Below are 274,484 nucleotides of genomic sequence, written 5' to 3'. Positions count from 1 at the left end.
CAGCAACATCAGCAACAGACTTCTCCGAAAACGAGGCCACTTTTCGGAGTCCAGTTGGCGGCAAATGTCTTGTGGCACGAAGCTTTTCATTGACTAAAAGTGACGCATGCGCCGTTGGCCAACCGACTTGGACTCCGATTTGAATTCAGTCCTCAGTACTCCGTCCTCTGTGTCAGTTTCAGTATCAGTTCGTTTTTGTCACTCGTTCGTGCTGCACGGCACACGCGTCGTATGAGCGATATCACCTGGTCTTCTAAGGCTGTTTTATTGGATTTTGGCGCAAGAAGGCAAAAAAGCCGGCTAAAGTGTCCCTCGTGGATGTGTGTGTGTGCGTGTGTTGCCGGAAATACTTTGAGCAATCGAGCAATCGACAAGAGGCGAGGCGAAAAAAAAGATAGAAACCAAAACAAAAGCCTAAGCAAATTAACTTGGCCCATTCGTTGAACTGCGAGCTCTGTTGTTCTGGTGGTGATATTATGTTTGGTTTTTTGCCCAGCCCTCCTGCCAGCACGAAAGTAGGTTAATTGACGTGTGTTGTGGGCGTATCTACAAGGAAATAATAAAAAAGTACCAAGTACGTACAAGTAGAAAAACAAATACCAGGGCAGCCAGTGAAGTGGTCAATTGCCACTGCCAGGGGCCTTCGAACCCTCTAGATAAATCAAAAGTGCGGGCAGAAAGCCAAGCTAATTTAAGGTATGTGTATGTCATGTGGTGTACTTTTCATTGAATATTCTATTATGTCAAAATATATTGTGCTAAAAATACAAGTTTAATCAACACTGACCGCAGTGTTAATGCGTTTATTATTACGTTTGAGCCATTGGCATTAAATTTACAAAATGTGCTGATAAATGAGGTTCAATGCACTAGCAATATCTATTGTTTTTAGTTGAACGCATTCTGTGCTCATTATTTGTTTTTGGCTTGGCTAATTTTAATTAGTTTGTGCACTGAGCAAGCATCGATTAATAGACAATACGATCCTGAAAAAATATGAAGCACAAGTGTGGAAGTAATTCTAGAGGCATTGTTTTATCTTTTTAAAAACTTCCATACTACAGCAATATGCATTGTATGTTAATGAGATATAATGTTAAATATTTTTTTAGCCAGTTCACTCCTTTTTTGTAGTGTGAGCTCTAAATGAGAAAAAAAGTTTCCTTTATTATTATAATGCGGCAATTTATGTATTCCGTTTATAAAAATTAAAATGCGGTATACTTTTTTCCAATTACCCTGCGAAAAAAAGTTTCACATGCCAGTGCGACAATTGACACTGCAGCAAACAGGAAAAAAAGGACATCATACAAAGGGGAATAACATTGCGTAAACCAAAATAAACATATGCAAAATAAACTTCAAACAAACGTGGCCGCACCGAGTTTTGGGCCATCAAAACAAACTCCAAATAGAAAAAAACAAAAAACAGAACAGAAAAATAAAGTAAAGCGAAGTGGGTGGGGGTTCATGGTCGGTTGCGATTCGGTGCCTTAGAGGCAACTTTGTTGCACAATATTTATTAATTTTTTTTCGCGAAGTGTGTGCTTGTGTGTGTGCTGGGTGTGCGTTGGGTGTGTGTGTCAAATTTAAAAGCATTCTTGCCCGTTGCCTTTGGACGGGCGATGTCCTGGCAGCTGCCTTTTTGTTTTATTATTTTGCGGAAGCTGCGAACCAACATTTATAAAAAGGTTTTCCTTGCTCGTCCTGCTACGTGAGCCATGCACACACACAAACACACAACCCCACACACACACACACACACACACAACAAACATGCCCACACCCACAGACGCACATTGCTGTGCATTACCGTTATTTTATGACGGAAGTACATTTAAGCAGATTTTTTCTCACAGAACTCCCGCTCCCTTCAACCGAACTGGAAAAAAGGGCTGCCAAAAATGTACAAAAAATTGGGCAACCGAGGAAAAATTTAAATATTTTCTTTTACGCTCTGCTTTTCATTTGCCAGTCTCGCTAAAATTTATGGCCAACAAAATTGGAATATTCCCCCAAAACAACAGCAGCAACAATAAGGGCAAGACAAACTTCGCCTCGATAGCCATAAAAATAAGAAACCTTTACGACCCGTTTCGATGAAAAATACCTATTCAGAAATTTATTCAAGTAAAATAACATTGAAACACACACAATAATTAAAAAATAGCAACAGAAAACATACGTTTTTTTAATAGATTAGATTCCATGGGGTCTATTTTATGGCCATGATTTCTTAAATAATTTATTCATTTTAACTGTGCTATTAAAGTCACAAAAGATTGTTTGATCGCATATCATATACTGTATACTACGCCATTCCTTAAATTAAACTCCAGCAGGTATGAATACGATAAGTATCATAAACCAAATACTTTTCAAATGCCCTCCTCCACACCCTGCACAATGTGCACATATTATATTAATTGAAATTTAATACAATTACCCGGCGAATGTGTGGAAAGCCAAGTGAAAGTCGGCAGCCAAAACACACATAAATTCAGGCCACACACACACATTGAATGTTGGAAAGGCGAGAGGAGGCGAGGCGAGGAGATTTCTTGCCAAGTAAGTGACTCAATAAATAAATTTACTTGCCAACTTCTTGCCTCGTTGTTGTGGCCTTGGGGGACTGATTGTTGCTTTCTCAAGGTAGATTTGCGTCGAAGGATCTGAAAAATACTGAGGCCGTAATAAACAACACTTGATCGAGGACGGGGGCACAAAGTTAAGTGTGTTTTACTGGGGCACGCGAAATAAATTCCAGGAATTTAACAAGATGAACGAGGGCCTCCTTATAGAAGGAAAATAGAAAAAGTAGAAATTGAAGTCAAATGCGGCACATGTACATGAGCATAACATACAAGAAGGGGATTTGTACGTTTGTACTCCAATTAACAAATATCTATTAAAAATTAAGGTGTCTTTGAGAGTTTTTCCCAACTTCCAACTTGAGACCCCGACTTTTCACTTATTTTTCTTGAGCCACTTTAAGCTCTGAATTATGCCACGCCAAGTACGGTGATCTGATCTGAGCGAGGGTCGTAAAGCGGAATGCTCCAGAAGACGAACTTGAATTTGCACAGTATTAGCACATCTGAAAAACAAAGAATGGGGAACAGAATGGGGGAAAGCGCAGCTCGCGCTTTTATTAAGTAAGTGAGCTATTCAAAATCAAAGCAGCGGAAAAATCCGCATCGCCGAGGGGCGAATGGTGTGGCAAAATGTGTCCGCCGATTGTCAGGCAAATGTCAAGCTCAAGCTGCAGGCGACTTTCAGCTTGTCTCACGTCTCGTTTCGGGCCCTTTTCCGCATTTCCCGCAGATTTTCCCAGCACCAGCACCAGCACCAGCACCAGAAGCAAAAGCAGGCACTTTCACCTGCACTTGCACCTGCACCTGCGCCTGCAACAATGTGCAGACATTTATGGCACCAGATGCCGCCGGCAGCAGGCAAATGCCTCGGCATCCTTGAGTGGCATTGCGATGGCATTGCGATGGCATTTCCATGGCATTTCCGCGGTGCGTTTGCCGTTGCGATGAAAGCGCATTAGCTTTGTCATTTATCGTTGCCTGCAATCCGCCATCTTTGTTGCCAATTTGAAAGGGCAGAGCGCATGAAAGCTTAAAGTGCAGACAGTCGGAGTTAAGGCCTGCATTTTTAACTTCGGGCTAACTTTGGTTTCATTCAATGTGACCTTAACTCTTTGTCTCTGAGCCAATTTACATCTGAATAGATGAAATTATACAGTGGGGATTTCATGATTTTTATGAAAGCATCTTTGGCTCATACATATAGTTTGCCTTTCTATATCACATTTTAAATATTTACTATATTTATATATTTAATTCATAGGGATTTTGAAAGTTAATCAGATCTGTAGAGAATATTTTCTTCTAGATGCTATAGTTATAAATCAGCATTCAATAGTTTATATTAAGGATCTAGATTTATTGTAGCTGACCATTATTCCCCATTGTGTTTTAAGGAAGAAATTCATTTAACTTCCGTAAAATTGGTACACCACTGTCCGCATTACGCACATCTGCATTTATTTTCAATATGCATTCGAGGGCGTTCCCTTGTGTCCTTGCTGCTGATGATGTGTGCTGGCATGTTTTGCTTATCAAAGTGCCACGGACAGACTTCGACCGACGAGAATGTTGGTTTTGGCCATCGAAAAGTCAAGGTTTCGCTTGTCTCGTTGGCTGCATTTTTAAAAGGCCTAATTAAAGGCTTGCATTTTCACTTTTCATGCATTCTAATACATTTTGTATGGACAAAAGGACTGCGCCTTCGCATTTTCACCTGTCGCCCCTTTGTGCATAAAAAGTGTGGGCAATTTTATTGTGTGGAAAATTCGCTCGCTCACAGGAGACGGCGGGTGGTGGGTGGTGCAGGGAAAAAACACGTGCATAATTTAAAAATGCATGCATCACTCATACGCAGCGTGGCACGCTCCTTGTGGACAGGATATTCCGTGCCTGGCGGCCAAGGTAACAATGGAAAGGTCGCAGTTTCGACGTAGTCAGAGTTTGTCTGCCTTTTTGTTAGCTTTTGGTTTTCCATTTTCAGTTTAGTCATTGTTTGTTTTAAACTATCTCTTTTCGCTGTACGGCTGCTTATGGCGATTGGTGTGGGATTTATAGAAGTGTGTCAATTTTTTGTTTGCACAAAGTTTTGATATGACTATTAATCATTTCAGCTTGATGGAGCTACTGCCTTAGGTGTGCGAAAAAAAGTTGAAGCTATTATTTGTTCGTGCTTGCAAATAAAGTTGCGTTTGAGAATAAATCCGCTTGATTATTTTGCAATGGTTGATTATTTTTTAAATAAAAGAGCTCTCTTTAGTTGGAGGACAGCGAAGTTTGGTCAATTTGGACTGCTAAAAAATTCTTAAATCCTCTTTTGAACAAAGCCCAAATCCTTTTCAATTGCCAGCGAATCCCCGAGTGCCGCCTGACAATTAAAACGCCCCGAAAAATGTGAAATAAGAGTGGTTAGTGAGAGAAGCCCACTCGAATGCAGCTAACCATGAAAGCGCGTTAAAAAAGCATTGCATGCACATGGCCGTTTTGTAGCCCCCAAAACCCCAGAACCCCAGAAACCCAAAACCCCAAAACCCCACAGCCCCATCAAATATGCATGTAAAACACCGCACAGCAGGCGGAATGGAGCAGGAGCAGCTCAACAATTTTGCCTGCGGACAAGGTCCCGCAAAAAATCGAGAAAAAATATAAATCTTAAATGCCTTGACATGTGTTCACCGAAAAAAGCTGAAGCTTATAAAAAAATCAAGAGGCGAAAGGTTAACTATGACTCCAAATACTCTTGCAGATTATGAGCAGCTTAGTTTTCACCAAAAATGTTGCCATTCAAGGGAATTGATAGTTTTTTCACACTGGTCACTTGACAAACATGAAAATATTTTGTTTATATGCATATGCACATACGCATGGAAATTCTGCTGCAAAGCTGTTTTTCTGGAAATTCATATATACACCTTAAAATTTAAACGACTCACTTCGTTATGATAAACTAAAGGGGAAAAGTTGTTTGTTAGCAACTATATATCTTTATAGATTAAGTTCAAGTGGAAATGTTTAATTATTAATAACTTATTCAAGGAAATAATAGTCTTAATTTTCATGTAATAGTATTAACATTTCTAGAATCCCTATCTTTATACACTAAAAATATATACTTTTTATTTGATTTTAATCAATAGCTGTTTCAAGTAATTTATAGAGAGAGAAGTGGAGTGCTTCAAACTACGACTTCTGCACCCATTGAATATCTAAAAATAGTGAAATAACAGCCCCGAGCGCTTTTCTTGCTCTGCGAACCCTGTGAAAATCCCACTCAGTGGGTGGTTTGGTGGGTGGTTAAGTGGGTGGTTTGGTGGGTGGTTGGTGGTTGGAGGTCGTGGAAGCCTTTCGCCTTTGTATTTCGGTGGGTTGCTTAGCAGCAAATTACTTGCATGTCAATTGATGTTGATGACGCGTTGACAAATTCCGAATATGAGCGAATAGTTCTCGTGCTGCTTTTCCTGTTTTCCCAACGCAGCAGGTAGTATTTTATTTAATAAACCATTCTTGGAGCTGCAGGTATGGGCGTACATCGTAATATTTATGGGTTTATTTTGTTGCCCTGTGTATAATATGTAGATTTCGAAGGCAAAAACCGAGGCGGTAAATCAAAATACATGCATTGCGTATGAGTGTTGAGGCAACTGAAGGAGGGTGGAGTTCGTCATGATTTATAAGCACTTTCTCATGTTGCACGAAATTGTGTGTGCTGCAAGCAGTAATCAGAGATGGGCTTAAGAATTGGCTAGAAGGAAGAACCATTTCTACCAAACAAATTCAGAATATTACAAATTCAAAAGGAAGGAATCAATCATGTACACTTAAGCATAAACGTTAAAAAGTATTCTATGCCTATTTTGTGAGCAAGGAATGCCAAGGAGTAATGCCACGTTTAAGAAAAGCTTAAAAAGTGTTGCAGAATTCAGATTTCTCATCTCTGCCGATGGCTTTGGTTGAATAGGCAAATTACTAGACCTCTGCAGACAGTCACACACACACACACAGAACACTTACACTCGGCAGTCAGGGCACCAATACATTTGCATCTAGACAGCCTGGCAAAAATGCTTAGATATTTTTTATGCGCAAAATAAATTGAACTTGGGGCGAAGTGGATGGATGGTTAGAGGGATTCGGGTATTCGGGTAAGGACTTGGGCAAAGGCAAATCATTTCGAGTAGACGAAAAGCGACGAAGCGCATAAATTGTTGGCACACACACATACCCACACACACACAGTGATACACCAGCGGTCATACATATAAGGCTCAAGAAGTTTGAAGCAGGCGTCCAAAATGCTTGAGTTGTGCTTCTGCTTTGAGGGATTATACCTGCCGGAATACTGGGATACTGGAGGACTGGAGCAAGCCCAACCCACATTCCTCGGTCGACTTGGACGCGGAAAGCTCATCTCTGGAGATTTCTGCCTCAAAATTATGATTTATTCTTACGTTATAATTTCCTTTCTCTTTCGGCTCGTTTTGCTGTAGTTACTGATACTGAATTTTGGATTTAAGTCGCAAACTCGTGCCTGGTCGTGGCCCCCAAGGCAGTATTTTACCATTTAATCGCCAATGCTACGAGGGTCGTTTGATAAGTCCGTGACTTTTTGTATTTGCCGCGCACCTGCTCTAAATACAACACTGCTCCTGTCAGCAGTTATCGATTAACAGCTGACTGTAAAATTTTGAGAAAGCTGCGTTTTTTGGTTTGCGTTTTATAGGCATTGAAAGCAGACGATCTCGTGAATTTTAACGAAAATGGAAAAAAGTGAATTTCGTGTGCTAATTAGTCAGCATGGCAAAATTTCATAAATTGGGCTACGAACTGCTACCCCATCCAGCATATTCTCCAGATTTAGCCCCCTGTGACTATTTTTTGTTTCCAAACATGAAGAAATGGCTCGGCGGTAAGAGATTCGGGTCAAATGAAGAGGTCATCACAGAAACAAACGACTATTTTGAGGGCCTTGAGAAAACCTATTATTTGGAAGGAATAAAAAAATTGGAAAAACGCTGGACTAAATGTATAGAGCTAAAAGGAGATTATGTTGAGAAATAAAACGCTTCTTTGACGAAAAAAATATATTTTATTCAAAAAGTCACGGACTTATCAAACGACCCTCGTATTTCTCTATACATATACACGAGTACGAGTCCCGTGTGTGTGCTTGATATCCCCATAATGTGACGCAAAGTGGAACCAGAGGTGTTTCCTGTCCCCCGGAGCACATCGATTCTCCTTTCCTGTCAAGCGAAAAGGTTCGAACATCGCACATTGCAAATCGATAATACACCTCGAGCTCCATATACGTGAATTCAATTTTACTGCACGGCGAAGCACTCAATGTGTTTTTGGATAACTATTCCCGTACTAAAACGGTTTTCTACGGCTGAAAGTTTCAACTTTTTGTCACGGCCAAATGTCGATATGATGATGATGGTGATTGCTAAGATGCTAAGGGGTTGTCAATGGATTTGGCCTTGCTGAGTGTGTTTCCCAAGAACCGTCGACATTACTTGTGCATCAAAATCGACGCTCGAGAAGCGCGAGTACAGCGCACAGGTAACGATGGCACAGTTAAGAGGTTATTATTATAGAAGATTGCGCAAACTATATTAATATATGCACTAATGAAATGATTAATATATATAATTTTAAAAGTGATTAATATATATTTATGGCGCTTTGTGCCACTACAACTTACTTACTGTTAAAGTGTTGAGCAAGTCAATTATGTTTATGAAGTTTATGATTACTTAAAAACTAACAACAAGTATTGAATAGAACTATGAACTTTTTCGTATTTAGCCAAAAAAAGAGTATGACCAATTCAATTAATTGGTGTATCTTAAGTTATAAGCCAGGAGCCAAGTTCAGTTGCCAGTTTGCTTTATTGACCTGCTCTGCAGACATAATGAATTCGCAAAGCGTCCATCAATTGCGGCAGCAGAAAGACACCTGTTTTGCCGCTGGTTGCTGGTTGCAGAAGCAGCTAGAATCGATTTGCTCAATTATTGCGAGAGTGCAATGCAACTGCAGGCTGATGCAAGTTTAATGCGCCAACTGCAATGCACCGTAATCTCTTTGGCCAAGAACTTTAAGGCCAAGCAATGCGCTGCTGTGTGTGCGGAACCACTTTCATTTTGTTTGTAATGTGTCCAATAATAGTGGCATTACGCCCATTGAACATGCACGCACACAGTCAAACGCAGATGGCCAACACATGTGTGTGTGTGTGTGTGTGTGTGTGGGCGCACATACATAAAAATGTCCTTAACCCACTATCAGCAGTGGGGGTAATATTAGCATAATGTGCGTAAGCTTTGCATGATCCTCTTTCACTCGTTGTGCGTGTGCTGCTGTGTGTGAGTGCTGCTGTGTAAGTGGGTGTGTGGGTGTGTGTACGGTGGATAACAAACCCAAAACCGCTTTGGTCCTGCAAACTGTGCCGCTGTTGCCATAAACAGACAAGCCACATCAACCGTAAATTCCTTTGTATACCCTTTGCCGCAGAGCCTATATGACTAAATGACTAATTGGGCAAATGGGCTGAGGCTTGCGTAATGCCACTGGGAGTGGCAACAATCTGTTATGCTTGATAGTTACTGTTGAGGTTGCTAAGAGTGTACGATTGCAATTTAAATAATGCATTTTATTAATTTTAAATAGTGAAATAAATGTAATTAAAATATCACAAATATCTATAACTAAGTGCACTTCAAATCAGCAAATCTAAATGTTAATCAAGTTGCATCCATATGTCTTGTTTTTGACATCCCATTCACAAAGTTCGAGTTTTTTCCGGCATACTTATACTTACTCAAATAAATATTTGAAAAACTCAAAGTAACTTCCATATTTTTTTTTTTTTTTTTAATTCCTTCTATTCCACTCGGGAACTTAGGGCTTCTACGAGAGCTTTCCATCTAACTCTATTTTTAGCTGTCTGTTTTGCACTTTCCCATGTAGTGTTTATTTGGGCTAGTTCTTGGTGAGCGGTTCTTCTCCAGGTTGCTCTTGGCCTTCCATATACTTCTAGTTAAAAGGTGAATTACATATTTGCAAACTTTTAATCTTATTTTTAAGGGTATCCTTGCACTCTACCATCGTGCTATCCGCTTTCTGATGATTAATTGGCCGCCATGCGTCTTTCGCCACATTTTCTTCAATATGCTGAGTGAAGGCTCTGCTATACATTTCTCTTTTTATACCCGTTACTCGTAGAGTAAAAGGGTATACTAGATTCGTTGAAAAGTATGTAACAGGCAGAAGGAAGCGTTTCCGACCATATAAAGTATATATATTCGTGATCAGGATCAGTAGCCGAGTCGATTTGGCCATGTCCGTCTGTCCGTCCGTCTGTCCGTTCGTCTGTCCGTCTGTCCGTCCGTATGAACGTCGAGATCTCAGGAACTACAAAAGCTAGAAAGTTGAGATTAAGCATACAGACTCCAAGGACATAGACGCAGCGCAAGTTTGTCGATTCATGTTGCCACGCCCACTCATGTTGCCACAAACCGCCCAAAACTGCCACGTCCACACTTTTGAAAAATGTTTCGATATTTTTTCATTTTTGTATTAGTCTGGTAAATTTCTAACGATTTGCCAAAAAACTTATTGCCACGCCCTCTCTAACTCCCACAAACCGCCCAAAGCTGCCACGCCCACACTTTTGAAAAATGTTTTGATATTTTTTCATTTTTGTATTAGTCTTGTAAATTTCTATCGATTTGCTAAAAAACTTTATGCCACGCCCACAAAACCGCCAAAAACTGTATGTGCTGAAGACTCTCCTTCGCACTTCGAATAGCTGAGTAACGGGTATCAGATAGTCGGGGAACTATAGCGTTCTCTCTTGTTTGTCATTAAGGCGTTAACTTCAGCTCATCTTGTCTTCCACCAAATCAAATGTGGTCGCATGCACTGCGAGTCCTTTTTTGCCCACCGATGTGACGCAAAATGGCGAAACGAGCTGGCTGCATCCGTTTTCCGGTCGCCATTTGTTCCATTACGCCATGACGCTGGCCCCCCTTTCGTCCTTTGCCTGTCAGTGTTATTGTGGAATTTGGCGATGTTGTGCAGGATACCATGTGTGGGAGCATGCCGTTCGGGCCTGGTCGGTCAAAGATTAAACACATAATGGGCGCGTGCCCAGCGATTCTATGGCCGCGTTTTTAATAACATTTTATGTCGAGCTGTAGCTGTAGCTGGAGCTGGAGCTCGAAAGCGAGGCTATGTTCCGCAATAAATGAGCCGTTAAACGCTTTAAGTTGGCCCGGCTCACAAACACAAACACACACACACATCTGCTGTGAGTGTGTGTGCTAGCCGTTTTATTGCTGCTTTATTGTGGACCAGTGCACTATGGGGCGAACGACCACTTTTTGTGGAATTAATTAATAACTCGAGAACGAAGCAACATATTTAAGTTAAGTTTTTTGATTTATGTTCATGATAAAAATAGTAATATAATTGAGGAAAAATGGGCGTGGTTTTGCCTTCAAACAAAATAAAACAAGACAAATTTTTTTTCAGTGTACAGAAAAAAATTTTTTGATCTAAAAAAATTAAAATATAATCTTAAAATAAACCAATAAAGTAACAATTGGGGGTTGATTATCTTGTTTTTAACAAATATTGAAGTTTTTCTTCTTGCCTCACAGTTTTGTTTCTAAAAATAGCATAAATATGTTTGTAAAATCTAAAATTTACGGAAGTAGAATTTTATTGTTATAAATATATTAATGTTTCACACCTATCGTTCATCGTCATCCACGAATTAAAGCTTTAAAACAATTAAAAATGATTTAATTTTATGCATTACTCGTCGTCTTTTTTTCTATTTCTCGAACAATTTGCTGTTTTTCACTTTGAGGTTAGTCGCTTAAAAGTTAAATTTTGGAGAAAGTGTGCAAAAGTGTGCATTTATACTAATAGCATATACTAAGAATTGATAACTCTACAACATAAAACAGGTTTTAGAGCCGATGAGAGCCGGACTCACTTTGTTGCTCTATTTAAAAATTAGAATACACTACAAAAGTTGTGTTTTATTAGGGTTAGAACATACAGAAGATTATTGGGACACCACAATTAATTTCAACATTCGACGATCACAAACACATATTACAAACCACAAGGATTGGATTGCATGTTATAAATAACAATTTTGATAATTGTTTATGCACTTTTTGTCACTTCAAACTTGCAAGATTTTTCAGCGATTAACAAAAATGCGGTTATCGGTGTGGCAGCGCAAACGAAACAGCTGACTAAACAGCTGTTCACTGAACAGTGGCGCCCTCTTTTAAAATTTCAAGTACGTAACATGATAGATTGAAGTTTTTTGAATACATTTCAATTTCCAAAAAAATTTTTTAACGACTTTTAAAAAATGGGTTTATTCCACTTAAAGTGGTCGTTCGCCCCATAGTGCAGTGTGCAGAGACGGTCGGGCGGTTTCGGCCAAGTTAAGCGCCATAAACGGGTTAATGACTTGGAAGTTGCTTTTAATACGAGCAAAAAACGTTCACCACTGTAGTTCCATCCACTCAAGTGTTTTCCTGGCCGCTCCTTAAGCCTGTGGAAGCGTCTTTATTGCTGATCCGGTCCTCACATGCTGCGTTCTTTATTGGCCACCTCGCCCCTTTTGGCCATTGCCTTTATCAATTTAATGTCGCTTGTTTGTTTTGGCCCCGGCCGCAATATGATTATTTTTTTTATGGCCAATTTTTAATTTGTTTACACACATTTCGGGGGCAGCGGCTCAGCCGCTCTGCTTTATCGTCGTTTGTCAGTGCTCGCATTTATTAAACCTTTTTCAAAGTCTTTTTTTTCGCCCTTTCAAATTGACAACCAGTTGCGTAGTTATACCCGTTACTCGTAGAGTAAAAGGGTATACTAGATTCGTTGAAAAGTATGTAACAGGCAAAAGGAAGCGTTTCCGACCATATAAAGTATATATATTCTTGATCAGGATCAATAGCCGAGTCGATCTGGCCATGTCCGTCTGTCCGTCCGTCTACAAACTACAAAAGGTAGAAAGTTGAGATTAAGCATACTGACTCCTGAGACATAGACGCAGCGCAAGTTTGTCGATTCATGTTGCCACGCCCACTCTAACGCCCAAAAACCGCCCAAAACTGCCACGCCCACACTTTTGAAAAATGTTTTGATATTTTTTCATTTTTGTATTAGTCTTGTAATATTCTATCGATTTGCCAAAAAACTTTTTGCCACGCCCACTCTAACGCCCACAAACCGCCCAAAGCTGCTACGCCCACACTTTTGAAAAATGTTTTGATATTTTTTAATTTTTGTATTAGTCTTATAAATTTCTATCGATTTGCCAAAAAACTTTTTGCCACGCCCACTCTAGCGCCCACAAACCGCCAAAAACTGTCAGTGCTGAAGACTCCTTCGCACTTTCACTAGCTGAGTAACGGGTATCAGATAGTCGGGGAACTCGACTATAGCGTTCTCTCTTGTTTTATTCTGTTCTCACGCTTTTATTATCAGACAAGCTGAAAAAAATACTCACCGAAATCAAATAAAAGGAATCCAAATAACAATGGACTTATCAGCTGGATTCGTGCATGTCAATTTCACTCACTGGTTTTCGCGATCGAGGTAATAGTTCCCCTAATTCTAATCTCTGTTCCGCCGGACTCGAAGCGCGGAGAGCAACTAAATAACCACTGAAAATATTTTGAGGCTGCCTTAATAGCCAGTTACCGGTTAATATATATATCCCATCCAAATTAACATCAAACCAGCTTTGGAGTGGGTGGTACCAAGAGAAGAGAGAGCTGATTCAAAAGAGATACGTTCCTCTTAACGTAAACGTACCTGCAAGATAGATATGATGCATACTTTTAGGCGATATAAACTTTGAGGAAGTATAAATACTTGACTACATTTTACATCTAAATCTTGCAATACCCGTTAATGGTAGTGCAAAAGAGTATTATAGAATCGGTTAAGTGACACTAACTGAGTCGATCTAGTCATGTCCGTACGTCGAGATCTCGGCAACTATAAAAGCCATTCATGCATTCATACATACATATACTAATCAGTATCTGTCTGTTTCTGCACGAAACTAGTGAGAGTGCGAGGCAGAAATTTTAAAATTATTTTCTATTTGCCAATTTCTAGGCAGAAAATAAAAAAAAATACAGTCCTATAGTCGAGTTCCATGACAGATACCCGTTACTCAGCTAGTGGAAGTGCTAACGAAAAATGTCAACATTTACTCGAATGTCGGTAGAAAATAAGGAAAAACCAGAGAGAACGCTATAGTCGAGTTCCCCGACTATCTGATACCCGTTACTCAGTTAGTGGAAGTGCGAAGGAGAATTTTTAGCACTGACAGTCTTTGGCGGCTTGTGGGCGTTATAGTGTGTGTTAGTGTGGGCGGGGCAAAACGTTTTTTGGCAAATCGAGAGAAATGTACAACACAAAACAAATATAAATTTACAAGACTAACAAAAATGTGAAAAAATTAAAACATTTTTTAAAAGTGTGGGCGTGGCAGTTTTTGGCGGTTTGAGGGCGTGGCAACATGGGTTAACAAACGTGCGCTGCGTCTATGTCTCTGGAGTCTACATGCTCAACATGCTGAGTCTCAACTTTCTAGCTTTAATAGTTAGTGAGATCTCGACAGACGGACATGGCCAGATCGACTCGGCTATTGATCCTTTTCAAAAATATGGTCGAAAACGCTTTCTTCTGCCTGTTACATACTTGTCAACGAATCTAGTATACCCTTTAACTCTACGAGTTACGGGTATAATTACACATAACATATATTAGCAAACTATTTTACATATATGTATGTACATATGTATACCCGTCGCTGTTAAGTTAATATTATATTTTACAGTGCAAATTATCTGTTAATTTGGATTTATTATACCCGTTACTCGTAGAGTAAAAGGGTATACTAGATTCGTTGAAAAGTATGTAACAGGCAGAAGGAAGCGTTTCCGACCATATAAAGTATATATATTCTTGATCAGGATCAGTAGCCGAGTCGATTTGGCCATGTCCGTCTGTCCGTCCGTCTGTCCGTCCGTCTGTCCGTCCGTATGAACGTCGAGATCTCAGGAACTACAAAAGCTAGAAAGTTGAGATTAAGCATACAGACTCCAGGGACATAGACGCAGCGCAAGTTTGTCGATTCATGTTGCCACGCCCACTCTAACGCCCACAAACCGCCCAAAACTGCCACGTCCACACTTTTGATAAATGTTTCGATATTTTTTCATTTTTGTATTAGTCTTGTAAATTTCTATCGATTTGCCAAAAAACTTTTTGCCACGCCCAATCTAACGCCCACAAAACCGCCAAAAACTGTATGTGCTGGAGACTTTCCTTCGCACTTCGAATATCTTAGTAACGGGTATCAGATAGTCGGGGAACTTGACTATAGCGTTCTCTCTTGTTTTTTATTTTGCCCATCATTTTCAATTTATTTAATCATCATCTCTACTAACAGCGACTTTAACTTTACCTTTGCGCAAGGCAGTCTTCACCAAGCTCAAAGCCACTTTCCCCAATTTCAATAGCAACCCCACCCAAAAAAATCTGGGTTGAATTTTATTATTCATCATGCCCCTGATCAATGATGTAGTGTCGTTGCCAACTACTGTTTTGAATATATCCGAATGCATGCAATCCGTCACAGGTTCCGTGTCATTGCATAAATGTTGAAATTTGCCATTAATCCCAGTGGTGCAATGTGTTCCAGGTTTTCCGGAATACTCGTATAGAAACGAGTTCTTCTTGGGTGAACAGCTATACAGGCAGGTCAGCCATTGGTGAGTCCATCCGTCTTTTTCGATTCTGGCTATGGCACAGCCCAATCGGTTACTGGGTCCCACCATCATTCTTAGGAAGTGCCCAACCTCCTTTCTGAAACCGAGAAATATTAGTTGGCCATGAACTATATAAAAATCTAAAAAGTTACAAATATCGCTTACTTATCCGGGGACAATCCATTAATTAGGCTACTTGCAGAAACGTGCTTGTACTGATCGTACCACGCATTCAGTTGGGATCGAACTATCCTGGATGTATCCTGGTTCCCCTTGAACTTGTTATATACCGCATGGTAGCCTGGAGACGAGAACTCTTCTGTGGATATGCAGTGGTCTGTGGGTTGGAGATCGCAGCGTTTTACCAAGAGTTCAGCCAAAAAAGCCAAGTCGTGGTCCCAATTCAGCTTGAGCATTCGGGCTGCAATGGGCAGCTTGTGCAATTGGCCACCGGCCACCATATCGCGATATGTGTTATGATAGTTAAGAATGAAATTTCTTATATGCTGGGATATGGAAACAATGGTTGGCTCTTTTCCGCACTTTGGCGACCAGTTCTGCAATACAAACAAAAGTGAACGTCGATGTGAAAAGTGAAAAGGCCGTTTCCTCGGCTATCAGATACCCGTTACTCTTGTAATAGAAGTGACAAAATTATGTTGGCATAGCGTTTAAAATTGGCATGAAAAAATTATTAATACATGTTTAAATAAATCCAAACAAATTTTAATTTGTTGGTGTGGTGGTTATGGGCGGCTTGTTGGCGGTACAGTAGGCATGGCCAACGCTTTACTTATACTTGTACTTATACTAATACTTAAATGAAAAATTTTAATATATTTTTCAAAACTGTGGTCGTTGCAGTTTAGGGAGCTTTGTAGGCGTTAGAATGGGCGTGGCAACATGCCCAACTTTCTAGCTTTTATAGTTCCTGGGAACGTCGAGTTCATACGGACAGACAGACGGACATTGCCAGTTTTCGAACTATCACTCTTACCCCACTGTTATTGCAGCCAATATGTGGCAGTTTTTTATCCGCTGGGCAGTTTTTTAAATGGCAATAGTTGGTTTCTGGCAGCAGAAAGACCAGGTTCAGACTGAATAAGAGCAGCAATCCGGCTGCAACGCAAGGACAACTCCACATCTTCACTATCGTTTTAAAACTAACGTTTTTGGCTATTATTCGGTGTTGAAATTAGCAGAGATTATTAGATTAAGCTTGCTTCATTATGACCAAGTGTGACTTAACAGAGTACTGGCTTGTTTGGTTTTAAAAGTTCGACCAAAACAAAAAATTAAGTACGGGTATATACTAAACAATGCAATACTTTAGTCACTGTGGACGTCAGCAGTACATGTTCTTAATGACGATATAAGTTGATATGTATGTACATGCATACATAGATAGCAGCAAGCGAGAAATAAACTTAAATATGGTGGTAAAACTTGCCGACTGAAATTGAGCAGAAAGTATTTGTTAATAAATTTTATCGGACCAATTAAAAGGTCCCTTTCCCTCTATCGATAATAAATATGGATGTTAAAGGACTGGCGTACAGTGGCGCATTAGATACAAATGCTATATTAAATTCAATTTTTGATGACAACGGATATCGCATTCGAGGTTGGTAATACAGGTAAAAGGGTTGAACCCAAAAAATAATTCAAATCGGTATTTAGAAGTTACCCGTGTTTAAAGTTGAACCTTTTTTGGGTTCAAAAAAAGCTGGTATTTTTTGTAGAAAATTCGGTTTTTGTGGTCCATTTTTAGATAAAATATGTAACCGACCGGCTTGGTTATGGTCTCTATGGAAAGGGTTATCAAATCTCGGTAAAACAAAGGTAGAATAAATGTATAATATTCTTTGCACGTGCAAATTCTGCTACAAGCGCAGTCGCTGCGCAGTACGTAATTGTATGGCGGTCATACATTTTTTCCTGTATTAGCGGCTTGGTTTTCAATCCCTGACTTTGTAATGATTTTAAATGAATGTATAATGATTAATTATTCTTCAAAAATATTAGATGAAGTAAAATTAAATGATTATTTTGAACAAAAAGGTAAAAATAGATAACAAAATTGACAAAATAAAAAAATAAATAAAAATTTGTTTCTTTAAAATTTATTTATTTTTTGTTTTTAAAACATTAAATAAGTATAACATAACATAACGTAACATATTAGCATTGTCAGAGAAAACAAATGAAAAGTATTTGTCGAAATTGGATAAAAATTGAGAAAACTGATAAAAATTGAGATAACTAATTCTAATCTCTGTTCCGCTGGACTTGAAGTGCGGAGAGCAACTAAATAACCACTGAAAATATTTTGAGGCTGCCTTAATAGCCAGTTACCGGTTAATATATATATCCGATCCAAATTAACATCAAACCAGCTTTGGAGTGGGTGGTACCAAGAGAAGAGAGAGCTGATTCAAAAGAGATACGTTCCTCTTAACGTAAACGTATCTGCTAGATAGATATGATGCATACTTTTAGGCGATATAAACTTTTAGGAAGTACATTTACATTTTACATCTAAATCTTGCAATACCCGTTAATGGTAGTGCAAAAGAGTATTATAGAATCGCTTAAGTGACACTAACCGAGTCGATCAGTCATGTCCGTACGTCGAGATCTCGGCAACTATAAAAGCCAAAAACTTTGGGCATGCTGTTTTAAGTAACACCTATATTAAATAAACATTTTTTATACATTTGCAGACACACACTTAAAGGACACATATAAGGTACACGGACATACATTTAAACATACATATACTGATCAGTATCTGTCTGTTTCTGCACGAAACTAGTGAGAGTGCGAGACAGAAATTTTAAAATTATTTTCTTTCGATAGAAATTGGCAGAAAATAAAACAAGAGAGAGTGCTATAGTCGAGTTCCATGACTATCAGATACCCATTACTCAGTTAGTGGAAGTGCAAACGAAAAATGTCAAAATTTACTAGAATGTCGGTAGAAATTGAGGAAAAACAAGAGAGAACGCTATAGTCGAGTTCCCCGACTATCTGATACCCGTTACTCAGCTAGTGAAAGTGCAAAGGAGTCTTCAGCACATACAACTTTTGGCGGTTCGTGGGCGCTAGAGTGGGCGTGGCAAAAAGTTGTTTGGCAAATCGTTAGAAATTTACAAGACTAATACAAAAATGAAAAAATATCAAAACATTTTTCAAAAGTGTGGGCGTAGCAGCTTTGGGCGGTTTGTGGGCGTTAGAGTGGGCGTGGCAAAAAGTTGTTTGGCAAATCGTTAGAAATTTATAAGACTAATACAAAAATGAAAAAATATCAAAACATTTTTCAAAAGTGTGGGCGTGGCAGTTTTGCGCGGTTTGTGGGCGTTAGAGTGGGCGTGGCAACATGAATCGACAAACTTGCGCTGCGTCTATGTCTCAGGAGTCAGTATGCTTAATCTCAACTTTCTACCTTTTGTAGTTCCTGAGATCTCGACGTTCATACGGACAGACAGACGGACAGACGGACGGACAGACGGACGGACAGACGGACATGGCCAGATCGACTCGGCTATTGATCCTGATCAAGAATATATATACTTTATATGGTCGGAAACGCTTCCTTCTGCCTGTTACATACTTTTCAACGAATCTAGTATACCCTTTTACTCTACGAGTAACGGGTATAATGAACAAATATCAAAACATTTTTCAAAAGTGTGGGCGTGGCAGTTTTGTCGGTTTGTGGGCGTTAGAGTGGGCGTGGCAACATGAATCGACAAACTTGCGCTGCGTCTGGAGTCTGTATGCTTAATCTCAAATTTCTACCTTTTGTAGTTCCTGAGATCTCGACGTTCATACGGACAGACAAACGGACAGACGGACGGACAGACGGACGGACAGACGGACATGGCCAGATCGACTCGGCTATTGATCCTGATCAAGAATATATATTTTTATATGGTCGGAAGTGCTTCCTTCTGCCTGTTACATTCTTTTCAACGAATCTAGTATACCCTTTTACTCTACGAGTAACGGGTATAATTAAACCCATGATTCTGATAACGGCTATTCCCACCGCAGTTTTGATACTTGTATAATAAATTTGGGTTAACATGTGAAAAGTGTAACAAAGTGTAAAGTCGGCTAATGTTATGTTGGTTGAGAGATTGCCAAACAGATTGTCGAGAGTTCTGCTTGGCAGCTCGGCGGGCGCAGGAAATTATACATACGCAGAGCTTGCATATGGAGCTTGCGTATTGGAGTTTATATTTCTAAATGCTAGCAATATTGTTGTTAACTTACATCTATCGACTTTTACACGACACGGGCCCACGCCCAAAAACCGCCCAAAACTGCAACGTCTACACTTTAGAACAAGAGAGAACGCTATAGTCGAGTTCCCCGACTATCTGATACCCGTTACTCAGCTATTGGAAGTGCGAAGGAGAGACTTGAGATCTCAGGAACTATAAAAGGTAGAAAGTTGAGATTAAGCGTGCAGACTCTAGAGACATAGACGCAGCGCAAGTTTGTTGACCCATGTTGCCACGCCCACAAACCGCCCAAAACTGCCACGCCCACACTTTTGAAAAATGTTTTGATTTTTTTCACAGTTTTGTTAGTCTTGTACATTTCTCTCGATTTCCAAAAAAACTTTTGCCACGCCCACTATAACGCCAACAAATTCCGAAACTGTTAGTGTTGAAGAGTCTCGCACTTCCACTAGCTGAGTAACGGGTATCAGGTAGTCGGGGTACTCGACTATCGTGTTCTCTCTGGTTTTTTCTTCGCTCGGCTTTAGATTGGCCTCCCTTTCCGTACGAATGCTACCACATTTTAATTTAACACTTTGGGTTGTGAGTCCCCCTCTGTTTTGTTGTGGGTTTTGCTGAATGAGAGGGCGGGCGTAAATGTTTTATGAAGCAAGTTTTGATTTATGCCTGCATGTGGCCGGCGTTTAGGTGCTAATAGTGGCGTGTTGTTTGGCTAATGTTTCGACCCTTCCCCCATTGCGAGTGTAAATAACTTTGCTGGCTGCGGTCTGTAATTAAAAATAAATAAACATCATAGTTGGTTTTTAATTGGCCTGCTGACTGAAAACGCAACTACAACATTTGGACTCATCTAAACAATCAAATATTAAGCATTTTCTAGTGAATACTCTGTGAGCTTTGAATTAGTTTCATTTAACTGATGCCTAGGCATGTTATTTTTGTAGATTTTTAAACAATGCAGCCCGAAGAGTTTAGTTCCTGAATATTAATGCTTGGAAACTAAAGTACATAACATTTCTCTTTAAAAACTCACGGCTCATCAGGCAGGGTATGTTCCATTGCAGGCCGTAAAAAGAATTCAAGCAATTCAAACCATATTCGAGAACCGCTTGTAGCGGGGAAATGCGACAACGGCAAAAGACAAATTCATTTGACGTCTTTTATATGCCCCCCTGCCACGCCCACCGTCCCCTGCCCCCTGCCGCCTTCATATCCCTTCCATTCCCATTTCCATTTTATGACTCTCTCTTTATTTGGCTTCTGGCCGCCTCTCACGTGCACTTCATTTTGTAATTACCGCGGAACGAAATGCGGCAGCGTTCTAAAAATTTGTTGACTTAATGACAAAATGTTTGAAATTGCCCCTTATAAAAGACATCAGTGAATAAATTTACACATGCACACACACACACACACATACACACGGAGCGAGAGACAGGACTTCCGGTTGCCATTTGCATTGGTGGATGGAAGGAAAGTCACGTCGCAACATTTTGGCCCGGTCTTTTTCCTCGCCTTTGCTTTGCGCGCCTAAAAGTGTGCACAAGTTAATTTGATTTCGCTGTAAGTCAGACACACAAAACTAAATTCACTGGGACCCTCGACGCCTTTGCCAAGTCGGGCGAAAAATCAAAATTTCCGCACATTGCCTATTTTTCAAAGCAACACTCAGACGGCACGAGGATGCGACTGTGTGTGTGCGGGTGTGTGAGTGTGCTAGTGTGTGTGTGTGTCTGGGGGGCAAATTTATTTGGAGTTTCGCACACGTATGGCTCCTGTCTGTTTTTGTGCCCGAGTCCTGGGCCAAATCGCTCCTCCTCCTGCAGAATTTCGTTTCCTGAAAGCCTGCAAATATCACATGCTCGCCAAAATATTGCTATCTGCATGTGTGTCGATTTTACACGGAAAACAAGTTTAAGGCCTTTCTGAAGTATCTATAAATAATGTAACTATTAACACTCTTCTGAACTACATATTATTTATGTTTGAACATTGATCCTTTAAAAATAATTATTTATACGATAATTATATGTGTAGTATGGAGAATTCAAAAACTGAATAACCCACCTTCCTTAAGAGTAAACTCATTTCTGTCACGTGCTGCATGCGACTGTCGTCATCCAATGTTGTCAAAAATGTATACCAATCCGCCGCCGAAATAAAAAAGGAAAATTCGTTGGGGAAAAGGCAGATTGAGGGACGAGCAGGGCACTTGAACATCTAAAGAAATGAATAAAAGTAAGGCATAAAAGCATGCAAATAAAATTAACAAAAAGGAAATACGAGCATCATTTCCTGCAGTCCCCCATATTTTTGCTACCTTCATTTCATTTCACTTATTCGTTTTTACGTTCGACAAGTTGTTCAAACTTTGGCAAAGGTGTTCTGGAAATTTCGTTGCGCAAAAGTTAACGAAACGAACCAAAATTCACACTACAGGTGAAGTGATAAAAAGTTTGAGGCTAATAACTTGGACTGAATATATTAGCTTAAGTGATGTACTGGGGAAATTATTAAAAAGATTTATAAGTTTAAGTGAAAATATATTTTCCGCAAATTAAAATTGTATAAAGTGAAATAGTTTTTGAAATCAAAGTGAACATTTTAGCTATTCTATTCTCCTTCATATCCTTTTAATTATAAAGACAGCTCACTATATGGATTCATATTATTTATTTTTTATATTGTGGTTACATTTTCGCGGAAATCCAAGGAGATTTAGAACCTGGGAATGGAATCCGGCAGAGATGTGGGTGATTGCTGCAATATGTGGCAGGCTTGATGTGGCAATTGCTGGCATATTTTCCGACAGTGCCGCCACATATTTTCCCGGCCACGATTTTTCCCTTTTAATTTTTCTTTGGCACCTGCATCCGCTGGCAGAAACATTCTCGCATTTCCTTTGTTAGCATTGAAGATAAAAATCAGTGAATTTTTTATGCAGGCGGCGCGCCATAAAAACCAATTACGGGCACAGTGCAAGTTTATTTATTTATCTGCTTATTTGCCGAGTTACGTTGAAAAATGAATTTCAAGAAATGAATTGAATTATGTCATAAATGCGCGCAGACAGAAGGAAGCGCCTGCCAGGCTCCTCGCCGCCTGCCAATAATCCCATTTAGCTCCATCAAATGGCTATTGATTTATTATTTTGGTAATGCAATTTGCCGAACCAGCCGGGCCCTGAATTATGAGCCACAAATGGCGTCCCGACCGCGAATCCTGCGAAACGCTCAGCTGGAAAGAGCAAACGTGACCGGGTGGGCGGTGATTCGGACACTCAATGAAATGTCTGCGGTTTTGGGATTGGATTCGGTTTGCTTCTGGTTACGGCTTTGACGGCAATCATATTGACCAGATTGAAAGGTCGCTTGGGGAAGATAAACCGAGGCTGCAATCAGTTGCATCAGCTTGAATGCATTTCAAATAAAATTATTACAATTTTCACAAGCTGGATACGAGTCTGTAAAGTCTTTTAAGTCTTTGTGTGCTTATGCATTTTATCATTTACTAAAGAAGAGAAACTTTATTGTGATTCCAAAATGTTTGCCTACATTTCCAAGCTCTCCCTTTTATGATTTCCATTTTCCACACTCGTTAACATAAACATTAAAGAGTTCGACAGCCCTTGAGGCCGACCAGCAATACCTTAACAGAAATGTAAATTACTGACCAAAAATTAAATCGTGCATAAAAATATTCAAACGCAACCGACTCGAACCGTTTACACTGGGCGAAAAGCCGCAAAAACAAGTTCCGGCCAGCCGCAAATAAAGGACCCATAAAGGACCCCTCAACTTCGTAACCCTGACCGGAGAGACCAGAGATGGACCTTGTTTAGCTGGCTGGGAAAACTGTCATTTCGGGACTCGAGTTCTCAATGGGCCGTACAGGCAAATGGGATGATGGAGTGGGCAGGCGAAGGCTGGCAAGGACCTTCACCTATCTGCCGGCCTTTTGCCTCTGGTTAAATGATGTGTGCATTAATCCTTTCAATATGCCTTTCCCATTTTTCTCTCCAGCTGCCTGCTGCTCTTTTCGGCTGCTCGAGAGCCGTGAGCTCCATCACTCAGCCGCTCGGCACCTGTGTGACAAATGTGCCGGATGGGCAGGTGGGAAGGTGGGCCAAATGGAAATGGAAATGGTATTGGGCCATGGCAACAAGGGCAAAACGGCAGTCACAAAAACTACTCGCACAAGGTCATATATTCTCGAGTCGCTTTGTTGCTTTGCATGCTAATGAAAAATTAAAATTTCCACAACAAAAACTGTGATTCATTAGGCTGGCGCAGGTGGGCCAGGTCGCTACTCAGGCATTGCCGGTGAGCCAGTGAGCTAGTGAGCTAGTGAGCCAGTGAGCCAGTGAATAATAAATAAGGCCGCTGGCTAATTAAGTGAGGAGGCACTGCCGTCCCCCACCCATGGAGCACACCATTTGCATTATACTTTTGTAATATACATGCCACACGTGTCCTGGAGTGAAATTTGGGTGTGTGTGTGTGTTTGTAGCGTGTCCTGTGAGAACATTGCCCCGCTGCAAGGACCATTCGACTGAAATGGCAATCGATACAAGCGGAGAAATGAGAATAATTCGTGTCTGAAGTTAATATATAGGGTAGTTCCTAAGTCAACGTTTAATGAGATTTAAGTCTGTATCAATATCTATCATATTTTTAATATATTTAGGTAAAAAATTGGGGTAATTGGGGGTAATAATTAATCAACACATTACTCAAATTAGATTTATAATACAAAAATTTGATTAGTAGATTTATTCGATTGATAGAAACCTCTATGATAACTTGCAAGATATTTTGCATATTCCATACTTGTACACCTGGTATACGTAGGCATTAAAGTAGTTGAGGATTACTGTTGCAAGGCATCCACTTTATTTTCTGTGTAGGGCGGCTAAATGAAAGGGTGGCACTATAGAAAGCTTATCCAGTGAATTAACCATGACCAGCAGCTGGGGGCCAGCTGTTACCCAGTTGCCGCTGTGTGGCGTCAGCTGCTGGTGAGTTATGAATTATGAATTGCAATTCGACTTAATTAAATTCACACACTCGCCCATGAAAATGCAGATATTTTGCTGCATTGTTGGGACTTAATTTGCGTTAGTGCAATATGCCCTTCGAAATCAGAGCCGCAGAATTGCAGATAATTTGCCGGGCAACTTTATTTGGTTCGGCCATCATGATTTGCTTTTCATTTTGGCCGGAACGGAACAGCAACGCATAACAGCATCAATTAGCCATAAATTCTCGTTAGCCAACAGGCAAAGTACTTCCATAAATAAGGGTCCTGCAGAGTTGGCAATGGAAGTGGGTTGAGTTGGCGATGGAAAGCCATCGCTCAGGGCGGGGCGGCAAACCGAAAATAACAGCCAACACTTTCAACACCACAAACCCAAAACCCAAAACGGAATAACTATGCTTATAAAGCATGAAAGAGGACGTGGGCGCCAGCATTCACAATTACAATTATTTTGGCCATGTAGTTGCCATGAACCAACTGGGCCAGATTGGCGGCTGAGACGCATAAAAATCGCAGCTGTCAGTTCAAAAAGCCAAAAACTTCAGCAGCAGCATCAATTTTCCACACGCCAGCGAATTTTTCGCCACCAATCCGGCAAATAAATACTATATACTATATACTCGCACTCTCACTCGCACACACAGACACAATTGCGGAAGACATGTGAACGCAATTTTCACGTGCAAACTTTGCTCTTGCAAAGGCAACAAACAGACGGAGCAAATAAACCAAGTGAAATGTGTATGCGGCAATTGATTTATGCGAAGTGGGAATACACTTTCCTGGCTGAAAATGGGAGGATAACTTCCTGTTGCATGCGTTTGCAGTCATTAGAAATTGAGTGGGTAACTTAGGTGATTCGATTGAACCAGAAACTACGAAAAGCAAACTTTTATTTCGCATGAGAACTTTGGATGGTATCAATATTAGAGTTTCTAGATATGTTTCTTAATTAAATTTGTGAGTGAGTGCACATTCAATTAAACATATTTCAGTAGCAAAGCGGAAACTAGTTAATTTGGCTTACATATGTAAAAACAAGAATATGCATTCTACAAGTTCCGAATCGGGAACGCCAAATGAACCCCAATGAACGCTCTTTGTCGTTGAATGGCAAACTTATGGGATTCCCCCACAGACTTAATTGCAGGGCATCCATAAAACAAGTGTAGCGCTGTGGCGTGGCGTGGCATAAGTTGGCACGAATAAAGTAAAGTAAGCTGCACAATTTTATTTCGTTCGGTGGGGACGCTCCGTTGGGGAGCTGTCAGCAGGGGGGGATTTTGGATGGGACTGGGGGAAATGGGTCCTGGAAGTGGGATTGGATGGGTGCTGCCAGCTAATCTCAACAAACAAAGCGTGAAACTAACAATTCTGCAAATACAGACAAAACCGCACACCCGCACACCCGCGCACACAAACGAGCGACACAGAAGCGGGGTATTGGGCGGAGACACGCCCACTTTGAGGGCGGGCTTGGGGCTTGGGGGTTGGGGGAAAAGTTTGTCTTGCTCATTCGCGGGCCAAGATGAAACTTTATTTTAGCGCGCCGGAGAGCTACAGCCATCGAATTTATTTTCATGTCAGAACAGAAAAGCACTCCCACTGCCACTCGCACACCCAATTCCACTCCCCTTTAAGCTAGTCGCATTTAGGATTGGCGTTAAATTGGCAAAAGGCGATGGCTAAGCAAATAATGAACTTGCTAATTTGGCGTGGCAGTGTGGTTTGCCTTGGCGCCCGCTGCAACGCGGCGTATGAGCGATGTTCGGGCATAAATTGCGCATACGCTGCGTTGCACATCTTAAGCGCGTTAAAGCCTCTTGAACGCGCTGCCAAGTGGCCGCATAATAAGGCTGAAGATCTAAGGGCGAACTGACGGACGGACGGGGAGAGCAACAAGCGGCTGTGGCTCGAAGAGGCTAAGCTCTAATTTTCTCACGTACTTGTAAATTTTGCGGAAAACCGCAACAAATTCACTTATAAAAGTAATCTAGAAAGCTCGTACACAACCGGAAGCGCGCAAAAGGCGCGGAAAGCACGGCAAAAATCCTGGCCAAAAGGGGATGCGAACAGAAACCCAAAAGCGGAGCCAGAAAAAAGGAAACAAAAAGCGCACAAAACTCGTCGTCGTGTAAAGAATTGCGTTTGTCGCGACACGGCGACAACTTTTTCTCCGCAAGTCGTGGAAGGGGAATGGCACTCAGGACGAAGGACGAAGGACGGAGGACTAAGGACCAGGCTTTAAGCGACCCCCACTTTATCACAGATTTAAAACGAAATGAATGTAAGCACATTAAATGGCTTGGACTCGGGGCTCCCATTAAAGGTTCATAGTCAAGGACTAGAGAAGATATTACCCGCGGGGTCGCCTGTTTGTCCTGCAGGACGAAGTAAAAAAGTTTCAAATGCAAAGTTAGCTTACGAAGAAAACAAGAAAGGATTTAATTGGAGAGCGATTTGTTGGGCGGTTAGGAACAAGACAAGTTGCTCTTATCATTTCGGCTGATTTCGAGCCCTCAGGGGAAAGAAAATTCCCGAATGGCTTGTGCTCAAAAGAGCTGAATTCGAAATTTATTAGAAATTCAAAGGATTTGTATTTCTTATTCTACCCGTTGCGGTTAAGATCAACTAAGTTCAATTATTTAATTAATTTGATTAAGCGATCTAAATATGAATCGGCTTACTCTTAAAAACATGCTGAATTGTTCCAAATGAGATTGCGATCCCCGGCCTACGAGTATATTTGTCGAAAAGTTTTGGCGTTTTACCAAAGTTTATCCCGCTTATCTGGGCTATTAGTTGAAATTCCATTTGAAGTCACACAATTCCAATTGTTGTGGCTTCATTGTGTGAATTATTTGGGCGGCATGTTCTCGTGTTCATTTCTTTGGGTTGCTCGAAATTTTCAGTACATGAATATTAAATAACCTGATAAAGTTGTACCAAACAGCCACCCTCTGTCCAACCACGAAATATTCCTCCAGCCCCAAAGGCTACGACTGCAATTAGACGAGAGAAAACGCTATATTCGAGTTGCCCGACTATCAGATACCTGTTACTTAGCTTTTAGGCGTGGCAGTATCAGGAAACATACTTGCACTGCGTCTATGTCTCTAGTTTTCTAGCTTTTATAGTTCCTAAGATCTCGAAATTCATACGGACGGACAGACGTTCATACGGACGGACAGATCGACTCGGCTAGTGATCCTGATTAAGACTTTACTTTATATGTTCGAAAACAATTGATGTTAAGTAGAATGTTACATACTTTTCAACGAATATAGTATACCGTTTTACTTAACGAGCAACGGGTATAAAAACAACTTTTTCTTTTCAACATTCGTTACAAGCGTTGAAAGTCTGAAAGTCGGTCGCAACAAATCCAATTTTCAGCTGCAAAGAAAAAAGTTAAATTATCAAAAGAAGAAAATAAATTGTAGCTCAGCGAAAAGTTGGGACTCCGCCAAGGACAATGTCAGGATAGGGCAACCAATCCTGTACTTGACTTCACTTCACTCCACTCCATTCCATTCCATAACGAACCCCAAAGCTATGTGTCACAATTTTCCGCCACGGGCCGTCCCGTCCGTCGTTATTAACAGCTGATGGCGAAAAACAGGAAAACTTTGGCAATGCTTTTAATCAACTTTTCCTTGGCATTTGCCATTTGGTATTTATGCAAATTGCAAGCACACAAATATTGAGTGGAATGGCCCCGACCAATAGCTACAAATTTCAATTATGCCATCAAATCTATTTAGGTGAATAAATATTTGGGAATTTCCTGCCGCCCCATCCCCATTACCATCACCATCCCCATCCCCATCCCCATTCCCATTCCCATCCCACCCATCATGCTGTAATTGTGGCGTGTAATTTACAGATTTTCTTGTTAAGATTGTGGCCAAAGTTTGGTTCTGCTTCCTCGCCATTGTTGGTAGTTTTTTGGCCCTCGAGCAGGCCTTAATTGGCTTGCCGGCCTGAAGAGTCAATAAGCGGCATGCAAAGTATACAAGTTGCACATAAATTTCCCGTTGAATATTTTAGAGCTCATTGTTCGAGTGTTCGTATTGCGGGTGCTCTAAATTTAGCTTGATTTGATTTGGTTTCAATTGTGTTCGAGTCGAAAATACGCTTCTCCCCTCAAGAGACTTTTTCAAGATCATTAACGAAATGAAGAAGGTCCTGGCGAAGGGCAAAATAAATGTTGCCTACTTACTGGAGCGCCACGTTAATCAATTATGCGTGTGTGCGGACTTTCGGTGCTGTACTTTGCGGCAATTTCGTTAATTAATAAAAACCTAAACAATAAGTGAACGCCTTCAAAGGTTACATTTTTTATTCCTTGAGACAAACATTTCTTACCTCGCTTAGCTAACCCACGAATTAAATGCTGTACTTTTTTACTTTACTTTACTTTATTTTACCCTTACTTAATTAATGCATTATAAATATGTACAAAATTAAGTTACTTGAGTCTTTATAATGCGATGGGTTTTTACAAGTAGGCTTTTCACACAGAAATCTGGAGTCCCATTTGTTATAAACGCCTGACTCTGCCGATGTTTTATTGAAACTAAAGCCAAGTTGATTAGCTAAATATCTGGTGAAATTCCTTATGTTACCTTAAGTACCACATCCCATCTGTACACTTCGAAATGCTTTTTCCACTCCAAGAAATCAATCATAGCAACACTTGGCCCATTCACCACCACTGCCCTCTATTTGCCAGGATGTGTTCTCTGGTCGTCCCGAAGTGCCTGGGTCATTTACTTTATTGATTACAACTTTCTCTTGTTTTTCGCAACTTATACAGGAACAAGAAAAAAAAGCAACGCAACAGCAATTTGAGCTAAGCGTGGCAGCCTCCGTGGATATATCCACAATAACTGGCAGGATATCCCCATAGATGACTGCAGGGATGGAGGGTAAATGGTATCTTGCCACAAGTGTAGGTTTTGATTAAAGCTGCTTTATTACGGGGATGAAGGGAGGTTCAGTAGATTGGGAGATCTACCTGTTCTGGCTTCTGGTCTTATTATGTAATGCCATGGAATTGCATAAATACATTTTCAATTCGCTTGCAATCACTACAAATAAATAAAGCGTAAACCGAGCACCGGGAGCAGCATAAAACTGTCATAATTTATGAAGTTTATCATTTGGTTCCTGGCTTGTCTTTTTGCCGGGGCCCTCGAAACGCATTTGTGTCAATTTAAATTTATGTAAACATAAAACGGCCAACCAAAAAAATAAACATCCCGTGTGAGGGATGTGGTCCTTTCTGCTGGTGTAGCCCATTTTTCATTCGCTTTTGGTACTCTTTTTTTAAGTGGGGTTTTTTATTACAGTAATGTGATTGGAACTTAACAAAAATGTACTCTGGTTACAAACTTAGTTGGAAAAGAAAATTGTTAATAAAGAGAGTTTTAAGTTAAATATTTACTTTCATGTTAAATAATTTTTGAATATTTTGCTTGAATATTATGACAAAGTTACATGATTATTTTGTAAATGCCCATTGCTTCTCTAGCCTGTCTGCTTTGCCATTCAATGAACTATTTATGATTGCTACAGTTAAAAAGTATTTTTTATGTTTTTAAAAAACGGAAAAGAGTAAACAGAAATCCTTAAACCACAAAAATGTCCAGAAATTTGAGCCTCCTCACTTATTCCTCAACGAGCCCCCTTTTCTTCCTTATGATTTAAAGCGCGCGGCACGCCGTGACGTTCACTTAGGCATGGACAACACAATAAGGCTCCACAACAGCCGGAGGAATATCAATGTGAGACTGGGCAGGTGGAGGGTCTGGAGCGGGGGAGAAGGAGAACAGGACAGCGGGATACGCTTTCCGCCTGCGCACTTTTGACATTTCATTATCCTGTTAAGTATTCAAAAGTCAGGGAAGCAGGCACAGCGAGCAGGAACCAGGACGAGCATGGGAATGGGGAGTGGGGACTTGGTGGGGCAGACGAGGGGAGGGGATGTCTGGGCCGTGGCCAAGACCTTTAAGAGGGGAATGTCCTGCTGCGTTACCAGCTTATCAGTTATGCCAAACGCGTTCCTTTTGGCTTTTAGTCGCCTCCCGCATCCCGCATCCCGCCCGACTTCTTCCTTCTTCGCCATTTGTTTTGTCTGCCCTTAATGCCATGCGGAATTGCCTTTGTGTCCCTGCCGTTTATGACATTGTATTCGAATCTCTGTCTGTATGGGTGTGTATAAATTACATTACATAACAAGCAATATAACAAACGATAACAAACACCTTGCCACACACACACACCTCACTACCACATGCGAAAGCAACAAGGAAACGACAATGAGCAAATATGAAAAAATGTGGTAGAAAGGCAAAAACAATTTAATAAAAATGTTTCAACGACTTCGATTCGAAGAGATCTGCTTTATGGCCGGCCATTTGTTTGTGCCAAATGTTAATGATAGCTCAATATCTCATTTTTGTGTGCGGCTAATAAAAAACCAAACGCACTCTGTCTTTCGCGAATTTAATTTGCAAAATGCAAAATTGGAAATGAAGTCAGAAATTGAGTTCTAATTGGATTTGAATAAGCCTGAACAACAGCAATTAACGTTGCTATAAATGGATTTACCAGACACATAATATGATTTTGCCCGGCGTACTAATTTTAAACCAGAAACGAGATGCTTTATCTAAACAATTTCATTTATGTCAGATGCAATACTTCTTCCAAAATCTTTCAATAAAATTTATTTCTATGCATTTTTACTTGACCAAGCAAATAGTCTGTCAAGTAAATTAAACAATCGATTGAACCGCAAAAAGTCAATTAAAATCTTCACAGAAACTCCAGTTGAATAGTGGTTTCGGGCAATTTGCCGGCGCATCCTCTCAACGCCTCCCTGTAATCCTTAATGGGTCCTGGAGCTGGAGATGGAGATCTCTGGCCGGGCATCTCAATAAAGCAATCAGTGTGTACCAACTCGCAATATAAATTTCATTTTCCCTTGCAGGTCACTCGGGTAGGAGCTTGGGAGTCCTTGGAGCGGGAGCAGCCAATGCAACCTGCACAGACATCATTAGACGTGAATAGCAACCACACGTGAGTAACTCGGGGCCTTTGCGCCCGCAGACAAACACAGACTATAGACTATATCGACACTGTATATCTCGGACATGTGTCGGCCATCAACTTATGCAATCAACGATTTGGCTTTGACCGGGCAAACTGACTGCCTGCTGACTGCCGCTGGGTGCTATGTAAACGGGCCAAAGACGGTGGCCCAAGGAGCAGCAGCAGGACGAAGGGACCCAAGGACGCAAGGACGACAGGACGAAAGGCCCGGGCGAATGTTTATTTAAGCATAAAGCCACGTACGCCCTGACACACACACGCCCATCCCGACACTCAGATTAATATGTTGCTAAGAAAGGGCTTAAAAAATATATCTTTTAGATTAAGACAAACCCAATAGATACAGCAGATACAGCAATAGGTTTCTAGCTTTCATTGAACTTTAATATGACATATTAGTAAAACAGTTTCGAGGGTTTCTGTCTTCCATATCATTCGTTTATAATAGGGGGTCTAATAGTAGCAACAGAGCATCTTTTTTAACTTTAAAAGATATTCTAATATATTCGGTTTATCTGAGGTATAACGCCTTTATAAGAATCCAGTAAGTTCAGTCTATCTCTTATCAGCTAATCAGTATTGCCGCTCAAGTTCAATATTTTTTAAAAATACAAGTGTGCAAATTGCGCTCTCTGTACTTCGGGTGTCCTTTAGTGTGTTCTGTGGGCTTTAGTGAGCTATGTACTTAGGCACAGCTGTACTTGCAGTCCTTGCCTGGTAATTACATACAGACTACGGAAAAGGACTCCTCTCACTGCGAGTTCCACTCGCCACCCGAAGCAGGACCTCTCCTCCTCTCTCCTTGGGCGGCTGGATAAATATTTGGTTTAACCTTTTTCCTTTTGTGTGGCTTTGTATTTGCCTTTGGTTTTATGGCAGCGCCTGTGTCACTATTTCATTTCGATTTGAGCCGAGTTTGCCGCAGTCCTTAGCCAGATTTGTAGCCTTAATTTATTTGTTTGCGATTTTCTGATATTTTGTAATTGAGTTTTTCCTTTTTTTATGCTGATGAGGGTTTAGCCAACACGCCATAAAGGATGTCAAGCAATAGGGAGAGCAAACTGTTGATATTCATTGGACAGGACACGTTCAAAGGCAGGATATTTATATCAGGACGTGAATGTGAGCGAAAATATGTCCCCTGGGAGGCTGAAAGGATGGGAGGATGGGAGGAAGTACTCAGCATCCTTAGTAGTCTTAATTTATCGCTATGAATGAATCACTGGGCCCCAGGCTTTGTTTCTTGAAAGGACACGTACCTTCGGCGACAGGATATACTTTTGACTTAATTTGATTTCGCCAGAATGAATTTCAATTAGCTGCAAATGAAATTTCGGGTCGTTAAGTGATTCGCACTGAGATAAAAGGGGTTTTCAACTAGCTCAAACGGATGATGTCTTAAATTAAAGGCAAATTTCTCTTTCTTCTTTGGCCCCAGATGGATTGCGATTTGTATCTCAGTAGTTTTCCACACCCATACTCCACTTTTGCTGCCGTAAGCCTTTGTTAAGCACCAACACTTAACTGTGTCATGCTCGGATTTATGGCTCCACGAGGACTTCGCATCCTTCAGATATGTACCTTCTCCACATCCCCCAGCTTCCCACTCTGCACTTCCCCACTTCGAGCTGTTAGTTTTTCCGTTTGAGCCCTGAGTTGATTGATTTCTGTTCTAGTCGGGCCAAAGAGCAGTCTAAGCCCACCCGCTCACATCCGGCACTTCACTAGTCTGACAGTATATTGACGCGCAGTCATAAATAAAAACACTCAGATATTCATGCCAATGATTCCTTCTATTTTTTGCTGCTCTGAATCGACTGAATCGACCATCGGCTGTTGTTGTTCGTTGAGTTGAGCCTGCGGCAGAGAAGCCCCAACCAAATAGCAATTGTATCACTTAATATTGCTAGACTCCAGGCTCCATTGATCTGCACTGGAAAAAAGGATTCGGGATCACAATGTTTAGTTCTATATAATTGTGATTAATAAGTGATACTTAAATACATTGTCAGAGAAGCATAAAGTCGATTTGTAATACATCTTATTTAACATTTTTTGTCATTCGAAATGTCTGCCTTGACTTATTGCCATTTCCATTGATTTAATTATGATTTGAACCTTTTAACTTTTAAATATCTATAGTTGGGTGCCTGGCTTTGATACATTTGCAGTGTGCTTGGGATGGGGTTGGTGTTTTTGGCATCCTTGAATGCTGAGCGTTTTGTTGATGATTTGCGTGTTCGTGAATAATTGATCGAATGACAATCTTTCGATGTGTCAGCATTGTTACGCGTTGTTATCATCCCGAAAAGTGGCATAAACATGCCGATGATTGTGTTCATCATCATCATCATTATGAGGCGAGTGGCAGTGTTGTCACCGTTGACAGCGGTCGTTGGCATCGTGTGTGTTCTGAATAATAAGATGCTAACGTAGCACCATCCAGATACCACGCTTTATGACTGATGTGCAGTCAGACAATCAGCTTTGCCCTCCACAAATCGGAATTTGTACCGATTTGCATGAGAGTGTGGCATAAACTGGGGCATCAGCTGCTAATGCCAGGCCCATCATGCTCAGCTTCACAAATTAAACAAGATTAATTTGTTAGCTCGTTTAAAATGGCTTAACAATATCATTAATTTCATTGGCCAGGCCCGCACCGAAAGCCAACATATTCCGGCGACCAAACATGGCTTAAGCCCGCTTTAAACCGCATTAAACCGTCGAATTATGAGCGAGTGGTGGCCGGGTATATCATTAATCAATTCTCGGGCAAATGGCCCTTTAAAGAGCTCATAAAACGCCGTCAGCGAAGCCTCAACTTGAGGTCCGATTTTTGCAACTTGTATTTTTAGTGGGTCAAACTTTTTGCCGCATAATTTTTGGGTCCTTTTGGGCCGGCCCCGTCCATTGTTGTTATCTATTCATTAAATTTAATGATATGGCTCCCCAGAGCTGTGACACCCGGTTCTGTTTTGAAATAATCAGCACTCTGTGGCAAGCATTTTTAAACGGACTTGCTCATTTCCGAAGTGACACACACATTTTGCCCCGGATCGCCTCGAGATGAATGGTTGGTCTAGAGTCGGGATCTGCTTCCTTCCCTTTCATCATAATTATAAACACAAAACAGGCAGCAGGATGGATGGATGGATGGATGGCTGGCTGGTAAAATGGATGGGTTTTCACTGGGTTTTCGCCACAACCCATGTTGTGCTCCTTTTTCCTTGCACTTTTCCCATTCTAGGCGAGCAACATGTGGCGATATGTGTTGGCCCACATTCGCCTCGCAATTAACAGATCAGAGAGTTGCATCCTCTGAGCTCAGAGCTCCGAGCTCTGAGCCACATACATTAAGGGGTTCTTCTAGGACCTGTGATTCCAGCCCTCCTTTGTTAACTGCTCTCATGCGCCTCGTTGGCCTTTATTATTGTTGACTCTGCTGTCCTGCAGAAGTCTCCACGTCCATTTCCATTTCCACTTCCATTGCACTCCCATTGCCCGTTGCCCATTTACATTTCCCCCGTCATCGTTCATTGTAATTGCGATAATTACGACAAGGACTGGGGATAGCTCCTTGGAGCGACACCTTAATGAAGCAGCATTCATGCAGACCATTGATGCAGTGCCTCCTGCAACCGAACGGCCCTTCCACATGAGTATGCCATGAGTGATGGCCACTCATCCGTCGCCGTGCCTCGATGTCCTCGTCCTGTTTATCCACTTAGCAGCTCACGAGGTCCGTGTCGTTAATTGAAATCTTTCGCATTAAACCACCTCCCATCGCCAACTGCCACCTGCCATCTTCCTCCTGCCACTTGCCTCCTGCCATTTTGCTCTTCCACTTTGTAGCCGAGCGCTTATTGTTTTTGTTATTAAAGTTTAATTAAATACCTTTTTGAAATGCTCACGCATGAGTGGAAAATATTTTTTAATGAGCTTTTGCGCCTTTTGTGAGCAACATGAAAAAGACGCCTCCTCGAAGTTGGCCACACGGCGTATGCGTGTTCTTAGTGCGTAAATTGATTGAAACAAAGGCGCCCGCCCACAGCCAACAAGCACGTGAAATAATTACCACTGGCAGACGTAAAAGATCCACCATTAATATATAGCTTTTCACATTTTTCATTTATCGCGAAAGTGTGAAAATGCGGGTGAAAATGCCACCCCAAAGGCTTAAGCCGCGGGGAAAACGGGAAAACTATTAAATGTGTTCATCCGCATCAATTGCAGTTTCCTCTGGAAAAATGTAACTTCAGTCGTTCGGTTCGTGGTGAATGCAAATCAATTAGCAATACTATTGAGTGTTGTTTAAACAATTAATTGTCCGCCCAGAAAAACTTTCATGGGCAAACATTGCGTTTTTTCCTGTTCTATGATATTTGATACACATAAATACCTTTTAGCAATTAATCAATTAAACCTGTTTGCGTAATGATGAATTAATTCTCAAGCTGAGGAATCATTAATTAATTGCAGCTTATGTGAGAATAGCAAAACTATAATTTTGTTATGCAAAACCTATTATTTCAATTGAATTGTTATAAACTGCGGTTATTTTGTTCTATTTATTCTGTAAAGTGAATTAAAAGCGAATTTTTTCTTTTGCCAAATCCAAAGGCCAATTAAAAAGACAAACAGTAATCTTCTAAAAAAGTCAGAATGAGAGCAGTATAATAACTATGCAAGTACCTGTTCATCGAGCTTTTTATCCTAGTAACCAGATTAAAACGAATAACACAAAAACTTCGTCCGCTGTCCGTGAAAAAAATGATTCGTGAAAATATTAAAGGTGGGTGCGCAGGTGTGAAAACCTGTGAAAAGTTGGAAAAACAGGCGATGGAAAACCAAACTGAAATGTAAACAAAAATTTATGGCAGGAGCTTGAAGAGCCGTAACCATGGCCGTAGTCGTAACCATTAGCCGTAACCAAAAACCGAGCCAGACATTGAATTGACCTTAATAAAGTCGACTGAGACGGCAACTGCGACTGCTTCGACCTTTTTTTTACCTTGTTTTGCCAACCAAATAATCCCATCTCTCTGCTTACAGAAAATGCTGATACTGCTGCCGCTGCTTGGAATTTTTGGTAATGGTTTCGTTGCTGAAGTCGAGGCGAATCTAAGTCTGGGCTTTAAGGCCATCAAAGTGAGTTTTTGCACAAAAGCGAAGCAGCCATGAAAATCTTTATGAATGTCATTAATGCTCTTTCCTTAATTATGCAATCCCATTCGCCGTCCACGGATCAGTTGCCCAGGCATCCGAATCCGGGTAAGTTCCTTAGGATTTTGGCAGCCACCACGAACGAAATTGAATTGCACGATGTTGTTGCGTATTTGCAATTGATTTAGAAAAAAAGATTCACGAATCACATTTTCTGTGTGCTTCATTTATCAAAGGCCTGTCCTCTCATCATCATCATCAACATTAAATGTGATTTTCTTGAAGAGAAACTCCTAGCTAGGACTTTAAAAGCCACAGGGGAATGTATTTTAATTTCTGTTGTTAATTGTACCTAAATATCAGTTTTTTCTCTTCCGGTAGAGTTCACCATTGGTTCTATGTTACTAATTGTTTATTGCTTGAACTATTTGGAGCAAACAGGGCCAATTTGGAAGTAGCTCTGGCAGAAAAACGAAATAAAGGGACTATTTTGCCCAATAAAGTCAAATTCAAAGCTTCTTTGGCTGGAAAATGAAGGAAGGGAAATGCCAAATAGTCGTATGCGAACCATTTCATTAAAACTTGCAGACAGGAAATGTAATTTCTTGTTCAGCGAAAGTTGTAGACCCGTTTCCGAACATTTATTGTGCACCTATAGCCAGTATATCCCCCATTATATCCAGATCCCATCTCCTGGGAAAGAGTCCCACGCACACCGGCTCAAATGCCTAACTAACGAGTAAAGTGATTTTAATGGTTTTATGTTCGATTCTCTTTCTTCGTTTTCCATTTTGCCAAACATTTTTCATTTTTTCGACTAGCTGTGTGTGTGTTCAATTCGGTTCGACATGTGCCATTTTCCCTGCTCTTTTTCCGAACCCAATGCTTTTCATCCAGCACCCCACACACGATGTCGTAGAAAGCTGTTCAAAATTAAACAGCAGTAGTCCGAACTGTGCCAGAAACTTTTCGATTCGAGGGCGTTACAACAAACTCAACCCATATCGTGCTGCGGCAGTAGCTGCACATACACTTGTATTTGTGTTACACTGGCCCTTATTTCCCCCCGCCCCCCGCTAGAGTCAAAAGTTTTGAGTCAAATGCCAATACAGTTTGTGTATGGCCGGCTCCAAAATAAAAGTTATCCGGCCAAGCTGAGCTGAGCTCCGGACTCCTCGGCACGTAGTCCACCGACCAGTTGTGCCCCGGGTCCATATCAATGGCCCACACGATTGCCTGGCATCAGCACATGGAGAGAAATAACAGGAATCGAATATTCAACATCAAATATTGGAAAATGCTAATTAGAAACTAAATAATCACATTTCAGACCAAATCATCAGAACGTCGGAATATTATATATGGCCTATGTAGTAATAAAATATAATTGATGAGTTATAAATGCAACTAAAATTTCCCTTTTCTAAACTTGTACACTATAAAAAGGTTCTATAGGTATTGCATTGCATTCAGGTTTTTTTTTTTGGATGTTTGTTATGTTCAAAAGCTGTGGATTTGTAGTGCAAAACAAACAATTTAGCGACTTTTTCCTCTGTGCAGTCAACAATTGCTCAGGGCCTTGATGCATTGTCCACTCAGTGCGGAACAAGTTTATTTAAACTCAAGAACTTGCCCTTTATTCGCATCTTTTTGCCGGCTAAAATCGGAAAGTTATCGGAACACTAAAAATTCAGAAACGCTGCGAACTTTGCCAAACATATTTGCGAATACGTGAAGCAATGAAGAGTTCTTACAAACAAGTCATGAACTTAAAAGTTCAATGAGCTGCAAGGATATCAAGGATATTCACAGTAAGGCCAATTCACATTGAGCTAATGTCTTGCAAAGTTCACTCCCAGGAGAATGTCACTTTCCGGAACTTCCTTGAAATCATAAGAATTGGGATTCGTGATTGTTGGCATCTTTTGGGTGTATTGCATTATAAGTATTAAAACTTAAATTAATTAACTAATAGTTTTTTGGCCAGCTCTCTTGGGGTCGTTGAGCCTTATAGTGCTGGAACGCACCTTTTCATTCCACTCTAAAATCTCTGCCAAGTGTGTTCAAACATATCCTAGGGCCATTGGCAATCTTTAGTGCAGGTTTTAGTTTGTGAAGTTGAATTGGGCCCAGTTTTCAGCTCTCAATCACAACATGTCCCAAGCAAACACTCGAGCAGCAAAAATTGCGCATACGCAGCATGGGCTGCAGATTGAAGCGCTCTTTTCCAACTTTTGTTCGGACTGCCTTTGCCTTTGCCTTTGCCTTTGCAGTAGCCTTTCCATGATCCGCTCGGGGGCCAATGTCGGATGGCACTCAAAACTTGTCGCACACGCTCGAGTGTTGTAAATCTTTGCACAAAATGAAACTTTATTTGGTCATGGTCATCAACGACTTAAGTAAATCTAAAACTCTAAGTAAGGCAAACACTGCACACAGCCCAGGAAGCAACGAGTCCGAAGGTAGAGCCTCGCAGAGGCCGCATAAAACAAATAAACTGCGCACACGTGACCCCAAACAGGGCGCAAGGCTGTGGGCGGGGTCGGTGCTGATGACCCCAACAAAGGAACACGGGGTCCCGAAAAATGTGTCACGCCATCAGAAAGGGTGGACAACCAGAGGCCAAGAGTTCATTTCGCACTGCAGGACATCGGTGTAGATATGTACTGTCTTTATGGATGGTGGAACTTATCAGAACACTCTGCTTCTCGAGAAACTGGAAGCTTATAGCGTTCGGAAGTGATAAGTGGTATCTGTAGATACATTTATATACTTGTACGAGTATATCTGCTGACCGTCACCTTTTCAAAAAAAAAGCAGTCTTTCGATTCGAAGGTTTATATTGTTATTGATTGCCAAGTGTAGATAATTTTTCCAATTGCCAATGGTATCTTGGATCTTGACATATTTTATTTTAGTGTTTGAAACATTCAACAAAATATTTGTATAAATAAAATGCATGAAATAAAATAAAATTCAAAGTTGTAAATAAATAAAAAAGTAAATTCCGTTTACCTTTTTATTAATATATAAAAATGGAAAGAAAAAATGGAAAGAATAATAAGTAACTCGTATTACTAAGTATAATTCCATTGTGGTAAATAAAGGGAATAGGTAAAACTCAGATATTAAATTTTAAAAAAATCCCCTTTTATCTCAAAGCAAATTCCGTTTGGTCGCTGAACACCATTCTCATCAATTGCTACCAAGGTAAATACCATCCGATTTCGTCCAGAAGGAAGGGCAAGCCCAAGCCCGAAGTGCATTTTTATGACATATGGTACCATATAGTAAACAGTCTGCGAATAACAACTTGTGAGAATAACATTGAATATCATTGAATCATGCATACTCCTTTGTGGTTGACACATTTCTCTTGAGCCTCGCTCCTGTTACTAATATGTTCCTGAAAAATACTGTACCAATACTGCTTCGGATCCAGAAAAGATTTGCAAAAATCTCTGGACACCATATTTAGTATCGTCGGTTGCCAAATGCCACGCTCGAAATGAACGATGGTTAGTCGACACTCAATGCGATCCGTTGGTTGTACATCCCACGTAGAGGTCAGGTATCCGTCGACGTGAACACCTTCTGGACCCATCACAAAGTTGGTGGTTGAAATGTCAAACAATCCGCTCATATTCGCATATCCTGGCGGTCCATCCATACAATCCGAAAACACTCCTTCGTCCTCCAAAATGTACTCGAAGTTTTCTCCAACCGAATGTTGTGCAGCGGTTAGAAAAATTACCAATTGCCACAGCACCGAAAACGGAGGAGCCATTTCACACTTTTTTCGAAATGATAAAACGTCTATTTGATGGAGCTTTTATATTCGAACTCGTTACCTCGTAAAGGTACAGGGTATGTTGGGTTGTGAAATGTAATGTAAGAGGTGGAAATGGAATATCTATGAAAGTACTTGCTTAATAATGCTTACAAATGCAAATCCCAGATAGACTCTAGTTAAAGAAATATAAGTTTCCCTTCATTTTGGCAACAGTACTGGGCATTTCATAGTCGTGACGCCGAAAACGCTAATTGTACCTTTATTTTATCTACGTTCTCCTGTATAGATTATTTCTACACGATTGTGTTAAGTTGATCTTGATAATAACTGATCAAAACTGTGGTTGTAAATTGGAGAAAAAGATTGGCGATAAAACGTTTTACCTAACATAAAAAATCAGATAGTCGAGTAATAAGCAAGATTTTTGCATTTAATTTTAAATTGATATACAGATTTCAATAAATACGACAGGGGAAAATTATATAATAATTTATAATAAATATATAAAATGACGTTTATACATTGAGCAATAATAAAAGAACACCACACAAAAATCTTAGTGACATATCAAAGGTTGAGTATTCAACCAACTTTAAAAAGTAAATAAAGGGTTTCGTGTTGGATCTTTCGCGAGTAGTATTTCATATCCTTGAGCAGCTGTGCCTCTGTCTAGCCTGATTTGTCAAGGATAAGGGATCCTTGCAGTAAACTCACCCAGACAAAGCGCCCTTGTCAAGGGGTGCATGTGTATGTCGCGTACGAGGAAAAACACATTAAGATGATTGCACTTCGGAAAATGACGTGATATCGCAGGAGGGAGGAGGGGCGCAGTGCACGTAGATACTTCCGGCATTGGCGACCTTCGCTGGCGACTTTTCAATAATAAACGTAGATTGCTACTGTCATAAAGATGCGACAACGTGCCCATATTCATTACAATCAGCTGGCAATGCCAATTTTCGCATTAACCATTGATGCCAAATGAATGATGATGCCCAAGGAGGCGGGCGCCCACGTCTGCCTCGTCCTTTCGCAGAAGTCACGTCGCCAGTGAAATCAATTCAAAGTGGAAAAGTACAGGGCACGTACCCGATCCCCTTGCACACAAAAACACAATTGGGTGGCTCCTCTTTCAGCCCACAATCCCCGTCTATGGGCCACATTCAGACCCACTGTGCGATTGCAAATGGTCCGCCACAAGCCCGAGTAATTGTGATTGGCGGCTACACATGCGAGTTTTTGGCCAGGCCAAAACAAGAACCTGCTCAAAGGCAGACACAGGAACAGTATCTGCGAAAGAACACTGCACAAAACGCATCCAAAGCCATTAAAACAATTCATTCTATTGAAATTAAAGGTGTTGAAAGGTTAACATAAAATTTAGCTCACAATGCATTGGTGTAAATCGACAAAAATATTCGAAACTTGATAGGTTTTGCTACCGACTATTATTATCAACAATTTTAAATCAAGGCACATGTTTTTCTCTCTGTAGAACAGAGAATGAGGCAAAAACAAACTTTAGCGGGCTAATGGGATGCCATAAAGCAGCGGCATTTGTCAATATCAATTTTGATGAGACACGAAGGCAAACGGTGGCATGGAAGCAGGTCTATTGTTTGTGCTGCAAATATTCTGGCGATTCTGGCGAAATTTATAACAAACAGCACTGACATTAATTGGGTTCCCATTCACTGGCATTACACATACGACATGTATTACGCATTTGATGACATAAATTAGCAGTGAAAAGAAGGCGAAGTGAAATTAAATGAAATGTATGTTATAACAAACAAGTCAGAGGTACTGATTGCCAAAGAAATGTTCTGTCTTTAAAGAGATAAGCTGTTTCAATTCAATTTGCCTTGCAGAACTTCCCCGGTTTTAATGCTCATTTGAATCTTCTATTTTCTATTTTCTATGTTTTCCAACTACTTTTGCTGGTGTCAACGATGGAAACCAACGCAACATCTGGATGCGCACATGGTCTTGGCTCCGGATTCGCCTGCAGCCAATTGCAGTGTGGGCAACACAACATTCGCACATGGAGTCACATTTAAATTGGATTGTAAAACCCAATGCGTTTGCGAGGTGAGTCGCGGGTACCAAAACGCAGCTTGCAGATTGCCGGTCGCAGGTCGCAGTTCGCAGCCGTTGGCCAAATGCTTGGGGCCATCCGCACAAAAGTTGGCCACAAGCCACAGACATCCAGAGATACGTACTATATGTACAATACATACAGAGACACACAGATACAGATATAGATATAGATATAGATATTGGGACACAGAAGGCATTCCGGCCAAAAGCCAAATGCAGTTTCGCAGTCGTTGTTGTTTAACCTGTGCGCAGCGTGGCTCCTAGCGCTTTTAGTTCCAGCCTTCATTTTGGCCCTATTTTTTCCATTTTTGGTGGGATTAGAAGCAGCACTTGCACTAGCTGAAACCAAATGGCTCTGCAGGGTTGAGATTTTAATTAAAATTTAAATACAGCGCAAAATGCCCGGAACTACAATTGCGAAATCACAAAACACAGTACAATTTGATAGAGACGCTAATGGGGGAAAACTGTATTTCGCTAATGAGATTAAAACAACGCTTAACAGGGATTATCAAACTATGAATAGGAAAGGGGAATGAGGATATTTCGATGGATATAAATCATTAATTAAATTAAATGGTAAATAATTACCAGTTTGCTGTAAGAAGATGCTCTTGGAGTTGTAACCATTGTTTACCTTAAAAGAGTAGATAGAAGTACACCTTTGGCTTTTTTTCACTTTTAAGTTGCTTTAGCCCCAAATCCTTGACATTGCTTTATGGCCACAGAGAAGTTTTTTACCTGCTCCCGGGTTTTGGTTTTTGCACCTTATTTCCAGCTGCGCTGGTAGTTTATCATGTGGCATAATACAAACACGAGCACATGCAATTTATGCAATGCAATTTCGTGACGATGCGAGAGATACGGACTGGGTATAAAAAGTACCAGCGGACTGTGTGAACGTTTAGACGCGAAAAGTGGATTACAAACAAAGCTGTGAGGGTCTGCACGAAATGTTAATTTTGCCATATACCATATACACCAAAGTACACATAAGGCAGCAAGCTTGAGGCAAAAGTTCGTGCCCCAGTCGAGGACCCAGCCAACTTTCGGTCGTCCTTGTGCGATTGGGCCAATATTTTCTTTACATTATGACTTTATTTTCGGCTGGCTGGCCAAAGCTAAATAAACAACACCACACCACACCACACCACAGCAGCAACAATGGGCCACATTTAATGTATTTTAATGTGGCATTGCAGAATGGCCGCCACGCCTGCTCCACGCTCTGCCCCAACGAGCAGCTCCCGGCGCCGGAGGACACGATTTCCTGCCGATCGCCGCGCCTCGTCGAAGTTCCCGGCCACTGTTGCAAGATGTGGCTCTGTGAGAATCCAACAGCTGATGGTAAGTTGTGCTCTGCACTAAGAGAAAAGAGATGTTAAAATGAAGTATATATTCAATCACTTTTATTTGGTAATTACCATTATTTTAAGGATTTAAGATAGTTTAAATGTTTTTATGCCCAGAGGTACTGCAGTCTTGATTACTTTTAGTTTTCATTGTTCTCAGTGCATCCTTGTTTCCACTACCACTGCCACTGCCATGGCCTTGTTATTGTTTTATAAGTGTGTTTATGGCTGTGGCCATCCCATTGTGTCCACTTCCTCAACCCGCCCACTGGCCTGAGTTAATGGCGCTCAGGGGCGTGTCGTGCTGTGTCCAATGCGCAACTTAATGCTTAATGCTTTTTAAGCGCCCGAGAAGCCGAGTACCCGAGTACCGGAGTACCCACATCCTACCCAAAAACCGAGTGGAGAATGCAGCGCATATTTATGAAGATGAATTATTCCATCACGAGACTGGGGGCCACGATGGAGGCTCCAGTAAATGCTGGAGCAGAAGCGTAATTACTTACACAGGGATTAAGTGTTAATTAAACGCGCAGAATGCAATAAATAAACAAGATATTAAGCGTTCCTGCCAGCAGCTGCGAGGAATGGCCTCAGGCGAATTAACTGGGAATTCGAGCATTTGCGGCATCTAGTGAGGGGTGCACAGGACCTGAGGAGTTAGTCCTGGCCGGCAATTAGTACACATGGTATTGGAGTATGGTTTGGAATACCGCAGAAAAGAGTCCTCTTTGATGGTGGACATATGTAGAAGATAGAGGCTGCTTAACATAAAAACACGAACATATATGAAAAGCGTATAAAATGTATTTGCATTTACAAAATCTATTAATAACTAACAACGCAACAAGTTAATTAGCAACACCAACATTTCCTGAAATAAGAAATATATAAAACATGCCTGGAATATGTATGAGCACCCACCGTTTAGTGAAGATTTGCGAACCATCTCGTTTCGAAGCGAAATCCAAAAAGATTTCCTCCAGTCGCGTTTGCATAATTAGATAGTCTTCAATGTTCAGCTTATGCGAGTTAGTTTCCAGGAGCTGGAAAATTGTGGCCAATATTTTTGAGTGTGGTATGTAGTACGTTATCAGGCCATTATATTCCTCCTTCAGTTCGGCATCGGGAATCTCTTTTAATATAAATCGATTAACGTTTAAGATTCGATCTGTAAGAGAGCTTTCTAAAACAGAGGCTCCTTGAAGAAACTTCGAATCAGTTTCTGTGATCGATTTTTTATCAGCTGACGAAGATGAGTCTTCCACAACTCTCTGAAAGGTTTTCTTTTTGTGCTTGACCTTAACCTTAAGGATCAAACCCTTCGAGTACTGATTCTTCAGGCTTTGCACCGTTCCGATGCACTTGAATTCGCCATCAACCATTATAGCCAGTCGGCTGCACAGGGCCTCGCACTCATCCATACTGTGCGAGGTCAGGACAATAGACTTTCCGGCAGTTCGGATCAGGCCTATTATGCGCCAAAGTTGGCGTCTTGCGGCGGGATCCATGCCACTGGTGGGCTCATCCAGGTACAGAACGGATGGGTTTCCCAGAACCGATATGGCGGTGCTCAACTTTCGCTTGTTTCCGCCGCTGTAATGCTTCGTCTGCTTATCCATGTGCTTGGCGAATCCGAAGGATATGGCCAGTCCCCAGCATATGGGCTTCACATGTCGACGTTGCACTCCTCGCAACAGGCAAAAAATATTCAAGGTCTCGCGGCCGGTCAAATCCTCAAAGAGTGCGTCAAACTGCGGACAATAGCCGATTTTCCGATACACCTTATGCGTGGATATGTTGGTGCCATCTATGTAGGCTTCTCCCGAGGTTATCTTCTCATCCCCAGCTAGCATCTTAAAGGTGGAAGTCTTGCCAGCTCCGTTGATTCCCAGAAGACCGAAACATTCGGCGTGGGGCACGTGGAACGAAATGCCCTTCACTGCAAGTTTGCTTCTATAGCGCTTGGTGATGTTATAGACCAGAAGAGGTATATCTTTTCTCCCCGAGTTTATCATCTCTCGCACCACTAGCCGTTCCGCGACTACGTCCTCGTTTTCAATAGAAGACCCTCCGTCCAAACGCTTTCTCTTCGAAAAACAATTTCCCAACTTTTCGCATATAAGATTGTATACCTTGCCGTCGTGCATAACTAATAGCAGAAACAATATTAGGCCAAACAAAATCATATATGTGATTTCTGGCAGAACACCAGGGTTCCGCCAGCCGAAGTAGTCCGGAATATCACAGCATATGGGAACGTTCCGGCAGCGCAGATCTTTTGGTAGTTTCCTGATGCCACCCATACTGCAGCCACGTCGAATGTTGTAACCTATGTGGATGTTGTGGGTGGAGCTGGCCAGGCTGTAGTGTGGGGACACTCGAAAGTACCAGGCTAGTTGTTCGGCCACCGCCTTCAGCTGAAAGGCCTCGAAATTCAGGGTCATGAACAGCAGAAAGAGCCCAGTTCCCAGCAAGGTGTTTATGATGGATATGCGAGTGAAGCCAGTGGCTGCGTCGGAGAAGCATCCTGATGCCGCGTAACTTAGCATGATTCCGGGAAACCCAAATACCAGCAGCATATAGAAGTACCGACTGAGATCTAGTGGGGTTGTGTAGCCAATCTCCTTGAATGCCGCAATGGTGAGTATGGAGGAAAAGGCCGAGAGAACAAATATCAGGTAATCCCAGACAATGTGACTCGTCCAGTAGGCACACACATCAACTCCACTCAAGAATTGCAAGAGCTTGGCTCGCGTTTCGCGTTCTCTGATGATGGGTATCGCATAGAAGGCCGTGACGAAGCACATGGTTAGGGATAAATTTATGGCTATTTCAGCGCCCAGCACCTGTCCCTTATTCAGTCGCAAAGTCCTGGCATCATCGCTATATGGCAGAGGCTCATTAGTTACGTAGGTAGAGGCATCCTGGCCGAGCAATTTAATAGCCAGCGCGTTGTGCAATAAATTTAGCGTCAGAGGAGCCGTGTGCAGGGGCTTATTGTTGAGCCACACAGTTAAACTATCCTTTGCAATACTGAGTCCTGCCAGGAAATGGAAATCAATCCGCCGGCTATAATTTCGGCCATAGCTCAGTATGTAGTCCTCGAACTTGAGATCGCCTGTGTTGAGCAACTTGCATCTACTGCCGTAGTGCTCCAAGTGCTTTGAATAAAGCTCGGCCAAGGACGAAGACCGATCGGTTGTATTATCCTCTAATATAACATAGGCGAGACCATACTGATTGATGGATATAGGCATAGCAGGCAGTTCGTAGTAAATCCTGCCACCTCGCGAGTTGAGAATCGTCAGCGCCATGACCACTATGGGCAGGACCAGCTGAATCCCCAGCAGCCAGTAGTTCCTAGTGGTGGTATAGAACTTCTTAAGGAAGAGAGCCTGCCAAAACATAAAGCAACGTGAGACACGTCGGTTTTCTCTCGTTTTGCTGTCAAAAACCAGGTCCTTGAAGCCCGCGCTTCCGTCAGCCGGAGGCACTTCCGCTCCACCTCGAACCCTTTTATCGGTGTTGACTGCCATAAACACATCTTCCAGAGTAGCTCCACTTAGGCCGTAGCCCACCAACTGTAGTTGGGCACACTTGTCATCCAAGTCCTGCAGTAGCCCTGCAAACTTCCTTGAGTACTCGGTGGGCAGGCGATAGGTGAGTTCAGTTCCCAACACTCGCTCTGGGGTCATGTGTGGAACGTACTTTCTTATCAACTGGGTTACGGCTCCTACATCACAGCCAGTCTGCATTATGCAGACCAATAGGTAGCCGGTGCCAAATCTCTTCTTCAAATAAAAGGAAGTGCCTTGGCACTGCAACTTGCCCTCAGATAGGATAGAAATGCGATCGCCCAGGACATCGGCTTCGTCCATATAGTGAGTGGTTAACAGTATGGTGCGTCCGTCCTTTTCGCTTTGCAGGAGATCCCAAAGGCTCCTGCGTCCGGCTGCATCGATTCCAGAACTGGGCTCATCGCACAGCACCACCTTGGCATTTCCACATAGAGCACAACACAGGGCCAACTTGCGCTTCATACCACCAGACAGGTTCTTGGCAGCCACATATGACTTATCCTGCAGTGCCAGCATGGTCACATACTTACCCACCTCATTTTCCACCGCAGTGACACCACGAATTCCTTTCAGCTTGCTAAAGAATATAATATGATTCCGCACACTCATGTCCTTAAAGAGTATATTATTCTGCGGGCAAATTCCCAGTGATTCACGAGCTTTTGCCAAATGGGTTCGTATATCATACCCGTTTACTAGGGCCGTTCCACTCGTGGGCTTAACTATGCCAGTTATCATGTTGATCGTTGTGGTTTTACCAGCTCCATTGTGGCCGAGTAACACTGTGATTTCGTTGCGATACATCTTTAAACTGATACCCTTGACCGCTTTGTGTTTGCCATAGGTCTTTTGCAGGTTGAACAAGTGAATTCCCACCTCTCTTGCACTTCGACAGCTCCTCACTTTTCGCGATCCATGCGTGATGTTGTAAGAACTGGGAACTATAGTCAAGCTTGGCACGAATTGCCGCCAGTAATTTTTGTGGAACATGAAGTTCCACCTACGAGGCACACCGTATTCTCCAGGGAACACCTGCTCCACATACAGGCAAATAGATAGGGACATAAGTGAACCCAAACTCATGGTCATGATTATATAGAACAGCGTAAGATCATCATCCGCTGAGACGGGGTGAAACATATTCCTCCAAGTGACTCCCTCTCCGGTTCCTTCCCACATGACTATGACATGGATGCCAAATCCCAAGGCCGAGTTCGAAAATATCAGCGAAATGAGCAGCTTACCCATGAGGCTAAGGCGTTCGTAGTAATAGAAGCCAAATGAATACGGTATATAGGTCAGAAACCAGACAATGGCGGCCACGGCCGAAGCTGTGCTGGCCTTTGCAAACAAAACGGCTAGCATAAAGCACAGACATATGCTCGCGACCACATAGGTGTGCAAAAATAATAGAACAGGAACCCAACTGGAATAGGAAAGTACTGCTACCGAAGCGTGGAACTTCACCATGATCAGGAACATGATAAGAAGTACGACCAGCATGAGCATTACATAGCTCTTGACGAACCACGCCACCCAATGAAGCCAGTTGTGCACGCCGATCAACTTCATGATCTCCTTGAGCTGCAGTTCCTTTTCGCTGGTCACGTACTTGGTCACAGTCGAGGCGGGGTAGATGAAGCTCAGCAGGATTACGAAGGGCAGCAGCTGACGCAGGCCACTCAGCAGTCGGTCATAGGTGTAGGCCCTGTAGGGAAAGCGCTGCAGGTGTATGCGTGGAAGATCGTTGTCCTTGATGCCCGATGCCAGAGTCAGCCAGGACATGGTCAGTGCATGCTGGATTGGCAGGAAGCCTTCCCTAACATATCCGACCGGAACTCCTCCATCGCTTTCCAATCTATTGCGGGATCCGCTTGTGTCGTAGGACAGAAATAAACGGGACGTACGCCACGTGTCTATGATGGGGCCTTGCATGGTCCGCAGTTCGCTGGGAAATCGGAGCGAGTAATTGAGATTAAGTGGATATCCTGCATCATTGGTCTCCACCACGTTCTCTTCAAACTGAACTCCTGCCAAGAAGTTGTGCAACACCATGTCCCGTTCCATGTGCAAAGCGGTGTCATAGGGTCTGGTACCCAGAAGTCGTAGTCTTATCGCAGTGGCACTCACGATGGCACTATTGATGGGGTTATCTGGAGTAAAGCAAAGGAAGTTTCGGGGTATATTAATGGATCCATTCTCGTGCAGTATCCTATTTCCAAGTGGCACCTTCCTCATGTAAAGGTTCAGGTCCGAAATGGACACGATAGGGTAGCGGATCTCGTCCAGCTTTTCGGGCATAACTATTATGCGAAGTATTAGAATGAGGCAGAGAAATAAAACTGGCAGGACCAAGGCAAACACAATTTGCATTTTCTGACTCCACTGAAGAATCCAGTTCTTCCACATAAGCAGCTTTAGCTTATCCCAGTCTCCAACAGCGTATACTTCACAGGTTGAAAATGATTCCCTCTCGGACTTCATTATTCAGCAGAATTCATTTAAGGCGTCCAATTTTTGAATAAGTGTTTGATTTTTTGATTGAATTTTCAAAGCCGGGTCTTACGTGAACAGAAAATGCTTTTGGATTATTTTTTTGTAACCATGATATTCGCTAATTTAAATATATGTTAGCGCTGTTTTTTATTAATTTCGTTTGGTTTCATATTGTTCACTATGGACCAATAAAGGTTGGTCTTTAGTGCACCAAGAAACATGTTTCCTAACTGGCGGTGATTAATGAGTACCCCGATCATGAGCTTGCTCATTAGTAATCCTCTCTAACTGCCACCCACTCGTTGCAGTCTACGCCACCTGCCACAACAGCACCACCAGCAGCAACTGGACAGCCTGCAGCAGGTCCTGCGGCCTTGGCACCGCCACGCGGCACACCACCACCCACGCGGGCTGCCATCAACTGAGCAATTTGCGGCTCTGCCAGAATCGCAGGTGCGACCAGGACGACCTCGAGGACAATAAGTGGAGCAGTAGCCGCCCGTTGACGCACAAGCGGAAGCAGCATCGCGCCCACAGCCACTCCCATCAGCACTATCATCACCACCACAAGGAGCACGAGGGGCACCAGGAGCATGAGGAACACGAGGAGCCGGCCCACAGGATACGAGTGAGTGTCCTCTTAATGACGAAACACTTTTGCCACTTTGGGGAAATACCCACGAAACGGGTAGATCTGTGGTTTCAGCAAAGTGTTTTTTAATGGGCAGTAACTAGTGCAACGTATTTTATTGATGTCAGGAACTTTACTTATTTAGTTAAGTTAACATTAAATGGAAGATTAGATAAATAATGAATCGGTGTTAATTATTATGGTTTATATACCTTTTATAATATTCATGTTCCTTCTGTGTTTCCAAAGAAGCAGACAATTAAACTTAAAGCTGTCCCACTAATATCAGCCGTTTCAACTTTTTTTCGGGATCTTCCTGTCGCAGAAGGGCCACGAGTGCCGGAGCATCCAGCGGCTAGGTCCTGCCAGGATACGACTGGGCGAGTGCGTTTCCCGAAAGCTGTATCGACCGAAGCTCTGTGGCCGCTGCCATCGCGGGGTCAAGTGCTGTGCCCCGTCGGTGTCCACCACGATACAGGTGAGTGGGATGGGGTTGGGGATGGGGATTCCCAGGATATATCCAACTACTGCCAAGTGGCAACTGGGCTTAGACGGGCTGAGCTTAAAGTCCGACCACCTGACGCCTAACGCGGAGATATGAAAATCCTCGCGGATTGAGTTTGCTGCATTTAGTTTCCTTTCCATTGCTCCTCTGTTGCAGCTGGCAGAAATTTGCATTTTCCGCATGTTTTCCTTGCTTGTTTTTCGCCATTTGTCCTTTTCAATTAGATTACCGTTAATTTGAAACAATCCCATCGACAGCCAATCGAAAATGTTTTGTGTGTCCTGTACTTACTATAATTATGTTAAAACATGAACAAAGAGCAAAATATGTTTTAAACATATATTATAATTTTGAAAGCATAAAAAGATAATAGCACAGATTACAACAAATTATATCATTAGTTAATCAAATCAAAATAACTTCACTTCCGAAGGCAATCAGCCAAATAATATTTTCCACCAATTTAATTTGTCTGCATAACCAAATTATTCTGAAATATATTATTCAGGCCTTATTATTTATATATTCTGCTGTTTGTATTGCCGCTCACCGCGATTATTGTACTTTTTTGCAATATTTGTTTATGCATTTGCCATAATTGATGGCCATATTTATTTGATATACTTTTTTCTTGCCTGTTATACCCAAAAGACCATGACACAATGCCGTTGCTGTTTTGTTTATTGGCTCACGCCTTTTCGCCTTCTTTTACTTTTAATTAAAAGGTAAATGGCATTAAAACGTCAATTTGCAGAGCTGCAACAACAAGAGCCAATGCAGAATGAAGGCAAAATTAAAAGTCAAATGCTGCCCAGATGCCAAAATCAATTAAACACTTTTCACCCGCCCGCATTCTACGAAAAGCATTTTTTTGCGAAGAAATGGAAATCCTCTCCACTGAGATTTCGACATCTTCAATCTCTCTACACAAATTCTGTTTTTCCCTTTATGCACCATTTTTTTCGTCCTTCAGGTCGAGTTGCTGTGTCCTTTAAATGCTGTCGATCCAATTAACTACGTACAGCGACGTCAGCCGAACAAAAAAAGGCAGTTGAAGGAGCCCCAGGATGATGAAGATGATGATGAAGATGGGGACGAGGACGAGGATGTGCAGCATGAGCCGATGCTGCAAAGTGCACAGTTATGGGACACGGTCGCCTTGGAGCCAATCGATCAGGAATTCCTGCAATCACATCAGATACAAATCGAGAATAAATTCATTGCCGTCGAATGGATACTGAAATGTGAATGCAGCACGAAGGTGAGTAAATGTAGGAATTGGGTTTTGCATATTTGGGCTGTTCCTGTCTTGTCTTCGGTGTTTTCGGTTTTTTGTGGCAGCAGGCCCATAATCGATGTCATATTACACTGGCCAACCGAATTCGCATGCCATTTGAGGCAATCATTCGGTTGGGTATCTACATCGGCATTCACTTACCCCCTCCACCTTTTTCCCCGGAATTTTCTGTACCAGATGCACGAAAATTGCTTTCACTTGTCATTTTAATCGCATCTTTTGTTCCCTTCGTGCCATAGTAAATACCCTGTAGATAGCGTGGAGCAAGGGAATGATGGGCTTAGAATGGGAACGACTTTCTTTAACATTTTTTGATAAGCTGACTTTTACTTTGGGATATACTACCTTAAATTAACATTTCAATGAGTCTTTTAAAACGAATAATTATAGATAGAAACATATTTCTATAAATATAAAGGATATTTATTATTGGATATTTATATGAAAACCCAAAAGACATAAATATTTCAACAAGTAAATGAGCTTTAAGCATTTTGCTGGGTATCAACCAGTCCTTGCCTGTTAATCGCATTTATTTAGCTCTGGTTATTTCCCAGTCTATGCACAAATGTGTTTTTGTTTCCCAAAAAAAAATTATTGCTGCAATTTTTTTGTTGACTGCTTGGTTGCGAGGAGCTTCGTATTTGCCGTCCCTGCGGGTAAAAATGGGCCACCAAAATGGGTGGGGTGGCCAAAGAACGGGGGTTCCTGCGCCCAGCTGTCTGTTGTGTTTTCCCATTATTTTGGCGTATTCATCTTGAATGCCTTTGCCTTCGCCGCCCGTGTGCGCTGTGCAATTGCAATGATTGGATTTTTATGAATACATTCATCAAAGGACCTCCTCGCTCACTGACTGCGCCACTGCCAAACTGAACGATAACATTTTGTTGCATACGCTCAGGCGGCAACTTTAAATCGCTGTGCGGGGGTGTGCGTGCGGTTGTTTGTGCGTCTAAGCTGAGGCTTTGTTTCGCCCTATCTTTGTTAGCTTTGAATGGTGAATGGGTTTCCCGAAAAGTAGTCGAGCACAATAGCAGTTGATTTAAGTTTTAAGAATATTACAGTGGGTTTATTAAAAACTATTGGAAAAAAACCAACTGTCCCTTAGTCATCTCTCTAAACTGAAAATTAGAAAATTTTTATTAAATAGAGGTCAAGTGGTAAAGTGTAAATTACATTTAAAAATACATTATTAATGTTTATTTTTGTGCTCGAAAAGTGTTAATTTGTTAAAAACCTGTAAGAATACAGTATTAATAACTGTAATTTAGGCAAACTGATTACTATTTCTACCTTAATCATCATAAAAGCCAATTAAAAATGCAGATTTGCTTATAAGCTGGGGTCATAGTTCTTCTATTGGCGGTCCTCTTGACTCGATGCTAATTTGGTAACTGTGAAATATCAAAAAACGAATGCTATTTTTGCTTGTGAGTGGAATTTAAGAGAAAGCCAGCACTCTCTTTCGACATAGTTGCTGCACGCTTTGTTCTCTTTCGCTCTCTTAACAAACTGATAATAAATGCTGATACTGCAGCGTATGCCTGCCAATTGCTTTATTCTCGGCTAAATTGCATTTACATGACACAATTCGCCGGAGCAGCAATGAAAGGCCTGTTATCAGTGAACTACGGCTTATCGCCCACACCCATAAATATTCAGAGATAGAGGAAAAGAGCGCAGAAACTAGAAACAATATATATATAGAACGAGTGAAAGTGAAAAATCCCAAATCAGTTGCCAGCCGAACGTCAAACGTGAAGCACGGTCGGTTGTTATTATCAATATATACGAATATATATCCACTTGTGCACCACCATGAGTTCCGCGTCTTCGCGTCTGCTTGCTAAAACCAGGCTAACTGCTCGCATTGTGATCGTGGGTGCGGGATCCGCTGGGATAGCGGCGGCCACCCGGCTCCTGGAGCTCGGGTTCCGGAACGTGATCCTCCTCGAGGCGGAGGATCGAATCGGCGGTCGTGTCCACACGATTCCCTTTGCCGATAACGTCGTCGACTTGGGCGGCCAGTGGTGTCATGGCGAGAAGGGAAACGTGGTATACGAGAAGGTCAAGGATCTGAATCTGCTGGAGGTCACGGAACCCCACTACGAGACCTACAGATGCGTGCGATCCAACAAGGAAGTTCTACCCGACGTCATAGCCGATCAACTGAAAGCTATAGCCGAGATGTCCATACCAGACAGGCAGACGGAGCTCCTGGACTTCGAGGGCTCCTTGGGAGACTACGCCAATATGAAGTACTGGAAGGAGCTGGCCAAGCTGCCGCCCATTGATCGCAGCATTGCGGAGGAGTTCCTAGAGGTGTTTCACAAATTCGAAGCATCTGTGGAGGGGGCGGATCACCTGTTCGAAGTGTCCGGAAGGGGTCACCTGGAGTACTGGCTATGCGAGGGCGAGCTGCTACTCAATTGGAAGGACAAGGGCTACAAGAGCTTCTTGAGACTACTCATGAAAGCGCAGGATGATCAGCCGGAAGATCTCGGCATGCTCAAGGACCATGTGCGGCTCAACAGAGGGATTGCCGAGATTAACTGGGCAGGAGCTGATGAGCTTACCGTGCGTTGCTGGGATGGCGAGCTAATCACAGCGGATCACGTCATATGTACTGTTTCCTTGGGAGTTCTAAAGGAGCAGCATCCGAAGCTTTTTGTTCCCGCCCTGCCAGCGGCCAAAGTGACAGCCATCGAGGGTATCAGGATGGGCACAGTGGACAAGTTCTTCCTGGAGTTTGAGAGTCCTCCGCTGCCTGGCGACTGGCCTGGCTTCAATTGTCTTTGGCGGAAGGAGGATCTGAAGGAACTGCGGGCCTCGGAACTCTTTTGGCTGGAGAGTGTGTTCGGCTTCTATCCAGTGTCCAAGCAGCCACGCCTCCTGCAGGGCTGGATCATTGGCCCGCACGCCCGGCACATGGAAACGCTCACCGAGGAGAAGGTGCTGGAGGGTCTGCTGTGGCTCTTCCGCAAGTTCCTGCCCTTTGAAACGGCCCATCCTGTGCGATTGCTGCGCACTCAGTGGCATGCGAACCCCAACTTCCGAGGCAGCTACACCTTCCGCTCCACCTACACGGATGCGCTGAGAACTGGTGCCTGGGATCTGGAGGCACCGCTCCAGGATGTGGGCGGCAGGCCACGCCTCCAGTTCGCCGGTGAGTGCACCCACAAGCACTACTACTCCACGGTCCATGGAGCCGTAGAAACGGGATGGCGCGAGGCGGAACGATTGCACCTCTACTACCAGGCGCGAACCTCTCAGCTGTGAGCTCACACCTGCTGATTGTTTGATGATGAATGTCTTCCGAAGCTGTGAAATCGAGATTGGCCACGGGCCATGAAGCATGGATACTTAATATTTGTCTAGGCACAAGTTACTATTGGAAAATATTTCTGTGCCTCAGGGAGGTTTTCGCCATCCACTGAGGAAGTTTTACGGCCGGCATAAACAATAAACTTGCGGAAAAATATATAGGTGCTATGGGTAAATAAAATAAATATAGGCTCTTTAATATTTAGTAATATTTAGTGAATTTAGTATTTAAGTATTCACGAATTACAAGATATGAACAATAAAAATTGAATTAATGGTGTGAGAAAATACAAGATAGTAAATGTTGATAATGTAATAGGCATTTAGTCGAGTCAAAAATCTAATCGGTTCATCGGGTTTAGGGGGTTCTCAAACGAAAATTGCCGTATCAATACTTGGTAACCATTTTATAACTATAATTAAGCCTTCTAGATTAGATATACATTTTACATCTCACGTGTTGCCGATAGAGGCGTTTGGTTTTAGTCAGCTTCTAAAACTATGACTGTACTCGTGCAATAAATGATACGATAATTTAGCAATATTTTACTGTGCACGTAAATATGTACTTAAATAAAGTACTAACTCTCTTACTGTTAAATTTGAAATAAAGGGTGATCCAGACCGTTCACCAAGCTCGTAAATTATTTTACTGGCTTTCCTCAGTTCATTTGTAATATTCAACAAATGTTTAACTCTGAGCCTAAGCACAAGTATCTGTTTTTCACACGTATTTATAGTTAGTGTTTTTCTCGAGACATAAAAACTAGAAACCGGTTTCTTAAATTTCACTGCATCCACGGCATTGGTAGCCAAATTCAAACGCATTCCAAAAAAGCCGAAATAAAAGCCAAACATGTTGACCAACTCATTTGCAGCAGCGAACAGCAAACAGCATTGTAATTGCGCCTGTTTTTCGGAACATTTACAAACACTCGATGCAAAATAGTGGGTGTGGGTGGTGGGTACAGGGGGCAGGAGGCAGGAGGCAGAGGTCCGGGGGCAGGGGCGTGGCCACTGAGGTCTCACACATGCAAAAGTTCAGATTACGCGCGGAGTAGGGAAAACTAAAATCAGTTTAGCACATACACCAGTATTTTCTGCTGCAAAAACGCAGTGCAAAGACCAACCAGGCCAGACCAGCCATGGATGGCCACAGAAACCACAACAGTGCAACGGGAGCCAGGAATCAGGAGCAGGAGCAGGAGCAGGAGCAGGATCAGAAGCACTGGCCATGTGATTTCACTGCACCAATGTCCCGGCAATTGCCGTACGGCCAGCACTTTGGCCAAAGCAGAGGCAGAAGCACTTTGGCTGCCCATGTTGAAAATTCAAATTTATGCCAGGCCGGGGCCAAAACATTCAAAATATCCTTGCTGTGCTCCGTCCTTCTGTGACCACCTCCCATTCCACGGCACTCGACAGAAAGAAACTTCCTCAAGTGTCTTACAGTTCAGATTTTGAATAAATAGCTTTGGATTAATGGACTTTTATTTTAATTGAAAAGCAATACAACTTTTTAAGCTATAGGTAAATCCTTAAACGTCTAGATTGTAGAAGGCCGTAAAATATGGAAGCAAGCAAATTAGATATGCAGTTATCTAACTAATTATTCAAACTTAAAATTATTTGCTGTTTTATCATCATGCATTTTGAAATAATACTACCTTGGGCTAAATTGAAGTTAATTTTGAATTACCCCCCTAGAGGATCTTGGATAACCATAGTGATAAAGAACAGAGTTTCCTTTGCCCCAACTTATTTTCTTAGTGTATGCTCTTACTGCCTTTGTGAGTTTGCATTTGTTTGTTTGTTTGCATGTCGCCCTGGTGGTCGTAGTCGTAGTCGTAGTCCTGGTCCTTCCTGCTCGTAGTTCATCGCCCCTTCCCGAATCGCCACCTCTCAATTACATATGCGACTTTGTCGCCCTTCGAGGCGAAAGGAAAGCCCGACTACAAGTTGGCCACATCTGTTGTAGCTTTTCCGCTGAACCTGCCCCTTTCCGTGTCTGAAAGCCCGGTGCCGATCCCTCGGTTAATGCGCTGCAAGAGCGTCAGTCGTTGGTTCTGTTGCCTTTAGTGTCTAGCCAGCCGGATACGTGGTTTTTCTACCTATGCACTGAGAAAAGAAAGGGTCTAAAAAGGGGGAAACGCTTCGCAGGAATTCATGATCTTAATAGGCCAAAAGCTTCAAATAACTGCACGCTAATTAAAATTGCTAATAAATATCTTAAGAATTACTTAAGTACCTAAAAAAATGTAAAGGATATCAAGGACATAAAAATGTCATATTGAATGAGTTCAATGCATAGTAACGAAGCTGTGTTTGAACTGCAGCTATGAGTTGGTGCCGAGTAACAATCATTTTTGCTCAGTGCCTCCATGTTCGTCCACGTGCTCGTGACTCCTCGAGTGACAATGTTAAACAAGTCTGTGTTTGACCAAAGGACACACATTTGCCTAGCCAGCGGAGCAGTCGTCCTGTTCCTGTTTCCGTTTCTGTACTTGGCCCGACTTGTGTTATGGCCCAGGTAATGGTTGTTATGACTGGCAAAGTATTTCTCTGTGTTTGCTGATTGCGATGGCGACTGGAGTGGGAATGGGAATGGAGAAGTGGATGTGAAGGTTCATCGAGATGGGGATAGGGAGCGGGATGGTGAGTGGCTGACAGGTGGAGCCAGCTCACTTCACGTGGTTGCGAGTGGAACATTCGGCTTAATTGCACAACTAACTCACTTGCGCCGGGATTAAATGGGTTTAGTTTGGATTCCTTTTATGCAGCGGCACGGGGCACACTCTTGCATGGTGAAGATTAAATTCCTTGAAATTCTGGGTTCCTATTAAGGTGTGTTATTTGCATTGGAATTTTAATTGGGTGCTAAAGTGATGTATGAAAACCGCACTTACAGAGGTGTTCAATCTTCTAAATGAGGAATTTATAACTTTTCGTGCCTTCTTTATTCGTCAAAATATTAGTGAAATAATATATAATATGATACATAAAGTCTAAATTCAAGTTCCAAAAATGTTGGGTTACAATTTCCCAAACCGTATATCCTGATTCCGTATTCAAAAATCCCATTTAAGAGCCTCGGACATTGCCTTAGTTCGCAGCGCGTCCTTCGTAGAATTCATTGAGTCGATCCGCCTCGCGCCATCCCGTTTCAGTGGCTCCGTGGACCGTAGCGAAGTGGTTCCGGCTCGAGGCCTCTCCGGCGAATTGGATCCTCGGTCTTCCGTTGACATCCACCAATGGGGATGCCAAATCCGTGCGTCCCGTGTGGAGTTCATCAGCGTAAGTGGGGTAGTAGCTATAGCTGCCACGGAAGTTCGGATTAGAATACCATTGAGAGCGAATAAAGTTCTTTGGGTAGGGTATGGGGAACTTAAGGAACTTGCTGAAGAGCCACATGAGGCCCTCGAGGACCTGCTCCTCGCTGAGGGTTTCCATGTACCGGGCGTGGGCCCCAATGATCCAGCCCTCCAGCAATCGCGGTTGACAATCCACACGATGGAAATCACAGACACTCTCCAGCCAGAAGTACTTGCCACTTCGTAACTCCTTGAGGTCTTCCTCCAGCCAAAGGAAGGCGATTTCTCTTACGCTATCCGGCACTGGCTGCTCCTCGAACTCCAAGAGGAACTTGTTCACACAGCCCAGTTTGAGACCCTCTATGGACCTGATCTTGGAGGCTGGAAGTGCTGGTTCAAAGAGCTTCTGGTGCTTCTCCTTGAGAACTCCCAATGAGACAGTACAAATCACATGATCCGCTGACACAATTTGACCGTTCCAGCAGCGCAGAGTCAAATCACCATCTCCTTGCCAATCGACCCTAGCAATTCGTTTATTGAGGTGCACATGTCCCTTAAGAATTCCCTGGTCACCGGGCTGATCCTCGCTAGCATTCAGCAGGACACTCAAGAATTTCCAAAAGCCCCTTTGGCGCCAGCTGAGATTTTGATCCCCACCGGAATCAGTGAAGTTCCGGAAGTTTCGGAACGAGAGCTCGGACAAATTATCGCAGGCATCCATGCTGCAAATGATCCTCTTCAGGCAGTCCTGCGCCTCCTTGGCAATGGTCTTATCATTCGGAACCAACTCATGGCCATCCCCCTTCCAAAATGCATTAAAGGCATCACCTACGGAGCCCTCGTCAGGCACATCGAACTCGTCCGTCAATTTCTTAAGAGCCTTGCCTTGTTCGTCAGTCAGGATTTCCTTGTTGGAGCGAATAAAATGGACGACATAGTCGCCGGTCCTGTCGAGGACATCCAGGTCCTTCACCTTCTCATAGACCACATTTCCCTCCTCACCATGGCACCATTGAGCTCCCAGATCGACGAGGCTGTCGGCAAACGGGATCGTGTTGATGCGTCCTCCAATGCGGTCTTCCGCCTCAAAGAGCAGGACATTTTTAAATCCTTTTTCCAAAAGTCTAGTGGCAGCGGCTATTCCCGAGGCTCCCGCTCCGATTATGACGATCCTGGCCGTCTCCTTGGTTTTTAAAAAAGGAGGTGGTTCTGAACAGACACTCATGATTTAGGATTTAGGATTTATTTTACTTTGTGGACTGCTTAAATGCTGAAAGCCAAATTGCGATATAATGTTTGGATATGCAGCCTTTTATAGGTGTGTTTATCTCTACATTCGTATCAAATTAGTCCTTGCCCTTTTGCGGTTCCTCTTATCTGTTTAAGCAGTGTGCCCATTTATATACTCGTTACACGTAATTTCAGTGGGTATGCTGATTCGTTGAACACGTGGAAGAACGCGTGCATGACCCTTATCAGTATTATTCATCTTTGGGATCACCAGTCGAGTTTATGTAGCCATGCCTGTTTATATGGCTGTGTTTTACAATTCTAGTGGAACTCTCACTTTGAAGCCTGCAACTTATAAAATCCAAGCTGCAAAACTCTCAGTCCCTCGGACTTCTTTCGGCTGTGCAATGGGTATGCGATAGTCGAGGCACAAGAATAAAGTGTTCTCTTTATTAATACTTTTTTTGCTTCCTACTTGCGTAATAAGAAGGACGCAATGGTTCCCTTGTGCTTAAATCTCTCCTTGGATACCTGGACTCTTGTAAAATGCATTCAGTGATCATTCTTTATAATTGAATGGCAATGAATTTACTTTTCGTTTTTTAAAAGTCATTGTTTATATAATTTGCACTGTACCTACAACGGTTCAAGTGCATTTGGTGGTTTGAGTGGCACCTTATCAACCCAACAAGCAGAAACCACTTCGCTAACTCGACTAAAACATGAAATCTGTAAACAAAAGTGATAATAAATGCACTGGTCAGTGCTTACAAGGAGTAGTTTTTATTTTTATCGATAATAGTAATGCTCTACTATTAAGACAAGTAAATACACCACAAATACAAATGAGAATGCCATCATTGGCAAACTAATTGCTGAACAATTATTAAATCGCGGCATGCCAACTATTCAAAAAGAATACAATATTCTCTAGCAACGGGGTACAAGAATTTAATTAAGCTTCCATTAAAACGAAATATTTTCCTGCCACAAATTTATATTAAAATTTCATACGGCTTTCCCCTTCTCCGTTCCGTCCCACAGAATTGCAACGCAGACAGCAGCAACGTCAGCAGCAGCAGCAACAGCAACAGCAACGACAATATGGCTAACACGAATAAACATGGTTATTACAATTACAAAAACAATAACCGAGGCCGGAACCACGAAACTAATGGCGAACCAAATGAGCCGACCAACAACAATGCCGGCAACAACAAGGACAACGAAGAGGATGTGGTCGACAGCGACAGCGACAGCGACAGCGGCAACCATCCCGACCACAACGATGTGGACAACATGTCCTCGGAACAGCAGCCGGATATCATACCCTATCCGCCCAGTGTGGGCGAGTCCAGCTGGAAGGCCGAAAAGCTGCGAAGGCAACAGCACTGGCTGCAGGACACATAGCGCAAAGGATTCGCACGAAAATTATAAGATAGAACTCGATCGACGGAGGGAGGGCAAGGATATAAGGATATATGGCAGTTATGTGGCGGAGAGTAGAGTTTAAGATTTGTACAGCATAGCGATACTTAGGGCCCCAAGGATGGTTAGGATTGTAAAGGTAAATGGGAGAGGCGATGATGCAAGTAATACTTAGGATTTGAACATATCGAGGCAGTAAGTGTATTTATGTGAACGATAGGGTTAGTACTAAACCACGGGCGAACAACACAAAAACAGGCCGAATGAAATATAATAGATAATATTTTTGCAAGCGTCTATACACAGAAAAGAAAATTGAACATTTTCAGAAGATCATTAGAATGGATCATTGGAATGCTGCCCAATAATGACGTACGAGTATATGGTAATAATAATTTTAATAATACGAGTATAGATGTAAAAGGCTTAAGCAAATGCAAAGTTCGTGTGCATTCCAGTTATAACTGTGCTATATACTCACTTGTATTCCGATCTACACGTATGCCTAAGACTCTGCTTGAACAAAGAATAATGAATTTAGCTGGATGCAAATGGACACCAGCCAGGACACCGTCGCCAACTACGAGTGTGTCCTGGTCATAGTTTCGTTATCCCCCAACCAACCAACCAACCAACCAACCAACCAACCAACCAACCACACATATCCCCGGAAATATCCCAAATCGAGTTCTCTGATTTAGGTCATGTGACGAGCGAGGCTTAGCCATCACCCATATCAAATGTATCGACGTAAGTCAACTCTTAGCTAGCGTCAGAGTTATCCGTGTGCAGGCGAGATTCAAAATAAATTAAATGCGAAAGTAAAAAAAAGTAACATGCGTTATTTACTTAAAAGAAGGGGGTCATTAACAATACTTCTGCGCCACCACGTCGTCGATCCACGTGTCCCACTTCTCCTGCCACTTCTGGTACGCCACTCGCTTTTCCTCGCCGCCCAGGGCACTGTACCGGATGGAGTTGGTGGCCAGGCTTTTGAGGAACCGCAGGTCCGCCTTCATCGGTGCAATGCCCAGGAAGGCGAAGTAGAAGTCGTGCGACAACGGAGCACAGCGCCAGAAGGATGGATCGTCCGAGGAGATAACAATGGGCACATTGGCGGCCAACAGGAGGGCCGCCGGATGATTCCGATAGTCCACGCCCAGCTGCAGCACCTGATTGGACACCGGACACACCTCGATGGCGATGTCCAAGAGCTTGGCCAGGCGCATCATCATCGAGTGCTTGGTGAGGGCGTATCCATGGCCGATCCGCTTCGTGCCCAACAGGATGGCGTCCACCAGGTTCTCATCGATGGGCGATCCGAACCAGTTCGTCTCGCCCGCGTGGAAGTAAAAGTTAATGTGCTCGGGCATTTTCAGCAGGGGCTCCACAAAGTCAATCAGCGGTCGCCCCAACTCCTCTTGACCAACCAGATCGAAGCCAACCATGAAGCTGGGGAATTCTTTCTGTTAGGAAATGGTAGGTGCTTAGGTAGGATTATGGGAAATAGTCTGCAAACTTACATTGAGTTCGACAGCTGTCTTCACATATTGCTCGACCACACTGGGCTCCACTCCCCTTAGAGGGGCGTATATCAGCTTGGAGCCAATGAAATCTGGATGGTCGGCCTTAAAGCGTTCCAGCTCCGAGTTGTAAATGGCCACCGTGTCCCGAGTGGTCAGCATGTCGCCATCGATGCAGTACAGAGGCGGCAGCAGGGATCGCAGCTCCAGATATTGAACTCCGTCCTCGGCAAACTCCTTGAGGGCATTGTAGTAGTAGTCCGCCCAAATGGGGGCGTGGCAGAGCAATCCGTCGAGCAGGATAAAGATGCCCATGAAGTGGGCCCAGGCTTGGTTGTTGGAAACGAACTTGGAGAAGGGATACATGCTGAATCGACGCGTGAGGTACTTGGCTACGTTCTTTTCACCTCGCCGGTCACGGAACTCTTCCATTGGCTCCCAAGTACAATCCTCCACTGGCTTTTGCGTGGGCTTCTCTTTGGAAAACCGGAAAGCAATGGCCTTGCAGCCCTCCTCCGCGGTACAAATCCAAAGATTCTCCCGGTAGGTCAGACTGATGAGGTACTCTGTGCTGCAGAGCGCCGTATCGTGGGCATGGAGCACGCCGCCCTTGGGCATCCCCTTGATCAGGTTGAAGATCGGCGACTTTTGGACCTCGGTCAGGGTCTTGAAGATATGCTGACCGGGCGTGAATTGGCTGGGATCCAGTATGCCCTTGGCTATCTCTTCCTTCTTCACGGCCATGATCACCTTGTTAGCCGCCAGTTCCCGATCGTTTAGCCGTATCTTCTGACCCATGATGCCCAAGTGCCCCACCTTGGCGATGGCCTGTCGCAGTGTCTTGAACGCCGTGGGCGACAGTTTCCGCAGGGACCGACTCACGGACACTGTAGTGTGCCCGATTTTGGCGCATTTGGTCAATGCTCGGCGAGAAGTGAAGGCCACATGTTTGATGGCCATATCTGGCGTATTTGCTTGAGCTCCCTTGGCTGGCCACTCTATTTGGCCAAGGGTTTCATGGAGAATTTAGTTGGGATTTCGTTAGCCGAACATGAGATTTACACAATTTATGTACCCTACGAAATGTGTCACGCCGAATGTGTCAATAGGCCGCACATTTGTTTGCGCCCTGCCATTGCCGTTATACACACACCAGGCGCACAAAATGGCGCCCAACGCATTTCCGCTTTAACACACTAAAGCCGCGACCCCGCCAACTACACACACATGCGGCTTTTATTAGTAATTTATGGCCTCGTTGGATCGCGGACTGGGTACGGACATCGGTTTTTTATGCATCCGCGCGCCCTCAACACCGCATTAAATGTGCACGACATCAAATTGATGAGGCTGCCACGGCCGGCGGCAGATAGAGCACCAGGGATGCCAATGTGGCGTTTTTATATAGCAAACTAGCTATTATCCATGCCCCTTTACAAGTTATTTAAAAAACATCTGTAAGCACTTCTTACCGAGAGACAAGTTTAATAATGCAGAGAAAGACCGGAACACAAGTCAATAATCTCTTGAAAAAGCAGGCAGTGTTCTAGCATATTTAACATCGCCGAATGCCAATAGGTCATATACATATATACCTGCCTTTTACAAGAAGAACTAAGCCTCATCCATTTGATATCGATCCTTAGGTTCTCAGAGTACCTTTTCCAGCCAAACACAATGCGTTGATGGGAAGAGCTGGCAGCACCAAGTGCCTCATCCACACACTCTTGCGATGGCCCATCAATTTTACGGTCGCATACATGTTTGCAGGACCCCAACCTGACTGCATCCGCCGCCGGCCCATAAAACTCATACAGCTCATTACGTGGACTCCAGTCAAATCAAAATCGAACCCAGTGCCAGCAGCCGCAGCACTAAACAGTGGCACGTAAAATTGAAACATTTGCAGGATTCGGATGGCTCGATCCGTGGCTCAAAGGAGGCCGAGTGATGAGTGGTTATGTGCGGACGTGGCACTGGAGGAGGAGGCTGTGGAAGTAGAGGTGGGCGGGACCACGACGACCACATAGCGCATATTCATTAAAATTCGCATCCACTCTTCTGCGCACTCGACGCACCCGGCGGCAATGGGAGATTTATGCGGGCTTAGTCTTGAGTGCAATCCCCGCATGGAGATGTCATCGTGACTGCAAAACGAAGATAATGGGTTGGTTGAGATGCAAGATTAGTATCCACGGCAACGGCGACGAGTGCGGTTTGTTCACTTTTATTTGTGGCGCGATTATGAGGAGAGACCAACTGTAATCCTTTTGCATTGGGTTTGAATCTGATACAGGGATTTTCAGTTTATATAGTATTATATTTTGTTAGCTCTCTTAGTCTTCCATGGAAGCCTATCCATCCCATTCCAAGTTGTGTGAAAAATGTTACCTATTTTGTAGGTTTTACTCATTTAAAGAAAGGAACTTCGCTCCAGCTATCTTAGCTATCGACCCCTCACGTTCCCATCTCTGAGGGATTCGAAACCGCATGGCTGGCTAACTCATTACGATTACGAACAGGCTTCTTTGAGCTTTGGACATAAATTGCATGCACTCTTATTTCGGCTACGACTAAAACGACTTCTTTATTGCTTTCGGATTCTTCGACGCAGGAGGGGATTTCAAGGGGCGTGGCACAGAATCTCTTGGGCGTAAAGGAGTTAGTTAGTCTAGGTCTAACTAGGGACTAGTCCATAACAATTAGCTTACAACAATGGTTACATTTTGAGGATGTGGGCATGGATATGGCTCTGAGTGGATGCGGATGCGGATGAGGATGCGATGCATTGGACCCGCTGCAGCCGGTGGTGGAGTTGGGGTGGAGTGGTCGGAGCAGCGGGCGGAGGGGTATTCGGTGTAGTCCGACTAGCGCCAAAGGTTAGAGGTCATCAGGGAGAACGCAACCAGCAGCGCTGTCACCACCCGTGCTAGTCAATCGATCCGCTGACTGGGTGCTCCCTGGTTGGAGGCCTCTTCGTTGACATCGGCGATGAACTGGTCCCACTTCACCTGCCACTTCTCCAGCGCCTCGAACTGGGCGTCTCCCGTCAGCGAACTGTATTGGATGGAGTTGAGGGCCAACTTCTTCAGCAGACGCAAGTCGGAGTGCTGCGAGGCGATTCCCAAGAAGGCGATGTAGAAGTCGTGCGTCAGGGGAGTGGCCTTCCAGAAGGAGGGATCATCGGAGGATATAACCACCGGATAGCCATCGGCAAAGAAGTGCGAGCACGGATGGTTGCGGAAGTCAGAGACCAGCTGGAGCACCTGATTCGAAATCGGGTTCACCTCAACGGCCACATTCAGCTTTTTCAGCATGTCCAGCACCACGGGATGCTTGACCAGTCCAAAGCCATGACCAATGCGCTTGGTGCCCAGCAGAATAGCATCGATCAGGTTCTCATCCACAGTGGAACCGAACCAGTTTGTCTCTCCGGCGTGGAAGTAGAAGTCAATGTCCTCGGGGATGGACAATATTTCGTCGACAAAGTCCCTCAAGGGACGCCCCATCTCCTCCTGGCCCACCAAATCGAAACCAGCTACAAATTCGGGGTATTGTTCCTATCGATGGAATCGAATGTTAGAACCATACCTCACCTCTAAGCTTTGCATAAATCTCACCTTGAATTGTTTTAGGTTTTCGATATAGCCAGTTACGCCCTCTGCATTCGTATTGCGTATGGGAGCGTAGATCATCCGGGAGCCAATGAAATCTGGATGGGCCTCCTTGAACTTCTCCAAGGTTTCCACGTAGATGCGCACGGTATCCATAGGAGTATACTCCTTTCCTTCCATGTCATATAGCTGCAGAAAAAATCAATGGGGTTGTACAACCGTGAAATAATTTTAATTTCATTAAAGTACTGAAAGCTAATAAAAGTAATTGTTCCATCGGGGTATAGCCCCAATAAGTATTATCTACGATCTTCTTACCGTTGGAACCACTGATCGGAACTCCAAGTATAGGACACCATCCTCGTAGAACTCCTCCAGAGCCTTGTAGTAGTAGTCCGACCAGACGGGGGCGTACATCACCAGACCGTCGAGAAGTCTGAAGATGGTCATGAACTTGGACCAGGCGGCGTTGTTGTCCTCGAACTTCTTGATGGGATACAGGGTCAGTCTCTCGGCCAGATAGTCGTCGACCTTGTCGGCGCCGTACTTGGCTCGCACATCCGAGAGCAGACTCCAATCGCAATCATCCAGGGCCTGTGGCTTCTCCTTGGAGAACTTTAAGGCGGTGGCACCGAGGTCTCCATCCTGCTGGCAGGACCAGAGGTGCTCGTAGTAGGTCAGGTTGACGATGGCCGCCGTGCTGCAGAGCGCCGTATCGTGGGCATGGAGCACGGCGCCCTTGGGCATTTTCTTCAGCAGCTTGAAGAGATCGGTGTTGCGGATGCCGTCCAAGACATCGAATATGTGCTGGGAGGGCTTGAACAGGTGAGGGGTAACCAGGCCTTCGTCGAACTCCTTTAACTTGGCGCTCATAATGGTCTCGTTAGCCTTTATTTCCCTGCTGGTCAGCTCCAGGTCGTGGCCCAGTGAGCGTGACTCCTCGTACCGGAAGAAGGCGCTCCGCAACGTCTTGTAGGTGTCCGGCGTGGGACGACCTGGACCCAGAAGGGCTTCCACGTGGGGCGAGCTGCCGTAAATGGTCACCAGATTTCTATCAACCAGGTTCTTCGGCCGAGTGCGTGACTCCACCGGACCCGGCAGCCAGCTAAGACAGACGCACAGGCCCAAAGCGAGCCAGGCGATAAGATTACGGCAGATGACTGGCGACATGATGAGCGGTAGATTCGGTTAGGGTCCGATCGCGACTAGGTCCACTCTGCGACTGACGTCTGCGGCGATTGAGGAGCTCCGATTTTGGTTTCGATGTAGAGCCCTATCTGAAATGGGAAACGATTGCCGGTTGGGCATTATCTTTGATTTAACACGCGTTCGAATGGATCTCGAGGCGATAAATGCGCGTGTGGGTTGGCAACCTGCCATCCAGATAATCGCCCACAATCGCCCAATCTGGCATCTTGATTTACGAGTAGCCGGAGATTAGATTACCTAACCTTAACTTAGCCCATGGCTGTAGCCCTGACATTCTAGTGCCGTGCTGTTGGTCATTTTATGGGCCACTCTCGATAAACCGGAAAGCGATGCCCTCGAAGGCAACATAGCACTTAAACCAAAAGTGAAGCTCGTTGGTGCTCTAAAATTGGAATACTGGTACATATAGAGAACTAAAACTTCTTATCTTGGCTAAACACGTATTCTAAGCGAATATAAAACTTAAATTGTGCCTAAGTGGGCCAAGAATTAAAGAGGTTTTTCCTTTTAAGTAGTAAATCAAGATAAAACAACTCTTTCAAGTCCTACAAAAATAATACAAGAAAATGAATAAAATCTTTTAGCAAACACCTTCTTGTTCACCTATGAATTCTTTAATATTCGACAATTATTACTTTTAGTATCCACTACTGTTGACAAAGTTTCTGACCCATCGGTTCCAGCTGCATTGCCACTTGGAGACGGCCACATTCCGCTCCTTTTCGCTGAGGGAGCTAAACAGAAACGAATTGAGGGCAATCTGCTTGATGAGGCGCAAATTGCCCCACCCACTGACCACGCCCACGAAGGCCACGTAGAAGTCGTCGGTCAGGGGGGCGGAGTTCCAGAAGCACGGATAGTCCGACCCAATTACAATTGGAAAGCCGGCTGCAATCAGATACGCCGCCGGATGTTGGCGAAAATCGTTGAAGTATTGCAGATAATGGTTGGACAGGGGACAGATCTCCACGGCTATGCTAAGCCTCTTCATGGCCTTCATAATCTCCGGATGAAAGGGTAGATTCACGGCATTCCCGATTCGCTTACTTTGCAACAATAATGCCTCCAAAAGATTCGCATCCGGGCGGGAGCTATCCGGACATCGAGACTCTCCCGCATGGAAATAGAAGTCAATATTCTTGCCGATCCTTAACAGTTGAGTAGCATTTTCCAAAAGCGGTAAGTTGCACTCGTCGGCGAAGGTGTTCAGATCAAAGCCAGCTAAGAAATTCGGATAATGCAACTATCAAGGAGGAAGGATAGGGATCAAGCAGGAGGATCAACAGGCTAAAATCACCGACTACCTTGAGCAGACGGGCATTTTCCAAATACTCATCCATGCGACTGTCATTTAAGTCCCTAGAAGGAGCGTAGATCAGCTTAACTCCGATGAAATCTTTGAAGCTCTCCCTAAAAATATTCGATACTGAAACTAAGGCCTGCGCAGTTTCCAAAATAGTAGATGTAACAACCTGTACTTTTAAAGAATAACACAACCACAATTTAGATCGTCAACTTATTTATTACACTTCGATGTGATTGCTTCCAAAGCCAAAGTCAGACTAATAACTACGAATTAAGTATGTATAACAAAAGAGTACAGTCAAGTAAAGTGTGTGAGAGAAAGAGAGAGAGAGAGCCGTCGATCCTCTCTCAGCATCGTGGTGCTGGTTCCCACAGTAGAGTTATTGCCATCCAGATCGTACATCTAGATAAAGTCAGGGGTAAAGCGGGAAGTTTAAATGAATGAGAAATGATTGTCAAGGGTCTGTCTGTATGGTGTATCTAAAAGCATTATTAACTGCAAGCGTAAACTTATTGCTTTCAGGAAGTATCTAGTATCTGGAAGTATATATTCCAGATTGAAATATATTTCGTTAGGTATCCCCAACTCAGATCCCCACTCACGATTGGCAGCGAGGAACGCAGCTCCACATACTGCACCCCGTCGGCATAGAAATCGCTCAACATGCTGAATATGAATTCACTCCAGATCGGCCGGAATGCGACCAGTCCGTGGATGATGCGTTGGTGGCGTCTCAAGTGTCGAGCCAACTCAGAGGAACTCCTATAGCCCTCCGGCCGGACACTGAGGATTTTCCTCAGCCTGTTCTCGAAGTCAGACCGGGACTCGAACTGGAAGAAGTTGCTCATCAGCATCCAGTTGCACTGGTAGTCCTCGGCGGGCGGGATGTGCGGAAAGTACCTAGAGAATCGGAAGTCCTCGAAGCCCTGCTCCACGTTCACGCAGACCCACAGGTTATCGCGGTATATCAAATCGATCAGGATGTCCGTTCTCAGCATTCCAGAGTCGTGGACGTGAAGGAGTCCGCCTTTGGGCATGCTCTTAAGTGCCGCATAGAGATTCGTATCGATGATGTTGGCATGTTTGAGAAACGGCGGTGGCTGAGAGTGGTAGTTCCTCCAGAGATTATAAACCTCCTCGTCCACCTGCCTGATGGCCATGAGCCGCTCACTGGCCTCCTCCTCCAGCGGACTCAGCGCCATTCCGCTGCCAAGTCTTTGCCGCCGCTCCCTTTCAACGTAAATCTGCCTCATCCGAGCGTGCCGCTGCTCGGACGTGCGATTGCCCATGTCCTCGCCAAAGGGAGCCGAGCAAATCAGCACCACCAACATCAAACAGAGCATGACAGCTATGCCCACGTGGAAGCAGACGCCACCATATTTACTGGTCGCCATCTGCCGGCGATTCTCCTCCTCGTCGAGTTCCATGCGGATCAGTCTCGTTGCTGGCTGCGGAGTGACCCTTATCGCTTGGACATCCTGAAGCTCCACACTCTCCATGGCCCCCCGTTTTAAAAATATCCAATAATTTTGAGATTCAAACCAATGTTTTGTTGAATTTTGTGCCCGAAAATGCCTAAAATGCTTTCAAAACATTTTGTTACTTGACATATTAATCAAGTTTTAGCCAAATGATACATTTCACTTAGTTGGATCGAAAAGATGGAATGATATGTTCTCTTTTAAATAATCAATATCCTTAAACATAAATAGTATTTATCGAAATACGGAAAGACTATTGCTATGACTTATTATTCACGTTGCGTAGAAGAAAAAGGTTCGAAATCTATTCGACCTATTAACGAAACCAAAGGCGTTATATAAGGGAATCGACTTAAAAGGCGTTCAAAGATTGCCCTATCAGTTGTCAGTAATGGCAGTTCTTTGTTTACGACTGTCCCATTATCGAATTTTAAAACAATTGTGATTTGTTTCTATCCACGTCTGTTACTCAAGCCACTTGAAATTTGAACTCCCCACCTCCAAGTAACATCTATGTGCACCATATCGCCTTGGCCTTGGCCACATACTATATGTATGTAGTTCGAGTTGTGAGGGGGATTTTTAAAAATAGACCAATTCCCTTTTATTTCGCTGAAGAGGTCTTCCCATCTCATGTTCTTCGCCTTTCGCCCATCCAGCGATAATAAGCAATCTGAGAGAGAGTATCGCTTTGAGAACTCTCTTCAGCCGTGGAAAGTTTGTCGGGGGTTGTACTTATCGACCACCACCAGGAGCGTAGTGAAAAAGGGGGTGGTGTTTACAATTGTGCAGTGGCCACAGTGTGCTCAAGGTATTTGTTATTTACATTTGTGCAAGTCAAAGAAGAACATAAGATTGCTTGTCAGGTTAACTTAACTAACTCACTTTCGGTCGCCCCTTGCCCCACTGTGCCACGAGATCTGTACAATCGGGGACACATGCGCTGGTTGCACGCACTGCCAGCTGCGATTACATGCAACCGCGATTCATACGCAACGGGGGTTCAGACAAAGGACGCATGTATATAGCTCAGAAATCGGGCAGACACATGCCACGCGTTTCCTGCTCAGTCGAGTGGGCCTGCTCAGCCACAGCAGATCGATTAGGATGCGATTCAAGACGAGTATAACCATAGGCCATGGACAGCCGCCACACAGGAATCGGCGGCTAATGGAGCTGGACGACGACAGTCTGCTGATGATTTGCGAACATCTATCGCTGGGAGACCAACTGAGACTAATGGAAGTGCAGGAGGAGCGATTGTCCAGCCTGATACTGCACTTGTGGTCCAACAGATACGCCGAGCAGTTTGATTTTCGCCGGGAGCAGCAATTAAAGCTGCTAAAGCCCGACGAGCAGGCCCAAGTATTGGATCACTTAGGCCGGCGAACAAGAGCCTTAATTAACCTGCCCGGAACCGGGGAAGGATGCCGGAAGTGGCTCAAACGGATGCGACAAAGCCTCACTCATTTGGAGAGACTCAGTTTCACGAAAAGTAATACATTGGTAATACAGAAGCTCCCCCACCTGTGCCCCAATTTGGTGGACCTTCAACTTGGCGAGTGTGAGGTGAGGTGTTTAACTCCCCTAGATTTGGATTTCATGTTTAAGAACCTTGAAAACATAAGAGCATTCGAGATGCGCTCTAGTCGGAAGTGCAGCCAATGGAGGTACCAGTATCCCCGAAATCTGGAGATCCTAAAGCTACCGGCTTGTATGGTTAACGCCTGTGCTGCTGAGATCTTTCAATTGCCCCGACTCCGCCAATTGACAGCTTTTCTGTGTCTAAATTTGGGGCACGGCCACCTGGCCGATGATGATGGCAAGGCGAGTGGCAGTGGCACAGGAACTTTGTCCGCGTGCCTGCAGCAAATTCGGGGTCGCAATTGTCGGATTGTGGGTCTCCGTTTGCAGTGTCGACTGGATGACTACATGCCAGTCGTCGACGTCGAAGAGGTATTCCGGCTGCAATCCTTTGCCTGGCACTCGCAGCTGACGGTGCACTATGATGTGGCGGACGGGAGCGTCAAGTGGATGCCACAGCGACCGCAGGCCGTGCGCTCCCTTCTCCGCTTCCTTGCCACCCAGGCGGCCAGTTTGCGGCAATTGGATTTCACGCGTAACGCACATGCCACGCCCACATTCCTCGCACAACTGGACGCCCACTTGAGGCGGGCCGGCGGATGTCCTGCCAACCAACTGGCAAATACGGATGCGGATGTAAAAGCGAATAGGGGTGCGGGTGCGGATGCGGATACGGCTGAGACAAACGATTTGGCGTTTGTCGAGCTGGAATTGCTGCATTTGCCTAATGAACAAACGGAAGCGGGCACCGTAGAGATGACAGCGATGAGGGATTGGGCCCAAAGGATAATGGATTGCTGATTTGGGGGGCGAATAACAGCAAATTAAGTAAATCTCGTGTGCTGCCCCTGAGAATTTAAAGTCAACATGGAGCTCATTGTGTTAGTCCCCTAAGAAATATTTAATAATAAACATGTTCTTAATTTAGAGCAAAGTCACACATTTTAAATGGCATTTTGTTGATATTTATTTGGGTTACATGGTATACAAATAGTTGACAAGCGACGGAAAGCAAAAGCAGTTGCGTTTGAAAACAATTCTAATTCTAATCAAGCATCACCCTTCCTTATCAAAACTTTTCAATACATTTTTATAAAAAGTTTGTAACCCTACATACCATGTAAATTCCGGTTAAAAAGGTTATTGCAAATACTATTTTGCAACAGTTTTGGATCCTTAATTAAGTTTTTCTAAATATACCTACACTGACACATCAAATCAAACTTTTCATTTATACTGAAGGATTATTTTTGGTCACCTAATTGTTTTTAAATCTTTAAAACTGTTCTCCGATTGGTTAGACTGTGCGTAAGTATCTAAATCTTCATCTGATAATAAACAGATTTGAATCTAAAAAGCATGAATGTTTACAATGGACCACGTTAGGAATTCTGTTCTGCTGCCCGATGAGCTGTATTTGGCATTCAATCGGTTTTTGGGACACCAGAAGGATCTGAACGAAGCCAGATCCACCCGAAATCCCTGCGAGAAGCCCTCTCCAAGGATCTATCCCATTAGCGACGACGACAGCTTCGATCCTTGTCCCACTGTCAGTCGGTTCCCAATGCCACGCAACTCGGTGGAACCATTTCAAGAACCCCTATACCGTCATACCTTCGATGGCAGCAGACAGAATCAGGATGTGGTAATAATGCGTGCAGAATACATATATTTTGTAAATTATAATGTAAAACTTTAGCTCTCACCCTGTAGTAACCAGGACGATGAATATGTTAGTATGTCTCATAACTACAAACACTTGTTATGCGAATCTTTGAATTTTAGCAATGTTGCAACTTGCCGGAGTGCCCGAATAATAGTCCTTCTCTTCAGATGACCAACGATACGACTTCGCTACATATTCCACTAAATTCTTTACGTCACTTTCAACCTCTACTCAACCTATCTCAGCATTCCCGACGTAATGTCCAACGATCCCAAAGCGTTCCCAGGCACAATTACAGAAATGCTAAATCTACTAATCATAATACTACCCACAACGTAAGTGAATAAACCAAAAGACTCAAGCCATTCTTATAAAAGAAATTTTAGTCCTCGGCCAAAAGGATCAAACAGCAAACACCGGTATGTTTAAAAGTTACATAAATAAGTAAAATGGATACTAAAATACCCACACCAAAAGTGTGAGTTGAGTGTACCAAGCGGAAACCGATGTCCCACCGATCAAAGCTATAGATATGATATGGATAACAGCTGCAGGAATAACACCTCATATGATTGGAATGATAGCTCTGAAGTTGGCATGAACTATGGAGAGTTCCAAAGACGTCAATTGCTGTTGCAAAAAATTCAACAGCAGCAGTATCAGCAAAAGCAGGCCAGACAGCAGAATCAATCGAAAATTTCTTGGTTGGAAGATGACGAGCCAATTGCATTCGTATGTACACGTAATCCGAAATCTCTTAAGTCTATGCCATTTTAAACCATACTCGTATATAAAACAGGAACCCGATCTCAATAGCACGAGAATAGATCGCGATGAATGTCACCTGCAATCCCGCCTTCAACCAAAACCAAATGGTCAGATGTGCAACTCCTGCCAGCAACAAAGTGTATGTAAAAAGTTAAATATATTTAGTAGGCTGAAATATTTGTTTATACTTCGAAAAAAGGTGACACGATCGATCCTTGAGTGCGATAAACCACCAGAAATGAAACGTAATCCAACGCAGGTAAGTTGCGATATCGCAAACTCTAATCATAATCTATATATATACATCACCACTAAAGGACGACAAATGCTTGTAAGTTGTATTGGCTTATTATTAAATTTTGAATTTCTCTTTTAAATGCAGTACGAAATGGAAATTAATGAAACTAGCTATTTTCAGCCACCAGAGGCTCTGCGAAACGCTAGAAGTAGACCACAAACGAACCCGAATCTTAGAAACGTAAGTTTATTCCAACTTTAGTGTACTTCCAAATGTTATTTTAAATGCGCGTGAATCATAAATACTTATCTCTTTTATATTAACGTACATTTTGAGCAGTCACAAGATATTTACCCAGATGCCTCTATGAATCAGACACCGAGCTGTCAACAATCCATGAGTAAGAATCTGAAGTCCTTCTCGGATCCACCCAAAAGTCAATATGGTTGCTGTAGTCGTGGCCCTACTGTCGGTGGCAAAATAATGGAAGATAGCCAAAACTGTACCTGTAGTGGTGGTACGTCTGCCTCCAGAAATCAAACCACTTTGGAAATGTCTCAATTATTGTTGGGGAGGTCGGGCTTGAATGTAAGTTCATTATTGCTTAGCAGCCATGTGAAATAATACTTGCTTTGATAGCAAACTTCATTGGAAAGAACCAAGCGAAATACTTCTTTGGGAGGACGTTCCATGCGAATGCCCATTGAAACACGTAGGTTTTATGCAATACGACCTAATAACATAATAATAATATCACCGATTAAAACTCAAAAAAGCTGAGGATCGTTTGGTGGAGCGCATTCAGAACGAGTTTCACGAGACCTTGGTCAAGGATCGCTTTTGTCCTGGCATCATACAAGCCAGTCTCGATGGAAGTGAGGACTTCAACGAGTACTCCAGGGAGATTGCATTTGCAGGACCCGTTCCTGAGCAACCATATCCGGTGGATCCCATCACCATGATAGAGGCCATAAAGCTACGCATCGACCACGAGCGCAAAGAGATCCGCAAGAAAAAGGATCGGAATGAGGAGCGGAATGGAGACTTGATAAATCAATCAAAAGAGGGAAGGTCATCAAGAAGACGGCCAACAATTACTGAGGACATTGATGTTCATTTTAAACCGAAAAATAGGTCGGAAGTCAATGAGGGTGTGGCTGCCTTTCTGAAAGCCGAGACCGAGTATCAAAAGACTAGTGTGGGAAAAGTAAGTATTACAAGTATTACCTCAATTCCTTTCATTAGTCACATAACGTAATCAAATCGTTGTGCATCTTCATTAAAATTCTATTGCAGTGCTTTGTTAATATTTTCTATTCTATTTTCAGGATGCCGCCTTTGATGCCCATATCAATCGTTTTGAAAGTAATCTCTTTGATGAAAAAATTAAAGTCCATTCCTACACAGCCACAACAAAGCCCACCAATCGGTAGATTTAAATGGATTCTCAATCGGAAAAATGCATTTATGCAGCTCACTGGAGTTCATTTTGCACACATATTTTTCAATGAATGTAGTGTGTTTTGTATAAATCGAGGTAAAAGAGGAATTATTTATTCATTTTTGCAACTGAACCATGCTAAATGCCGACAGAAGTCAACATAATAAAGTTTCAAAAAAGTCCCTAAGTAATCTAGAAACTTGTCGGTATATTATAAAACAATTCACTTCCATTCGGTTCAAACTACTTCAGATGGGATTAAAAGTTCTGACCGATAAGGGAAAATTGTTAAGCAATTACTCAGACTTATGAATGACTTGGAAATGAGCAATCTATAGATTGTATATATACACGTTTTATCTTTATGGAAGGGTCCGACCTCTTGAGGCATTCGTCAGACTCTACATAAATAATTTAGATTTCAACTTTCATAGATAGCCTATGGATAAAATGTATGTCATTTCCACTACATTTCTTCAAGCAAATCTTTAAATGCTACTCAGATAAGTGAACTGCAGAAGATTTAAAACAGTAATAAATAATGCTCATTAGCGGTAAACATTTGCAAACAGAAATGGGGGCTTATTTAAAAAACAAACCTTACCGGAAAAGAATAAACAGATTTATTTATTACTATGTAAACTTCGAAAAAGCTAAATGTATTAAGCAAAAAAAAAAAAACAGTACGTAAGTGTACGCGTAGTTCAAGTAATTCAAATTATTAATATGCGAATAATAAATATACATGATTAATATTATTTGTAACGATGCAGACAATAATTGGCATAAAATTATATAAATAAAAAGTAAAAGAATACTAAAAGAAAAATGTCTTTGGGTTCCTTGAGCAGAAAGTTTATGAATACGTACTCATATCACGTGTGATAACACGCTCTCCCCACACACAATTTTTTAAGAGACTCAACGAAAGAGAAATGATTATTGAAAATAAAGGAAAGACGAGCTAAAAATAAGAAATCAGCTGTTGGCTCTCACACACTCTTTTTTAAATTCTATGTGATTTCCATACAGCAGACAGATTTTACAACAAATAAGCAAGCATAACAAAGAAACTTAAATGTAATAAACAAAATGTTAAATGGCCACCCGTTTGCAGTTTTTGTTGCTATCGCATGGCGAACATGTTGAATATTCATTGATTAATTCCGCTGAGTTGGCATAAACGAATCAATTATGCGACTTTTACTCCCATGTTTTTAATGCCCCTTGTCTTATAGAGCTTTGTTTGCATAGAGCGGCATTTAATTCACTTAACTAGCGTTCTTTAACATTGTTAATTTTCAAACTATCCATTAATGTATTTTTAATTAAATTAGTTTCCACACCACTCAATACTGAATCAAACGAAACTTTACCACGAATGGAGGCACACAACGTGAGTGAAAATTTCTGATTCCGGTCACTTCCTCGCCGCGTTCTTCACGCCAAACGCGCGTCCCAAAGACTGATCCCAACGATCCCGAACTCGAACCGGAGAACCTTCCCCGATGATCATCATATGTGTATGTATGTAGCTATAGCGACGGAGCGCCGACGTCGACGTCGCAGTCGCAGTCCACGCTGGACTTCAATCAATCGTGCTCTGCACAAAAAGAGCCCTGGTTTTTCTTTCTTCGCGTTTTATCAGTGGGTACAAGTGAATGGGGACGGCAGCGATATTGAAATGCTAGATAAAGTTCCCAAGCCGGTCACTTCTCGCTCCGGTTCTCTTTTCGAAATCAAGAGACCGGCCTGACAACGAGGGTCGCTTCTAAAGCTCATAGTAATGATATAATACTGTCTTTATAAATTATTTTTAAAATTATTTAAAAAAAGACGATATCTGCGATATAAAATGTTTATAATATGAATACTAAGAATCGCTTGCATTAATAATAAGCAAATTTATCTATAATTATTTTCAAAATGTTGCTTTTATACATGCGGTGGGTTTTCCTATACATGTCTACAAGCTCGACATATTTTTGGTCATTCAATCATCTAAATTGCACTCCGATTGGTTAGACTGTGTGTAAGTATTTCAGTCATCACCAGCTGCGTGAATAATGTCACATACAACGGCATGAACTTTCTTATCGACAAGCTCAACATCCAGCTCGACTCAGCTTATCTTTATCCAAAGGTCCTAAATCACTCATTACTTAAATGGGAACTCCCATATACACATGTACATACATTGCTAAAATCTATAAAATAATATGTATATTATTAATTAATGTATGCATAGATGCAATCCTACCACATTCTTAAGGTATATACGTTTCTACATTGCTCTTGCAAAATAAACTTTAAACAAACGCTGCTCTCAGTTTTTTCCAAATTCCATTCAAAAATATCAATTATTCAATCAGACAATTTTCGCAAATGGTAATGAACTTTTTTTGTTCTGTAAACAAAACGCATTCGTTTGAGAAATGAGTAAAAAGTTTGGACCACCCATCTTGCAGCAACACTCACAAGAAATTATAGCTGCGAATGAACACAAATCTGCCCACGTAGAGATCTATAAAATTTTAGTGATATTTTGTCGTGAAGAAGTATGAAAATGATTTATCTGAATTCCCAAAAGTGCAAACAAAAACAGCTTTAAAATTTGAATATCACCATGAACTTTAATGGTAGAGTGCTTGGAAAAGAAGTATTTCTTTCATACAAACGGTTTTCCAAGTTTAATACAATTAGAGTATAAATATTCGAATATCTGTGAGATATGTTTTTGTTTTAAATTTGAACACACCGCGTGCATTCATGAATCCCTTTCAATTGCAGTGCAGATTGTTAATGTGTTTATAATAAAATTGCTGTGATTTGCCGTAGGTTTAAATTAATGGTCTCACAACGAATGTGTTGCACATTGCCCAGATAGATGGTAAAGGTATATTTTTGGCTTTGCTATTTTTGGTCATGGATGTGCAAATGTACAATGTGCCAATGTATAAATGTATAAATGTTAAAACGTGTATTTGGAAAGCAAATAAAATTGCAAAAGGATTACAAAACTGAGGAGGACAAGGTAGAGGAGGAGAGGTAGACACGATGCACAAGCAACCGGAGAAAGTCATAAATAAATTCATAACTGCATCCCATGCAAATTTCACAGGGCAATTGCTTTGGGCCAGTATTTCCGAGGAAAGCTGAATCAGATCATGAGCACTGTCTGAGCTGATGTATGAATGCCCTTACGGTTATGGCCGGGTGTGTATGTGAGGCATGGATTAAGCGGACTTAAATGAATTTATGGCATGTGCTAATCTTGAGGGCTTAGAGACGCCCATCCGCAGAGCCTATAATATAATTATAGCCAATGCCTGCGCAGTGCGCACACTATGACTAATTATTTTTGAAGAACCTAAAATCCAGTGAAAGGTAGTCGTCAGTGCTGACTGCACTTGCATCAGCAAGTTTTTTTTCTGTACAGACTGATTAATTATTCCGACTGAACTTTTCTTTATATTCTTTGTTTAGGTGTTTTGTGAAATCATCGATCTAGTACTGGGATGAACTGATGACTGAAATCGTAAACCATTCATTATTATGATGCCTCTATTGTGCAAAAAAATCAATTAAATAGCGGAAGCATTAAATGTGTGAAGTAAGACAGCTTATATAAACATAAACAAAAATAAAATCAGCATCCGAGTTCATTTATTTAAGTAATATGCAAATATTTGAGAATGAAAAATTGTAGTTTTTAAATAGCAAAACATCCGGCTTTAAATGCATTGTAAAATGTTTAAACATAACGTATGATCTGCTATCAGAAACTGCTAAGTTTCTCAAAGATCATGAAGTTCCTTATTATTATTATAAAATATATTAGCATTAAGGTTTAACGTTAATTTACATACAAAAACAGCCATTAGGGCCTGCTAAAATCTGTGATTTTTGGTGTAACCCAGATAGTATTTGTTCATACAACCAATTTGTGGCAATGGGGTCTTTGCACAAAGCTGGTACAAAATTCGCTTAGTAACATAAACAAAAGCCCACCGCCATACAAAATTGTTTAGCAGTATAATTAGTGCACTCGATGGGTGGCAAGTGCGGCGGGAAAATCGGGATATTTGATGGGAAAGCGATGGGAACTTAACCAGCCCAGTGCGTTGATGATGGGGTCAATTTCCAACATTTCCAGCTTGAAACATTTTGCGGTGGTAGATCGTGCAGTATTGGGAACGGAATTTAATTCAGTTACACGGAGAGTGCTCCTTAACCTCACTGAAATAGTCCTACAACAGGGCAAGGGGTTCATGGATGTTGATTATGCGTTGTTTTGGCACTTAATATGATGAAATATGCAGAGAGCCATTAGCCCGGGATGGGATTGGGAATGATGGCGGTAAATAGTGAAAGCACACGATTGCAAACGCACAGTGCCTGCAGTAAATTATGCAACATGATTCCCCCAACTTGCTGCAATTCCGAAGCGAACATTTCACTGCGAAGGAATAATTTCCAAATCAAGGTTTAATTTTCGTTCAACTGCATATTTTTGTGCGCAACTGGAAAATGAATTCGCCAGAAAAGTTTGAAATAGCTTCTCATAGAAAATATTTTCGTTTCTGCCGCAGGCAAACAGAAAACATTGCATTTTTTTCCATACATGCATAAAAATTGGAAATATAAGAAGTAACATATTTCCGCATATATTTCGTAATAAATTCGAATCGATTGGTAGCTTAATAATTAATTAAAATTCTAAATGGGTTTATCAAGGCGCACTGTGAACCATTTTCGCACATAATCAAAAGCAGGCGAGCAAATTACGAGCTCTGTAGACAGATGTGCTTCCTCTCTTTCGTTGTTTGCCGCTCTATCTCTTTCATTCAACGTCAAAGGCAATTAGCATGCAAAACAAGTCGAAGCCATGAATGCACATCTTACGCACACACACACACACACACACACGCCTGGCATTTATGTGAAAATGTATAAATATCACCCAAATTCAGTAGTAGTACTTATGTTGGCTTAAGTGTGCAATACTGCAGAAGTTGCGCGAAATAACAAAGAGTTAGTTGCCCTAAGAAGTACACATCTCTTGTCATTAGGAGTGCATTCATTAAAAATCAAATATTCATATATTACAAATAAATTAGTCACTTTTTCTTTGAGTTCTGCATAGAACTTTACTGGTTTATTGGCTTTAAGACTTCAATTGTGCCCACCATCAGTGTGTAAAGTTAGAGGAAGTTTGTAAGGGAAATCTACGAAGCTCATTGACCTTTTTGTAATATGTGGTATATATTTTTGTGACGCACCTTCTCACATACATCCTGGCTTGCTTGCATATTTGTGCGGTTGCTCCGAAACAATACGAACAACACCAGCAACAGAAGCGGTAATAACAGCGGCAAAAACAGCAAATAGTGGCAGCTGCAATAAACCCGCGGCGCTGCCGCCAACGGCCCCAAATGTATGCAACATTATGCGGCATGTGCACTAAACAAGTCATGAATTTCAAACAGTCGCCGGAGATGCCGCCCCCAATATCCCCCAAACCCCAACCCCACCCCCTCTCCCGTTGGGCCCGAAACACGCTCCTTGGTGCATACTTTGCATGAGTAATAAATGCGGAAGGGGGACAAAATGCAACCGCAAATGGCGGTGCGGTGCGGTGCGGTGGGCTGAGTTTTCCTTCATTTTCCGCACTGACTTCTGCCATCGGCGAAAGAGACCGCGAAAATCGCTCGCCGCATGGTTGGCACTTCCGCTTTTCATTTGCCTCATGTTTAATACATACACGCAGATGCAAATGGCTGCGGGCGTGTGTTCCTGTGTGAGTGCCACTGGCGCAAATGCATCACCGCCAAATGCCCCTATAAGTATGCTAAGCAAGGCTCCAAATATTCTCCAATGTTGCAAGCTGATCGGACTCGGAAACCCATAGATTCCAGATTGATTTCAGCTGGATTGCTTTTTAAGTCGCGACATGATTAGCTTCATGCCAAAAACTGTTGGTTAGCCTCAATCAATTAATAGTTTTCTCTTTTACATTGACCTCAAAAAGTTAAAAAAGTCGTAATCCATTTAAGATTACATTCTTAAGTAATAAATGTTCAAAAATATAAATACATACATATATAGAAATATATGGAGAATAAATTCAGTCTACACATCGCTAGCCAAAAGTCGAGTCAAATTTGATTGTTTAGGAGGGAAACATTTCTCAAACCCCTTTTATTAATTTATTTTACTTGATACACAGCTTGAAGCAATCTGAAATGAATTTTTTCAATCATCTCATTTATTTGTACAGCAGTAATTAAACATTTACCGCACACACGCACATAAATATATAGGAATGTGCGATTTTGCTTTCTATTCCAATGGAATTTCATTCAAAAGTTCGGTGCTTCCATTAAAACTGCACTTGATTGTTATTTGGGGTTCTGCACAATTTCCATATCAACGACAAGCTGCAAGAAATGTTAAATATCAGGCAGGTGGAAATAACAAAGTGAACTGAGCAACTCCTAATTGCATGCTTGCTGCATGCGAAATTTCGCTACCACACAGCCACAAGTATGGGTATATCTGAAATAGAATGCATGACGAGGAGGTGTGCGCGAGTGTTGGTGAATGCAACGAACCGGAAGTACGTCACACACACACACACACCCACACGTATGCACCCGCGGAAGGGAGCGGGAAATACTCGTGAGTGAGCTGATGCAGGGACCCAGACAGCGTGTATTTAGTTTAACAGCTTCGCAGGCAGCGACATGCGACACTGACACTACAAGTGTTAATGCCAGCCACGCCCCACCGCCCCCACATCCGGTCACAGACACACACACACACACACACACACACACACAGGCTCACATTTAGCCGCTGAAGTGCGTGGAGCAGTTTTTGCATACTGCAAATAAAATGATGTTAAAACATTTGTAAGGCCAAACTAACTAGAATTTCGTTGGCACTACAAACGAACCCACCATTTTGCACCCTTATGGAAATGCACCCCGCACTCGTACTTGAAAATCCACTTTCTTGCCTCCGCTGCGGCGGGGCAAAAAACTTTTTAATCAAATTTTTCAATTTAGCTTCGTACATCGTTAATTAAAAACCGGGCTCCCCTCCCCTCGTGCCAAACCGTCAGCCCTTTTCCTCGTTTGGCATAAGTTTGTTAGTTTGACATGCACTGCAGTTAGTTCCCTTTAATTTAATTCCCTCAACGCCGTTTAAATGTTACGCATTCGCCGAGTTGTACCACTTAGCCATTTCACCCCAACCACATTGGCATATGTTTCCGGTTTTAGTTCACTTCCTGCCTTTAATTGGCGTCAATCATCAATAATTAAATACCTTGACGATTTTCTAATTTTCTGATTTTCTAATCATACATTTCTATTTAATCGATTTGTATTTAAAAAAGAAATAATGAAGGCGGTTAGGCTGACCTTAAATTTTGTTTTTAGTTCCCCGCGAAATCGCCGATGCAAAGAAGTGTTAATAATCCGACATGCCAGTGACGTCTTTCATTAGGCGGGCTCCTTTTCAACGACTACACACCCATGTAATCGCACGGATTAATTAACCATAAATGAGCTCCGCATTTTCATTTCCTTTCCCAGCCAAGGGGAAGGTAAGACTATGTGCAACATATGCCCTCGCGCATTGGAGTGTGAATAAAAGTAATTTGATGCTAATTAAATGCCCGCAGCAAACACGGGGAACCGAAAGTCCCTCGGGGACTAGGATTAGCCGGTATATATATGCATTTTTCGCTAATGACACTTAATTGTGCAACACTTGAACGCGCTGAATAGTTATTTGTAATAATTATTTCAATGGCCGGGGAGCCCAGACCTGAAGGACTTGGGGGTCTTGGCGGTCTTGGCGGTCTTGGGGGACTGAGTTCATAAGCCAATTAAGCCAGATGAGAACAGCGGAAAGCCGGCAACAAAATGTTTACCTCACAGCTGGCCACACCTAAAAGTCCTGCCAGCGCAGTTGTTGCAAATTAAGTTAGGAAAACCCTCGACAGCCGTCAAGGGTCGAGTGGCAGACAGTCGGACTGGGCCGCATTTGCAGCTGAGCAGCTGGCCATAGCGCCATAGCCGCCCTTTTGGGGCGTGGCCGTGTCTGGGCCATAAAACCCGCCGTTGGCAAGAGTCATAAAAAGCCAGTCAAGAGACGGCACACGACAAGACAATTGGCAATGAAACAAATTACATCGCGAACAAATGCACTTGCTGCGGCAGATTGTCCTTGGCGCAACTAAATGGAGCAACATTTCGTGTTCTTGCTCGTTGCTGAATTCGCAATGATGGCTCCAGTGTGATGTCACAATTTTCGTGCAATTACACTGGAGAAACAAGGATATGATACTCTTGAAAATGATTTCATTTCTTGTTGAAAAGACTATTTATTTATATGATATTATAAAAGAGCGTATATATGTGTATGTATTTTATAAAAGAAATAATAGTAGCTTCTTACTTTCATGTCATCGTTTATTGTAACTATCAAGTTTACTCGAAGCTGTCTGCAACGACATTTGTAATATATACGCAAATTTCGAATATTATGAAGTGCAATTTGCGACCAATCTTAGTAACATTTAGACATCGACGTGATTATTAAACTACTCAAACCTATAAGTTTATACAAGCTTTTCTGTACTGACCATCTAATAAGACAGATTAAAAGAGACTAGAGTTAGTTTTCGAAATCATATTTTATTTTATAAAAACAAGGCCACCGCCATTCAACGGCAACTAATCCCGCGTAATACATGCCACCTACATCCCCCGGGTTCCGCGAAAGCACTAAACAAATAGAGGCACCCGCAACATGATAATAAGAAAGACAAAAGTAATTTTTTTGCCGGCGAAAAGAAAGTTTGTCTTTTATTACAATGTTCTGGGCGCCGCCCCTTTCCAATTCCACTATGTTCTATGGCGAAGGCGTGTCAGAACGAGCCATAAGCAGTTAAAATATGCAAAGTACAGCGCCGGCAACAATGGCGAACAACACTATTTAATGAAAATGCACAAGGAACAAAACTTGTAAGGAATCAGGAGCGAAATGGGGGTGGGCAACTTGAGAAAGTGTTGCATACTTTTAGGTGGCCGAGCGATGACGACGACCATTGTGATGCCTTTGGCCTTCACTTACTCCCCCTTTCGACAAGCGCCCCATTTATTTAAGCTGCGGCCCAGCGAAAAGTTTTTCCAGACTCCTCTATTTTCTTTGCGCTTTCGGGATTGCCGAAAATATTTGCACAGGCTACAACAACGGGGAATTGCAGCCACAAGCATTTGATGAAGTTGTTTATTGTGTTTCGCTCATTGTTACACCCTAACTGGGGAGTTGTCCAACTTACCTGAGACGTTTGCCATACAGGGAAGTGGTAATTATTTGCTTCTGAAAGTATATGGGCCTAACTTAATTTTTTGTAATTTTTCGGCGAATAAATGGGAACGGAAAAGGGTTTAACATTGATCCATATATTTTTAGGTGCTCACTTTTAGTGAGCTATATTTATAATTTAATTCCGAATGTAACATTTAAAGCTTTAATAATTTAAAACACCATTTTAGGTTATAGAAAATCACGGAACCATTGCAATAAAATTACATTTACATCCATTTGTTGAGAAAGGGTATATCCAGTGCTGGTGCCAAACTATTTCCTAACTCCACGTCGCCCTGCAGTTTTTAGCGGGCCAAAGTTTTTGATGCCGCTTTTGGTTTTTCTCGGTGTTAAGTTGCGTATGGAGCAAATGAATTTAGAAGTCTTATTTAACAAGTTTCGCCCACTTTTTGCCTGACTGCAGGACAAGACAGGGATCTACATCTTTATCGACAGCTTGGCAAAGTGAAAGTTCCCATCGTGCAGCTGGCTTCTTCGGTGTTGTTGTCCGTTTGTGCAATGTTATACCGTTTTATTCGAAAACTTACAGCCAAGAGATGGGAAATTTTGCAGGCACTATAAGTCTTTTGCAAAAAACACATTTTCTGCTTCTAACTCTTTGTAAGTTTATTGAGCTTTAAACTTAAACATCTTGGAAGTAAACGATATTCGTACTAGTTTTATATAGTTTACTCGTTAGGTAGTTATCAAAAGCATAGAACCTTTAGTAAGCTATACATAATATATTATATGTCTGATGAGCCTTTTCAGTTGCAGTCAAACGACACTTGCTCAGAGCGTTAGTCCCATGCATTAAACATGTGCGGCCAACACTTTAATCAAACAAAGAGCAAGGCCACTTCAACCTCAGGACATTACCGAAAGATGTTACCAAAACGTAATGCTGTCCACTGATATATAATTAACCAAATCGAAATAGACAAAGGAGCTCGGCTTGCCAACAAACACAAGGCCCAAGGACCTGCCAGTCGGTTGCCATATCTCATGCCCTGCCTCCGTTGTTTGGGCACGTGTTGGTGCGGTTTCCTGCCAAAACTGTGGCACTCTGTGGCTGCCAAACCCAACCAGTCAAAAGCAAACCGGAGCAGGCCAACACAGACACGCAACCTGGAAAGTGGTGACTTTTGGCAGTTACTTTGCCTTGCCGACGGTCCCAAATGAACCACTCATTAAATGTCTCGCACGGCAAGAAATTTGTATGAATAAGTAAATTTATAATTTAAGTTATAATTTAACGCGCAGCTGACTTGTATTCTATGAGTACAATTTTATTAATAATTGAAATTTGATAGAAATATATATTACATTTTAATTTAAATCAGAAACATAATTATTTTTGCTCGTGCAAGATTACGAGCCAGGAGGCGAGACACGAATGAAATTTAAATCCGAAACTGAGTGGTAATTACATCATGCATGGCTCGATAGTTTTCCAAGTGGCGGCAGCTCCACCTCATTATCCTTGTGGGCAACCACCAAGGATGCGGTGATCCCAGCGGTCGCATCTCTACATATCAGCTTACCAATGGAGCTGACTTCTGCCCTGGTTTCGGGCGTCAAGTGGCATTATCGCCAGAACTGTTGTCATCCCCTCCGACAACAATTATTATGCCACTTCTTGGCATTTAATTGCAATTTTCTAGGCAATTCCAGTTTGATTGGTGATCGAGGCGCAGCTGCGTGAAATGAAATTGTACGGGTGCCACCTCGAATTGGGGCATGCTTCGGAAAAACCAGACATGGAAAACCCGCCGAGCCCAACCTCTGAACTTTTGTGGTCAGCAAAATTGTTGTTCGCTTTTAATTTCCAACGTACGTGACTCGTTTTTAATTAGACAGACAGCGAAATGCTGGGAAATAAATATATCTGTGTTTAAGCATGCGAATGTATTCGAGGGGGGGTCTTATTACATTGCAAGAAGGAATTTAATAAGTATTCATTATTCAGCTGGTGGTGTCAAAAATATAACATTTCATTTGCTGTCAAAATGCTTGTTATTCTGGTATCAAAATATGCTCTGTTGATACTTTACTCACTTTATAGACTCAACTAATTTTATAGACTTCGAAATATAATAAAAGTGTCTTTGGCTAAGATATGTCTTAAAAATATGTATGCATAATGGAATGGAATTGAATTTAATTTACGGTAGCACAGAGTAGCAGAGAGTAAAGGCAAATAATTTTTATTGACCAAGAAGAGCATTTTGAACTTTGAACGCTCCATGGAAACTCATTGGCTTGGAAGCACTTTCTGCGGCAGACACATGTGTGGCAGAGGGTAAAGTTTGGCGCTCTCCGTATTCATAATGGCGCAAAAGTTGAACTCAATTAGAACATTTCCTTTTTCCTGACTTCCAAACTTTATCAATTTTTTCCCCGTCTGCTCGAGCTTCCTTGGCCATTCTCACTTTTTCCAAAGAGTACGGAGAACGAACAAACAAAAGCTTTGGCAACTATCTTTTATTTATTCATTGAATTCTGTACTTCAATTAAAAAGCCATTAGAAATGGCACTGAGACCAGAGAAAGGCAAAGAAGGCAGACGAAGGTCGCCATGCCAATTCGATGTCCTGGGACAGTCGAGTCAAAGAGACTGTAAACACAAAGCGCCCATATCCTTACACCGAGCCCACAATCAATATGGTTATCCTTTGCCTTGCTTGTCAAAAGCAACATTTGCATGCAAGGATATCGCACTTGGCTTTTGTTCTCGCCTTGTCTTTGACCTACAACCTTCACAGAAGGCACTCCCTCGTCGACCCGACCTGCCCTAATTTATATTTAATGTTCGAAGGCTCCAGCACTTCCTGAGGCGAAACGGATTGCAAAAATTCTCACAGAGAGAAACAGCCTGGAATATGAGATTTTTATTCTAGATATTCCATCTTGAATTTACAGTACATACAAACAGGACAAATTATTATTAAAGTTACATATACGTAATGCCCCTTTTTTGTTTCAGTGTGGCCCAGTTTGACACTCGTAGGTGCCAGACGGGTCAATATGCTGTTATTTATATTTAATTTCCAACTCCCTGAGCTGCTCACCTTGTGCGGCAAGGACACTCTGTGCGGGCAGGACGAGCAAAATGGATTGTAAAAATCTTTCATAACTTCAATCTATATCATTTTACGCAAATCGCATTGAACAGCCTGGACACTTGAACGACAAGATTACACAACATTACGTTTAATTAGATTTTGGCTTGCCTCTGGACGTTGCTGCCCTTTTAAAGTGTTTTCAATTTAATTGGGGTTAACATGAGAAATTGAGTTTTGAAAAGTTGGATTTTGTCTAAGGGTAATGGCTTGGCTTTGCCCTCAAGCACCGAGTGAGTTGAGCAACTTTATTTAATTGGTGTCCGGAAATAACAGTTACAAATGTCATGGGAATTCGAATTAGACCAAAATGCAATTACTATGTCCATAGTCAAGGTTCCCAAATTGAACCCACTTTGGACTGCTGCTCTTACAAATTATTCACGGCATAAGTAGACACCAAGGCTTCTGGGCAGACGGCTAGAATGGAACAATTATAATTATAGTTCTGCTGGCCATGGCCAACCAAACTATTTACGGAGGTCACAGCCGGTCGCAATGGGACATGTGGCCTCAATGTCAGTGACAAATACGATGGGCAGCCCGAATTGACCTTGCTGGATTATGTAACACGCAACACGCAATGTCCGTGTGTGGCAGGCGAAAAGTAGTGACAAGATATTTACAAATTACCTTTCTTGTTAAACAAGAATTACATTTATAATTTGTGCCCTTAAACGAAATTAAATAGTCATACGAATTACGTATGCGCCGTGTGTACTGCATCATGCATCATGGGAATCGACAGCTTGCCACTTGTTGGTCGCCAGCCATTTTCCGATTGATGGACGTATTTCATTTGCAAATTTTCCATGACTGCAAATGCGCATATTTATGAGTGAGGGCAGTCGAAAATTCATAAGCCAAAAATCATTTGCAAAATCCGAATGATGTTGTGTCACAACTGAAAGAATGCATTTCAAAAGATCAAATCGGTTTCTGTTTGGCATTAATTTATATAAATATCCGATTCCTGACAAATAATTGCGAATCGCATTTGCAGCAGCTTATGGCTGCCCAAATATATTTAACACCTAGAAGCGAAGTGATTATCTAAGAGTATACTAAATTTCTCAATTGAATACCAGGAAGAGAAATCGAAGGATTTGCAATTGAATTTTTAAAAAGTTTAGCTCTTGTTCATAAAATTTTTTATGGCGTGATAACTTTTTTAGTCAATTTCAAGTAATGGCAGAGCATAATTTAAAAGGAAAAACTAATTTCCCTTTGGCCAAATCGTCGACTTCTCGAGGACCTTGCCAAATGCCAGCCAGATCCCCAAAAGTTTCTTATTAATTAAGCAAATAGCGCTAAGTAAATATAATGGGTATTTATATCTGTAAAATATATCTGGGCAATAACCAAAAACTTCCGAAAGGAGCTGTATGAGTTGGTGGCAGTCATGTGCGCCAAAGCCAACACTACGAACTGTGGAAAAAAGTTTGGCCTTAGCCGTCGCTTGTTGTTGTTGGCTGGGCCATGTTTATGTCCGTTCATTATGCAAAGAGCCAACAACTGGAGCACCGACTACACCTATATATACGTGGTTATGAGCCCCATAAAGTGAAGCGCACGCCACTTTACTCCGGGTCCTTTCCCTTCTCCCTCTCCACTTTGCTCCTTTGCCACGGCCCAGGACTCCGGTCTAGGACTCTGGATGGGCCTGTGGCTGCTTCATTACCCTAATGAACTTGAAAAAAGTATCGGGTGTACGGCGAGTCAAAGGCAACTTGAAGACAATCACCAGGTGACCAGCAGCCTGGGCCACCCCTGTGCCACCCCTGTGCCACCCTCGGGCCACCCAAATGTTCCCGCCTCTCCTCACAGATTTGCCCGTAATGAGGTCATAGTCACGAGTGTTGACTTTAATTAGTGAGTTTTTGAGAGGCAAGTCCGCACCTCGCCCACCACTTCCTTTGAATGCCAGCGAAATGAGCTTGGCCATGTGACGCCGTTGGCCGGGCCACAAATTATCCGTTAATTATGGCCACTGCCGAAGTTTTCAGCCCTGGTAATCAATATCAACTGGGAAACAAGAAACAAATTAGGGAAAATTACAATACGAGTATTTCGGGCCTTGCACTTGCGCCTCTCTAATACTCTTTGCTCAGGCAATACATTATTAGTATAATGACAACCATTTTAATACGCTTTTTTTTTATTTAATTGTTCAACTTGAACTTACTTTTACTCAAATCTTGAAAACGACAATGTCTTGCCTTAAATATATCATTCTGACTTCCTGATAATATCCTATAGAAGAAATAGTACTTCCTGAAATACACTTTTCTGGTTTAAACAGCAGTACAAAATGAATACATTTTAACGACACATTCATTAGAAAAACCAAATCAAGTTATCATATTACCGCTTTAAACCAAAAAAGGACGATAATTGCTTGTTAAAGAGGCCGTATTTGATTTCAATAATGCAGATGGAGCAAACAGAGATGACCAAGTACCAAGTATCTTAGGTACTATTAGGAAGGTAAGTAGCCTCGGTAAAATGATAATTTTAAAAAAGACGTTGCCAAGATCTTAAGCGACTTACCTGTGGATTATTGAAGGATAGAGTCAGCAGTCATGGCATCCAGCCAAAAGGCCAAGACTTCCTCCCTTTCCGGTCGGTCGCCAGTTGAAATAACAATCGAGGAAACCCGGGAAAATGCTTATTTACATGCGGAGAAAACTCCGGGCAGGAAACAGGAAGTTGGTGGCAAGGACAGACGGCCTGGCCAAGAAAGATACCAATAAACCGGCAGCGACATTTGTTGATTTTATTGACATGTTTCGCTGGCACAGCCAGCATTTCCCTCTGCATTTTCTGCTGTTGCTGGCAGTCAAATTTCCTCCACCGCATGTCCTTTTTATTCCTTTATTCCTGTATTCCTGCCCAACGGCACTGCCTTGCCCTGTTTTTCTTTTTCTTGGCCCGTGCGTGGTCTTGAAATGCGCCATAAAATTGATAAAATCAGTTGATTGTAAAAATTGATAAATTGAAATTGATTGAGGCAGTCGGAAAACGGAGGAAAAGTCTGGGTCGCCGTGGAAGAGCCAATGAAATGATGCCTCGCTGCCTTGATGCCTTGCACACACAAGCACTTGGCCCTTTGCATACGCAATACACTTTGCATACACTGTTCAAAACAATTGGTCATTTGACCATAAACTATGTAAACCGCATATTGTTTCTTTAATAATTGTTATGTTTTTTAATGTCTAATAATAACTCCTACCAGTTAAACTTTGCAAAACAATGGTGGTTTAACGTTTTGAAAAGCGTATATATTTTTCTCAGTTTCTTAGACTGAAGCACATGTTGCCAAGTGAGTTTTGTGGTCCACAAACAACATTAGCGGCCCAAACGCGGTGGATGCTCTTTATTCTCATTCTCGAAAATTGGCAAGGACTTTGCCTTGGGGTAAAAGATACCACGCAAAGAAGGCGGCATTTAATTAACAAGTTGGGAAGAAGTTCCGGTCGAATAGATTTCAACTGACATGCGGAAAGTGCTGAAGAAGGAGATTTAAAATGGGATTCATCCATTAAATTAACATTTTAAATTCCACCAGTAATTATATGCAGCAATTCCTTTAAGTTCGAATATTTAACGGAATATTCAATGAACTTAAAGTCAAAGGGGTGATAAATTTATAGAAGAGCTTTTTCCTAAAACGAAGTTGTTTTATTATCCTTTTCCTTCCCTTTATTGCACCGAACCAGCATATTCGTTATATTAGAAAAAATTGGCAACTGCTCATATTTGGTTCGGAATATTTGAGCAACTAAAAATACAAAAATTCTGGGAAACCTTCAACCAGTTTGACAAATTCACAGATTATTGGGTCCTTTGTTGCACTGCGAATGACCAGATGACCTGGGGTCGCTTCATTTCAGCTGTACGCGTGTATCTGTGCTCTTGTTGTCCGTTGGTGTTTGAGCACTTCCTGCAGCCAATACATAGTTAATTTGAAAATACTTATTTCGGATACCTCTTGCCATGCTCAACTGTGCGGGTATATGCGAGTATCCTGCGCAATAACCATAAACCTGGCGATAATTGCAATTGCATAATTAACGTTCTTTTTACGACTGCTTTAAAGTGTCCGCTTTAAGTGCTTCACCTGCAGTCGTGTTTCGCTGCCTTCCGCTGGTTTTTAATGCGAGATGAAATTACTTTTTATTGACGCCTGGCAAACACGATTGACATGCACTTACACGCTCGTTGAGTGTCATTTTGCCACTTGCGGTGGCACTGTGTGTGTATCCTGTCAACCTGCGCTTGTATGGGTGCCTGTCTGTGTGCGATACATGCACACTTGCGAAATTGATATGTATCACATCCATTGATTTTGCATTATAGGAAGGTGTTTCACTCTGTCATTAATATTGCCCGAACTGTAGATACCTTCGCACATTTTCCCAACTATTATGTTTCGGTAATGTTTTGTCAAAAATGTATTGCTATAAGTATATTACTATAAATGGATTCTAAATTTAAGAATCGAGTGAAAACCCTTATTAAGAGCACCCTTTCGTTCGAAGATTTATTTTTCGCTACATCAAGGCGATTATCGGTCACAGTTAACAAGTCAATCGCTGCACGTCTGACAGCGGTATACATACATATACGCGGAATGGAATATGGCCCATAAAAATACACATATCGATATCGTGTGCGACATTATCTTAATGCTCATTAAAAGCCCTTTTGTGTTTAAGCAAAGCTTAATTGCGATTATCGGAGCTATTGGCTTGTGTGGCCACGGGAAAGTTTTTAATTGCTAAAGTTTTGCAGCAAAGTGAAATTGGCAGTTGCACACTTCCATATTTGCCCGATAAACTGATGGATGTGCAGCCAGTTCAGGCTGCTCACTAGCTCACTAAAAGCGCTGCCCTAAGCGGCGAGCGGTAATATGTCAGGTTGAGCAGCTAAGCTTCAACACCTCGTCCTCAACCTCTCCCTCGTCCTCGATCGCCGCTCCACCGCCCCCACTGCAGATGTCTGATGCAGCATTTTGGGGCACAAATGAGCAAAAGTTAACAAGACTAGCTGTCTTATTACAGCTGCTGCTGCTCATTCTTCTTAGCGCTTGCTGCCCCTCCCTTGCCACGCCCAGCGCCCACTTTCCGCCCACGGTTATGCGGTTCTTTTTGCCAGGCCAGGCGCCTCAAGCGCGGTGCATCTTGCTGTGGCAGTTGCACTTAAAACTAAACCCGAAAGTTCCACTGCACTTAAGCCAATAAACCGGATGAGTATTTATTGGACTTAAACTTAAAACGGGTGAAATAAATATGGTGTTGAATTCATATATATGTTGCTAGTACCCATCATAATCATTTTGGAATTGGGCTTTAAAGCACATGTTAATTTATATTTTTCTTTTTACATTTCTCAGTGTGCTTGAACTGGAGGTGCCTGCAACGCAACTCATCTCATCTCCATCTCGGGTACGAGTGTGTGCTTAACCGCGAGTGCAATTATTACTTGCAAGTTGCAACAAACGGCAGCAGCCTGGGCAAACTTTCAAGAATGCCCTAATGGCTGCTGTTGAAGGCAAGGATTGGTGGCCCGAGCAGCCGGAAACCTGTAATGAAGATGCTTACATATCATAAACATCGGTCCTTTGTATGCCAACAGCAGCTGACCAGCCGCACAAACCGGACGGGGAATCGCAACCGGAGTCGCAGCAGACGTTTGACCAGCAGGTTAACAATGACATTTTCATTTCAAAGGAGGCAAACACGAGTCACAATGCCCACAAAGCAGCCGAACAAGTTGAGTGCACTCTTAAAAATAAGGAGATTTAGTTGTAGGCTACTCGGCTAGTTTAATTTATGTACTTTTGATTGAACCACCCAGCAATTTAAGGAATTTTTCGAAGTATTAGTTCCTGAAAACAACTACAGAAGATATAATTCCTTGAAATAAACCTTTTAGCTGCCTAATTTTTGTAAATGCATTTCCGACAAAGCAGGGAGGACAAGTTCCGTTTCCGCTACCGAAGTCAGTTGCGATGGAAACGCAACTGTACCTCAATCATAGGGCTGTTGGTAAACGCGCCTGGAGGAAAATCATTGCCTACCTAGCTACCTGTGCGAGCTGCCGGAAAAGTCGGTGGAAAACGGAGAACAATAAAGTTTCTTGCCGCGTATCGCACTTATCAAATTACACAGCAGACTTTTCTTCGTTTTTCGCATTCGCATTTGCATTTGCATTTGCCGTATTTCGACATTGCACATTGTCAACAGCGAAAAAGTTTTTACCTTGTGCCTGGCAGAAAGGAACAGCGGTAAGAACAACCATAACAGCGGTATTATTAACAAAAACAATAACTTATTACCCATTGCTTTTAGTAGTTTTTATAACTTTTACGACTTTTTAATAAAGTTGCAATGCATTTGCTTGTTGCACAAGGCACAAGGCAAGGTAATGGGGATTTGGGGCTTCAGGAGCGCTGCCAACGTCAACTTCAACTCTCAAGACAAAGTTTCAGCTCCAAGGCCTGGGGGCTGCCAATGCTCCCCCAACTTGTAGCTCACCCACTCAACCCCCTTCACCCGCTGCCATCCCTTCGGCAAAGTGAGTTATGCAATGTCACGCATCCGCCATGTGGTCGGACTGGCTTCGTTTGAATGCTTTAAGCTGCATCTCGCTGACAGCCTAAGCCTCGTCTTGAATGCACGGCAAAAACTGTTTTGAAAACATATCATACAATAATTACTCATTTCGATTTCATATAGCATTTGTTTAGAAAGATTCGAATTTGTATACAATGCTACCGGAATATTTACAGCCCAAATAAAGAAAATATTATTACATAAAATAAAACTATACGGAATATAAAAAAGTTCCAAGCGATAACAAAGAGCACATCGTTAGTACTCAAGTACTGAAAATATGAAATAAAAACTAGAATTGAAATACTCTTCTCTCAGCGCACGGCATCACGTTTTCAAAGACAAACAACAAACGATACCAGACAGTGGAGACAGTGAAGCATGCAACACAAACAACACACACGCACCCGAATTTCTGGTGGCAAGCATGCTAATTTGGCCCACACACACACACACACTTACACACAGGCACACACGCACAGACAAGTGCCAACGAGAGCATCTGCCATGATAGTGCTTCGGAAGGGGATCCTTGAGGGGAGGTGGTTTTGGGGCTCTCCGGCCAAAGTTTCCACTGTGGCAACCAGCAGCGGCAGCAGCAGCGGCATAATGCATTTAGCCATCTTGCTGTTCCGGGTCCGGGTCCGGGTCCGGCGTAACTTCTCATTCACTTTGCCACATATTAAAATCTAACCACAAAATGTCAAACCGAAAACCAAAAGTTATGCATTCGAGTCTGTGTGCATACATACTCGTATGTACACGGTGTTTGTGTGTCCTGTGAGTGGTCTTGTGTGCTTGACAGGTGAAACTCAAAAGAATTGTTGCATAAACTTTGATGTTTATTAGCTTCATTGCACTCGGTAGCTGTGGGGCATTCCAGATGTTAACCATCTTAGGATTTCTTCGCTCCAAATGGGTGTATTTTATCATTTATATTTTAGGTTACTTTAAAAATATTTGAGAACATTTAACAATTTAACTTGAATTATTTCTTTACTAATAGAGAAATGCAAACGTTTTTAGTAACATATATTTTAAATATTTTAAATGATCAAAAAACATAAACAGTTACAGAAAAACGGACATACACTTAACCAACTCCCAACATTATATCAAAATTAAAAACAAATAAAATTAAGGCGTTTAATCTCGGTCACCCTTCATTAAATGCAGTTTATGCAAATCGCATTTGTAGAAATCATGGAATTTTGTTGACGCAGCTAAATGAGCGAAATGCACCCATGTTCACACCACCTTCAAGTGTTGACAGATTAATTAAGCCAAAAATAGCAATCAAGTCCACAAAAAATAGCAAACCACAAACAACAAGTTGGGAGCATTGTTTATGACAGTGATGTAGCACAAAATGCAAATATGCATTATGCAAACCTAATTGCAGTCTTTGTAGTTGTTGGCGCTGCAGTTGCGTAATTGTTATTGCGTTTATTGTGTGCATGTTAGCCAATAATTAGCATTGAATTAATTTTCAAACAGCAAACCAATTAGCCGCACCACACCTTATCCTCGACTCTTGACCAAAGCGGCGAAGATAAGCCCACACCCTAAACCCCTAAACCCCTTCAATCCCCAGACGTGACCGCACAACATCATAATCACCATTATCATCATAATTGGTTGCCGCAGTATAATTTCATTGAAATTCGATTACCATCTTCATCTTGGCCAATTTCTCAATCAAACACTTCACATGCTCGTTGGAATTACGTGTTTCGCGTTGCCATTTGGGCCAAATGAGTTTAAGGCTTATTTACATGGGATCCTTTGAGAATTGCGGCTTGGGGCAAAATTAAATTTATATCGAAACCGAATCGGAAGATGGCTATATCTATAATGCCTTCACGGTATTTTGAGCCTAATGTTACGTTTAGCAAGTATTTTAAATAATTAAGTATTTGGAGGGCCACGTTAATAACTATGTCAACTGAAATGGTATAAAGATTTATGACCTGAGAGTCAGGCCAATGGCCTTGTTGAAATTGCAGCATAGCATGCGTTTGCGAGGGGCGTTTGAAAGAGTTTAAAAGAGTTCCCAAAGTGCAAACGCAGCGCCCCTAGATGCGAATTTCTCAGACCCTCACACTCACAAATAGTGGGGATTTTGGTAACACAAACACAACACGCTGGACATAAAGCACGACACACACACACATACACACACAAACCCACAGCCAGATGAGTACAATGGATTGCATTCGAAATACACAGACGACGTGCCCAGATAAATTTTACCCAGTCTCGTCGTCCTGAGTCCCATTCCCATTACGAACCACTTTTCCTACACAACCAGAAATTGTAACATTTAAAAGGGGCATTTCACAATTAGCAATAAGAAATTCCATTCGCTCTCTGCGAATATTCAAATTTCTTGATTTAAAAAAATATTTTAATTTTAATTTAAAAAATATATTTAAAGACATTTTGTTCCTAAACTTATATTTCCCATGTGTATGAGTATTTCGAAGCAGAAGACGACGACGCTGCAAAAGTTGCAAGACAGTCGAACTGAGAATCGGACCTTCCATGCTGACTTTGAAACTTATGCGCCAGCCGTTAAGCTCAGCTCAATGTGTTGTTTTTCCCCGCTTTTCTCTCCGCTTTCCCCGCTTCTCCTATGTGCTCGAGCATGTGTGCGTGGAAAAGCAGCTTAAGCATGCACATTCGCATAAGGAAACGGATGAAGAAGTTGCAGAATAACTAAGCTGCAGCAGCTCATACGACTTGCATACATGTACGTACATAAACACACGAGCGACGAAAGTGACGGCCAACTAATTACCCTATTTCAATTTAATTTGTACGTTCTTAAAAAATAATTCGATTTTTTTTGGAATTTTACAGATAGTTTCTCCAGTATACCTCAAATTAAATTGAGAAAACGGGCCATGCTTTAATTTAATTTTCACATACTTACTTTTTCAAACAAATATTTATATTTTATGAAATCAAATATCGACCAAAAATATTTTCTCCAACGTTGGCATACTTGAGCACACCTCATAAATAAAACAGTCAAAGGCCAGGGTACGTATAAATGCTCATAAATATTCCTTTCCATAATAATAAAATACCAAGATGGAAAGAGGAAAGCGAATGGCTGCTGTGGTGGTAAGCAATTTTTGAGTACCGCCTGCAAGTATGCAGTTCTTTTTCTGAATAATTTCAACGTGAAAGTGTGTTTCCAGGCTACAATGACAACGGAATGGAACATATTTAAACTAAGTGAAGTCCATATAATGTTTTTATCTAAAACAATAATAGTACGGCTAGAGTGAAATAACTAATAATCGATAGAACAAATTTTAGGTCGTTAAATATATAATATATATTTTAAAATATCTAATCACAAAATAATTCCGCTTTATTGGCCCTCATTATGTTACGATAGAAAAACTCTCTTGGTTCCGTGCTTAAATGACCAAAACATTTTTATAACTTAATTAAACACTGATTTTGCTCCGCATTTTACGGCCATTTTCACAAAACCAGCGACAACACAAAACCAAACACGTCGCCCAATACCCAATCCCCAACCAAAAAAATAAAAATAAAGGAACAAAAGCGAGCAAAAAATTGTTGGAGAAAATGAAGTTCTATTCGATTTGTTTTATTGTCCATCGGTTTGGTTCGGGGAATGGATTGGGTGGCAGGGCGGTTGGATGTTTGGTCGGATGGCTGGTCTGTGGTCAGCTGCCAACTGGGAGTATTAGTTATATATGCTGTGTCGGCTATTTTGGGCCACTGGCAGCGGCAACAAAGTTATTTTGCGAAACTGCCAATTGTCGGACTTACTTTTTGTCCATGCCAGTGTCGCTGCCACATGCCACATGGCAATGTTCGCATTCTCGTTCTCGTTTCTCGTTTTCGTTCTGATTCTGTTCAGTCTTATAGTAGAGAACCCCGATTTCCGCCTGATACTGACAGCTGCTGGCTGCTCAATAGAAAGTTGCATTTTGTCCCGGCTTATGTCGTTGGCTGTCGAGTTATGATGGAATCCTTTCGACTTGGGCCACTTTAATTACAGCCTCGAGGTGCCAATGGCTGAGATTAATCAGTTTAATGGCTCTTTGTGTTCTGGCCTATTTCAGCGGAATAAAGTCATTAAAATGCAATTAAAAATCGCGGGTATGCCGCCTGGCTTCTTCCTCCTCGAAACGTGTTTGTGAATTTTCTTAGCTTAATTTCATTAATTTAGCACCGAGCAAAGGCAAAGGAAGTGGACCAGGGGCTCTTGTGGCCATAATACAAACTTTGTTTCGCTTAAAGTGATTAACATACATTGCTTTCCAGAGGGGGCTATTTCTCGTTGCTGGTTTTTGAATCACAGGGGTAAAAGTAAACTAATTGTGCATTGGATAAACATTTATTTCCTTGAAGGTTACCCGAGCGTAAATTAATTGTCTATTGCTGAACTTCAATTCAAATACTACTCAGGTAATGCATTTATTTCGCAGTGCAGTTACGTACACTCAATTAAGTAGAATGAATGCAATTTTACAATGTCGTGTTAAAGTCGTGTTGTAATTTAGCGAAGCCATATCGTCTTTCATAGTAGTTGTTTAGTAGTTTAACATCTAAAATATATATTAATATATAGTTAGGAACTGCCGATGGATAATCAAACACCAAAAGCCCAATATACTCGTAACCCTCGGTGACAAAGTGGTATGCGATCTATCTCGTGAATTCCAGTATTCCCTCCGGGTACTCCAAATGCATTCGATGCTCAGCTAAACAGATTACATTATCCAAAATAGCACTTCCTTTCCACTCCGAACCATTCTAAATTCCATATTCAATCTCAGCAGTCCAAAGCCATGACAAATGTACCGCAGGTAACAACCTTCAAGGTGAAGCGGTAACGTGGCGTATGGGTGATGGGTGATGGCAGAGAAAGAGTCAACTCAACCAAACGAAGGAAAGACACATAAAATATGCTGCAAACATTGTCGCGCGCAGTTGCACCTGCTAAAGGAAAAAGTAACAGGTACAGGAAGTAAGGGGACAAATGACTCGCATTCTATAGGATTTTTGTGCAGGGTTTAAATGTCCTTGCAATGAATTTACTGAGTCATGTTAAGAATGCCAATTCAATCCAATAATTAATTATATTATAAACAAGAACGGGAGCTAGCTACTGAAAGCCAAAGATTATATACCCCTGCAGTGTAGACGAGTTATCAGGTACTATCTCTTCTCATTTAACATTCAACATTATTTTTCGTATATTGATATACATAAATGTCCCGTCATGGTTTCTGAGATATCGACGCTCATTCAGACGGACAGACAAACGGACATGGCCAAAATTTATAGAATTACCATGAAATTCAATGCGTTTGCATAACATTATTTTAATTAAAGGTAAGAATGTAACCAGGTATGAAGAACCAATTAAAAACGAATTCTTAAATTAACTTAGACCAGAAGGACTAAGAACCCTTGCGATCTGTGACATCAAAATCGACCCAAAATATCCCAGCAGAAACGAAACCAATTGCACAGACTAAATTAAGCCCGTCGCAGGAATACCGTTGAGAATCCAAGGTATTTTACCAATCATGGCCACAATTTCTCATGCTTCTGCGAACATCGGGGAACAGTTTGCCACATTCCCATTGAGCCGGAAATGTGCAGGAAATGCGAGTAAACACAAAAAGCGATTCGAGGCGAAAGTGGACATCCGCAGAACAGCAGCATCAATAGCGTTGGAGGATGTTGAAGGAGAAGCCACTGGGTCAGGTCATTCGCATTCAATAATCCCCCGCAAACAGCAACAAGGAATCACAGTGCAATAACAAGGCGAGGAGTACACAGCAAAAATCGTATCAAACTATTGTTACCAACATAATAAATGAAATGCCCTATATTATTATACCACTTGTTAATCATTTTATTACAAAAATATAATTTTGGAATTATTCAGGCCAGTTACTCATACAATATTTTATTTCAAAGTCAACATTACTTACATTGTCATGTATTGCGGTACAATAAAACAATTTTAGCCTCTGAAATACCAAGAGACTCCACAATTTTTTGTCAGTTTAAGAAATAACAAAGGGACAGTGGAAAAATGAAGAAAACCAGGGGGAAAAGAGGAATGGACAAGCCTCGATGGCAGCTTGACTTGCTTGATGGTATTTCCCTTTTGTCACTGACATCAATTGCTCTCCGCTGTCAATACAGAAATATTGATAAAATAATCCGGTCAGTGCAATTTTTCTATGATGCGTCATAGGAGGAGATATTATTTATTGGTATTACACGGTTTTGGAAGCCACAAAGTTTTTTTAATCGATTATAATTGCCTAATTGCAATTATTGCTACTCTGATTAAATTCTGTATGTTTTGAAAGCCAAAATTATTTAAGTTACAAACTTGAATCACACTCTCTTTTTATACCCTCCCGTACAAATTTTAATGAAATTCTTTACCTTCTCCTTTTCATCTAACTTTGACCCGATGATTTACATATGTACATATCTATGCCTTTGAGGGTTCAGCGAAGTCAAAAATTCGTCATGCATGCGATTTCTGATCACAATGTGACGCCATCACTAGTCCTGCATGTAGTGTATACACTGAGAGATAAGAGCTATTCTACTAGCTCCTTTTGGAAAAGATTTCTTACTGATAAAATGTTTTAACAAAATATTGCAACAGGGTATGTGTCAGTTAATACATTTTTTAATCGTGTAGAATTTAATTTTTCCGACATGTCGAGGGCATGTGAAATGGTTTCTGCCTTAGTCTTCGTCCAATGTTTGTCAAGCCCGATGTGCATTTTAGAATCGGAGGCACAAAACAGTAATCTATTTAATAAACCACGTGATCCACTCGGGGCTACAATGTCAGCACGGTGAAATGCCGAAGGCTATGCTATGTACACTTTGCATCCAAACATCACTCCACCAAAATAAATTATTCAGTGCCCTGTGAACGCTTGAATGGATCGCTATTCACAAATATCAAATGGAGGGGCCACGGATAGACTGACAAAATACCATCAACCATTCATACACTTTTCAAATATATTTGCCTTTGGCACAAGACTTCGTTTACATTTTGGAGTCATACAGACAACTATGTACATTCGCAGTTGTTAAAGTTTTTAAATTTTAAAATCGATTGCATAACTAGTTTAGTCTTCAAAATTGGGCTTCAAGAACAAATTAGCGATTAATAATGTAATTTTAAACTGTGTTTCCCCCGAGATATTACCTGTGCCCAGAAGAGAGACTCTTCAGAATGGTTTGGTATAGTGCGAATGCTGATTATAGGAATCACACTAACTCAATTATACGCATTCGTAAGCACACACATAGTCCAGGGGTCAGGGTGTTATAGGAGTATATACGGCAAGTTACAAATGTGGCGGGGGAAGGTATGGATGGTGGGGCGAAGGACACGCGTAGCCGCAGGACATGTTGGCATATGTGCAGGCTCCCGATGATGGGCATCGCTAAGCGGTTAACCGCAGATGGCAGTCGATTCTATGCTGTGTCGAGTAAGGACCCCAAAACCGGAACTCGACCCATTTCGGGGCAGAATTGTAGCATTATTTTAATGAAAATGACGCCTGATTCAGAGGGCGGCACTCCACAATCACTTCCCCTCGAGCCCCATGCCCATGAAATGGGTATAACGGATGCGGTCAACAATTGTGAGCGTCGGAACAAGGCTTACGAAATAATAATAATGCAAACTTCGAATGGAGGAACGGCGAAATGTACGGATGCGGAGCTCAACCCTTTGGACGGACGCAGCTGTTCCGACAGCATCCAAAATGTAAACAGCAGTGGCAGGAACACAAAGTGCCCTAGGTGCAAACACGTACTGCAATTCAAATAAAGAAAACAATAATAGAGAATGGAGTCGAAGCCAGAGACATGGAAGGGCAAAAAGCCAGAGAAAAGCGCAAATATCTACCAGCGCAGAGGACTTACAAATGGACCCACGTGGCTATACCCTATTCAATAAATAGAAGACATGGAAAATTTTAGCACTAGGTTATGTTCTTGGTTGATATTATGCCACTTATTGAACATAAAAACTATAATTCGTATTGAGTATGAGTTTCAAAACCAATATAGATTTGAGTCCGAAAATAATAGGCTGTTGTTCAACTTTTTGCCATATACCCTTCCGCCATTTAGAGTATTTGTGGGGCCTGCTACTTTTTCTTGTTGAGTCTTAGTGAAACATTTGCTTTTCGCTGTTGGCTCTCAGGATAACCTTTTTCCTTCCGACCTTTCCGATTTTTTTGTCCTCCCATCAACCTGCCATTCCCATCAGTAAACCGCTCTCACGTTGCACACTTTATTGTGCTTTTCAATTGTTTTTCTTGTTATTTTTGAGCTTGAAAGTGCACCTTGCAATATTGATGATTGGGCGCCACAAAAGATATATTATGTAACTATATTTAACGCTTCATTGATCAAGAGCCAATCGAAAATTGAACGCATTTGCTTAATCAATGAATTAAAATAAACGTGAAGCCAACTATAAGGGATGAGGTGGCTGTGAAATGCCAAATGCTGTCAAATAATAAATAAAACTTAACTCTTAAATTTGATATAAAGTTTCGCAAGTATATAAAATATGTATATAATTAAAAAGAAGATAGTAGTAGATGAAGATCTCTTACTTCAGCTATGTAGAGTAATTGGCAATCGATTGGTTTTGGAGCAATTAAGCAAAAAGTGATCATTGAATTACCAATTACTTTATTAGCTGCATCTTACACATATGCAATTGGTCGACGAAGAGTGGATGTCAAGTTTCAGTAGCAAATTGGTTAGGAGATGGAGATGAAGATGTACTTCATGCCCCGTAAATGTTTCATATAATGTAAGGATAGCCTATGAAAATATGTTCTGCCATAGTCCAGCTGAATGTCCTCACTTGGAGCTCTGCACGGCGACGTGTTTCAACTATAGGTAGATGTCAGGCCTAGAGGCTGAGCTATAGCCCAGGTGAATTCCTTTGCAAGAGTTTGGAATACCCGCAAAGCGGCTGGCAGAATCGATTTGAGACAGGACTCCTTTGTGAAACAGATTGCCACTCGAAAATACCGGAATTCGCCGAAAGAACCTTCTTCATCCGGCACCATAAGTGAAAGCAGCTGCGCGTCCTCAATGTGTACCTTTCTAGCACCGTGTTGACTTTTGTAACGTATCACATCCAAGAATAAAGTCAGGCATGGTGTTCGATGGGTATCGAGCGCACGCGAGCGATGGTCCGGCTGCTGCTTGTCGGTAAAAGGGGGTGGTGGTCTTGCTGCGATCCCATATTTGCCTATTTTTGATTATAAAACTTATTTTCGCGTGCTAGACAAGCTAACCTGATCCGGAAGTAGGAGAACTCACATTACAGACATCTAGAAGAGGAAAACATGTTCAAATAGTTTACGCCAAACCGATCTCGGCCAGCCTCCGGTGTTGTTGGAGGCCTTCGCTGACCCGCCCTACCAATGGCCATCTTATCATCATAATTTTCCCTGATGGCCAGGGAACCTAAGGGCCTCATGCTAGCTGCGGCGAAAACTTAGGGAATTACCACATTATAAATTGGATTTTATTACTAGTACATATAAAAATTCTTAAAACTAGGCATATAAGATAAATAGGAATGAAAGTGTAAAAAGATTAATTTTTCATATAATTAAACTATTGTTTTTGGAATTTACGAAAAGTGAGGATTAAAACAAGAGAGAACGCTATAGTCGAGTTCCCCGACTATCTGATACCCGTTACTCAGCTAGTGGAAGTGCGAAGGAGAATCTTCAACACTGACAGTTATAGTCGGTTTGAGGGCGTTAGAGTGGGCGTGGCAAAAAGTTTTTTGGCAAATCGATAGAATATTACAAGACTAATACAAAAATGAAAAAATATCAAAACATTTTTCAAAAGTGTGGGCGTGGCAGCTTAAGGCGGTTTGTGGGCGTTACAGTGGGCGTGGCAAAAAGTTTTTTGGCAAATCGATAGAATATTACAAGACTAATACAAAAATGAAAAAATATCAAAACATTTTTCAAAAGTGTGGGCGTGGCAGCTTTGGGCGGTATGCGGGCGTTACAGTGGGCGTGGCAAAAAGTTTTTTGGCAAATCGTTAGAAATTTACAAGACTAATACAAAAATGAAAAAATATCGAAACATTTTTCAAAAGTGTGGGCGTGGCAGCTTTGGGCGGTATGCGGGCGTGGCAAAAAGTTTTTTGGCAAATCGTAAGAAATTTACAACACTAATACAAAAATGAAAAAATATCAAAACATTTTTCAAAAGTGTGGGCGTGGCAGCTTTGGGCGGTTTGTGGGCGTTACAGTGGGCGTGGCAAAAAGTTTTTTGGCAAATCGTTAGAAATTTACAAGACTAATACAAAAATGAAAAAATATCGAAACATTTTTCAAAAGTGTGGGCGTGGCAGCTTTGGGCGGTATGCGGGCGTTAGAGTGGGCGTGGCAAAAAGTTTTTTGGCAAATCGTAAGAAATTTACAACACTAATACAAAAATGAAAAAATATCAAAACAATTTTCAAAAGTGTGGACGTGGCAGTTTTGTGCGGTTTGTGGGCGTTAGAGTGGGCGTGGCAACATGAATCGACAAACTTGCGCTGCGTCTATGTCCCTGGAGTCAGTATGTTTAATCTCAACTTTCTAGCTTTCGTAGTTCCTGAGATCTCGACGTTCATACGGACAGACGGACGGACAGACGGACGGACAGACGGACGGACAGACGGACATGGTCAGATCGACTCGGCTACTGATCCTGATCAAGAATATATATACTCCTTATATATATTCCTTCTGCCTGTTACATACTTTTCAACGAATCTAGTATACCCTTTTACTCTACGAGTAACGGGTATAAAAAAACTGTCAAATTCAAAATGTCCTCGGAGTTCGTGGCACCAACTACACGTCACCTAATCACCTTTCTCCGATCCGGCCATTCCCCTTATGGCCTTCTCTTCGGACTGGGGGGGGAGGAGTTAACATGCCCCTCTCCCCGGCCACAGGGAAACAACACCGACCCGGCAACAAATCCAGAGCCGAGGAGTTTTAACGAAGATCGCCAACACGAGCTCGGCCGAAGAGACATTTTGCCTAAGCATACAACTTTTTGTAATAAAGAGACTCTCTCTCCTTTTATACCCCGAACTACACAGTTGTTTTTTTGAAAGCTTCTCCTCCCCCGGCCACAGGATTGTAACTCGTGCGAAGGCAAATGGCAAACAGGAGCCACCATAACACTGGCCATCCAAAGGAGCCTCGCTGGTGGGCCACCAAACTGCAACTGCCACTGCAACTGCCACTGCAACTGCCACTGCAACTGCCACTGCAACTGCCACTGCAACGGCAACTGCCGATCGCAATTTTGACATACATAAATTACATAAGCATATTATTTGCCCCAATTGAAATGCACATTAATAAACAGAACATTTGGGCCGCCAGGTGGAATATCATTGGACGAGCGTCGAAACTTGAAGGCAACTCTTGCCGTACATTTGCCATAATTTGTGGCATTCCTTTTTTTCGTAACTTTTGGTATTAAATACTAATTGAAATCGTAGACGTCTTTGCCGATTAATTTGATTTATCCGAGTAGCACTGACAAATACGTCAACGAGTTCAGAGCTGTCAGTGGAGTGAGGTGTCAGTAATTCAGTAATATTAGTTCAGATGGCAGGAGAACATCACTGCCGAACGAAAAAATATAAATCGCCAACACACAATCATGAGTTATCACCAAAACAACAGAAACGCGGCTGCATATGACCACTATGGTTTCGCCAATGCGGACAATCGGACTGAAGACAATTTGCGGAGCTCCCATTCGCAGGTGAGTTTTACTTATTTTCCTGCTTGCCGCACTTCGAGCTCCACTATTACCACTATTCATTCAAACAGCATGTCTTTGTTCCATACTTCTACCAATTACGCATTTCAAACGGCAGACTTAACAAATACATTTCTCATTTTCTTGCTGTTTTTTGTCATAGCAAACATATATATGTACATACATATATACATATATATTTGGTGTTCATAGTAGGCACTGACTTTTCCTTTCATATCTTCGACTTGAACAATTCATCTGACATTACTTTTTCTCAGGCTTTCAGGCCAATCGGATCAGGCCAACTGCAGGAGAAAATATGGATTTCGATCTTATGAACTTCGTCTCACGCCCAACGGGACTGGTTTTGTGATGCCACCAAATCCGCAGACTCCAGCAGTGTGGATTTGGTGGCATCACAAAACCAGTCCCGTTGGGCTGTGAGACGAAGTTCATAAGATGTTGCTCCAAATGTACCAATACGATCAATCGGAAAGGTAATAAAGCCTCCAGCCAAGCGTACTTACACGAAGAGAGCCAACAAGGCCATGAACACGAATATACTTCAGGAAAATCATACCGAGGCCATGGTGCCACAACCTACTCGGGAAGTATATTTGTATTCAGGGCCCTGAATACAAATATACTTCCCGAAAATCATACCGACGTCTTGGTGCCAGAACCCACTATACCAATTCAACTGGGTGAGCTCCTGGGAACTGATACTGGGATCCCACCGATTCAGCAGAATTTAACCGTACAACCGATCGACAAGGTGATCAAACCCAGAGCTCCCAGAAAAGCACCTGCTAAGAAGGTGCCCCCTCAGGAATCGGGCACGGATATAGCAACTGAGATATCGCCGGAAAGCGAAGCTGCTCAAAACAAGCCGAAGCCTAAACCAAGAGCACCTAGGGTACCCAAGGAGCCTAAGGCGCCAAAGGTGCCGAAGACACCTAAAGTTCCAAAGGCACCCAAGGTACCGAAAGAACCTAAGGCACCCAAGGTACCGAAAGAACCTAAGGCACCCAAGGTACCGAAAGAGCCTAAGGTACCCAAGGTACCAAAAGAACCTAAGGTACCCAAGGTACCGAAAGAACCTAAGGTACCAAAGGCACCGAAAGAACCTAAGGTACCGAAGGCCCCAAAAGAACCTAAGGTACCAAAGGCACCGAAAGAACCTAAGATACCAAAGGCACCAAAAAGAAAAAGAAAGGCACCCAAGGAACCTAGACCCTGTTTAACAATGTAAACAAAGTAAACTGTTATTTCATAAAAATATCAAAACAATTTTCAAAAGTGTGTAATAAAAAAAATGCTTAACCTAATTTACTAAAACATAATTATTATACCCGTTACTCGTAGAGTAAAAGGGTATACTAGATTCGGTGAAAAGTATGTAACAGGCAGAAGGAAGCGTTTCCGACCATATAAAGTATATATATTCTTGATCAGGATCAATAGCCGAGTCGATCTGACCATGTCCGTCTGTCCGTCCGTCTGTCTGTCCGTCCGTATGAACGTCGAGATCTCAGGAACTATAAAAGCTAGAAAGTTAAGACTCAGTATGCAGACTCCAGAGACATAGAAGCAGCGCAAGTTTGTCGATTCATGTTGCCACGCCCACTCTTACGCCCACAAACCGCCTGAAACTGCCACACCCACACTTTTGAAAAATGTTTGTATATTTTTTTATTTTTGTGTTAATCTTCTTAATTTCTATCTGTTTGCCAAAAAACTTTTTGCCACGCCCACTTAAAGGCCCACAAACCGCAAAAACTGTCAGTGTTGAAGACTCTCCTGCGCACTTTCACCATCTGAGTAACGGGTATCAGATAGTCGGGGAACTCGACTATAGCGTTCTCTCTTGTCTTTTCTTTTTTTGTAGTTAGGGTTTTTCTCCCCTTTTTTTTCTTGGATTTTTTTTCTTTCTTTAAATTTGCCCTAAATGCGGGTCTTATATTAGTTATTAGTTTTAAATCGCGTTCAGCGCATTCGCGAGCGGATCGGACTTTTATACATGCTGCTGGCGAAGCGCGCGAGCCAACTGACAAAAATCCACTAATCGGCGGCTACTTCTTCCGCGGTCCGTAGGCCTTCCTTGGTCGCAGAAGCTGCAGCCGAAGATTTGTTGTCCGCTTTGCCTTTTAATTCCCTTTTGTGGCCTGACAAAAAAACTGCAATTTCTGGCGCTGCCTGGCTGTAGCGCTTCTTCCTTCCGGATCAGTAAGCTGGTTATACTTTGTTCTTTTAAAACCCTGCACGAGAGTTAGACGATAAAAGTCTGGGTCTCTTAGCCCTTTTCCATCCACTTACCCCAGCTCTCCGCCGGTTCAAACTATTCGCCAATCTGGTTCGCCTGTAGCACTTGTACTTATTTGGCTTAAATTGCCCACAATCACCAAACGAACTTTCTCCGCCGATCTTTAACTTGAGAATGGCTGCTGATGACGCCAGAATAAGGCGGCAACCTAGCATCTGCCAGATTTGTAGAAATTTTACTCTCTCTGGGAAATCTGACAATTAGCCCTGTAAGACCCGTGACCCTGCCGCTAACCCCTTCACGCGTTATGCAGGTGGCGCACGCCTCGCAATATGACACCTAGATGGCGTTGCAGTTTTAGCTCTGCCGCAAGTGCCACACTTTGTAATGGGTCATCGTCAAGTAAAAGCCGACGGGCCTGGTGAATATTGCCAGTCCTTTTGGGTTAAGGTTTCTGCAACGTACATAAGTGTTCATTGCGCAGCTTTTGTCCTGGCTTGATAGACTCCTTCGTGCTGGTTAACCATGTGTTGGAAGCCTCCATGTAGTGCAGTACACCATCGGCTTGCTCTGGGCACCGCAGCTGGTCATCTCGTCATCCGTGGCAGATGGTACGGAAACTGAATAAGTATCGCGAAAGGCGCCCTACTTCCATCTTTTGTTCTTCTGTTCGCCAGGTTATATGCCGATATCTAACTGCAGACACCAAGGATCTGACCAGTACCTTTATATCCTCATTTAACGACATTTTCTTGATCACACTTGTTAAATTGGCAAAACTTAGAGTAGATTAATACAAAACACATTGAGCGCTTTCTTTTCGTCCTTGCTACTTCTTCAGAGCACCAAACTATGCTAAACAGATGCTTATGACTTAAATAGAAAGCATTTAATAAGATTTTATTCAATAAAATTCTCTTTAATACTCATGCTGAGGTGAAATTAAAAACAGCCGATTCGTATTACTATATTTTTAATATATTTTTCAATATACCTATTCGTGTTACATATAGGTAACTTAATCGATCGACCTAAAAGACATGTTAAATAAGGAATTACTTTTCATATCTTTCTGTCCGATGCACACATGGACTCGCAGAGTAATCGAAATTTTAGAAATTTGGAACAACAGCGAAACGAGAACGTTACATGCCTGCAGACCTTGGTAAATATATAGTAAACTTTTCACAGACTAGCCCCTTCGGCGTCTTCGCTCGGCCTCTAGGCGCCTGCGTCGAATTCTCCTGAGGATGCGCCTTCTTCGCCGATGTATTCTTCGGTGGTGCACGGGCGCATCCGTGGTGGTGGTAGTGGTGGTTGTCGGATCAGCAGTGGTCGTTGTGGTGGTTGTTCCGGTGCCGGTACCAGTCCCAGTCCCAGTTCCAGTTCCAGTGCCCTTCCCAGTAGTGGTTCCTGTATCGTCCGACGAGGCGCACTCAACAAAACACAGGCAGCAGAAGGCCATCACTGCCAAAGTCAAAGAAATTGGTAGCCTCATTTTGAATGAGGTTGGACGTCTGGTACGTTAAGATTTGTGTGCCGTTTGAAGGTGTTGCCCGGCAATTTATAGCCCTACTCGCACCAATACTCTTGCTTTTTTCGTCGACGCTATGGAAAAATACAAGAAAATACTTATGGAAAAATATAAGTAATTACAACAATTGGTGTTTACTTCTCTACTTGAAGAAAACTGTTATGTTAAATTAAACAAACAGTATTCTGACTGGCTCACATTAAAGCAAATATGTATTTTTATACACGCTTTATCGAAGTCTCGTTTGGTGCTCGTGCACCTGTACTTCTTTATCTCAATACTAAATCAAACTGCTTTGCACTATTTATATCCCAACTAATGCTGTAAACAAACATGTTATTGTTTTTATAGTCCTTTATTGAATTACCAGGCATCTATCTGACTAAAATTGTTGCAAGTCTGCTTAACCCTCTTAAGCATTTTTTCTTTTTAAAAATTATACCTTCTTATAGCAAAAGTTGTATTGTAATCTATGCCAACTTATATTAAATGCGAACATTATAATAACTTTGTATTGTATTGTTCACTTCATTTGCAGTAGCTATGAACAATTTTTGTGAGCAAGTCTTGGCCGAAAAATTCTTGTCCTGAGAGGAGATATAGTATAGCCTATATATGACAACCCTGTTTATAATTACCAATAATTTCTATATTGTCACTTCTATTGGGGCTACTCTACCTAATGGATTTCATGCCAAGTCTATGGCCAGAACTAGTTTGCATAAACTATTTATGACTGGATTAGTATATGTACATATGTACATGTAAGGAGTTTATATATGTTTATTGTAACGAACCGATTTCTTGAATTCTGCTCGCTACGGATTGCAACGGCTAGTTCAGAGAGTTTGTGTGTTCGTCCCACCAAATTTATGATTTGTGTGATTGCCCGACAAAAGAAAAGACAGAGTTTTTGATTTGAACAACCTGTATCTAGTGACGCTTGACAAAGGGAATCGTGCGATCCTCGCCTTCGGATGCGCGTCGTCGCTCCTCCGTCGTCCTTCCTCGCTCTCGACGGCGTATCCGTGCCGGCTCGACTGGGGCTTAGGATGTGGACAGGGTGTATTGTCCGTAAGATAAGCTAGCGCTCCTCCCCGAACCACCTTTGCGAGCAAAGACTCCACCGTCCCTTCTAGTGTATGCCAGGCACTCGGCGCCTCTGCCAATGGACCACCTGCGGGCTCGTACGGGCTTAGGATGTTATGGGGCAGGGTGTATCGTCCGTGAGATAAGCTAGCGCTCCTCCCCAAACCACCTTTGACGACCAAAGACTCCACTTTAACTACTACTACTACTTTAGCTGATTCACTATTCCGTTTTCGACCTCCGCGTACTTTCACTGACTGACCGATTGACTGTATGGTTCTCCGCGCACTTTTTCCTGAATGACTGTCTGACTCCGCGCACTTTTCCTGATCCACTGTCGATCTCCGCGTACTTCCACTGGTTGACTGTGTTCACACTTCCTGAATCTGCTCCGACCGTCTGGTCGCACGCCCGTGTCCGGACTGAGCGACTCGCGCCCGAACTCTTCGCTTGCACGTATGACCCACGCCCTTTTATAGGCCGCGGGGATCCCGCTATTTCCCTTTTTTGCGCACGGCTCGCTCGGGTACAAGGTCCAACTCATGTCCCGTTAGTTCACGGTGCGTCCTCTTTGTGCTCGTCCAAAGTCCACACCGTTAACGTACGACCTCTGTGCCCTTGGCCGGTTCGAGTCCAAGGTCCAGCGTGATACCGTTAGTTCACGCTCTCTCCGCTTTGCCGGGGTCCAAGGTCCATTATTTACAGTTTTACCTGACCGCTCTTGACTCCTCTCTCATTCCAGCCGTCTTCGCTGTTGCTAGGCTGATCACCTGCACCCGGATTTGTGGGGAGTTTTAAGACTCCTCACAATATGTAGTTTCTTATACCAATATCTAAGGATTTAGTTGAGTTTTTGATTGACACGATTGTGCTTTTGTCTGGGTCAAATAAAGTCAAACAAATATTTTCATAAAACGTGGACTTTTTTCATTATTAGATGAATTAAACTAATCTTCTAACTTCTTTTTCATTCTCTCCTCAGCAATCTCTTCAAATACGTCTTCCAAAGATGGCTGTGATAGGGAATAGTCGGCCAGCTTCCAGGAACTGCGATTCCCTTCGACGAATTCAAAAATCTGCGACCAAGTAGTGTCTTCGGGAATTATAAATGTTAGCCTGCCACTAAACTCGTACTTTTCTCTAGAAGAAAACAATGTATGAAAATCCCGTACGAGAAAATATAACAATTTTAAAAAGAAACAAAAACTAGTTAATGTGATATTAATTGAATTTGAGGGTAATTACCAAAAAATCATACTTACTTTAGTTCTGCCTTGGGATAGGACTTGTTGATGTCCTCCTCAATCCTAGTGAGCATTGCCACCATTCTGAAAGGGTCGTATACAGATACAAATTCGCTAATCAAGTTTAAAACTTACTTATCGGGCTCTTCATTTACAACAAACTTGAGCACCATTCCCTTGCATATTTTGTTTTTGACGTGCTGATTCGATCCCATGGCGTATATGCTGCCGCCAACCAGGACAACGCTTTTCGAGCAAAGGGCGTTTATCTCGTCCATGTTGTGGGAGGTAAGCAAGACGGCCTTGCCCTGCTGAGCCAACTCGTTGATAATGATCCAAACGTGTCGTCGCGATGCGGGATCCACGCCGGCACTGGGCTCGTCCAAACAAATAAGTGAGGTTGCCCCACAGGCAACTGCAGCGTTGATTTTCCGTTTCGTTCCTCCACTGTAGTAAGTAATCTGAGGTGGCCATGAACAAATTTATCTATACCATTGATTAACCAAAGCCATGTTCCTTGTACCCTTACCCTTTTATCCAAGTGCTTCCTGAAACCGAACTGATCGCTCAGTTGTTCACATCGTTTATTCAAGTGTTTGCTTGAAGAGCCCTTTAACAGAAGGAACAACTTTAGAAGTTGGCGCCCGGTGAGAAAATCGAAAAATGAGTCAAATTGCGGGCAGTAGCCGATTTCCTTCATCGCCTTATTCCGATTCATTTTCATGCTATAGCCTGCGATATATATGTTTCCTTTGTCGATCAAATGCTCGCCAACTATCATTTTGAACGTGCTGGTTTTTCCAGCGCCGTTGGGTCCAAGAAGCCCTAGGCAATGTTTCCTGAAATATATGCAGTTCTTTTTGAGTTCGTAAAACAAAAATGATGAAATTTTAAATTATACGAAAATAAGTATACTCACGGTTTCAGAGCAAAGGAAATGTTATTGACTGCTAGGGGACCGCAGCCATACTTCTTTGAAACCTCATCAACGACCAATGCCCGCGATCGAATTTGATCAGCATCCATAGCTCTTATTTTCTCGGCCTCTCTAGACACTTTGGGATCCTCAATTGAGCTCTTTGACCTGGTTGTGCAGCACCCTGTACATCTGTACCAAATACAGCTGCCGTACTCTAAAATCATTATCAACATAAATATTATGATGGCCTCCAAAAGCATGATCAGCATCTCAGTCCAGATCATGGGATCTGTTACAAATAATTTGAATTATTGTGAACTAGCACTACGTTCTTCAAGACTCACTTTTGCACACACATCCTGGTTCTAGGGATGCAAGTGGGTTTATGCAATTCATTTGTTCAGAAGTTTCATTTGTTTCCGAAATGTAGGACCCGCACTGGTTATTGTAGCCGAGAACTTTTATAATGCTCTGATAGCAAGCTACGATGGGATGCAAGTTGCCAACATATATTAATACATATATGATTTTATATTTCGGCGTGAGCATTCCAAGAAACAGCATCAATATTGATAGTATAAACCCTGAGAGAAGGTTAAAGGTTTAAATTAAAATTGGAATGAATATTTGATTGGAATATTTGATCTTACCGATAAATAAGATTAAAGTTAGGATTAGTAATGAGACCGAAAACGCAGCTATCAAGAAATAGGTAAACATCAGACCCGCAAGTCCGGTGACCAAAAGCACGATCAGCATAAGGTACCAGGGCCCATATCTGTACAGGGGAAGCAGCAGGGCCAGCACCAAAATAAAATAGACCACAAAGTCGAAGGTTAGGTGACTCAGCCAGTAAGTGATCATCCCCAAACCAGAAACCTCCTGCTGCATCTTCATGTGCGAGACTTGCTCTTGGATTACAGCATTCGAGAAAATAGCCAAGGCAATCATCACATACATAATTACAGACATTGGGACTACCAACATTTCAGGAGTTAAACCCCTAAAATCACTTTTCTCTTTAAAGGGAGCGCTAGTAACCTCTATGGTTATTTTTGGGCCAATGAGCTCGCGCGCCATGGCATTGTAGACAAGATTAAGGATCATGGGCGCCGCATGAACGTAGTGCATGGGTCCGACCCAGCCTATAAGACCCAGCCGGTCCTCAGTGTCGATAGCCATTGGCATGAAGGTGATCTCGCGTCTGCCCTCTCTCGACTTCCAGGCATTCTTTACGAAGTCCTTAACTGGTTCAGATATTACCTTAAACTGGAACTCTCCCTTGATCAACGACGCTATATACTGTAAACGACGTTCTTCCTTATATGACTTCTTTTCCGGTACTGACAACAAAATTGTGGCCCTATCATTCCCGTATTCGGTGATGTTCATGGTCTGCCTGCCCAACTCCTGATGGTTCTTGGCCAAAATCAGCAGCGTTAGATAGTAAACAATGGGAATCAACAACAATAATATAAAGTAAACCTTTGTACAAAATAGAAGATACATCAAAGTTAAATTAACTACAATGTGGTCGGTCACATTACCTTGCTGTCATACAGTGCCAGAATCTTCTTGGTCATCATTGCTCTCCATTGCTTTCCACAGCTGCGAACATTTTCATCCCGATCCTCATCTTCCCCATTATCTTGATCATCATTATCGTCATCTCTTGTGTCAGCACCTCCCGTTTTGCGAGTATCGGCGTTCTCCGCCCCAAAACTCATAAAAATCTCCTCCAGACTCACTGAGCACATGCTGAAACCCCGAACACCCAAAGTATTCATTTGGCGCTCCAAGTCGCGGAAGAGCGAGGAAAAGGAATTTGACTTGCTTAGAGGCACCTTGTAGCAAATATCTCGTCCCTTGATACTGAACGGTTGGATATTACCCACATGGCGTGATATCAGGGCAGTCAGCTGATCCACGTCACATCGCTTCCTGGCTTCGCAGGTAAGCAAGCAGTTGGCATCTACCAGTTTCTTGAGAAATGACAGTGATCCAGTGCATCGTAACTGCCCATCGCTGATGATGACCATCCGATCACCCAGGACCTCTCCGTCGTCCAACTGGTGCGTGGTCAGGAGTATGGTACATCCTTCCTTCGCCTCCAATATTAGTCTCCACAGCTCCCGCCGGGCACCTGGATCCAATCCGGTACTGGGCTCGTCGCAGATGAGAACCTAACCAATATATGTATGTGTATGTGTTAATTATACTTTTTAATACATTTCACCTACTGTACGCGTTTGACGCTTAAAAATTAATGAATAAAAAAATACAAAATATATTCAGCCCCTTCAGGACGAAAGAATGCTTTGTTAAAGGTTGTCACAGACTAGCACAGGTTTTTTCGTTTGAAAAGGGTTTACATGACTACTGTACCTTGACTTCACCGCAAAGAGAACAGGCGACACTTAGACGCCGCTGGGTTCCACCGGACAGATTCCGAGCTGCCGATCTCTTCTTGTCCTCCAGATTAAGCTTCGTCAGGTATTTTTGCACCTCCTCCTTGACTTTTGCGCCCCGGAGTCCTCGAAGCCGGCTGAATAACTCAATGTGATTGGAAGAGCTGATGTGCTTAAAGAGGGCATTGTGCTGCAGGCACAGACCAATGCAGCTCTGCGCCTTCCTCCGTTCCTGACGAATGTCAAAGCCATTTATGACAGCCGTCCCCGAAGTTGGCGGAATGAATCCGGCCACCATACTGATCAGTGTGGTCTTGCCCGCTCCATTGTGTCCCATTAGCACCGTGATCTGTCCCTCGAACATATCGAAGCTAACATTCTTCACGACATCCACCTTGCCGAAGGTCTTGCTGAGACCTCTGATCTGAACGCCGGCGATCTTGCCCACGGGATCTGGCTCAATAAATTTGGGATCGGGACGTTCCTCATCTGGAGCCGCCTTGTATATGCCGAAAAATCTATTAAAGAGCGCCCTATAGGGCACGAAACTGTCTGTGGAGCAGCAGTTGGTGCACGGGAAATGCCAGGGACGAGGAACCCCGTAAGGCCCAGGCCGGATTTGCTCGATATATAGACAGAGAAGCAAGAAAAGAAAGCTGACCAATAGCATGACCAGCAGGATATAGCCAGCGCTGATCGCTTCTCCCGGCCATGGAATCTCGAAGAGATTACTCCACTGCAGACCTTCACCATAGTTCTCCCAACTGGCAATAATGTTGAGTAGCAAAAACAATCCAGAAAAATAAAAAAGGCTGATGAAAACATTAAGTCCCACCGAACTATCGACGGATTCGATGATCATAACGGGAAATCGGGTGGCAAACATAACCAAGAACGTGATCAGAGAGATGCGACGTGTTGTAGAGATTAGACTGCTCAATAGGAAGCCAAAGCAGATGGCGCAGTGGAATGCGACTAGCAGAACGACCAGTAGAAGTGACCAGTGGGTGAAGGGCAGAAAGGATAACTCGGAATTTGGTGGGACGAGTTTCCAGAGCAATGTTATTGTCGATGATCCGATAAGGGCAATTATGAAGGTGTAGATGTACCACGCCACCCACTGCAGGCAAGAGCCCACACCCATTAGCATCAGTGTCACCTTAAGCTGGAGCTCCTTTTCCTCAACGATGGTCTGCAACATGAGTTTGAGAAACTTTGGATTATCTAAACATTAGAGCTATTATTCCGTTACCTTTGTCAAATTAATAGTCACGACGAAGATAACAACTTGAATAACCAAATTGCCCAAAGCATTTAAGTCAAGTTCTTCCCTAAAAACGGGCGGGGAAGGAAGGTCCTTGATTAGTGGAAAGTTGGGATCCTCCTGGGTCTTATTGAATTCCTTAAGCTTGTGCTTGATATGAACTTGGCTCAATGCCTGCTGTATGGCTAAAAAGCCGGTTTTATACAATGGATACTCTCCATTTACTGCGTACATAATATTCACATCAAACTCAAGTTTCGTGGGAGAACGAAGAGTGAAAGACAGTTTATCAGGCCATTCATTCCAGTTATCAGAAAATTCGATACCAATCACAGATTGGGATTTCTTCGAAAAATTAACCAACGCATTATTAAGTTTGTACTTGTTTTCAAAGCCTTTGGTATTAGTTACGTTAAGCTCTGCCACAATTGACTTGATCAATTCAGTATCGGGCGAGAAATAAATATATGAGCTATAGGAAGAGTAACATAAGGTTGTATATTTAAATAAATGGGAAGTACATGTATAAGGGACTTACGGAAAATTAGAAAGACACAGCGCAGTTGGTTCCGGTTCCTTTATTTGTTCTTTGGTTTTGCATATGAGCCGAATACACATACAAAGTAAAGGGAAGATGGCAAAAATTAATAAAAGAGTGAACATGTAGCATTTGCGGGCTTTGAGCACTAAGAAGTCTTTCCACACAAGCAACAACAACTTCATAATCCAGTTCGGAGGTTTGTGGTCAGCCATATTTCCGCTTTTATGCAAGTTTTTTTTTGTAATCTGATTTGATCCAAATACCTTGAATGTATAACAATGTTGTCACTAAACTAAAGGCAACTTTGTTTAATTTGTGACTGACTCAATAAACGTTTCAGTTAAAACACAGCACTGTTTCGTTTCATTGCATTTATTTTGTATTTGATGTTCAGGTATTAACTCATATGTACACAAAATTCGTTATAGAATTACATCATTATAGAGTACAAAAAGAATGAAGTATAAAATGTAAAAGACAATGCGGTAGCCAATACGACAATCAGTTATTTCATCGTAAATTTGCTACATAATTATAGTGAGATATTGACTTTAGTGAGCTATTTCAGTCCAATCACATTGTGTTCTCGTTACCAGAAGTGTGTAATGCTTTGCTTACATGCCCCAAAAGAAATGCGTTAGCAAGGGAATGCTTAGTGTTGCTGATTTGATGATTCTTGATGCTGTTTCTGTTGTTGTTGCACTGGCACCTGTTGATTTTGCACGGGCGGAGGACTCTGATTGTGGACCTGTTGTTGTGCTACGGGTTGTTGTTGGACAGTTTGCTGCTGTTGTACTGGTTGCTGCTGCTGTTGTACTGGTTGTTGCTGCTGTTGCACAGGCTGTTGCTGCTGATAGACTGGCTGCTGTTGCTGTTGCACAGGCTGTTGCTGCTGTTGCACAGGCTGTTGCTGCTGTTGCACAGGCTGTTGCTGCTGTTGCTCAGGCTGTTGCTGCTGATAGACTGCCTGCTGTTGCTGATACACAGGCTGATTTTGGTAGACAGGTTGTTGTTGCTGCGGGATCTGTCCTGCGTGCTGGTAAACCTGGTTAGGATGCAGCTGCACCGGCTGTTGTCCGTTTCCGTACTGCTGCTGCTGGTATTGCTGGGCATACTGCTGTTGCTGCTGCGCGTATTGCTGTTGCTGCTGGGCGTGTACTTGGTCAGGATGCTGGTAGTGCAGTTGGGCGCCTGGTGGTGCCTGTTGGTAGGCCACTCCTCCTGGTGGTGGAGCAGCGTAGTATCCCTGTGGCATGTTCGGGTGCGGTGGCAGTTGGCCCTGGGCAATCAGGCGCTGCACTTCCTCCTGCCGCCGGCGTTCGTACTCCAGATATTCCTCGTGCGTATACTGTTGCTGTCGGTCGATGGTCTCCCATTCAGGGTCCTTTTGGAATTCTTCCTTGTTAGTCTGCATCATGAACTCCTCCACGCTGATCAAGCCGTCATGGTTCGTATCCGTTTCTTGGAAGTAATGCTCGCGCATACGCTCCATTTCTTCTGCCCGCTCCCTCATATCATCTTCGGGCAGATCACTTTGATACACTTTGTCCAGTTCCTTGACAAACAGAGCCTTAACCTCAGCTTCGTCCCAGTAGCCATTGCTGTCGACATCGTGGATCGAGAAGAAGGTCTTCGGGTCAAAGTCGTTCTTGTCCATGTGGTCCTGTTTCTCCCACACATCCTCTAGTTGGGCCTTGTTTCCGGGGTGGTGCAGCTTCTCGTGGTCCTTGTGCTTTTGCTCCTTCTCCTTGATCTCGGCCTCAAACTTCTTTCGCGACTCCTCATCCATCTCCTTTTTCTGCGCCTCACGCTCAAACTCTTTCTGCATTTCGTACTCCTTAAACTCGCCACGTCGCTTGCGGTCCGCTTCGGCCAGGTCGTCGGATGTCTTCTGAATGAGCTTTCGCAGATCCTCGATCTCGAAGGTATGCTCGTTGTCGTGGTCCAGATGCTGAGACACCTTCAGGTGCTTGCGGTCAATGTCGTTGGACAGCTCGTACGCTTGGTTTGCCAGCTCTCGCAGACGCTCCACTTCGCGGCGCTTGATCTCGTCCAGCTTGGTCCGCACATGGTGGTTTACATAGTCCAGCTCCTGTGCGATCTTGCCACTCTGTGAATTAAAATTGATTATTGAGCAACTGCTTGTGTCATATTCAGTAAATAAAGAGATTTAGGGCTATTTAATTACATCTTTACATGTTAATTAGAAAATATAGTTAAATTCCATTTAAATGTATATACTATAAGTGTATATTTTACATTTTTCTCGAGGATTATGGTAACAGAAATGGGTTTATCTGACTATTTGTAAATGCATTTTGGTGAGATAAGCTCCGAATGTAAACGAATCTGCTACTAATCGGTGTATTACTGCAAAGGTAATGTCAATTTAGCAACAAATGACTAAAGTTGCGTTTCAAGGCGTGGAATACATAGTTCCGGGAAGTCTCCGTCCTACTCACTCGAATGTCGGCCTCGGGCGCTTTGTCCAACTTCTTACGGAACTCGGGATCCGCCTCAAGGGCCTCGACCACCTCCCGCAGGTAGCGCTCGTACTCCAGGGCCGTTTCCACGTCGGCGGTGGCCGGAGTGGAGGACTCCGTCTCCTTGTTAGCCTTCTTGTTTTGCGTCACGGGCAGGGCGAGAATCGAGGCGGAAATCGCAAGCAGTGCCAATCCCAGCAGGGCCACGTTCTGCGCCATGGCTGTAAGTACGTGTGTCTGTCGTGTACTTCCCACTTTTGCCCAATGCAGGCCGACAACTGTGCAAATATCTCCACAAAAAACAAATATTCACAAGAATATTCTGACGTGTCGAAATTGCGTGAGACCGTACTGCACTCACTAGAGAATAATGCGAGTCCACGCAAAAAATACCCAAACATATGGTAAATATACCGGGAATATACCACAGTTTCAACCAAAGAAGCAAACCTTGGAGCATGTAGTGTTGGAATATATTTATGGTTGCTGTGCCTATACGTACAAGATATTCGGCATAAATTCCTAAATAAAAACTAACCAAGGTAATACCCATTTCTTTTTTAAATGTAATACCATATTTCATTAAATAATGGTAACCTAAAAAACATGTATCAGCCGTATCAGACTTAAGATAATTGAACCTCGAAAACAGTTTAGGTAGTCCCAGTGTCAAATTTTTCGGTGAGATATCTGATTCGAAACACTACCTTAATCATTCAGTGTGAATCGAAATTCCATAAAAATTTGTAAATACCACGTACAACATTTGAAAGTGCTAAAGTCAAAAACTAAATACATTTTTTAATTTCGCGTATCAAGTAGGAATATTTTTCCTTTTTGTTTTCGACATATTTCCTTTCCTTTTTTCGACAGGCTTGATGTCTGCTTTAATATTGCTCAGCTTCTTCTGCTTTGACTTTGAATCTTTTTCATTGCCCTTGCGATTTTTAAAAAATTGTTCAGTCCTTTCAACTTTCTTCAGTTTAGCGGATTTGTGCTTCTCGTCACTTTTAGCCTCCGGTCGTATCTTGGTCGATATGTCTTCGCGATCCAAAGGCTTCCTGGCTCGCATCTTGGCCTCCGATTTTCGAACCTTCTTCATTTGCAGCATATATTCCGGAACGGATCCCCCGGAGTTTTTAATGATAAGCGCGATGCTGTGGGATAAAAAAGTGTTTAAATCGGGCGCCAATAGCTCGTTTTGCAGCGTGAAGTTACCTTCTCAAATTGGATGTGTCCTCTTGTGTGAAAAACGTAATTGCCCGACCAGGACGTCCAGCGCGCCCCGTTCTGCCGATCCGATGAATGTACGAGATGGTGGTGGGTGGGAAGTCGTAGTTGATCACCAGATTGACACCCTTAAAATCAATGCCACGGCCCATGAGCTCCGTACAGATGAGCACCCAAATGCTGCCCTCTCGAAACGCTTTCACACAGTTGTCGCGCTGATGCTGACTCCTTTCGGCATGGATAACGTCCACGTTGATGCCGTCGTAAAGCAGCTCCTCGAACAGTTGCTTGGCGCGCTCCTTGCTTTGAACGAAAACGAGCACCGGCGGCTGGAGTCCTTGGCGCACAAGGTCTCGCATGGCCACCAGCTTACCGCCCTCGGATCCGACGAACAGCAGCTCCTGTTGAACCGTTTCCGTGGCGCTATTTTGCACTCCAATGGTGATGCGCACTAGGTTTTTGAGGTGACGTAGTGCCCATTTGGCCACTGGCACAGTGTACGTCGCACTAAAAAAGGCCACGCACTTGGTTGGATGCGAGCACGCGGCATATATGTCGTCTAACTGCTCTTTGAAGTTGTTTTGCCCTTCCTCCATCAGGCGATCTGCTTCGTCTAGCACGAACCATTCGACGTGGGACAAATCCAGCAAGGGTGGCTCCTGCTGCAGGAGGAACCTCACGCGGTTTGGCGTGGAGACAAGGATGTCGTAGCGTTGCTTGCACTCGGCACCGTGTTTCTGCTTGGTCTCGCTCACCTTGCTGATGAAGTGGGTGCGCAGGCCCGTTTCGCGGGTTAGCTCCGCACACTCGCGGTAGATTTGCTGGGCCAACTCGCGGGTGGGAGCAAGGACTAGAGCCCTCAGTCCACTGGTCTTGTGCACCTTCAGGCCATTGATGATGGGTGTGAGGAAGGCCAGCGTTTTGCCGGATCCAGTGGGTGCACAGGCCATTAGGGCCCGTCGCTGGAGGAGCACTGGCAGGGCCTGCATCTGAATCGGCGTTGGGCGATCAAAGTTGCGAGACAGTAGGTTCTGCTGCAGGCGAGGCAGCATCTTAAAGTATTTAGTCAGACTACCGAAACTGTCCACCGGCGGAGGAACATTCTTGCCCAGCACACTGATGCCATACTGCTTTCGCATCTCGTTTGCCTCATCGGCTGCCCTTTGAAGCTCTAATTCCTTGGGGGACAGTGTCTTTTCTTTCTTAGGCTTCTTGCGTTTGGGTTGATTGCTGTATGCCTCGTCCAAGAGGCGGAATTCTGTGGTGTCTTCATCATCTTTATCTGACTCTTCGTTTTTTGCGGGCTTCTCATGTTTAGAAACATCCAGTCGTGGCTGCGGTTGGGCTGTTTTTTGGGGAGGCTCCTTCTGCAATCGTTTTATTTAACTTGTGAACATTGCCTTTAATCATATACACTTACCTTTGACTTCTTGGTGAAGCGAACGCCCGCCGTAATCAATTTAAATATATCGTGCTCATCCATTTTCTCGAAAACAACGCACGTGCAATTGTTTTGATTCTGGCGCTGTGCTACCAGATCGGGAAAACTTGTACATAACAGAGCGCTGTTAACTGCAACAGCATTTTAACCCCAATGACCCCTTATTTAAATTATTAATATCATACTCATATTATTAAAATAAAGCTATTGTCAGAAAAAGTTTCAAAAAAAATGTTTAATTAAACAAAACCAATTTTTTAAAAAATGTTATTATAATGTAGATTATTTCAATTTTAGACAACATTTTTATTAACTTAAATATGTTCATATTAAGTTGATATATAATTGAAATATATATTTTTTATCTTTTGGATAATAATTTAAATTATTTGTTCGCTGTATGACAGCCCACACTTTAATACTATAAAAAATAGTTCAAAAGTGCCCTTAAATAATAAAAGGAAAAATTCATTTTATGCGAAACACTACTTTATTCTCCTGGCTCTATGGCCACCAGTTCATCAAGGAGCTCAACCCTTCGCTCAAGTCCCTTGGAGTCCTTTTCGCTGCCCCTGACACCCGCCACCACCCCGCCCCAACTAAAGGATCTATGTCCAGGGTCCTCCAGTCCATCATCCAGGTATTCCTCGCAGATGTTGTGCATCGCACAGATGCTCTCCACAATGAGGCGCACCTCATTCAAATCTCGGGCCTCCAGGGCGTACAGGGTATTGAACCGTCGGGCTAAGGTGTCCAGTACCTGTTCCGCCAGCTGGAAGGCGGGACGCAGCAGTTCGTTGAACACCGCATCCTTACGGAAGCACTCGGCCTCAATGGGCCGCATCAGGTAGGATTTGAGGGGAAACACCTCGTTCCCGATGAGATAGCTGCCCGCCGGCATGGTCCTTGGATTCAGGGCCAAGGTCTGTCCAATGGGTGAGTCCTCGAAGCTGTACTCCATGGCCAGCTCCACGTAGCAGTCGATGATCTTTCGCTCGGCATTGCAAATTAACTGGAGAATCACCGGCACATCGGCGTGCTCCGACTCCAGAAATACGTCCAGACGCCTCAGCGTTATGATGCCGAACAGTTCCCGAAAACAGCGCAGGTGCTCCAATTTCTGGTACCCCTGCAGGGTGCTCCGCTGGGCTGCCAGTGAGTTTGGCCACTTGATGAAGCTCTCGTAATTATCGGAGATGCAGTGCCAGAATGCCCGCACTACCTGCTGGCAAAGAGCCCAGGGAAGTCGAAACTTTCGGGCGATTTCCTCGAAGTGCTCATCGGTGGACAGCTTCCACAGGGCCAAGGACACCATGGTCTGCGCCGGCGGAGCAGGATAGCCTGGCAACGCTATTCCGCATAAAGTTTTCTCAAGGGTTTGCTGTATTTTCTGAAATAATTAAATTGTCTCTATTATTTATGTTTTTACTTTTATGCATTTATTGGCTTATGGCTTATGCATGCTTATGGTAATTTTAGGATTCGGTTTTTTATACAAATTATAATTTTAATAGAACGTATAAATGTCGTCGAAAACAAAGAAAATAAAGTATTCATAAATTGTAAAGGTTCCAGACATTCCTTGTAGATCCTGAATACTGAAGGAACACCTCTCCATACTTACCAGGAATGTAAGTTTGCGCATGTGGAGGTAGGACTCGAACTGGGCATCCGTGTAGCGGTGGAGGAGGTTGAGTTCCGGGTGGTGCCACTCCAGCTTGGGCAGTTTTAGGTCCTGTTTTTGGTCCTCCGGATCCTGGGAGATCCTGCGCTTCCGACTGGATGCCAACGCCCGATTCCGCTGCATCAAAGCGAAAATCTCAGCTTCATCGTCGTCCTCGTCAAAGGACAACAGTGGATAACTGCCTGAATTGATGTCCACGGACGGCTGGTCAATAAGCAAATCCTTGGTGATTATGGACGCAATGTTGGCAAGCACAGCGCGTTCCTCCATTACAAGTCCTTTGCAATTTCCGAATTTTTGGTTCGTTTTATGATTTATATCCTGTCTCCCGGCTTTATCAACCCCCTTTTTCGATGGGTGTGTGTGTATTTTTAATCAGCTGTTTTCGTGGTTTCCAGTGTGGAAAACTACGCTTTTTGTAAACGAAATTATATTAAGTATAATTTGTTTTTTTCGAGGTTGATAGCATTTGCCGAAAGTCTTATATTTTTATCCAAGCAATTAAATTATTAAATTCAAAAATGTTATTTTGCTTAAATTTTACATTCCAAGGAAACAGAGCAGCCACAGCTAGCTGCTTACAGCTAAAATATGTTACGGAACTGTTTAGCCTGAACGTAATGTAAAATGGATTACAGCACCACCGTTATTATTAAAGTAGTTTTTTAAATTTTGCAGTTTCTTTAAAAAATGTTAAATTTTTAATTCCTCATTTATTACAAGTATACTAAAAAAACTTAAACGAAATATGTTTTTGCATCATTATCTGCTTCCAGACTTACAATCATTTCTTGCTCTTTTACCTAATTCTTTATTTTTGGCTTATTAACAAGGTACGCCTTCGTAGTCGCATTCCAAAGGAACTATAAAATACTCGGTTAGAATCGTATTAGAGTACCGATCGTTAACAGGCACTTACCGATTTTCGGCTTCAACACTTCAAAGGACTCCCAGGCGCAGGTGTGCAATGTGGGATCTGCCTCCGGCATGCTGGCTCGATTTCCCGGGCGGGATGCACTGGCTCTTAGTTCTTGAACACGTCTTCGTAGGGCGGCCAAAACATCGGAGTGCCTCTCGGAGTAAACTAGATTGTTCTGCTCACAGGGATCCGTTGAGATGTCGTACAAGCACTCCTCCAACAGAGGATTACACGACCTTTGGAGGTCTCCACAACGCACAGCAGCCAATCGACGGATGATAGAAATCCGTTGTTGCGTCAGCCGACGCAAATCGTAACGAGAAAGGGCCCTTGAGGTGGCGGAATTGCGCACCGTCACCGCATAGCGACTCTCGCGGGGATCCAGGTCGTCCAGTTCCCGGTAGGTGAGCACCGAGTCGTATCGGCCGGCGCCAGTGCTGCCATTCACATACTTCCACTGTCCCAATTGGAGAGCAGCCAGGCGCCAAACGTCGTCCAAGATGTGCAGAATCTCTCGAGGAACGTGGGGAGCATCTGCGGATCCGGATAGCTCGGGCCACAAATCGATTCCGTCCAGTTTCAGAGAGCTATCCAGCTTTATGCCTGCAGCACGGCAAAGTGTTGGCAACCAGTCGGCCACATATAAGGGCTGGCTGAAGATGGAGCCGCGTGCTTGAAGCTTGGGGCTCCAAATCGCACCAGCCACCCGTACTCCGCCCTCCCACGGTGTATTCTTCTGCCCACGGAGTGGGAAATTGGAGCCCGTATTCGCGAACATACCCACCGATGGGGCTCCATTGTCCGAGTAGAAGATCACAATGCTGTTCTCCAATTGATCCGTGGCGGCCAGTGAGCTCATTATACGTCCCACGCTCTGGTCCAGTTTGGAGATCATTGCTGAGGATTAGATCAGTTTTGTGGTAAGTCAAGTAAAAATATGCAGTAAAAGGTATAATGTATGTATAACAAAGACTATCTTGTACTTACTTACTTACTTATACTTATACATTTTGACAAAAAAAATTATATTTTTAAAGTGTATTTACCTGCATATTTCCTTCGGTTGGGATCCTTAATATAGGAAAACTTTTGTATCTCCTCCTCGGGAGCTTGCAGAGGATCATCCTCGTTGGCCGTGTGGGCAGCCAGGTGGCTAAGCATAAGGAAAAGGGGTTGCTCCTTACTAGCATGGTCTTTAATCAAACGTTCCGCCTCGGCGGTAAGCAAATCAGTTACATAAACCCCACGATCCCGGCACTCCAGCTCCATGTTCCGCCGGAAATCGTAGCCCATACTATAGTTGGCCACTGGCATCTTGGATCGTCTCTGGAAGTAGTCTATATAAGCGCCCCAATAGCCGAAGTGATAGTCAAATCCCCGCCGAGTGGGCGTATATTCCGGGCGGGAGAAGCCCAGATGCCATTTTCCCACCAGGTTCGTGGAGTAACCAGCTTCCTTGAAGATCTCCGGCATCAATGTGGCATTGAGGGTTAGGGCCCACGGCTCTTCGTTGCTGATTACAAAGTGCTGGGTGCCTACGGTAATCGATATATTAATTGCCTTGGCTCGCTTCAAATACATATCTTACAAAAACAGAAAATGTTTTAATAAACTAATTGTGTCAATAAACCTTAATTTGTAAAAGTCATATTCGTTTTGTTAAATATAACCATTTTAAACTATTTCAAATGTGTTATTTTATATTACATTTAAATTTGAAAGATGGAATCTGGTAATGAAAACTTCCGTATGAAAAGATATACGATACTAACCCGTGTGTATTGGGTACCGGCCGCTGAGCAGTGCTCCCCGCGATGGAGTGCACATCGCCGGGGCGTAGAGGCGGTCCAGTAGACGACCGTGATAGGCTAAGGCATCGATATTGGGGGTTAGAAACTCCCGGCCGCCTCGAAAGCTCACATCATCGAAGCCCTGAGAGATTGTTTGCTTTAGAAATGGGTAAATGGGAATTTATGACGGCGAAACTGGTCCCACCATGTCGTCGGCCATAATGATGATTATGTTGGGACGCCGTGCTGCAGCAGATTCGTCCGACTTCACCCGTTGGAGGCAGAGCAAAAGCAGAAACGCTGATAAGCCCCGCATTTTGGTTACTTAACTCACGAATTGGACAAACACGTAATATTCGACTGCTTTGCACGGCCGCTACCGATCAACTGAATCGGCGAGAGCTCCACGTAACATCTCGCCCCGAATCGGTTTGGTTTTCGATCTCCCAATCAGTCTCAGCCGGCATTTCACTCCCAAGCCGAACTTTTGGCGTTCGATTTGAAACCGATCAAACCGAATTAGAAGCCACTAGCAACAAGTTTATTTACTAACACAGCTCCTCCATCAAAAGCAAGCGCAGTAACTATAATGCTTAGGTAGGTAGGTAGTGTAAATACGTACACTTCAATAGGCTTTTTGTTGGAGTCAGTTGAATAAACTGACAGCATATGGAGCATATTCTGTCTGGCATCAGTGTGCTTATCAAAGTGGTTAACCGTGAGCAGCTTCAGCAGAATAATCCAAGAAGATATAATTGCACATATAGAGTACAGTGTTTATTTTTTTGTATTACACTAAACTTAAAGAGTAGTCTAACAGAAGCATACTAACTATTTAACGATCTATTTGGGTACCGGAAGCCCAGCGATCCAGCGATTAATACTATAGGGACATGCACAGACACACACGCTTAATTAGCTACACACGCACACAGTAAAGGCATAATCTGATCCTGATTCTGATCCTCGATCCTCGATCCGTATCACCAAACGAGGCTCCTGGCCGCGGCCGGAAGACCACAGATGGCGTTGTGCACGGGAATGGCCAGGAATCCGGCCAGGGCAATGCCATAGGAGTCCGACTGAACCACCATGGCCATGGCGAACTGCTGGCGCTCCGGCGAGATTTCCTTGGACATCCGGTAGAAGGTGTTCACATAGGCACCGCCGCCCAGCAGTCCTTCCCACAGAACAATGGCGAACACGATCCAGATGCTGGGCGTGTACCACCAAATGACCTCGGTGAGGAAGTAAACCACGTTGACGAACTGGAAGATGGACATCAGCCAGATCTTGTCTAGCTGGAAAAGGTTGACCGAGGAGCGCGAGATAAAAACTCCGATTTGATAGTCCACATTCAGCCAGCGGTACTGCGAGTCTTTGTCCAGGAATATATCTTCAAAGTACACCAATTCGAACTAAAAAATGGATGCGAACGAATTGAAATTGCATGAGTTTAACTAACTACAGCTTAAAGCTTAAAGTATATAAAACTTACCAATCCTTGATTGATGAAGTATTCGAAGAAGTAAACCAGGCAAAGAGGCAGCATATACTTGAAGAGGTGCTTAATGTAGGACAGCTTTTCCTTGAATCCAACTAATGGCTTCTCATCGCTGATCAGGACTTCCGTGGACTCAACCGTCGTAACCGGCAATATATCAACTTGTGGACGACGAAGTAGCAACCAGAAGGCAAAGGCCTCGATCGCAGGGAAGATCAGCATGATCAGCATAGTATCTCTGGGACTGAAGTCTAATGATCTCAAGCTGGCATAGCTCAAGGATCCGATTACTCCCGCGCCACCAGTTCCGGACGACCAAGTGGATATCACATTCCTGAGGAAAACATATGGAAGTAAAGAGATTCTTTTCAGTATTTTAACTACACAAACTCACTTGTTGTATCGCGAAGAATAGGCCAAGAAAGTGGTCTCTCCGATGCCGCTGCTGGCTGAAGTAATGATGACTCCCAATAGAGCCATCCATTCGGCATTGGCGAATCCAACCAGAAGGAAACCAGCTGCTGAAAAGGCCACGGCAAGAGCTATCCGAAAACTAATATAATAAAATAAATAAAATATCAAAAATCAATTTTAATTCTTAAGTGATGAAATGAAACCAATTTCAGGCAAACAAGATATATTACTTACTTGACCCAAAATGGAAAGAATGGCATAAGAATCTTGACAAATAATGAGGGCAGCACGTCAGCCAGCAAGATAGCCCCCGTTGACACCAAGTGACAATTTCTTCCCGACAAGCTTTCCTCAGAGTCATCACTCTAAAAAATAAATAATTATTCAGACCAACTTATTACTTTATTTTATGGTATTTAAAGTGCTTACCGGATTAAACTGCTTGATAATATCGTGGGCAGCACTCAACATCACCACGTATCCGTAGTTGTTGCACAGACCGAGGATCCAGTAGGAAGTCAAGTCCCGCCACAAGCCCCGATCTTGGCGAGAGCTGCGAGAGGCATCTCCAGGGGTGACCACCACTTGGGGATCATGTTCGGCCTCGGCCTCTTGTTGCTTGCTTGCCGTCATATCGAGCCGGCTAAATACAAAATGAAAACCTCTTATAATTAGAACTTTGGCGAGGGAAAATCCAAGAAACTATATTTGATTCCTTAAATAATCTTGTCATTTTGCCATTTACTTGTCTATACTAAACTCTTTTGATTTCTCTTAAAAACGCAAAGACTCTATCATCTCTTAAAAATTTAAACTATTGTTGCTCTTTACAAAAACTACTGCTATAGTTGCACTTACGCCAATTGATTAATTGGTTAGGCGTGAACAAAGGTGGCTTTAAAACTTCATAACGGCAACAATATAAATGTCACGGTTTAATTATAAGAGTTTTTCAAGAGCTTTTCTTCACCATTTATTTGTTTCGGAAGACAAATGAGTTTATTATCACCTTACTTAAGTTTATTTAACTGGGACAATTATCAATTGAGGTATCTTTTGAAACTATGAGCTATTTTGTACTCTTAAAATTGAAACTGAAATTCACTCTTCGAAGCTGAGCAGCGACTACTGCTCGACTCGAATTTAAATAAATTGTTTAATTTTCCAAGCTGAGCATGTGCGTACGCAGTCTTGAACTTGACATAATATGGTCACTGGGGGAAGTGCCTAAAATAAATGGAAAGTACGTGCAATAAATGCTAAAAAGTGTACAAATTGTGTTGAAGGCAGTGAAAGACAGCTGTTTAGTTCAGACTCAGGGTTTGACGGGTTAAGAGACTCGTTATTTATATAGTTAAGTGCCTTGCGGCATATTTTCACGGCAGGTGCACACGTATTTCCTATTTAACTATTTGCATTTGTAATTAAGTGCGTCTATTACTTTACCTATTTCTCAGGCTCTAACTATACCTTTTAAGTAGCTTTTTTTACAATGCTTGGCGGTCTTGAATAAATAAGATTCTAGAGATCATTCAGCTATAGAGGGAAATGAACTATGTGGGATTTTACCGGATATATAGATGTACATATATTTATATATAAAAGTTTTTTGGCAATGTTTTGGGTAGTGCAAAGTGCAAATGAATTGATTTGTTTACATCCGACAGAACTTGTGACCGATAATAGATCGAAGAGGAAATGGGGACAACAGATGGGATAATATAATCTAAACCGTTCAATGCACATATTCCCATTTCATCGAACGGCTTTTATAAGCGCCCTTCACTGACAGCCTTTAATTATCCAGATCATTTAAGTTAACCTTGCAGCAGGCCAAGCTAAATCAAATAATGTAATCAACAATTAGCACGAGCTCTGTTAGCCAACAAAGAAAAGGCACGCCAACTGTAAAATAATTATAACAAATTTAATTACAACTAATTTAATGAATTCAGAAACCAGGCAAATGGTTTTTAGCCGTCCTGCACTTTGTTGGCCACTGACTCATTCTAAAGATTCACTTGATCCATTTGCGCAGTTATGAAGTTGTTGACCCACTTCGAAGTGCACTTTCCTATCCAGTTACTTTTGCTGGCTATCAAAAAATTGGATACCCGGCCGAAATGCATTTCGAAATATCACTGGTAAATGGAGAATGCTATGTTCTAAGGCACAGGGTGCTTCAGGAGATTTTTGTTTTTCAATATTAATTTTTACTCAGCAAATGCATAAGTAAGAGTACTTTTTTTCGTAATAAGTTTAAAGTTCTAGATATTTGGTTTGAATTTGATGCAATACAATAAATACAATGGTTAATTTACTGCAAATGTAAAAATGTTTCCAATTCACTATAACTTTCCCTTGCACTACGAGTATAGAGTTTTGTAAGGCCTAATGAAGTACAACCGTACATTCTTGCCACTATTTTTCGGTTTGGTAGATCTAAGGCTCCAAGAACTGATGAGTACGGCGGCGACGACGACGACGACGACGACGATTCGCGCTTCGAGGCGATCGCTGAGTGACTGAACCTGTGCGAACCCTCCCAACGGAACGAGAACCAATAACAATCGGCGACTACAATGAAGCCAAGCGGCTGGGACCCAAAGTATGAGGTATCACGCGAGTTGCCAGCGGCAGTATAAAAACTAAAACAATTAAAAGATGCAACAAGTGCCAAAGTGCCGATCAGCAGATTGATCGAACGTAGATCGGTAGCAGGTAGCAGGTAGCAGGTAGCACATATTACACACTGCGCATTACACATATCATTTAATTCAATTCAATTCAATTCGATTTGTTTCGATTCGATTCGATTTGATTCGAGGGGCAAAAGCGGGGGAGTTGAGTTTGGTCAGCGAACGTCACGTTTTTCGGGTTGGCAAGTGCATTCGCATTGGGCTTAGTTTGCCCTCTCAAGAGTGGGGAGATTGCGATAAGATTTTCGAATTTCTCGATGGCGAGAATCTGCGAACCTTGTGATTCTTTATGGTGGGAAATGCTTATCGGCTTGCGGTCTTTGGCATTCGTAGATCCCAAGCAATCCAAGAGTCGAACTGATATAGATTAGATTATGAAGATATTGTGTCATTACAGCGGGTTCTTAAAGATTTTCATTACTTTTGAACGCCGCATGTGCTAGCTCTTGATTGAAGTATTAAAATCATATATCTGTCAAGTGATCAACTCTATTTTGGAGGGTATTTCAACTTCGTTTTTGTGCTAGCTTTCGTAATTAGCACTTGTTATTGAATAAGTCAAAGCCATTTTAATTACTTTTAACTTTAAGTTGGGCAGCTCTGTTAACTTTGTGTTGTGCTGCTCAATATGAAATTAGCACTAATGGTGGTTCCGTTCTAAGTTTAACGTTCTTCTGGCGGAGCACGTGGCGTATGCGTAATCTGAAAGGTGCCTTTAAGCTCAAGACCACCTGTTTTCGGTAGTACAACGGATTTGGAAAAGTAGTCTCAATGAAAATATTTTACTTGCTGTTGGTAAACCTATTTTTTTTATAGTTACACAATAAACCAAACGGAGGTTATTTAACTCGATGCAAAACGGTTCGCTTATGCAAATCACATTTACCCGTTTAACTGGAAATGCTGGCTAATTTTATAACAACGGAATTTAATTGAAACGGAAATCTGAGTTACTTTCTACGGCCATAAATGCGCAATAAAATGCAATAAACATTACTCCCCCGAGTGAATACCAAACACCAGCCGTACGTACACTTTCGAATGATTTCCGGCTGCCACTCAATCCGTTCGAGCAATGAAAATCTACTGAGGACTCGTCGAATACGGGCCTAGATTAGAGCCGGACCAGTTGCAATCGACATTATCATTATCGTTAAGTGGGCAACAGATTAAATTACAGATAAGATGTTCGCAGCATTGGGCCATATAAATCCTAAGATATCACTGGCAATGGCAATTCGTATATGACAGGCTGTAGAGAACAGAAAGTGTAATCAAACTGATGAGGTGATGGCCATAAGCATGCCCGCTCTCTTTATCCGTGCCCGTACACTTAAGTCTAAAATTCGGACCAGTCGAGTGCTTGCTTGGCCATAATAAATTCATTGGGTATCGTTTTGCCATCCACAATATCTCCGTTTAAATTAAATCCGTTTCGCGCTCATTTAGCACGTACGGAAACCACCAAAACCAATTTCACACCGCAGCCGCAAAGCATGGAACACTTTTTACTTGCCACAGGGTTATACATGGCATTTAAAAAGAAGAACATGTTGTTGACAAATTGCAAAAATAAAGTGGTTGAGGCTGCTAGGGATAAAAAGGGACACCCGTGTTCGCTGTTGTAAATAATAAATAATTCACAATTGCTTGTCAATTTCGAGTCACTTCAAAGTTGTCCCCCCTGCGATGCGAAAGTAGTCCTTTTATGGCACAAACTATGGCCAAAGCAATGCCCTGTTGACAGCCAGATTGAGTTGACAAATTGTTAAGGCAATTTGTTATAGTAATACGTTGGGAATTCCGGAAAGCCAGTGAGTGCTGTTTGGCCAGCATTTGTGGCAGTTGCATTTAAATGGTCGACAGGGAGTCATTTAAGAAAGAAAGTTCCTAATACTTCGGGGCAGATTTATGCAAATTTAAGATCGTAAACAAATACAATTTACTGCGTAAACGTACAACATTAAATATTGATTAGCAGCCAGCCACATTATATCACTCTTTTTTCTCCTACACCCAGTTCAATAATATTGGTTCCAACTCAGGGCACTCTTATTTATTGTACAATCAATTTTGATAAAGATCTGACACATCCCATCTAATATTTGTCGCCTCCGGCACAAATCATTAAAATACCATAAATCATCACGGGGCAATATGCGATTTCTGCGGTGGGAAAACTACTTATTTTGGACGGGGAAATGCGAAAAACACAACTGTTAACTGTTTCTAATAGGCCGAATTAGGCTCACAGTCAGTTATCTAACATTCACACGTGGCATCAGGGAACAAAGTTTCAATTCGAATGCGGCCGGCCGGGCGCAAAAATGCAAATAAAATGGCCCGAAGAGAATGAATAAAATCATTGAGAAGAGGGAAAATGGAGAATAAAAAGTAACCGCCAAACACGAAAAGTTTTTAATGCAAATACGAAAATCGCATGGAAACATGGCCACCGCGTCCTTTGCAAGCCCCTTTATCCACCCCTCCGTTTAACGAGCCGTGCTGCAATTTTCCGGCGCGAAAACAGGAAGTGAGGAAAGCGTCGCCCTGCATAATTTTGCGATGTGAAAAGTTAACGCAAAGTGTTTTTATTTTCTCCTGGGTGCAAATAGAATATAGTTGTTACAGCAGCTTAAAGCAGTACGGTCTTAAAGCACTACGGGTGAAAGGTGAGGGGACGCGTGAAAAAGCGCTTCCAGGCCAGTTCCACCAGCAGGATTACCACGACCAGGATATCTGCGCAGATCAGCATAAGGAGCAGAGGAGCCACGTACTCCATTCCCACAGTGATGACGAAGTTCTGAGCCACGCAGTGGAGCTTCATGTGCACCCAGTAGCTGCGCTGCTTCCGGTAGACACCAGTTTCCAGGATTCTAAGGAATCTGAAATAAAATAAAGTGGCTTACTTCAAGTTCTAAATAGAATAGCATGGTATTGTATTATTTTAATCATAAGGACAGTTCCATCGATTTCATAATACATTAATAAATTCATGAACTTTTGGAATGCACTTACTATCTTTTGGAAGAGTACCAGAAGGACTTACCGAAGTCTGAAGAGCTCCTTGTACGTGGAGTTGCGATGTAAGTGCGTGTAGAATAGTTGCTCGGGTCGAAATAGAACTTCGTTTAGATCGCAAATCTGTTGGGCCGTAAAGTACCGCTCCACATAGGCATATCCGGAGGAGGTTTCGAACACGTAGACATAGCCAGGATTATCTCTGACCCTCAATACACCCTGCTCTGCGGGCAACCAAAGCTCAGGATTCTGGGTCTGCGTTTCGATTTTGCGTTTTATGAACAAGTGTATTTCCGGAAGTCTTGAGTACTGAAATCACCAAGTCTCTTAATACTAGATAGGTTAAGAAAAGAATGAAACCAACATTTAGGTAGCTCTTGGTGAAGGGAAGTGGTTCCAAGCCCACGGTGAGAGAACTCTCCGCCAGCTCCTGCATCGTTTTGATCTTAGACTTCACGGGCGAGCTTAGTAGAGAAGAAACGACTACGGAGGTGTAGTAGTTGTACATAATAAAGCTGATCAGGAACAGGGCGAAGTAAATAAGTCTGCCTCCGGCGGAGCGAGGAATCAAGGAAGAACTTTGGATGCAGGCTGCTCCAAAACTGATCATGAAAGTGCTCAGCAGAGAGGGCAGGTAGTCCAATCGCCATCGTTCTTGCATTCGCTTGCACTCCGTGTAGAAGGTGATCCACAGGAGGACACCAATCAACGAAAGTACTCCTCCAAAGAGATACCAAACCAACGGACTGAAGGGCTGAAGGAATACATCTCCCCGGAGTCCCGCATTGTGGGGAGTCCGGAAAATGCAAACGGATCGGAAAAAACCTGTCTCAATAATGGCAGACAAATACTTAAGCCTGCCTTCAGTGGCCAAAGAGGGCGTGGCCGTAAGATCCGCAGTCTGTTCCACCACAGCACCCACGGAACCACCTACTACATCCGATTTGCTCCAGCTGTCCGAGAAGATGAACTTCATTCTGCAGGAGACACTATGAACACCATAATTCCCGGTTTACCGAACTTACTTGCAGTGTAGAAGATCCCTCAGGATTAGCGTCAGGTGGAACCCAAATCTAGCTAATGAATCAATGTGGGTATCGTTCTCCTGGCTCAAAAAACGAATAAGTTCATCATCCGACAAGGTGAGTGAACGTTGGGTGACCACCGTTGCCACTAACAAATAGCTCGAGCTTAAATATTTGAATATATAAAATAATGCCTTACCCCTCAGAACAACGTCCGTCAGTTGTTCTCTATTTCCGTATTTAGAACGCTTCAGCAAGGAACTTAGATATCGAGTCCTACGACATTCGAAGGGATCACAAGACATTTCGTGGGATGCAGTGACATTCAGCTGCCCCCCAATAATTTTGCCATTATTGTAGACATCATAGACTGCATAGACAACCGAGTCGTTGTTATCCTGGAACTCCTCCTTCACAAAACTTACATCCGCATCAATGGATATGTTAAATAATGCAAACAAATCATAAAACTCCAATTCAGACTGGTTGCCAACCAAGAGCCAATGGTAATGCTGATTATAGATCTGCTCCCGACTAGCCTGAAAGTAAACATAACTAGAAGTGATGTATATATTACGTTGAATAGAAACAAACCTCCTCCACCAATTCCTGAGCCTGTTCGCACTTTATATCTACGTAGATCGCTAGAGTGGGCTGTGTGTGGCCCATGTAATTGAGTTCTAAGTGTGGCCAATTCGGCACTTCTCTCATTTGAACAAACTGATGATAGACAAGAATGGGATGTATGGGCTTGATGAACTGCTGAGCAAATTCAAGACCTTGAAAGAACGTATGGGTTTACAATTATCAGAAGAGTGTACAACTTCCTTTCCCACTTTCATCACTCTGCCAGCAGTGAAATAAAACAATGAATCCAATTCGCGACTGCACAAGATTGTCCAGCACAAAGTTGGCCAACTGCACCAGCTGCATTGTGGACTTCTGCCTTTTGCTTTCCATGCAGCTCCCTGCAGTCCCTTTTTATAGAACCGAAATGTCGCCCAATTTGGCTGTCATCAATGTGCGTTGTTTGTTTTTAAATTGCCAGAAATTGGTCATCATTTACCAATGACCCCCGACTGCTCACCTCAGTGGAGAGTGCAGTGGCGGTGCCAGATGACCTCCAGTCCCAATATGCCCATGCAGAGAATTATCGCTCCTAGAAGGATGATGAACAAGGGAGCAGCGTACTCCAGACCCACGGACACCGTGTGATTATGCTGATAGCAGTGGAGTTTGGTCTCCATCCAAGACCGCTCGTGCTTGAAGTGAACTCCCGTCTCCAGCATTCGCAGCTCACTGGAATGGGGATGGAAAGTATATCGGTTTTATTTATTTATTTATTTATTTATTTGATTAAGAAAGTAATTAGGTTACGTTACGTTGCTATTTGCTCACCTTAGTTTCATTAGCTCCGCATAGGGTGACGTCTTCGCCAGGACGGTGTGGGTGTGGGAGGCATCGCGTAGGGGAATCTCGTTGAGCTCGCAGATCTGGTGAGGCAGGAAGTGTTTCCTCACGAACTCGTAGGCCGTTGCCACGCCGGTTATATAGACGAAGCCTTCCTGATCCCTCACAGATTTGACACCAGCCTCGGTGGGCATATAGATTCGATCCAGGGATCGCTTGCTCCCCAGCACTTTTTTTCGGTAGAGGTCACGCACATTATAATCCTCAGATGTTTCCAAATACGTGCGGGTATAAACTGTTGGCTCTATGCCGACATCCAAGTTGCTATCCGCCAGTTGTTGCAGTGTACGTATGTTGGACTTAATTGGCTGGCCCAGCAGCTTGGACACCACGATGGATGTGTAGTAGTTGTACATCAAAAAGGAGGTCACCATCAGGGCAAAAAAGGCCATCCTTCCACCCATTGATCTTGGCGTTAGCCACGCCCCTTGAATGCAGCCAGCTCCGAAGGAAAGAAGGCAGCTGGTGAGTAGCGATGGCTTCCACTGCTTGCGGCGCTCCAAGGTGAAGGTGACCCAGAGGAGGCAGCCTGCCAGGAATAGTAACAGTGCGAATGTCAGCCAAACTCCTCCACTGAAGGGCTGCAGGAACTCCGTGGCACTGAGACCCGCTGAAACGGATCGGGGATTACGGAACATGCAAATTTCCCGGAAAACACTAAACTTCGTGATGGGTTTCAAAAACAAAGCGCGATCAAAGGAATAAATGAATGGAGCTATCGCCAAGTCCGCTTTATCCAGGATCAGATCGCCAATCATACCGCCTGTTGCATTGCCATCCGACCACCGATCCCTAAATATGTACTTGAACCTACAGTTTTTTTTTAAGTACAAAATGAATATAAAATTAGTACTCTTTATTTAGGCAAACCCACTTGCAGTCCAACATATCCCTCAGTGGCTGACGCGCCTGGTAGCCCAATCTACTGTAAGTATCTAGCTGAATCCGATCCTTGGAGTTCATAAAGTCAAAGATCTCCTTTGTGGACACATTCAAGGGTAAAGCGTTCACCTGTTTAAAAATTACCTAATAGGGATTACTCCTTCAGCTTTTTGTGCTTTGGCATACCACAGCTGTAGCTCTTATAGTTAGTCCAGTCAATGACTTTCTATGCTGCAAAGCACTCCGTGTGTAAAGATCGCTCAGATATCGTTCATCTCGACAGCTCGTTTCATTGCAGGAAATTTCCCGATCGGCTGTTATGTTTAAATCGCCTCCTAATTGTCTTCCCTTGTTGTATACATCGTAGAGTAAAAAGTTTTTAGTGATCGGATCATAAGTAACATAGGTAACATCGGCATCAATAAATATCTGTGCCTCCTTAAAGTGAGATTCCAATTCGGAAAAGTTCATTGACCTATCATAGATTAGCCAATGATATCGATAGCTAAATAATCTTTTAGCACTAGCCTGTAATCATCAAGACATTATCAAATCAATTAAGCTATTAAGTACAAACCATATTCAAGACTGTACCACTTGAATTGCAATCGATATCCAAAAAAACGCCTAGCTTAAGAATATTGTGATTAGGAAAGTCATCGTTCAGCTGAATGTCCGAGTGTAATGGTTTGAATTGAGTGAAGATATTTTTAGACTGTGCCAGCAGTGCCAGGTGCGAAAGTGCTGAAACAGGAAAATTGAATCAAATATCAAAGAATTGCCACACAACCACTTACAGTCCATTGACCAGCAGTGCAAAATGATGACATGACTCAATTTAGCCATGTGAATAAGGTTGTGTACAATTAAATTGTGCAATTGGATCATAGCAAAAGCTCGAACAAAGAACTCGACAATTATTGATACTGATTATGAGCCAACAGGGCCTTTTATAGGGCACACATAATGCCATCAGAGTGGAAGAAATCAACATAAAAGACAATTGATGGCTGAACTTGACTTGACAACTTAATGGGCCATAACAGGTATAGACAGGTCCTGACAAGCTCAATCAATGTGGAATGAAAATTGGGACAATTTAAGAGCAATTTCAGTGGTTAAAGAACTGTAAAACAAAGGGGCAACAATTTGTCACTCACCAGGTCTATTACAAATTTCCCATTTACTGATTCTGCGGGATAACAGCGATCAATTTCTTCTTTGAATAGCGAGCCCAGCTAATTTCCAGGAGCAGGATCAGAAGGGCCAGGAAATAGGCCACCAGAAGGGATATGAACAAGGGGGCAGCATATTCCATACCCACCTGGATCACAAAACTATTCGAGAACGTGTGCAACTTGGTCTTGCTAAAGAACCGGCTCTGTTTCGAGGTTATTCCGGTCTCCAGCATTCGCACCTGCAGTTGGGTGAGTAGCTGTCGGTAGGTAGAGTTCAGGTGAACCATTCCGTAGACGGCACTCTCGGGCCGCAGGATGATCTCGTTCAGATCGGAGATCTCGCGCGGAAGATAGTGCTTCTCCACAAAGTGGTACATGAACGAGGCCTCCGATGTGTACACAAATCCCGGCTGATCCCGCACCCGGATCACTCCCTCCTCCGGAGAAAGCCACACGCTGTTCGGATCTCGCTTGCTTTCCACCTTTTGTTTGTAAAGACTGCGAATATCTGGGCGCGCAGACGACTAGAAAAAAAGTGGTTAAACAGGTAAATATATAAAATACATTTAAATATATAAGTTATTTTACGAGTGTAGGCCCTATTTTAAGATATATTGTCAAGACCACTGCGATTGAAGCATTGCATTATCAATAGTAAAAGATCGGTTAATACACACCACCAGATAAGTCTTGGTGAACGGAACCGTATCGAATCCCACATCGAGGGAGCTGTCGGCCAACTGCTGAATAGTCCTGATATTGGAGCGAACCGGAGATCCCAGCAGAGTGGACACCACAATGGATGTGTAGTAGTTATACATGAGGAAAGAAGTCAGCATCACGGCGATGAAGGCCAGTCGTCCTCCTGCTGACTTGGGCATCAAATAGGAACCCTGAATACAGGCTGCTCCGAAGCTGATCAAGCAACTGCTAAGCAGAGACGGAATGAAGTCGAGACAACGCTGCATCCAATGCCGCTCCAGGTGGAAGATCATCCAGAGCAACACTCCGGCGAAGATGAGGAGTCCGGCGAAGGCGAACCAAACGCTCGGCATGAAGGGCTCCAGAAATACGGCCGCTTTAATTCCGGCATTATGTGGAGTACGGAACATGCAGACGGCCCTGAATTGGGCCTGCTCCGTCATGGGATGTACGTAGTGGAGGCGATTCCAGGAGGGCACAAACGGGGAAGTGCAGAGCTCAGCGGACTCGTTAGTCAACATCCCAATAGCTCCGCCAAAAGCATCCTGAACGCTCCATGTGCCACACCAAATGTAATGAAGTCTTAAAAATAGCAACCATTGTTAATTATAGATATCCATAATGGTTGCGGTTTTATTAGGTAGGTGTTTCTTGTGTCACTGATTTAAAATTAAGTTTTAATATAATTAAAACAAACTCTTACTTAAAACCAAGAATTTCCTGCGTGTGCATGATAAGGCGATTGCCAATGCGGGAAATCGAGTCCATGTGAGAGTCCCGGTCGCTATTAAGGAACTCGAGAAGTTCCTGCTCGCTGGAATTAATTGGCAGTACAGAAACCTGGGGGAAGCTTTTTATTAAAGAATTTTCAATATACTTTTAGAAAAACCTACCAATGCGGCCAATCGAAAGGTAACGCTCGATAAATCCATTCGGTGCTGCAGTCTAGGTCTTAAATGCAGTTCACTGAGATAATCCTTTACCTGGCAGTGACTTCGATTGCAATGCAGAGTCTGGTCCACGGTGATATTGAGCTTGCCGCCCAAATGACTTCCCTTATTGTAGACATCATGCAGCATAAAGAGCTCCTCATCCTGACGGCTGACATACGTCACGTCTGCATTGAGGCTTAGATTGGCTCCCCAAAATAGTTGTCTTAGCTTGGTAAAGTTACCTGCCTCGTCGTAAAGAAGCCAGTGCAAGTTTTGATTATAAAGCCGGGCACGACTGGACTGCATTGCAAATAATAAACAAAGAAAATCTAAATTAACAGCGATAATCGTTATTTAAAAATTTGTGAGGTAACATATTTTGTATTCACATATAAACTAATAGCTCCATACCTAATAAAATGATCAAAAATACTTTAAAAGGCCCACCTGATTGGTTACTAGTTCGGCTTTGTCACAACCCAAATCCAGAAAGACTCCCAACCTGACTAAATCGCTATCCAAGTATTCCTTGTGCACGTTGGCCAAGTTTTCAGGGCTTCGCAGGTCAATGTATTGCGAATAAATGCCGTTCTGATTTAGCATCTCAACCAAAGGAAAAGCCTCTGGAATATGTATGTAATTATTTAATATTTAAATAGAGGGCAGCTCGACATCTCACCCTTTGTCGACCAACAGTGAAATACCATGAGATTGCTCAAATTGATTTCCAGTAGATTGAAAACAATCAACCGATACAATGGCCAACTACTAGTCATCTTGACGGCTTTCTGCGATTACAACCAAATAAACGACAGACGACTGGCTCTTTTATAGCCCCAAGTTGAGATGTCGAACGAGGCCAATTAAGTTATTATAGCCAAATTTTGGGGCAGCCGTCCAATTGAGTACTTTGATGGACAGCTCCATCGAAATTTTGGAACCCTTTCTAGACCGCAGATATCCTGCTAGTGGAGCAACAAGTGTTGTAGCCAAGGCGCCTGCGCAGGACTCGGCATCGTAAACAAAAGTGCAGGAGGGATTTATGAATGAAAAGCGGGCGGTGGGTGGGTGTTAATGGATTTCTGAGCCCGCTTGATTGTGGGAGGGATTGTGGGTCAGGAGGGCAGCGCCGCAGGCTTTAGTGATTTTGCGCCTTTTGCATGGTGCCCCCATCCACATGGATGCTGCCCACATCACATTCCGCCACCCAACGAATGCTGCACATTTCAATCTTCTGGCCTGGTCTCAATATCATTTCGACTCAGTCTGCGTTGCGCGCTTGGCGCGTTTTGACGTATTTCCGAATCTCCGCATCTTTCGCTGGAAATTTGCCCTGTCCCTGTTTTCAGTTCAGTTCGATTTGGTTTGGTTTTCGCCTCGGTTCGTTTGTTAGTTTGTTTACTTTTGCTGCTCGTCGTCGCGCTATTGTTGCTTGGCTCTGGACATTTGAGTGTGTTTTGGTGTGATAAGTGCGGTTGAAAAATCACAACTACCTATGAGTATTGCAGAAAGTGCGCGTTGCTGTAACACATAAGTTTTTTTGCTAATTTACATTAAATCGCCGAAAGTGATGGCGAAAAACACAAAACTGAGCAAAGCAGATATCAAATAATGTAAATATAAGTATGAGCTGAAATCTCTCCTAAATAAAATGGATTTATAAATTACATAGTTCGAAAATTACCCAGTATCTGAACTGAGTTATTACAAAGTTAATAATACTTATTTCCACTATTTTCACAATACTTTGAGTAAATACATACTAAACCAATGTTTGGTACATATTTTGTGTAAGTGTCTAACTCGTGAACGGCCAACACGGCGTATACGCATTGCTTAGATACAAATTTCTTCTAACCGTTAAAGCTTTAAATACTATATTTAAGCGCACTTCTGAGGTTTTTTATATTATAAAAACCTTTTCGAACAGTATTTCCATTTGTAAGGAAACCCCTATAAAACTTTGAGTTAGGTAAACACAAATCCGTTTGATTTTGTAGACAAGCAAAGGCACAGCCTCTAATTGAACTGTCAAATAGTAATTGCATAACCCTCCCACACATTTAATTTACAATCGAGTGCTAATTCAACTGTCTGAATCGACCTAATTAACAAGGTCTTTATAAATTATTTAAAATACAACATTGGTAATTAAGCATTGCATCCCGTACATTGCATCATGTGACTAATTGAGCATCGATTAATAATATCTAAAATTAAAATCACATCTTAAACGCAAAAAAAAAAAGAAAACCATATGAACATATTAAGAATCAATTGAAATGTGGTCATTCGCACTGGCCCGTGAATGAAAAATTCACAATAAACCACAAATATGACAATTTCAATAGAAACAACTAAAACTTGATGGCGGAGACTGCCGACATCGAGTGCAAATAAAATGCAATTATCGCTGATTTAAACGCGCATTAGAGAATCATAAATTTTCCATGAGCACCACATGGCCACAGGGACTAGGGTTGGAAAATGTACTCCAACACCCGCAAATAATCCACCAGAGGATTTTGGTAAACCAGCATAACAAAAACTATTTGCTGGGCAAATTGATTGGACGACGGCCACTGCATTGAATATAAATATTTCAGAAAGTCAAAGCAACTGTTTAAAGAAAATACCTTAGATCACTTTACCCAGAATGTAACAGTTTTTGGAATTTTCTTCAAACAAATAAATGTTTGTTACCCTTAATCTAAATTAACCAAAAGCTACGGTTCGAGGAATAAATTGTTTCAAGTCAATTTAATAGCCTTAGAAATGGAATATGTTCCTCAATATTTTTGGCTATATCTTAGGTAATTTTCTGTCAAAGTTTTTTACTGTGAAAAAATTAACTGGGGTTGGCAAATAATTCAGTTCATTATCGTACAGCTTAAGGTTGGCTTAGACGAGTTTGTATGCCACTCTCTTATGCTATTCTGGCTTTCAAAGGCCTTTATCTTTTTTGGCAGATTTTGCATTTTTTTTGTTGACGCCGCTTGAGGCTACGAAACATCTCTTAAATAGAAAAATGCAAAGCATAAAAAGCGGCAGATGGGGCATCGCACTCTTGAGATTTACATTGTAAAGTGATCCCCTCGCCTCGTCGCTATATACGTATGTACAGAGTATTCAGAGTACATGATGCAGACTCACAAAAAACTGCATTTAAATTAATTGAATTTTGTTGATTTTTTCCCGTCGAAGGGGCGTCCAAGGCCCCAAATCCGACCATCCTGTCCTTCGGTTCTATTGCTCTTATTGAATTGGTTTGGGGACTTGTTGGCTGACCCACAAGTCAAGATTGTGGCGTGTCTGGTGAGGCAAGTACCACAAGTTTACTTAAGCGTCGTCCGAATGCGTTTTGTGTGTCATTATTCCAAAGGGGAGCCGAGTGGAAGGCTCTTCCATTTTCATTTCCATTTCCATTTTTTGTATGCTCGCTCTCCTGCATTTGTGTTCATTAAATTTGCAAGTAAGTTGAAATGTTTTTGTTTACTTCCTCAACTGCCCTTGCTAAGCCTGGCCAAATGGAATGTTCAAAAATTATAAATGAGTTTGCGTTCCCATTAGTCGGAAATTGCAGAACTAGATTTAGACTGGTTTCATCACCCTTTAAGTTCTCAAGTTATACAAGTAATGAAAATGGAAACGCCTATAGGATATCAATAACTTGAGAATATCCCCACTAGCTGGAATCTTTGTCCTCCAAATCGGTTACTGTGCAAGGGAACCCACTTAGCGAAGACAAGAGCAAACATTTGTGCATTATAATGCCCCGACAATAGCGATTCAGCTGCATTTCACGCTTCCCTAATCCTCGCCAGCTCCCTTCGACAAACATTTCCGCCGAACGTGAGCCAGCTGGGGAGGAATATCCGTTTCCGAGTGGGGGACACAGCCAAGGGAAAGTGGGATCGTGAATCCGGAGACTGGGAACCAGCACGTGCCTGTCGCTTGACTGTAAAATAATTAGAGCAATTGCATTGGCCTAGGGCCATAAAGTTTGTGGTTGGGCAGTCCCATCTCATTCCACCCAAAGAACTGAACTGAACTGAACTGAACTGACCGCAGTGTTACAATTTTTGACTTTCATTTAAATTTCAATTAAAATGCGATTTTAATGCTACTTAGGTTAACTGGGAAACTTGCGGCATTCCCATTCCCTCATTCCCATTTCACGGCCACAAAGGCGTAAACTAAGCAGCTCATTCATATATTTTTTATTATTTCGAGGGCCAAATTGAAACGCTCATCTCATTTGCAAGCAGGAAAATAATAATGCCAGCAGACTGCTCCGAGAATCCCATATAAGCCACCTGCTGCTGGGGCTTCCGATGAGCCACAAAGTACAGGGGGGCCCAACCCATAATGCACCCATAGATAGGCACCAGATGTCAGGCACATCAACAAAGTAGGGAGCTTCAAAAGCGAGAAGAAAATCCGGCTTGAGAAGCACCCTGCAACTTTACTCTATAAATTGAATATTGGCCATTCAATCAGTTGAGAGATAGAAATGATAGTTTTATGATTATCCATAATATCTAATACTGTAATGCTCTTAAATGTGTTACACTTCATCTCATTACATTTGGAAAATTAATTAAATTAATGAATTCCGCTCGCTTGTTAGACAAATTAATGTACTTCACCACTCTACTGTCATTATTATTATAATTTAAATAAAGATACCATGTGCACACACTTTCTTCCAAGTGAGCGCCTTTTTACAAAGCATTTCCACCAAAAAAAGGAATACACATAGGAAAATATTCCCCAGCAGGCAAAGGGTAGGAAAGGAAGGAAGGATTGGTGACGAGGGACAGGAAAACGTCAGCAGCCTTCAAAAATTGAGTGCAATTTCGACGCTGATGAGAAAATGCGTTGAACGTGCTCAAGTTGCACTCTGCCAAACCGAGGAAAATTGTTAGCAAGGCGAAAGTGGGTATTTCCACATTTAACTTTAACCCGTTCGCACCAGTTAACAAAAGGCGTGGCAAACGATGGCGGCTAAGCGAAGCTAGAAATTATAAACGAAAAGGGACGCCCAGGCTTCGGTGGGTCGTGTTTCTGGGATGTCTGCCGATGTTTGTGCTTCTGGCAGCAATTTGTTTGTTTGACGAAGCTTGGCCATCAAAAACACAAAGTGAAGTGTAATTAGCAGCCAAACAAGGCCAAGTATGAGGCTCTGATTTCATGACAGACAAAAAATAACTTATGCGACTTTTTCTTAGTCTATGAGGAAGTAAGAATTCGAATCTTATTTAAATTATTCCAAGAATAATGGAAATGTTGAAGCATACAAATATTTGCTTAAGCATGTTTAATTGTTAAGGTTAAGTTGCAGTCAACAACTATGACGTTTGAATTCAATGAATTATATGTCATGTCATGTCAATTCAATACCATTATTGCCATAATTCTTTGTCAAAATGACCGACTAAAAATGATTCAATATCGCCAGCCAAATAACTGCCTTCAAAAGTCCTAGTGGCTTGGAAAATGGTAAATAAATCTTTTCTCTAATCTCATTGTCCTGAAGTGATGGCTTGCCTTTCCCAGGTGACAAATCAACCACAAATAATGTGAGTTTCCTTCGGGCTGGCCCATAATTAGCTAACACAGGCGTCTAATCAAGTGGCAAGTAGCCGAGGTTGACGTCGAGGCTAAATATGCTTTAGATGCTGGCTGATATCAAACGGCCGACTTGAAGGCAATAGCCAAGTGGCCGAGGAGCCACTCCAAGGTATTGAAAATAGTTATCGCAACCTGGGCCGGATGTCGGCATTGGCCAATGGCCATGCATAAAATTAGGTTAGTGGGGTAGGCATAATTAAGTTATGGGGTCGCATTGTTTTTTCCACTCTCCCCCATATTATTCAATAAGACGATGTCGTGCTGCCTCGAGGACATCAGACCTGGGTACCATTCACCTCCGCCTTTGACATTTCCGGTTGATTTTTCATTAACAAATCGCCCGGCTGTCGAGCTGGTTACAGCAGCGGCATCGAATTCTCGAATTCTGAGTCCCCGGCATAGTTGATCTTAATTACTTGCCATCCATTAAGACAAAGTTCAGCGAAGATTAATTTTATATTATGCATTCGGTGAGAATCTGAGTACCACCACTGGCGTACAGCTTGCAGTTCATTTTTTCCAAGAGTGGACTCATTAATCTTTGGCTTCTCCCAAACGTGCAATTTTTAAACTCGGGACTACGCATACGCAATGTGGTGTTAATAAAACATGATATTCAGAAAGGAAAGAACATGACGACGACTAAATAAATTTAAACAGTAAAAGTTGTATTTCTAAAGCCCCTCTAATTGTAAAATGATTATTATTAAAAACTTAATGCACAACTGCGCATACGCCGTGTATTCGGAGAAAATAGACACTTAAAGCACACATCTTAAGTTACAAATTTGTACAAACGAAATATAAACTTAGGTTATACATTTTGAATTCCAGAAAGCGAAAATCGATCATGAAAAGTTCTTACAAAGATTAACAAGTAATTAAAAACTGCCAAAAAATTATTGTGCATGGTGATAAACAAAGCGGTCGGTCAAGAAAAGTCGAATAATCTAATAACCAACCAAGCTATTAAGGAAACGCTTATCAACAAACGCAAAGAACTGTGAACTCGGTCAAATTAGAAACAGCCTGTAATCTTAATAGTTCATAGCTGATAACTGATAGCTGAAAATGCCGCTGGCTAATTGGCCAATCAAAAACTGCCAACTGCAAGTCCAACAAGTTTCAGCAATTAAAAAACCTAAGGAAACTTGTCGCAAAGGAGACGAGGACACGGGCCAAGACAAACGGAACTAATGCCAGCCTGAAAGGAATCTCAGAAATTAAGAAGAAAACGCTTCATGCAATTGCTCTCGACCCGAGTGCAACTTCCGGTGCATAAATGAAAATAAATACGAGCAAAGCCGAGTCAACACACAGCTCAGGAAGAAGGCACTGTCATCAGCAGCAGCAGCAGCAGGACCTCCAGAATGGGAATTTTAATGGCGATGGGATTTGGACAGGCAATGGCAATGGCAATGGCAATGCGAATGAAAATGGGAATGGGAATGGGAATGGGCATGGCAACGGGAGCCAGGGGCCAGTTGGAGTGACAAAAGTTAGACAAACGGATGTGTAGATTAGACCGGCAACAACAGCAGAAGACTTGGACTAAACAATAGTTGCAGTCAGCGAGCAAACAGCAAACACCAAACAAAACCGAACAATATGTGCACAATGCCAGCAACAACAGATGCATCCGGCTCCGCCGATGCATCAACTGACCTCATCGCAGCAAGGAGCCTCTCCTGCCACCAAGGACACCGCTCCAACTTGCGCATATTTAAACTTTTGATTAGCTGCTGCCTCCTAATGCTGTGCATTTACCCGAATGCCTGGCCCTGGTCCATCGGCCCCGGATCAGGACCTTTCTCCGTCTCGGCCGACAGCATCAAGGGTCGCGGCGATGCTCACCGCCTGGGTGAGATGGGCTCCCAGTCCCACACCTCCTTGTCCTCATCCCTGCCTTCCTCCTGGCTCACCCAGAGCAATAACCATGCAAATATATCCGAGTTACTGGACAATCTGCTGCGCGGCTATGACAATAGCATACGTCCGGATTTCGGTGGTGAGTAAGCGAAGAGAGAGTGCCACACGAATTCTAGAAAATAATTTATTTATATTTTTTGAGTAGTGGAATTATTAGGATGATATTCTCATATATCTATTGAAACATCTTTTAATTAAGTTGATGCTATTAACTAGTCAAGAGGAGAAGAGCTAGCTTAGATTTTAAATGCAAAAAGAAGAACCGAATTTATGATACTCTTAATGCTAATTTAATATAGTACCTATGATTAATAGGTTTATTAAGTAATAACAATAAAATGACCTTCTTAAATAAGTCGCTCAAGCCATCTATGGCAAACATGATAAGGACTTCTGATTTGGAGTAGCAAGCAGCTCCAAATCATTCTGTCTGTTCCAAATCCTGCGTTGTTTACCCTTTTGACTCCTTCCCCAGTCCGGGTGTAATCAGCATAGACTCGCAGATTTTCCGCTCAACGGAAGGATTTAATGAAGCGGAAATCGCTGCGAGGCGACACATCACTCACAAACGGCACCAAGGTGATGAATGCTCCCTTGATGATTGCCTCGCAGCTTATTTGGTAAATAGTTAGTGTCAAAACCGATAAATATTTACCTACACACCAACAATTTTATTGCTTTTTTTCAAGCATCCAGAGCGTTTCCTCCGAGGACATTGCCCAAAACGGATAAGCAAATTCGATTCGTTTTCAATCACGCAAATGGTGGAGGCAATAAAAATTTAAATATTTTCGAAATTTAAAATGCCATTCACTCAATTGGGGAATGGATTTTGGTCAACGTGGCGAAAATTGTTTTCGCTCAACGGCTTAAGAACAAATTACATTGTTTTTAACACTTCATTAAGAATGGGCCGTGGCACGCCCCCTTCAGCACTCCGCCCCCGTCGTGTGGCGCCAGCTGGCGAGGATGCAAAGGATACGCGGCAATGCACATCCGCATCCTGCGAGCGCGACGCATGTTTGCCGAGCGAGCTCAGCAGCAAAGTCATTAAAAACTGTTCGCATAGGCAAAATACAAAAAATTCCTGGGGGCTTCGGGAGGAGGCGAATCTAGGGCCTGAAAAATTGCATATTAGTGCAGAAAAGCTAGATAAAAATGAGTGTCAGCTGGGGATGGTAACAGATTCAGAGGGTTTGGGACTGTCTGCGAAGCGGCTTAAGTGTCATTGTTCGCACAGAGGAGCATTTAACATTTTCATTTGGGGGCTGCGACTCGCATATGAATATTCATGGTTGAACAAAACCGATACGGAGAGTACGGGGATTATAGTTGGGACTATAGTTGGATTGCGTGGCCTTCAGTTGAAGCAAATCCCATTTCCATAACTAAACTAGGCACAGGCTTGAATTGTAAACTGTGAGGAAGGTAATGATGTCACACATTCGTAGAAAGCATGGGCTAAATTTAAATGGGAAGTTTTTAAAGAAATGTACTTCGATCTACAACTTACATACACTTAATTTCAGGACCTCCAGCGACTATAGAAGTGGATATAATGGTTCGCAGCATGGGACCAATATCAGAGGTTGACATGGTATGACGAACTTAAATAAAAAAAATATTAAATCATTTCATGAAACACGAAATATCGTTAAAAACTATTTTCCATAAGCCCTTTTTTAGTAACACATTCAACCTGTAAGATTACATATGTACGTACTTAAATGCACAATGATTAATTATTTTCAGTGATATCTTATGTTAAAATTGCAGACCTTTTTAACCTTTTGCTAATTTAACTTGTCGAAAGGTCTAGAACACATTTTAAATTGATCGATTTCTTGCGTTAAAAGTGTTTTTCTGAGAAGAATCCACATTAACAAGCTGACAAGCTAGCGTTTCTGCCTCCCAATTCAATTTGCAGTGACATCTCCTGTCTGACTTTCTCACTGTTCTGCAATTCAGTCTCCGCCGATTTCTTTATTGCAGACCTACTCGATGGACTGTTATTTCCGCCAATCCTGGGTGGATAAACGTCTCGCATTCGAGGGCGCCCAGGACACGCTGGCACTGAGCGTCTCGATGTTGGCCCGGATTTGGAAGCCGGATACGTACTTTTACAATGGCAAGCAGAGCTATTTGCACACGATTACCACGCCAAATAAGTTTGTGAGGATCTATCAGAATGGACGCGTGCTGTACTCCAGCCGGCTGACGATTAAAGCCGGCTGCCCGATGAATCTGGCCGATTTTCCAATGGATATACAAAAGTGTCCTCTGAAATTCGGTTCATGTAAGTACGAAAGAATTTTGAAATTCTTTTGAATGCCAAGTGGCATGTGAAACTCAGCGCTGTAGTATAATTATGCATAATGGCTGCTTATTGCGCTTTGATGTGATTTGTTCTTCTCGTGCCGGCAAAATGTCCACTTGTTGTAGGGTACGAAGGACAATGAATCTGGGGTGGGGATTAAGCTGAATGCCATGACATTGGATGGAATGGGATTGGATTCGAGTAACCGTTGGCGACAAGAAATGTGAAGTGAGATATGCTGTGAATTGAAGGGGAAATGGAAGAAAGAAAGAAATGGCACAAGGGCCGGAAATACTCAAGTGGTTCCATGCGTCTGAATGCTGGGGGCGGATTAGATGAGGTAATGGTTTAATGGGATATCCAAATGTGGTTTCGGAACCCTACTACACAGAATTGCCAAGTTGGGCTTTTTCCCTTTCTCTGTTGCGGAATCGGACTTTACTACAAAGTGCACTATTTGGCATGGGTTTTGTGAAAATATTAGTTTCATTTTTCAACGGCAAGAGTATTGAATATAGGAAATGATATTCTATGAAAGATAATAACCCTTTTTCGTGCTCTACCCAAGAGGCGTTTCAAAAGTTGCCATAAAATGTTGGGCTATCGGATACTTTAAAGATTGTTTCGTATTTAATGTGGTGCTGAACTTATTCGTGGATAGTTGTGGGTATATGGAGCATGATGCTAGGTCAGGTGGGAATAATGAAAGAAGTCTGTAATGAGTTGAAAGCGAGTCTTCTGGCCAGTATATGAACACAGGTACCAAGTAGGTACCAGAGTTGGAATGGGGGAGTAACGTGCAGGGTGTCATTAGGAAATACTCTTGCAGTACAATGCGCCTGGTGCAGCTTAAGTAGTTTGTATGCAAAATGCAGTGCTTTTGTCCGTGTTGACTCACATGCGCCGCTTTTGAGTCCATTGTGTATAAGTATGTAAGTATTCTTGTAATTGGTCTGCAAATTCGTATATGCATTGCATTTAGCGCACGGCGCCGTCGCGCAAGTAGCCGCCTATTAAACTTGGGTGGGTCCGAGGTGAAAATAGAGTAAGGTAATGGCCTCAGGACGCATCCTTGAGTTACGCCGTACGCCGGCATGTTTAGGGTCTTTGCTGGCAGGGCAGCTGTCCACAAGCGCAGAAAATGTGCGGTCCGTCTAGATTTGTATAAAAGTCCTTCATGCCAACCGAGCGACACGGTTGTTTCACGTCCTTTTGTACAGCCGAATCGGTGATGGGGGATATGTGCTCAAAAGTACATGATTAAGCACTCCTATTATAGCGAGACGCCATATATCTTATATCGAGGCTGGTACTCGGGGTAGCAGGCGGTAATTTGCCCATATTTGCAGTTATTCGAAAACCTTCCAACTGTGAACATTCCTTAGAAGAATTGAAATGAATATTGGCATATATTTTCGAAGGGCTGGTAACAACATCATTGGGATCAAATCCGACAAACAATTACTAGGCTCCGAAGTTTAGTTGGCCGTCCTGCGAACTCGGACGACAACCCGACGTCGATTGACTCCGGTCTCCCTTTGACCAGCCCTCCGACGGCGAGATCCTCCATCACGGATGATCACGCGCCTGATAATGACACGTCGGCGGCGGCGGTGCTTCTTCTTTGTGGAGGCAGTGGTGGTGGTCGAAGACTCGGTGGTGGTGGTGGACGAATCCGTGGTTGTTGTGGCGGCAGTCGTGGTGGTGGTTGTGGCATCAGTGGTGGTGGTGGTGGTGGTTGTGGAGGCAACCTGGCTACTCTGGAGGATCAGCACCGCCAGGACGGCCAGAGAAACGGTCAGAAGATAGCGCATGACGATAGGGTTCGTAATAGATCAGGAACTAATGTTAGTGGACGAAACAGGTACATATTTATAGTACCGTTGGGACAGGGGCTGCAAGTATTAGGTTCCATGCAAACACAGATGTGCCCATTTAGAATATTTTTGGGTATTGTTCTAATTACAGTACCGTCTAGTATTTATCGTGCTTTGTTGAGGCTATTAACACATGTTTGGACGTAGATGGTAATTTTATTTTCATACAATATTTATTTTATTATCTGTGCTTAGATTAATGCTCTTTGAGAAATTTTATATTTATTTTATTTTTATAATCTTGTTTCTATTTTATTTTCTTTGCCAAGACTAACGCGCTTAGGTACCTAAACTTTTTGTTTAACAAGAAAGAATTTTATAGTTGAGTGCATGTGATCATATCGATAGGAATTTGCGATGCAAATAATAAAACAGAAAAGAAAGAATATATACTTTTCAAGAATACATACTTTCCGCATATATGGCGGAAACATAGATCAAACCGTTTGAAATATGTAATCCATTTTCCCTGCACTTTATACTCATTGCACGTAGGATTACGGGATCAAGAAGTATAAAATCTGTACATTTTCGCGTTTCAACTTAAATACTACCCAATTGCAGTATTATTCAGTGACGAAACTCACCAAGATAATGTGTAAAGGCGACTGCTATATACTTTTAGCCGCAGGCTTGATTGGCTGATACGGTGGTCATTAAAACTGAAAGGTCTGCTACCATTACGGTCCAATAGAAAAGGTCTATGTAGGCAATATTTGGGACAACTATAAATGTTTTGTAACTTGAATTTAGCAATCCATCCATCTGACAGTTTACCTTTTCAAGGAACAATGCAGACTTGGTATATTCTGAAAGCGTATCGTGGGAGCCCCTTTTTTTGAGGAACAATTTTCTCTTGTGACATTTACAAAATTTTGTGTATAATAATATAAAAATTATTATAACATTTTTCCGTAACCAAAGTACAGTAAAACATGGTCATTTTGACAGAAATAAATTTTTTATTTATTTTGAATGACAGCAACGGGCTTTAAAGAAGGTACCGATTAGTTTGCAATTTTAATTGGCGGTCCGGCGAACTCGGACGACAACCCGACGTCGATTGACTCCGGTCTCCCTTTGTCCAGCCCTCCGACGGCGAGATCCTCCATCACGGATGATCACGCGCCTGATGATGACACGTCGGCGGCGGCGGTGCTTCTTCTTTGTGGAGGCAGTGGTGGTGGTCGAAGACTCGGTGGTGGTGGTGGACGAATCCGTGGTTGTTGTGGCGGCAGTCGTGGTGGTGGTTGTGGCATCAGTGGTGGTGGTGGTGGTGGTTGTGGAGGAAACCTGGCTGCTCTGGAGGATCAGCACCGCCAGGACGGCCAGAGAAACGGTCAGAAGATAGCGCATGACGATAGGGTTCGTAATAGATCAGGAACTAATGTCAGTGAACCAAACAGATGGGAATTTATAGGAGCTTTGGACGGGAGACGACGAGTATTAGGTTATATGTAAACACAGATGTGGCCCTTGGAAATATTTTTGGGTATTGTTCTAATTACAGTCCCGCCGAGTATTTATGGAGCTTTGTTAAGATTATTTACATCTTTTTGGACGTAAGAGGCAAACGCGAAAAAACCCAAGTCCAACGAGATCCAGACTTTCTTTTTACAAACAAGTTTTCATCAAATGTATTGCGATAGCAAAAAACTCTTCTTTGTATTTGGAGCAATACTCTAAGAGTACTTGAATCTGTTTTAAAGAAATACACTTTTAGCTAAATACGCAACCTCTTTTACAAAAGCTTAGTATAACGCCGATTTTATTAATTATATAAATAAATTTGTTTATAATAAAAATCTTAAGAATATATTTTAAATTGTAAAAGAATTTAGAATTTAGAATTTACTTAAAGGAGATTCTTGCGAGCAACACCACACTATTGTAACAAAAATATAAATATTTATTTAGTTCAGAAATATTAAATTTGTAGTATCCCGCATCTTATGTGCTTTTATTGGCAAAATATAGAGATTTGAAGAAATTACTAAAAAAAAGTTCTCACAAATTTAAACAATTCGAAACTGAACTTTCAAAATAAGACGTCAGAAATTTTGAATTATCATTTGACTGATTTGAAGCCGGTAACTCTTCTCCCTACCTGATACAGGTACTTTTTAAAGAATTTAGTGATTTTTGTATTATTCCTGTTACATTACCTATAGCAAAAAAGCAGCGATTTAACTTAATAGTCACATTATAGAAAGTTTCTTCTACTTTTTAAAAAATCTTGTATACCCTCTCAAGGTTCAAGTAACGGGTATAAAAAGCTAAACTACCGAATATATTCCTGAAAAACCTAAGAATATTCCACAAAAATATTCCAGCATTTTACGCAATTTTAGCCAAACACACAATCTTAAAGACTTGTGAGTACTTGACTGCACAGAAGGCTTAAAGCTAGATAAATTTAAAACAATAGTTTGCCAAGTAATCCTCTAGACTTTCCTGCATACTAAAATCGCAATTAATTAGCATATCCCAAAAATGTCCTCTCTTTATTCTGTACCAGATTTTCTGCTGGTCATGACATATCCATTATTTTTCGGTCACAAAAAAATAAACACCTCCTTGCATTTGATGAATTTCCATCACATTTCCTACTATTCAAATGCAAAACAGAAAGTATGCAATGTAAATGAAGGCAATGGTGCTAGTTAAATATTTAGATACATTTTTTGGTAATAGGAAAGGTGTCTCCAGCCTCGTCTGCAAAACGCTAACTGGGTTTCTAACTGCCTTTGCAGCTTATCGCAAATGAACAAGCCGCCCCACCCAACCTAGAAATGTATTATTACTTCCGATTTGTTGTGAATAATGCTGGATGGAAGCAGTCAAGAATTCAATTACCCCTCCATCTAGTCCCCCGCTCCCTACTATGTACATTGCCACCCGCCTAATGTTGACAATTTCCCATTTGATGCGAGCGAACTGAAAATATTGCCAAAGTCAGCGATTGCCAAACGCCAAACGCCAAACAGAGGCAGCAGATCGGGCGTCGGTTTGCAGGATGAGAGATGCGGATTTGGGTGGTAGGTAAACCTATTCCCGCATATGGCGCAATGTTTGGCAATTTGTGCATTTTGGAGCAGCAGCTCCAGCAGCATCAAAATAAAAAAAAATAACTGAGCGCACGTGAGGCAGTGATTGGAAGGCAACCCGGGGATGGGATCTTATAGTGAGATAGGTTCTGTAAATGACTAGACGAACAGTGCTTTTGTGCGCACCGGAGATTTATGTATGTACATAGTTACGAGTATTCAAACTGACTCTAATAAGTCTCGTGTTTTTATATTCTAAAACTAATGATACTATAGTTCTGTTAGGCGAATACCCTTACAGTTCGTTTCCCTTATCGTCGCATTTGGTAAATGCCCACGTGATTTAGTCAATTCGAATATCCTGCCCAAAAGTCACAGTTCAGCACACATCTGAGTTCCGCATGTCACCCTTTTAATAGACATTTGTCCAGACTCTGTTGCAATAATCTGAAAAACAATCGAAACAGTTGGCTACACAACGTCCGATGTCATCTACCGTTGGAACAAGGAAAGGCCACCCGTCGCCATTGCCGAGGACATGAAGCTGTCCCAATTCGATTTGGTCGACTGTCCGGCTGGAAATTTAACGGACATTGTTTACAAGGCGGCTGCTCCAAGACCGCAACGGCGCCCATTCAACAACAAGGATCCACCGCGACCCACCAGCAAAATAATGACCACTTTTGCCGGTCCGGCGGCAAAGAATCAGCATGTCCGCGGCACGGGACTCAAACTGGACAAAGGTGCATTCGGTACCGGAAGGGATGCAACTGGAGGCTCGGGGTCGTCCACCGGTCTAAGCGGCACTATTACGCTGGAAACCAATCATCCGTGTAAGTCAGATACATTCGAGGAATTGTACTCAAATTGGAAACATATGTTTATTACATTTATTTAAAAAGTTTAAAGTAGTTGAATTGAAATATACCTTTTTATAGAAGAAAAGTTATCATTTAAAAAATTTAAAAAAAGTATTATACCCTATTTATTCCAGCGGAGTACTCGATGCTGATGGTGAACTTCCACCTGCAGCGGCATATGGGCAACTTCCTGATCCAGGTCTATGGTCCATGCTGCCTGTTGGTGGTCCTCAGCTGGGTGTCCTTCTGGCTGAACCGCGAGGCCACTGCTGATCGGGTTTCCCTTGGCATCACTACCGTGCTGACGATGACCTTCCTCGGACTGGAGGCTCGGACAGATCTGCCGAAGGTGTCCTATCCCACGGCCCTGGACTTTTTCGTGTTCCTGTCGTTCGGCTTTATCTTCGCCACCATCCTGCAGTTTGCCGTGGTGCACTACTACACCAAGTACGGATCGGGGGAGTGCTATTTTATAATCGAGGAGCTGGACTCGGATTCCGGGGAATCAGAGACGGAGCCACTGACTTCAGAGTTTCGGGGTAGCACAGAGTCCAAGATCTACGAAGTCATTCCACTGTCCATGTGCGCGATTAGCATGCCGCCGCCTCCCAATCGGCTGGGTATGCTAACCTCCAGGAATCGGAGGCCCAGAAACAGGCGACATGGTCTGTGGAGCATGAAGCTTCTGAGTCTCTTCGACTGGCGGCGGAGAAGAAAGCAGCCCCGTGCCGACTCCGACGAGGATGAGGATGACGAGCAGACGCAGCTGAGGGCCAACGAGGCACCGACCACGTCTGCGGCAGCTGCGGCGGCACAAGCTGCGGCACAGGCTGCTCGGATTAGTCCTCCAGCTGGAGGTCGCCGCAGAATGTCCTACTACCGACGCGAGGAGATGGAGGCCCGAAGGAAGGGCAAACGAACGCCACAGTACAACTCCGTGTCGAAGATCGATCGCGCCTCGCGGATCGTCTTCCCACTGCTATTCATCCTTATCAACGTGTTCTACTGGTACGGCTATTTGTCGAGGAGCTCAAGGATTTTGGCCAACACGCCGGATACGAGCACTTGATGTTACCTTTTAGCAATTTAGACAGGGTCCTCGAAGAAATCATTAAGCGATCGCCGGCAGCAAACTTACAACCAAAGCTGATTGATGCATATGCATCGTTTAAAATCAGCGGAAGATAACGCGTGGGGGGAAAATCAGTTGGGGGATCGGGAAAAGCAGGGGATGGGTTTAACTTTTCAGATTCAGTTGCGCTCTTATTCTGATTTGCTACCAAATGTGACAACGCTTTATGAGATTTCTTTTCGCGCTAAATTGCTAAAGTACAGAAAACAGAACTCAACTCTAACATATCAGAGGACTTGTTAAAACGGACACCCTTGAAAATGTCGGGCTTCAAAGGTCGAAATATTGTAAAAAATGAGCGAAAACAGGTGTTGAATTATTTCAACATTACACGGAAGCAAACCGCCAAAAATATAACTTCTGTGATACTTGCTTGCTTTGTTTTGACAATTAGCAGCTCTCATCGATGGGTCTTCTGTAAATTTGTTGTACAGGTAACCAATAAGTTAAATAGTTTCGATTATGTGTGTGTCTTAAATAGTTCAAGTTGATTGACGATTAATTTAAAAGTCACAGCACAAGGAATTTGCACTTAGTTGAGGAATTTGTTTATTTCATTGCCAATTGCATGTTTTACATGGGATCACCAGGAGATAGGGAAAGAATTAGAAATTGTCGTCTCTGCTTTTCTGTGCGGGCAAGTAATAGAGGATATGCTAGTATTTTAAAAAGTCACTCAGCCTATATTGTTAATGCAGAGAAAAGTTTGTGGGCCTGAAATTTATTTAGGACCGGACATATAAATTAATATTCGCAAATGGTTAGTGATTTATTTGTCAAAAATACATTGTCGTTCTTCAAAATTTATTTGCTACTCGTTCTGCTTCTCATTCTGCGAAATATATATTTTAAAATAGGTTTGTTCATAGATAACTTTCAGGCCCTGCAATTTTTCACCCACTCTTATATATGTAAAGAAAGTATCCATCAGAGAATGTTACTTGCCGGCAGATACAATATGTACAACTATGTGTAAACACACCAACTAAAGCCAAATAAAAGTCGAATTAAGATGTTGATAAAGTGTAGATAGCTGTACGGGAGCCGCTTGGACTTATGGCTTATAAAAGGGGCAGCAGATCGCCCAGCCGGGGCAGATAAAAATCTGGCTGGGGCAGCCTGTCTTTTTCCCGCTGGACATCCGAGAGATTACTGTATCGACCAGTGCCCACCAGAAGCGATAGCATGCCACAATTGCTGGCGAAACCAACATCTATTTTGAGGCTACGGGAGGGAGGAACTCATTAAAAAAGCTTCAAAGGATGTGTTAATCCCGCTTACCAGTCACCAATCATAAGCGTTCGCTCGGTACGTAGTTCCTCAGCCTTGGTTAGGGGCTCAAGGACCAAAGGATTTGGCTTGCCCATCTCGAGGGCTTCCCGCTCCGAACAGGCTTCGATGCCGGCCACAAAGGCCCCGGTGCCGGGGATACAGAAGGCTGGATACTTGTGCACGGCATCCCGGTTGGTTACAAGAAATGCGGCGTCGGCATTACTGCAGAGGATGTGACAGGCGCGGGCCATCTTGCAATAGCTGAAGTACTCATCCCAGCCGACCACCACAGCGCCCACGTCCCTCGCCGCTTCTGAGTTGCCAAACTCGCGTGCCACAAAGTCCGGCCACTTGTCGCCCGGAGGCAGTTCATCTGTTCCTCCGGCTCCGTAGCTGTCGATTCCGTGCTGGCTTAATTCCCGCGCAATGGCCGCATTGCCCACCACATAGACCTTGTGCCGCGTCCTGTCGAACTGTGGACTCCCAACCAGATAGTCGGCGATGGCCGCCGTAGGCGATATAATGTGTCGGTCGCTGGGTAAATGGAAGCCAAGGCGCTGGGAGCGCTCAAAGAGCTCATGGCGCGTCTTCAGTCCATTGTTGGTAATCAGGTAGACTTTTTTCCCAAAGCGATCCTGCAGGGCATTCACCACATCCGGAGCACCCGCAATGGCCGTGTCATCCTGCCAAATTGTGCCTGTGCATTTAATGGATATTTAATTTGGTTTCATTTGAGAACGTTTGAATTTAGAGAACATGGAAGTCTTTTCTTAGGCAACTCAATTTTTATTTATTTATATTTTTAAATAATTTAAACCCAAAATCCTGTTTGTAAGCCGTTTGTAAAAAGGAAATATATACTACATAATTAAAATTTCACATATCTGCATAGAATATTTTAGCTTAGAATGGTTTATTTTACAAGAATTGCGAATGCTCATGTATAAACCGAATCCGAAAAATATCAATCAAGTATTTCTGATAACTAATGTTTAAATGTTTAAAGTTATCTAAATTATGTATCATGAAGGTAAAATGTAAACTTTTAGATACCGCGATCGCCAAGCTTTTCCCTCACCCATGTAAACTACCACCTAAATGTTATATATTTCGGTGAAGCGACAACCCTGGCAAAAGCTGCACACTTGCTTCACTCCGCCCTTGAGACTCACCGTCGCCGTCGCAGAGAACCGTTTCGAAACTTTGGAGCCACTCGCTCACCTGCTCCCCGGATAGACCGGTCAAGTCGACAGCACCGCCTCTGGACATTTTGCTCCGTAGACCGCTTCGCCAAATGTTTGCGACTCAACTAAATCGGCGACCGGCTGGCTGATTCCGATTCAGGGTGATTGGGGAGAACCTGCTATCTCCCTTTCGCACAAAGCTCGCTCGGAAAAACAAATTGAATCGGGCATATCGATAAAGTCATCCGTCTCACAAAATGCTTCTGAATTTATTTAAATATTCTTTGTTCTGTGGTATAAATTGTACTATACATTTGCGTTAAATATTTTTAAAACTGTCCTGTCTATTGCCGTTAAATGTAACATCTATACAAACACATGTCCGTACTATTTACTGATTACTAATTCATTTCAAGCCCGCCAGACTGTTCACGATCGATGGCAATAGATCCCCCAACTTGGGCAGGTATACGTCTGGTATGAGCTTCTTCTCCTCGGGATCCTTGCTGAGCTTCCAACGCTCCACGTCCTTCAGCTGATGGATTCCTGAGCCTACGAGCAGGGTCTGAAATCCGCAATTATAGCCAAGAAGTATGTCTGTATTGGCTCGGTCTCCGATCATCAGAGTTCTCGATGGATCGATCTTCTTCTCTCTGACCAGAGACTCGCAAATGGCAGGATTGGGCTTTCCGATCACTATTGGATCCCGCTCCGCACAGGTTTGAATGGCCCGCACGAAGCTCCCGCTGCCGGGCACTATCATATTGGGCATAGGGAAACGCTCATCCGTATTAGTAGCCACGAACAGACACTCAGGGTCGTTCAGGTACGAAGCGGCCTTCATCATCTTGGGGAAACTGAAATGCTCGTCGAAGCCAACAACCACGGCTCCGATGTCCGTGTCCAGTTTTAAATGCTGTGCCATGAACTCGGCCAGCGATCCCTTCATGGGTTCCGGTCCCACCTCAGTGTGCTCAATGCCCACGGCGTCCAGCTCCTTGGTGATTCCCTCGCTTCCGATCACGAATACCCGCTTGTTGAAGTTCCGGCGTTTCAGATACGCAGCTGTGGCATGGGCCGTCGATATAATGCCATTCTCCTTGATGTGAAAGCCCAGCTCGACGCCTTTCTTGAGAAGTTCCGGACGGGTCTTCGTCGAGTTGTTGGTGCAAAAGTAAATGGACTTTCCCATAGCCTTGAACTGGTTCATCACGTCCACCGAGCCCTCTAGTGGCTGGCCATAGATCCAAAGAACACCTGGAGTGGAAAAGTGCATTAATAACGTTTTTGATTTGTCATTATCTTTCGCCAAGTGCTCTGGTAAACTATTACAGGAAATGTATTACTAAATTTGATAAATTACTACGAAGGATCGTGAAAGGCAAACGCATGGCCAAGAGGTCAATTTGAGATGAATTCTTATACTTGGTTAGCAACATTTCTTTACAGAAATAGCATTTAAAATTAGAAAAGCGGTAATGATTGACTCATTATTACTTAAAATTAATATATAATAAGGATAACATGGATACATGAGTATTTTCATTTCATAAATCTAAGGCTCATCAATATGACTGCATTTATCTGACTCTTACTAGCGCTTTACTGCCAACCCTAAATATAATTATGTCGCATGAGTCATGAGGGCATCCGAAAGTCGACTTCCCGCCATATCACGCACTTCACTCTTTGACATTGAAATTCACGACGCTGCCACAACACAAAACCAATTGGTTGCTGACGTATTTGGGCAAAATGTGGTATACACATAACTTTATGTAACGCAGCTTCCTGGGCGGAATCCTATGGCGAGTTGAGAGTACGCCCACCCCACCACCCACAACCCACTTACCATCGCAGTCGGTTATTACACTGTCGAAGCTTGATATCCACTCGGTCACCTTGGCGGAGGACAATTCCAGGAGATTGGTGCACGTCTGTTTGTACATGTTGATAGCTGCCTGTCGCGAGAATCTGGCAAAGTTACAACTCATTTATGGCCTTGCAGCGGCGACTATCTTTTACACATCACTTTTAATTTATTAATTGACTCTCGATTGCGAGCAACTCCCTGAGAATTGAAGCAGCTGTTGGCGCCTGTTAGAGCTATGTTAGTATCTGTCAGATTTCAGCGTAGCTGTTACGGCACCCTGTTAAGGTCAACAGAGTGCTAACAAGTGTTTGGCGCCAGATTTGAATTCAAAGGCTGGAAGCAGAACTTCATTACATCAAATGTTTATATTCGAAAAATGCCAAAAAACCCCAACCGTTAGTAAACACACACTTTGATCATTTGTATGCTTGTTTATTGTTTTATGTGCCTAATCACTAAAATTAATTACTTATAGTACAGGCATTTTTATTTTGTTGAATCTCAGCTTTCTTTTGTGTTTATAAACTTGCTGGAAGAACAAACCATTGCAGAAATTTAATTGAAATACTGACCCTACACGTTACAAGGTTGGTAAGCGAAATAAAAAGGTTGCAAAGCAGTGTGTTTTTGGGAGGGGCTTGGCGAGGGGTGTGTTTGTGTGGAGGGAAGAGCTGGAATCGAGAGCAAAAACGTTTTGCGTTTTGTACCATAACTTGCGTTAAAATAAATCTCATTAAGCTAGCGCGAAAAACGAACGAAAAATTGTTGGCTAATTACAGAAATAAACTATTTTACATTTACGATAATCATAAATTAATAACTAGGACACGAAACGATATCGAGAAAATTGCATTTAGAGGACCGAGGCCCTTTTGCGTTTCTTTTTTTTTATGTTGCCATTTGGGGTGCGTCTGCTGATGAGAGGTAATGAGCCAAGTCTATTTTGCTAAAGGATCCTGCCTAGAACTGCGACATAAGCAGGCTCCCACTGCCGCCGCCGCCCCCACCTCCCCCGCCGCTGCCGCCACCTGGACCGCCGCTCGTCCCCAGCACAGATCCCAAAAGCCCACCACTTGACATCTGCTGTTGCTGCATGGGCATCTGCTGTTGCTGCTGCATCTGCATAGACGAGGAAAAGCTGTTCATGCTCCCCACAACGCCAGGTCCCATACTGGCACTAAGGCTGGACAGTCCGGGGCCAGGTCCACCTCCCAGCGAACCCAGACTAGTGGCTCCCATTGCACCCGGTGCTCCGCCCAAACCCGTTCCTCCGGGCAGCAGACTAACGCCCGGTTCGGGGCTCTGGTTTTTCTTTTTACGCTTCTTCTCTTTTTTGCGCTTCTTGCGCTCCTTATCGTCCTCGTGGCGTTTCTGCTTCTTGTGCTTTTTCTCATAAGTCTCCAGGCCGGCCGAGTCTGCAAGACGTAATCATTGGGTTAAGTGTGATCGAGTTGAGCGGTAATTCAGCAGATAGCTTACCGAGCAGCGTGGATTCCTGTCCCGTGGTCACGCCGTCTTTGTGTTTGTGCTTTTTGTGTTTGTTTTTGTGTTTACGCGCAGGTGTGACATATGTGGTACGATACTGCTCCGGCAGCTGAAATGGATATCAGAATAGGATAAATTAACAATGTAAAAGTGCAGAACTGAAAAAAATAAGATATTTCATGCAGAAAAGTAATTTTTTTCAGAATATGCATATGGCAGCATAATGAAATAGTGGTCCTATCTGGAGCGTTTTTACTAATGCACTGCGTGCAATTCAAATTGAAGCATTTTCAAAGTTGTTTTTTAACATAAATAAAATGTAGTGCAAATAAAATACAAATGCATAATACTATTATAAATGACAGAAAAGTCGCGACAAAATTAAATTTTATAGTAGTTTTGCCTTTAGTAGATAAGTCTGTGCAGGAATTAGGATTAGGCTGAAAGCATAGTTAAATGCATATTATTTAATCATTATTACATTTAAAACCTTACATTTGATATTTAAAAGGCGAATCTAATGAATGCAAATGTGTTTAGAAATATTGAATGTGCCGTAGCTATTCGTAGGGCAGAGCAAAAGAAAAAAAGGCAAATTGATAAAACCAACCGGTCCGGGATGCAGGCGGAATCCGGCCAGCTGCACGGGGGTCAGCGGAAGAAGCTCCTTTCCACCAATGGGTGGCTTTTCGATCACGCTCCGCAGCGTGCTGTTCTCCACGGGATGCGTGATGAGGTCGTTGATACCGGGGATGTTCTGAAGAAACGAGGCCAGCGACTCCTTGAACTTCTTCTCCTTGAACTTGGTGAGTGTGTGGTGCAGTCCGTACTCGGTCATGAGATCCTTGTCACCGGTAAGTTCTGCCTTGGCGGGCGGTTCCTTCATGGAGTAGAATGGCCCCGTGTGAATGATTGTGGGCGTCTTGCCCAGCGAAATGGTCGTTTTTAGAGTGCCGGAGGAGTCTTGCCGTGCCACCACGGGTGATCGGCCGCCGCCGTGGGGCGATGACTTCGGTGAGTCCATCATGTTGCCGTAGTTGCTCATCATCTTGGAAACTCAGCGATTCTCGGCCCTCTTGGCAGCCCACGCACACACTCGCACCGCACACGCACACACGGGCACAGCAACAAGGCAAGGCCAGCAGAAGGTATCGCCTGTCGCGACTCTCGGGCTGCGCTGGCCAAGCACACACTTTGCAAAATACGCCGCGGCTGCCCGGCACTACGGCGAACTATTTTCTGGTCGAATACTCAACTAATTATCTGCTCTTGTGGCGTTTTCTAACAGATTTCGGGGGCAAGTCTCGCCATCTTGTTGTGTCCGCGAACCAGTGTGACCGCATTGCGACAGCTAGCGAAATACTGATGCTTTAACGAAAACGCGAGTAGAAAGTGCCGCAAAAATACCAAAAGTGTTCTGGGAAATATCAGGACTGCGGAATACCACACAGAGTTGAGTTGCAAACTATCGAGTATTCATCGTAAATTATAATTTTAATTTCATAAAATATATAAGATTTAAAGCGTTTTTGAACTATTATTCAACATAGGAAATATTCAAAATAAAATTGAAACGCCTATGGTCTTTGTAATAAAAGGGCATAATTGTAGTCCTAATTTTTTTTTTATTCCCGAAATGTTATAAGTATGTACAAAGGTACGTATATTTTTCCTATAATTTTTTTTTAACAAATACAAGAATATAAATCAATGGTAGCCAAAGCTATAAAAATGGTTTCACACATATACCTGGTTCGATTTAAGGTAGATGACCCTTAAAATGAAAATATTTGGACATTATCAAATGAGTTACGAACACATCCTATTTTGAACGATCATCAAATAAATATTTTTAGACACAACCTTTACAATTTGTAAATTTTCTAGAATTTCTCATTTCAACAGAGTGGAAAATCCCCAAAACAATCGATAGCTCCCTGGCCATCATATGACCACTATCGAATGCACATCGCCAGCCCTGCGACCGCTCCGAGCTCCACAACACGAAAAACAGTCGGAAAAACACATCAAACTAGTGTTGTGTTTGTAGTTAAATAACGATTATCCTCATAACACGCCCGCACCAGACATGCAGTTCACGCTCCGTCATGTTGTTTCGGCAGTAGCCAAGGTAAGGATCGGGAGACATAACCGATTCCCCAAACGCCATCGCCCCTCAAGTTATGCAATCTAACCTCACCGAGGGGGTCGAGAAATGGGCAGGAAAAGCCTGGAAAATGCACTTGGATCATATTGGCTCATATGATCCCAGGGGGTGAATCACTGGCGTTTGGGGGATTTGTTTGGCCCTGTTTTCAAGGTCGCTAATTGGACCAATTATCAGCTGATAGTCGGCCGAAGATTAGTAGGAAATGCGTGCGACTGGCGTGATAAATGATAAGGCGGCACAACATGTAGTAATCTGCCTTCTTTACAGACTCCTCTGCGCACCAATGCCGCCATTCTGGGTGCCCTTAACGCCCGCTGCTACTCCAGCACCCACGAGGCGGACATCGTGGTGATTGGCTCCGGACCCGGTGGCTATGTGGCCGCTATCAAGGCCGCCCAAATGGGCATGAAGACGGTCAGCGTGGAAAAGGAGGCCACTCTGGGCGGCACCTGCCTGAATGTTGGCTGCATTCCCTCAAAGGCGCTGCTGAACAACTCCCACTACTACCACATGGCCCACTCCGGGGATCTGGAGAGCAGGGGCATCAGCTGCGGCAGCGTTAGCCTGGATCTGGAGAAGCTTATGGGTCAAAAGTCAAACGCTGTGAAGGCTTTGACCGGTGGCATTGCCATGCTCTTCAAGAAGAACAAGGTCACACAGCTGTCGGGCTTCGGCAGCATCGTCAATCCCAACGAGGTGCAAGTGAAGAAATCCGATGGTTCCACGGAGACTGTCAAGACCAAGAACATTCTCATAGCCACTGGCTCGGAGGTTACCCCCTTCCCTGGCATTGAAGTAAGTGCAAGAGCTAAAACGCACGATTGCTTACTTATGCCATTCAAAACCTTCACAGATTGACGAGGAAGTTATTGTAAGTAGCACTGGCGCCCTGAAGCTGGCCAAGGTGCCCAAGCATCTGGTTGTCATCGGCGCCGGTGTCATTGGTCTGGAGCTTGGTTCGGTATGGTCGCGTCTGGGCGCTGAGGTCACTGCCATTGAGTTCATGGACACGATCGGCGGCGTGGGCATCGATAACGAAGTCTCCAAGACGTTCCAGAAGGTGCTAACTAAGCAGGGTCTTAAGTTCAAGCTGGGCACCAAGGTGACGGCTGCCTCTCGCAGCGGCGACAACGTCACCGTGTCCGTGGAGAACGCCAAGTCTGGCGAGAAGGAGGAGATTCAGTGCGACGCCCTACTGGTCAGTGTTGGACGTCGTCCCTACACCGAAGGTCTGGGTCTCGAGGCCGTGGGCATTGTTAAGGACGACCGCGGCAGGATCCCCGTCAACGCCACTTTCCAAACTGTGGTGCCCAACATTTACGCCATCGGCGACTGCATCCACGGACCCATGTTGGCGCATAAGGCTGAAGATGAGGGCCTCATCACCATTGAAGGCATCAACGGAGGTCACGTGCACATCGACTACAACTGCGTGCCCAGTGTGGTCTACACGCATCCCGAGGTCGCGTGGGTTGGCAAGAGCGAGGAGCAACTGAAGCAGGAGGGCGTTGCCTACAAGGTGGGCAAGTTCCCCTTCCTGGCCAACTCTCGTGCCAAGACCAACAATGAAACCGACGGTTTCGTCAAGGTTCTGGCCGACCAGGCCACCGATAAGATCCTGGGAACCCACATAATCGGACCTAGTGCCGGCGAGTTGATTAACGAGGCAGTGCTGGCCATGGAGTACGGAGCGGCTGCCGAGGACGTTGCCCGTGTTTGTCATGCGCATCCAGTAAGTGATCACAAATCGATTGTAGCCTAGAATCACTTTGGTACTTAACAGAGTATTTCGAGCCTAACGCACAATCTTTTTCTTTCAGACATGTGCCGAGGCCTTGCGTGAGGCTAATGTGGCAGCTGCCTTTGGCAAACCCATCAATTTCTAAGCACTTCCCAATCCCTGCCAGATAGTGAAGAATTTTGCACCGCGTTTGAAATCTTTGGATAACCCCTATTCGAAAAATTATCCTGACAGCCGAAACGACAGTCTCCGCATATTTGTAACTCTCAATGTAGGAACAGAAAAGTTGAAAATATAAATAATGGTAATGGCGCCAGGCGTTAATTGCAATGTAATATGTGTATTAAGCTAGAATAAATACAACACAGTTTGAAAACTCGAAACTCCACTTCAGTAGATTAATCCCTTTCCAATGTAGTTCGATTTTGTGGTGTACAACTAATAAAGCTAATAGCTAAAAAAAAAATGGAATATTAGGCTTTTAGTTTTTAATAACTTTAAACAATTAGTTTAAAAATTCGTAAGCTAAAAGTTTACAAATAAAGTGTAAAAAGGTATTGTAAAAAGGTAGAAAGATAATATATTTAAGTATTTACTTAATTTAAATTAATTGGCAAGTTATCTGAACATAATCTTTTACTTTTTAATAAATGTTGAAAAACGTAGAATGATTTCCAAAAATAGCTATATTGCTCATTCCCGTTTTAGCGGTAAACTCGCCAAGCTGAGTATCACTGTTAACAGCTGTCGCACCGGCTTTTCGAAAACCATCTGGCAACGCTCGCGAACGCTCAGTGTCAAAATTTCGGCCGTTTCAAACGAATAATTTATTTTTGGGCTTTGTTCTCACATTTAGCACCGCATTATTCCCAATATTTTTTTCAAAGGTTTTGGGGTACAAAATTCATAGCTCATTGCAATGTTACGATTTGGTAAGCTCCGTCGCAGCCTGTCTAAGGTGGCCAAAAAGGAACCGACAGCTGTGCATATTCAGCGCCGTTGCATTCAGGCTAGGAGTTTCTTGCCGGGATTGGCCACTAGGACAGCTGGAACGCCCTCTGCGACGGCCCAGGTGACCGGTGGCAGCAAGCAGCAGACCCATGGTAATACCGGTGACAGTGGCCACGAGGAAGTGAGTTCATTCGTAGAATTAGTTTACATAACCCACGGCTCTAATGCATTACCCGAATTCAGCACAACAGCCGCTGGCCAAGGAAGATCTTCAGTGGCATCCAGCCCACGGGTTCCCTGCATCTGGGTAACTATCTCGGCGCCGTCCGCAAGTGGGTGCAGCTGCAGAATGCCCGTGACGATGTCACCGTCTGTATTGTGGATTTGCACTCTATTACCATGCCCCACAATCCGCCGCTTCTGCGAGAGAACATCTTTACCATGGCCGCCACGCTGCTCGCCTGTGGAATCGATCCCACCAAAAGCACCCTCTTCGTCCAGTCCGCCGTTGCCGCGCACGCTGAGTTCAACTGGATCCTTAGCTCCATGACCACCATGCCGCGGTTGGCTCAACTTCCGCAGTTCCGGGAGAAATCCCGCCTTCTTAAGGATGTCCCTCTGGGATTGTACGTTTACCCGGTTCTTCAAGCAGCCGACATCATGCTCTACAAGTAAATATCTTCGTTCTTCTGGTTATAATGTCAGCCGTTAAGTTATAGTAGCTCAGACTTCATTGCTTTGGTTCAGCTTTACATATTTTTAAGTACAAAATTACTTTAAATATCTATATGCACCACCTGCAAGAAGTAGACACTTAACCTAATGATTCAGGCTTACTTATTTAAATACTTATAATATTCATAATCGTTTTTCGATTAGGGCCACACATGTTCCTGTGGGCGCTGACCAGATTCAGCACATTCAACTGGCCCAACACTTGGCCAGAACTTATAACGGTCGCTATGGCGAGACCTTCCCTGTATGCACCGCAATTATTGAAGATGGTGATGCCTCCCGTGTGCTGTCCCTGCGAGATCCCTCCAAAAAGATGTCCAAATCGGAGGCAAATCCTAAAGCCACAATCAACTTGTGTGACTCGCCCGACTTGATAACGCAAAAGATAAAGAAAGCCGTCACAGACTTTACATCAGACATTACCTATAATCCTGGCAAGCGAGCTGGCGTCAGCAATCTGGTCAACATCCATGCCCAGGTCACGGGTCAGCCGATAAAGACAGTGGTGGACGAGGCCGCCACCCTGGACACGGCCAAGTACAAGGACCGTGTGGCGGAGGCTGTGGTCGAACACTTACGACCGATTCGTGAACAGATACACCATCACATGACCAGGCGCAACGAGATGATGTACTTGCTTGAAGTGGGGGCAGAAAAGGCACGTCAGCAGGCACATCAAACCTTGAACGATGTTAAACAACGCCTAGGGCTAGGCACCAGTGTCAACATTCCGGCTGCGGTACATGTGGCTCCACTTTTGCCCGCACCCGATATATCCAAAACCTCGGCAAGCAGGCGAATGTCTAAGGATTTCGACGGAAATGTCCACGAGCGCCACGAGCGGATGTACGGATTCGGAGATCAGCTAAGCGGAGGAGCTGGTCAGTCAGTCACCGGGGAGTTGGCGGATATGTCTCAGGCCGCTGTACCGCGGGTGGTCCGTCGGGCGCCCGTCGTTCCCGCTCAGTCGCTGCGCGTAGAGAAACAACTAGGTAGCTCCCGAACTAGACATGTATTTAAAATGGACACCTGCAATGCGCCGCATATTGGTTTCAAGCCACCGCCGGGATTTTCGGCTGGCATGGTAACAGGTGGTCTGGCAAAGAACCAGCGCCCGATAGTTAAACCCGTAACTGGCGCTCTCGGATTCGGCCAGCAGTCGCAGGGTGGCTCTTTCAAGCAGAGCCAGAACGTGAATCCTAGTGCGGTATCCACTATTGCACGCGAAGTAAACGCTGCCAAGAAGCAGGAGTTTACCTGCAACCCCGCTTTGTACGGGTCTGCTCTAGAAGCGCGTTCAAATTCCAGTCACTTAAGCGAAAAAACTAACTCCACGGCAGGAGACAGTGAGTTCATTATTGTCGCGAACGAGGAGGAAGAGCAGACCTCCTCTGAGGAGCAACGCGAAGAAGCTGAAGAGGAGGAGACTGCGGAACGTGAAAGGGAGAACTGCGAGCGAAATGCTGCTGCAGCTACCAAAGCCGAGATTTAAGTCAGGGATACATTGCAATTGTTATAAGTGTAGTACAAGTATACTTAGATCACATTTCTGTTAAATCTATCGTTTTTATAAAAATCGCGGATAGCTTTCGCAGCAGAAAACTAGTCAATATTTAAAGTGCAGTTATGTCAAGATAATAATATAGACGCATCAAAATCAAATGACATATGGATGACTCCAATTGATCGCTACAATTATTAAACATCTGTTACGTACTGAGAGTGCAGTAAGATTACATTTTAAAATTGTAAAATGTTCGTTCCCATTCGATTGCTTGGCCGGTGTGATTTTCCCGCTTAATTATAAGCAAATCTAGCATCGAAATAAATTTAAACCTATTTAGCATAGGAATATTCGTGTTTATTGCTTTCAGCTAACTTATTGTACTTTTGTAGTTTTTGGTATCCTATTTAACGGTATGAGGATAAGTGCATGTGTAAATTACATAGGTGAGTATGTGGATGATGAGAGCGCGTCTATTTGCGTATCTTGCAGGCAAAAAGTAATTGTATAGTATGTTAAATATCAATTTGTATTTAGGATGTACTGTGCATTAATATCAGGGGCACCTCGTTGCTGTATTTCGAGTTTTCCTGCCCGCCCAACAACGCCGAATTGCTGCAGTCCCGCATCATGGCGATGGAATTGTTGCGCTGTTCCCGCTGCCTCAGTCGGCTGTGACGAATGCCGTAGGCCAGGAAGATAGTCAGGCCTATGGCGATCCATATGCTGAAGCGCACCCATGTGAGAATGTCCAACTTGATCATCAGGTAAATGTTAATCATAATGGAAATGCCCGGTAGCCAGGGTACCAAGGGAACCTTAAACGACAATTTCACCCCTGATGTTGGTTGGCGCGAGATAATCAGGAGAAGCACTGCAAGGGGTATGATGCCCAGCACCAGCTTAATACCATCGAAGGATGTCACGTTAGCCAGATCCTCCTCGAACTTGGTCAGAATCTGCGAGAAAACCATGCACCAAAGAGCTGAAACAAAATAAATTTGTTCAGATTTCATTAAGAAAGTATAACAATAATACTAATTCATAGTACAAGTATGAAGTAAGCTTAAATCCAATTTTAAAACAACTTGTACTCACAGAACAGCGTGACACTGTAGGTGACAATCCTTGAAGTCTGCTTTGTGGGTACGGTCTGACCATTTAGGTTGAATATCCGCCTCCAAAGGGCACTGGGACGATCCTGCTCCAGACCCGTGGCACGTCCATTTGCCACAATGCGACTCTCCCGGCGATCGTCCACTTCGTAGCGCAGCATTAGGACACAACTGGCCACCATAGAATAGGCCAACAAAGTGCCAATGGACATCATGTTCACCAGTTGGCTGAGATTGAAAACGGCCGCCAGAATGCCAGTCAGCAGACCTGTGATCATGGTGCCCTTGAAAGGCGTCTTGTACTTCTCGCTAATGTCTCCGAGAAATTTGAACAGCAATCCATCGTTGGACATGGCAAATACGATCCTTGGCAGCGGGAACATGGCTCCCATCATGCTGGAGCACAGTCCGAACATCGCCCCAATACTGACAACATACTCGGCCACATGCCAGCCGTTAATCCGGAAGACATGGGGCAGTGGAGCCTTTTCGTCTTGCTCAAAATAGGGAAGCATCATGGTCAGCACTGTGGACACTCCAAAGTAGGCCAGAAAGATCATGGCCAGCGAGACAATCACAGCAAATGGAATGGACTTCTTGGGATTCTTGGCCTCCTCTCCAGCTGTGGCAATGCAGTCGAAGCCAATGAAGCCGTAAAAGCAAACTGCAGCACCCTTGATTATGCCCGAAACTCCGTAGGGCATAAATCCACCATCGCCATAACCCTCGGGTACCTCCGATTTTGGAATGGACCAGTTTCTGCTGGAAACTGAATAAGGGATTGTGTAAGTAAATTAGTATGTGAAACAATTTCAAAACCCACCTTTAAAAAGACCCGCGATAATGACGAACATCACCACACCAAGATTTAGCATGGTAAAGACATTGTTCACCCTGGTAGATTCCTTGGCTCCAACTGCAATGGCCAGGGAAAAAAGTATGGTCACCACGAAGGCAAACAGATCCGGATAGGCACCCATTCCGTCAATGTTGAGGGGCATGTGGGTGCCCAGGAAACTACTCATCGGATTGCCGCAAAGCTGATCAAGATAGGTGCTTAAACCCTTGACGACACTGGCAGAGCCTAGGGAAATCGAATATTGGGCAATTAAATCAAACCAATCAGTCGACAGCGTCACCAATTGAGAACTTACCAATTGCGTATTCGAGAATGAGATTCCAGCCGATGAGGAAGGCGATAAACTCGCCAATGGTCACATAGCTGTAAATATACGCCGATCCCGCTTTTGGAACCCGAGCTCCGAACTCCGCATAGCATAATCCGGCGAAGATCGAGGCGATGGCGGCGATGAGGAAGCTCACGACCACGGCAGGGCCAGCATATTGCTTGGACACTTCGCCAGCAAGGACGTAGACACCCACACCCAGAGTCGATCCGATTCCCAGGGCGGTAAGATCGAAGGCGGATAAGACCTTGGCCAGTTTGGATTCATTTGAGTCCTCCAGGGGCTTCTTGCGTGTGAGCACGCGAAACGCATTCGTCACGCTCCAGCTGGGCATTCTGGAATACGTTCATTAAACAATTATTATAATGGGTAAGTGTGCAATTGGGGCTTAGGGCTTTTGCTGAGCCGTGCAATAATAACCCGCCGTATTTTCGATGTTTACAGAACCCACATATTAACACGTTCGCAATTTGTGGAAAGTGCCTGTGGTGGTAGGTGGGCTAAGAAATTTGCGGAGTTGGGTTTATGGATCGGGCCATAAGAAAATTAGTGGGCGTCCGTTAATGTGCGAATGTAGACAACGGTTTTACAGTCGCCAAGTCGCGTCGAAGCTGATCTAAATTGGAGTCTTGTGATCATCGGGGACTAATTCCGATGACTAACAGGGGATATCTCCACACAAATTCATCCCAAGGTGCAGTGCCTCAGCTAACGCAACGCGCAAGAAACTATGAGTTTGTCAAGGTGTTCAGATACATATTGGTTAAGGATTAAAAAATTACTAAAATTAAATTCCTTCAAGTTTTTCAAATCCATTTTAGTTTGGTTTACTACTCAATGTAAGCATCTTAAGTTAATATACATGTACATATGTACATAGGTGAAAATAATTAATAGTAATAGGCTGTCAGTGAATTTTAAAGGTTATTTAAAAATTAGTTCTTTACTCGCATACAAAACGCCAGAGTGAGCAAAAACTTGTATTTAAAAATCACATTATAAATTTTGTTTGTAATCTTTAAAATATTTTTAATACAAATTTTGATAAAACATATTTTTAGATATGTTTGCAAATTTAAATTTCTGAGCACTAATTATCGATTTCTCACCTGCTTGTTAGTGAACTAGTTTAGATCCTTTATCACACAGATACTTTTTTGCCTGTCTTCTTTATCGCCTTTGAATATTTATTTACTAAATTTCACAAGCTGCCAGCCATTCTTCGTTTTCAAGGGTTGAATCGAGTTTCAAATGCTTGAGTGTGCAACTAATAACCGAATCTGTATCTGGTTGCCACTTAATTGAGTTTGTGTATCTGAATTCGCAGTTTGGAACTTGATCGATTTGCGTATAGCGCCGGGAAGCGTTCCACTTATTTCTGAGCGTTGGTCAAGCACGCCAGTGCCATTAAATAGCGAATCGGTTCTACGGCTCCGGGGAATCGTGGTGAGTGCCAGCCGGACAGAAGCTCTCGAATCCTCAGGTCAGACACAACTGTGGTGGAATCGCGCCTCTGACGCTGATAACGCTAATTGGTAACCCGCTACCACCTCCTTCCCCACCTGAACGTGAAGTACGAGTATCGCATACCCGAATGCATACTACGGATGGGAATTCTCGATCCAACGGATGACTTCTCAGGTCGATGGGCCAAGTTTACCACAAGCCCTAATGAATTGTCGCGATCGATTAGCGGTTCGAATAGTGGAAACTGTTTGTCGTCAATAAATAAATAGCGGAGTAGCTACATTTTAGGCTCTGTACAAGTGTGGCACTTGCTTTGTAATTCCGATTTCATGAAACTTTAATATTTGCATCTTTGACACGCACATTGCATTAATAGTTTATTCATCTTACGCATTGGAGAGTTGCGCATATCTTAAAAAACGTTCACAAGATAAGAAACGCGACTACAGAAAAAAATCAACATACATTTTATCTGGATGACTAATTATTCAAATGAAGTATACTTTCCCAATAAGCAAGTAAGAGTAGAAAATATTCCATTACGACCAGTTTAATTACAATTTTTACGCGCCAAAAAAAGCAGCTGCATTTTCGTCCTTTTATGAAAAGGATTGGGACGCTGCACAGGGCATTTTTCAGTTGGGGTGCTGATAGCTCCTGGATGGATTTTTAATTTAGCTTTGTTTGAGCTTTTCATTAACATGGCCGCGTGGAGCTGGAGATTCGGCCATTGTTTATACACAACTCAGCTGATAGGGAATAGCCGTCGTGTGGCCGAAAAGTGGGTGCTAAATCGTGGCTAAAATTAGCCACCGTGTTTGATTGCACTAAACGCTAATTTTAGACACTTGTTGCATGCGTGTTCTTGTGGTCCCCCACACAGGCACATACATACGTACAATATGTATGTACTTCACATCCCAAAAACTCACCCATAGTACTCGGCGAACTCCTCCATTGCTGTCATGCGAATCGATTTGATTAAATTCAATTAATACTGTGCCGCTCATCAATTCGCGGCCGTTTTCCGTTCTTCACATAACCATTCTGCCGCAAACCATGTGTTTTGGACATAAAATCACTTTTCCACGCAACACAAGCTGCCGCTCTCTCTCTGCCTCTTGCTCTCCCACTTGCCATGGCCGCAGCCAATGGGGTTTTGCACATTGTTGAACCCTTTTTAATAACAGTCGCAGCGAACCCAATTTGTTGGTTTTTCTCCATTTTTTAAATTAAACAAACATGGTTTTCGGTTTGGGTTTATGTGTTGAAATAAAATTAACTAATATTTCTACATTATAAGGGTCAGTATATTTTTGTATACATACAAAAGGTCTGTAGATTTTAAAATCACCTAAGCAGTAATAAATAATATTTACTAATATTGCATTATTTACACCCTCGCGCTACGTCCATGTTCATCTACTATTTTCGTTTGTGGGGCGAGAGAAAACCCGGGTAGTCGACTTCTTCGAATCTCCATATGCTGGCGATATTTATACATTCAACGCGGTGGCCTGGCAGCCCTGATTCAGCCGGTAACAACACAATAGCCGCTCTCTCTTGAGGGCTCTTTTTGGGCCTTTCTTAGTGTGCTTACTTCATAACCAATTCTATTTCATCAGCCCTTAGTTCCACCCTTAACCGAGTTTCTTTGAATGTTTGAGTAATGTTGGTTCAAAGACATATTCTAATGTCTTTGGTTGGTTTTCTTGGGAAATATATTCAGGGCCGCAAAATATTCATTTTATATTTAAATAATAAGAACACTTTATGATAAAAAACAAACAAAGTAAAATCTGTTAATTTATTTCAAATTTTTAAATTTTTATTTTTTTGCATATACAATAAGTTTATGGAGTAATTTGTTTAATTCAAATTAACGCCAGTCCTTTAACATCCATATTTATTATCGATAGAGGGAAAGATACCTTTTAATTGGTCCGATCAAATTTGTTAACAAATACTTTCTGCTCATTTTCATTCGGAAAGTTTTACCACCATATTTAAGTTTATTTCTCGCTTGCTGCTATCTATTACATATGTACATATCAACTTACATATATCGTCATTTAGTCACGTCCACAGTGACTAAAGTATTGCATTGTTTTGTATATACCCGTACTTAATTTTTTGTTTTGGTCGAACTTTTAAAACCAATGAAGCAAGCTTAATCTAATAATCTCAGCTAATTTCAACACCGAATAATAATTTCAACACCGAATAATAGCCAAAAACGTTAGTTTTAAAACGATAGTGAAGATGTGGAGTTGTCCTTGCGTTGCAGCCGGATTGCTGCTCTTATTCAGTCTGAACCTGGTCTTTCTGCTGCCAGAAACCAACTATTGCCATTTAAAAAACTGCCCAGCGGACAAAAAACTGCCACATATTGGCTGCAATAACAGTGGGGTAAGAGCGATAATTCCAAAACTGGCAATGTCCGTCTGTCCGTCCGTATGAACGTCGAGATCTCAGGAACTGTAAAAGCTAGAAAGTTGAGATTAGCCACGTAGATTCCAGAGACAAAACGCAGGGCAAGTTTGTTGACTTATGTTGCCGCGCCCACTCTACCGCCCAAGCTGCCACGCCCACATATATTGCAATTTTTTCTTTTCTTTATTTGTCGTTTCAATTTCTATCGAAATGCTAAAAAAGTTTGTCCATGCCTACTGTACCGCCCCCTAGCCGCCCATAATCAATTTTGATTTATTTAAATATTATTAATTTTTCTTGACAATTTCAATCGCTATGTAAATATCTTTTGTAAATATCTTCCCGTCACTTCTATTACATATAACCGGTACCTGATAACCGAGGAAATCGACTTATCGTTCACTTTTGTTTGTTTTGCAGAAATGGTCGCCAAAGTGCGGAAAAGAGCCAACAATTGTTTCAATACCCCAGCATATAAGAAATTCCATTCTGAACTATCATAACACATATCGCGATATAGTGGCCAGTGGCCAATTGCACACGCTGCCCATTGCAGCCCGTATGCTCAAGCTGAATTGGGACCACGACTTGGCTTTTTTGGCTGAACTCTTGGTAAAACGCTGCGATCTCCAACCCACAGACCACTGCATATCTACAGAAGAGTTCTCGTCTCCAGGCTACCATGCGGTATATAACAAGTTCAAGGGGAACCAGGATACATCCAGGATAGTTCGATCGCAACTGAATGCGTGGTACGATCAGTACAAGCACGTTTCTGCAAGTAGTCTAATTAATGGATTGTCCCCGGATAAGTAAGCGATATTTGTAACTTTTTAGATTTTAATATAATTCATGGCCAACTAATATTTCTCGGTTTCAGAAAAGAGGTTGGGCACTTCCTAAGAATGATGGTGGGACCCAGTAACCGATTGGGCTGTGCCATAGCCAGAATCGAAAAAGACGGATGGACTCACCAATGGCTGACCTGCCTGTATAGCTGTTCACCCAAGAAGAACACGTTTCTATACGAGTATTCCGGAAAACCTGGAATATATTGCACCACTGGGATTAACGGCAAGTTTCAACATCTATGTGATGACACGGAACCTGTGACAGATTGCAAGCACTCTGATCTATTCAAGAAAACAATCACCAACGACACTGTATCGTTGATCAGAGACATGATGCATAGAAAAATTAAACCCAGGGCTGAATACAATTTTAAATTTTTGTTCTGGTTTGGATGAAAATTTATAAATAAATAAATAAAGAGAAGACAAAGTTTAAAGCCGTCGCTTGCGTATTGGGTTTTATTTTTCTATATGCTAGCATTATTGTTGTTAACTTACATCTATCGACTTTTACACGACACGGGCCCACGCCCAAAAACCGCCCAAAACTGCAACGTCTACACTTTAGAACAAGAGAGAACGCTATAGTCGAGTTCCCCGACTATCTGATACCCGTTACTCAGCTATTGGAAGTGCGAAGGAGAGACTTGAGATCTCAGGAACTATAAAAGGTAGAAAGTTGAGATTAAACATGCAGACTCTAAAGACATAGACGCAGCGCAAGATTGTTGACCCATGTTGCCACGCCCACAAAACGCCCAGAACTGCCACGCCCACTCTTGAAAACTGTTTTGATATTTTTTGCCAGTTTTTTTAGTCTTGTAAATTTCTATCGATTTGCCCAAAAACATGTTGCCACGCCCACTATTACGCCCACAAATTCCAAAACTGTTAGTGTTGAAGAGTCTCGCACTTCCACTAGCTGAGTAACGGGTATACTTAAATACACTTTCTGCTCATTTTCATTCGGCAAGTTTTACCACCATATTTAATTTTATTCTCGCTTGCTGATTTCTATGTATGTATCTTTTTATATTGTCATAAAAAAAATGTAATACTGACCTTCACAGTGACTTATGTAATATATTGTTTAGTAAATATTCGTACTTAATATTTTTTTGTGGTCGAACTTTTAAAACCATACTGGCTTGTTTGTCACACTCTGTTAAGTCACACTTGGTCATAATGAAGCAAGCTTAATCTAATAACCGCATCTAATTTCAACACCGAATAATAGACAACAATTTTAGTTTTAAAACGATAGTGAAGATGTGAAGTTGTCCTTGCGTTGCAGCCGGATTGCTGCTCTTATTCAGTCTGGACTTGGTCTTTCTCCTGCCAGAAACCAACTATTGCCATTTAAAAAACTGCCCAGCGGACAAAAAACTGCCACATATTGGCTGCAATAACAGTGGGGTAAGAGCGATAATTCCAAAACTGGCAATGTCCGTCTGTCTGTCCGTATGAACTCGACGTTCCCAGGAACTATAAAAGCTAGAAAGTTGGGCATGTTGCCACGCCCATTCTAACGCCTACAAAGCTCCCTAAACTGCAACGACCACAGTTTTGAAAAATATATTGAAATTTTTCATTTAAGTATTAGTATAAGTACAAGTATAAGTAAAGCGTTGGCCATGCCTACTGTACCGCCAACAAGCCGCCCATAACCACCACACCAACAAATTAAAATTTGTTTGGATTTATTTAAACATGTATTAATAATTTTTTCATGCCAATTTTAAACGCTATGCCAACATAATTTTGTCACTTCTATTACAAGAGTAACGGGTATCTGATAGCCGAGGAAACGGCCTGTTCACTTTTCACATCGACGTTCACTTTTGTTTGTATTGCAGAACTGGTCCAAAGTGCGGAAAAGAGCCAACCATTGTTTCCATATCCCAGCATATAAGAAATTTCATTGTTAACTATCATAACACATATCGCGATATGGTGGCCGGTGGCCAATTGCACAAGCTGCCCATTGCAGCCCGTATGCTCAAGCTGAATTGGGACCACGACTTGGCTTTTTTGGCTGAACTCTTGGTAAAACGCTGCGATCTCCAACCCACAGACCACTGCATATCCACAGAAGAGTTCTCGTCTCCAGGCTACCATGCGGTATATAACAAGTTCAAGGGGAACCAGGATACATCCAGGATAGTTCGATCCCAACTGAATGCGTGGTACGATCAGTACAAGCACGTTTCTGCAAGTAGCCTAATTAATGGATTGTCCCCGGATAAGTAAGCGATATTTGTAACTTTTTAGATTTTTATATAGTTCATGGCCAACTAATATTTCTCGGTTTCAGAAAGGAGGTTGGGCACTTCCTAAGAATGATGGTGGGACCCAGTAACCGATTGGGCTGTGCCATAGCCAGAATCGAAAAAGACGGATGGACTCACCAATGGCTGACCTGCCTGTATAGCTGTTCACCCAAGAAGAACTCGTTTCTATACGAGTATTCCGGAAAACCTGGAACACATTGCACCACTGGGATTAATGGCAAATTTCAACATTTATGCAATGACACGGAACCTGTGACGGATTGCATGCATTCGGATATATTCAAAACAGTAGTTGGCAACGACACTACATCATTGATCAGGGGCATGATGAATAATGAAATTCAACCCAGATTTTTTTGGGTGGGGTGGCTATTGAAATTGGGGAAAGTGGCTTTCGGCTTGGTGAAGAAGACCTTGACCAAAGTTAGATTCGCTGTTAGTGGACAAGGAGGAGATGATGATTAAATAAATTGAAAATGATGGGCAAAATAAAAAACAAGAGAGAACGCTATAGTCAAGTTCCCCGACTATCTGATACCCGTTACTAAGATATTCGAAGTGCGAAGGAAAGTCTCCAGCACATACAGTTTTTGGCGGTTTTGTGGGCGTTAGATTGGGCGTGGCAAAAAGTTTTTTGGCAAATCGATAGAAATTTACAAGACTAATACAAAAATGAAAAAATATCGAAACATTTATCAAAAGTGTGGACGTGGCAGTTTTGGGCGGTTTGTGGGCGTTAGAGTGGGCGTGGCAACATGAATCGACAAACTTGCGCTGCGTCTATGTCCCTGGAGTCTGTATGCTTAGTCTCAACTTTCTAGCTTTTGTAGTTCCTGAGATCTCGACGTTCATACGGACGGACAGACGGACGGACAGACGGACATGGCCAAATCGACTCGGCTACTGATCCTGATCAAGAATATATATACTTTATATGGTCGGAAACGCTTCCTTCTGCCTGTTACATACTTTTCAACGAATCTAGTATACCCTTTTACTCTACGAGTAACGGGTATAATAAATCCCAATTAACAGATAATATGCACTGTAAAATATAATATTAACTTAACAGCGACGGGTATACATATGTACATACATATTTGTAAAATAGTTTGCTAATATATGTTATGTGTAATTATACCCGTAACTCGTAGAGTTAAAGGGTATACTAGATTCGTTGACAAGTATGTAACAGGCGGAAGAAAGCGTTTTCGACCATATTTTTGAAAAGGATCAATAGCCGAGTCGATCTGGCCATGTCCGTCTGTCGAGATCTCACTAACTATTAAAGCTAGAAAGTTGAGACTCAGCATGTTGAGCATGTAGACTCCAGAGACATAGACGCAGCGCACGTTTGTTAACCCATGTTGCCACGCCCTCAAATCGCCAAAAACTGCCACGCCCATACTTTTAAAAAATGTTTTAATTTTTTCACATTTTTGTTAGTCTTGTAAATTTATATTTGTTTTGTGTTGTACATTTCTCTCGATTTGCCAAAAAACGTTTTGCCCCGCCCACATTAACACACACTATAACGCCCACAAGCCGCCAAAGACTGTCAGTGCTAAAAATTCTCCTTCGCACTTCCACTAACTGAGTAACGGGTATCAGATAGTCGGGGAACTCGACTATAGCGTTCTCTCTGGTTTTTCCTTATTTTCTACCGACATTCAAGTAAATGTTGACATTTTTCGTTAGCACTTCCACTAGCTGAGTAACGGGTATCTGTCATGGAACTCGACTATAGGACTCTATTTTTTTTTATTTTCTGCCTAGAAATTGGCAAATAGAAAATAATTTTAAAATTTCTGCCCCGCACTCTCACTAGTTTCGTGCAGAAACAGACAGATACTGATTAGTATATGTATGTATGAATGCATGAATGGCTTTTATAGTTGCCGAGATCTCGACGTACGGACATGACTAGATCGACTCAGAGTGTCACTTAACCGATTCTATAATACTCTTTTGCACTACCATTAACGGGTATTGCAAGATTTAGATGTAAAATGTAGTCAAGTCTTTATACTTCCTCAAAGTTTATATCGCCTAAAAGTATGCATCATATCTATCTTGCAGGTACGTTTACGTTAAGAGGAACGTATCTCTTTTGAATCAGCTCTCTCTTCTCTTGGTACCACCCACTCCAAAGCTGATTTGATGTTAATTTGGATCGGATATATAGTGACATATTCACATAGCCAGCATTTAAGAATATGCTGAATATTAGATCCCACGAATTCCCAATTTAATATAGTGACATATTCACATAGCCAGTACATGTGAATATGCTGAATATGCAGATCCCACGATATAAACACCTGCACCCGGAGTAAGCGATGCCGCTCTCCCTACATGCAAACACATACTACCACAAGCGGGAGAGCTCGCTCCCATCCCGAATAAATGTAAATAAAGGGCCTCATAAGAAATATTTTGTACCACCTGAATCAGTCTTAAGCTGAGAGTTAATAAATAAAGTCTTGAAAAATACTTTTCTTCGATCTTTTTATTTAATATTCTTAGCGTTGTCTTTAGTCAGCGGGACGAGACATTAATTCGACTCAGTGTAATTAAAAACATTTTACTGGCGCAGTCGGTAGGATACAAAAAGTATCCGAAAAAAAGAACCTCGATTGGAAAATAAATTAAATTTTATTATCCGGTTTTCGAAAAATATCCCAACGCGATACGCAAAATCTCTTCAACTTGGATTATAATTCCAATTCGGTTGTCCAAAAAACAAAGTGGAAGTGAAACAAAAACTAAACAAAACCATTAAGTCCAAAGGCAACTAGAAGTTAAAACCAATACAATAAACAAATTTAAATTTAATTTAAACAAACTTTGACTCTTAAATAATTAAAAACAAAAATAATAAAAATAAAAATAAACCAAATAAATATTATTTTTGTGTACTGAAACAAACTTAAAAAGTTACAACAAACAAATTTAAATTTAATTTAAACAAACTTTGACTCTTAAATAATTAATAACAAAAATAATAAAAATAAAAATAAACCAAATAAATATTATTTTTGTGTACTGAAACAAACTTAAAAAGTTACAACAAACAAATTTAAATTTAATTTAAACAACCTTTTACTCTTCAATAAGTAAAAACAAAACAAAAAATAAATAAATAAATAAAACCAAATAAATATTTTTTTTTTGTGTACTTAAACAAAATTAAAATTTACAATAACAATGTCGCAACCAAATATTGCCGCACCCCAAATCGTGGTACTAAGCGATAACAACCTTGCCGAAGCCCGTCGGCAACTAAAAGATGTCATGCCATTCAAAGGAGATCCAGAAACCCTCTACACCTTTGTCAGCAGAGTGGACTACGTAATTTCACTCTACCCAACTAGTGATGTGCGACAACAGAGGATCCTACTTGGATCCATCGAAAGGAACTTGGACGGCCAAGTAACAAGATCTTTGGGGCTTCCGAACATCGAAGATTGGCCCACCCACAAATCTAGACTCATCGCAGAATTTAAACCCCAAACACCGAACTACAAACTACTGGAGAACTTCCGGGAGACACCTTACAGAGGAAACCTAAGAGCATTCTGCGAAGAAGCAGAAAAACGACGTCAATTGCTGATTTCGAAATTACACCTAGAAGGTAACCATTCGGATTTTTATACCCGTTACTCGTAGAGTAAAAGGGTATACTAGATTCGTTGAAAAGTATGTAACAGGCAGAAGGAAGCGTTTCCGACCATATAAAGTATATATATTCTTGATCAGGATCTGTAGCCGAGTCGATCTGGCCATGTCCGTCTGTCCGTCCGTCTGTCCGTCTGTCCGTCCGTCTGTCCGTCTGTCCGTCCGTCTGTCCGTCCGTCTGTCCGTCCGTCTGTCCGTATGAACGTCGAGATCTCAGGAACTACAAAAGCTAGAAAGTTGAGATTAAGCATACAGACTCCAGGGACATAGACGCAGCGCAAGTTTGTCGATTCATGTTGCCACGCCCACAAACCGCCTAAAACTGCCACGTCCACACTTTTGAAAAATGTTTCGATATTCATTTTTGTATTAGTCTTGTAAATTTCTAACGATTTGCCAAAAAACTTTTTGCCACGCCCTCTCTAACGCCCACAAACCGCCCAAAGCTGCCACGCCCACACTTTTGAAAAATGTTTTGATATTTTTTCATTTTTTGTATTAGTCTTGTAAATTTCTATCGATTTGCCAAAAAACTTTTTGCCACGCCCACTCTAACGCCCACAAAACCGCCAAAAACTGTATATGCTGAAGACTCTCCTTTGCACTTCGAATAGCTGAGTAACGGGTATCAGATAGTCGGGGAACTCGACTATAGCGTTCTCTCTTGTTTAATTTATGTTCAGGCTATTAGAGACTCTATCAAAATACTGATAAGAAAACTACCAATACAATTATTTACTATTTTGGTTCATCATGATATTGCAGACTTAAGATCTTTAATTACTATTGCACAAAATGAGGGAATTTATGAAGAACATATTAATTTTGAACTGAATAAAAATCCTGAAAATCGGAATAAAAACTCAAATCCTAATCAGAATTCTAAGACACACAAATTTAATACTAATAATACCCAAACTCAATATCGACCAAGGCATCCACAATATCCTCAACCCTTCCAACCTAATTTTAATCAATACATGCAACAATTTAGACCCACCTATACCCAGCAGATACCCAACAACCAACCTATGTGGCACGCACCTAATTATTTTGGACCGAACCCATACATGAACCCACAACCAATTATTCACAAAACCCCTTTGCCACAACATTCCAATAAAACCCAAAATCCTCAAACAGCAAATTTTAGAGGAAACACAAACCCTCAACTACAACAACCCTCCACATCTAAAAATACTTACTATCCAATTACCAAACGACTAAGACCATCGGACAGCGAACAAACCAAAATGTCGATTGACGAATCGAGATTTCAAGACGCACACGAATACGAACAGTTTCAACCAAATTATTATGAACAGCAGTATTATGACCTCAATCAATACCATGGGTTCGTTAATGAAGACCAAAAATATGTACAACCCGTTCAAATTAATGACGAACAAAATCCAAACGAAAATTTTCGGTTAACAGCCCCGGACAACACGAATACATAGAAATAGCATACAAAGGTTGCACCTACAAATGCCTTATAGATACAGGATCCACAATAAATATGATCAATAGAAATATATTTTGTCTTCCTATTCAAAATACTAGATGTGAAGTTGAAACATCAAATGGCTCAATTACGTTGAACAATTTCGTTATGTTACCCAAAAATAGTATTTTTAAAACAAATGAACCATTTTATGTACACAATTTTTCTAATAATTACGATATGTTAATTGGCAGAAAATTGTTGAAAAATGCGCAATCATTTATAAATTACAAAAATGCTACAGTTACCCTTTTCGATAAAACATACAAATTAATTACTTCAGAATCAGGAAGAAACCAAAATTTTTACATTCAAAAGACACCAGAACCAATTAAAAATTCAGGTCAGGAATCAATCAATAAAATAGATTTTTCACTGTTTCGATTAGACCATTTAAATCAGGAGGAAACCTTAAAGTTGAAAGGTTTATTAAATAAATTTAAAAGTCTTCAATATAAAGAAGGAGACAAGCTAACATTTACAAATACCATTAAACACGTATTAAACACAACACACAACTCCCCAATTTATTCAAAACAGTACCCACTTGCTCAAACCCACGAAATTGAAGTCGAAACCCAAGTACAGGAAATGCTTAATCAGGGTTTAATTAGAGAAAGTAGTTCACCATACAATAGTCCTACCTGGGTAGTACCAAAAAAAACGGATGCTTCTGGCAAAATTAAATATAGAGTAGTAATTGATTACAGAAAAATCAATGAAATAACTATTCCCGACAGATACCCAATACCGAACATGGACGAAATCCTTGGTAAATTAGGAAAATGTCAATATTTTACAACTATAGATTTGGCAAAAGGGTTTCATCAAATCGAAATGGACCCAGAATCAATATCTAAAACTGCATTTTCCACCAAAAGCGGTCATTACGAATACCTTCGAATGCCATTTTGCCTTAGAAATGCACCCGCTACTTGTCAAAGGTGCATGAATAACATCCTTCGACCGTTGCTTAACAAACACTGCTTAGTGTATCTGGATGATATTATAATTTTTTCAACATCTCTTACCGAGCATTTAAATTCAATACAATTAGTTTTTTCAAAACTTGCTGAAGCCAATTTAAAATTGCAATTAGATAAATGCGAATTTTTAAAAAAAGAAGCTAATTTTCTTGGTCATATCGTTACACCTACCGGTATAAAACCAAACCCTCTAAAAGTTAAAGCCATAGATTCGTATCCAATTCCAACAAAAGTAAAAGAGATCAGAGCTTTCCTTGGATTAACCGGTTATTACCGTAAATTTATCCCAAATTACGCAGACATAGCAAAACCAATGACCAAATGTTTAAAAAAAAGGAGCAAAAATAGACGTACAAGATCTTGACTACATAGAAGCATTCAAAAAACTTAAAGCTCTAATAATTAGAGAACCAATTCTCCAACTTCCCGATTTCGAAAAAAAATGTATTTTAACCACAGATGCCAGTAATTTAGCCCTTGGGGCAGTACTTTCTCAAAATGGTCATCCTATATCCTTCATTAGCAGAACACTTAATGAACACGAATTAAATTACAGTGCTATCGAAAAGGAATTACTAGCCATAGTTTGGGCCACTAAAACTGTTCGACATTATCTACTAGGACGACACTTTCTCATTGCTAGTGATCACCAACCTTAGATGGCTACATACCTTAAAGGAACCGAATGCTAAGTTACAAAGATGGAGAGCTAAATTAAACGAATACCAATTTAAAATCGATTATATTAAAGGGAAGGAAAATTCAGTTGCTGGCGCATTATCAAGAATTAAAATTGAAGAAAATCATCATAGCGAAGTAACTCAACATAGTGCAGAAGAAGACAATAGCAATCTCATTCATTTAACAGAAAAACCAATTAACTATTTCAAAAAACAAATCATTTTTATTAAATCCGATAAAAATAAAATAGAGAATTCAACAATATTCGGTAACTCCATTACCACAATTCAATATGATTTAATGACATTCGAAAAGGCTAAACAAATTTTACTTGATCATTTTATTCATAGAAACATAACCATTTATATTGAGAGCGATGTAGATTTTGAAATTATCCAAAGAGCACACAGAGAAATTATTAATACCACCTACACTAAAGTAATTCGCAGTCTCTTCCCATTAAAGAATGTTGGTTCATACGCCGAATTTAATGAAATCATACTTCAATCACATGAAAAACTTTTACATCCAGGTATTCAGAAAATGACAAAATTATTTAAAGAAAATCACTTCTTTCCAAATAGTTAACTACTAATTCAGAATATAATAAACGAATGCAACATATGCAATTTGGCTAAAACAGAACATAGAAACACTAAAATGCCTTTTAAAATTACACCTAATCCCGAACATTGTCGAGACAAATTTATGGTAGATATTTATTCATCTGAGGGAAAACATTACATCAGTTGCATTGATATTTATTCTAAATTCGCTACACTCGAGCAAATTAAAACAAAGGACTGGATAGAATGCAGAAACGCATTAATGCGCATTTTTAATCAGTTAGGTAAACCCAAATTACTAAAGGCAGACAGAGACGGAGCTTTCTCTAGCTTGACTCTAAAGCGATGGCTCGAATCCGAAGGAATCGAATTGCAACTCAATACGGCAAAAAACGGAGTAGCAGACGTCGAAAGATTACATAAGACAATAAATGAAAAAATCCGTATAATCAATTCATCTGATGATGAAGAAGTAAAATTAAGCAAGATAGAAACAATCCTTTACACATACAACCATAAAATTAAACATGACACAACTGGACAAACACCTGCTCAAATTTTCTTATACGCTGGTCATCCGATATTAGACACTCAAAAAATTAAAGAAATAAAAATAAATAAAATAAATAACGATCGACAGGAATTTAATATTGACACTAAATACAGAAAAGGTCCCATTCAAAAGGGTAAATTAGAAAATCCATTTAAAGAAAATAAGAATGTAGAAAAAATAGATGATGACCATTACAAAATTACTAATCGAAATAGAGAAATCAAATACTACAAAACACAATTTAAGCAACAAAAAAAAACTAATACCGTCAAACTTCCACAGGAACCTTGTGTATAATGATGTTGCTTCTATTATTCACCACGGGCCATACTCAACAAATTCAAATAACCAACCCAGATTCCGACCTTGGCTATTTACTCTTTTCAAGTAATCCAATTCAAATACCGCTAGCATATGAACATCACTGTCTAAGAATTAATTTAACGGAAATCAATGCAATCACAAAATCTTTTGGTAACAAAATCTCAGACTCACCTAAAATGAAATATTTGTACAACAAACTATTGAAAGAATTAAATGGTTTAACTATTCATCAACAAATTAGGCAAAAACGTGGACTATTCGACATAATAGGTTCATCTTTTAAATTTTTTTTTGGCACACTTGATGAAAATGATAGAGTAAAAATTAACAAAAAAATAGATCTAATTGCAGAAAATTCAATTCAAGTTCATAAACTAAATGATGTCGTAAAATTTGTGAATAAAGGACTGCAGAAACTCACCAACTACGAAAGCAATCGCAATGATATTGACACACTTGTCTATGAGCTCACGCAATTTATTGAATACATAGAAGATATAGAAATGGGCATGCAACTTTCACGTCTTGGTCTTTTTAACCCAAAATTACTCAATTACGACAAGTTAGAAAGCATTAACAGCCAGAATATACTTTTAATCAAAACATCAACTTGGATTGACAAAACAAATAACGAACTATTACTCATTTCACATATTCCTATTAACCACAAAATCTTAAACACCATTAAAATAATTCCCTATCCCGACCATAATGGGTATCAGTTAGACCATTCAGATCAACAATCATATTTTGAAAATGAGAATAAAATTTATAATCAAGATAAAATAGAAGTTAATAATGAATGCATTAAAAACATAATTAAGCGCAAGAATCCCATTTGTAATTTTATACCAACTCTCTCGAAAGAAATAATTCAATACGTTGAACCAAATATTATACTTACATGGAATCTAACGGAAACTAAAATCGCACAAAATTGTCAAGAACTAAATGGCGATATTAAAATAAATGGAAACAAAATTATAATATTAAAACAATGTAAAGTTAAGATTGGAAATGTTATTTTAAGCGAAAATTCGTTAAGTCCAGAATTTGATTTAACTCCATTGTATTTACCAATTAATGTAACTAAAATTAAGATAGTAGAACATAATGACATTTTAAAATTAATTTCAGAAAATAATACCACATTTTATGCAACTATAATAATTTTAGTTATTGTTCTTATAATTTTTCTTGTCCTATCAAAAATTTTTACACTAAATCCACTAACTGTTTTATATAAAAAATTCAGAAAACAAGCAAAAAATAATCAAGAACCACAACAAGAAATAGAACCGCCACAAATACAGTTGCCCGCATTGTACCCTGAAATGGCAGCCCAAGCATAGGCAACCCTTTTAAGGGGAGGGAAGTGACATATTCACATAGCCAGCATTTAAGAATATGCTGAATATTAGATCCCACGAATTCCCAATTTAATATAGTGACATATTCACATAGCCAGTACATGTGAATATGCTGAATATGCAGATCCCACGGTATAAACACCTGCACCCGGAGTAAGCGATGCCGCTCTCCCTACATACAAACACATACTACCACAAGCGGGAGAGCTCGCTCCCATCCCGAAAAAATGTAAATTAAGGGCCTCATAAGAAATATTTTGTACCACCTGAATCAGTCTTAAGCTGAGAGTTAATAAATAAAGTCTTGAAAAATACTTTTCTTCGATCTTTTTATTTAATATTCTTAGCGTTGTCTTTAGTCAGCGGGACGAGACATTAATTCGACTCAGTGTAATTAAAAACATTTTACTATATATATTAATTTGGATCGGATATATATATTAACCGGTAACTGGCTATTAAGGCAGCCTCAAAATATTTTCAGTGGTTATTTAGTTGCTCTCCGCACTTCGAGTCCGGCGGAACAGAGATTAGAATTAGTTATCTCAATTTTTATCAGTTTTCTCAATTTTTATCCAATTTCGACAAATACTTTTCATTTGTTTTCTCTGACAATGCTAATATGTTACGTTATGTTATGTTATACTTATTTAATGTTTTAAAAACAAAAAATAAATAAATTTTAAAGAAACAAATTTTTATTTTTTTTTTATTTTGTCAATTTTGTTATCTATTTTTACCTTTTTGTTCAAAATAATCATTTAATTTTACTTCATCTAATATTTTTGAAGAATAATTAATCATTATACATTCATTTAAAATCATTACAAAGTCAGGGATTGAAAACCAAGCCGCCAATACAGGAAAAAATGTATGACCGCCATACAATTTCGTACTGCGCAGCGACTGCGCTTGTAGCAGAATTTGCACTAAGCCGCGCGTTTTTTACGCTGAGTTGAAAGTATCTTTTGCCTGGGAAATTCGGGGTGGGACGTGGGGGGACCCGATCTTTTGATTCTGATAAAGAACATATTCAAGAACAACACCTCATACTCCAAACCCAGGGAATGGTAGGGAATCGATTTATATACTCCATCAAAGTTGAAAAATATGTGAAAATTCGTACTTCGGTAAAACAGGTATGCCTGCACGTGCAAAGAATATTATACATTTATTCTACCTTTGTTTTACCGAGATTTGATAACCCTTTCCATAGAGACCATAACCAAGCCGGTCGGTTACATATTTTATCTAAAAATGGACCACCAAAACCGAATTTTCTACAAAAAATACCAGCTTTTTATGAACCCAAAAAAGGTTCAACTTTAAACACGGGTAACTTCTAAATACCGATTTGAATTATTTTTTGGGTTCAACCCTTTTACCTGTATTACCAACCTCGAATGCGATATCCGTTGTCATCAAAAATTGAATTTAATATAGCATTTGTATCTAATGCGCCACTGTACGCCAGTCCTTTAACATCCATATTTATTATCGATAGAGGGAAAGGGACCTTTTAATTGGTCCGATAAAATTTATTAACAAATACTTTCTGCTCATTTTCAGTCGGCAAGTTTTACCACCATATTTAAGTTTATTTCTCGCTTGCTGCTATCTATGTATGCATGTACATAGATATCAACTTATATCGTCATTAAGAAAATGTAATGCTGACGTCCACAGTGACTAAAGTATTGCATTGTTTAGTATATAACCGTACTTAATTTTTTGTTTTGGTCGAACTTTTAAAACCAAACAAGCCAGTACTCTGTTAAGTCATAATGAAGCAAGCTTAATCTAATAATCTCAGCTAATTTCAACACCGAATAATAGCCAAAAACGTTAGTTTTTAAACGATAGTGAAGATGTGGAGTTGTCCTTGCGTTGCAGCCGGATTGCTGCTCTTATTCAGTCTGAACCTGGTCTTTCTGCTGCCAGAAACCAACTATTGCCATTTAAAAAACTGCCCAGCGTACAAAAAACTGCCACATATTGGCTGCAATAACAGTGGGGTAAGAGCGAAAATTCCAAAACTGGCAATGTCCGTCTGTCTGTCCGTATGAACTCGACGTTCCCAGGAACTATAAAAGCTAGAAAGTTGGGCATGTTGCCACGCCCATTCTAACGCCTACAAAGCTCCCTAAACTGCAACGACCACAGTTTTGAAAAATATATTGAAATTTTTCATTTAAGTATTAGTATAAGTACAAGTATAAGTAAAGCGTTGGCCATGCCTACTGTACCGCCAACAAGCCGCCCATAACCACCACACCAACAAATTAAAATTTGTTTGGATTTATTTAAACATGTATTAATAATTTTTTCATGCCAATTTTAAACGCTATGCCAACATAATTTTGTCACTTCTATTACAAGAGTAACGGGTATCTGATAGCCGAGGAAACGGCCTTTTCACTTTTCACATCGACGTTCACTTTTGTTTGTATTGCAGAACTGGTCGCCAAAGTGCGGAAAAGAGCCAACCATTGTTTCCATATCCCAGCATATAAGAAATTTCATTCTTAACTATCATAACACATATCGCGATATGGTGGCCGGTGGCCAATTGCACAAGCTGCCCATTGCAGCCCGTATGCTCAAGCTGAATTGGGACCACGACTTGGCTTTTTTGGCTGAACTCTTGGTAAAACGCTGCGATCTCCAACCCACAGACCACTGCATATCCACAGAAGAGTTCTCGTCTCCAGGCTACCATGCGGTATATAACAAGTTCAAGGGGAACCAGGATACATCCAGGATAGTTCGATCCCAACTGAATGCGTGGTACGATCAGTACAAGCACGTTTCTGCAAGTAGCCTAATTAATGGATTGTCCCCGGATAAGTAAGCGATATTTGTAACTTTTTAGATTTTTATATAGTTCATGGCCAACTAATATTTCTCGGTTTCAGAAAGGAGGTTGGGCACTTCCTAAGAATGATGGTTGGACCCAGTAACCGATTGGGCTGTGCCATAGCCAGAATCGAAAAAGACGGATGGACTCACCAATGGCTGACCTGCCTGTATAGCTGTTCACCCAAGAAGAACTCGTTTCTATACGAGTATTCCGGAAAACCTGGAACACATTGCACCACTGGGATTAATGGCAAATTTCAACATTTATGCAATGACACGGAACCTGTGACGGATTGCATGCATTCGGATATATTCAAAACAGTAGTTGGCAACGACACTACATCATTGATCAGGGGCATGATGAATAATGAAATGCAACCCAGAACTTTTGGGTGGCTATGGAATTGGGGGAAAAGGGTTTGGGGCTGGGTGAAGAAGACCTGGAAAAAATATATAGGCGGTGGTGGTGGAGGCGGTGGTGGCGGTGGTGGCGGTGGTGGCGGTGGTGGTGGTGGAGATGACGGTGGTGGTGAGGGCGGAGAGGAATGAATTGGACTTTATAAATTGAAAATGATGGGCAAAATAAAAAATAAATCCCAATTAACAGATAATTTGCACTGTAAAATATAATATTAACTTAACAGCGACGGGTATACATATGTACATACATATATGTAAAATAGTTTGCTAATATATGTTATGTGTAATTATACCCGTAACTCGTAGAGTTAAAGGGTATACTAGATTCGTTGACAAGTATGTAACAGGCAGAAGGAAGCATTTTCGACCATATTTTTGAACATGATCAATAGCCGAGTCGATCTGGCCATGTCCGTCTGTCGAGATCTCACTAACTATTAAAGCTAGAAAGTTGAGACTCAGCATGTTGAGCATGTAGACTCCAGAGACATAGACGCAGCGCACGTTTGTTAACCCATGTTGCCACGCCCTCAAATCGCCAAAAACTGCCACGCCCACACTTTTAAAAAATGTTTTAATTTTTTCACATTTTTGTTAGTCTTGTAAATTTATATTTGTTTTGTGTTGTACATTTCTCTCGATTTGCCAAAAAACGTTTTGCCCCGCCCACATTAACACACACTATAACGCCCACAAGCCGCCAAAGACTGTCAGTGCTAAAAATTCTCCTTCGCACTTCCACTAACTGAGTAACGGGTATCAGATAGTCGGGGAACTCGACTATAGCGTTCTCTCTGGTTTTTCCTTATTTTCTACCGACATTCGAGTAAATGTTGACATTTTTCGTTAGCACTTCCACTAGCTGAGTAACGGGTATCTGTCATGGAACTCGACTATAGGACTCTATTTTTTTTTATTTTCTGCCTAGAAATTGGCAAATAGAAAATAATTTTAAAATTTCTGCCTCGCACTCTCACTAGTTTCGTGCAGAAACAGACAGATACTGATTAGTATATGTATGTATGAATGCATGAATGGCTTTTATAGTTGCCGAGATCTCGACGTACGGACATGACTAGATCGACTCAGTTAGTGTCACTTAACCGATTCTATAATACTCTTTTGCACTACCATTAACGGGTATTGCAAGATTTAGATGTAAAATGTAGTCAAGTATTTATACTTCCTCAAAGTTTATATCGCCTAAAAGTATGCATCATATCTATCTTGCAGGTACGTTTACGTTAAGAGGAACGTATCTCTTTTGAATCAGCTCTCTCTTCTCTTGGTACCACCCACTCCAAAGCTGGTTTGATGTTAATTTGGATCGGATATATATATTAACCGGTAACTGGCTATTAAGGCAGCCTCAAAATATTTTCAGTGGTTATTTAGTTGCTCTCCGCGCTTCGAGTCCGGCGGAACAGAGATTAGAATTAGGGGAACTATTACCTCGATCGCGAAAACCAGTGAGTGAAATTGACATGCACGAATCCAGCTGATAAGTCCATTGTTATTTGGATTCCTTTTATTTGATTTCGGTGAGTATTTTTTTCAGCTTGTCTGATAATAAAAGCGTGAGAACAGAATAAAAAGATTTGGAAATACATAAATTTCCGTCAGGTACAAATACAATTTCAATGTGTCTATCAATTGGTTTGGACTGGCATTTATAAATAATTAAGGAAAGTTAAATATATGTTTAAGTGTGTGCAATAAACAAGCTGCAACTGTTCATGTGTAAAAGGTAACTTATTAATGAATGTGGTAATGACTTATAATTATCTTCTATTTATGTTAAACTTGTAAAAAAAAAAAATTTTTTTTTTTTTGCTATCGCATGAGAAACTTAAATATGTAGTATTAGGAAAAACAAATGTTTTCTTCTTAAAAACCAGAACTTATTGCTTTAATTTAGTTCGAAATATAAATATTACGTATACATATATGTATATTTATAAACATAATAAAAAATAGTTTTATCAGAGATCATTACCAACTTCCTAATTAACTAACTCGTAGTTGTGTAGCTGTGATCTTTAATTACGCCTAATTTGTTGAAAACATTTGCCTGAGTGAACATTGCCTCGATGTTTGCGTACTGTCTATCAGTATTTATATTGGGTGTACTTTGTTTATTTTTCAACTAGCTGTTATTGAATTGATAAGTAGCTAAGCGGCAGAAATTTCCCAATATTAACTATGAAAGGCTTCCCCATGGGGGTTAAATTTTAAAAAGTAATACCGCTAATATATCCGGAACGATCTGAAGAGCTCATCCATCATAAACAGAGTTTTACCCGCTGACTTGTGGCCCATTTGGAATGATAATTTTGTTAAACGCCTATATGCACTAATTCTCATTTGTTTGTTTTTTACTAGCTGTCCCACATCTTGCTCACTCCATTCACGGCGATGTCAACTCATCTGGATAGATTCAGCAGTGCTACCTCGTTGATAACTGGCTTTGTTTTATGTATTGCCTTATCAAATGGCATAATTGCCACATCCGATAAGCCCAATATCATCATTATAATGGCAGATGATCTGGTAGGCCCCACGTGATGGTTATTGAAGCTAAATGCCACTTAGCACCAGTTTCCGACAGGGTTTCGACGACGTTAGCTTTCGCGGCTCCAATAACTTCCTCACTCCCAACATTGATGCATTGGCATATAGCGGAGTGATCCTTAATAATCTCTATGTCGCTCCAATGTGCACACCCAGTAGAGCAGCTTTTCTGACTGGAAAATATCCTATAAATACGGGCAAGTTTAGTCTAAGATAATTCTCAAACTTTAGTTATAATTAATTAGGAGAGATATCTCACCAAGTGATCCTTTTTGTGATCTTTTTTAGGAATGCAGCATTATGTGATTGTGAACGATCAGCCTTGGGGTCTTCCCCTCAATGAGACTACCATGGCGGAGATTTTCCAGGAAAACGGTTATCGGACAAGTCTCCTGGGAAAGTGGCATTTGGGATTTTCACAGCGTAATTTTACACCTACGCAAAGGGGCTTCGATCGGCATTTCGGATACCTTGGGGCCTATGTGGACTACTACACCCAGAGCTATGAACAACAGGTAAGATAACATCTTGATAAGTGAACTTTTTCTAAACTTATCTAATACAAGTACATATTTGTATTATACTTTAATACGGACGGACAGGATCTATTTGTTCTATTGTAATTCATTGAAATCTTTAATATTGCTGTTTTTTCAGAACAGGGGATACAATGGGCACGATTTCCGCGACAATCTTAAATCCAACCACGATCAGGTGGGACGCTATATTACCGATGTGCTCACCGATGCTGCCGTGAAGGAAATTGAGGATCATGGATCGAAAAATTGCAGCCAGCCCCTTTTTCTACTTTTGAATCACCTGGCTCCCCATGCTGCAAATGATGATAATCCCATGCAGGCACCAGCGGAGGAGGTGTCTCGATTCAAATACATTGGCAATAAAACGCATCGCTACTACGCCGCAATGGTTTCCAAGCTGGATCAAAGTGTGGGATCTGTGATCGACGCCCTAGCTCGTCAGGAAATGCTCCAAAACAGCATCGTACTCTTCCTGTCCGATAATGGTGGGCCAACACAGGGACAGCACTCTACGACTGCCTCTAACTATCCACTGAGGGGGGTAAGTCATACTATCAATTTACATTTAATTCCACATTTATTTATATGCCTGAACCACATATACAGCATTTGTGGCAGTGTACTTAACTATTAGTTAATTTATTTAATAAGTTCACCGTCATGCCCACACCTTTGAAACGTGTTCTTATTTTGATATTTATTTCATCAACTATAGCGCTCCTTTTTTAATAGCTAACTTAATGCTGTATTTTAGCAAAAGGATTCCCCCTGGGAGGGTGCTCTGAGATCCTCGGCGGCCATTTGGAGCACTGAGTTCGAGCGGCTGGGAAGTGTGTGGAAGCAGCAGATCTACATTGGCGACCTGTTGCCTACATTGGCGGCAGGAGCCGGAATATCCCCGGATCCGGCGCTCCATTTGGACGGATTGAATCTGTGGTCTGCCCTCAAGTACGGATACGAATCTGTAGAGCGGGAGATGGTCCATGTGATTGACGAGGACGTGGCGATGCCGCATTTGTCCTATACGCGTGGCAAGTGGAAGGTCATTAGCGGCACTACCAAGCAGGGTCTCTATGACGGCTGGCTTGGTCACAGGGAAACCAGTGAAGTGGATCCTCGCGCCGCGGAATACGAGGAACTCGTTCGGAATACCAGTGTGTGGCGGCAATTGCAGCAGGTGTCCTTCGGAGAGCGCAACATCAGCGAATTAAGAGAACAGGCCAGTATTGAATGTCCGGATACTGCGACAGGAGTCAGACCCTGCCTGCCTCTCGAGGCACCCTGCCTCTTCGACATCGAGGCTGATCCTTGCGAGCGGAGCAACCTATATGCAGAGTATAAAAACTCGACGACCTTTCTGGATCTTTGGGCCCGGATCCAGCAATTTGCCAAACAGGCACATCCTCCCAATAATAAGCCGGGGGATCCCGACTGCGACCCCAGATTGTACCATAATGAGTGGACCTGGTGGCAGGACGAGATGGCTTCCTGTTCAGGGACAATCGGAGGACTGAAAGTCTTTACCCTCTTGGTGGTATTCATCCTCACAACCTCACAAGCGGTGTATTCATTAAATTCAAATTTGTATGTAGGTAAAATGTTAAATTAAATATTGTTAGCAAAGTTGATGTGTATTCTACAAATTAATTAAAACCAAGATAGACAGTATATATTTTATTCTTACATTATTGCTAATGTATTTATTTTCAAAGGCCAAAGCTTTGTCATTTAGATTGTGAAGATATCCCCCTATAAACAGTGCGACACTTTATAACTTATATTCTAACTAGCAATAATCATTTCTGGGAAATGTCGAACTGGATCCAGTGTCAAATAGCCAATCTCCCTGTTTTTCTAATCAATCACCTCGAAACCTCGTCAAATTAAATGAAACCCCAGCAAAATAGCTTTCTGCCAATCAAAGTGGCTTAGAAAGTATTTAACCTTTTTAATTTACGACACTGAAATCAAGGAAAATACTGTAATCAATATTAATCAACAGCTGTTCTAGCTATCAATAAAAGATACCCGGTACTCAGCTACCGATAAAAATTGGCACCAAAAACAAAAGAAGAAAATGTTTGACTTGCATGAATCGGCACTTTTGGAAAAATGTTGAATTATTTTAATTGTAATCAGAAAAAAAATGTAATTTCTCGTTTGCACTTCCACAATCTGAGTAATGGGTATCTGATAGTCGATTAACTCGACTCTGGTTTGATTTTATATTTATAAGACAACAGGGTCCTGTCTTGGGAATCAGTTATTATGAAGTTAGTCTAGTAATTTATGAAAGTGAATTGTTTTAAAGTCCGTCCATTTACCAAACATATATTTACATTTTTGATTCATTTGAAACAGTTAAATAATTGCTATTCCGTATATATTTGAAATAAATTATGTGTTATTTATTTTTTAATCGGGTGTCTGGATATCAAAGGAACTCGAGTCAGATGAAGACCTGAATCTAGTAGTATGTTCCATTACCCTTAGGCTGGGCTACCAGAACTTCGTATTTGTCAAACTTTCGCAGGGCCAAGCTCTCGTGCTTGATGATGCAGAGCTTCTGGCTGCTGAGAAGAAGGGTGCCGATTAGGACACCTCCATCGGCCTTGGCACGGCAGCAAAACACCCGCTCATTTTTGAGCGTTGTGCCCACGGCAACGGCTCCGTTTTCATAGAATCCATCAAAGCTCCGGACCCACACGTAGTTAACATCTCGCTCAGCCACAAGGATGTCGTAAACAAGAAGCTTCGAGGACGCGGTTTCGGTATTGAAGTAAGCAGTGCCAGTTTCAGCAACAACTCGAGCCGGCAGGATATCATTCACGTACTTAACACGACCTACATAGGTGTTGAATCCGTAGGGGTCGAAGCCACCTACAACGGCATTATAGGGAATAACGTAGGACAGGTTCCCCGCCTTCCACACGTGTTCGGTATCTGTTTGAAGGAGCTATATTAATAGGTTTCAGATAACCTTCTGGATTTTTGGTTCTCACCATAAGCCGAGGGAACCGCGTAGGCAACTGCGAACAAGGCCAAAACCACACAGGCAACTTTGTACATCTTGACGGACTGCTGGCTTCACTTTGAGTATCTGGCCAGTGACTTAACTGCTTTTATAGTCGCCCTCTTATCTTTCGACTCCAATTTAACTTATCGCTATCAAAAGATTGGTACTGATAGCATCTGTTTCGGTGACTAACATATGAAGTGGGCTTAGACATCGTAGTTTTATTGCACTCTTTAAAAATATCAGATATTTAAAGAAAAAATCCCCCTTTAAGTCATTTCGTAATATTTTTAAATATACTTATGCCTTAAATTACCATTGGTAAAGAGCATAGTCTTACTGAAATAACCCCTATTCAAGTTAAAAACCAAGTTAGTTATTGAATAGCTATTCAAGTCAAAATATATCTTGATAAAAATAAACTTAAAGTACGAGTAACTTGTTTTACTCTAATGTATTTTGAACAAGACAATATAAGAAAACTTTTTTTAATAATGTTCTTTTTTTAATCGTTTCATGTCACAAATGTTTTAAACGAAATTCCTTTATATCCTCTAATACATACTAAATGATATAGTTTTATTATTTTGTATTATGCTTGTGAAATTTTCATGTAAATTCAAAGTGACAATGCTTTCCCCTCCCAACTAACACAAAAATTCAAAGTTTTCATCTTATCTAACATGATAAATCAATTAGGAGCGCGAAACATATTTTGCCGATAATTATAAATTTCACTTGCTTGCATTCAGTATACAATAAAGCAATCTACAGAGCGAATGGCATGAATGGAGTCACTTGGCGTTGTCTGACCAGTATTTCGTACTTGTCGGATTCATGGTGGTAGCCCTCGGAATCGAAGCCACCCAGCACTGCTTCGTCCGGCGGATCCTTTGTCCGGTCGGCAAGGATCCATTTGTCATCAGTGCTATAGAGTGCTCCCATAATGAGGGTCACCAAATGAACTAGAAACTGTTGACTAAGAAGATGTGCTGAACATTCCCAATTGCTGACCGCCTTTATGGCTTTTTTATTTTTGTGGTTATTTCTCGTTATTTTGGGGGTAATTTGATAGATTAGATAAATTGTTTTTTTTCCAAAGGTCCGATGATTATGCTGATTGTTCATCGTGATATTAAATTTTACAAAAATGACCGGAGTAATTGCCTCTTTGGGCCATTTCTAAATTGAAAAGCCATAAAACTTGTATTTTTATACAATACCTTACTCCTTTCAAGTGAGATAATTTGTATTAGCATTAGATTTTATCTTTTTATAAACGCGGATAAAGGTAAAATAATAGAGAACGATATAGACGATTTCCTCGCCTATAGAATCTGCATGTCTGATCTCGACTTTCTAGCTTTTATAGCTTCCGAGATTACAGCATTCATACGGACAATCAGACGAACGGACGGACATATAAAAATCGAGAGCTTTTTAACAAATGTAACAGGTATAAATATGTAATGCATTTAGTAAAGAAGTAAATAATTATATTGCATTTCTTTCTATGCGATTATGTTAATGAGTGAATGAATTTAAATTCACATCATTTTAATCTCATATATATGTAAATAAATATATAAATAAATAAATTGCAAGGAAATTACTTTAATAAATATTTATTAAGTTGTTCAACATTCAATGTTCAATATAACCATCAACAAATGGGGAGAAGGCAGCTACATGACGTTTGCGGACGAGGATCTCGTACTTGGAGTACTGCCGGAGCGGGAAGTTCTCGTACTTGACGATGCACATCCGCCTGGCAAGGTACAGAGTTCCAATAAAGACCGATCCATCACAGCGAACACGGCAGATGAAGACGCGGTCGTTGGCGGCGTTGGTTCCCACAGATACAGCGTTCTTCTCCCGGAATCCATCGAAACTGCGGATCCAGTGGTAGCTGACTGTGGCGTTGGACACCAGAACCTCGTAGGTGGAGGCTTGGTTGCCCAGGGTGTCTGTGTTGTAGGTGGCCTTTCCCAGTTCCGGAACCACTCGTGCTGGCAGAATATTACTGCTGTATGTGACACGACCCACGTAGGTGTAGTAACCATCGGGATCGAAGCCACCGAAAATCGCTTCGTGCGGTAGATCCATGGTCTTGTCCAGGTACACCCACTTGTCCTCATGGCTGTAGACTCCTCCCTGGATAAGAGCCACCAGCTGGACGAGGACCACGGCCACAACTACAGAACACTTGGCTGAGAACATGATTCGATTGTTGAGAAGCGAGGTGTTGTGGTCGTTTTGATTTGCTAACGGCTTTTATAGGTCTTTATTATCTAAAATTTAATAGCAAATAATTCTTCAAGGGGGACTTTTGTGATTAGATTGTTGGTAACTTTTTTGGATTGGAAAGTCCCGAGTCACTTACTAGGAGGATCTTGTAAACTTGTGCAAAGCCCCAGCAACAAAAAATCCCCTTAAAATAGCAATATGACATATGGTGGAAAATGGAAACCGGTACTTCTTACTACTACTACTTTTTACAAATAGACCGATTCACTTGATCTTTTGCGGAAATAAAAGAGTGTTTTTTTATTTAGCGAGTTCTAATATGTTATAATATTATGTGAATTGGTCAACCTTCCAAACTTGGCACGCATATGGGTAAGGCCAAATTGGAACCAAATCAAAGGCAGGAATACTAATCAACTTTATTGAAGCTATCCAAACCAGTTTGTGGTTTATCAACGTAGTCATCTTATCAAAGAACGAGGTACAAGAACCCTGACCTAAGTCAACTATCAAAGTAAAGATATAATCCAAATCTGGCTTACATTTTATCTCGCAATTACAACGTCTCCTCAAAAGTTCATTAAACTTGTGCTTCTGCTTTTGCTTTTATGGGCAGTAGGTTTTGCTTTTGCACAATTATTTCTTTGGCTGTTTTATAGCAGTAAGCTATAACTTTTACTACTATTGTGCGCGCACGCTTCGTGACGTCACAGTCGTCGGAGTCGGCGAAAACGTTGTCACTTTAAAAGCGCCAAAATCCAGCGAAGCGTTTAGTCGAGTGGAGAAGTCGCTGGGAGAAGGATCGTCGACGATCACTTTTCATCGCTGTACCATTCAGAAGGAAAACAGTAAAGTGTACAAAATAAGGTGTAAGATGCTAGGACAGTTGAAATACCACGTTCGCGAAGTTCAAGTGTTCTATTTAACTAATGTGATTAAAATGAATAAATATGTGCACACCAAATGCAGTGACTTATGCAGTTGTAAATAAGAACTCTTCACGTTCAGGTTTCAAATCGAATCCCGTAATCTTAATAGTAACTCAAAATATTTATAAACACATATTTTATCATTACCAAGCATCAACTAATTATACATACGAAATTTCAGTTAGCATTGAGCTCTGAACCAGTTTTATTTTAATATGGCAAACACATCTCTATCTAAACTGAAACAGCCTCTGGGTTAATGAAAACCCAATAAAAAATCAATGTTTTTAATTGAAATGAAAAGCACTTGAAATAACGGATTACTTTATGACAAATGAAGAGGTTCAATAAAATTGAAACGATTGCGTTGAGAACCACTTTCCTAAAGTGCATATAAGGGCCGTTAAATAATAATAATAATACGATTGGCCATCGTTTTAATTCATCTTAGAGCTAAGGAAAAATGTGTTTGGAAATAACTATAAGTTGGTTTTCATAAAAGATCGACAAAATCCTTCAAAATAAACTTGTTCTGATCGCACAAGTCAGTGTCAGTTGTGGAGTCTTTATACTTAAGAACCTTTCCAATAGCGACCGATTAACTTGATATCAATTACATAACATGTGTTTTATCAAGGTCACGATATAAGCAACCTGCCAAGGTCATCGCCTACCCACTGGGCGTTCCCATTCTCAATCACATGTCGTGACGAAAGCTTCCATCTCATTCGCACGACTTTCTTGTTTATATCAAAATTATGTGGCGTTAATAAAACTCGCCCTAAATGCTAAAACAATTGCACAGCTCATAGATTTTATGGTTTGTCTCGCTTATCTGACTCAATTTCATGATTGCCAGCTTTTTTATGGCCTATTGCGACAATTAAGACACAGTTTTAGCCATGATGAAAAGAAATTACACTCCTCACAAGCTTGCAAATGTTTCTCGTTTTATATAATGTCGCAACCATTGTTGCTAAAGCCACCAAAATAAAACGACCACCGTCGCTGGAACGGTTGAATGAACTTTTTGGCCATATGGCGCACTACACAAGTACAAGTACAATGGAATAGGTCAAGGGGGAAGAAGCTTGGGGGCAGCACCTGTGGAAGATGGCTGATTATACAATTGCCAATTATGGCGCGGAAAACTCAACAGATACTGCCTAACTTTGAAATATAATATTACTAATTTCCACATATTGCAACATCTTCGTGCCTTCCGCTGTGTGTGGAAAGAAGGAGTTTTCAAAGACGTACCTCAATCACTTGTATTGACTATTTACTAATATGAAACATGTACAGACAACTATCAAGAAAACGAAACAAAAACACCATATGACCGGGAATTACACTTCCTTAATGCATTAATTTAAAACGATTGGGAGTTGCAGTTCTAAATTGTTGTAAGCATTAAGAGAGGTTAGGATACATATCATAAACTGATTTTAAAGTAATAACGATTATTAGAACTAAATCTTAAGGATTTTCCTATTCCAAATTGTTTTATTTTTTACAGCATCGACTTTGAAATTATTTGAGTGTCAAGACCCGGAGCATTTACAATGGCAACTGCAAAAATCCACGGTCTGCTGGTAGTGAGTGCCATGCTCAGCCTGGCATACGGATCTGCATATTCCACAAAACCAAACATAGTTATAATACTGATTGATGACATGGTAAGTTGTTGGCAATAACAAGGAAATTGATATAAATTGTTATAAGAAGCGAATTGCCATTCCAATGCCAGGGCATGAACGACGTGAGTTTTCATGGCTCGAACCAGATCCTTACACCGAATATAGATGCTCTGGCCTACAATGGCATCCTGCTGAATAAGCATTATGTCCCGAACCTCTGCACTCCATCCAGAGCTACTCTGCTCACCGGAAAATATCCCATCCACACAGGTAAAACACATCCTACAAATCAAAAATAATCGTTCGATTCGAAATACAAATTTTCAAATATTTCCAGGAATGCAACACTTTGTGATTATCACCGACGAGCCGTGGGGCCTTCCTCCGCGAGAGCGTTTAATGCCCGAAATTTTCCGGGATGCCGGCTACTCGACCCATTTGGTGGGCAAGTGGCACTTGGGCTTCTGGCGCAAGGATCTCACGCCTACAATGCGAGGATTCGACCATCATTTTGGCTACTACAATGGGTACATTGACTACTACGACCATCAGGTGCGAATGCTCGACAGGAACTACTCGAATGGACTGGATTTCCGCCGGGATCTGGAGCCCTGTCCCGAAGCAAATGGCACGTACGCAACGGAAGCCTTTACTTCGGAAGCAAAAAGGATAATTGAGCAGCATGACAAGAGCAAGCCGTTGTTCATGGTGATGAGCCATCTGGCGGTGCACACGGGCAACGAGGATAGTCCGATGCAGGCTCCTGAGGAGGAGGTGGCGAAGTTTCCCCACATCAGGGATCCCAAGCGACGCACTTACGCTGGCAAGTGAATACAACACGTTTAACAAATCAGTATTTGTAAACTGGTTTCTATTGGCTAGCACAGGTATGATTTCGAGTCTGGACAAGAGCGTAGCTCAGACAATTGGTGCTTTGAAGGATAATGGCATGCTAAATAACAGCATTATTCTGCTTTACTCAGACAACGGAGCGCCCACGATCGGCATCCATTCCAATGCGGGTTCCAACTACCCTTATCGAGGAGTAAGTATATTGAATGCCATGAAACTAGAACACTCACTTATTTTACCTTCAGCAAAAGGAATCTCCCTGGGAGGGTGGAATTCGATCGGCTGGTGCTCTGTGGAGTCCTCTACTGAAGGAGCGGGGATATGTGTCCAACCAGGCGATACATGCCATAGACTGGCTGCCCACACTGGCAGGAGCTGCCGGGGTATCCTTGCCGCAGGATCTTCCGTTGGACGGTATTAATCTTTGGCCTATGCTGAGCGGCAACGAGGAACCGAAACCGAGAACGATGATCCATGTACTCGATGAGGTTTTCGGCTACTCATCGTACATGAAGGATACTCTGAAGTACGTAAACGGTAGCAGCTTCCAAGGAAGATACGATCACTGGTTGGGTGAACTGGAATCTACCGAGGACCATCCTCTGAGCGAAAGCTACGAACAGCATGTCCTGGCATCGGATGTTCAAAGCATACTGGGAAATCGGGGGTTAACAGAGGATCGCATCCGACAGATGCGCAGCGAAGCCACCGAAATGTGCCCCCCTGTTGAAGGGCAAAATCCTCTGGAGCCCCAATTCAAGTGTGAGCCCCTGAAGGCGCCCTGCTTTTTCGATCTGGCCAAAGATCCGTGCGAGCGATACAACCTAGCCGAAACCTATCCACTCCAACTGCAGCAACTTGCGGATGAGATGGAACAAATCCGGAAGACGGCGATTCCCAGCGCCCGAGTTCCCTATTCCGAATCACGAGCTAACCCTACTTACCACAACGGAAATTGGGAGTGGTGGAATAATACGGACACGGATTCAAGTTCCGGCACATTTTCCATAAATCTATGGCTTGCGATTGGCAGTATTGTAGTACACCGAAATTTGTTGTAGTGGTAAGCTCTTACTAGAATATTTGTTAATAAAAGTAAATTATATAGAATATAGGCAAAATGGGTCAACAAACCTGCGCTGCGTCTATGTCTCTGGAGTCTGTATGCTGGATCTCAACTTTCTAGCTTTTATGGTTCCTGAGATCTGGATGGTCATGCTCCTTCGTACGTACGACTCGGTTATTGATCCTGATGAAGAATATACATATATACTTTATATGGTCCGAAATGATTGCGTCCAACTGTTACATACCTTTCAATGCATCTAGTATTCTCTTTTACTCTACGAGTAACGGGGATAAAGATGTAAAAAGATAAAGATTTTCGAAATGTTTGGTTTTAACTAATTTTATTAGAAACAACAATGGACAGACATCTAAATTCTCCATGCAGAATAGAAAAGCTCGCTTAAAACTAGCAAAAGTAATGGGTTTTTGATAACGGGGGCTTAAGACTAAATTTACAGAACTTCATAAAAATAATACACTTTTATGCAACAGATGATAACAATACAATCACTACTAAGTTCAATACTCACTAGTTATGCGTATCTAGACACGTATATACATACAATACATAATACAAACGCAAAGTTGACCTGTGCAGATCTAGCATAATCATACACTCGGATAATACTCTTAATATAACTCCAGCGAAGTACGTTTAAAAATGGGTTTCTTGCGGACTGTGGACCTTGGTATCTGATTTTCCTGCGTGACCATGGGATTTCCCTTCTCTTTGGCGCTATTCGATCATATTGAATAGTAGACAGGAGAATATCATGCCAAAGATCTAGAAATAAGAAAGAAATCAGAATAACAAATTAACGATTTCTAAGGAATGCACTCACCATCAGTATGGCCACCGCTATGGATGTACCCCCAATAACCGCCGCGTGATCCCTGATGAAGTTGGTCGTCACATAGAGGCAGCCCTGGTTGTACAGATTCGTAATGGTCGGAAAGATGGTACACTCCTTGCGCTGGCCCCCGAATAGCTCCTGGCAGCAGGACTCGGGCACTGGTCCGTACCTATTCCAGTCGTGCCACGTATCCACTCCGCAGCACTGTAGTCGCTCCTGGGTCAAGTCCCAGGCCTGGGTGATCTCCCTCCTGCTTCCGTACAGAGCCATCGTCGATCGCATTTCCTATGGATTGATATGCATTTGTAAGGTTTAGTGTGCCACCCACACCCACACGTGAGCCACGTGTTGGTATTGATAGATTTGCCTCACCTGCCGCATGGTCTGCTGAACTCGTTCGCGAAACACGTAACCCAAGACGCCGCCAATTAGCATGGTGACGAAAACTAGGGCCACTATTATGAAATACTGAAAAGGGAAAACGAGTGGTTAATATCTAAGCTAAATGCTGTTTGCTTCATAGTAAACAAGAAGATGCTGACAACAACTTCCTTTCGTAGTTTGAACTTTTAGCAGAATCCCTCAGTTTGGTCTTTATTTGTAAGTTTATCAATATGATTACTCCAAAAAGAACAACGTTCATTATAATTTAAAAGTACATCATTTCCTTACTGTTAGGAGCAGGCATTTGACTTCTTTTCCAGCCCCAACACAACCCAAAAAGGACACCAGGCAAATGATAATCGACGTAACCAGCAGGACGTAGACAGCTCCCGAGAAAAGATTTGTACCGAGCAACTCATTGACGAAACTGCGATCCACCAGAGTCCACAGGGTGAGGCAAAACACAATGGCTCCACCCACCTGGAATATACATACATAAAATATGTATTATTTATTTCTGATGAATTGTTTTTAATCGACTCCTGGGTACTCACGAATATCACAAAGTTGGCTATGAAAAGACTGTACTTGACGAACTGCCCGCAGCAGTCCATTCGCGAACTGAAGCCCATATCGTCTTCCTTTAAAGGATAATACATTTTAATTACCCAGTTCAATTGATCAAGGGTGTGTCACATTGTTTACTTTTGTTTACGGGTGAAGAGTTCCAAGAGAAAGTTGATGCAAGGAGGATAATGCGGGGAATTTGGGGTGGGATAAGATGCAGAGGTTCTTGATGGCGATACAAGTCTATACGGCAAAGGCAGATAATATTAATTTTACATAATGTACTTCATTATCTTAACTTCTACTTTATGCTTAACTATTAGCTACTTCATTCATTAAACTAATTCTATGCTACACGTTGTGAGGTCATTCAATTTGAACCAGTCCCTAACGATTTTAAAAACTCATCCCTATTTCTCATGATTAAACCAAATCAGTAAGCCAAGGTGCAGTGTGAACTTTTCCGAGGAATGGTCAAATGCCCTGAATTCCAGAAACGACTCTTTTACGAGTTTCTTCCGCGCCAGATCCACTCCACTATATGGGCTGCCTATGAATGGAGCTCGGCTTGGAGAGTGGTGCGCACTGCGCATGCGTAGCTTTGGTTTCGGCCGACTGTTCGCTGTTTCTAAGCCGGGTCCGAACCGCGAAGCGACCGAAGTACACTTAACCATGACCCACTTTCTGGAAACTGCGACTGCGCAGCGGAGCTGCCAACGCAATGCGCCTAGACAAGCGTTCATTATCGGCGGTGGCAGCCAACGTATTGTGGATGTGGTCAGTTACGGCTCCAAATGCGAGACTTTGGTTACTTACATACGTCGCATTAGGCCCACTTCAAGGGTCCGCTGCGCAGCGACTCCGAGCCGAATTCCCACTTCCAGTTGAAGTTGGAGCAATCAAAACAAATAAATCAAAGTAATAGCCAGCCCGAAATTTGTCAGCTAATTGTAGTGGTTTACCTACGAGTGGAGTGCCGCCTCCCGAACTCTGAATCATCTTGGCGCAGTGCGATGTTCTAAATGCTAATTAAAAGTAATTGCAGGCTGAGCAGTCGGGTCGGTAACGACATCTCCAAATCTCCATCTCGAGCATTATTCTCCAAATTCAAATGTGCTAAGCCGCAGTCGAGATCGCCAGGTAATTGGCGGGGCTATTACAAAAATGTTCTCACACTGTCTGTATATTCACTATTTTTCATTCGGCGTTATCATGTTGCGCGAATCGTGCTGCAGATGCCAGTAAGTCATCCGTAAGTCGCCATTAATGACGGGGCGTTGGCGGCGGGACGAATCACTACATCACTGTATCTGCTGCTTGTAAGCTGAAACCAATTAGGTTTATGGTAATTGTTCAGCCGTACGTGCTACACATGGTAATAGATCACTTAAAACTCAGTTTCCAAGTCCTGTCAATCATGGAAAACTTGGAAAATGATTGGAGCTTTGTTTTATGAACTAAATGTATTCAGTCTTTGTAAGTACTCTACTAAACATTGAGCTTACTCAAACTTTGTATTCAACTTCCATACTCTCACTAGCTTTAGGCCTAGGAATAGTTTTACTAGGTAATTAAGGTTTAATACTCACACCTAGTTTTTGATATATTGAAAGTTAGTAAGCAGAATCAAATATGATAAACTATATGTAGTTGAACATATACCAATAGAAATGGGGAAATGGTTCAAATTGAAGGACCTCCGTTTGCAACTGTGTAGCGCACGATATCTTAAATTAAATGAAGTATTATCTAATATGTAAATTCACTTACAAGTCTGCCGTCCCGTAGCACAAACGAAGTTTTCGTTAGGTAACCAATTTTGGCGGTTTTCTTTCTCAGCTTCGTGTATGTAAATTGCCTTCAAATTGTTGTTTTGCAGAAACACAAAGCAAAACAAAAGAAACAGCTAATATTTTTAGTTGCACTTGAATGCACAGAAACGTGGGAAGTGGCTATAAAAGAAGAAGAAAATTATTTTAAGCCCTTTTAATTAAAATGTTTGTGGCAAGAAGCAGAAGTGTTAATGATTTCACTTTTACGTATAAACAACTTTTTGGTGAAAAAACGCTAATACATTTGTTGTTTGATCATTTTCATTCACTTGTTTTAAACTTCGTGTCCCTTAAGTTAGGACAAAATATTATTCACAGGATTTCTCTGTTTTTGTTGCCTATTTGTAAATCGTTCGTTTTCTCTTGTCGGCTTGTTTTTACTTCATTCAGATCGAAAGAGCTTGCAAAGTTTACATACGCATACGAATGTATATAGCAATTTAGGCAATATTCGTTAATATTTGCTCTCGAATTTCGATGAAACTTTTTTAATACAGGTTTCTTGCGTTTGTTTTGAGCGTCACTCGCAGTTGATAATTGTTATTGAGTTTTTATTCGATTGTTGTTGCTTGCTGTTGTTGTTGTTATTGTCAATTGCAGTTCTCCCATGGCAAACAACTTTTTTTTTTGCCGTCTTGCTTTTAACATTTGCTTTTCAAGTTACGTCACATTTGCCAAGGCAGCATTATCCTTAGCGGAGTTATCACTGTACTATCGGGATATATTTGTTGTTGCTAAAACTATATGTTTCACTTGTGTCCCATGGACCAAGGCCTCGTTCTAAAGCTCACTTACAGGGAGTGAGTGGATCGGGGATCTATGATACTATGGTGTTATATGTGGGACGGCGACGACTCCACCGCTCGAGAGCTGGCTTGAAACTGGTTGTGGGAACAGTCGTGGCGATCGGTTTTTTATTAGTTTCGCTCACAAAGAGCTTCGTTGTTGGGCTTTTCTGGCCCTGGTCTCTCGAAATTACAACAATTCCGACTTGAGCCCCTGTTTTTGGGGACTTAGCTCCTCAGGTGCGAGGGAGATGGGGCTCTACTCGCTTACAAACCGCAAATACTTCTGAATGTTTTCGTGCTTCTCTCTTATTTATTCATCTATTTTTCGGCTTTTTACCCCAACTTCGACTCTTCTTTTGCGGAGTCGGCATCGGCATGTGAAAATGCGTTGAGCAAACAAAATATTATCCGTCGTCCACAGCCAGCACCTTTGTTTCATTTCGGCCAATTGCAAAATATAAATATTGATAAGCAAACGAAATTCGATATTTGAGTTAGTTTTCGGTCTGCACATGGCAATGTACGGATCGTTGACTTCGGCGGCAAATGGATTTATATTTAGTTGAAAAACCACTTGAACAAGGATTATATGTTATGATTGTTTTCTTGGCTTAGCAGGTTTCTTTCCTGAGTTGCGACACTTGCAACCACATAAAATATATTCACTAAATTGATCAGCCGAGTAGACTTATCATCTCCGACCCTTTCCTATATTTCCCTTTATTAAATGCTTTATTAAATACAGAAATAAAACTCAAAACAAATGGAAAATAAGTGTATCTTCCTTTAAATTTGATCTTGTCTTGTTTTGTAGCAATTTCGGAGTATTTATTGAAACTAATAGAAAATAAATCAAATATTGCTTATTTCCTTTCTTGATTATTAGGCTCTAGGTATTGGGTTCCAAGAGAGCACAAGGACATCATCCTTGTTATCCGTGTTTCATGCTTCTGTTGATCGAACTCAATTGCTGCACCGAAGGGCAACCCTGGGCAATTAAGAGCTCAATTTTGTTGTTAGTCGAACAAATGGTTTTGGCTGCGTTGAGTAATTTTGTAAGCAATTTCCAAGTTAAGGTCAGAAAGTTGGCTGCCGATAGACAAATAGCTCCACCTCCTTACTTACACTCGACAGCACGGTTGAAAAGCGCTCAAATTGTTGGCTTGTTTAGCACTTTTATGGCCGTGTTAACAGCAGACACCCGCCACGTCCCCGTAATTTGCCGCGAATGTGTTGGTTGCATGGCAAAAATAAAAATAAATCATAAAAAAAGAAAAACAATTACTCTGCCTGTTGATTTTGCATCTTATAAACTCGCTGTGGGAACCTTTTGCGTTTTATAGATGCCATAAAATCCGTTTCCACACACTCGCGTACAGGCGCCTCGTGATAAAGTATGGCTCAGAAATCGAAGTTTGCGACAAGTGCTGCGTTTTTTCTTTCTCAAGCAGCCAAGAATCATTAATATTATGGGGAATTCTTAATTTGAACCAGTCAATTTCGCCTATGAAAATATACTTACTGAGATCCGATTAGTGTGAGCGAGTTGAAAGCCTCGTTGAGCTCGGCGAAGGTGACGAGCGTCAAAGGCGTTAAATTGTGGCACTTTAACTGATTGGAGTGAGTCAAAGACGGGAATTGGAAGCAGGTGACTACTGGTGGTGGAGAATATAATTAAAATTTTAACCGAACTGCGCAAACAACCAAAATAACACAGCGAAACACATAATTCTCGGATGAAAACTAAAGTGAAACATTTAGAAAAACTACATTTATTCTGCCATTGGAAATATTTTGATTCTCACACGATATATTCTCATTTAGCTGCTATAACTCGACGTATGCCTTCTCCATTTACTGATCTCTGTATCTAAGCTATCTCAATCAATCAATAATTTGCATATTCCATTAACAAATTAATGAGTCTATGGGAATGTGTGGAGCACTTGAAAAATGCATTGTGAAAGTTGAAAGGTTATTGAGAGCTAATTTAATTCTATAGCATTTATTTAAGCTCAGGTGAGTGTTTCGAAATAAAATAGTAATTCTAAGTATTCTAATAATTCTAAATTTAAATGGACCGCTCGAAACAATATTTACACGCAAAGTGACCTTCCAAAATTCGAACTTGAGGGTTGGCATTTATTTTGGTGGACAACCGCAAAACGCAACTGAATCCCAGATCTTGACCAACTCAAGTCATGTAGTTTTTCCCAAGCGCCACACAAGTCTAAAGCAAACTCCAAGTGCATTCTGTGGCCTCGGGCCAAAGTCATTAAATGGCTAATCAGTTGGAACAACTGTATTCCCTTTTGGCCGCCGCTGAGGGCATGTTCCACCTCCTCCCACGCAAACACACAGATATTCGGCAAACAAATAGCCAAAAATACACATCTGAGTTTAGTCATGTGCCTGCTAATTGGTCGGTGTCAGCTCCAGTGATTGTACGTGTCGATGTGTCAGCCAACCGCTGACTGTAATGTCTGCCGATCATATTCATGATCATATGTCATGAATCCTAAGTACATAAATATATGAATCATATTAAAGTGCACTATTTTTATACCCGTTACTCGTAGAGTAAAAGGGTATACTAGATTCGTTGAAAAGTATGTAACAGGCAGAAGGAAGCATTTCCGACCATATAAAGTATATATATTCTTGATCAGGATCAGTAGCCGATTCGATCTGGCCATGTCCGTCTGTCCGTCCGTCTGTCCGTCCGTCTGTCCGTCTGTCCGTCTGTCCGTCTGTCCGTCTGTCCGTATGAACGTCGAGATCTCAGGAACTACGAAAGCTAGAAAGTTGAGATTAAACATACGGACTCCAGGGACATAGACGCAGCGCAAGTTTGTCGATTCATGTTGCCACGCCCACTCTAACGCCCACAAACCGCCCAAAACTGCCACGTCCACACTTTTGAAAATTGTTTTGATATTTTTTCATTTTTGTATTAGTGTTGTAAATTTCTAACGATTTGCCAAAAAACTTTTTGCCACGCCCACTCTAACGCCCACAAACCGCTCAAAGCTGCCACGCCCACACTTTTGAAAAATGTTTCGATATTTTTTCATTTTTGTATTAGTCTTGTAAATTTCTAACGATTTGCCCAAAAACTTTTTGCCACGCCCACTGTAACGCCCACAAACCGCCCAAAGCTGCCACGCCCACACTTTTGAAAAATGTTTTGATATTTTTTCATTTTTGTATTAGTCTTGTAATATTCTATCGATTTGCCAAAAAACTTTTTGCCACGCCCACTCTTACGCCCTCAAACCGACAAAAACTGTCAGTGTTGAAGATTCTCCACTAGCTGAGTAACGGGTATCAGATAGTCGGGGAACTCGACTATAGCGTTCTCTCTTGTTTTTGCTTAGAAAACTGTGCAACAAATATTCAAAAGATTGCTGGAATATGGTTCAATTACATGTTTCTGTTCGATTTTGTACTTGCTAAAGTTTGTCACGAGACTCACTTCAGAAAGAACATCACGTAATCCAATTTACCTCTCCTATTACTCTGTTAACTTTACACCCACACAAAAATAATTAGTTAAAAAAAAATTGTGGTAACTTTACATGCAACTGATATTTTGTATCCTATTCCTTGATCTTAAACATATTTCTTACTATGATGTCTAATAATTAAGACTACATGTCACCTTTTAATATTTACATATTTGATTTGTTTATTGTTATTTTATTTATTTCCCAAATTGAACACATCACCGCCCCTGTTCTAAATTCCGCACGGATTTGGCTATCCGATATGGAGAGAAAGGATTTCCGGTACGCAGACTTACATACGGAAATTGAATAGCGCTTTTGTTGTGAAACCCTAAAGGTAGGCTTCATATTTGGGTTAGAAGTTCGACGCCAACCCGCTCAAGATCCACACCACAAGAAATGCAACAAATTTTAAATGTTTATGTACAGTTTATACATCTCCATACATATCAACCTTACAGACTAATTGGGGGTTTTGAATTGTTAATTTTGGTACAAATTGCACTAAATCAATGCACTTCATTGATCGATTGAAGTTCTTCGGTTGCCTGACTGGTGGGCTGTGTATGCTTTAAGTACAAAAATCAATTGTGTTTGGAGGCACTTAAACAAACTTAGCCTATTCTGCTTGATTGTAGACGGCGACATTGTTTCTATTCAGTTTAAAATAGATTTTAGCAACTAGGAAGGGGGTTTTGATGCTACGATTCACAAGCTATCACTTGGACATATCACAAAACGTGGTTTGGCTCTCTGCCCCAGTTAACTGGGGAGTCTGGAGCAGGATCACCCTCTCACGCTGTTCGACAGGCATTGGCATATTCCACACAATCGTGCAGGGTGGGGAAGATCTCAAAAGGTCCTTCGCTAAGGGCCATACTGTGCACGAGGGTATCGTACACCCGATCTACGGGGCTAGCTAACAACAAACGGGCTCCTCGCACCTTCAGCTCCTTGCTCAGATCCGTCAGGGTGCGGCATCCCGCCACATCTATGTGTCCTAGCATGGAGAAATCGAGGACGAGCACCTTGAACGCACCAGATGTCTCTTCTAACTTGCCATTGATCGCCTTGCCTCCGTTCTGCGATACTGGGGAATAACTCGATTTGCTGCCCTTGCTGGGACTATTGCTATTGCTGCTGCTGACTTTCGTTAGAGGAATCTTATCCAGGCCCACGGCTTCGTACAGAGCCCGCCGGAAGAACAGGCTGGTGGCAAAGTTTAGCGATCCACTGTAGCGGAAGATGCGGACTTCGGGAACCTGCATGGCGTTTCGGTGCTGGTTGAGATCCATATAGATGCCTGGGGCCTCTGGCATATAGCCCAAAAGGCAGGAATACGGCTTCAATCCCTTGATATACAGAGCCAACAAGGAAATGCAGATGCCAATCAAAAGACTGTAATATAATGATAAACATATTATTGTTTAAATGCAAAAATCAATATACAATTCCAACTAACCCAATATCAATATCGATGACTACAACGCAGAGGAAGGTAGATATCCATGTGAACATCTCCAGCTTGCCCTGCTTGGAGAACTTTTTCAACTCCTTCGCCTGCATAAACATCGGTTTCAGTGCCACTATAATGACGCCAGCCAGAACGCACTGAGTGTACGCATACACAAATGAATAAAAGTTGCAAAATAATTAAGCCAAGTATAAGACTCACCCTAGGCAAACTGCTGAAGAAGGGTCCGATCCATATGAGAGTGACGATCACCAGCGAGGCGGAGACCAATGAAGCAATCTGTGAAACACCACCAGTCTGATCCTGGATCACGGATCTAGACAGAGAGCACGCCATGGGAATGCAGGAGAAGCAGCCGCCAACCATGTTCCCAATACCCATGGCGAAGAGCTCCTGATTCGGCCTGACCTCGTATCCATGCTTCTTGGCGAACGTTAGGCCCATGGACATGATTATGGAGTAGGTGACGATAGCAATGGCAATCGAATCCACAGCCACCTTTGGTACAAGATCCAAGCGCGGCAGAGCGGGCTCCGGTAAGCCCCTGGGTATATTTCCCACTGGATTAACGTTGTACTCGGCATAAAGGTTAAACCATTTGGAGATCAAAGTGCCACCGATCACCATAATCAGCTCCGCAGGCAGGGGAAAGCGGCATATTTTACTCAGTCGCGGCTTTAAGATCTCATTGCAGATCATCATGAACACGATCACTGCCACACAGAAGCCAAAGTTCACAAGATTCGTTTGCGGCACGCCCTTGATCACGTCAATAACGGTGTATATGATCTTGAATGCGCCCTTGTGGCGGGGTACTGAGATGCCCAGCACATCCTTTAGCTGGGCGGTGACCACGTGACACGCTGCAGCAGTGGTGAATCCATTCACCAGAGGTTCGCTCAAAAGGGATGACAGGGTTCCCAGTCTTAGAAAAGCCATTAGGAGCTGATAAAGAATTAAATATTATTATATTAGACAAACGTTTTTCAAATTAAATTCTGTAAAGATAGCTTACGTTTACGATTCCCACGGTAAGGGCCAAAGAGGTTGCCACCTCTGTTTTTCTAATGGGATCCACATTTAGAGTCGAATTTAAAAGTTGAAGAGGAGATATAGTGGAGATATTCGACAGCAAAGCGGAGCCATTAACTGGCAATATATGAGGGTGGTCATCCACATTGGCGAACGTATCCACCACCTTTGCCGTCATCATGCTGGCCACCGCAAAGGTGCCGATGGAGATGTGCTTGGAGGTCCCCAGGAACATGTAGGCCAGCACCGGAAACACGGCCATATAGAGGCCATTTCCTGCCGAAACTCCCGCCAAAATGCCATAAGCCATGCCATGGGGTATGTTCATAATGGCGACGGTGAAGCCGGCGATTATATCGCCGGGAAGATCTCTCCTGGGTGAATACTGGGGTAGCCATTGCAGAATGGGAATCACGCCGGTGAAGAGGGCAAAGAAGTTCCAGCTCTGCCAGCAGTTTCGCAGGGAGGAGGGTATGCTCTTGTCCCTGGCCGCATATCCCGTTTGCTTTATCACCACCTCATGGGTCAGAACATCCCGGTGAATGCTGTACTTCGGCTGGATCTTCAGCTTGCTTGGTGCACTGCCACCGTTTCCATTTGTGTTATTATTGTTCAGTGGTTTGGTTCTGCAAGGTGGAAGAAGAAAGGTAAGCATCTCTAAAGCGGCTAACAATCTATATAACTCACTCTGGACTCTCATTATCACTAGGCATTTTGGCTATATCTTCCACTACTTCTATGTCTTTTTGGTTCCTTCCGAGTTCCACATTGGTGTCTGTAAAAGGATGAATGCGCAGGTCGCGCTGGAATTGCAACTGCCTGAAGCGTGAAACTGGGCAACTTGGATTCAGATTTGCGTATTTGGGTTTCTTGGGTATTGTTCCAGTGCCTTTGATTGATGGGATGTCTTCGGTATGAGCAATGGGTACTAATAAGGTGCCAGATTCGTTGTTGATATGTGAATCTTGGAAATTGTTCTCTATTGGTAAGTAGCGCCGTCTTTTCTGGCGATCGCGTAAGTCTTTTAATCGCTTCCAAGCTCCTTTGGGCAGGGTTTGAAGATGGTGTTTCGGTTTCTGAAAACGAGAATTAAGTACATTAGGTGCGCTGAAAATGTGTATCCAATATCGCTTTATAGAGGCTATAGATTATGTGATTCATACGAAGTTTAATAAAATCTATTTCTTCCAAGCGACGCAATGCTCAGTGTTTAAACGTTCGCAACTTAGTGAAGTACATTTTGGGAATCAACCAATTTCTAATTTTCAATTCATCTTATCTGAGCGCATTGAAATTACCCTTCTAAAGCTTTTAAAGATCTTTAAGTACTTGTCTTAATTTGTTTTCTTATCACCGTTGATACTTATAGTAAAGTACAAGATAGTAAACGGAAAACTTTTCGGCAATCCACTTAAAACTTATTATCTTAAACACTGAACCGAGTATTTCGCAACACCAGTTAGATAACATCAACCAACCGCCACCGATTAGCATCACTTTGGAAAACACGGAGCAACTAACCCTATCAAACTCGACACACGACTGAGGCATCCATCATCACCTTTCGATAATTTATAACAATATCCCCGAATTCTTGGACATTTTTAGATACAGTGAATCGTGATTCCATGCCAAATGCTAATTGGTTTAATGATTTGATCAACATTTGTTCCTTGGATGACCGCAAGCAAGTCGAACTCATTCAAAGTCCCTGAAGAAGTTCTCGCTATCGGCCATCATTACGCATACGGCTTTCGCAGCGACGACAAGTGTCGAGCGTTGACGTATTTCCTAGAGATGTTCATCATCAATTACAGTCTGGCGAAAGCCACTTGCTAAGTGCTCAATAAAGTAACACACACATGCGACAAATGGGATAACAGTAGACGGCACTTTGCGCGTTTTGTCATTCGTTCCATTGGCCCAAACCATAATCACCTATAATAGTCGGTTCATTGTAGTAGATAACTTTTATGACCAATGTCTTAGATAGAACCAACAAATATCAGTTCGAGGGTTTATCGCGAGCAAATAGTGTAATTAGGGGATAACAGAACAGCTGAAAGCAAACTCGGCTACAAAAAGTAGGGTTGTACGAGATTGTTCAGGAATTAAAGTGTTCGCGCGGTTTGAATATAAAGATCTAACATCTATGCAGTCCCAATGGTTAACGAAACATATTATTTTATATAATCAAAAGCATATAATAGATTTTAGAACAACTAGTCAGCACAAATGAAATGTTGCAATCCCACACCCGCGATTACTTATAATTCCACTCTTTAAAGCCCCGTTACCAACTGACACAATTCCTGCTAAGTGACCACGAAATGGCACTCCATAAACCAAAGCAAACAACTTCATAAACCGGATCCACAAAGTGGCAGCCAGACATAACAACAAATACGACCAAAAATATATTTTCAAAGCTGTGTGCGGCAACGCCACTTGCATCACAAATATATTACTTCCCCAGCTTTTCAGTTGCGATCTGCTGAAAACCTTGCCGCCAATGTCAAGTTCAACGATTGACTGAAAAAACAAATGTAGCGACAGTTATATGCTAAATATCTGGAATCAATCAGTGGATCAAGAGATCACTGGCCTACCGAGATCAACGGGCTAAATTGCATTTGCATTTGAAATGAAAGCATGTGAATTGAATCCCACACAGATTATTCTTAAGAATAAACCATCACTCTTTCTCCATCTATCAGATACTTTAAATAATTTGTTATTTAGTAATAAAGTTTCTAAGCTAAGTATATATTTTTGTTGTGGATTTTGTTACTAGCAATTTATTGTTTTATTCACCAAAATCGGTTTTTGTTCCACAGCTTGAATTGCCAAAATCGACAGTAATTGTTTGTTTCTCCTCTTTTCGCTCGATTTTCGAAAGTAATGACTAAACACGTATTTGCCCATAAAAACGAGCTTATTATACATATATAAAACAAACACCTTCAATCCGGTTTAATTGTGATGCCCCTGGTTCATTGTTGTACTGCCGGCAATTGTGGGGGACCTCATTAGTTCTACCAACGAAGCGGTTACTGTGAAAACATAGTGCAAAAAACGGGATTCCACATTGGGCCCAATCCAAATGGCTTATGCAATGGGCCCAAACGCACATGACCAAAGCGAGATTAGCTCAAAAGGGAGTCGAAGGGAAGGAAATAGCGTTATATACAGGTTTATGTATATATATATACTGGAATCGCTGCTGAATTCTTATCGAAAGTGTCCACTCGGCTTATCAGCAACACGAGCACTAACATCAGTCGCGGTAATCAATGTTTTAGCCTCGGCACAGACACAAAACCCCTACTTCATCCCACTAAAACTTGTGTTTTATTAATGAAATCTTCTAATTATTAGCATTCATCGGGAAACAACTAGTTCTACATACGTATAAGTTTATATACAGATGCTATTTTCAAGCTTAAGTTGTCAACCGTTTTAAGTTTAAGGCTGTTCTGGAAAAATGACATATACTTTAAGTTGTAAAAACTGGATTTAAGCATTTCACATTTTTTAAGTAAGACCTCACTGTTGGCTTTTAAGGCTTTTCGTTTCCAAGTTTCGAGAGGTCGAGTTCAAAATTAATTGAAAATACGCATACAACTACAGTCGACAGAATTTAACTCGTCATGTCATGTTCTGCTATATAAATATAAATTCAGGGGGATTTCAGACAGGTGTTTGTCGATATATTGACCCGGCTCTTATCAGTAACTAATGGCCATGAAATAGTTACAGTTTGCTTCAGCAATCCCACTTTTCTAGCCACCATATGCACTGCGTTCGATATCAGAATGTTGATTGCGTAAGTGGACTCGGTGTGAGTGTCACAGATAACGCAGACAATTCTGAAACGAACTTGGGGTAATAAAATCGGTGGATTGGAGATACGTACTTCAATCATGTTGATTGAACCGCCGTGACTTTTACTGACGCACTTGCTGTTCCTGCACCGACTTCTTTGTTCTGGGTAATGGAGAAAACTGAGGCAAATACTAAGAGTCGGATCAGATCTGGGGTCTCCGGTTTCCCCATTCAGCTGATGCTGTCTACTTGATGTGATAAAGCTGACGTTGAAGTACATAAACTGGCATTTCTTGGCTAAATATTTGTCCGGGTTTTGGAGAAAATTTATAGAGCACGCGAGCGTTTGTATAACATTTCTTTTTTATAGAAATAATATAAAAGCTAAGCACTAGCTCTGTTTTTATGAACTCAGATTGTATTTTTAGAAAGATGGTAGGCTTCCAAATAATCATGACAATATTTATGTACATACATATGTATATAGTAAGTGCCTTGACTGAATCATTCAGGCAAACAATTATGGTTGTCCAACAAGATATTTCACAAGCAAGAAGTGAGTCACTTTTCATTTAGCCCAAAATAAATTGATAGAAAGCGTTGGCATGCGCTATTATATTATCTTTTTTCTGATAAAGCGAATTGACATTTAGTGACCCCTTTGGCATTTAAAGTCGCAGTAATGAGTTCAAGTATAATTCATAATATACATTTTAAGCTCCTTGTGTAAATAGCATACGATTTGTTACAGTTACGATAACTGTTCGACTTTTAAAAACGTTACTTTAAATTCGTACTATTCATGTTGATAGCCTGACGCTTTCCTTATGATTCACAGAGTAAAGAAATTGAGACTCGAAATTTGAACTGCACATTTGCACACATTGTTCAAACATAAATAATATCTAGGGAATAAACCAGCAGCGATTCGCTGTGTAAAGTTAACAATAAGGTCGGACCATATTACTCCATGAAATAATTTGTTTTTGGGGTTGGTTATGGAACTATGTATGTACATATGTATATAGGGCATATATTTGTGGGCCGCGCCCTTATCAGCAGATTAACCCTTGCTGGCGGAGTCCAGTTTCATCATCGATTTGACCACTGGACTGCAAACAGTGAGTGCTACTCATTCCCCCGATTATGTTTAGCTTCCGTTGGATATGAATTGCATTCATGTTCATCGGTTGGACTTTGAGATTCCCTTGTTTAGCTTCAGTAGAAGTGCTGGCGCGGCAGTTGGCAGATTTTTTATATCTCTTTGTTTAGATTTCGATTGTGCGGCATTTATTTATTTTCCTGTGGAGGGGGAAAGTTGGGGAAGAATTGGGGCTGCAACTTTTTCATTTTCCCTACTGTGCGCACGCACATTTCCCTACATCGGACAACGCAGTGGAAAGCAACCAAGTAAAATCAATTGAAACATCGTTGATTGATCAACAATGATTTGAGAACTCAATGCGGCAATATTTATTCCCAGATAGAATTTTGTTTTAAATACAAAGATTTTTGTATCATTAGTTATGAAAATAAATAAATATATAACTTATACATTTAGGTCTGATATAAGTTTCTGTGTGTGCGCATTCTTCCTCTAAAGCAAGTTTATATAGGCACATGATACATATGTGATATTTCCCGGCACAATATGAGTGTTATCATTAATCCCCCAGTTTCCCTATTGGTTACTATAGACATAAACTTACGCCAAGGCAGGTGTGAAATTGAGGGGTTTTACTTTTGTGCTCAAGGCCCTGATTACTGGCAAATTTTACAGCTCACGTATAAGTGATAAATTTTAAAAATAATCAGAGTAAATGACCGATTGTTTGATAAGCAATTCACAAATTTTATATACTCCTTTTGCTCCGTTCTGGGAAAACAAAAGGTACAATTTTATATTTTCCAAACATTGCTTATATAAGGATTATAGAAAATATACTGAGTTCACTGATTTAAATATGGTTGTGCATTCATAACCAACAATTTGCACAAATATCCAAGGGGAATTTTTTTTTAGAAATAATTGCTTTTATTATTGTGCACTTTACGTGTTACATAGTATATTCATTTTTTTCAGACCATAAAACCAATTAGTTTCCATTCATTGTTTGTTTTCCTCAGAGTGGTGGGCTTATCAACAAATCCCAATAAATATAGGGTATTCCGAACGGGCGACGCGACAGGTTGGCAAAAAGTCGCCAAAACGGAAGAACAACATCCCATAACGCTTTACACACTATACTTGGATGTACATAGATGTACATATACATATGTACACCCGATGACTGTGTGTCAAGTGCAAGTGCACGCGAAAACAACAAAAGTGGGCGAGGGCGGGGGGGTAAATTTGGGTGGGAACGAGCAAATAAAAACAATAAAGCCAATGAAAAAGCAGCAAAGTACACAATTAATGTGATTGTCCCAAATTGACGAGAAATCGAAAGGCAAACGGAAGTCAAGAAATGTTGGGCAATGCGAATGAATGTGAAAATATGTCGAGAATGGACGAATCTTTGTGGCTTTTGCTTTTACCTTATTAAAACTATGTACATTAATTTTTAGTTGGCACTCAATTCGGTTGCCAACGAGTACAGCTGTTGCTGTAGTTGTTGTTGTTTTTGTTGTCGTCTATACGCCGTTTTCGATTTGTTGGCACCTTCAACTTTCGATAGTGCCTTTGTTGTTGTATCACTTGTTGCCAATAAAAGATTGATTAACACTTTTCTGGCGCATGCATCGCAAATATATTGAACTTTGAGCACTCTTTAGCGACTTTTTGTTCTGCCAAAACGATTATCACTTATATAAAACCGGCTAAAAGGCCCGCAAATTAATAGCCACCACTATAAGCTCGCCTTTGTTGTTTCAATAATATTTATTTTCTCTTATTTAACCGCGCACGTTCATTATTTCGTTTTTCTATGTTTCTTTTTATGTTGAATAGCGTCGCTTGCGACACACGTAAAAGTATTTCTCTGTCGTTATATATGAAAATGTTGCTGCAGTTGTTGTTTTTGTTGCTAGTGGGGGGTCGAACGCCAAAAAAAGATGCTCGCGCCAAAAACTAAGAATTTGGAAAATCCGCGACGGAAGCAAAACAGCGTCCGACTGACCCAGTAAAACTGAAGAAAAAAAGTTACGAACCCACAAAGCGGGAAAAGCTTTGTAAGCTTTCCGATAAACAGCTGTTCCCGATGCCACCCAATCTATCGGTAAAGATATCGTACTCTAACATATTCTGATTATTCGAAAATGTTTCGACTAAATAAATAAAAAATATGAACTTAGGCGAGGCAATTTTTCGACAAGCTTTCCAATACTTGTAGAACTTTCATAATATGAAAATATCTCATAATGGTATAATGCAGTATATTTAACGACACACGGAATTCAGTTTCAGAAGCCTGTGCATACACTGTTCCGCATTCTTTTTTGAATTGAATTAGTTTATTCATTCAACCTATTTAAAAGAAGGAGCTATAAAAATTCCATAATTCATGTTTCTAACGTTATTATATTAGAACGTGTTGCATTATAGTGGAAATGCTTTCATTTATCTGTTTCTCCTTTAGATTTGGTATTTTTCCGTCAGCTGATTGGTATTTTTGGGGTGCGACAAATACGGCTACACTAAATAAGAGGAAGAGGTAGCCATGACAACAAAACAAGTTGTTTCTGATAAATCCTTAACTTTTCACCGGCCGCTCTGGGAATATTAGCATAAAGTAGAATCGAAAAAACAGATCGTCGGAATGGACAAGCCCCAGCTGATCGAGCACCTCCACGAGGCAGTCCCCTACACGGTGTACGACACGAAGTGGGTGCCCCTTTCGGCCAAGTTTGTGGTTCTGGGCTCCAAGGCCAACGGGCACGGAATCATGGACATTTACGAACTGAACCAGGATAAGCTGGTGAAGGTGAAGTCGGTGGAGAAGAAGGTGGCTTTCAAGTGCGGCACCTTCGGAGCAGCTTCGCTAAGGAACCGTCACATGGCAATCGGTGATTTCGAGGGCAGGCTGCAAGTTCTGTAGGCTTCATAACACTTAAAACCCTTGGAAACCTCTGTGACATTGGTTTTTTGCAGGGATATGGAGCAGCCAGATCTTCCGGTTTACAATGTAAAGGCTCACAGCGGCATCATCAACACCATCGACGCGATCGGCGGCACTCAAATCGATTGTGGTGCTCCGGAAATCGTTACTGGCAGCCGTGATGGCGCCGTTAAAGTCTGGGATATCCGCCAGGGGCAGGCTCCTGTGGTGGACATGTCGCCGCCGCCGCAAATGGGCGATGGCATTAACAACAGCGGTGGCCGCCGGGATTGCTGGGCCGTGGCCTTTGGAAATACTTACAACGCTGAGGAGCGCATCGTTGCCGCCGGCTATGATAACGGGGATCTAAAGATCTTCGACTTGCGAACCCTTTCTGTACGCTGGGAGGCCACCATGAAGAATGGTATATGTGGCCTGGAGTTCGATCGCCGGGACATTCCCATGAACAAGCTGGCGGTAACCACTTTGGAGGGCGGACTCCTTGTCTTCGATATGAGAACCCAACATCCGACCAAGGGATTCAGTTACGTGGAAGAACGCAACGCCGGACGAAGTGTGGGAACAAACGGCGTGATCAGTGGTCCAAAAGCCACTGTGTGGGTAGTTCGTCATCTACCCCAGAATAGAGATCTCTTTCTTACTGGTGGCGGAACAGGCTCTATTCGCCTGTGGCAATACGAGTATCCCGACAGGAGGGTAGTTGATGACTCCGATGGAAACAAGTTGGGAGTGGCTGGAGCACTTAACATGGTAAGTGCAGCCACTTTGAGCTCTCAGCCGGTCCACTGCTTCGACTGGCATCCGGACAAATTGGGCCTAGCCGTCTGTGGAGCTTTCGATCAAAGCGTGCGGGTTTTAATTACCACCAAATTAAACACTTATTAGAGGGTGGACATCAAAAGAATCCCATAAAACAAATGCCTCATACTTGTGATACTGGATTATGGGTCAATCCTTAGGTGTATATTTTTATGAATACAATTTCAGTGCACTTATTGCAAATGTTGAAGCTTTCAATGTTTGCTAGATAATAGAAATAAATCCTCAACGCTCAAAAGCTTCCCAAATCAGAAAAAACTGGATTATCTGCTTGATCTAAATTATATTACAAATCAAAACTTAGAAATCTTACAAATACATCATTAATAAACATTTTCAAAATGGCTTTTTTATTTGTGAAGCAATTATAAAATAGTGTACCTATTCTTTCGGAGTTTATAACTAAGATCGGGACACATTCATTCGCTCCTGGACAATTTTTGTCAGATCCTCGATGCGCTTTTCTAGCTGCTCCACTTTTGACGTCTGTTCTGCCGGCACATCCACATTGATGGCCCTCTTCAGTGCATTCAGACAAGATGTGCCCGCCAATCTGGCAGAATTTAGTTGAGAAGTAATCATCACCTCACTTTCCTCCTGGATGTGCTCTTTGATGGCCGCCACTGAGAGATCGCAGACCTCTAAGCAAAGATCCAGTGCTTTCAAGGCGTGCTCCGATTTGGTTTCCCAGCCCAAATGTTTCGGTGTGTACGCGCGATAAGATTTTACCAGTTTCTCGGCCTTTTTCAGTGGTGATTGGGCCACCAAGGCTGCCAGTTCCCAAACAAGAGGCTCGTTACCATGTTGAATGCTCTGCTGTCCCAGCAGCTTTATGAGTCTCTTGATCAAAGGACCTGAGCCGGCGGGGTCCTCCTTGGAAATTCCGTAAACAATACGGGTGAGCACTTCCTGGTCGAGGTAGTGCTGTTTTAGCTCCGCCATGCGCTGGTAAGCCCGCATTGCGTCGTCCCAGTGGGAAGTATCGACGGACACCAGCATGTGGTTCTCCCAAACCTTCCAGTTGCTGTAATTACACTTCAAGGCCTCGCCAAGAACGCGATGGGCCCGCTGTTTGTCACCCAAGTTAATCAAAGCCTTGGCTAGATTGTTCCAGGACTCGAAGCCATTGGGTTCCAGGTGGGTGTAAGCCAAATAATATTTGACAGCCGGCTCCCAGCGTTCCAGTTGGATTGCGCAGTAGCCACAACGCAAGAGAATCGCTTCCTGCAAGTTGTTAATCTCGAGCGAAATCTCGAAGTGATCCATTGCCTGGGCATAATCTGCAGTCCTGTAGAAGTGGTTGCCCCAATAGGCTTGAGCTTTTCCACTTGTCTTTTTGGAATACAACCAAGCCTGCTCGTAGAACGAAGGATCGTCGATAGCATCGCCAAGAAGGCAGTAGAGCAATGCCGTGGGCTTCTTCTCCAGCTCCTGCCTGATGATCTCCGCTGCCTTGTGACGGAGTTCCAGACTCGTGTAGCACTCGATCACCTGCTGCCAGGCGTGTATGCGAAGACAGATGTCCAGAGCTGTCTTGGTCATGCCCAGGGATCGCAGCAAGTCCACAAGCTGCAGCTGTACTTGCCACTTGGGACTCAATTGGGCAGAGAACCCGTAGGAGAGTCGGGATCGAAGCGATAACTCCTCCTCGGAAGTGTCAAGCAGCTTGACACACTCCTCGCATTGTTTCCAGCTGCGCTCGACTGTCCTTCTTTGATTCGATTCCTGAAGGCAGTTTAGCAGAAGAGCTGACTGACGGACTTGGAATGGTCCATGCTCCTGGTAGAGCAGCGTTTGTGTATACGGCTCCAATTGCTCATCCGCAAGGCGATCCTTGGGCGTCGAGCGTTTCAATTGTTTACTGCAAAAGGAAAAATATAAGTATACCAGAAAAATAATACAGCTCATTGCCCATACTCACACCTTTGCCAGCACCAGAGCTTGGAGCACACTGGGAAGCGTCATTACTTCGTTGTCCTTCAGCTCCACAAAGCGTATCCGCTCCAGTCGCGTGTCATCCTCCAGCAGAAGCAGTTTGGGCAACTTGGTCGCCTCATTTGTATGGACGGCTGCAGGCAGAAGCTGCTGCTCGTTTAGGTGCTCAACTTTAAGGCAGAGCTGAGGCAGAGCCTTCTGCTGGAACTTGGTGCGTACCCCTAGTAAGCCCTCAACTTTCAGCTCCACCTGGAGATGCTTGCATAGTTCATCCAGTATTTGGGAGGCTATTTCAGAGCGATGAAACTGCAGGTAGCCATTAGCCAACTCCAGTAGCAGCAGTGATTGCAGTTCCCTGCTCTCAAACTGGTTGAAGTGAGCCTGAAGATGTCCAGCTGCTGACTTGAACTGTTCATATAGGGAGGCCGCCAAATCATCCAGGACATGCTGATGCAGACAGAGCAGACGCAAGCGCCACCAAATCAGGACCTATATGTATTGCTCATTAATAAGCGAAAGTGAATCATACTGAAGCCTACAAACCTTTGATTCTGGATGGTTTTCTAAAAGTCCCTGAAGAATTTCCTTGGCAATAAGTAATAGTTCTACAGATTTTACATTCGGATTCAGTTCCTCGCCGCTGGCCTTCAGTTTCTCCAGTGCGTCGAGTTTCTCCAGTTCCAATTCACTATGGATTTGTTGGTACTCCTCCAGTTTGTCAAAGGGTCCAGTAAAATTGTTCTGAACAAAGGCGAAGATCAGGAGCAGGAAATCCTTGAGCTGTGAGGTGGGATCATCTTTCAGATCTGGCTTGCCTTGCGTCTGCCGGCGTTGAAGGATCTCCCGGAGATCATCTACTGTCCACAGTTTTTGGCGGGTCCACAATTGACGCAGTGCCTCATCCGCTGGTAGATCTATGGGCAGTTATTATAGCATGTATTATAGGCAAACCATTGTGCTCGTTGATACTTTACCTTCAACTGCCACCGCATCGTTGAAATTGCATATATAATATTCACTGAATATATCGGCCACCATTATAGAAAGAAATTGTGATGAAATTGTTGTATTGTTTGGACAAACAATCCACGTGCTTCACGAGCTATAAAATACCGGCTTGATTTAAAGCAAAGGTCCAACTTTATGAGAGAAACTATACTGGTTCGAACTTCCACAGACTTTCAGGAATGAATACAACCTTAATGCAGCTGTTAAACAGTCATTTAAAGCGTGTTTCTAGAATGTTTTTAAACCGTGCGGATTGTTTATTAGAGATGGCAGTTCCCAAATATTGCGCAAATAATCAGCTGATACAAAATATCGCCACTAAGGGCGGTAAACTTAAATGATAATAACTTTTTACTTTTACCAAGCTGATCCTTTCATCATTCCCAAAAGTATGTTAGGTCTACTTATGCGTATATTATAATTAATATTAGCAACTAAATGTCAATTATATTATAAGTTAGATGAATTTACGGGCAATCAAAAAACTAGCAGTAAATCTTGGGCTGATTTCAACAAGTAGTTTGAACTTTCGAAGGTATTGAGGTTCAGTATTAAAAATACCAAACGACCTGCACAAATTCGTTAGCCAACACTTTGTGTTGGCGGTAATTTCAAACTCATCCGCCAAGCAGCAAATTAAAAGCACAGACATTATTTTTAGCCGTACATTAGCTAAATCCGCTCTGCGCCGATTAGTGCTGCCTCAATTTCACATAATTAGACGGACTTACATCATTGACCAAGTCGCGACGGCGCCAGTGCGCAAGTTCATGTTTCATTTAAATTGCTTTTCAAAATAGCTGCCCGCCGCACTTGATTATTTGATTATTTACATAAGTCACATGAAGCGGAATCGTGAAATGGCCAAATTTATTTTTAAAGATTCTTTGTTATTATTGGGGGAGTGCAGGGGAACTACCGATGATAGAGCGCAGCTTTTTTTTTTGCAATTACCAGAACACACAGTGACTAATACACTGACGGAGGTAGCTTCGAAAAGCTTGGTGGTATTTTATTTTTTACGTCTTAGCCGCCGCCGTAGCTTCTAAATTTAAATTTCACGGTCAAGGTCGTCGATTGGCGTCGCTATCGGAGAACGCGCTGTGTTGTGTAGGTGAGGGGGTGGTGGTGCGAGTGGGGTGGGGTGGGGCAATGGCAGCGAACACAGCCCCCGAAAACGCAGTACAGTTGCTGGCGGAGACACAAAAGAAATCGTATCTGGCAGATACTTTGTATATTCCGGCGAAACCCAATAGCACAAGATGCGATAAAGGGTATCAGTGCCATTTAATTGCGATGTGTGGGGCTATCTGCGAACACTTATCGCCGCACGGAATCTGATTGAGTTCAAGGCTGCCATGACCAAACAAATCCGGTGGTAAGATAAGGGTGGTATTTCCCGTTACCAACTAATTGGTCTTTAATGCGGCTTATTTGAATGGAATTTTAAAAGGTTACACAGACTAGACAAAACTTTGTTATTGATTCTTAAAATTAAACAGTGAAGTTTGAACTAGGTGGAACTAAGTAAAACTAAGTATAAATAGCTTAAAATTTATTAAGATACATTTATGTTTAATGTTTCTCAGCCTGCGTCAATAAGTTCCTGATTATGTTAATGTTAAATAATTAAATAATGTTTTTTAAGCCAATTTGGGCAAATATTATTAAACTTTAAGAAAGTGCAAGGCTAATACATTGCCACAAATAATTATAACAAATTCTATTTAAATTATTTCTATTGCTTTCTTTTTAAACTCTCAAGATTCGAATTAAAAACTTTAAGACATGAGCTTTTTTAACGGCTTGCTTTCTTTCGTCTCTTAAATGTATTTCAAATTCGAAATCCACCACACAATTGAAAGAGATGAAGCTTTTTTTCTCTGCAATAAAAGGTACTCTTCATTGTGCCGTATCTCTTTGAATTTCTCGTTTTCTGCTGAGCTTGGCTTAACTCGTCAGCCAAAAGTTTTTGCCGTTTTGGCGCGATTGTTCCGCTCTCTCCCTCTTTCTCGCAGTGCACTCTCTTCCACGCCTGCGTTGCATGGCCAAGTGCACAGCGCATTCAAATGCACTCGATTCGAATCCGGCGAACTGCAGCCGGCACGCGGCTTCCAAGTGGACGTCATCATGACCCAAAACGGGCAGTTCGGTTTTATTTTGTTTTTATCTCCATGCCGCGCTGCTAGGCTGCAAAGGTGCACCTTAGTCATGAATAATGCAGATACAAATGCCCGCACACAGATACAAAAAATACAGATGCAAACATGCATTGCAGATACGCAAATGACTAAAGTGCAAATCAAAACAATAGTGAATGAGATCCTATTTATAGCATTTTAAACATTAAATTACTTATATTTATATCATATTTATTTAGGAACAGGAATAAAATAATACAGTTTTGTTTTCTTTTAAACGAAATATTCTAAATAATATTAAAAAGCATCATTTTCATTTAAAATCAAAGCTGCTTAGTCAAAAACATGAGTTCGTAATTGATTTATTTTCGAATTCTTTTTTTATTTAAAACAACACTATTATTAAGGTCATAACATTATACACTTTTGCATATAAAATATTGATTAGGATTCTTAAAAATTCTTCAAGCTAAGTTTCTTTTCAAAACAAAAGAACATTTCCAGCTCGTCTAGAAATAAATAATCCTGTAGTTCTTTTTTTTATTTGTTTAACTGGTCCACATAAATAAATTGAAGTTCTGAGCTCAAAACATTTGTTCGCCGTCTCCAACTCTATTTATATTTATTTATATCTGTTTTGGTCGGTTTAATTGCATTTCGGCTAATTTATATTTTCTTATTTTTTAGCCTTTTGAATGTTTCTATTTGCCTGTTTTGCCTGCAGCCCAGCCATTCAAGGTCGTTCGGGTTTTGTTTCAATATATTCGTATTTTCTTTCTTTTTTATTTTGCAGAGCTGTATTTGTGTGCTTTTGTTATGGCAAATAAATGCAAATAAATATAATTTGTTTAAGCGTTCATTTCTACTTGTTGCCCAGCAGCGCTCGCCTGAAATAATTTAATTGCTGTGACATAAAAGCCAGCCCCAGTTGCTCAAACATTTGGCTGGATACTCGATTTGTGTGCCAGCTTTAGTTTCTGATTTTCTCCCCCCTCGTTTCATTCAGGCGCGGAATCGATGTCAGTGGGTTTCCATGTCTCCGGCGCCGGCGCAACATTTTCAGCCTCAAATCAGTTTTCACTTTCGCGCCGCAACTTTCACGAAACTCTGTGCTCCACTCGCCGACTGCCCCTTCTGCCCCTCGTGCCCCTTGTGGCAAAAGGCGGACTCAAAAGGCTGACTGCGGGGTCAATAGTTTGTGTTAGATTTATTAAAATTTGTGCTTTTTAAAAACTCATAAAATTGGTTAAATGCGCAACGATGTAATTAGGTTTTGACGAAGAAAATATTTACTGCATTCCATCATTTCCCATTTCGTTGCGGCTTTCGCTAGATGTAAATAATTGCATTTTTAACTGCTGCACTTTGCAGTTTAGTTGTCTTTTGTGTTGAAAGTGGCACAAGAGCGTTTGGCAAAAAGTTGCCAATTTGATTTATCGTCTTTCATGTTATTAGAAGTAATAAAAATCTTCGAAAATCCTCTTTTGCTTGTATTTCATATTTCAGAATCACTAGCCGAGTCGATTTGTCCACTTACAGCTGTCCGTTTGTCTGTCCGTATGAACGTCAAGAGGTAGAGAACTGAAAGCTAGGAAGCTGAGATTATTAATTGATTTTATTAATGTTTTTCTTGCCCACTTCTATCGAAATTTCAGAAGAATTAAAAAATACTTCCCACGCAGTTTGAGGGAGTAGCTGAGTACCGGGTATCAGATAGTCGATTCACTTGACCATAGCGTTCCCTGGTGTTTTTCTTTGGGGATTTAAGATCAATGGTCTTTTTCTCAGTTCATAGGGAACCTCATAACAAAATACCATCCAGCTAACTCAATCGACTGACTGCCCACGCACATTTGGCCCTGAGTCATGCTTTGATTTGACCTTGTCCGTCTATTAGGAGGTACAATTTCTTGTTTGCCATTCGAGACGGTTAAACTGCTTGATAAATTTTCATTTTTCGCTGGCTGTGTGCTGGCTGCGACTAAAATGCCACACAACGCATGCTAAAACGTTCTACCGAAATTAATTATTTCGCACTTAATTATTCAGCGCGAGCAGCTCAGAGACGCGGCGACCTTGAGCGGCCTCCCCTCACCTGCCCGCCCCCTCACTCCGCCCCGCCCACTCGCAAGCGGCGGCTACTCGTTTCTGGTTGCGATCAAATAACGACTGCCAAGCAAAAAAGGCAGAGCCAAAATCTGATCATACTTGGACATCCACTGCCCAGAAGCGCAATCGCCGAACGGATAACAACATTGTAGCGATTGAGTGACAGTTGCGATCTTTGAAAATAGTTTCTGTTCTCGGGATGGGAGCGCTGAAATAGAAACACCATGAGCTTAATGCGCAATTGGCTAAAAGGCGCTGACTGCTGCAAAATATTTAATATTTAAGCATCATAGCAAAGTGATGAGCGAAGCACAGTTGGGAAAGTCGGAGATCATCGTCGCTTATAATACGAAATTCATCTGGAGGAGCTATGAAAACACCAAGTGACGTTTTGTAAAAATTATAAACTGCATACCCTGCAGCAACCAGATTTCGATACAACTTAAAAATAAATTATATATGTACGTTTTGTGTTGAAAATGTCAACATCGGTTTAGGAAAAAATCCAGCGAAATTTTATTGGAATTCTTAGGAACGGCACTGAGAATTCGAACCATTTATTTGCTTGATGGATAAAATATGTCTGCCTCGTATTTAGATATACATATGTATGTATGTATGAACATATGAAGGGTTTTGAGTTTACAAGATAAACATATGAAGATATTCCATTCACTTGACTTGTATTAAGGTATTCCATTCACTAGACTTGTAAAGTAGTGCTCTATTCCTTAGAAAATATCCCAGTTGCGATCTACGTTTTAGCCGGAACGGATTACGCATTTCAGCCCTGTGAATCCCAGTGCAGTACAAAGCTGGCGAATTACCTAAGCACCATTTCCCATTAACTTTTTAATGGTATTTTCGCTGGACTTTCATTTGTTGTGAATTTCACACTTGCTGAATGCAAGCTCATTTCGTGTCATAATATGTACACCTAGATATCCACCTGCCAGCAAAACTCTTTCCCCCTCGAAGCGTGTGTTCTTTTTTCTGTGTTTTTGTGTTGTTCTAAGGCAGAATGCTCAGGTCGACCTTGAGCAATTATTGCTTATTAATACGGCTGCCGCCGGTTGCTATACGAGTATGGTTTTTATGGCTTTTTGTCGGAATCGCTTCGTTCCTGTTTCTCGGCCACTTGTTCCATTTCGATTTTCCATGTTCGATTTTACGCGCGCCTCCAGAAGTCGTTCATCATTCGAACTCTCTGAATTAGAAACTATTTATTGTATTAATCAACTTGAGGTGCACACGTGTCGTTGTTTGTGCGGGAGGTCTAATAAATGTCGAAATGAAAACAAACGTGCCATATGGTATATGCTATTTGATATATATATGCTCGATCTTAAATCGATTAATTGGAGCATTCAGTACTGAACAACGATTTTCAGCGGCTAAGCGGAAAATCCTTGAAGCCACAAAAGCACCATTTCATCGTAACGAACTAAAAATGTAAATAAAATGAAATGAAATGGAACGAAAGCAACAATTACAGGAAGGTCTCTGAAATACCGTATAATTCCGTTTGAGATAACAATCATAGTAAAATATTTTTAGTATCCTACCCCGGTCTTTAAGTGAAACTAGTTCAAGTGCGAATAAATAATGACCCACAACTATTTCCGAGAAAAATGTTATGGTTTAATTTTTATTTTTAGATGAGTGGATTCTGTATTTGTAGTATTCTTACGAACTTTTCTATCGACTGAAATTGAATAATAATTTGTGTTTAACTTATAGGCAAAAAAGGTTGAGCTAATGGGTATGGGTGCAATATGCAATTAGTTCAAAGGGTCACACGGCCGCGATTTGCATGGCATTTCTATTTAAATAAGGTGAAATAAAATGGGCGCAAAAAAGGGTTCCTATAGATGGTAAATGTACTGGCTTGCATTCCATATAATTAATGGAAATTGAAGTGCATAGCAATAAGTGCGCTTTCTGCACTCCAGCTGAATCAGATGCAAGCTGCGTCACATATACCGCTCTCGCTCTGTTGACTCGCTCGACTACCCGTCTCTATCGCTCCGCTGTTGCCGTCTCTTTCCGGGCAATGTCCCTCCTGTTTTCGCCCTGTGCATTTTGAGTTATTTGCGTCGCTGCTGGCGTTTTTGAGTTTAGCGGCCTGCCGCATTTTCAAGGACGCCGCGTGCTTTTGTTTTGTTACTGTCTGGAGTAACTCGGTACCTTATAAAATCACAAAATAATATATATATAATAAAAAGCTAAATAAAAAAAAGTGCATTGAAATCAGAGAGAGTCAGACATGGGCACGGAATTTTTAATATCATTTTTTCAAAGCAAATGTACTCGAACTTTGCATTCAGCTGTATGTTTATTTTCCAATTTTATTTCCACAAGCTGAATTACTTTGCGACGTTTGTTTTTGCTCCGTAGCTTATTTACTTAGAATTTTATGGGCTAACTGATTTATTTGGCAAAATATTAGCAAATAACAGCAAGGTGAAGGCCGGCATGGAAAGTCCCCCGGCCCGGTACCAAACAACACACATTTCTATTTATCTAATTAACAAAATTAAAACCAACAAATGCCACACTGAATAATAAGCGATAATTTAGCAAACAGCAAAGCAGTCGGCAAACAGAAACGCGCATAAAAAACCGCCTCGAAAACAGCTTTGAAAAGAAAGAAGCACATAGGGAACAAAGTGAAGCTCAAAATTCGGGTTTATGGCCAAGGTCAAGGACGCGCCATGACAATCAGAAAAATACGAGTACTAAGCCGGGGTACAATGAATAAGCGAACTGAACTTAACTGAACTGAAATGAAATCGAACTGATTATGGGCCAGTCTGACGTCTGACGTCTGACAGAATGTCGAAAGCGAGTGAAAGCCGAAAGAAAGCACTGGAACTTTTTGGGGGAGAAGTACTCTTCCACATGCTACACATTCTACACCTCAGAATTTGAAGATGGTGAGGTGTGCGATTCTCAGGACACGCATTTGAAAGTATATTTATATTTTAATTGTATTTATTTGCCACTGAATTCTTATCATTAGCAATCAGAAGGATGCACACGATACGCATAAGATATTTAAATACTTTAGGATGAAGCTCATTGAGTGGGATTATATTATTAAATAATAATAAATAATTAACTTTAGATTTAGCAGCTTTGTGGTTTTAAGACGCAATCGTGTGTGGCAGTAGCATTCGAAACACCTCCATTTAGTCACGACTCGCGGGCATTGCTCATGCGTCTTGAGCTGCGAACTTGACATTTTCCAGATCAGATCAGATGCCACCATTCCGAGCAGAATCCGCGGATTAGGCCGTGGCTCTTCGCCATTTAAGCCCGTTCAGCACGGCGCCAAGACGGCACCAGCACGGCAGACAGAGACGGGGATAGAGGATCAGAGTGCCAGAGTGAGAGGGTCGTTTCCAATCACACAACGAGTCATAAAATAAAAGATCTGAATAATCAGCGCTGGGGGCTCGCTCGTGCTTTTAATTAATGAGCTGAACTTGGATGGCGGTGAGTAGTTTTTGTATCTGCCTCGAGCCGCTGCTTTGTTTTATTTACTTTTGTTTTTCCAAAGTCGTTGCAAAGCGGAAGCCAAAACGCTTGACCAGCAGCTGTCGCTTATCGTTAATCGCTGTGGCGATGATCTTCTCTTTTGCCCCTTTGGCCTTTTGCCTTTTTGGCGCCAAGGGAAGTGGGCGCTGCTGGGGGGTGGGGGCATGTTCTACTGGGGGCTTAATTGAAAGTGCAGACAGCGCTGGCCAAAGAGCAGATTCTAAAATGAAATCCAGCAGCAGCGAGACCCAGTAAAAAGGCATTAAAATGTATACAAAAGAAAAAGCAAAAAGCGAGCAAAAAGCAAACAAAAAGCAAAGCCAGAGACAACAAAATCAAATACACTGTTCAAGGTTAGGTTATCACATTGCCAAGATCAAGGTTACGTTTTTTTCTTTTTTTTTTTTTTTTCCTTTTTTGTGAGACGGACGTTTGTCGATAGGTGTGTGTGCGTGTGTGTGTGTGTGCCTGCGAGTCCAATTGTGCGTCTGTGGGTGTGCGTATCTGTGTGCGCAGTGGTTGCCGTGCCAGACAGAACGTCGATAAATTCGCGAACCTGCAAAAAGCTTCTCAAGTGAAAACTGGCTCAGACTCAAGCAATAATTATAATTGGTTGCTGCTCTATGGATTCTAACATTTGGGCTCTTGGGAAAAATACATCACTAATACTCTAATAATCACTAATAACTTAATTCCCTATAACCTAATGGAATATTCAGCAATTTTTTTCATTTTTATTCCATTTTATATTAACAGTTCCAAGTTATTAATAAAATGATCTACATCTAATGACAATATACCCAGATACTGCAATATCAGTTAAAAATTTTCATAACTAGATTAATTTTATTAAAGCAATTAATTCAGTAATTAACGGAACTAATGCAACGGTAATAGCCTTTTTATTAAAATAATAAACAAGTACGCACACAATATGTTTGTGAACTAAGCTGATTTAATTGTTGCTAAATATTTCGTCATACATACATATATAAAGAAAAACAAAATATTTCCAGTTCAACAACACGGAGATAATGTACCGATCACCTGGGTTTCACCTTTGAACAAGGAATATAAAATAAATAATATTTACTCACTTCAATGCTAAATATTGAATGAACTTTTGGGTATTTTATTTAGCTAATTGAGCCTTTTTATATTCCATTAAATATAGAAAATGAACATTTCCTTGAACTCTTCAGTACACATGCAAGTATCATTAACTTAAAAAACAAAAATGGTTTAGTGTAAAAGTGTATAGAGTTTGTACACTTTTGGCAAATTAATGAATTAAGGTGTTATCTGCAAACGAATTTGGCAAATCCAATCTTCGACACTAAATCACTTGGCGCTCTTTGCCGATTATGTTGACGCTTTTAGGGGGTTAATAAATAATTTCGCCGGCTTGGCTGTGATTAATTGGCGGAGTCGTTGAGGAAGTGGGCCGCAATAGATGGGCTGTCCCCACCGCCTGAAACTAAGGCTGTCACTTGTCATTGGGGGCCGATGAAAACTGAAACTGAAACCGAGTTCGAGTTCGAGATCGGAATCGGAATTGGAATCGTAAATCGCGCTGATAAACAAACAAGCGGCGACTCGAAATCGGAAGTGGCTGTATAACGGTGTACGGTGCATATCCATATGAATGAATGGCCGGCCGATCGAGAAGCGAATCACTGAGATATGCGAAGGAAAACTGGTTCCGATCCGATGCGATCGGATCGCATTGGATTGGATTGGATTGGATCCGGGGGTCGGCCGTGATTCGTTTATGCGGGCGACTCTCGAATGCTTCTTGGCTCGCTTTTCCCATCTCGGCCAGCCTTCTGAGCCGATATAGCCGATATAGCCGATCTACCCGCTCAAGTTCAAGCGCCCAACCCAAATCCGTTGGATCTCCGAGCGCCGACAGCAATCGCAGTCCGCTAGTTGGCTAGTTGGCTAGTTGGCCAGATAGTTAGATAGTCAGATGGCAGATAGATGGACATAAAGACCGAGGGACAGACCTAAGGTCAGTCGGAGCGAAGCCGAAGTCGCTGCGGCTGTTTAGCAACGCCCAGATCCAAATATTGACGCTCTAAATACCCGCAGAGCCCTCGCAGTGCGGAAAAACCTTCGACAACACCTTGACTTCAATTTTCGGTGCGCCGTTGTTTGTCGTGGCTTGCTCTCGGTTGTTGGCAAAGTTGTTGCTGCAAGTATCGTTGTTGCTGCTGCTGCCTCTGCTGTAGTTGTAGTTGTAGTTGTTTGCGGCAGTTCGTTTTCTTCTGCCGAACTCGTGGCCCCACCAAACTTGACCCAATTCCACGGCGCTCTTCATTGTGCGGCTTCAAGTGCCATAAATATGTGACCCTGACCCAAGTCTGGATCGGTCTACCAGACTGGGCACATTGATGGGTCGGGAGCGGGAGAGGTTTCACATATGGATTCCATTGGTAATTCTGGACAGGAGGAAAAATATTTGCATATATCTAAAGCTAGTTGTGGCATTTATATTCTCATAAAGTCGAAGTAAAAGAAAAATCTATCTTAAGATGTGAATAAGAAACAATATCTGCTCTCATGATCAATAAATTTAATCTTATGTGAATTTGACTTTTGCAATGCAAAGTAATTTATATGATTCCTTCTTTATTTCAATTCAATAATATCTTCGATATCTAAATATAGGGTTTTAGTCATTATTTTCTAGAATGAAAATGTTTGTTTTGCGCCCTGAAAGAAAGACAATAGCCCGCCCTTAAGTAAATAAGTACATTTCCTGAAGATAATCCCGGTAATGGATATCCCCTTTCTTGAGCAATGGATCAGATTTCAGCTGAACTCATTTCCTGTCCCCAGTCCAGGAGTGGCTATCTCAGCCTGGGATGGAGCAGAGGCTCCCCATCCAGATGCTCTCCAGAATCTGCGATTCGGTCGGCTGAGATCAACAAACCGCAGGCGTTCATTCCACCCAGCTGCCGTAAACAAGAGTTGACAACTCCGACCGGCGGGCGAGGGCTAACGTGTTTATTATTATTATTTTATAATTGCCGCCAAGTGGCCGATAAGGGGCCGATGAAATGGCGAAACAAAAATGTGCAGTAAACAGAAACCGGCGGGCTAACCAATAGTAAACAAAGGGAGCTCCAGCTTCCTGGGGAGTCAATGGACCAACCCAACCCATGGATGAATTAGCTACTCGGCGGGCACAAAGAAAATAGAATCGCTGGCAAGTCGTTTTCTATTTATGGCAGCTGAGGAACGGGTTCAATGCCTGCTTACAATTCCAGTTCGAGCGCAACTGCATAAGGGAAATCTGCATAAGCCCGAGGAATTATGCGGCCAGAGGGGGAGCCCTGAATTCAGAATTCAGATTCCAGGTCCCATATCCCATATCCCACTGTCTGTCCCTGTAATTGCCCGAATAATTCTCATCTCAGCGCTGGAAAGAAGGAAGACGTGATGCGCATTCGAATCGCACTCAAGCCAAACGCAACATGCTCAACTGCTGAAGTGCTGAAGTGCTGAGTTGTTTTCATAACTCATCGCAAAGCCGCCGTAAATCACGCCCCAAAAAAGAGCGACCCCCCGGAGGACCACAAGTGCGGGGTTCCAAAGAAGAGGACTCGCCCAGATGAGATGGTATGATATGGTCTGATATCCTCGCCGATTCGTGCCAAGGCCAAGTGCCTCATGTCTCATCGCTGAGATTTCTGGCTGAAGTGCAGCTGAAACAATGTCTGGTACTTCTAACGATCAGTACGAGTAAATCCCGACTTATATATGTATTTGTCCATAGATATATAAAAGGTATTTTAAACCATGAGTAAGTTTATACCAACATGACATACATACTCGGTAAGAGTATAGTTATTCTTTGTATTTTCTGTCTTTACACATTACATTCTTTTCACTTTTTGGTAGAATTTCAACTTTAGTTAGGAATAACTTGCCTATCCAGCTTCCTTAGTTTATTTTTGGTTGAATCAGTATGTATCCAGAACAAAGTTACATGGTGTAATACCGAAATCTGACCACAATCTGAGTAGCCTACGCATTTTGGGGCCGCCAAGGACAACTTGATTGAGTCGCCAACGTATTTCCGGCCGACTTTTGTCTTTTCTCTGCACTTATTAGCCGCTTCCTCTGCACCAGTCTCAAAATGGAAAAAAAATAAGTAAAAATGTAGAAAAAACGACCGCAAACAAAAGAAAGATCTTGGAAAATCAGAGGAGCAGAAGAGCAGAGCAGCTGGCAGACCATGAACTTTGTCGCTGACGTTGGCATTGCAATTCCCCATATTTCTTTCCCAGATTCCCTTTATTCTTTGTCGCCGATGCACTTGAAAGTTTGCTTGCTACCCCGGAGTTGAGTTTATTCTGTCTTGAATTCAGCGGGGGAATCAATGATTGTATGCAGTATCAGGAATGTGAGATAGGCGTGAGTTGCATTGCTTCTCGTACTGGTTATATTACGAAAAAAGTAAGTAAGAGTCAATATATTTAAGATATCTAAACATGAACTACAATTACGTTCAACTCAATTCGTGGCATGAGTTCAATTGAAAAGAAATTAGCTAAGATTACAGATAAGTTTTTTTTATGAACCTCACACCGAAGGGCATCTCGAATACCCCTAATCCATTAACGTTAACCGCAGCACTGGAGGTCCCCGGGGATGATGGGATGTTGGGATCTCGGGATCTCGGGATCCGCACCCTTGAACTGCCCATTGACCGCTTAATTAGGGCGAGTAAGTACTTTGTTCCGTCATGATGGCGAGTGCCCGCTTCCTCCGGAGATCCCTCGGCTCGCTTTGTGGAGGACAATGCCCGAAGCGAACGGCATCTCGATGGACTCTCCATCGGTCTATGACCTGACACGAGCGTCCACATTTTAATTGTGCTCTGCATATCATTTGATATTAAATATATGCCCATTCGTATATGAATGTATGTATGTACATATGCGGTACAAAGAACTCAGCCATATATGTGTATATATACATACATGAATCGCAGTGATTGCTCGGCCTTTTTCTTTGCCCCTGATTAAATTCAGCGCGATGATTAAACTTCCACGTATGCGCAAACTTTGCCCATTTCGCTTACTCATAAGAGGTCTAGGAAGGTTCTTAAGAAGCTTTGCTGCATAGAACAAACAGATGTGAGGGGTTTTTCTAGGGGGTTGAATGACTGACTCACCCCCTTATCTCCCATTCATGGTTATGTGAAGACTTTGAAAAGACAACGCAATTTGAATACAAATTGAGACATCTCTTTTGTTCCAACCTGATTCTTCTAAAAGTCGGAATGAATTGGATGTCAAATTATAATTGAATATAATGTCAGCTTTACGAAACCATAAAATGCCTGGTAACAAATTTTATTTTGCACCGAAAGTTCTAAAACTCCTATATTCCCATATTCTTATATAATGAGCATTTGGAGGCAAGCCCAAAATCAATGAGTTATGGGTATAAGCTATCGACTATAGGGTATATGTGTGAAGGTCAAAGAAATACAGTCTACATCTTCGATTTCCCATTACAGCTCATTGATATTCAACTGATTTTCCCTGCGCCTCATTCGCTAAGCAAATGGAAAACACAAAGTCACCCATGAAAACCCTATGGGCACCCCAGCGTCTTCCCAAGTGGTGCGCCCAGAAGTGGCGCTTAACTAATTTGATTCATTCTTATTACGCAGTCAGCACTCGACTGCACTTGACCCTCGGCAATTTGCGTCAATGTCAACGCCCACCCCCCCTCGCTTTGCCCACCCTTCCTCACCCCCTGGACGTAGAGGGGCAATTACCGTTGTGGGGCAACGATTTCCACGATTGCCACGATTGCCGGCTGCAGCAATGACCTTGAACATCCAGAGCCAAACGAATGACCTTTCAGTGCAGCGCACACTTGCCGTCCCTTTCTGGGGTTTCCACCCAACTGAACCTGTTACTAAAAATAAGCTCGTTGGAAAAGCTCACCGGCTGAAGGTCAAAAAACCCACCCGGCTGTGGATGGCAACCCTCCCCATTTTCATTCCGTTGAAAGGGGCACATGCAGCGGCCGCGTGCGCAGGTTCAAGTGCAAGGACTCTTGCACCGCGACCCACCCTCCTCCACCCCTCTACCACCCCTCTACCACTCCTCTTCCCACCCACTCGGCCAGCTGTGACCTTGCCACACACCTCGCTGCATTGACGTACCGGCCACGGTCACGGCCATGGCCACGGTCATCATCGCTCTGCGCTGTGCTGCCAGCTAGGGCACTCGAAAAGCGGGCTACAGCTAGCGCCTTGGGAAGATACTCGTAAAAGTGTAAAGATACTTAAAACTTTTAAGAGATATGCATAGATTATCTATATAATATTAGTAAGCTATTAATCGTTGATTTTAAATAAAGTCAAATTTATAACTATAGCATTTGAAATGCTATCTGCAGCTAACGTTTTGGTAAGATACCCTTACAACTACAAAGATACTTAATACTTTTGAGTGATATGCATTGATTATCTATCTAATGTAACTAAACTATTATTCGTTAATGTTTAATAAAGTCAAATTTATAACTATGGCACTCGGAAAGCTGGATACAGCTAGCGTCTTGGGAAGATACTCTTAAAAGTGTAAAGATACATAATACTTTTTATATCTAATGTTACTAAACTGTTAATTAAGTCAAATCTACCAAGCTTATAAAACTATATACAGTCGTTAATATCATTTATCGGTCTACTGTAATATGATTAGTTCACCGCAGTTCGCAAACAGTTTAAAAAACTATTGCTCTATTATTATTGATAAGAAAACAATTTGCGAAAATATGATTTGATAGGTTTCAAACAGATAAAGATAGAGTAATGAAAACACTGTCCATCCAACACCTCTTGAATCATCAGCAGCACCACTTTCTAATGGAATCTTGAGCCGGCCGGCCGCTTTGGGAAAGCTTTCTCATGGTCACCGGTGGTCGGAACTGGCCTGGAACTATTTTTAAGCATTTCCCACCACCTCCGCAGAACAGCGGTTATCCACGTCTGCTGGCCAACTTGGGCAATTTATTTGATTTTAATTGAAACCCAACGAACTGTTCTGGAAAACCCTGTTGAATAAATGGCTTGACTTGTGTCAGAGGATGGGAGTTGGGTGTGAGGCCATGTGGGCGTGAAAAATTGCCTATGGTTTTCCGAACGTGGCGTATACTTAATTAATTTGTTTAGGGTAAATGCGGTAGATTGAATGGAAAAAGCAGGAAAACTAAAACCACTATGTAGCTATGATTTATAGGTAGAAGAATGATTAAGTTTGTATCAGGTTTCTTATAAGATGTTGAATATAAAATTTAAGAATATAAGCCATTAAATGAAATGAAAGTGGAAACATGCTTCACAAGAATCATTACCTAATATCACCTAAACGGAATTTTTTAAAAATTCAACGAAATTAAATTATATAAAGGTATCACTATTATAGTATTGATAAACCTTCAACTGAGAACGACTCTTACGCAATTAAGTCAAGAGCATTATTGGGATTTTCGCCCACTACCACCTCTCCTCTCCATCTTCGGCCCCAATTCGGGGCACTTATTTCCAAGAAGACAAGTTAATAAAACAAACTTTGACGACGACACGTGGCTTAATTGCATTAAAGGAATATAACTTTGTTGGCATTTTCCACACCAGATTCATCGGCCCTCTCCCCCCGCTGATGGTGATAAAAAGCAGCCAAAGCGTCGTCCTTTTGTTGACCTTTAACGATGCCAAAACCTGGGCTAGATGGGCAAAAGAGAGTGGAGCTGCTAAAAGAATCATTTAAAAATCAAATCAAAGTCACGCGCCGCAATGTAATCAGCGGCCAGGAGGTGTGCGAGCGGGATGGAGGGCGGGCAGCGATGGGGTGCGACAGAGATGGGCGGCAGACGAGCAGCAGCACAAGGTCAAATGTCAGGATGGCAGCAGGTGCGTAAGAAAGGTCCAGCTGCCTTCGACAATAAGCATCTCCACGCGCCGCAAAGTATGCAAAGACAACGGGGCTTGAGGCATACACTCATAGGTGTGCGTGTGTGAGTGGGTGGGTGGGTGGATGGGTTGGTAGGTGGGTGGTGGGTTGCTATTGGCATTGGCAATGTCAAAGGCAAGGCGCGAAAGAGACAGCAGCCTTTAACCTTGAACTTCACCGTTGCCAAGGCAGAAGCTTTCTGACGTCTCCCTCTCGCCGTTGAAGCTTTTACGCTAACCTTGCGATGGAAAGTCCTTGAACGTAGCGTAATGTGAGTGGAAAGTTTTTACCACGTATAGGGCGGGGATGGAAGCCACCCCTATTAAGCTTACGAAAAGAGAGAGTTCTCCCTTAAGGGGAGTGGCTTCTGAGCAAAGCTTCGCTTGGGTTGACTGTACCTCGCTGGCATTGGGCAGCTTTCGCCTTGGCATTGCACGCTTTTGAACTTTTACCTTGCCGAGGTTCTCTTTCTGCGGGGTTACTGGCTCTCTTCTGCACTCTGCGAAGGCCGAGCGGCAAGTTTGTTGTCATTTCCCGTGGGTGGATGTGTGGCTAGTGGGTGTTGTGGGTGGTGGCTGGTAAAGCTCCGATTTCTGTTGCGCATTTCCAAAGTTCGTCATTTACCCCAGTCCCTTTCTCCCGAAAGTGGCACACGCAAATTCAATTTGCATTTCGAAATAAATGGTTGGGGCCAACTATTCCGCAAATGGAAACCTCTTTCAACTATAGCCTACTAACCAGAGTTTTAAACGCGGTTTTAATCTTCCTTTCACACCATTTTGTGCGTGGTTACGAGAGTTTGCCTGTATCTTCAAGCTATTTGTTAGCCGATTTTTATGACTCCGCGATGGGCTGTTTTGTGAATGAACTTGGGGAAGAGCTGGAAAATTTGTTGGCCCAGTCAGTGACTGGAAGTTTAGGGGCGCAAGTGGTGGCAAGCCGGAACCCGGCCAGGGAAAACTTCCGGACAGAGCCACAAAGTCAGACGGGGCTATTTATAGTCCTGTAGCCCCTAACTCTGCTTTTCGGAACCTTTTCCCCAGCTCGGTTCATTTGCACTTGTCAACTTGTTTACTGGCCCTGCTGGAAGTTTCTAATTATTACGAAAGCCAAACCACAAAATTGTTGTCACGCGAATGGAGAAGCTCAACCTTGACCACCCATAACCTTGGGTGGTTGGCAAAGTTTTCGGTGCCTTTGACGGGGTGGAGACCCAACTGCCTCGAACTGGTTTTCCATAGTCACTAGCCTGGGGGCGAGAAATTCTTATGATACTATCAGGCAGATAAATTCTTTGTTGTACATTCTTGGGAGATGGTTATAATAGAATGTGCTTTCATTCTTAAGTCGAATATGTTAAGCACTCAGTTGTTAAACAATTGGCTAGCTACTAAGTAATTAAAGTATATATTATGGTATATGCAGGCTATGGTACTAGTTATAGGATGTAGTGATTTATGATATGGTAAGTCTTCATAGAGTTTGAAAATGGATTGCAATGTAATTAGATGAGCTCTTCTTCATTTTCCTACAATGCCAAGGAGCGTTTTGAGAACCATAAATCTGCTTTCCTGCGCTGACTCTTCAGCTGGAAAACAGTTCGCCGAGGAATCATTAGCCAAGCAGCAAGACAAACATTTACATAAGACAGTGCGCTGTGGCATTAGCTTTCCGCATTTTCCGCATTTTCCGCATTTTCCGCTTTTCCTTGCCCTCTTGGGCGAAAAGTTCGCCGCATTTGGCAAGTATTATTTTTGGAAATTTGAACTTATTATCGATTCAATGTCAAGTGTTTGCCCTGAACTTCGGGCGCACTTGTGTGGATTCTGATTCGGCTTCCTTGCCACCGAAGTCACCCCACTTTCCAGCTTCCTTCTCTCGTTCCAACACGTGTCCTGGCCTGGCGCTTCCGCATCCTGCTGGTGGTGGGGCATGGAATGCGAGGAGCTGGCACCGGAAAACGGGAGCAGGAGCGGGAGCGGCAGCGGCAGCGGGACTAGGCTCAGATTTTTGGATGCTGCGCAGTTTGTTGTTGGGGGTGGGTGGCTGGCTTTCACCGCCCGCGCAACTTCAAGGTTAACTTCCGGTCCTCAACTTGCCCAATTTTCCTGGGCTTGTGCGGGCGCCACATTGTCCTGACTGCGGCATTATGTAATCCATTTCGGGGTTCCAGCTCCACCAGCTCCACCAGCGCCTACTGTTTTTCCTGTTTTTCTGCTTCCCTAAGTTCGTTCAACTCGCGCTGCGGTCATAAATCTCTCATTTTCGCCCAGCGAATGGCACATCCTGCTGGGTCAACGACTGCTGGGTCGTTGCCTTCCATACATGTCCTGTTTTTGCTCCACCAGCTCCACCAGCTCCTCCTTGTTTTCCATTTTCTACTCCCCATTTCACTTTGCTCTTCCACTGATGATTACTTTCTGGCGTGCTGTTCCCGTCCTCATGTCTTTGCCATTAAATTGATGAATTAGCGTTTACATATTGGCCAAAGCTTTCGAAAGCCCCCACCACCACCACCCACTCAAGTCCTTTTCCATTAACATTAACTCGGAAGTTGGAGCTGTCTTTATTATTTCTATGTAAATGTGTGGGCTAGTATTCATGCAAATTGTTCAACTCTAGACAAGTTCTTGGAACTGGATAGGTGGATAACATTTGGTTATGTTTTGACCTTTGGGGTGACAGGTTCTTGACAAATGTGGGTAGATAAGGTTTATGAGGCAGTGAGCATTAACAAATTAAAATACATTTATGTTAGACCATAGACAGTATAATGGATTTTGCCCTAGATCGAAAATATGACAAAACATTTCCAAGCATTTTTGATGATATTTCGATAGCAAGCAGATCTTTGCCTCAACTTTTTGTCTACTTTTAGAAAGAATCATCCTCTAGGAATTATTATATTAAAGACGACATCTATTAAAAGCTATATAACAGTTTTGATGTGCAGGAGAATATTTATATCCTTCTCCCCTTTTTCTTAGAACTTAGCCTGTTAATATTTTTACATTGTTCACAACTGTCAATACTTAATCAAAAATATTAATCTGAAATACCATTAATCAAAGAACTTGTAATTAATGGTAATTTATTTCTAATGATTTCAAACTGAAAGAAGTACGAAAAGAATAGGTTCCGTGGCAGTGAAATTGAAATTTCAATGTCAAAACTAGAATTGTGTAGCCACAACTGGGCGATTCTAGCCGAAAGGTCAGGGTGAGCAAATGGAAATAGAATCGCACATGGAAAGCGAAACAAAGTAGTGCTGAATGTTTACAAAGAGCGCTGAATTCAAATGGTGGAAGACCACACAATCAATGACCACATGGGACCTGGGAGCAGCCCTACCATTTCCCCCTGCCCCCAGCTAATTGCGACTCAATTGTTCTCCGTCCCCTCGGAATTGTTTTGGGTCATTTGCCTGACCCGTGGGCACCGCTCGGCGTATTTAGCAGTTCTGGGTGCGTCATCATTAGCGCAGCAATTGTCTCAGTCGCAACTTGGGCGGACATCGGACATCGGACATCGGACATGGGACATCGGACATTGGTAGTCGGTCATCGGTCGCTGGTCGCTGGCCAATGGTCATTGCTCTGCCCCTCCCAGAACCTTCCCAGAACCTCCCCTGCCTCCCCCTCCCTCGATCCCTTCAACTGCCCGCATAATGAGACTACATAGCCACTGGGTAATGTGGGTAATGGACGCCCTGTCAGCTATTTTCGCTGAACTTGAAACGCCGTCATGCATTGAAGACGTGCAGTGGACTCGATACAATAATACACAAAGCTAAATATATTCTAGGGAAATGCTCTTTCAAAAAGTATTGCAGACTTGCTTCCATGGTAGAAAACATATCTGTGCGGAGATATGTCTGTATCTGAATATAAGGTAATGGCTACTATTACTATTTGAAAATATTACAAATATCTAATTTGTACATAATTACTTAATTTGGTTTAACTTTTATGCTTTTTCAGTAAATAACTAGTAAATAAGCGATTCAAAAATATAGCAAGTATGAACTATGTACCTAAAAGATACAATTTGTGATGTAAAATATATATATGTATATCTAAATTTCCTTTAGGCACTTCTTCCGTGTGCAATGTACAAGTATTGTATCAAAAAATTCAGATTTACACATCGCTTAATATTTCTAAAAATGTATTTATAATATAATACATATATGTATATAAATAATATTATATATTTCCCCTTAAGCAATTATTCTTTTATGTACATGTGTATGTATTTATTTACATCGAGTCGAATAATCGTTTAATAAAAAGCTGTACTTAAGTAGAACGCATTTTTATAAACTACTGCTTGACGTAGGGAATTTACAGGATGGGTATTTCTTATAAGGGTGCACCGAAATAATTCTTTCAAAAATCTTTGTATATTCATTTATTTATGTATTTAAAACTGGTGTTTGTTTACTCCAGATCTTCCCCATATATAACGAAACTTCCAGGAAACCAGTCCCGATGTGTCTGCCGCATTTGGATAATTGCTGAAGCCTTGACAAATCGACGCGGCAAACCGAGCGCGAATTACATAAAACTTTATTATGACCAGATAAACGCAAGCTTTGCTTCATTTAGCCGAATAAAAAACAAAACTCAAGTGGAACTGCTCACAGAGACAGACAAGGAAATTGTGAAGTAAACATTTTCGCCGGGTTCTGGTCATGTGCTCGCTGTGTGGTTGGTTCCCAGTTCCCGGTAATATTACGAACTTAACACTTGGTCAGTCCATTGGCCCATGTGCAGCGTGGGAAATGTGGAGGCATTTCGAAGTCGGGAATGAATTGAAATGTGGGTCAAATTCTGTTTCGTTAGAAGTTGCCACTGTCGCTGGCGATCGAGTTATGTAGATAGGAAGTATCCAAATGAATGTGACTTCCTTATCCGAGAAAAATGGAGTTCGACTGAAAGTGAAACAGGTAAAACTGAAGCTTATCTCTGTGGCCAACGTGCATATGTTAGATGCGAAATCTTTAAAAGAGAGTTACGTGGCTTTTATAAACAAGAATCACCAAACGTTAATGTATTGTATGAATAAATAAATTGTTTTTGTTTAAGAATTCAAAGCACCTTTTGATCACCTTGTTAAGTCTAAACCTTATATTTTACCATATTTATATTGCTCCTAAAAACGTTAGTCATAGCATTTCTGCTAAAATTTCTTGATCAACCCAAGCGTCTTTCTACCATTCAGGTTAATATCCACGTTTGTTTTCAAAGTTCATGGCCGTGCCGATGCTCATCTGAAGTTAGTAACCCGATACATTTTGGTCTCAAAAATGCAAGTCTAATCCCAATTTGGAGCGTAACTCCTGCACCTTGACGTTTCAGGCATCTGTTGCCGCTCTTGTGGTCTCAATTGGCTTGTTATCCGATACCAGCCCTTGCCCTTTTCACCCTGCTTTGGAGATTTTCTCCGGCAAACGTTCACTGACCTCTTTCAGAGACCGGAGATCCGAAGAAAGTTTTTAGCCCGAAAATGCGTCACTGCCCAAACAGAAAACAAGCGGCCACAGAAGCAAGAAACTGTGAAGAGTGTTTCATAGAAAATGATACATCATGATCGGCGGCCGATAAAGATCTTCATTAGTCTGGAAACACGGAGCCGAGCCCCAACTCCAAATGGAGACGGAGACTGGTGACTGGGTGACTGGGTGACCCCAATAGGCATTCAAATCTCTCGCTTTGCCTCCGCGGCCCAACTCTCACTTTTCGCCGATCGCTGCTGTCGGTGAAAATCATTCAAATTCGGAATATATATATACCATATGTATGTCCCAGAGTCGGGGCCAGTTCAACAAACCCCATTGAACTCAATCCGGAGCAATGACACCTCGCCGGACCCTGCAATCCGCACTCAACCTCACTTTCTTTTACGTGCATATGTCCATCCCTGTCGTCCAAACATCTCCCTCTCCCTCACGCTCTTTCCTTCCCTTTGGGGGGCTTACGATTGTCTTATAGAGCTGTTGCCATTGTTGCACCATTTTTCACTTTCTTTTCGGGGATTGGCATGTAAATGCCTCTCTTTGGCGGGGTATCGCAAAGCCAACCAACCACCTATTCCAAGAAAAAGTTCTTAGAAATAAATAATAATAAATAAAAAAACAAAATAATATTGAGTTCATCAAACTGTAATCAATAAATATTATTTCTGATGTTTTATATATTATCAAATATTACTTAGTCTTAAGATTGAATGCATATTGTTTTCAAAATGATTTTTCAAATACTGACGGATATTATATGCATTATTTTATGTGTTTTAGGTTAGATTATAAAATGTTATTTGCTTTTTAATAGTTGATCACTACTAAAACTTTATTAAATTGTTGTCTGTTTATACAGACGGATATATTGATAAAACTTGCTTATATAGAGAGTACTTTATCTTCGATGATCTTGAGTTTGTCCCAGCTCTCGAGATCCGTTAAGAGTTGGGATCGACATGTTATAGTTTTCTGATTTGTTTCGCTTCTCTGGACGGACAATTGCTGGCAGCCACCTACCCGAAACGAGAGTTTGAACTTGCCACTGTTTGACAATGCCCCCAACGTCGCCTCCCCGAAGAAAGGAAAAGAAAGTGTTGAACTTTCGTTGGCTATGTCTCAACTTCTCGAGTCGAGTGGAGTTCGGTTTCGTTTATTTGGTTCGTGCTTATTGTAGCAAACATTAAATCGCTTTTAATGGAGAGATGCAGAGATTTGGGATTATTCGGTTATTTTCTATTTGGGCAGCGTCGTGGCCTGGCGTGGAAAATGAAAGCGAGGAAAATTGTCTTCGACAGCTGATTGGACTGCTAATCGGCATGGGTAAAGTGTTCGGCTGGACAGCTGCCAGAACGCGATCTTCAAACTTAATGTCGTTTTAAATGTCTAGATACTTAAACTACCTGCATGTCGGAGCGGAGCCAGTGAACTTTTACTGCCGCTCATCGATGACCGCGAGGGTCATTAAGAAAGTGGCCGGCTGCTCTGGGATAATGCAGATGGGGCATCTCGGATCTCGGATCTCGAATGGGGAATCTCAAGGGCGGTAAGCGGGGAACAGGATGTCGGGACATCTTCATTTCCGTATCGGTGTCTCGGTTTTTATGGCCGTCCTTTTGGGCCAACAGCAGTTGCAGTTTTTATGCGCTTGCATAAATGCCTTTTTGCTGTCGTCTGGCTTGTTGGCCTGCCTGCTTGTTGGCCAAGTTAAGCAACGTGTCACTGCAGTTTCTGGGTCAGCAACGAGTGAAAGTCACTGCAATCCACAAGGTGTTTTGCATAGCTGGTGAAAGGAGAGAGGGGCTGGGAAAATTATGTCCAAGTTAATCATGCCAATGGGATTAAACGAGATTAAATGCTTAAAAAATTCAAAGGCATTACAAGTGCCGATCGAATGCTACTATTTTATTTATAAGCTTATACATTCCATAGATACTATTTAATCGTTTCTTTAGTCTTATTATAAAAGTAAGTTTAACATTGATTTAATTCTGAAAATTACAATTTGGTAGAATATAATACTAAAACCATTCCTCTTGATGCAGATTTCAATTTTCTTGATATATTGTTAAGTATCTGCTAAAACATTTCGTGTATCCAAGTCCAATGCTATAATTAAAGGCTGCCGCTTGTCTGGTTCTTAAAATATTTCCCCAAATTAGCATTTCGTACTCGGCTCTCTGCAACCCCATTACCCAGAGTATTAATTAACCCGGGGAAAGGGCGAAATGAAGTACACTTTTACCAGCGAATTACAAATTCTTGGTCTGCTTACTCCGCTCACAAAAGAAGAAACAAAAGCGAAATGGAAATGTAAATGAAAATGAAAATAACTCCCCATATAACACCATTCCAAGCAACCACTTCTGGCATAATTAACTCAATTAATGGCAGAGCCAAAAGTCGGCTGAAAAGAAACTCTTATTTTCTTCTCCATCTCCATCTCCCTTTTTTTATATTTTTATTTAAGAATTCTGCAGCACTTTCCTTGGCTCCAAACGCTGATTTTCAGCTCGAATGTGAGTTTCTTCGCTGGCCGTTAAACTTTTGAACTTTTGGAGCTGCCGAAAACGAGGTCACCACCAATCGCTGGGAATGAAAATTTCACTCTCATTATTGAGATGTCTTTGGTGATGGCTTTCATCAATTGTTGTCTAACAAATTGTCATTATTAATGATCGGGCTGAAAAAAGCATTCAATATGGTTAAAAGTGAAAACAGTTGACAAAACGAAAGAAATTTGAAGAATTGTGGCCGCTACAGTGGGCCAAAAGGAAAAAGACAAAAGTAATAGAAGAGAAAGAAAGAAATACACTTTCGCTTTTGCTTTCAATTTCATTTCAAACGGCTGCTCTGCCATCTCTTTCTCTTTCTCTTTCTCTTTCTCCAGCTCCATCTCTTTCCTGCTCTGATTGCCGGTCGCGCATGCGCAGAAACTTAATGCGCGGCACGAGTTTCCTACAGCTACATATGTGCATATATGTACATCTGCATACATTATGTATACATATATTATATATCCGATTGGTCTGAAATGATATTTTCCCTCGTCTGCCTGCTCGGCCAATTGGGCTATGTAATGGACGTTGATTGCCCGTTTGAAAAGCGCGCTTTACGAGTATTTGAAAGAGCAGTTGGACCAAGATGGGTCAATGAACTGGGAATATGCATACATACATATGTAACTATTAGAAGCCAATCATCAAAACAATTTACACGAATTTGAAACATGTACTCATAAGCAAGCTGTTTATGGAAGTGGTGCAGAACCTATGTCTGATTAGAACCAATTTTTTGGCTGGCTTAATTCAATTAATGTCTGCAATAAGTGAGTTGTTAATGCCAAATATTTAACAAGAAAAAGCTCAGTTATATTTATATATATTCAAATGTGTAGTTTTAATTACAAGACATATTTACGAACACTATGCTTCAATAATTTGTAATATAAAATGTTGTACTTAATGTCAATAAAGCCATATATAAAACTAGAAAGTTTCGGAAATGTAAGATTGTACTAAAATGAACGGAATACGATCTAAAATATAACTTAGTACATCATTTTTTAGGCCAGCCAGCGATCTATTTAGCCAATCCTCGGAAGCCAGCCGTTTGAGCCGAGACCTTTTGCCTGATCTTGCCGAAAGGCAAGCAAATTGTTTCATGTTCATGTTCATGTGGATGTTCGTGAACAGCAAACGCTTTTCAGTACGCGGGCATTTGAGGTTAATTCGCATAATTCATTGCAAAGACCCTCGGCGGCAATTATGAGGTTATTCAAGCACACACAGATCGCCGGCTTGTCGTTGTTGGTTTGTCGCGCTCGCTGGGCATTGAGCTGGGCTCATGGGACATGGCCAATGGCGCCGACTTGGCCCGGAGGAGCCGGCGGAGCGGGGCACTGGCGGAGTGGGTGTTTGCCCGCCTCGAACGTCACTTGCTAATTGTCTCTGACCTTTTTTGGCATTTTTTGTCATTTTTTTCAGTAGCCAGGCACGCCGAGCGCATAAAAAATCGCTGCCAAATCAGCGAAACTAAAAGGAAATACACGTACGCAAAAATTCGTAAATTCAAAAATCCATCCAAAGAAGCCCGAAGAAACTGAAACCAAAAGTTGTCCCTCAATTGGGTTAGCAGACGGCGCTTTCGTTTCCAGCGTTCATTGACATTTTTCCCACTGCGAGTACAGCAACTCAACTCTTACATATTTCTGCATGCAGCCCGTCGAGTGCAGCATGTGAAAAGAAAGTACCAATTTTGGTTCCGCTCCAGTTACGCGCGGTGGGGCTACTTATGGGCCCAGTGGAGCTAGTGGGTCTGGTGGGGCTGTTGGGGCTTGAGGGCCCTCGCCTTCTCTTTCCTCGCGAAGTTCAAAAACCCCGAAAGAGTTTCACTTTCGCTGGCCGCCGCTGCGCAGGCGCGCAGACACAGCTGGCTTATGTTGGGGCATTTTGAGTTTTGGAGCCAGGAGAAACTTTTGGGGCTCGCAGCGCAGGTTATTGACTCCCCGAAATAGCCTCACGTGAGGCTGTGAATTAAAAATCCAAACATTTATAATTGCTGTTCATTAACCGGCCGAAAAGCGGCCTAAAGCGCCAAGTCAATTGGAGGCCAGCAAAACGAGCCGAGGATGAGTGCACTGCGAAAAAGATTAGCGACAACTATAGGTACGCTTAGAACGAGTCTTTGATTTAAAAATGCGTTTACTTCGTTGGAAAATTAAATGGATATTTTTTAGGCGCATCAACTTAGTTTTAATCCATCTGTGAGCAGACCAAATTCCTCCAAAAGTACAGCTAATTTGCATAACAACCGTATAGACCTTTCCTAACTTCGTACATTTTGCAAGATTTATCTTTAAACTACGCGCAGTTTCTCTTATTTCTGGTACTAAGGATACTTGAAAGATTCTTAGTTTTTTGCAGTGTGATGACTGATCGCCCTGAACTTCTGTCATCGATGACTACCAAACACAATAAGTACCGACTGAAGTTCAGTCGACAAACAAATGTCGCCACAACTAATTCACAAATGGCTGGGCAGTTAACTGAAATAGTTTTCGCCTTGATTTAAGGTTAGCGCAAAGCGAAAATCATTTACAGTTTCGGTCTCGATTTCAGTTGCGTTTTGCTCGCTTCGATTTTGACATAAACAGCGACTAAACATGGCAGATTTTATGTGGGAAACCTCCAAAATATTTATGGCCGGCTGGCTCACAATTTTTTTTGTATTTGTATTTGTATTTTTATTTTTATTTCGCTTTCAATGTTTGCGATATGGAAATGGGGTCAGTTGCAAAAAGTCGCGTGCTCAGTGCGTTTTTCAGGGGCGCTAAAACGCGCGCGATTTTCAGCCGCGTTTTCTGCTCAGGGCTGACAAATTTCTCCTTCATTTCACTGGTGTTTCTGTTTCGGTTTCTGTTTCTGTTTCGTTTTCGGTTTTCTTGCAAAGTCCGTTGACTTTCGTTTTCATAAGCGAAAGTGTACTCCATTTATTCAAAAGTTGCCTTGTTTTTGTTGCATTTCTTTCGGGCCAAACGGGTTTTTGCGCCGTTTTGCGTTTTCTGGGTCAGCGAAGAGTTTGAGTGTGGAAAGTGTTTTTTGTGGGGGAAATGGAAGCGAATGTCAATTATTTGATATTTGGACATTTGAATTATCGCTAGAGGAAAGGGAGTTCGAGTTGGAGTTGGAGCTGGAGTTGAGTGAACTCTGGGCGAGAGAAACTCCGGCTCGAATGCAAAGAAAGTGAATTTCAGCTGCGGTCTGCACACACAGAAATTGGGTCGTACAACCTGGTTTTGGTGTTTCTTACCCCCTTCTTGCCTTCTACTTATTGGTGTAACAAATTGATGGCGCTTAGAGCCGGTTAATGTCGTTTATTTTCGGTCTCAGCTTTTTGTTTTGCAGTTTGCCGGTGTGTTGGACGTGGCACAGCGAAAAGTGAAATTATCTTATTTATGAGCGTTCAATTTGATTTTCATGCATTTGCGCTTAAGTTATCGTACGCTTTTTCGTGTATTTATTGGCCTGGCCGCGATAGTTAATGGCTAAATTTGACAACCCCCTCTTGATACTCATAAATGTTGGGTGTTGGATTGTTTATGTTATTTCGAATATCGTTTGATATGTTTTCTCTTTTGAGCTGATCAGATATTATTTCTAACATTTGTTATATTTCCTATTTATGTGGTTAGCTTGAGTACTCCTTTTCTCTCCTTTGTCAAACTTAAGGTGGGTGCCCAATCCTTTCTTTAGTATTTCATGATGACAAGTGCAGGCACTTGATAAATGGTGAGCTTTATGGGATGAGCGATGGCTACCATTTACTGCCGAAGTCCGGGTCGGGTTTCCACTCCTCGCGTCCCAGAAGGCGACCCCCATTCACGCATAAAATCTGCAATCAAATGTAAATAGGAAAAGCTTATAAGCTCGCCGGGCTCCAATATTGGGGATATAAAAACGGCGAGCTTTGCTCAGGACCCAAAAGGAATGTATTTGCGGCAGGCTCACATCATCGGGGGTGGTTTCACTTGGACAAAATGGTGCCAAGGATGGGGAGTGTTGAAGACATTGTCACGTATACGCCGCGTATGCCAGCAATTATGTATGTAAACGAGGGCATTTCGGCCGATGCGAAGTGGGCTGTATTCGAGTTAAACAAAATAAACCGAAGGTTACTGGGCCTAATAACATAAAGAGCGCTTTGTGGCAGGAGCCGGAGGAGCACTGGAGTTGCCCGATGCGCAATTTCGTCAGTTGATGAGTCAGTTGATGGGTTGGGGCCCCATTATGTTGGGTGGGTTGGGCGTTGCCCTTCGAAGGACCCCGCCTACTGCTTATGTGCGCGTGGGCTAAAATATGCAGCCTAATATCAGGTAAAGAAAGGTTATTATTTCGGTGCGCCCAACCACCTAACCCCCTAACCACCCACCCATCAATCAATTTTCTGGCCACCCAGCACCCACCCACTTGTATCCATTGTCTGTCTGCCTCTTTCTCCCCACTTCCCCCACGTTCGCAGTTCAAGGTCGTCGGTGTCCTCATTACCCGGAAAATTAGTTGGGCTGCGCCCAGTGCCTCTCCCTAAATGCGTCGCAGTCCAGAACGCCTCCATTCGGCTTGGGTCAATTTTCCACCACATATTTTTCCACACGAAAAAGTTGTATTTTGCATAAGTACATATGTTATATGTATATATAAATTCCGCTGGCATATACATATTTTACATTATTCGCATTGCGGAGGCCATCTCACACATTTTGTGTACTTGCGAGTCCCTCGAAAAGCGCATGTTATGATTTGTGCTAGAGTAATTTCATTTAAATGGCTTAGTATGTGGCTGAATGGCCATTATAGTTTTATATTTTCTCGCCGTGCATTGCTCGACTAGCTGATAGTCTGTAATTATCTAGCGTAGGCGTTTACAATGTTTACGGCGCCATCATATTGTTGTGGGTGTTTCAGTTTCTGCTCGGTTCTTTCTTTTCGGTTTTGGGCTGTCATTATGGAGGCCCCATTAAAATTCCTGTGCGGCAATTGCCACTTCTCCCGAAATGTGTGATGCATTTTGAAGGCGAAATGGGTTGGGCTGCCACGCCCCTCCAAGGGAAGACGCCGGCGACACTTGAAAATGGGTTTATTATGTTGACAGCCAATGCAATTTTCACTTTCCGCAAGACGACGAGCATGCTTTCAGTTCGCTTTATATACTTTGGTTTATTGCTTTCTTGAATAACAGATCATTGTGTTTAGCTTAGAACCTGATCCATATGATCCCTATTCTGAAATACACTGAAAGGTAAATTCTATATTTCTTCACAACAATAGTATTTCTTGCCTTCACATCGATTAATAATTGAATCCCCATGAACTTTCCGCCCTATAATCAAGACCAACTTCTTTCATGTTTATTTTGGCTATGTGCAGGTATTAATTTGAATAACCAAAGCAGGCAAAGGAAATCTGAAGGATGTCAGACCCCAGTAAACTCCTCCGACAGGCTATGGCCTTATAAATAAACCCATTGGCACTCGTCCTTGAGCTTCTCGAGCTTAGGGCGCCGCCCTCTTTTATGGCTGCTCCCACTTTCTTCCCCCGCCGCCCTTTTCAGGGGGACATTCGAGAATAGAGGATGGCAACCAACTGTTGCCACCGATAAATGACTGGCGACAGCCGACACTTGGGGCTGCTTTTTGGGGCTGGGCAGATGGGAGAGTAGTGTGGGGGTGGGGATGGGGATGGGGATACGGCGCCGCCTGTCTCCGATCGGCGCTACTCGCCAAGGACATCGGAGCAGTAAAAAATGCGCATACTATTTGACAGACTGAGGCTTCAAATATAGAAATGGAAAAGGAAAAGGGGCTTGGAAGAAACAGAAAAAATGGAAAAATGGGGGAGAAATATAGTAAGTAGGTGGGTGTTTGGCCCAACGCCTCCATTAGCAATGCAAAGCTATGGCAAACATTTTCAATGTCATGGGTCTTCCATGTCTTACCCATTCAGGAAGTGCTGTTCAATATGCCAACGTCAGCTTGTACCGCTTCTATCCAAAATGCCTCGCAGCGGCATTGAATAAAATGAATATAGCGATCACTTGATCCGCCAGAAGTGTTTAATGCATTCGAAGATCGAGTGCGACAGGAAACAGTCAATGAAAAAAATAAAATGAAACAGTTACGTATAATAAATAGAGTTTAATTTATACCCCCTGCCAACAGGGCGGTGCGGAATAATGTGGAATTTATTGTACAGCCGCGGACTGATTTGCAATCGATTGAATGGAGCTGAAAATAAAACAAGATATTCGATTTCATGAAGGACCTGAAGCAATTGTCCTAGGTCCGTTGAAAGTGCTTATATCAATGACTTGTATCTGCCTACAAATGCTTTACCTAATTCACTAATTACTCATTCTTGCTAGAAAGGAAAAATGATTCAAACCCCTTCTAATTCCCTATAATAAAGGTTAGTCACTGCAGAAATTTGTATATTCCCTCCAGAACAGATTTCCCAATTAGTTTCCGACTTTTTCCATACAAGTGTTCTTACACACAACGCGAAAGCAAACTTGGCACACAGCTCACGTCGCCAGTTGATCATAAAGTGTCTTCATTTATCAAGGCAACAAAAGCAAACAAAATCCCCCACCTTCGCAACGAATCAATAATCGCCATCCAAGTATCGAACGTAATAAGAGACTGAGTGGCCGAGCAGCGAATTTAAATATTTATCCCAGCAACCTCAGTTCAAATGTATCTGATCCCCACTCGATGCTGCGTTCTTTCGCTCATGAACTGAGATTTTATGCGTAATTTGATTTATTTTACATAGCCGGAATATAGAACTATAATTTCGCATTTTGCCATGTGCCAGTTCAGAACCGAGACATAAGTGGCCTTCGCGTTGCATAAGTTGCACCGAAGGTCTCGCGCTGGAAGTTACAAAAATACATTTCGAACATTAAAACATTTTGCATAGCAATGCCTGATCCGATTTCTGCCTCCATTGCCAGAGCACATGCAGATGATATAGTGAGTTCCTAAACTTATACAAATAAAGTTTCTAACATCTCCTGGCAATGTCACTTTATCCTTGTTCAACCCTTATCACTAAAAGGGTCTCTGGACTTCATATTTGTAGTATAAAACTGTAGTCAATTTTCTATTGTTATACCCGTTACTCGTAGAGTAAAGGGTATATAGAATCGTTGAAAAGTATGTAACAGGCAGAAGAAAGCGTTTCCGATCATATAAAGTATATATTCTTGTTTAGGATCAATAGCCAAAGCGATCTGGCCATGTCCGTCTGTCCGCCTGTCTGTCCGCCCGTCTGTCCGTATGAACGCCTCGAACTCAGGAACTATATAATTTAGAATGTTGAGACTAAGCATGCAGCTTCCATTTGTTTCCAAACAAAATGTTTTGGCATTTTTTAATTAGTCTTGTAAATTTCCATCGCTTTGTCAATAAGTTATTTGCTACGCCCACTGCAACGCCCACAAACAGCCCAAAACTAACATTTAACAAGCATTTGTTTTAATTAATTTTTTTTTCCATTTTCTACCGATATTCCAGAAAAGGTTCAAATTTCTCGTTAGCACCTCAAATAACTGTGTAAGGGGTATCTGATAGCCGGGAAACTCGACTATAGCATTCTCTCTTCTTCTTTAATTATTAAGGAGCACATTTTCAAATTGTGGTAAGTGTGTATATTCTGGAAGTGCCAGAAATACCTATTTCCCTAAAAGTGAGGAGGGTGACTTTAAAGCAGCCCTGATATTCCAATTTTATTGCCTAACGGCTACTATAAGGTACAACGTCAGCAGATTCGTCACTCATTTGTTTCGTTACATTGACTTGAGTGATAAGATACTCTAGAAAGGGAAGATAGTTTCTAAAATTAAATAAAACAAATATTTCTTAAATTTATAAAGTAATACAAGCTTCTAATAAATGTATTGGTCTTAATAAATTTTAATTTTTTTGCTTTGTAAATTAGTATTTGATCTGTTTAGCTATGTGCTTAAACTTCAGCCATTATGTTCCCGATTTGGTTGTAAGGACGTTGTTTCATCAGTCGCCTTTGCTTTTATGGCCAGCTCTCAACTTTGACCTTGAGTCCTCGAATTAAAATGGAGCTCTGCGGCGATGGAGTCGCCCAATGCGGGATTCCTCGTCCAAATGCGACTCTCGTAAAATGCCCTCCACCAAATTCCAGACGCAATTTTTATATCTACGGAGGAACCGAGGGCGAGCTGTAATTGTAATTGTGTAAATAGCAAACCGCTCCGGGTTATTGGCTTGTGTGGGTTTCCGTGGGGTGCTGGAGCTCGTGTGTTTTGCTTTTGTTGCTTCTCCATGCGGTTGTTTGCCTTGGCAGCCGACCCCCCAAAAAGGGGGGATGTTTGCGCGCGGCGCCCATGTTTGCTTAATATTTGTAAAATTAACTGGAATCGCCGCAAGGGGCCACCACCAGGACTGGCCACTTGGTGTGGAATTCCTATTAACTGCACTCCGGCGGGCAGCTGAAGGAAGGATGAAGGAAACTTGAGTGGGTCTTGCCCAACAATGGCTCTTTAATTGGAGCTTACTTTAGTATCAGTTTTTCTAGCAAAGAAATCCATTCAACAATTAAGAAAACCCATTGTTGAAACTCGAACACGATAGTGAGTAAAATTTAAAAATATATCCTAGCTCTTATTACCTAATCAGACAATCTAAGCCCACTCCATAACGTTTAGCTTTTCTTCCAGATAGGACCAATTCATAACCAATGTCCACGCTTTGGAACTCCAGGACGGGCATTGTTGAATGAGCGTAGGAGTCGCACCCACCGCAAACCCAAGAACCCAGAAAACGGAGGGGCCGAGTTGAGGTCTCGAATTCCCGAATGTGCGCCACGTGTAAATAAGCAATCAAGCAAGTCAAGCACCACCGCCACACCCATCCAGCGTCCACGTGGCAGGATGCCACGTGGCAGATAGCGGAGCAGGAACGGGACAGTGGCGGGAATAGGGATGTGGCAGTGGGGATGGGTCCGGGCTCGTATCCCCTGGTCTGGGGACTGCCGGAGGGTCCCAGCTGAAACCGCCAGGCATGCAATGTTATTGTCAAGGACATTTCAATACAAACCACGCGTCGTATCTCGTCGTCGCAGTCGACGAACCCCGAAAGCCCTCCGCCCAATTTGTTTGCCAAGCTCTGGGTGTCCTTTCTCCTCGCTTCTGCTCTCCCAGGATGCTGCGGCATTGCCTTTGACCTTTCTGAAGGAGATTGCCAGAGTACTCGGTGTGGCTGCTCTGCTGATTGCACAAGGATGAATGAAATATCCACAGGGGATAAATTGGGCTAATCGCTGGAAATAGAAACCTAACATCTTGAACGGGAAAAAGCTCTAATCGAATTCAGTTGATTATTTAGCAAAGTAAATGTTTCGAATTGATGAACTTATTCAATTACTAAAAATATAACTAAGCTATAAGCTTTAAACAATAAAAAATGTAATAAATGTAAGATGAGATTTACTCAACTTTGGTTTTATTTATAGGTATTTAAATATCAGTATTATTATTAACGATGAATGTTACAAGTTTAGTTTAAGTTTTCTGCTTTGGTTTTTTCTGCTTTCTTCACTCGTTCTCTGACGTCCGTATCTGCTGACTTCTACTCCCCGAATCCTTTTCTCTCGCTCTGCTCCTGCTCTGCTGTCGCTTCTCCTGCTTCTTCGCTGTCGCTATTCTCTTCTGTCGCTCTGCTGTTTCTACTGCTCTCTTCTGTCGCTCTGCTGCTGCTCTGCTGTCGCTTCTCCTGCTTCTGTCGCTCTGCTGTTGCTACTGCTCTCTTCTTAAATCTACTCGAGTACTGCTTTTGTTGAGAAGTCCCAATACCCCGTCTTACATTCGGCCATTCCTGACTATTCATCTGTCCCAGATGACCAATCATCCTCATTGTCCTGGACATACCTCCACAACTTCATGTAATCACAACTTGTGGAAGTCTTACATGGGCCTTCAAAATCTGCTGCCTTTCGAACTTCGTATCTGCCGTTCCTCTTGACAGTTGAAACTTCGTACGGTCCCATATATTCTCCAGCCAACTTCTTTCCCGCAACAAATTGTGTCCGGCGTATAGCGACTAGGTCTCCTACTTTATATGCGACTTCTGGTTTCCGCTTAAGGTCAAAATTCCTTTTATAAGATTCCTGTGCGCGTTGAATCTCGATCTTTGCATCCTTTCTCAGTTGCTGTCGTTGCTCGTCAAAGTTCAAATACATCTCCTCCTCCAAAAGCTGTAGAATACGATCCATTGGCTTATTGTTCATCTGCACTCCGAATAGCAGCTCAAATGGTGACTTCTTTGTTGATGCATGTACGTGTGAATTGACCGCTCTCTGCACGTCTGGCACTGCCTTAAACCACTTGGCTGGTTCATCCGCCGACATCTTTGAAATAATCGACAAAATTGTACGATTCACCCTTTCAACTTGTCCATTTCCACGTGGAACCCCTGTTGTACTCCAAACGTGCTCGATTCCGTTTTCCTTCATATGTTCTGCAAACAAGTTGGCTGTGAAAGCGGAGCCTCTGTCCGAAACCATCCTCACGGGGTTGCCAAAAACTTCTGACCAAATCTTCAACTTCTTCAGTGTCTCCTCACAGCTTGTAGTTTTCGTTGGGAACAGCCATATAAACTTTGTAAATGAATCCACCATCGCAAATATGTACTTGTACTGTTTTCCCGTAGCATCCATGGGGCCCAAATGATCAACGTGCAGCGTGTGAAGGGGTTGATCACCTTTATCAATACAGCTTAGGAATCCTTCCTTCTTGCCAAGTTTCTTGTTGAAAATGATGCATCTCACACAGTTGTTCACTACCTGCTGAGCCTTCTGTTCTAAGTGAGGAATCCAATACAATTGTTGAACAGCATGAACAGTTTTCTGTATTGCAAAATGACCTGCACTATGGGCTTCAACAATTACTTCTTTCTCCATCGATTTCGGGATCACAAGGAGGTCATTGCCGTTCACCTCCTTGAAGACAAGTCCAGCTTTCATCTTGTAGCCCTCATATGGACGACTCTCCAGAATTTCCATAATTGCCTTTAGCATCTCATCTTTTCCTTGTGCGACTTTGATTCGAGCTGTGATCTCAGAGGCCACGAGCATCACACGATCGGGATAGCGACTAAGGCAGTCCACATGCTTCAACCGTTCCCCAGGGCGATGTTCCACTGCAAACTCGAAATCCTGCAGGTAAACAATCCACTGCGTGACTGCCCTCGGCACATCCGCTTTCTGTAGGGTTTGTTTAAAAGCAGAGCAATCCGTAACCAGCTTAAACGGCGATCCCAGCAGATAATGTCTAAATTTCTTCACCGCTAGATAAACGGCCTTTGCTTCTAGGATATAACTGTGCTGGCGGGACTCAGCTTCTGACGTCTTCTTACTCCAGTATTGTATTGGATGGAGTCTGCCATCGAACCACTGCATTAAAACCGCTGCAAATCCATCTTTTGATGCATCCGTGTGTAATTCAGTTTTGGCCGCTCTGATATACAACTTTAAAACGGGTTCCTTTGTCAACGCATCCTTCAAACTATGGAATGCATTCATCTGCGGATGGGCCATTTGAAAGCAAACATCTTTTCGCAGCAGGTCAGTTAATGGGCGTGCAATCTGCGAATAATTCAATACAAATTTTCTGAAAAATCCAGTCAGCCCTAAAAATGCTTGGACTGCTCTGACGTTTTTGGGCACCGGAAATTTGCTGACCGCAGCTGTCTTTTCCTGTCCAGGCCATATGTTTCCGTCCTCAATGTTGTGGCCCAAAAAATAAATCTTCTTTTGCAAGAAGTGACATTTTCGCCACTTTATCTTCAGGCCAAACGCTCCAGCTCTGTTTAACACGAGTTTAATCTTTTCCAAACATTGCTCTGCAGTCTCGGCGTGGATAATTATATCATCCATGTACAAGTCGAGTACATCTCTGCTCATCAGCTCTTGGAACACGTGATTAACGTAACGAATAAAAACAGCTGGCGAGTTCCGAAATCCAAACGGGGTTCTATTGAATTCGTACAATCCGGATTTGGTGATGAAGGCTGTGAATTTTTTGCTATCCTCCTCAATGGCCACGTGGAAGAAACCATTCTCCAAGTCCATTACAGTAAAAAGGCGTGCTTTTTGCAGCTTTTGCAGAACGTCGTCGATTATAGGAACGGGAAAACAGTCTCTCAAAACCATCGAGTTCAGCTTTCGAAAATCGACGCAAATACGCCGTGTGCCATCTTTTTTGCTCACCAGTACAAGACGGCTAGCAAAGTTAGATGTAGATGGGCGAATGATTCCAGCATCTAACCATTCGTTGATCTGCTTTTCCACGTCATTCTCTTCGGCAATCGCAAATCTACTTGGGGATTGACGAAATGGGATGATTTCACCATCCGGAACGATTCTTAGCCTCACTGGAACTTCGGCTACCGAATCCACCGCCTTGTAGTTATTGATCAGCAGCGACACCTCTTTAGCGAACTGCGGAGGAACATCTATTTCATCATCTGAATTTATTATGTTGTAAATACTCATCTGATTTGGTTCCTCACAAGCTTTCTCCCCCAGCGGGGAAGAAAACTTGTATCCGTCGGCCGACAGCGAAAAGTCAAACTTCGATACAAAATCAAAACCGAGCAGCGCATCATACTCGATGTCTTCATCCTCCACTACGACGAACTTGTGTCTAGTCATCTCCTTGTCCACCGCAACCTCCGCCAAAAAGTAGCCAACTGTGCACGTAATCTTCCTTCCCAGCCCACGAAGCTTCGACGCACACCTCTCCAGGGTAACATTTGGTATCTTGTTAAAGATATACTTGCGCAGTATAGATACATCGGCTCCCGTATCTACCAGACACTCCACTGCCACATTGTTGATAGTGACATTTTTCATGCGACTTGAGCTGCGTACGACTTGGACGCCAGCAGCTGACCCAGGGCAATCTCTTGACATGTGACCCTCTTTGTTGCAACTGAAGCATTTTACAGCAGACTTGCAGTCCTTACGATGATGATCTAATGATCCGCAGTTAAAGCAGTGACTCTTCCTGTCGTGCTGTCCCTCGTGCTGCTTTTTCTGGCTCGACGTCCACTTTCCCTCGTTAGGATTAAATGGCTTCTCGACCACACGGTCGAACACCTCATACTGCTCCTGTAGTTCTTTGTAAGACTTGCAACTGTAGAGAGAGTATCTGAAATCACTTCTCATGTTCAAGCCGTCAACAACATAGCGGATAACTGAACGTGCATCAATGTTGCCAAGTGAAGCGATCTTTTTCATCTGTAGTAGGTATTCGTGAAAAGATTCCTGCTTGCGTTTCTTGCGGTCGCGGAGCTGCTCGTGTACATCCGCGCTGCACACATATTGTCGACTGAACTCTGTCTCCATCAGCATACGCATCTCTGAGTATTGGTGTACATACGTAGAGTCCAAAAACAACTTCGCTGTGTTCGTCATTTTGGCGCGAGCCTGAACATACATCTGCTTAATGTTCAGATCGTAGGCTGCCGCATTCATCTCAAAATTTTCAAACCAATTTTTAACCGGCATGGACTCTCCGTCAAACTCTGGAATGATCTTCGCAAAGCTTTCTGCCGTAATCGAGCAACCGTTGTTTCGCTCCTCCGCTCCAATCTTAATAGCAAGAAGCTGCACTAAATCTTTCAGCGTTCTTGTATTTTCATCAATCGAGCTGCTTTCGATTAAACCAGCTGCGCCACGTTGCTCTCCACTTGTCCCGACATGAATCTGCATGTTGTTTCTTGCATTCCCACCTTGCTGTCCGCTTGTTGCGACAAGATTCTGCATGTTGCTTCTTGCGTTCCCACATTGCTCTCCGCTTGTTGCGACAAGTTCTTGCACGATTTTCATTTCTTTCGTATTTTCATTTCCACTTATTTCGCAATCGCTTTCCAACGGCGTACTCATTTTAATCTTTTTGTCTGCTGCAGCCACTGACCTTGTGTAATATGGCTGTTTTCCTTTTGAAATTGGAATCCGCGACGGCTCTTGCTTAATTTCCTTCTCACTCACACGCATTCCCCGTTGCTAACCGGCGTCTGTCAAACTCTTCTTTTGAGACTTTTCGGGACGGCGTCACTTGCAATTTTCAGGTTAGGACGAGCCCCCAAATGTAAGATGAGATTTACTCAACTTTGGTTTTATTTATAGGTATTTAAATATCAGTATTATTATTAACGATGAATGTTACAAGTTTAGTTTAAGTTTTCTGCTTTGGTTTTTTCTGCTTTCTTCACTCGTTCTCTGACGTCCGTATCTGCTGACTTCTACTCCCCGAATCCTTTTCTCTCGCTCTGCTCCTGCTCTGCTGTCGCTTCTCCTGCTTCTTCGCTGTCGCTATTCTCTTCTGTCGCTCTGCTGTTTCTACTGCTCTCTTCTGTCGCTCTGCTGCTGCTCTGCTGTCGCTTCTCCTGCTTCTGTCGCTCTGCTGTTGCTACTGCTCTCTTCTTAAATCTACTCGAGTACTGCTTTTGTTGAGAAGTCCCAATACCCCGTCTTACATAAATAACACAAAAACCATTTTACTGCCTTAAATGTTATCAGTGATGCAAACATATGTATATATATTTCATTCTTTTGTACTTTTGAACTCGACTGCAAATAAGGAAACTCTGAACCACAACACTTTTCGATTTAGTGGAAATTGCCATTCGGTTGACAAAGAGGCGCAAACATTTTGAAAAAGCCAAGGAATCTAATTCTGTTTACACTACTCAGCAAGCAGAGAAAACAAATCGAGGGAAGTGTCTCGAAATAAATTTGCATAGAATCAGAAATCACTTAGCCACCACACACGCCGCCCAAGGAGTAAATGTGGGCATATAAAAAGGAGCGCGTGTCGGTAATCAAGTGCGAGGCAGAATAAGATGAAAAACCGGGGGATGGAAATGAGGGGGCGGGGGGCCGAGGGAATGAGGCATGAAAAGTAAATGGAAAACTCGGCCCAGGGCGGGAGGACCTTTGACCCCGTGGGCAGGCGCGTGCAACACTTGTCAGCGTGACCTTGCCAGCTGTCAATGCCATTCGGGCTCCACTCGGGCTCCACTCGTGCTCCATCCACCGTGATCCTGTTTTGTGTAATTTGCGCGCTTAGCATATTTTAAGGCACTCCAAAGTTTTTGGCACATTTATTGTGTTTGCCTCCTTCCCTCGATTTTACGACCATCCCCAGCGGAGGCCATCAAATGCTTATGCGGGCAACAAAGGGTTAACTTGGCCTGCTGTCGATGGCAGGCTGGTTTTGGGATCAAGTGGGGTTCATAGAGGGTTCAAGAGGGTGTTCATGGCAACCTGTAACGTTATTTTAAAATACAGCATTGGTACTCAGGGTGAACAATAGCCTCGTCCGATTTTCCTCATTACACATATTGCCTACTTTCGGGTTATCCCATTTCTTTAAGTGCATCTAGAAAGTTAATCGGAATCGGTGTATACGAAAAATATATTTTTTTGTGATAGGGGTTTCTAAGCAGTAAATAAAACATGATCGCTTAGAATTTAAATATTATAATTTGGAATTTGAAGCTCTCAGTAATCGCAGTCTGCATGACGTAAAATCGCTTGTTCTTCAGCACCACAGAAACTTAAACTCCAACTCACTTAAACGGTTAAATAATAATAATAATAATGCCGCATAATTTTTCTTAGTTTGATAAGCTAACCAGAAAACGATAAGCTTTGCGAGAAATGCAATAATATATGTTAATAATCATTATAATTTCCTTAAAAGTAACCCACTAGTTTGCCCTTTCCTGCCAAATATGTGCTCATTTTAAAAATCGCTCGATAATCTATGGTCAACTGAATATATTTCATACTTTTAATTCAGTCCCTGTGAATCAGTTTATAAAGAAAGCAAATTACTCATACGCCACCGATACCGCTGCTGTTTCTCTCCCTCTCTCTCCCTCTCTCTTTCGCTCTCGCTCTGTCTGGCCATCCTCTGTCCCGCTTTCCTGGTAACTTGTGTTTGCAATTTCCATTATGGTTTGCACGGGTGGCATTGTTGTTGCGCCCGTCGGTGACGCTCCTCCCCACCGCCCTTCGCCATCTCTCAATATTAAGTATACGCCCGAGTTCGTTCGCCAGCTGCATTTGGCATTGGCGCCCGCTCCGCCCCTCTCTCGCCGTCTCCCTCCCACCCACTGGTTGCTGCCTGCTATCAGCTGCGACTGCGACGTCGACTGCAGTTCAAGTTCAATGTCAAGCGCATTTCGCGTTGTGTTTATATTTGCCTTCGTATTTCCATCCGTGTTGTTGTACTCGCTCTATAAACGCATACTTTTGTTTATTGTTTTCTCTACATTTTACCATTGATGGAGGTTTACTTTTTCTGAGAGCTACAAATTTGACTTATTGTTATTTGTACTTCTTGAACCACTTTTAACTCAAAGTGAAAGACAGTGTTTAGTAAATAAATGAGAGCCTTTAAAACTTAGGGTAGAGGTTAGCCCAAAATTTGTTGAAAATATGTCAGTACTGCTTCTACTGTAAGAATAACTTATTATGATTTTGAAAACCTATAATTTATTATACAAATGTTGTGGATATTTTAGTTTTATGTGTTTATTAACCATTTAAAACTTGACCTAAAATGTATATTTAAAAAACTTTCATAATTATTTGTGCCCTATTGCATAGGTATGGGTTAGGTGCAGTTTAGGTATAGTGTAGGTACAGTTTACGTACAGTTCAGGTGAAGTTGATGTAAAGTTTAGGAACAGTTGAGGTACAGTTTAGGTACAGTTTAGGTACAGTTTAGGTACAGCTAAGGTATAGTTTGGGTATAGCTTAGGTGTAGTCCAGTACAGTTACCTACAGTTTAGGTATAGTTTACGTACAATTGAGGTACAGTTTATATATAGTTTAGGAACCTGAACTATCAGGTACAGTTCAGGTACTTATTAGGTACAGTTTTGGTGCAGTTCAGGTACAGTTTAAGTACAGTTTACGTATAGTTCAAGTACAGTTCAGGTACAGTTCAGGTACATATTAGATACAGTTTTGGTACAGTTTACGTACAGTTGAGGTATAGTAAAGGTATAGATAATATTTTCAAAGGTGGAGTCCTAGAAGTTTATCTGACCACGAATAATAATATTTTATCTGTATTGCTGTCTGCTCGATGTACAGCTATAAACTATTAGGGTGTGAAGATCAGAGAGATAGTATCAAATGGACATCCAACGGACTGTAAAAAGTGAATGAACTCGGGGACTTAAAATACATAGCACTTATAGCCCTAGTTGTGGTTTCGCGCCATTAGCGTGCCTGCCAGCCTACGGAACTATTAGGTTACCCCACTTCCCGGATCGATTCCACGCACCGTAATCTACGAACCTTTCGCAGCGAAAAAAGCACTGTCGCCAGGCTGGGGAATACATAAATCGCCATATTTACGGACCCAGAGCCCAGCAGAATCGGGCACGAAGCAAAGTCCCCTGGCAAGTTCACAGGCTGGCCCCTCAAGGACAACTCGCGCATAATTCCAAATAAAATGTATAACCATTAGGGCGATCCGTAGGGGGGAGGAGGGGACAGGGGGCGAGCGGTTGGTGCTGAGCACGTGGCACATAAATGAAATTTATTATATGCTGCGCAAAAATGCTCCATACATTTGCCATCGAATTTGCCATCCGTTGGCGGGAATTTTCGCCGCCTTCTGTTCAAGGCTCTTGTTGCTTTTGCTATTTGCTATTTAGTCTATTTATTTGGTGCGAGTGTGTCGCCGTCTCTGTCCCACTCAGGCTGCTCCCAAATGCCCCCACGGGAATTTATCAGCAAAGGCTTAGCGCCAAAAAAGAAAAAAATACGCGAAAATCCAATAAGAGTGCGTAGACTCAGGTTTAGCGACTAAAACCGGTAATACCCTGGATAAATTCTTGAAATTTTACTTTTTGATGGATTAACTATGTAATTATATTTACTAATTTTTTAAGGAAATATTGTTATATTTGAAAATTAAATTAAAAAGAACAATTTCTTACTGAACAAAATTAATCTCTCCTTTTGTAGTAAAAAATACATATATTATTTTAAATATGTGGAGATCTATTAAATTTATTTTCAATACCACTATGTTGAAAATCTAAAAAAATAGTCTTAGACTGAACCGAAAATGTTCAGAAAGAACAGAAAGAAAGCAATAAATTATTTAGTTGATTTACTAAGAACACAGAAACAAGCAATTAGAGTTCACCGTTTTTAGTGAAAATTCGAATGTGGAAGTGGTCGTATATACCCGAAAAGGTGGAATATTTGGAAAAATGCCTAAAACCAAAGGCCTACGCTGACGACAATGGTTATGTGGAGTGCTATGGGGAGTGAGAGAGAGAGAGGGAAAGAGAGGTGCGGGTGGTGCGAGCGAGAGGGGTTAGCAATCAGATGCGTACGCACGCGTACAGTTCGTGGGGCAAGGGGGTGTGCGTGAGGGAGCGGCCAGGGGGGGCGGAAACGCGTTGAGTGAGTTTTTTTATTTCAGCGCGTGCTCTCATCAAGCGGTACCGCCACCACCGCCCCCGCCAAGCGGCCATCCCCTCGCCCGTTCAATCATCTGCTAGAACTTTGCTAATTTCGTCTAATCAGCTAACCTTGAATATTTGTTTTATTCCTTTATGCCCCTCGTCCATCCCGCGGGTGTATTTATTCTCGTTTTATTCTTTTATGTTTTTGCTCTTTCTGTTGTTGCGTTGTTGTTGTTCCTTTGTTGGAATTTGCTCTCTGGCGCTGCTGCTTCTACGCGCGAGTTGTTATGGCCGCCGTTGTTTGTGCCTTAATTTATTTGAGGCTTGTTTTATTTCAAGGTGAAATATGCGCAAATAAAAATTGCCGCACAATATATCGAAAGAAAATTGCCAAAAATATCAGGCAAAAGGTGGATGGTTCTTGCTGAACGACAACGAATGCGGCACACCCTATAACTTTCGGCCGAAAGTGTACCTTCTCTGAATTTTGAACAAGTAGCATGATCAATCTAAGGATTGGGATATAGAGTAAGCAATAAGTACTTGGATAACTAGTCTTAGTTCATAGGTTAAATGGATATACCTTTAAGATCCATATTTGCAGAGAAAAACCTGTTCAGAGAGTATCAACAAGTTGACTGCTAGATCGAAGAAGATGGGGAGCATCCAATGACTGACCCCCCAGTGTCGCACACACCCCCAAAACCCCCCTCATCGCTCTTCGCCCCCCGGAATGCAGTGCATTGCAGTGCTTCCTGCTTGTCACTTGTCGTCTGTCACTCGTTACTCATACGCCACCGGGCCCACACTAAGTAAGTCTGTTGTGCTCTTTCTGTTTCTTTGGCTTGTTCTTTTTCTAAATCACATTCTCGCTTGCTCCCCCCCTCGCTGCCACCTCTCAGTTGGCTTTGACATTGACTTTGAAGATAACGAACCTTATGTCTGTGTGTGTGTGTGTGCTCAAGTGGCTCTCCCTCACACGCTTAAAATTAGACTACACTCACACTTCCCAGCCGCTCTTATCGGTGCTTTGGGGTGGTGGGTGCTGGGCGTTGGGCGGTGGGCGGTGGGAGGCGAGCGGGATGAGTGTATGCCTATCGCTGGCATCGACCATTGTTATCTACACGCGGCACTCACGCTGCCCAGACGCGTTAACCAGCTAGAACCCCTCCCTGCCAGCCCCTCTGGCCAAGCTCTACAACAGCGCTGATTTGATTATTTCGGCAAATTCATTTCGCGACTCTTATCGCCTCAAGGTCACGGGCAAAATTCCAAAACACACACGCACACACACACACACACACAGTGCCAACAAAGGCCTAGGACAGACAGCCGCGACATTGAAAATAATCGCTATTCTCGGCAGCCGCAAAAACGTGTCTGTGTGCGTGATAAGCCATTGGCGCCTACGGATATACTAATGAACGATCGCCTGAGGCGAACGATGAGTGTTTCCAAGGGTTATAAGAATGGCTGACATTGTACTTGGCCCTTGGTGATAGTGGTGAAGAGCTGAAATTGAAGGCAGCCAAAGTACTAACTTGCAACTTACGCTTCTGCAAAAAACATTACCAAAGTCAAATGAGAACACAGGCGATTGGTTTTTCATAATTTTTGTTGATATATTTTAAATACTTATTTTCAATATTTTATTCACATATTCCATTCTGGGGGGTTTTCATTGTGTTTCCATTTAAAACAAACTGTAATATTATGTTATTTCACAAATACAAATTTTCTGTTAATTTTCATTTTTATGGAGATTTTATCAATTTTCGGAACATTTCCTCATCATCCCATGTCTCATTCTTCACATATTTTTTCGATTTTTGCCAAATTCTCATGTTTAAAAACTCTTTTTTTGCCGCAATTTGATTTGTGACTGTCCTTGAAAATATATTCATGTGTATATATATATATATATATATTAATAGATATTACTCATACGGTATTTCATATGCCTCAGCTGGAGTTGCCTCAAGTTGCATTATTCAATGCCTCTCAATGTTTTAGTTTCTATTACTTTACGTTAAACTCTTACGGCTGTTTACGGATACGTTTTACATATACTTTACGTTACGTTACGCTTAATTGTCGCAATTTCATTGTTTCAGTTGTCGCTGCCGTCGTTCGGTTGGATTTCCCTATCAGAATCCATCACCATTATCATCATCATCATCATCATCATCATCATCATCATCCTCATCGTCATCATCGTGATGATAACCACCATAAACACCCATCTGCATCATCGCCCAATGCTGAGATAGTTTTTACATAAAATATTCACTTTTAGTTACACAATTACAATATTCTGCTGTCGTTTTTCTGGCTAAAAGTTACGGACAATGTTACATACACCTACATACTTGTACATACATACACTCAGACACCAAAATCGTTTCATCTACGTACATATGCTGGCGTGTATATATAAAGTCAATTATTGAAGTGTGATATCTTTGTTAATTTCGTGGTTTTGCTGGAACCATCGCTTCCTTACGCTGCATAAATTTTAAAAGAATATAATATATCTTGTAGATTTCCCCTTCTCTTTGCAATTTTTTTTTTTTTGCCAACGTTGACGGTTTTTGTTTTTACACATTTTCCTTTGTGGCTCGTCTATACACATAAAATTGTTGTTTATTTAATTGTGATATAAATACTTTCGATATAATTACGTAATTTTTTTACAGCACGATAGTCAAAAGGAAAATGAAATCAAGTGAAAC

At 42.1% G+C, this 274,484-nt stretch overlaps 39 protein-coding genes and 1 pseudogene across 48 annotated transcripts; 14 read left to right on the top strand and 26 right to left on the bottom strand.

The window, feature by feature from the left end:
• The first annotated feature begins 217 nt into the window (after positions 1-217).
• Positions 218-62,818, top strand: LOC122615484 (basic-leucine zipper transcription factor A). The gene is made up of 10 exons (XM_043790407.1): positions 218-696; positions 31,694-31,782; positions 36,871-36,966; positions 37,068-37,089; positions 42,786-42,865; positions 44,077-44,221; positions 50,612-50,931; positions 51,260-51,412; positions 52,413-52,700; positions 61,646-62,818. The coding sequence occupies exons 3-10, from the start codon at positions 36,874-36,876 to the stop codon at positions 62,009-62,011; spliced, it is 1,467 nt and encodes a 488-aa protein (XP_043646342.1). The 5' UTR covers positions 218-696; positions 31,694-31,782; positions 36,871-36,873; the 3' UTR covers positions 62,012-62,818.
• Positions 15,015-16,573, bottom strand: LOC122615486 (antigen 5 like allergen Cul n 1-like). The gene is made up of 3 exons (XM_043790409.1): positions 16,407-16,573; positions 15,575-15,966; positions 15,015-15,506 (listed from the first exon to the last, which is right to left on the bottom strand). The coding sequence occupies exons 1-3, from the start codon at positions 16,551-16,553 to the stop codon at positions 15,068-15,070; spliced, it is 978 nt and encodes a 325-aa protein (XP_043646344.1). The 5' UTR covers positions 16,554-16,573; the 3' UTR covers positions 15,015-15,067.
• Positions 40,110-40,768, bottom strand: LOC122615489. Its single transcript, XM_043790411.1, has 2 exons — positions 40,334-40,768; positions 40,110-40,280 (listed from the first exon to the last, which is right to left on the bottom strand). Exons 1-2 carry the CDS (start codon positions 40,766-40,768, stop codon positions 40,110-40,112), a joined length of 606 nt encoding a protein of 201 aa, XP_043646346.1.
• LOC122615483 (retinal-specific phospholipid-transporting ATPase ABCA4) lies at positions 45,036-50,309 on the bottom strand. The gene is made up of 2 exons (XM_043790406.1): positions 45,151-50,309; positions 45,036-45,100 (listed from the first exon to the last, which is right to left on the bottom strand). Exons 1-2 carry the CDS (start codon positions 50,289-50,291, stop codon positions 45,082-45,084), a joined length of 5,160 nt encoding a protein of 1,719 aa, XP_043646341.1. The 5' UTR covers positions 50,292-50,309; the 3' UTR covers positions 45,036-45,081.
• On the top strand, positions 54,237-56,542 carry LOC122615485 (spermine oxidase). The gene has a single exon (XM_043790408.1). It carries the CDS (start codon positions 54,555-54,557, stop codon positions 56,013-56,015), a length of 1,461 nt encoding a protein of 486 aa, XP_043646343.1. The 5' UTR covers positions 54,237-54,554; the 3' UTR covers positions 56,016-56,542.
• On the bottom strand, positions 59,018-60,614 carry LOC122615487 (spermine oxidase). Its single transcript, XM_043790410.1, has one exon. The coding sequence runs from the start codon at positions 60,594-60,596 to the stop codon at positions 59,163-59,165; it is 1,434 nt and encodes a 477-aa protein (XP_043646345.1). The 5' UTR covers positions 60,597-60,614; the 3' UTR covers positions 59,018-59,162.
• Positions 62,819-62,852: 34 nt separating the features above from the next.
• On the bottom strand, positions 62,853-64,657 carry LOC122617103 (adenosine deaminase 2). Its single transcript, XM_043792805.1, has 2 exons — positions 63,553-64,657; positions 62,853-63,495 (listed from the first exon to the last, which is right to left on the bottom strand). Exons 1-2 carry the CDS (start codon positions 64,510-64,512, stop codon positions 62,896-62,898), a joined length of 1,560 nt encoding a protein of 519 aa, XP_043648740.1. The 5' UTR covers positions 64,513-64,657; the 3' UTR covers positions 62,853-62,895.
• Positions 64,658-66,108: 1,451 nt separating this feature from the next.
• LOC122616291 (adenosine deaminase 2-A) lies at positions 66,109-78,605 on the bottom strand. Its single transcript, XM_043791697.1, has 4 exons — positions 78,236-78,605; positions 67,485-68,443; positions 67,173-67,355; positions 66,109-67,112 (listed from the first exon to the last, which is right to left on the bottom strand). Exons 2-4 carry the CDS (start codon positions 68,334-68,336, stop codon positions 66,486-66,488), a joined length of 1,662 nt encoding a protein of 553 aa, XP_043647632.1. The 5' UTR covers positions 68,337-68,443; positions 78,236-78,605; the 3' UTR covers positions 66,109-66,485.
• LOC122616290 (adenosine deaminase 2) lies at positions 68,951-71,315 on the bottom strand. The gene is made up of 4 exons (XM_043791696.1): positions 70,284-71,315; positions 70,060-70,083; positions 69,680-69,838; positions 68,951-69,618 (listed from the first exon to the last, which is right to left on the bottom strand). Exons 1-4 carry the CDS (start codon positions 71,178-71,180, stop codon positions 69,013-69,015), a joined length of 1,686 nt encoding a protein of 561 aa, XP_043647631.1. The 5' UTR covers positions 71,181-71,315; the 3' UTR covers positions 68,951-69,012.
• LOC122616292 lies at positions 72,231-73,735 on the top strand. Its single transcript, XM_043791698.1, is given in 2 exon segments — positions 72,231-73,502; positions 73,505-73,735. Coding segments are annotated over 2 exon segments (1,335 nt in total). The 5' UTR covers positions 72,231-72,269; the 3' UTR covers positions 73,607-73,735.
• LOC122616289 lies at positions 74,256-77,058 on the top strand. Its single transcript, XM_043791695.1, has 12 exons — positions 74,256-74,391; positions 74,446-74,478; positions 74,532-74,747; positions 74,799-74,831; positions 74,890-75,144; positions 75,212-75,319; positions 75,380-75,439; positions 75,563-75,658; positions 75,758-76,006; positions 76,058-76,130; positions 76,195-76,625; positions 76,747-77,058. Exons 1-12 carry the CDS (start codon positions 74,311-74,313, stop codon positions 76,849-76,851), a joined length of 1,740 nt encoding a protein of 579 aa, XP_043647630.1. The 5' UTR covers positions 74,256-74,310; the 3' UTR covers positions 76,852-77,058.
• Positions 78,606-107,654: 29,049 nt separating the features above from the next.
• LOC122616202 (protein PELPK1-like) lies at positions 107,655-113,853 on the top strand. Of its 2 annotated transcripts, none has more exons than XR_006325898.1 (3): positions 107,655-107,852; positions 108,128-108,346; positions 113,718-113,853. XR_006325898.1 is itself a non-coding variant. In XM_043791568.1 (3 exons), exons 2-3 carry the CDS (start codon positions 108,398-108,400, stop codon positions 109,099-109,101), a joined length of 666 nt encoding a protein of 221 aa, XP_043647503.1. In that variant the 5' UTR covers positions 107,655-107,852; positions 108,128-108,397; the 3' UTR covers positions 109,102-109,130. The 2 variants fall into 2 exon arrangements, 1 of the variants encoding a protein (XP_043647503.1); XM_043791568.1 differs by lacking the exon at positions 113,718-113,853 and adding an exon at positions 108,491-109,130 and having other exon boundaries at positions 108,128-108,452.
• Positions 111,156-111,725, bottom strand: LOC122616203 (period circadian protein). The gene has a single exon (XM_043791569.1). It carries the CDS (start codon positions 111,608-111,610, stop codon positions 111,305-111,307), a length of 306 nt encoding a protein of 101 aa, XP_043647504.1. The 5' UTR covers positions 111,611-111,725; the 3' UTR covers positions 111,156-111,304.
• On the bottom strand, positions 113,640-119,427 carry LOC122616199 (retinal-specific phospholipid-transporting ATPase ABCA4). 2 transcript variants are annotated; one of them, XM_043791565.1, is made up of 11 exons: positions 119,109-119,427; positions 118,559-119,042; positions 117,284-118,498; positions 116,446-117,081; positions 115,549-116,383; positions 115,243-115,482; positions 114,899-115,187; positions 114,509-114,818; positions 114,115-114,440; positions 113,998-114,063; positions 113,640-113,875 (listed from the first exon to the last, which is right to left on the bottom strand). In XM_043791565.1, exons 1-11 carry the CDS (start codon positions 119,321-119,323, stop codon positions 113,683-113,685), a joined length of 4,809 nt encoding a protein of 1,602 aa, XP_043647500.1. In that variant the 5' UTR covers positions 119,324-119,427; the 3' UTR covers positions 113,640-113,682. The 2 variants fall into 2 exon arrangements, with proteins under 2 accessions (XP_043647500.1, XP_043647501.1); XM_043791566.1 differs by lacking the exons at positions 117,284-118,498; positions 118,559-119,042; positions 119,109-119,427 and adding an exon at positions 117,139-117,229.
• Positions 119,428-119,467: 40 nt separating this feature from the next.
• LOC122616200 (nucleobindin-2) lies at positions 119,468-121,954 on the bottom strand. Its single transcript, XM_043791567.1, has 2 exons — positions 121,574-121,954; positions 119,468-121,221 (listed from the first exon to the last, which is right to left on the bottom strand). The coding sequence occupies exons 1-2, from the start codon at positions 121,811-121,813 to the stop codon at positions 119,764-119,766; spliced, it is 1,698 nt and encodes a 565-aa protein (XP_043647502.1). The 5' UTR covers positions 121,814-121,954; the 3' UTR covers positions 119,468-119,763.
• Positions 121,955-122,370: 416 nt separating this feature from the next.
• Positions 122,371-124,393, bottom strand: LOC122616576 (probable ATP-dependent RNA helicase DDX52). Its single transcript, XM_043792075.1, has 3 exons — positions 124,245-124,393; positions 122,813-124,191; positions 122,371-122,751 (listed from the first exon to the last, which is right to left on the bottom strand). Exons 1-3 carry the CDS (start codon positions 124,305-124,307, stop codon positions 122,409-122,411), a joined length of 1,785 nt encoding a protein of 594 aa, XP_043648010.1. The 5' UTR covers positions 124,308-124,393; the 3' UTR covers positions 122,371-122,408.
• A 362-nt stretch (positions 124,394-124,755) lies between these two features.
• On the bottom strand, positions 124,756-126,432 carry LOC122617344. The gene is made up of 2 exons (XM_043793177.1): positions 125,890-126,432; positions 124,756-125,655 (listed from the first exon to the last, which is right to left on the bottom strand). The coding sequence occupies exons 1-2, from the start codon at positions 126,217-126,219 to the stop codon at positions 124,756-124,758; spliced, it is 1,230 nt and encodes a 409-aa protein (XP_043649112.1). The 5' UTR covers positions 126,220-126,432.
• A 226-nt stretch (positions 126,433-126,658) lies between these two features.
• On the bottom strand, positions 126,659-129,028 carry LOC122617342 (arylsulfatase B). The gene is made up of 5 exons (XM_043793173.1): positions 128,864-129,028; positions 128,641-128,800; positions 127,915-128,403; positions 126,869-127,765; positions 126,659-126,812 (listed from the first exon to the last, which is right to left on the bottom strand). The coding sequence occupies exons 1-5, from the start codon at positions 128,972-128,974 to the stop codon at positions 126,775-126,777; spliced, it is 1,695 nt and encodes a 564-aa protein (XP_043649108.1). The 5' UTR covers positions 128,975-129,028; the 3' UTR covers positions 126,659-126,774.
• Positions 129,029-129,419: 391 nt separating this feature from the next.
• LOC122617343 (battenin) lies at positions 129,420-134,356 on the bottom strand. Of its 2 annotated transcripts, none has more exons than XM_043793176.1 (6): positions 134,309-134,356; positions 131,006-131,219; positions 130,811-130,941; positions 130,557-130,715; positions 130,157-130,496; positions 129,420-130,076 (listed from the first exon to the last, which is right to left on the bottom strand). In XM_043793176.1, the coding sequence occupies exons 2-6, from the start codon at positions 131,207-131,209 to the stop codon at positions 129,642-129,644; spliced, it is 1,269 nt and encodes a 422-aa protein (XP_043649111.1). In that variant the 5' UTR covers positions 131,210-131,219; positions 134,309-134,356; the 3' UTR covers positions 129,420-129,641. The 2 variants fall into 2 exon arrangements, with proteins under 2 accessions (XP_043649111.1, XP_043649110.1); XM_043793175.1 differs by lacking the exon at positions 134,309-134,356 and adding an exon at positions 132,988-133,132.
• Positions 134,357-135,934: 1,578 nt separating this feature from the next.
• Positions 135,935-138,254, bottom strand: LOC122615680 (ionotropic receptor 75a). Its single transcript, XM_043790726.1, has 7 exons — positions 138,158-138,254; positions 137,916-138,100; positions 137,521-137,860; positions 137,322-137,469; positions 136,661-137,273; positions 136,325-136,605; positions 135,935-136,160 (listed from the first exon to the last, which is right to left on the bottom strand). The coding sequence occupies exons 1-7, from the start codon at positions 138,252-138,254 to the stop codon at positions 135,935-135,937; spliced, it is 1,890 nt and encodes a 629-aa protein (XP_043646661.1).
• Positions 137,996-140,561, bottom strand: LOC122615682 (ionotropic receptor 75a). The gene is made up of 7 exons (XM_043790727.1): positions 140,471-140,561; positions 140,251-140,417; positions 139,860-140,201; positions 139,666-139,802; positions 138,720-139,601; positions 138,409-138,620; positions 137,996-138,100 (listed from the first exon to the last, which is right to left on the bottom strand). Exons 1-6 carry the CDS (start codon positions 140,559-140,561, stop codon positions 138,410-138,412), a joined length of 1,830 nt encoding a protein of 609 aa, XP_043646662.1. The 3' UTR covers positions 137,996-138,100; position 138,409.
• A 295-nt stretch (positions 140,562-140,856) lies between these two features.
• On the bottom strand, positions 140,857-143,261 carry LOC122616744 (ionotropic receptor 75a). The gene is made up of 6 exons (XM_043792301.1): positions 143,165-143,261; positions 142,933-143,108; positions 142,447-142,785; positions 142,257-142,393; positions 141,529-142,135; positions 140,857-141,375 (listed from the first exon to the last, which is right to left on the bottom strand). The coding sequence occupies exons 1-6, from the start codon at positions 143,259-143,261 to the stop codon at positions 140,857-140,859; spliced, it is 1,875 nt and encodes a 624-aa protein (XP_043648236.1).
• A 519-nt stretch (positions 143,262-143,780) lies between these two features.
• Positions 143,781-159,886, top strand: LOC122618310 (gamma-aminobutyric acid receptor alpha-like). 2 transcript variants are annotated; one of them, XM_043794666.1, is made up of 7 exons: positions 147,888-147,987; positions 148,045-148,228; positions 148,954-150,127; positions 151,578-151,645; positions 152,041-152,344; positions 157,757-158,122; positions 158,284-159,886. In XM_043794666.1, exons 3-7 carry the CDS (start codon positions 149,728-149,730, stop codon positions 159,216-159,218), a joined length of 2,073 nt encoding a protein of 690 aa, XP_043650601.1. In that variant the 5' UTR covers positions 147,888-147,987; positions 148,045-148,228; positions 148,954-149,727; the 3' UTR covers positions 159,219-159,886. The 2 variants fall into 2 exon arrangements, with proteins under 2 accessions (XP_043650602.1, XP_043650601.1); XM_043794667.1 differs by lacking the exons at positions 147,888-147,987; positions 148,045-148,228 and adding an exon at positions 143,781-144,098.
• Positions 159,887-160,049: 163 nt separating this feature from the next.
• On the bottom strand, positions 160,050-161,964 carry LOC122618314 (glycerol-3-phosphate phosphatase). Its single transcript, XM_043794671.1, has 3 exons — positions 161,726-161,964; positions 160,563-161,250; positions 160,050-160,505 (listed from the first exon to the last, which is right to left on the bottom strand). The coding sequence occupies exons 1-3, from the start codon at positions 161,820-161,822 to the stop codon at positions 160,343-160,345; spliced, it is 948 nt and encodes a 315-aa protein (XP_043650606.1). The 5' UTR covers positions 161,823-161,964; the 3' UTR covers positions 160,050-160,342.
• A 21-nt stretch (positions 161,965-161,985) lies between these two features.
• LOC122618313 (glycerol-3-phosphate phosphatase) lies at positions 161,986-163,842 on the bottom strand. The gene is made up of 2 exons (XM_043794670.1): positions 163,590-163,842; positions 161,986-162,994 (listed from the first exon to the last, which is right to left on the bottom strand). Exons 1-2 carry the CDS (start codon positions 163,729-163,731, stop codon positions 162,144-162,146), a joined length of 993 nt encoding a protein of 330 aa, XP_043650605.1. The 5' UTR covers positions 163,732-163,842; the 3' UTR covers positions 161,986-162,143.
• A 183-nt stretch (positions 163,843-164,025) lies between these two features.
• LOC122618312 (mediator of RNA polymerase II transcription subunit 19) lies at positions 164,026-166,440 on the bottom strand. Its single transcript, XM_043794669.1, has 3 exons — positions 165,706-166,440; positions 165,090-165,204; positions 164,026-165,025 (listed from the first exon to the last, which is right to left on the bottom strand). The coding sequence occupies exons 1-3, from the start codon at positions 166,141-166,143 to the stop codon at positions 164,571-164,573; spliced, it is 1,008 nt and encodes a 335-aa protein (XP_043650604.1). The 5' UTR covers positions 166,144-166,440; the 3' UTR covers positions 164,026-164,570.
• Positions 166,441-167,009: 569 nt separating this feature from the next.
• LOC122618311 (dihydrolipoyl dehydrogenase, mitochondrial) lies at positions 167,010-169,389 on the top strand. Its single transcript, XM_043794668.1, has 4 exons — positions 167,010-167,226; positions 167,533-168,060; positions 168,119-168,997; positions 169,086-169,389. Exons 1-4 carry the CDS (start codon positions 167,185-167,187, stop codon positions 169,149-169,151), a joined length of 1,515 nt encoding a protein of 504 aa, XP_043650603.1. The 5' UTR covers positions 167,010-167,184; the 3' UTR covers positions 169,152-169,389.
• Positions 169,390-169,789: 400 nt separating this feature from the next.
• Positions 169,790-172,540, top strand: LOC122616703 (tryptophan--tRNA ligase). Its single transcript, XM_043792246.1, has 3 exons — positions 169,790-170,138; positions 170,201-170,628; positions 170,837-172,540. The coding sequence occupies exons 1-3, from the start codon at positions 169,926-169,928 to the stop codon at positions 172,182-172,184; spliced, it is 1,989 nt and encodes a 662-aa protein (XP_043648181.1). The 5' UTR covers positions 169,790-169,925; the 3' UTR covers positions 172,185-172,540.
• On the bottom strand, positions 172,532-177,056 carry LOC122616704 (cationic amino acid transporter 2). Of its 2 annotated transcripts, none has more exons than XM_043792247.1 (5): positions 176,898-177,056; positions 174,466-174,833; positions 174,135-174,395; positions 173,295-174,080; positions 172,532-173,181 (listed from the first exon to the last, which is right to left on the bottom strand). In XM_043792247.1, exons 1-5 carry the CDS (start codon positions 176,930-176,932, stop codon positions 172,730-172,732), a joined length of 1,902 nt encoding a protein of 633 aa, XP_043648182.1. In that variant the 5' UTR covers positions 176,933-177,056; the 3' UTR covers positions 172,532-172,729. The 2 variants fall into 2 exon arrangements, with proteins under 2 accessions (XP_043648182.1, XP_043648183.1); XM_043792248.1 differs by lacking the exon at positions 176,898-177,056 and adding an exon at positions 175,608-175,882.
• Positions 177,057-178,193: 1,137 nt separating this feature from the next.
• On the top strand, positions 178,194-179,686 carry LOC122617247 (antigen 5 like allergen Cul n 1-like). The gene is made up of 3 exons (XM_043793006.1): positions 178,194-178,374; positions 178,819-179,210; positions 179,279-179,686. The coding sequence occupies exons 1-3, from the start codon at positions 178,228-178,230 to the stop codon at positions 179,643-179,645; spliced, it is 906 nt and encodes a 301-aa protein (XP_043648941.1). The 5' UTR covers positions 178,194-178,227; the 3' UTR covers positions 179,646-179,686.
• An 832-nt stretch (positions 179,687-180,518) lies between these two features.
• Positions 180,519-182,036, top strand: LOC122616125 (annotated as a pseudogene).
• Positions 182,037-193,047: 11,011 nt separating this feature from the next.
• On the top strand, positions 193,048-194,610 carry LOC122616743 (antigen 5 like allergen Cul n 1-like). Its single transcript, XM_043792300.1, has 3 exons — positions 193,048-193,217; positions 193,658-194,049; positions 194,118-194,610. The coding sequence occupies exons 1-3, from the start codon at positions 193,071-193,073 to the stop codon at positions 194,608-194,610; spliced, it is 1,032 nt and encodes a 343-aa protein (XP_043648235.1). The 5' UTR covers positions 193,048-193,070.
• A 1,280-nt stretch (positions 194,611-195,890) lies between these two features.
• Positions 195,891-199,805, top strand: LOC122615835 (arylsulfatase B). The gene is made up of 6 exons (XM_043790979.1): positions 195,891-196,022; positions 196,864-197,031; positions 197,090-197,249; positions 197,341-197,567; positions 197,710-198,132; positions 198,346-199,805. Exons 2-6 carry the CDS (start codon positions 196,897-196,899, stop codon positions 199,198-199,200), a joined length of 1,800 nt encoding a protein of 599 aa, XP_043646914.1. The 5' UTR covers positions 195,891-196,022; positions 196,864-196,896; the 3' UTR covers positions 199,201-199,805.
• Positions 199,806-199,957: 152 nt separating this feature from the next.
• LOC122615837 lies at positions 199,958-200,689 on the bottom strand. The gene is made up of 2 exons (XM_043790980.1): positions 200,594-200,689; positions 199,958-200,534 (listed from the first exon to the last, which is right to left on the bottom strand). The coding sequence occupies exons 1-2, from the start codon at positions 200,658-200,660 to the stop codon at positions 200,059-200,061; spliced, it is 543 nt and encodes a 180-aa protein (XP_043646915.1). The 5' UTR covers positions 200,661-200,689; the 3' UTR covers positions 199,958-200,058.
• Positions 200,690-202,216: 1,527 nt separating this feature from the next.
• On the bottom strand, positions 202,217-202,849 carry LOC122617564. Its single transcript, XM_043793471.1, has one exon. The coding sequence runs from the start codon at positions 202,825-202,827 to the stop codon at positions 202,252-202,254; it is 576 nt and encodes a 191-aa protein (XP_043649406.1). The 5' UTR covers positions 202,828-202,849; the 3' UTR covers positions 202,217-202,251.
• Positions 202,850-203,626: 777 nt separating this feature from the next.
• Positions 203,627-207,360, top strand: LOC122616879 (arylsulfatase B). Of its 4 annotated transcripts, none has more exons than XM_043792461.1 (6): positions 203,627-203,862; positions 205,303-205,462; positions 205,534-205,693; positions 205,761-206,246; positions 206,311-206,468; positions 206,521-207,360. In XM_043792461.1, the coding sequence occupies exons 2-6, from the start codon at positions 205,349-205,351 to the stop codon at positions 207,334-207,336; spliced, it is 1,734 nt and encodes a 577-aa protein (XP_043648396.1). In that variant the 5' UTR covers positions 203,627-203,862; positions 205,303-205,348; the 3' UTR covers positions 207,337-207,360. The 4 variants fall into 4 exon arrangements, with proteins under 4 accessions (XP_043648396.1, XP_043648393.1, XP_043648397.1 ...); XM_043792458.1 differs by having other exon boundaries at positions 203,627-203,891; XM_043792462.1 differs by having other exon boundaries at positions 203,637-203,702.
• A 307-nt stretch (positions 207,361-207,667) lies between these two features.
• Positions 207,668-212,023, bottom strand: LOC122616519 (CD151 antigen). Of its 2 annotated transcripts, XM_043791996.1 has the most exons (8): positions 211,776-212,023; positions 210,919-211,100; positions 209,287-209,391; positions 209,136-209,222; positions 208,870-209,061; positions 208,570-208,665; positions 208,186-208,482; positions 207,668-208,127 (listed from the first exon to the last, which is right to left on the bottom strand). In XM_043791996.1, exons 4-8 carry the CDS (start codon positions 209,211-209,213, stop codon positions 208,080-208,082), a joined length of 711 nt encoding a protein of 236 aa, XP_043647931.1. In that variant the 5' UTR covers positions 209,214-209,222; positions 209,287-209,391; positions 210,919-211,100; positions 211,776-212,023; the 3' UTR covers positions 207,668-208,079. The 2 variants fall into 2 exon arrangements, with proteins under 2 accessions (XP_043647931.1, XP_043647933.1); XM_043791998.1 differs by lacking the exon at positions 209,287-209,391.
• A 3,657-nt stretch (positions 212,024-215,680) lies between these two features.
• LOC122615847 (sulfate anion transporter 1) lies at positions 215,681-221,754 on the bottom strand. Its single transcript, XM_043790994.1, has 6 exons — positions 221,697-221,754; positions 218,468-218,856; positions 217,764-218,406; positions 216,950-217,693; positions 216,737-216,885; positions 215,681-216,672 (listed from the first exon to the last, which is right to left on the bottom strand). Exons 1-6 carry the CDS (start codon positions 221,703-221,705, stop codon positions 216,069-216,071), a joined length of 2,538 nt encoding a protein of 845 aa, XP_043646929.1. The 5' UTR covers positions 221,706-221,754; the 3' UTR covers positions 215,681-216,068.
• Positions 221,755-225,257: 3,503 nt separating this feature from the next.
• LOC122615732 (dynein axonemal assembly factor 10) lies at positions 225,258-226,729 on the top strand. Its single transcript, XM_043790811.1, has 2 exons — positions 225,258-225,638; positions 225,696-226,729. The coding sequence occupies exons 1-2, from the start codon at positions 225,364-225,366 to the stop codon at positions 226,546-226,548; spliced, it is 1,128 nt and encodes a 375-aa protein (XP_043646746.1). The 5' UTR covers positions 225,258-225,363; the 3' UTR covers positions 226,549-226,729.
• Positions 226,730-226,798: 69 nt separating this feature from the next.
• Positions 226,799-229,691, bottom strand: LOC122615731 (tetratricopeptide repeat protein 27). The gene is made up of 4 exons (XM_043790810.1): positions 229,392-229,691; positions 228,961-229,331; positions 228,404-228,906; positions 226,799-228,343 (listed from the first exon to the last, which is right to left on the bottom strand). The coding sequence occupies exons 1-4, from the start codon at positions 229,453-229,455 to the stop codon at positions 226,885-226,887; spliced, it is 2,397 nt and encodes a 798-aa protein (XP_043646745.1). The 5' UTR covers positions 229,456-229,691; the 3' UTR covers positions 226,799-226,884.
• Between the last annotated feature and the right edge of the window lie 44,793 nt (positions 229,692-274,484).

This window comes from Drosophila teissieri, chromosome 3L, assembly GCF_016746235.2.
Source record: "Drosophila teissieri strain GT53w chromosome 3L, Prin_Dtei_1.1, whole genome shotgun sequence".
NCBI lineage: Eukaryota > Metazoa > Arthropoda > Insecta > Diptera > Drosophilidae > Drosophila > Drosophila teissieri.
This window is presented reverse-complemented; position numbering and strand designations above follow the sequence as displayed.

What these genes read in the sequence shown, in the direction of transcription:
- LOC122615486 (XM_043790409.1), bottom strand. Translation starts at nt 16,553, where the DNA reads ATGTGGAGTTGTCCTTGCGTTGCAGCCGGATTGCTGCTCTTATTCAGT. An exon ending in TTGGCTGCAATAACAGTGGG is followed by an intron (nt 15,967 to 16,406) that starts GTAAGAGTGATA and finishes TTTGTATTGCAG; the next exon opens with AACTGGTCGCCAAAGTGCGG. An exon ending in AATGGATTGTCCCCGGATAA is followed by an intron (nt 15,507 to 15,574) that starts GTAAGCGATATT and finishes TCTCGGTTTCAG; the next exon opens with AAAGGAGGTTGGGCACTTCC.
- LOC122615484 (XM_043790407.1), top strand. Translation starts at nt 36,874, where the DNA reads ATGCTGATACTGCTGCCGCTGCTTGGAATTTTTGGTAATGGTTTCGTT. An exon ending in AAACCCAATGCGTTTGCGAG is followed by an intron (nt 42,866 to 44,076) that starts GTGAGTCGCGGG and finishes GTGGCATTGCAG; the next exon opens with AATGGCCGCCACGCCTGCTC. An exon ending in TGAGAATCCAACAGCTGATG is followed by an intron (nt 44,222 to 50,611) that starts GTAAGTTGTGCT and finishes CACTCGTTGCAG; the next exon opens with TCTACGCCACCTGCCACAAC.
- LOC122615489 (XM_043790411.1), bottom strand. Translation starts at nt 40,768, where the DNA reads ATGGCTCCTCCGTTTTCGGTGCTGTGGCAATTGGTAATTTTTCTAACC. An exon ending in AATGTGTCAACCACAAAGGA is followed by an intron (nt 40,281 to 40,333) that starts GTATGCATGATT and finishes TGTTATTCGCAG; the next exon opens with ACTGTTTACTATATGGTACC.
- LOC122615483 (XM_043790406.1), bottom strand. Translation starts at nt 50,291, where the DNA reads ATGAAGTCCGAGAGGGAATCATTTTCAACCTGTGAAGTATACGCTGTT.
- LOC122615485 (XM_043790408.1), top strand. Translation starts at nt 54,555, where the DNA reads ATGAGTTCCGCGTCTTCGCGTCTGCTTGCTAAAACCAGGCTAACTGCT.
- LOC122615487 (XM_043790410.1), bottom strand. Translation starts at nt 60,596, where the DNA reads ATGAGTGTCTGTTCAGAACCACCTCCTTTTTTAAAAACCAAGGAGACG.
- LOC122617103 (XM_043792805.1), bottom strand. Translation starts at nt 64,512, where the DNA reads ATGGCCATCAAACATGTGGCCTTCACTTCTCGCCGAGCATTGACCAAA. An exon ending in AGACAGCTGTCGAACTCAAT is followed by an intron (nt 63,496 to 63,552) that starts GTAAGTTTGCAG and finishes ATTTCCTAACAG; the next exon opens with AAAGAATTCCCCAGCTTCAT.
- LOC122616291 (XM_043791697.1), bottom strand. Translation starts at nt 68,336, where the DNA reads ATGTCGCCAGTCATCTGCCGTAATCTTATCGCCTGGCTCGCTTTGGGC. An exon ending in TCCGATCAGTGGTTCCAACG is followed by an intron (nt 67,356 to 67,484) that starts GTAAGAAGATCG and finishes TTTTTTCTGCAG; the next exon opens with CTATATGACATGGAAGGAAA. An exon ending in AAAACCTAAAACAATTCAAG is followed by an intron (nt 67,113 to 67,172) that starts GTGAGATTTATG and finishes TTCCATCGATAG; the next exon opens with GAACAATACCCCGAATTTGT.
- LOC122616290 (XM_043791696.1), bottom strand. Translation starts at nt 71,180, where the DNA reads ATGGAGAGTGTGGAGCTTCAGGATGTCCAAGCGATAAGGGTCACTCCG. An exon ending in ACGATCTGGATGGCAATAAC is followed by an intron (nt 69,839 to 70,059) that starts TCTACTGTGGGA and finishes CAGGTTGTTACA; the next exon opens with TCTACTATTTTGGAAACTGC. An exon ending in AAAATGCCCGTCTGCTCAAG is followed by an intron (nt 69,619 to 69,679) that starts GTAGTCGGTGAT and finishes CCTCCTTGATAG; the next exon opens with TTGCATTATCCGAATTTCTT.
- LOC122616289 (XM_043791695.1), top strand. Translation starts at nt 74,311, where the DNA reads ATGCCACGCAACTCGGTGGAACCATTTCAAGAACCCCTATACCGTCAT. An exon ending in ATCATAATACTACCCACAAC is followed by an intron (nt 74,748 to 74,798) that starts GTAAGTGAATAA and finishes AAGAAATTTTAG; the next exon opens with TCCTCGGCCAAAAGGATCAA. An exon ending in GCGAATGCCCATTGAAACAC is followed by an intron (nt 76,131 to 76,194) that starts GTAGGTTTTATG and finishes AACTCAAAAAAG; the next exon opens with CTGAGGATCGTTTGGTGGAG.
- LOC122616202 (XM_043791568.1), top strand. Translation starts at nt 108,398, where the DNA reads ATGAACACGAATATACTTCAGGAAAATCATACCGAGGCCATGGTGCCA. An exon ending in GGCCATGGTGCCACAACCTA is followed by an intron (nt 108,453 to 108,490) that starts CTCGGGAAGTAT and finishes CCCTGAATACAA; the next exon opens with ATATACTTCCCGAAAATCAT.
- LOC122616203 (XM_043791569.1), bottom strand. Translation starts at nt 111,610, where the DNA reads ATGAGGCTACCAATTTCTTTGACTTTGGCAGTGATGGCCTTCTGCTGC.
- LOC122616199 (XM_043791565.1), bottom strand. Translation starts at nt 119,323, where the DNA reads ATGGCTGACCACAAACCTCCGAACTGGATTATGAAGTTGTTGTTGCTT. An exon ending in CTGTGTCTTTCTAATTTTCC is followed by an intron (nt 119,043 to 119,108) that starts GTAAGTCCCTTA and finishes CTCTTCCTATAG; the next exon opens with CTCATATATTTATTTCTCGC. An exon ending in GTAAATGAAGAGCCCGATAA is followed by an intron (nt 114,064 to 114,114) that starts GTAAGTTTTAAA and finishes CGACCCTTTCAG; the next exon opens with AATGGTGGCAATGCTCACTA.
- LOC122616200 (XM_043791567.1), bottom strand. Translation starts at nt 121,813, where the DNA reads ATGGCGCAGAACGTGGCCCTGCTGGGATTGGCACTGCTTGCGATTTCC. An exon ending in CGCCCGAGGCCGACATTCGA is followed by an intron (nt 121,222 to 121,573) that starts GTGAGTAGGACG and finishes TTTAATTCACAG; the next exon opens with AGTGGCAAGATCGCACAGGA.
- LOC122616576 (XM_043792075.1), bottom strand. Translation starts at nt 124,307, where the DNA reads ATGGATGAGCACGATATATTTAAATTGATTACGGCGGGCGTTCGCTTC. An exon ending in GCTTCACCAAGAAGTCAAAG is followed by an intron (nt 124,192 to 124,244) that starts GTAAGTGTATAT and finishes AAACGATTGCAG; the next exon opens with AAGGAGCCTCCCCAAAAAAC. An exon ending in GACACATCCAATTTGAGAAG is followed by an intron (nt 122,752 to 122,812) that starts GTAACTTCACGC and finishes TTTATCCCACAG; the next exon opens with CATCGCGCTTATCATTAAAA.
- LOC122617344 (XM_043793177.1), bottom strand. Translation starts at nt 126,219, where the DNA reads ATGGAGGAACGCGCTGTGCTTGCCAACATTGCGTCCATAATCACCAAG. An exon ending in TGCGCAAACTTACATTCCTG is followed by an intron (nt 125,656 to 125,889) that starts GTAAGTATGGAG and finishes TAATTATTTCAG; the next exon opens with AAAATACAGCAAACCCTTGA.
- LOC122617342 (XM_043793173.1), bottom strand. Translation starts at nt 128,974, where the DNA reads ATGCGGGGCTTATCAGCGTTTCTGCTTTTGCTCTGCCTCCAACGGGTG. An exon ending in CCGGTACCCAATACACACGG is followed by an intron (nt 128,404 to 128,640) that starts GTTAGTATCGTA and finishes CGATTACCGTAG; the next exon opens with GCACCCAGCACTTTGTAATC. An exon ending in AGTGTTGAAGCCGAAAATCG is followed by an intron (nt 126,813 to 126,868) that starts GTAAGTGCCTGT and finishes AGTATTTTATAG; the next exon opens with TTCCTTTGGAATGCGACTAC.
- LOC122617343 (XM_043793176.1), bottom strand. Translation starts at nt 131,209, where the DNA reads ATGACGGCAAGCAAGCAACAAGAGGCCGAGGCCGAACATGATCCCCAA. An exon ending in TTATCAAGCAGTTTAATCCG is followed by an intron (nt 130,942 to 131,005) that starts GTAAGCACTTTA and finishes TTTATTTTTTAG; the next exon opens with AGTGATGACTCTGAGGAAAG. An exon ending in TATTCTTCGCGATACAACAA is followed by an intron (nt 130,497 to 130,556) that starts GTGAGTTTGTGT and finishes TGTTTTCCTCAG; the next exon opens with GAATGTGATATCCACTTGGT.
- LOC122615680 (XM_043790726.1), bottom strand. Translation starts at nt 138,254, where the DNA reads ATGCAGCTGGTGCAGTTGGCCAACTTTGTGCTGGACAATCTTGTGCAG. An exon ending in GACGGACGTTGTTCTGAGGG is followed by an intron (nt 137,470 to 137,520) that starts GTAAGGCATTAT and finishes GCTATTTGTTAG; the next exon opens with TGGCAACGGTGGTCACCCAA. An exon ending in TCACCAAGAGCTACCTAAAT is followed by an intron (nt 136,606 to 136,660) that starts GTTGGTTTCATT and finishes TGGTGATTTCAG; the next exon opens with TACTCAAGACTTCCGGAAAT.
- LOC122615682 (XM_043790727.1), bottom strand. Translation starts at nt 140,561, where the DNA reads ATGATCCAATTGCACAATTTAATTGTACACAACCTTATTCACATGGCT. An exon ending in GTGGTACAGTCTTGAATATG is followed by an intron (nt 140,202 to 140,250) that starts GTTTGTACTTAA and finishes TGATGATTACAG; the next exon opens with GCTAGTGCTAAAAGATTATT. An exon ending in CTATAAGAGCTACAGCTGTG is followed by an intron (nt 139,803 to 139,859) that starts GTATGCCAAAGC and finishes ATTTTTAAACAG; the next exon opens with GTGAACGCTTTACCCTTGAA.
- LOC122616744 (XM_043792301.1), bottom strand. Translation starts at nt 143,261, where the DNA reads ATGACTAGTAGTTGGCCATTGTATCGGTTGATTGTTTTCAATCTACTG. An exon ending in CCGAACTAGTAACCAATCAG is followed by an intron (nt 142,786 to 142,932) that starts GTGGGCCTTTTA and finishes TTTGCAATGCAG; the next exon opens with TCCAGTCGTGCCCGGCTTTA. An exon ending in TCACCAAGACTTATCTGGTG is followed by an intron (nt 141,376 to 141,528) that starts GTGTGTATTAAC and finishes CTTTTTTTCTAG; the next exon opens with TCGTCTGCGCGCCCAGATAT.
- LOC122618310 (XM_043794667.1), top strand. Translation starts at nt 149,728, where the DNA reads ATGTGCACAATGCCAGCAACAACAGATGCATCCGGCTCCGCCGATGCA. An exon ending in CAATATCAGAGGTTGACATG is followed by an intron (nt 151,646 to 152,040) that starts GTATGACGAACT and finishes TCTTTATTGCAG; the next exon opens with ACCTACTCGATGGACTGTTA. An exon ending in GCTGGAAACCAATCATCCGT is followed by an intron (nt 158,123 to 158,283) that starts GTAAGTCAGATA and finishes TATTTATTCCAG; the next exon opens with CGGAGTACTCGATGCTGATG.
- LOC122618314 (XM_043794671.1), bottom strand. Translation starts at nt 161,822, where the DNA reads ATGTCCAGAGGCGGTGCTGTCGACTTGACCGGTCTATCCGGGGAGCAG. An exon ending in GGTTCTCTGCGACGGCGACG is followed by an intron (nt 161,251 to 161,725) that starts GTGAGTCTCAAG and finishes TTAAATGCACAG; the next exon opens with GCACAATTTGGCAGGATGAC. An exon ending in ACGCTTATGATTGGTGACTG is followed by an intron (nt 160,506 to 160,562) that starts GTAAGCGGGATT and finishes TCCCTCCCGTAG; the next exon opens with CCTCAAAATAGATGTTGGTT.
- LOC122618313 (XM_043794670.1), bottom strand. Translation starts at nt 163,731, where the DNA reads ATGAGTTGTAACTTTGCCAGATTCTCGCGACAGGCAGCTATCAACATG. An exon ending in TGTAATAACCGACTGCGATG is followed by an intron (nt 162,995 to 163,589) that starts GTAAGTGGGTTG and finishes TTTCCACTCCAG; the next exon opens with GTGTTCTTTGGATCTATGGC.
- LOC122618312 (XM_043794669.1), bottom strand. Translation starts at nt 166,143, where the DNA reads ATGATGAGCAACTACGGCAACATGATGGACTCACCGAAGTCATCGCCC. An exon ending in TCCGCCTGCATCCCGGACCG is followed by an intron (nt 165,205 to 165,705) that starts GTTGGTTTTATC and finishes TATCCATTTCAG; the next exon opens with CTGCCGGAGCAGTATCGTAC. An exon ending in ACAGGAATCCACGCTGCTCG is followed by an intron (nt 165,026 to 165,089) that starts GTAAGCTATCTG and finishes TACGTCTTGCAG; the next exon opens with ACTCGGCCGGCCTGGAGACT.
- LOC122618311 (XM_043794668.1), top strand. Translation starts at nt 167,185, where the DNA reads ATGCAGTTCACGCTCCGTCATGTTGTTTCGGCAGTAGCCAAG. An exon ending in CCCCCTTCCCTGGCATTGAA is followed by an intron (nt 168,061 to 168,118) that starts GTAAGTGCAAGA and finishes AAACCTTCACAG; the next exon opens with ATTGACGAGGAAGTTATTGT. An exon ending in GTGTTTGTCATGCGCATCCA is followed by an intron (nt 168,998 to 169,085) that starts GTAAGTGATCAC and finishes TTTTTCTTTCAG; the next exon opens with ACATGTGCCGAGGCCTTGCG.
- LOC122616703 (XM_043792246.1), top strand. Translation starts at nt 169,926, where the DNA reads ATGTTACGATTTGGTAAGCTCCGTCGCAGCCTGTCTAAGGTGGCCAAA. An exon ending in GTGACAGTGGCCACGAGGAA is followed by an intron (nt 170,139 to 170,200) that starts GTGAGTTCATTC and finishes ACCCGAATTCAG; the next exon opens with CACAACAGCCGCTGGCCAAG. An exon ending in GCCGACATCATGCTCTACAA is followed by an intron (nt 170,629 to 170,836) that starts GTAAATATCTTC and finishes TTTTTCGATTAG; the next exon opens with GGCCACACATGTTCCTGTGG.
- LOC122616704 (XM_043792247.1), bottom strand. Translation starts at nt 176,932, where the DNA reads ATGACAGCAATGGAGGAGTTCGCCGAGTACTATGG. An exon ending in CATTCTCGAATACGCAATTG is followed by an intron (nt 174,396 to 174,465) that starts GTAAGTTCTCAA and finishes CGATTTCCCTAG; the next exon opens with GCTCTGCCAGTGTCGTCAAG. An exon ending in TATCGCGGGTCTTTTTAAAG is followed by an intron (nt 174,081 to 174,134) that starts GTGGGTTTTGAA and finishes TCCCTTATTCAG; the next exon opens with TTTCCAGCAGAAACTGGTCC.
- LOC122617247 (XM_043793006.1), top strand. Translation starts at nt 178,228, where the DNA reads ATGTGGAGTTGTCCTTGCGTTGCAGCCGGATTGCTGCTCTTATTCAGT. An exon ending in TTGGCTGCAATAACAGTGGG is followed by an intron (nt 178,375 to 178,818) that starts GTAAGAGCGATA and finishes TTTGTTTTGCAG; the next exon opens with AAATGGTCGCCAAAGTGCGG. An exon ending in AATGGATTGTCCCCGGATAA is followed by an intron (nt 179,211 to 179,278) that starts GTAAGCGATATT and finishes TCTCGGTTTCAG; the next exon opens with AAAAGAGGTTGGGCACTTCC.
- LOC122616743 (XM_043792300.1), top strand. Translation starts at nt 193,071, where the DNA reads ATGTGGAGTTGTCCTTGCGTTGCAGCCGGATTGCTGCTCTTATTCAGT. An exon ending in TTGGCTGCAATAACAGTGGG is followed by an intron (nt 193,218 to 193,657) that starts GTAAGAGCGAAA and finishes TTTGTATTGCAG; the next exon opens with AACTGGTCGCCAAAGTGCGG. An exon ending in AATGGATTGTCCCCGGATAA is followed by an intron (nt 194,050 to 194,117) that starts GTAAGCGATATT and finishes TCTCGGTTTCAG; the next exon opens with AAAGGAGGTTGGGCACTTCC.
- LOC122615835 (XM_043790979.1), top strand. Translation starts at nt 196,897, where the DNA reads ATGTCAACTCATCTGGATAGATTCAGCAGTGCTACCTCGTTGATAACT. An exon ending in CCCAGAGCTATGAACAACAG is followed by an intron (nt 197,568 to 197,709) that starts GTAAGATAACAT and finishes CTGTTTTTTCAG; the next exon opens with AACAGGGGATACAATGGGCA. An exon ending in CTAACTATCCACTGAGGGGG is followed by an intron (nt 198,133 to 198,345) that starts GTAAGTCATACT and finishes GCTGTATTTTAG; the next exon opens with CAAAAGGATTCCCCCTGGGA.
- LOC122615837 (XM_043790980.1), bottom strand. Translation starts at nt 200,660, where the DNA reads ATGTACAAAGTTGCCTGTGTGGTTTTGGCCTTGTTCGCAGTTGCCTAC. An exon ending in CGCGGTTCCCTCGGCTTATG is followed by an intron (nt 200,535 to 200,593) that starts GTGAGAACCAAA and finishes TCCTTCAAACAG; the next exon opens with ATACCGAACACGTGTGGAAG.
- LOC122617564 (XM_043793471.1), bottom strand. Translation starts at nt 202,827, where the DNA reads ATGTTCTCAGCCAAGTGTTCTGTAGTTGTGGCCGTGGTCCTCGTCCAG.
- LOC122616879 (XM_043792461.1), top strand. Translation starts at nt 205,349, where the DNA reads ATGGCAACTGCAAAAATCCACGGTCTGCTGGTAGTGAGTGCCATGCTC. An exon ending in AAAATATCCCATCCACACAG is followed by an intron (nt 205,694 to 205,760) that starts GTAAAACACATC and finishes AAATATTTCCAG; the next exon opens with GAATGCAACACTTTGTGATT. An exon ending in CCAACTACCCTTATCGAGGA is followed by an intron (nt 206,469 to 206,520) that starts GTAAGTATATTG and finishes TTTTACCTTCAG; the next exon opens with CAAAAGGAATCTCCCTGGGA.
- LOC122616519 (XM_043791996.1), bottom strand. Translation starts at nt 209,213, where the DNA reads ATGGGCTTCAGTTCGCGAATGGACTGCTGCGGGCAGTTCGTCAAGTAC. An exon ending in TTCAGCAGACCATGCGGCAG is followed by an intron (nt 208,483 to 208,569) that starts GTGAGGCAAATC and finishes ATCAATCCATAG; the next exon opens with GAAATGCGATCGACGATGGC. An exon ending in TAGCGGTGGCCATACTGATG is followed by an intron (nt 208,128 to 208,185) that starts GTGAGTGCATTC and finishes TCTTATTTCTAG; the next exon opens with ATCTTTGGCATGATATTCTC.
- LOC122615847 (XM_043790994.1), bottom strand. An exon ending in AGTGATAATGAGAGTCCAGA is followed by an intron (nt 218,407 to 218,467) that starts GTGAGTTATATA and finishes TCCACCTTGCAG; the next exon opens with AACCAAACCACTGAACAATA. An exon ending in GTCATCGATATTGATATTGG is followed by an intron (nt 216,673 to 216,736) that starts GTTAGTTGGAAT and finishes ATTATATTACAG; the next exon opens with TCTTTTGATTGGCATCTGCA.
- LOC122615732 (XM_043790811.1), top strand. Translation starts at nt 225,364, where the DNA reads ATGGACAAGCCCCAGCTGATCGAGCACCTCCACGAGGCAGTCCCCTAC. An exon ending in GAGGGCAGGCTGCAAGTTCT is followed by an intron (nt 225,639 to 225,695) that starts GTAGGCTTCATA and finishes GGTTTTTTGCAG; the next exon opens with GGATATGGAGCAGCCAGATC.
- LOC122615731 (XM_043790810.1), bottom strand. Translation starts at nt 229,455, where the DNA reads ATGGTGGCCGATATATTCAGTGAATATTATATATGCAATTTCAACGAT. An exon ending in CGATGCGGTGGCAGTTGAAG is followed by an intron (nt 229,332 to 229,391) that starts GTAAAGTATCAA and finishes AACTGCCCATAG; the next exon opens with ATCTACCAGCGGATGAGGCA. An exon ending in AAAACCATCCAGAATCAAAG is followed by an intron (nt 228,907 to 228,960) that starts GTTTGTAGGCTT and finishes CAATACATATAG; the next exon opens with GTCCTGATTTGGTGGCGCTT.